At 51.2% G+C, this 217695-nt stretch overlaps 6 protein-coding genes across 30 annotated transcripts in view; 3 read left to right on the top strand and 3 right to left on the bottom strand.

Annotated features, from left to right (window-relative positions):
- Positions 1-5497: 5497 nt before the first annotated feature.
- Positions 5498-100777, top strand: Nfix (nuclear factor I X). Of its 7 annotated transcripts, none has more exons than XM_034522786.2 (11): positions 5498-5655; positions 32945-33476; positions 77450-77512; positions 77738-77812; positions 78166-78286; positions 79503-79639; positions 82284-82406; positions 84347-84522; positions 89786-89933; positions 92030-92121; positions 96860-100777. In XM_034522786.2, exons 1-11 carry the CDS (start codon positions 5629-5631, stop codon positions 96872-96874), a joined length of 1509 nt encoding a protein of 502 aa, XP_034378677.1. In that variant the 5' UTR covers positions 5498-5628; the 3' UTR covers positions 96875-100777. The 7 variants fall into 7 exon arrangements, with proteins under 7 accessions (XP_034378677.1, XP_034378680.1, XP_034378683.1 ...); XM_034522788.2 differs by lacking the exon at positions 5498-5655 and adding an exon at positions 31544-31907; XM_034522787.2 differs by lacking the exon at positions 5498-5655 and adding an exon at positions 32478-32507.
- On the bottom strand, positions 100773-104086 carry Lyl1 (LYL1 basic helix-loop-helix family member). The gene is made up of 5 exons (XM_076915529.1): positions 103870-104086; positions 103476-103666; positions 102504-102859; positions 102321-102412; positions 100773-101594 (listed from the first exon to the last, which is right to left on the bottom strand). The coding sequence occupies exons 3-5, from the start codon at positions 102833-102835 to the stop codon at positions 101182-101184; spliced, it is 837 nt and encodes a 278-aa protein (XP_076771644.1). The 5' UTR covers positions 102836-102859; positions 103476-103666; positions 103870-104086; the 3' UTR covers positions 100773-101181.
- A 1536-nt stretch (positions 104087-105622) lies between these two features.
- Positions 105623-118741, bottom strand: Trmt1 (tRNA methyltransferase 1). Of its 14 annotated transcripts, none has more exons than XM_034522557.2 (18): positions 118590-118741; positions 118362-118508; positions 115276-115476; positions 114653-114708; positions 114271-114416; positions 113811-113998; positions 110129-110244; positions 109936-110048; positions 108463-108611; positions 108220-108306; positions 108077-108146; positions 107856-107990; positions 107684-107769; positions 107155-107263; positions 106983-107059; positions 106152-106271; positions 105940-106069; positions 105623-105806 (listed from the first exon to the last, which is right to left on the bottom strand). In XM_034522557.2, the coding sequence occupies exons 3-18, from the start codon at positions 115455-115457 to the stop codon at positions 105645-105647; spliced, it is 1926 nt and encodes a 641-aa protein (XP_034378448.1). In that variant the 5' UTR covers positions 115458-115476; positions 118362-118508; positions 118590-118741; the 3' UTR covers positions 105623-105644. The 14 variants fall into 14 exon arrangements, 13 of the variants coding, with proteins under 13 accessions (XP_034378448.1, XP_034378452.1, XP_076771641.1 ...); XM_034522561.2 differs by having other exon boundaries at positions 114271-114407; XM_076915526.1 differs by lacking the exons at positions 118362-118508; positions 118590-118741 and adding an exon at positions 116023-116184.
- Nacc1 (nucleus accumbens associated 1) lies at positions 116983-135233 on the top strand. The gene is made up of 6 exons (XM_034522568.2): positions 116983-117388; positions 128674-129585; positions 129670-129843; positions 130833-130938; positions 131066-131163; positions 132418-135233. Exons 2-6 carry the CDS (start codon positions 128682-128684, stop codon positions 132678-132680), a joined length of 1545 nt encoding a protein of 514 aa, XP_034378459.1. The 5' UTR covers positions 116983-117388; positions 128674-128681; the 3' UTR covers positions 132681-135233.
- Positions 135234-142244: 7011 nt separating this feature from the next.
- Positions 142245-143781, top strand: Ier2 (immediate early response 2). Its single transcript, XM_034523170.2, has one exon. The coding sequence runs from the start codon at positions 142368-142370 to the stop codon at positions 143022-143024; it is 657 nt and encodes a 218-aa protein (XP_034379061.1). The 5' UTR covers positions 142245-142367; the 3' UTR covers positions 143025-143781.
- A 24327-nt stretch (positions 143782-168108) lies between these two features.
- Cacna1a (calcium voltage-gated channel subunit alpha1 A) overlaps positions 168109-217695 on the bottom strand; it is a 299938-nt gene continuing 250351 nt past the window's right edge. For 3 of the 6 annotated variants that reach the window (XM_076915519.1, XM_076915517.1, XM_076915520.1), the window contains 16 exons: positions 212688-212804; positions 212394-212459; positions 212175-212290; positions 202422-202572; positions 201840-201967; positions 199537-199633; positions 196472-196577; positions 177690-177797; positions 177510-177610; positions 174899-175008; positions 174664-174802; positions 174452-174565; positions 172646-172681; positions 171548-171734; positions 169481-169734; positions 168109-169116 (listed from right to left, as the gene is read on the bottom strand). In XM_076915519.1, the coding sequence (XP_076771634.1) occupies positions 168646-169116; positions 169481-169734; positions 171548-171734; positions 172646-172681; positions 174452-174565; positions 174664-174802; positions 174899-175008; positions 177510-177610; positions 177690-177797; positions 196472-196577; positions 199537-199633; positions 201840-201967; positions 202422-202572; positions 212175-212290; positions 212394-212459; positions 212688-212804 (2301 nt within the window). In that variant the 3' untranslated portion in view covers positions 168109-168645. Of the gene's footprint in view, positions 169117-169480; positions 169735-171547; positions 171735-172645; positions 172682-174451; positions 174566-174663; positions 174803-174898; positions 175009-177509; positions 177611-177689; positions 177798-196471; positions 196578-198660; positions 198758-199536; positions 199634-201839; positions 201968-202421; positions 202573-212174; positions 212291-212393; positions 212460-212687; positions 212805-217695 lie in introns of all 6 variants that reach the window. The other 3 variants (XM_076915518.1, XM_076915522.1, XM_076915521.1) reach the window with 3 other exon arrangements.

Here is a 217695-nt window from a genome sequence, read left to right as displayed (position 1 = left end):
TACCAACAGAACTATGTCCCATGACCATCTCTCTCTTTTAAAAAAAAAAAAAAAATCTGGCTATGCCTGTGTGCTTCCATGGCCCTGCATGAGTGTGGTGGTGAAATTCCAGACCTGTATTCATAGGTGAACAGCTTGGGCTGGCCACAGGTCTTCAGCTCTGTCCCAGAAATAAAAAACCCATGACTCCTCACTTCAGCACCACCTCAGAGTTCACAGACCGAAGAAGTGACCACAAAGGCAGCCACCCAGGGGTCAGGGGTGACCCCACCTGTCAGGCATAGGATTCTCTTGTGAAAACAGGGACCCCCATCTTTCCAGGAGGAACTAGAGCACCCCTTTCTTTTTGGCTGGCAGCACCCACAGTTGAAATCCTTGCTTATCTTCTATGCTGGGTGTGTGCCCGCTTTCCTAAGAGGCCCACCCAGCTGCCAAGCAGCTCTGGAGCCCAGTATTGCCCAGCTCCACCTTCCGTGGCCCAGGATATGGCTGGTGAAGCCCAGATGTTTAAGCTATCCATCCCCCACTGCCGCTGGCATCCTGGCAGGCAATGCCATGAGCTTGCTTCTCGCTCTCCAACACCTGCATGGGAAGAACACACCTGCCGCCAGCTGTAGCCAGGTGGGCAGCTGGCAAGAGGGAATGTGGGGGATTCCAGCTGTGACACTCCAGCTGTGCCCAACCCCCTGGTAACACCCCCCTTCTCAATGTCTTCAGAGCCAGGTGTGCCCTTAGATCTGGGCTCTGGGAGACAAGAAGGCTGGGCTACTACTCTGCTTCTCTGTGAGAAACACCCCCTCCAGCTGTCAGCTGTGGTGACTCTCTATCTGTGTATGTGTGGGGGTGCCCTTGGTATAAAAAATGGAATCTGAGTGAGAGGTAAGCTGAGTGCAAATATGTGTGAATACAAGGGCAAGAGCTTGGCTTCTGTGGGAGTGATGGACATAGTGTGTGAATCTAAGGAAAAGTATGTGTGTGTGTGTGTGTGCACACAGGGAGATGCTGTGGTGTGAGCTTCAGTGTATGGATTGCAGCACGCATGTGTGTGAGTGAATGAAGAGCTAGACTGATTGTGTGCAAAGATGGAGGAGACAGTGTGTGTGTGCAATGGATGTCATGTGTCTAGGTGAAAGTGGCTATGATGTGTGTGTAAGGTATGTGTGGGATGGAATGGACTCTGTATATATGGGAACGAGACTGGAGGGATGTGTGGGTGTGTGAATATAGTACTGGTGGGCGGCATTAGGTGCAAGTGAAGACTAGAGTGTGTGTGTGCAAATGAAAGGATGTGTGAATGAGAGATAAGGTGTGGTGTATACGTATGGAGGGGTTGGTGGTGGTGTGTGTGTGCAAGGTTGATGGTGTGTTGTGTGCATCTGAGGAGTTGATGTGCATGTGTTTGTGTGAAGGGTTCAAGTATGTGTTTACAGGGTTGATAGTGTACAGTATGTGTGTGTGTGCATAAATACTTTATGGTGTATGTGTGTGAAGGGCTGATGTTGTCTAGTGTGTGTGTGTGTGTGTGAGCACTGTGGTTGTAAAGGGTTGATGTCTGGTGTATGTGTGAAAGGGCTTGATGTTTGGAATATGTGTGTATAAGGGCTTGATTTTGTCTGGAGTGTGTGTGTGTGTAAGGGCTTGATGTTGTCTGGAGTATGTATGTGTAAGGGCTTGATGTTTTCTGGTATGTGTGTGAAGGTTTGGTGGTGTGGAGTATGCATGTGTAAAGGGTTGATGTTGTCTGTGGATGTGTGTATGTGTGTAAGGGGTAGATGTCTGGTGTGTATGCATGTGTAAAGGGTTGATGTTGTCTGTGGGTGTGTAAATGTATGTAAGGGGTAGATGTCTGGTGTATAGGCGTGTGTAAAGGGTTGATGTTGTCTGTGGGTGTGTATATGTATGTAAGGGGTAGATGTCTGGTGTATATGTGTGTGTAAAGGGTTGATGTTGTCTGTGGGTGTGTATATGTGTGTAAGGGGTAGATGTCTGGTGTGTATGTGTGCATGTGAAGGGTTAATGCTGTGCATGTGTATTTGTGTCCAGGGTTAATGTTTAGTGAGTGTGTATGGTTTATGTTATTGTGTGTCTGAAAGAAGGGTTGATATTGTGGTGTGTGTGTGTGTGTGTGTGTGTACTCGAGTGCAGGATTGTTGTCTGCTATGTGTGTGAAGGAGTTAAACACCCCCTCCCCAGCCCTACATCTTCTGTCTCTTCCCCTAGCCATCCAGGTCCTGGATCTCCTCAGTCCTGGTCCCCCCTGGATCCATCTGTCTCCTGGGTTCCCCTTTCTGGGGCCGTCCTGCTTCCCCAAACTCTTCAGTCCCCCAATCCCTCCCAGCCCCCAGTTCTCACTGTACCCCTAGCCCCAGATAGCACACACTTTCAGCCCCCTCTTGCCCTGGAGCCCCTCCCCCTCCTCTGTGGCAGTCCTGAAACTTTAACCGGGTGTTAAAAGTTTCTGTTTACGAGAAGCCCTTGAATTTTTAAGGACATATCAATTCCCTCCCTCTGCCAGGCATGCATCCCTGCCTCACAGGCAGCCACTGTGGGTGCAGGGGGAGGCCTGGATCACCACATGGGATCCCACGGGCCATGGCCAAGTAGAATGACAGACACATCACATCAGCGGATGGCTTCAGGCATAGAGACCCTGCTCCCTGATACACAGGCATACATATCTATCAAGTAACACACATGAATTCAGGCTGATGTCTTCAGACAAGTGTGTCCACCACTGACAGGTAGTCCTTTCTTAGTGCACACACACACACACACACACACACACACACACACACCACACACACACAATTCTGTGTTTTGAGATAGGGTCTCAGGTAGCCCACAGTGGCCTCCAGTTTGCTGTGTAGACAAGAATGACCTTGAACTTCTAACCCTGCTGCCTTTGTCTCCAGAGGGTTGAGATGGTAAGTATGTGCCACCATGACGGGTTTATATAGTACTGGGGACTGAAGCCAGGACTTCATGGATGCCTGAAAGACACTCTACCAACCGAACCATACCCCCACTCCTACGTTGTTTTTACATATATATACACAGAAGCACAAGCATGTCACACACACACACACCCCAGCTGTGCACACATACACACTGGCATGGTCTGGCATACATGGAAACATATCTGACACATTCTGACCATATACACCCATAGCTATGGACTGTGTACACAGGATGACCTTGAACTTGAACACATGGATATATGTTACATGGGCTAACATACAGGCACATACCTGACAAAGAAAGACAACCAATGCCTGGTGCACAAACACATATGCTCACACACAGTCATGTTAGCATCATCTGATACACACAGCTATTCATCTACTGACATGGTCTTATACACTTACTGGCATGGACTGACTCACAGACCCATATCCCAGACACAGACACCCAACCTCAACCCACTCTGGTACACGCTCTAGTGGCTGGGTCCCACAGGAAAACAAAAGCAGGGGAAGTTCTCATGGGCAGTCCCTCTGTGACCTTTGGACACTTACCTGCTGGGACACACACACACACACACACACACGGACATACAGGGAAAACATGTTACAGATCTCCAGTGTGTCTGCACTGACAAGTTGGGTCAGTGCTGATGCACCCAGGTGTCCTGTGGCCTCACCTCCTCTGAGTGACATTTCCACCAGTGACCAGTGTTCCCTGTCCCGCTATGTCCCCTGTGCCTCGCATAGGGAGGTGGAAGGCACCTTTGCTGACTCATAGACACCTCCATGGGTACAGCCACACCCACGTCACTACTCAGAATATACTGAGCACACACACACACACACACACACACACAATTGGCCTTGCTCAGACCCACACCAGACGCCACAGGCACATCACTCGCCGTCCTATCTCAGAGGTTTTGGAACAAGGGGCATAGCATCCAGGGACATTTCTGCATACACATCCTTGTGCCTGCTAGCCCCTACACACTCACCCACACACACCTGGGAACCTATGCCACCCCCGTCAGACAATGCATTGCTGAGAATTGCCACAGCTTCTTGGTGCAGGAGCCTGACAAGGTGCTAGCTGCACCTGGCACTAGGAAGCAGCTGCCTGGGGACTGAGGCACAGCCTTCCCACCCAACCTAGGGTCACCCAAGAGTTCTCTATATCCTACTTCAGAGTTTCCAGTATCCTCTTCCCCCGACTCCTGCTTCCCTTCCTCTCTGTGAAGTCTTTTCCTTTCTCTCTCTGTTGCTTGTTTTGAAACAGGGTCTCAGTACAGAGCCTGAGCCAGCCTCAGAACTGTGTAGCCCAGGCTGGTCTACAGCTCAGTCATAGTCTTCCTCTTGGAGCTTCCGAGTGCAGGCATTGCAGACACATGCCAACTCACCCCACCTCATTCCCATCTGCAGTGGAAATGGGGAATCCTGGGCCTGCAACAGGGGCTGGAGTTTCACCACAAAACAGATAATGTTCCCAAGTCCCGGGACGCGTGCAAAGGTATGAGAAACATATAAAGGGTAAGGGTGGTGTGTGTGTGTGTGTGTGTGTGTGTGTGTGTGTGTTACTTGGGAGAGTCTCTATAGAACCCGCCAGCTGTTTAGCTATCTGGATTGTAGATCAGTGTGCCCTAGGCCTGGGGTATATATGGACAACACAACGTGTGATGTGTGTGTTTGTGCCCCTGTACAGTGACACTTTGTGTCCTTTGTATTGGGGTTCCCCTGTGTCAGTGTCACTCTGTGACTGGGTTGCCACAGCTGTCTTTCAAGATATTTTGGCTTGGCTGTGTGTTGATGTGTCATTGTGTGTCTGGAGTGTGACAAGGTATGGTTGTGTGTTCGTGTGTGTGTGTGTGTGTGTGTGTGAGTATTCTGCAGGAACGTGTGTGGCACGTGCATGAACATTAGTGTGGTTCTCCTTGTCGGTCCGCATTGGGACGACATGTGACAGTAGGTGGTGTGTGGCTCTTGCTCGTGTCTGTGCCCGGTGTGCACCGCCGTCTACTGTGACTCCATGAGGAATAGGCCCTGCGTTCCTCCGTGACATTTGTGCCCGTCCAAGCCCTGCTGCGTGTCAGCGTGTGTCAGCGCCCGAACGCCGGCCAGCACGTGTCGGGGCGGCCGCGTCGGTGTGCGTCCCCGCGTGTATGTGTGTGTGCGTGTGTGCGTGTGTGCATGTGTGTGCGCGCCGGCCGCGCTCGCCCGCCCCGCCCGCCCCTCCCCGCGCCCCTCCTCCCGCCCGCGCCGCCCGCCCGCTCCCTCTCCCCGGAGTGCGCCGCTTCCAAACTTTGTCTAAACTTTCACTTTCACAGCGCGGCGGCGGCGGCGGCGGCGGCGGTGGCGGGCGAGGGCGAGCGGCCGAGCGGCGGCGGCATGGAGTAGACGCGCGGCGGCGGCGGCGGCGGTGGCGGCGGCGGCGGCGGCGGACGCGAGAGGCAGCGGCGAGCGCGGCGGCGGCGGCCCGGAGCCCGCGGGGCCGAGCCTGTGAGCGCGGAGCGGCGGCGGGCCGAGCGGGGCCGCGGGCCGGGCGGGCGCCGCGCGGCGGAGGCCGGAGCGAGCGGAGCCGGAGCCCGAGCGCCAGCCAGCGCGACGCCGCCTGCCGGGCCTGCCCTCGCCGCGGCCGGCCTCCGCGCTCGCGCCCGGGCGCCCAGCGATGTACTCCCCGTACTGCCTCACCCAGGTACCGGCCGCCGCCCCCGCGCCCCGGGAGGGCCGGGCCGGGGTCCCGCAGGCGCGCGGGCAGCGGGCGGGGCGCGGGGGGCGCTGCCCCGGGGCGCGCGGCGGGAGTGCGTGGAGATGGGGGCGAGGGGCGAGCGCGCGCCGCGGGGCGCGGCGGACAGCGGACCCCTGCTGCTGCGCGGCGACGCGGTGTGGTGGCAGGCGCGGGCGGGCAGGGTGACACGGCGGCAGGAGGCAGAGTGGCCCCGGGGCGCCGGGGAGCACGGGCGGGCGGCGTTCCCTGCGCGCGGCGCGGCGCGGCCGCCCCGGGGTGGCAGTGGCGGGCGTGTGGGCAGCCGCTGTGCGTGCGGCTGGGGTGCCCCGGGCGGCCCGAGCGGCCCGGGCGTCTCCCCAAAGTCTTTGTTCAGGCCTCGCATGGGAGCGGGGCTGAGAAAATGGCGGGGCTCCCAAATTTCGGAGGGGCAGGGGAGGGGAGGGAGGGACGGGCGTGCTGCCAGCCCGGGCCGCGCCTCTCTGCGGATCCTGGACGTTTGCAGACGCGGCTCCCCGGCCCCAAACTTTTCCTCCGTGCAAACTTTCCGGTCTCAAAGACCAGGATCGCCACGGCGTGGACCTGGAAGTGCCCCGGGGAATCCCGGTCCGCCACCCGCAGGCGGGAAGGGCGGGAGTAGCGGTGGCCACCGCAGGTCGACCCTGTTGGGATCAGCCGTCGGGTCAGCCTCGGGCACAGCAGCGCCGACCTTGGCGTGCTTCGGGAGCGCGAGCGCGAGAACGCGTCCCGCCTCCAGCGAAGTTCCCTGCGCAGTGTGTAGCGGAGGCTGAGGCCTGGAGCACGCCTGATCTGTCACCCCACTCTTTCTAGCGCTCTGAGAGGGCACGGGCCAGCCCAGCCCAGACCTAGAGGGGCCTCACAGCTATATCTGCAGGACTAGGCCAGGGCAGGTGACAGATTTCGGCAGGCAGAGGGGATTTATGGAGGTTCTCTAGCCTTGCCTGCTGGCCAGGCCTGTCTATGGGAGCTCTTTAGGCCAACCCTGAGTCCCTGATGGCCCCCTTTGCTAAGCCAGAGCCCTTTCAGACAAGTACTAAAAGTGCCACCACCTTAGAGTGGAAACACACACCCATGGTGTATATATATGGCCAGGTATGTGAGAAGCATGCCAGGATGTTTTGAAGGGCATGAAGGTATATGCAGGCGGGTTACAATTCCAACGACAGCGCTCTTGTAGTCCCAGGGACTAGTTGTCTGTGTGTCTATGTGTCTAGAGTCTGTATGTGACTCCCCCATAGGCTGGCAGTGGCCAGACTGCGTGGCACAAACACCGATGACCAGGCGAGATGGTGTGTCTTCCAGTACAAATCACATGCATGTGTGTGTGTCAGCCTAGGAGGCCGTGCTTCCCTGTCCTGTAGGCATTAAGGGCCAGTCTGACCACCATAGCAGTGTGGGTCTGTTCCTTCAAGTTGTCAACTACCTACCCTATGTTGGGTTCCCCACAGGAGGACCTGGTCAGCTATCTAGATCTGAGCTGTGGCTACCTTCAGGGTGATTGATGATCTGCTCGTCTCTCTAGCTGATGTCTGAGGTCTAGTGGGACAAAGACCCCATGCTCCAGCAGCTACCTTGTCTACCAGGCTGCTAGCCTGCCTCCACTCCAACCTTGCCAGACATCTGGGCTTGCCCCCTCCTCACCCATGGGTCAGGTGAAGCACCCACTGCTGGAGAGAAAATGCCAGCTGATACACTGGTGCCAAGGCTACGGAGGGACTGGGATGGCCCCCAGATTTGGGGTGATGGCCTGGGCTTGGCTCTGTGGCACTCCAGAAGGGAATACGGGCTCCAATCTGTGCGAGTTACAGCTTGCACATGCCAGGCTGCCTGGGAGGGGAGTGGGCACAATCTCACCAGTCTGCCAGCCCTGCATGGTGGGCAGGGAAACCCCTTTGCTTAGGGTCCTTGGCAGCCTTCGGTCATCAGGGTCTGGCTGTCCCTGTCTCTCGGCCACGTCTCTTTTCACAAACCTTTCTACTGCCATAGCTTGCCTTCCATCTTTGCTTCTCCAACAACCTCTTTCACTGGCTGGCCTTTTTTTGTGTTTCGCTATCTCTGCTCTTTGTCTGTTCCTTGTCATCTCTGCCCTGTATTTCTAGCTGTCCCTCTGTCCCTGTCTCTGGTTTGGCTCTGGCCACCCCCATTTCACTCTCAGACTCTCTCTATACCCCCTCACCCTCTCTTTCTTCTTTCTTTCTTTCTTTCTTTCTTTCTTTCCCCCTAAACCAGAATTGGCTTCAATTTTAAAGTCAATAAATGATTGAACAGAAGCAAGCTTGGAGCAGCAGGGCTTGGTGGGGCTGGCAAGAGGAAGGGTAGTGGGAAGGACCTCCTAGAAAAGAGACTGATCCAGCGGTGGGTGGGGCCGTTCTGCTGAAGCCCTTTCCAGCCACAGGCCTGAGTCTCAGGTGGACATCAGGAATCGGGTGGACTCCGTGGGCCTCTCAGTGATGGACACACACACACACACACACACACACGTACTGTCACCACCAAGGGGAGATCATAAACACTGTAATCACCGTCACATCTAGACACAGAGCTCTTGTCATACACTTCAACACACATGTGCCTCTTGGGATGGTATGCGTGTACCATCCATGTATGTTCAGACATGAAAATCTTCCTGTCACATAGCCACCAAGGCCAAACTGTGTGCCTGTGTTCATAAACACCAACACTTTTACACACGTCACTCTCAAGACAGGCCGGCAATGTGTGGATATGTCACAGAAACCGTAGTAGCTCCCAGAGTCACGGTTCCCTTGACACAAACTCGGCCACAGTAGGTATGAATGTGCACACAAGGTTGAGGACGGAGGGCGGTGGGCATATATCTTTACATAGAGACATGACATCATTGGCTTTCAAGTTGTGAACAAGACTTTCTCTAACACCTACATACACGTCCATGTCTTCCCACTTGTGGCTACAAGAACATATATGCTAGTATGCAGACAGTTGTGAACACACAACGATACACATGGATGTACACAGATAGGATCACACTTGGATGGGCACCTCTGCCAATCGTCCCCATGGTGATCGTAGAACCTTTGATCTTGCACAGTCGTGTACACACTTGAAGGTGAACTGGACCTGCCCTTTGTCTCTTCCCCATGGCAGTGGCTTTTTTTCTGGCTCACTATGGCCACTCTTCTGACCCTGCAAACTATGGACTGCTCTTTGTTCTTGAACTGGTACTCACAGTTTATTTTTCATTTGTTTCTTGATATGGATGTCTCACCGCGTAGCCCAGGCCGGCCTTGAGCTTACAGCAGTCATCCTGGGGCTACAGGAGTGGACCACAATGCTCCATCTTGGTAGTTTTGCTTTTGTTTGTTCAGTTGAGGCAGGATGTCATGCAGCCCAGGCTAGCAGTGTATTAAAGATAGCCTTAAACTCTTGACCCCCTTGTCTCTGTCTCCACTCCTAAGAGCTCGGACCACAGGTATGAACCACAACGCCTGGAGATGCTGGCTTTTCTCTCTGTGCCTCTGGCTTCGCACACACCTCCAATCCCTAACGTAAAAATGAGACAGACACAAGTTGGGTTACTTTTGGCACCACACTGGGGTCCTGGGAGATGTTCAGGTGGTGGGCCTGGCTGAATTCAGAGCCATCGCTCTGTTGGGTTACTACATCCCCCAAAGGAGCTTGGGTTCTTGGCCTAGACATGAGTGTCTTATGCAGTTTCCAGGGCTGCAGATGGAGGGTGTGGCGGCAGAGGTCAAGGACTAGTCAGCAGGGGGGTTAAGTTTTCTCTCTGCATCTCCTGGTCTTGGGACTTAAAAGTACAGGGTTCCCTGGTCTGTGAAGTACATGTATATCTTTACGCCCTGTAATGCAACTCACTGCCATGCTGAGCATGTGATGTGTGCTTGAGACATGTCCCTGTCATTATATTGGTTGTCATCATCTGGACCCTCCCTGCATAGAGAAGGTTGATCATGAAAGCAAGAAAAGAGTTGGAGCCTTTTGCCACTGTGGCAGTCCCCATGTACTTCCTGGAGGAGGAAGCAAGAACTTGGAAGGACAGGGCTCGGCTCTTTTTCTCTTATTGGAGTCCTGTAGACTAAGCCAAGGGTGACAGACTTCATAGTAGGGCAAGGTGACTGGCGCGAGATGGCCTTCCGGGTCTAATGGGAGCCAGGTATCTCTTGGTGAAGAGTGTGTGAGCACCCTCGGTTCTGGATGGAAGCAGGACAAAGCATGGAGACTTGGTTCATCATGTTAGTGACTTAGAGATGTCCCCACTGTTCCAAGCCACTTACACATCTGCACTGATTGTGATGGGGATCCACCATAGGACAGGACACTGTGCGAGCACGTGACAGCGATAGCTGTGGGCACGATCCTGTGCCCACACAGGATCACCACCACGGCAATAGCTGTGGTGACTCTGGATCCACATGTTTTGAACTGCATAGATTCTCTGCCCCCAGGAATGGGGCTGGAATTTAGGTGGTCCTTCAGCACCCTTCCTCCAGTTGGTCACGACAGGCAGAGAAGACCCCTACCTACTTTCTCCAACTTGGTACTGGACATACAGCTTCAGTCCCTGGTAAGCTGGGTTGACGAACAAGAGGGGTGTCTACCTTCCTGTCACCAAAGTCCTGGGTGTGGGGCCAGGAGGATGAAGGAATGTCTGTAATAGGCTGCCAAGGTTCTCAAGATTCCTGTATCTTGACCAGGATGCCAGGTGGTCTTCCAGCCACCACATCGTCGGGGCCCAGTATGACCATGTGGATGTTCCTTTCCAGTTGTTTTTTGAGTTTGTTGATAGGTGCTACCTGCATTCGACTTTAAGGACTGTCTCACATTTTTCCTCTTATGTGTTTGGTGACAGTGTGGCTGATGTGTGCATCACCACACATGTTCATGCCTCTGTGCCATGTCCTTGTCCAGGCCTTTGGTAACACTGTAGCAGTCACCGTTACCACCACTGTGGCTGGGCTTCAGAGTGTAGTGACTGTCACAGTGACAGGCAGGTCCCTCCTAGAACAATGAATTGGCCTGTATATTTCTGGAAGGAAAATAGTCACTGCTAAGTGTGTATCGGTAGCTCACACATGTGTCAGCCTGCACTCACATACATGCCAGCATGTATCTGTGTGTGCCAGCCCCCGCCCCCATGTCGTTGTATATCCCGGGCTTGTCCCTGTGACTGCTGTGTCTTACCACATGGCCCTTCTCTCAGTCATTGCTTGGCTTCTGGGCATCATGCATGACGCCCATGATGTCCCTCGGCTTAGCAGCTGGAAGCAGGCTGGCCTCTTGTCCCTTCCCATGAGGTTGTGTGGCCATGGTGGCCCTGCTGTGGGCCCTGCTGTCCTCTGCCTGTCGTGGACAGAAGCTCATTGTGCAGGCAAGGTGCGGGTGTGTTGGGGCCGCCCATAGACCTCCCCCTGTCTGTTCAGTGCACATTGATTTTGGCTTCTGCCTGTGGCTGCCCTGGTCTGGCCAGCTGGGTTTTCGGCTGTCTCTGTGGGCCTGAGGCCACTGTCCCTAGAGTCCTCAGCACCCCGTTGCCAGGCTTGCCTTGGGGTCCATACCCCAGAGCCACTTGGTATCCCTGGGAGGCTCTGAGGGTTCAGATTTGGAAACTGAGGCCCTCTTTCCTTCCCCCTTTCTCCAGCTCTTCCCTCTCTCCCTCCTCCCTTCCCTCCCCCTCCCGCTCCCTCTCTCCCTCTCTCTCCTGCCAAACGCATCTTGGCTCTCTCTGAATATCTCTCCTCCTCGATTTTTGGCTCCAGCTCTGGGCTCACTCACTAAAGGAAGAAGGGCTAGCTCCCCACCCCCACCCCTTCCTCAACACCTCCCCCTCCTTAGGAGCCCCCTCTGAGGGCGGGAGCAGCCTCTAGCAGGGACTTGGGCCCCAGAGTAGGCTTGGCCAAGGGGGGCCCAGGCCCAGAGGGTGAAGGGATGAGGGGGATTGGGCCTGGCAGCCTGAGGGGACAGTGGGCAGGGTGGCTATGCTGCCAGGTTGAGCAGGCGGGCAGGGAGGGGTCGGGGGCACAGAGCTGGGGTGTCTGGCTTCTGGTGGGGCTGGCAGGCCTCTGTGAGGCGCAGCTGTGCCCAGAACTCAGAGCCGCGTTTGCCACCACTACCGATGTGGCTGCGCCAGCCAGAGAGGGGAGGTGGGTATCGGGCACTGCGGCTCTGCGCAGCCAATCAGATGCTGGGTTGCACTGGGGAGCTTTCTACCCACCAAACCCCACCCTGAAGGGAGCTGAGGGTGGCGGCCAGCAGTGGGCAGGGGTCAGTGCCCACCTCCATTGCTGGGACCCAGCTCTCTCTGCCAAAGCGGGTGGCAGCATTCCTAGCACAGGTCGGACCAGAGAAGGGTCTATCTGTCCCCACCTGAGTCTGTGAGACAAGCTGGAGGGAGGCATGATTCTGAGGTGCATTCAGCACCACTCCCATGTCTCAGGAGGTGACTTTTAGTCTGAAGCTCAGGGGAGAAGGGCACAAATCATCTAGGTGGGTCCAGGGAAATAGCAGTTTCAGTGCAGTCATCTGATGGGGGAGTTTATTCTGGGTCTGTCTCATACAAAGTCATACACCCACTGGCACAGGTGGGCACAGAGAGTCACATTGGCAACCCAAACCTCCCTCCAACATAAACGTGTGTGCACACGCACACACAGACGTGTACATACAAAGAGAGTCCCCCCCTACACACACCTACAGATACCCAGCCGCACCCCAGCATATCAGTGCGCATGACAGGCAGGGAGCCACGTGTGGGAGGAGATGCATGGGGACTCAAAGTCACACAACCACAGGCTGTGAAGCACAGTCCAGACCACAACCACCCAACACACAGGAACCCACGGAACCCACAAACACATGCACACAGTGACACAGCACATATGATCAACACAACACACACACACACACACACACACACACACACACACACACACACCAGATGCAGAAACATGCCTGTACTATACATGCAATAGAACACTCTTGGACACATGAATGGACACAGATAAATCCCTCAGCCCAGTACTTCAGAGTGATTTTACCCAACAGGAAATGTCTGGAAACATTTGGTTGGCACACATAAAGGGGCGTCACAGGCAACGAGTGGGTGGAAGCCAGGGATACTGTACAGGTCACCCCGCTACAAAGAATAATCCAGCCCCAATAAGGTCTGAAACACTACTTTGCAAGCATGTCCAATAATAAACACATAGATATAGCTGATGCTCCACACCCATGATACACGGATACATATCACGTGTAAGTAAGACAAAACGGCTAGCTAGCACAGGGTCTTACACAGACCTAGACATTGTCCCCTGTGCAACTGCACACATGTGAACCCAGGCACAGTGACACCCCTATATTATTAGTTTGCGTTTGGCCACAGTTGGGCCAGGTTAGAAATAGGCCCTCAAATGAGAGTACCCTTACTGGGGCCACATTACTGGATGACTGAGTCACATGACTGAGTCAGCCCTGATCTGTTATAGAATTTAGAGCCCTGGCTCTCTGGCTTAGCCTGTGGGATGTGTCCACGTGTGCCCAGGACTTTGCTGGTTTTCTGGACCCCAGAGCTGAGATATCTACTCACAATGCCTTGCAGCCACAGAGAACAGAAAATGGGACGAAGCCGAATTCTGCCGTGTCTTCTTTGTGGGGTCTCATCCTTTGGCCGTTGTCCCTTTGCAGGGCTGGGCCTGAACCCAGCCCTGAGGTGCTCAGCGGCCCTTACTCCAAGTCTTCAGCTTTTGGTTTCCTCTTCTGACCCCGAAAGAAGAGAAGAAAGCCGTAGGTAGCAGAACAGTGGCTAGAAGAAGCCTTTTGTAGAGGAATATCAAAAGGGATATTTATCCTAAAAATTATAGCCCATGGTGAATGTGTACAGAGAGCTGACCGTGTTGGCTCTTGGGCTAGATAGAGCCCTCTGAGTGCATGCCCTCATTTTCTTTTGTGTGAGGCAAGGTTTACTCTTAGGGGAGAGAGGCTTTCCAGGTTGGAATCCTGGGTCTGAGGCTCCCTCTGTGACCCTAGACACATCACTCAGCCTTTCTGGGTTTTATTTAGAAAGCAGGGTTGTGGCTAGCATGGGGGTAAACTCTGACTTGTAAAAATATTTTTATTTTATGTGTATGAGTGTTTTGCCTGCATGTATACTTGTGTACCACATGTGTACCTGGTACCTAAAGAGGTCAGAGGTCAGAAGGTGTTGCATCCCCTGGCACTGGGTGCTAGGTATTAAACCTGGGTCTTCTATAAGAGTAATCATTAAGCCAACTCTCCAGCCCGAGGAGGTGAACCCCTTTTAATTCTAGTACTTGGGAGGCTGAGGCAGGAGGATTACAAGTTTCAGACCAGCTTGGTTTAAATAGCCCGGCCCTGTCTCAGTATATTGAGTGTGGTGGTTTGCCTTTAATTTCAGCACTTCAGAGTCAAAGGCAGGAAGGTCTTTATGTAGTTTGAGGCCAGCCTGGTCTTCATAGGGAGAACTGGTTTGCAGAAAATGCTCTAAAATTGCCCAGGAATATGAACCCATGCCCTTGATCGTATATATGACTAAATGAGATCCAGGGAAGCTGTATGTAGTGCTAGGATCAAGAGCAGGAGGCTGTGTGGCCTCCGCGGGTTCCTGATCTCCACTCCTTTGAGTCCTGCGGATGAGGCAGCCCTTTCCTTGGCCTTCCCCTAATCCCTGATGTGAAACGTGCCTCAGCCTCAGTCCTGGTTGTCCCTACCTTATGACTCTGACCTTTGGGATGTTCTGTTTAATAAAGGTGGTCTTCCACACTTAGACTCCCATTAGTCAGGCCTGCCCCTCGGCACAGCAGGCCCGTTGCCCTCTCCCACACCTTGCTGGGCACCCAGCCGGAGCCTGTGTGCTAGGGGTACAGCCAGGGGGCCTGTGCATTCCTTTGACAAATATTTACTAGGCACCTCCTGGGTGCCAGGCCCTGTTCTAGGCCCTGGGGGCTCGGCATGGTGCAAAACCAGCAAAGGTGCCAGCCCCAGTGGGAAGGCAGACAGCAAGCCCGATAAACAAGGGTGTGTCCTGTCCTTGGGACTGTGCTAGGTGCTGTGGGAATGAGCTCAGCAGGGCCCTCAGAATGTAGGCAGTGCAGGGTTAGCAGAGGGGGCCTGGGCCCTCAGAGTGTAGGCAATGCAGGGTTAGCAGAGTGGGCCTGGCTACCAATTTCCATTACCCTCCATCACTCTCGTGGAGAGGAAGCCTAGAGGTTAAGGGAGAGGGGCTCAGCACTGTCTGCCAGAACCCAAGACCAATGGCCTGTCCATCTGCAGCCATCCTTTCTGCATCTGTGTGACACAGCATATGGTGTCTACCTAAGACCTGGGGACAGAATGGCTCTGTCCTCGTCTGTACAGAATCTGGACTTGGGCAGGCACTGAAATTTTGACCGTGGCACTCTGAGCCAGGGGGTGGGGTGGGGGCAACTGGTAGCCCAGAGTAGCACTTCCACCTGGAGCCCTGGATTTAGCTCCTGGGGGTGGGCCTGGTTTATTTTTACCTCAGCCTGTCACCCTGGCAGCACCAGGCTACACCATCTTTGCAGAGTCTTGGGGTCCTGCCATACTTTTCGGGGGGCCTGGCTTTGCATTCTGGGCCTCTAAACTCTCACTGGGCCACTAGACCCCTATATTCTAAAGTTCCCAAATCAAGGGCTCTAGGCAGGGGCCTAGGACAGGATCAATGCTAAAGGCTGGCAACCACCATACCCAGCCTGGTGGCATTTGGTTTGGCCCCCTGCCTGCCCCCACCCCCACCCTGTGCCTGGGCAGAGCCGAGCGGCTGCTAGTGCCAGTCTCCATTTCGGAGCTTGTGCAGGCGCGCGGGGGGGGGGGCATGCTGGGCACCTCCAGTCCCCTGCCTGTCCCGTGCAGCCTGGGGCCTGGTCCCCCCCATGCCTACTCCTTGGAAGGACTTGGAGCTGCTTTGCCCGCTGCCCCTTTGCAGCCCAGAGCTTGGCAAAGATGTCTGCCTGGCTTCCATCTTTCCCTAGTGTTCTTTCTTTCTCTTCATCCTTCTCTGCCTGCTATGGCTCACCATTCCTGGCATCACCTCCCTTCCCCTTCCTGTAGGCGCCAACCTCACTTCCAACCCCGCCATTGTTGGCTCTCTCAGCCTTTTCTGCCGCTTAGGGCTGGGACCAAAAATGGGGTTTTTGGAGGTGTGGGCATGTGGGTATCAGGGGCTTGCTGGTTACTTATCTGCATGTCTGGAATGGGCTTGTCCTCTAAGCCAGTTGGCTGACCTGCCTCTTCATTTAGCCTCAAGGTGGGCAGAGCTGGGCTTCTGGTAAGTAGGGATTCTTTCCTTTCTGAAAACCCCTCAGGGCTTGTGCTAGCCTCTGGACATCCAGAAGACCAGAGTGGCTGTTATCTGCATGCCAGGTGTCGGCAGGCAAAAGGGAGTCTTCATGGATGACGTGCCCACACCCTTCCCCTCAAGTTCTTCCTGGAGCTACTGGGTTCCTGCTCTCCCTCTCCAAAGCAGGGATGGGACTGACCAAGCCTGGTATTAAGGACGTGTGCCCCCCAGAGGGACAGGGGACTTTGGAGGAACCGGTTTGCTACCCCCCTCCCCCAAGCCCGCTGCCCGAGTCTCTGTGCACTAAACAAAGTTTGCTAAGTAACTTCAAATGTTATTTGAGGACGGCCTGGCCTCAGCCCAAGGCGGCCCTGTGGAAACTTGTTTTTCGCTGCCGAGGCTGCAAGTATCAAAGACACACTTTCGGATGAGGGGGGTGTGCTTTCGTGCCTCTCCCCCTCTGTAGCAGGGGCTGGCCCTGAGCGGACACTCAGAGCAGACATACTCAGGGCACACATATCTTCCTGGAGCATGCACACCAGAGACTGCATCGAGCTAGCCATACCATGTAACACACACTGAGGAAGGAGGCCTGAAACGTGTTCCTTGTGTGTGACACAAAGTAGTGGCCCCTAGCCTGAGTCCCCAGAATTTTTCCAGCCGGGAGGCTTTGTCCCTTTGCGGTTATCACACAGTTAGATGCTCAGAGTAATTTTTCTGTTTTGGGGTTCTGGGCATTCTTGGATAAGTCTCCCCAGCCTCAGTTTCCCTGCCCACAGAGGGGTGCTGAGTAGCTGGAGAGTTGAGTTCCACACTGGTTAGAATTCCTGGATTGGGGCCTGACCTGGCTGTTTTTCAGCTGTGTTTGGGCTTCCTGGTGTGTCCTAAAGGGTTGAGCCCCCAGCTCAGCTCTGAGCATGGGGCCTGTTATTTGAATGGCACTTCTAGGAGGTGGCTGGCATTAATCCCATCCTGACTGTGTGACTGTAACAAGGTGTGTACTGATCCCACCCAGAGGCCCTAACCCCACACAGGCCATCTCTTCCAAGTTCTCATGTCCCCTGGAATAACCTGTGTCAACCTTACTGTCTTGACTTCTCTAACCTTCCCTGGCTTTCCTTTTTCTCTTTTCTTCAGTCCTGGAGAATTTAATCCAGGGCTGTGAGCAGGTCAGGCAAGGGCTCCACCACTGAGCTGCGCCCCACTCTTCTCTGCTTCTTCCTGTCCCAGGCTGTCTCCTCTGTCCTCATCTCCCTTTCCTTTCTTCTCCAGGTCTCCAAGCCTTCTGCAGGAGGTCAGGAGGAGAGAGAACCGGTTACAGGGCATTAAGCCAGCCAGGCCTCAGGCCTTTCATTCCCTCAGGTCTTTAGTCACTCTCCTGAGGTCTTTAGTCACTCTCCTGGGGGCGGAGGTCACCCAAATACCAGCAAGGACTGAGCCATTCAGCTGACACTGTGGGGAGGCTTTGTCATGTGATCTGTTCCTATCACCTCTGAGGGTTGCAAATTGGTGGACCCCCTGGAATGGAAGGAAAAAGACAAGATTTGAGGGGAGAATGGGGTGTCACCCCCACCCGCCATGAGAGCTTACAACCCCCACTGTCAAGTATATCCTCACAGAGGTGGGTTTGTAGGGTCCCCCAGTACCAGCCCCACACACTGCTCATCTCCACTCACAGTCAATGCCCGCAACACCCGCCACCCGCAGTCTGTCGCGCGGTGACAGCCTGTCACAGGCACTGCCGCACACCGGCACAATCTGTCGTCCACGCACAGTCTCACACACAACCTGTCACACACACACACACACACAGCGGCACAGTCACACAGCCAGCCTCATGCGATCACACCAAGCGTCACAGCTTGTCACAGCCATAGATTCCCCACAATCAAAATAACAGCTAGGGACCCATCTCCAGAGCAGCTACACCGGGCAGCGGGTAGGCAGGCAGGCAGAAGCACCTGTGATCTACACCTTTCTAACATGAGGCAACTATGAATAGCTTCTTTTACAGAAAAGGAAATAAGAGGCCATGAACCCAGCTGCCCCATGGGGCTAGACCGAGTGGTGGTAGAGGGATTACTTGGGTCACCCTTTCAGCCCCACTTCCATACCCCCTTCCCTGCCCCAGGCTCCTCTCCTAGGAATTCCAGGTGGGAAAAAGTGAACTTCCAAAAGCTTGGCTATGAATCAGAACCTGCAGCTTTTGCTCATCCAACTGTCCATAGCTGGGGCAAATTGAACTGCCCCCTCTAATCCAGATGCTCTCTGGCTCCAAATGGTGCTCCGGTCGGCACCGGAATCCGATGACGTTCACCCGGGGTGGTATGTGCCTGCAATCCCAGCACTCAGGAGATAGATGCTGAGGCAGGAAGATTGCCACAGTTTGAGGTCAGTGTGGTATACATAGTTCCAGACTAGGCTGGACTAGAATAAGAATCTTGTCTCAAAAAACCCAAACCAAAATCCAAACCAAGAAACCCAACCAGTCACCCCCCAATTGGTAAAAACAACCATAGCAACACAAAAAGGGACGGGAATGTGTGGGACTATGGGAGGGCTAGCTACTGTGTGTGCCATGGGCAGGAACGGAGGGTCTGAAATGTTTGTGTATAATGGTAAGGCTGGGGTGGCCATGTGGTTTGCCGATGATGGCAGCCTAAGGTCCTGTGGGGATCCAGTTGGTAGGCTCGGGTCCTCTCTAGCAGTAAGAGGTCTGTGCCAGCCATGTACACGTGGCGACTTCTCGATCTCATCACTGTGCCCGGTCAGGCCCCAGCATCTCTATGTATCTGCACCCCTACCCCCAGGGGCCCTCGGCGTACCAGGGTGCTTCCGTCCTCCTTTCAGCCGCCTTCTTTAGCTTTCCCCTCCTTTGTTCCACCCCCGCCGGCTCCCGGGGCTTCCCCCATTGGAGTTGCCTCGGCCAAAACCAACACTGCTTCAACGACACCGCTCCGAAGCCTGCAGGGTGCGGGCCCTGCCCCTTTGGCCGACTCAGAGCCCAGATCCCAGCTCTTCTGGGTCTCAACAGCAACCCCGGGCACACGTGGCCGCTGCCAGAGAGTAGGACGCACAGGCAGGGAACAGCGTGCAATGTAGAATGTAGACTCCCGAGACACCTCAGTAGGGCTTTTGGGACTTGCACACACCTAAACAGGATCCAGCTGTTTGGCTCCAACCAGTCTCAAGCCGCCTTGAATCAGAATCTCTAGCGTCTGCGCATGTATAGGCCTACCACTCCACAGGGGGCACACATACACCTAAAGAAGCCCGACTGCGAGCGCGAGCGCGGGCCTCGGAGTCCCGACACTCTCAGTCCCTCCCCTGCGTGGGAGGTTAAAGCACGTGTACTACAGTGAGCGTCCACGGAGGTTCCTGACCCAGGTGATCTGTGTACTTGCAAGAGCCTCTAGTGCCCACGTTTGTGGCTCCAAGTGCGCTGGCACGCATCTCCCAAGCCTGCACACGAGTGTGTTTCACGTGAACCACACACCTGCCAGACCGCCCCGGGCACCTGGCTCCAAAACAGTATTCAGGCTGTTGGGGGGGGGGGGGGAGGCCGGGAGGGGAGACCTAGTTCGCACCTCTCCTTTTCTTTTAGAACACTCCCTCAAACATCCATCCCTGAGGGCTTAGATCAGACACCCCAGGACGGCTGCTGCCCAGTGGCACTCCTGCCTGTGCAGTGTTTATAGTTGCAGTTTTACCGTGTGTGTGTGTGTGTGTGTGTGTGTGTGTGTGTGTACTACTCTCCCTCGCCCTTCCCGCACCCTTTGTGCTAGGACTTTTCACCCCCTCTAGACTCGGACCAAACCTGCAAAACCTTTTTTTGCCTGGCAGGGACGGGAGGTTAAAGCAGGATGAACTCCCCTCTTTACTTCGGATGTCTCACGTTTTTAAAGGCCGAGGACCTCCTCCTAGGACCACTTGGGTTGCACGGTCAGATCCTTCAGCATTCCCCAAACACAATCCCGGTGGTGGGTGATTGAGGTCAGAGGACGTGTGTGTGTGTGTGTGTGTGTGTGTGTGTTTGCCTCAATCTACAAAGAGGCCATTTAATGCCCCCCCCCTACCTATTCTATGCTAAATTGCCACCAGCCGACCGTCTACCGTGGCCTTTGGGGCTGCGCGCTTCCAAATGCTTTGGAAGTCCAGCCGGGACTGCTCTCTCAGCCACAGGATTTAGAAGCCGGTGTGGGAGTGGCTAAGATGGAGCGCAGTGGGGACTCCCTGAAAGCCCCGAGGTCCAGCCACCACTGCCCCTTGTCGATTTTAAGTCCCCTCTCCAGTCCGCTGGTCGCCATCACGTGCCTCCATGCAGGCCCAGTTGTGTGTTATCCATAGGTAAGGGCCTCCCACCCACGGGTGCCTTCTGTAGTAGCTCCGGTGTTCCCTTGGCACCGCAGTGTGTGGCATTCCCCCGACCCGCAGCTGCTCCTGTCTCTAGACAGAACAGTGGACAGCGTGGGTGGGGATGGTGACGAGGTCTCCCGAGGGCCTAGGCAAGAAGACCTCGCTGACCATCGTCCCTTGCACCTGACAGTCCTAGTTGCACCGCCGATATGCCTGGTGGGACAGCGGGGTCGCCCGGGCCATAGCGGGCTTTGCGCACAGGCGGGAAAAGGCGGGAGTGGGCGTCGAGGCTAAGTACAGTAGCGCGCCTGTGGCACCATGGCTGCGGGGGACTGGTGTGAGTCTTGCTGACACCTACCTCGGGGGCAGCGAAGGGGACTAGTGTGAAAAGAGACCGCAAACACCCAGACAGGACCATTTGCACCGGCTAAGCCCTCATTGAGGTCCGCGTCGCGAGCTGTCCCTGGGACCTCGCGGTGCGCAGACGTGTCCAGGCTCCCGATTCAGAACTACCCACGCGACCCCACGTCGCTCGCCTCTAGGGCGCGGAGTGCTGTCCTGAGCTTCTTTGCCTCAGTTTCTCAGAGTCCAGCCTAAGGGAGCCAGGTGGCGGCTGATGTGCTTTGGAGTAGCGCGGCCCCGGGGGCTCCGGTGTTTTTCCTAAGAGATTCAGAAGCTGGAGTCCTCGGCGGCCACCGGGACATCAGTCCCGCCCATAGCCTTGCGGACCCAGGAGCCGGGTGACTCCCCCAAGCTGCCGCTTTGTAGGGAACATTGGCGGCGGGGAATTATCAGGGGATATTTTTATGCGTGGCTTGGCCGAGGTTGGGGGCTTTTGGCCTTCAGGGAACACGGGCAAGAAAAGTGACTAAGTGGCAGAAAATGCGCTTCCAGCCTCTCTTGCTTCCAGGCCGCGGGAATTGTCTTGTGCAGCCTGGTTTTTGTTGTTGTTTATTTTATATTGTTTAAAGACAGAAACAGAACAACAAGAACCACGTTCATTTAAAAATTTTATTTTGTCCCCTTGATCAGCGTGGGTTTGTCTCTTGGGGTTGGTTTCTTTAATTTGGGCCGTCAAAGTCTCTCCAGCCATTGCTACCTGCTCAGTTGGGGTACTTGCATCTCAGGGCCAGAAGAGGGAAAAGTAGAAAAAAGAACCCGTGGGTGCGTTGAACCTGTGGGAGAAGGAGAAGGGACGGGGGTGGGGGGTGGGGTGTAGGCTGTTGTATCCTGCGCTAAGAGCTGCTCCCAAAGAAGTTCCAAGAAAGTCACACTAAAACCTCTTCTGAATTACTTAAATGCGCTTTTATAGTGTAGGCCCCCCAATTGCATAAAACTTAACTCGCTCCTAGTTGCTCACTGAGGGGAGGTGACCCTGGGCAGTGGCTAACACCTAGATCTGCATCCTGGACCGGGCAGTCAAGATGACCTACCCCAGCTGTGAGCCTTCCTCCCATTTCTCTTGAAACTCCCGACACACTTACTACCTTATTGTTGTCCAAGTCTCCTGTCTACTCCACTTAATTTTTTTCCATTCAAAGTTTTATTACTACTTTAAAAAAAAGTAGACAAGGCTGAATAGTAGAAACAGGCAGAAAGGAAGGAAGAAAAAGAAAACACATGAAAAAATGCTGGTGACACCCGACGGTGGGGCTGGAAACTGTCACCATGCGGCGTCTAGGTTTTTAGAGTCTGATTTTCCAGGTAGAACCAAGTATGAGGCACCTGACATGCCCTCCGCTGAAAAGGCGCTATAGAATGCAAGACATTATCTTAATTTTAATAAACAAAAAAACCCGTCTCATCTGAGAGTGCACGTTTGTGCTTCTTCTGTAGTTGGAGCCCGGGGTTGCCACAGCAGAGTCTGTAATCAGGGGAAAATACCAGCTTTGTTGGGGGTTAGAATATATCATTGGCTAATGTAGTGGTTTAAAAAATAATGCTAAGAATTGGAATAATTAAAGAGTGAAAAATAACTCATGTACTTCTCCTTTCCACTCGGTGATGTTGTCTTATTTAAAGACCAGAAGAGCGCTTTTCGGCCGGCCGACCTGGTTGGTTTTAATTCCAGCTCTTTCTCTTCTTTCCGCATTCTCTTCAACTCTGGTCTGATTCGAAAATCTGCAGACTGGCACAAAGTGGGAAACTTGCTGCCGGAAAGCAGTTCTCCCAGAGTTGGAGACGACTCTCTTCCACCCCTGGGCCCTGACCTGCTGCCTGGTTTGTAGTAAGTAGAGCGACTTTAAAAAGAAAGGAGTCCAGCTCTGGTACCCTATGCCGGTGAGGGCACCTTTCCCAGGCTGCCGGTGAGCTTCGGGAGAGCCAGCCTTGGTATAGGGAAGTAGCCTCACTGTGTTTTGATTTGTTTTGTTTTTGAGACAATGTCTCACTATGTAGATCTGGCTAGCCTGAAACTCACTATGTAGACCAGGCTGGCCTTGAACATTCAGAGATCTGCCCACTTGTGCCTGCAACTCTCAACTCCCCCCCCCCCCACACACACACAAAGGACCAAGGGCCTTAAAAAATGTCCTAGGGGAAGGCTTAGAGCCCTGGGCTATTTTAAATTAAGCTATATAGTTCTCCCTTTCTTTCTGTCTTTCTGTCTGTCTTTCTTCACCAGCCCATGTGGTCCTGAGAGCTGCCTTTGGCAGTCCTGTGCCCTCGGTAGGGGAGAGAGCTGTGTGCTTGGGCGGCACAAATGCTCCTACCCACAGGCCCTGGATTCCAAAAGAAGATCGTGCAAAGGCTAGGCTCTGTCTGGAGAGATGTGGGAATTGGGGTCAGTGTTGAGAATGGGGCTGTGGAGGTAGGCTTTGGGGTTAGGCCTTCCCCCAGGAGTGGGAAAGACCTCGGAGAAGGAAAGGGCCCTCAGTGTACTGAGGATGAAATGGCTCCCTGTGAGTAAGGACGGAACCTGGACAAGAGAGTGGAGGCTTAGACCCATAGAAGGCCTGCAAGCTGCAGCGAGAGTTATTTATTTATTTGCTTCAGGTGTTTTAAATTAAACACATTTCTCTCATTTTCTTGGTTATTTGGTGCTTAGACTTTTCAGTGATCCTTCCACCCCGTCGTTTTACATAAGCAGAAACTCTCCCCCACCCCTCCTTGGAGAGATCTCGTGGGAGGTATTTTGCCTTCAGTGCTTTCTCTTTCCTGGTTTCTTTTTAAATTTAATTTTAAAATTATAAAGTAAATTTAGTGCTAGTGAAAGTAAGTGTGTGTGTGTGTGTGTGTGTGTGTGTGCTAGTGAAAGTAAGTGTGTGTGTGGGGGCAGCCAGCTGGGTCTAGAGGCAGTGAAGGGACAGGCAGCCATGCAAAGTTCAGCCTTCCTCATCAGGGGCTGCCGAGCCCCAGAAGTTAGCTTGCAGCTGCCTGCTTCTCCCTGGCCACCTCCGTCTGGGCCCTCTTCCCTTCATCTCCCAGCAGGAATCTGGTGGGCAGCGATGGGCAAACCCGGAGTGCTAGCATTCCTACCTAGGAGCTTCCTGACCTACATACAGAGGCTCCCTAGCCCCTGCCTGTGCCTGCAGGCAGGGTAAGAGGAGGGGCCTTGCTCCCTCAGTCACTAAGGCTGTTGGCTTTTAGCTCCATGGGGTCTTGTCCTGCCCCCCACCCCTTGTCTTGTTAGTTTGTTGAACTGCTGCACAGTTGGATGCCCTGTTGATGGGATCAGAGTTGAGCAGACACACACAGAGAAAGACTCTCTCTCCCCTGAATTACTGAGGATGAGGGGCTTCTATTCACCATAGGTTTCCGTGGTCACATGAGTACACACACTGGTCTCTAAGGTGCTCACAGGCACACAAATATTCACCTTGAGGCCCTTGTTTTTTTTTAAACAGTTCTTAAGGAGTCCTAAATTCTGGAAACTCTATAGCTTAAAATTTTAAGGCCTGTTTAGCAGTACTGAAAACAATTCTTTCTTAATCTGGGTGGAGTTGCATGGGTGTGTTCACTTTGTGGGGATGTATGGAGCTGTGTACTTACAATGCAAGCATTCTTTATACACTGTGGCTTCTGCTAAAAAGTTAAAAAAAAAAAAAAAGCCCAAAAGTCCGGGCCCAAAGGTAAAGAAAAGGCCGCCTATTACAAATTTAAAATACAAATTTAAATTAAAATGTACTCCAGCTTGCTTTACTCATTTTTTTTCCTGCTAAGAAGAGTAGAATGCCTTGTTTACCAAAAAATACTCAGAGGGGGGCGGTTCACACAGCTTCCTGACCCATCCACAAGTGAAGAGGGCCTGCTTGCGGCCTGAAGACTTGGGTATAGATTGGGATTTAGCGTCAGATCCAGAGGGCGAGAGGCCGAGAAGCCGTGCAGAGTACCCTCCTTGCCAATTACATTTCGCTGTCAACATCTGGAAAGCAAAATTGCAGCTGTTCTCCCTGCCCCTCCATTACCACCTCTTTTTTTTTTTTTTTCCTCTCTGCACTTACATTTTCTGTGAGCTTGCCATCCCATCCATACTTCAGTTCTCTGCAGTGTAAAAACATTTTCACGGCTGTGTTCAAATTGAATTTTTAGATTTGGACTTTTTTAAAACGTGCATCTTATAGTCTGACAGTATAATTTTTGGAGCAGTGCGTTTGAACAGGCCAATGATAGCCATCCTTTGCTTCCCTCTCTCTGCCGTCGGCTCTGGCCCGAAGCGCGAGGGAGGACGCTCAGCAGCCCTGGACAGGCTCCCTCTTTTCGCCTCTACACTTCTCGGGCAGGTAGCGACTGCATCGCCCTCCACCCCCCACAGCCCTTCTGCGGTGTTTTTGTTTTCTCTTTGCCCCCCAAAAATATTTGAACCAAAAAGCCTCTCTTTTTTTTCCTCCACCCACAGCAAACTGAAAGGACTAGTGAACCGTGATTCAACAGAGCGAGGGCGCCTCTTTTCTTCCTTAGCATTAATTAACTCAAGTTCGTTAGGACGTTGGGTCTGTCGCCCACAGTTTTCTCTTGTGTGTGCTGAATCGGGTCATAGAGGGAGACTTCCCGTGCAAACAGTTTGTGTTGGAGCTGGAGGACGCAGAGGGGGAGAGAGGGTGAGAAAGAAAGGGAGCCCGGGAGGGAATGAGCGGGCGGCAGAGGGTGGGCACCGTCCGAGGTCCTTCAGGCCCTGGTGCCAGCCTTTCTCTGCAGGGGCTAGGCACTAGGGAAATGAGGATTCTAGGGTTTCCTTGGCAGTGATTCTGGTCATAAAATAATTGGGAGCAGTACATTTTGAGGGACTGGAAAATGTCTGAAACTGAACATTTTGGGTAAGCAGCTTGCCCAGGCAGGGCCGGCCCAGCTTTTCCAAACCCCAGCTCTCGGGGCTCCGCCTGTTGCTGCAGCAACTGAAGAAAAAGGCTCCCTTAGGGCCAAGGGAGCCACGGTGCAGGCTGGCTGGGCGCAGGGATCTGGAGAAGCCTGGGCTCTCCGCAGAGGAAGCACTGAGGAGCAATACGGGGGTGGGGCTGGGGGGATCCTGACCGAGCTCTTGGGGGCCAGGGTGTCTGGGAGTGCCACTACCGGACAAGTTCTGTGCTCGAATGTTAGTGGAGCTGTTGATGGAGAGGACCCGCTACTGCCGCTGTATAGGCAGATTCAGCACCTGCTCTTGCCCCGGCCTCTTTGCCTGCAGACATTTTCTTGTGCGGGATGCACGGACACCTACCCTAAGGCAGGCCTTTTTCCTTCTCTCGCCTTTTGTCAGTTTTTCTGTTCTTCTTTAGAGAAACTTGTGAAGCTGGTCTGTGGGGTTCCTCCCTCTTCCTGGGCCCTGGGCCACTGTGGAGTGACACTGTCAAAGCCAACCAGGTGGGTTAGGCACCATACTGCTTTTGCCCCGTGAAGCCTTTGGCTGTCACCTGTCCTGCTGTCCTTTGAAGGGCCCTATCCCCACTCAGTTCATTGACTAGGGGAGGGAGTTCTGGCTTCCCAGCTTTTACTTGTATTTGGTGACACGGAAGTTTCTAGCTAAATAATGAATTAAAGACTAGGGTTTTTGTTTCCTATTCTCCATAGAAGACAAGATGAAAGTAAACAATTTCCAGAGGCACTGGAGAGAATGGATCATCTCCTCTAACACCCCCATCCCTACCCTAGCTCGTTCTGTGCCAAGAGGGTGAGGGGAGATGTGCTTGGAGCAGGGGAGCGTTCCAGCCAGGAACGAGGCTGCTTGTTGGCCGGGTACCAGGCCACAGCTCCCGATTTGTAGAAAGGGGAGAAAAGGCTGCGTTGGGGGGGGGGGCGCCAGGGGCATTTTTTTACAGGGGTATTATGTGGCCTGGTTCTGAGATAGACCCCAAGTGAGACGCAGCTCTGGTGTGGCAAATCCATCCATCTTGCCTAAGGACACCTTTCACATAAGCCCTGTCTCTGCTGTCCCTGAACAGAGGAAGGCAGGCTCAAATCAGCCGAAACCCGCTTTGTCCAAATTATCCGAGAGTCTCCTCAGAAAGTGCATCTTCCGGTTTCCATTCCTAGCATTTCCAGGCTCTTGGAGAGCTGCACTGAGTATCAGAGCTTCTGCTCGCCTCTCCTAGAGAAGGAGGCCCCACCCACCCAGAGGACTAGTAGCCAGGTCTCTTCCTTTGCTGTTGCCAGAGTCCTGTCCAAAGTGTCTGCCCATGGCCTCTCATAGCCTTCTGAGGGAGGAGCACAGATCGACAAGATGGGAGACGTGTGTTTGTGTGTGTTGGTGATGAGGGTTGTGTATGAAGCTCAAGTCCAGACCCAGGCAGAATTATAAATGTCAGGAATCAACTGAACTCGCGAGGCTTGACTTGCAATTTGCGGCCTTTCTAATTTCCTGTATCTTTCCTTACCTAGTCTGCAGATAGTAAAATGGACCCTGGAATATCTGGTGATTTCTACTTACAGCACAGCCATGTGCTTAAACTGTGGGTACTTATCCAAGTCAGTATGGGCCAAGGTGCCCAGGATCTAAGTCTCCATCTAGGCCCAGAAGCCAGCGGCTTGGGGACAAATACGATTTTGTTTTTAAAGATAAAGAGACTACCAGTGGCCGAGCATTTAAAACAAGGCTTCTTGTGCTTATTAGCTGTTTTACTATCAGGAGGCAAAGGCCAGTTACAAAGTCTGTATCAGTTTTGGGAAATTATTTTGTTTCCTGAAAGAAATTTTAATATTGTACATGTAAGTGAGGGACTGGATGTATTCCCTATTTTTCCTAAAACAATCCACAAGGCCTCAGTCAGCCATTGGAAGTCACCATTTTTCATAGCTAATTTTCTCCCCCCCCTCTATGTTATGGATCCTTTTTCTATTTTCTGGTTTCTCTGCCCTCCCCGATTTCTTTTTCTTCTTCTTCCTCCTCCTCTTCTTTTTTTTCTTCAGTTTTAGGCCCAGGTTGGTGTCCTGGGTTTGCTCTCTGCCTCATTTTCCACCCCTTTGCATTTCTGTTTCTGTGGTCTGCTTAGTCTTTCTTTGGGTGTGGGGACACATCCCTCTCGGTGATGGCTAACTGGCACCAGAGTCTATCTGGGCAATGTTTCAGTAGAAGCTCCCTGTATTCACCAGCTTCTATCTTCTCAAAAATAAGAGAGGCCTTTCTTTCATGAAGTTAAAAATTTCCCTTCCAAAACCCAAAAGTCCATGAGGATTTCAAAAGTATTATTTCTGGCTTCTTGACTTCTCTTGCAAATGGAGAAAGTACCTTTTAGACTCTGTCTCCCCCTTCACCCCCTTGTCTATTGGTTTTCCCTATTGCTCTAAACATCCCTGGCTTCCTCTCTCTTTCAGCAAATTTTCTTTCATTTTCTTTCTCTCTTCCTTTCTTTCCTTTCTCAGTGACCTGAAGGTTCCCACATTTGCTGTATCCCACCCTGAACCATCATTTTTGTTTGAACTCAGACCTGCAAGCATCTTGAGTCAGCAACAATTTTCAGGTCTTGGCATGGGTCTGGGCGCATCAGAATGCAGGCGTGTGACCTCCACGAGGGTGGGTTGGAGAGAAGGAGACTTGGGGACAAGGACAGGTAACCTTCCAAAGGGTGCCTAGACTGTCTCCTAACAGAAAAGGGGATGTTCTCTTGTTTGGGGGTTCTAAGGCACGGGCACGCGCGCGCGTGCTTGCGCTTGCGCGCGCGCACGCGCACACACACACACACACACACACACACACAGAGGCTGTTTTCTCTGGTGGGATGGTTTGCTTACAGGAAGCACCATGCAGGAGACTCTGCCCAAAGGTGAGCTGCTCACCTTCAAGGTTATAGCCCCTCCCCCACCCCACCCTCCTTCTAAGAGAAGGACAGTTGACAATTGTTCTCCCTTCCAGATTCATGAGGAAGAGTCCATTGCTCTCCTGCCAGAGTCTCCGAGGCTTCCTGCACACACTCCATGGTCCTGCCACCTCTCTGATCAGCTTGCCACTCTAGGGACCATTGATAATTTTCCTTCCTCAGTTCCTCAGGGACTGACTGATACACTGTCCCCAACTTCTGTGAACTTTCTCCTGGCCATGCTCCCCAAGCCAGACCTTTAGTTGGGTTGTTCCACCACACGGTGTTTGTGAAAAGGAACAAGCCAGGATTTGCCATAGAGCAATACTGGCCATTTTCTTTTTTTAATATTTAAAGCATAATCAGGATAGCAACAATACCCTCACTGCCCCCTATGCCACCAAATAAAAATTCACTTGCAGCTTTTATGACTTTAGAAAGTGAAATTGCTTCCTCAAGGTGGAGAAGGCAGTGTTTGTTCATTCAGTACCTCATGTTGCTGCTATGCTGTCCCTAAGCTAGCATCCTTGGCTGGTTGGACCAAAGCCTGTTATTCACAGAATGTGAATTATTGAACACCACCCTAAGAGGCCTGTCTGTGATGGCACCTGCCTCCTGCGCTGTTCTTTCTAACCGCGTCTCTTGGGTCAGCTGTGAACTCACTCCACTGGAGTTGCCCGTTCAGGGTATGGGGTCCCAGGTGCAGGATGGCACCTCCCATTGTGGGGGGTGGATCAGTGGGGTGGGTCTTTTGTTTTGGCTCACCCCAGGCACTCTTCCAGGAACCTTTCTGCCACTGAACAGAAAGGCCGAGGAGCTCAGGGTTTCCGCTGGAGAGGAAAGGGGCCTGAGTGAGCAGTGACCTTTTTTTTTTTTTTGCCAGCTTAGGGTTGAGCCTGCAGAGAAGACGGCTGTGAGGACCTGTGAGCGGTCACTCAGCTAAGTCTGTTGGTGCCGACCTCTGCTCTTCCCCTCACTTCCTGTCTTCTCACAGCGTCCTGACCCGAGGCTACTCATCCTTTCTGGAGAGCCCTCCTGGGTGTGGAGGTTCCCCTCCCTCCTGCTAGGGGACCTGATTTCTCTGGCGGCACCTCTCCTGTCTATCTCCTAAAGACCCTCTCTGACTTCTTTCTACTTCGTCATATCCTTTCTCAAGCCTTCCCTCCATTCAGGTCCCCCAGTTTATGCTTTTGCACCCTGCACGTTATTTGGTTCTTTAGTTTGACTTGAGGGACAGGTAAGACAGCTAACCCGGGAGGAGTAGCGAGGGCAGATCTGGAGGAGGGGAAGCGTTGCTCAGAGCGGGAGGTGGTGTTGGTGAGGGGAAGTAGTGGCAGTCTCAGCCTCTGTCACTTCTCCCAGGGGCTGGCTGTTGTGTTTGTAACTGCGTGGAGTGCCTGCCAGAGCAGTGCAGTGACAGGAGGCTATTTTAATAAACTTGCAGTTTCACCAGCCGAGCTACATTGCGTTGGCATCTCTCGTCTTCACTAATGGAGTGTGCGTGGCTGGGTGTGGGCCGAGAGAGGCTGTGAGCTTACTGGGGGCTGAGGAGAAGGCAAGGAGGTGCAGGGTGTGGTCCCCTTGTTTGGGACTGCTTCGGCAGTCCTGAAGGCAGCCTGGTCTGAGGGACCAAGAGGTGGCTACACCCAGCTAGTGGTCTGAGCCCTGTCAAGCGGCTGGCATGGGCACTTTCTGAGTGCTTTCTCCTATTTGTAGTTCTGTAGGCTAGTGCACAGGGTGGAGAAGAAAATGTCCACTCGCCCCACTGTGCTCCATTAAAAAAAAAATCTAGAACCAGAGAGAGAGTGTATGTTGCCCTGAGAGAAAGACTGAAAGCAGAACACAGAGAGAAGGCGCAGCTGCTTCCCCAAGGCCTTCTGGGGCTCCCGCCCAGCCGCCAGCCCGCCAGGAGTCAGGCCTTTATTTATTTATTTTCTGGCTTAAAAAAAAAAAGTCCTAGTCTTCCTCAATCCTAGTGTTCCCACCCCCCAAGTTTGCTGGGTGGCTGCTGCCAAAGAGACCCAAGTGGGCGCCTGGGATGAAAAATTCATAACTGCTGGACTTCGCTTGTTCATTAGACGTGAACTTGTCGATTGGGCAAATTGTTTTTGGTCTCCAACTGCCGGGGGGCTCTCCCCACCCTCTCAGCTCGCCCAGCTCCCTCCTCCCCTTGGACCCAGCCATTGGCTGCAAGTGGATGCCTCTTTGCCAAATAGGTGGATTCCCCCCTCACTCCCGCGCGCTCGTGCCTCTCTCTCTCTCTCTCTCTCTCTCTCTCTCTCTCTCTCTCTCTTGCTCATTCTCTCTCTCTCCTCTCTCTCTCTCCCTCTCTCCCTCTCTCTGTTTTTCTCTCTCTCCTTTCCTCTGGCTGTCTCCCTCCCCCTTTTAACTGACTTGGCACACACAAATGGATGGGGATTGAGCATGGAAGGGGAGGGGGAGTTTGAGAGAGAAAAGGAGCCACAGCCCCCCCACCCCACCCGAGCAGTGCTGGTGCACACACACCCTCTCCCGCGCGCGCACATTCACATGCGCACCATCGCACACCCCATCCCATCCCCGTCTTCCTGAGATTCTCGCTCTCTCCCTCCCCCTCTTCCTTCCCTCCCTCCCTGGCTCCCTCTCTCCCTTTTGCTGCGTCTGCCAGCAACGGTCTGCAGCCGGTCAGAACTCGTCCTCTTCCCCGAGAATCTGCGAGCTCCCCCTCTTCCTCTGGTCGGGTGGAGGGAGCAGCTCGAAGTTTACACCCTTGTGCCGCTGCCAAAGCCGAAAGCCTTTTCTTCAGCTGCTGCTTTTTCCCTCCTGGTTTTTGTTTTTGTTTTTCCGGGGGTGGGGGGGTGGGGTAGGGTACGCTGTTGTGGGTGTGCGTGGGGCGGTGGTAGGAGGTTGGTTTTGATTTTTAATTTTGCATATATATATATTTTTTGCTCTTTTATTTTAAACTGCAAGAGGATGCACAGAGGAAGAAATTGAAACAATTTGTTGGCTTTGTTTACCTGGTGTGTGTAGAAGCCACCTCCCGCTCTCTCTGCTCGCCATCCTGACCTTTCTTTCTTTCTACTCCTCAAAAAAATTAATTTCCCCCTCTGTGCAATGGAGCGTGGGGGGCGGAGGGGGAAGGGTTTGAGAATCCACCCAAGCCCGGCCCCTATTCCCCAGAACACCAATAATAACCCCCTTTAAAACATTTACCTTCCTCCCCTGCTCCTCCTCCTCCCCTCGTCCCACCGCCCCTAACTCATAACTCTGTTGAGCCCAGAATCTCAGAATCAGGCGTTGGCTTTGCCGGGTGCTTCAGATCAATGGTAATTATTTGATTTTTTCCAGCTTTATTTTTGTAAAAAGAAATCAATTATTATTTAAACTTCAAACAAGCAAACAAGCAAAAACCAAAAACCAAACCAAAACAAAAGGAAAAAAAAAAAAAAAACCTGAGAGAGACCAGCCCTCTGTCACCTGATTGAGGGTGAAGGGGTTGTGGGAGATTGGGGAAGGGGTGCAAGACGACCCATGTAGCTTTTAACCCTAATGTGGCTGAGAAAACCGCCTTATTTGGGCTAACAAGAACTGTTTTGTTCATTATTACTGTGATTAACAGTATCGGTGCCGATAACAAAGCTGAAAGCACATATTTAGGATTTAGATCTGATTTTAAAAAATGCTGGGGTGGATGTTCCAACAGGATCTGGAGAAGAGAAAATGCAGACAGTCTGGTGAGAGGGGACCCAAAGCCGCTTCCTGCATCTCAGATGGCATTTTCTGTCTTCTCGAGGGCAGCCAAACATTGGCCAGTCCGGACAAGGCAGCTCTTGCATGCCCTTTGGTCTGCACCCTCAGGCAGAGGGACACTGCTGGGACCAGCTGACCCTAGTTCACAGCTGCTGTAGAACATGGAGATGTCATGGGTGCGACAGAGGGGGGGGGGACCAGCAAGCCCATGGTGTGTGTGTGTGTAGCAACATTTGTCTGTGTGCACATGTGTGTGTGTGTGTGTGTGTGTGTGTGTGTGTGTGAGAGAGAGAGAGAGAGAGAGAGAGAGAGAGAGAGAGAGAGAGAGAGAGAGAGAGAGAGAGAATAGGTGTGTGGACAAGCTCCCGTGCCTGTTCGGTTGCTGAGGCTGAGATGGGAGCAAGTGGCTGGCGAAGCTGGTGGTGGCTTCAAACCACACTTCAGTAGAACAATCTCAAGAGAAAATTGCTGGGGGGAGGGAGAAGGAGAAGAAGGCGGTTTTCCTAGTGCCCCCTTCTAACGCTGCGTTTCTCCTTCTCTCTTTCCCCCTCATCCCGTCTTCCCCTCCTCCCGTCCTCCCTCGCCCCGCATGCTCCCGGCTTGCCGCCTGCAGGATGAGTTCCACCCGTTCATCGAGGCGCTGCTGCCTCACGTCCGAGCCTTCTCCTACACCTGGTTCAACCTGCAGGCGCGGAAGCGCAAGTACTTCAAGAAGCACGAGAAGCGGATGTCAAAGGACGAGGAGCGCGCGGTGAAGGACGAGCTGCTGGGCGAGAAGCCTGAGATCAAGCAGAAGTGGGCATCCCGGCTGTTGGCCAAGCTGCGCAAAGACATCCGGCCCGAGTTCCGCGAGGACTTTGTGCTAACCATCACGGGCAAGAAGCCCCCCTGCTGCGTGCTTTCCAACCCCGACCAGAAGGGCAAGATCCGGCGGATTGACTGCCTGCGCCAGGCTGACAAGGTGTGGCGGCTGGACCTTGTCATGGTGATTTTGTTTAAAGGGATCCCTTTGGAAAGTACTGATGGGGAGCGGCTCTACAAGTCGCCCCAGTGCTCGAACCCCGGCCTGTGCGTCCAGCCACATCACATTGGAGTCACAATCAAAGAACTGGACCTTTATCTGGCTTACTTTGTCCACACTCCGGGTAGGTTGCTCTCATCAACCCCCTTTCCAATTTTATTTCAGTTGCTGGTATTTGTTTTGTTTATTGTTCTTCTGTTTCCGAACAGTACTGCTTATGGGCCTCTCTGGTAGCCTGTCCTACTGGCCTCTGCCTCACACGTGGTGCCTCTCCCACTTTACTCTCCCCACTCTCCTCCCTTGCCATGGCACCGATTTCAGCATCTTCATCTTTCCTATAGTAAAGATGCTGTAGGTTTTAGGACAGGGCCAAGATGTCTCCTAATTATCCATAATGGTGAGAGTTTGAGACAGATCATGACAACGCCAACACTAACCATTTCTGATGAGACAGACTTCTGTGTAGCCTTGCCTCATCCCAAGAAAAGCAGGGTTTGGTAGAAATGGGGGGGTGCTGGCAGCAAATTCGGGAGAGAAGGGCTTTAGATGTGATCTGGCATCTGGGATCTGGACTGAAGGTACGGGCTGATTCTGGGGTCCTTCAGGTAGTTGTTGTCCCGTGGCTGGGATTTGTTTTTGTAGCAAGGGAAGGCAGTGAGATTCCTGGAGCTCCAGATTCCAGGATTCCATGGTGCCAGTGACCCTGGGCCTCTGTGCTGGAGCAGAGGGGCTTTGTGGGGAGTGGGCCAGCCAGGGAACAGCTTGCCATAGAAGAAGACTTAAACAAACCTGCAAACATTTAAACAAACAAACCTGCAAACATCCTTTCCCTTTTGTGCCTTAAGTGTTAACTGCCTTTGCTCTATAGCCTGGCCAGGGCTAGTTCAGCGCTCTGGCCTTGCCTGTCCCCCACCCCCATTTCCCTTTCTCTTTTCATAATTTCTTTCCACTTTTGTTTTCTTACAAATTGAAACAGAGATGGCTGGTTAATTTTTAGCCTCCACTCAGCTACGCCCAATTTACTGCCGCCTTTGAAACCTAAACGGGCCGGTACTCTGTGATTAAGCAAGGCAGAAGTGTGTTTACATTGTGCCCAACCAACTTGTAATGAGAGGCTACCAAACCTTTGTGTGTGTGTGTGTGTGTGTGTGTGTTTTCCTCTCCACTATTCCAACACCCCCCATTTCCCTTCTTTTTTTTCTTTCTTTCTTTTTTTTTTTTTTTTTTTGAATGTGAGTGAGAGAACGTGCCTTTATTTAAGCTCTGGAAAACTGAAAACCTGCCGTTCCTGTGTCAGTGCCTCCATGTCTTCCTTTGTATTCATTCATAAAAAAAGAAAGGCAGTTCATGCCACCGTGGTCACCCCCTTGCCTGTTGAGAAAGTTAGGAGGGAGTGGTGTGAGAGGGCCCAGCCACACAGCTAGGACGATGCTTCCAGGAGTGCTGTCTTTCTTACAGAGAACAGTGAATGTTGGCGTGAAGAGAAATGACATCCAAGGTCTGTCTTCTTGCTCATCCCCTCTCTGTCTGAGAGATGGCTTTGGTTACTGGTTGGAGTCAGGGAACACTACCATGGGCCCTCTTACTGCATGGATCTTTCTAGGCCTGAACTCGGCCTTAAGTGACCCCTTGTTTAAAAGACAAGTTTCTATATCCTTACCTTTACCTGAAGCTTAGGTTTTCTCTTAACTTTTTTTTGAGGGGTGGGGTGGGGAGAAACTAAGGGAGAAAAAGTTATCCCTCATTCTTTGTGTGTGTATTAAGCCAGGTTGTGGAGGGTGAGAGTCTGTCAGCATTGAGGATGCTGGGGGCTCCTTGGAACAGGAGCATACCAGTGTATCTAAAAGACAACTCCTTCGTTCAGAGAGTCTGAGCCTTCCACTCCTTGAGCTTAGAACCCAAGAACCAAGTGAAAAAGTCAACATTCCCCTTTCTCCTAGACTAGCCCCTCTTCTTCTCTTCCCTCCGCCCCTGCCACTCACACCCTGGTAGTTGCATGTCTTGTGGGTCTCTTTTTATTTCAGGCCACTTTACTTACTTATTTTTGACAGGGTCTCACTATGTAGCTCTGGCTAGCCTAGAACTTTGTATATAGAACAGATTGGTCTTGAACTCATTAGAGATCTGCCTGTCTCTGCATCTGACTACTGGAATTAAAGATAGGACCAATCATTCCTAGGCCACATTTTGGACTACTGCTAGTGTGGGGCTGAGTGGATGGTGTATGAGGAAGGAGACCGTTTCCCAACCAGCCTCCCGGCTGTGTCGATCTGGCAGGTGGATGGGGCAAGGGAAAGCACAAGGCTTCCTATCCCCAGCTAATGAGATCATTCGCCCAGAAATATGAGTGAATTCATAGTACACTGAATGTTGCCAAGGCTACTTCTGGCTAGGCTGAGGCCGACCAAGCCTTAGCAAATACTGGGTACATGACTGAAGACATATTCTTTGTTAATTGAGGTGCAGACTTTAGACAGTAACTAAGAATGTTGAGGATTTCTTACTGGAATGGCCGGAATTTCAGGGTACCTTTTTGGAGGAAACTTAGGCGTTGCCAAGGCTAGGACTATACACAGGCCTCACTTGCCTGCTCCTCACTGGGCCGCTCTGGTGTGATATAAAACTGCTGTTGGCTCTGTGGCCTTGCCTTCTCTGTTATCATCCCACCCGAGGTACCCAGCTGAGCTTCAGTGTAAGAAACCAGGGCCAGGGTTGGGGGTTGGAGAAATAGCTTGTGGTTAAGAACACTTGTTCTTCCAAGGGACCTGGGTTCTGTTCGTAGCACCTGCAGTGCTTCACAACCATCTATAACTCCAGTTCCACAGGCTCTGAGCCATTCTTCTGACCTCTGCAGGCACATGGTACTCAGACATATAGGCAGGCAAGAGACACCCATACACGTAAGAAACAAACAAATCTTTTAAAATAGAAACTGGACTGAAGAGCTGGGTGCGGCCGAGAGGATGGTGCCAGATTTTATGATCCTGCTTGAGATGGCAGGAGCTGTGTCAGGCTTTGCGTCTAGGTACGACTGTCACCCACACCCTCGTTGGCCCTTGTGCCCCAGAAGATTCAAGAGATGGCACAGTGAGAGGACAGATACGGGTGACATCTAGAATTGTTCTGAGAAGCTGCCACAAAGCCACTTTGCTGCTGTAAAGGACTGTCACCATGCACCCGTTCACATTCATCAGGGGAAGCTGAGGCAGGGCGGAAGCAGGAAGTCCTGTCATGGAGAGGAGAAGGTCTGTTTCCTTGGGGCAACTTTTCATCCAGAAATGGTGTCCCAGAGCAGGCAGTGTGGCGAGGAGAGCAGGAGTGAGGGCAGGGTGGCTCTGTATCGTGGAGCAGCAGTGCGGTGCGGCCAAGTAGGCCTGGCAGCAATGCCAACTGTCCCGGAGACCAGACCTCACAGACCAGCCTCAAACCTTGGTTTCAGTCCTAGCAAAGAAAATGAAATTCAGAACTATAAAAATTCTTTCCTGGTGGTAGGCACCCATCTCCTACACCCATCACAGGACCTACAGTTCTTGACTTAGGTCAGACTTAAATCATACATGTCCTGTTGTCCACTAGGACTGAGCACCACAGCCTGTCCTCATAAAGATTCTGTGTACATCTCTTAAAAAGCTGAGCCAAATGCTACTGTCACATCTGAGATTTCAAAAAGTCAGTTTTTTTGTGTGTGTGCGTGTACATGTGTTTTGTTTTTGTTATTTTTTGTTTTGTTTGTTTGTTTGTTTCTATTTTCTCGAGACAGGTCTCACTGTTTACCTCTGGCTGTCCTGGAACTCTCACTGTGGAATCAGGTTGGCCTTGGACTCACAGAGATCCCCCTGCCTCTGCCTCTCTGGTGCTAGGATTAAAGGCTTGCTCTCCTGCACATAGCTCAGCAGTCTTTTATATCATTATATCCCCATTACCCTAGCTATCAACTTGTTTTTGTTTATAATTCATCTAAGTCAGAACCTGAGTAAGATTGTTCCCGTGCCCTCATGGTTGACCCATCTCTGTCTGGTACCGGTGCTTACTGCGTGTCATCATTCTCCTCCTCCTGGTCTTCACGACTGTGTTGGGGGACAGCCCTCCTGTGTGGGACCACTGCAGGCTGTACTCCATGGTCCAGTGTACTATCAGGCCCTGAGGCAGGCAGGCTCAGCTGTATTTGTCATAGGAGATGAGCTAGTAACTCAGGCTTTGCCTAGTGAAATTGTTCAAGTATGAGGTGTTACGGTTTGATTCTGTCCCTCCTAGGAATTGAGCTTAGCAGTTCACACTAGCTGGGAGGCCTGAGTGAGCAAGGACTTCTTCACTAGCAGTGGCTATGACTTGTTCCTGCTTAATGCTCTAAAACTATTCTGGGTTCCCAGCCCTTCTGGTAAGTCTGGTGCACGTGGGAAAGGCCGGCAACGCCTCGCTCTCTTTTGAGATCTGCCCTGAACACCAACCCTTCCTTATCTACTTGTCTGTGTCTTAAGGCCTCGCCATCAGGCTTGGCAGAGACCGTGGGGTCTGGGAACAGTTAGTGACATTAGCAAGATCTATGGGTTATTTTGTGATGCAATGTCAAGTCCCCTCGAGATGTTTCTATAGTCAGTGCCACCGTTGTTTTGGTGATTGTAAGTCTATTTCCTCTGGCTCAGGGTATGTAGCTCACAGGCTTGAATCAACTTATACCTAGGTTATCCGCAGATGGCAGCTGCCACAGTGACTACTGTTCGGATTTACTGAACCCAACATGCCTCTCTGCCTCCTTCACCTGTTGTCCCGGGATTGTCCAGGTAGAAGCAGGATGATGTCACTGTGGCAGTTTCCTGCCTTCCCTCCCTCTCTCCAAAGTGGCCTCCTCAGTGTCCCCAGCCCTGCCAGAGACCTGGCACACTTGCCATCTTCTGGCTACATAACACTCAGGTCTCAGAGCAAAACAAAACTGTGCCCGGCTCCTGTGCACAGTTCTTAGAACTGTGACAGGACAACAGCAGAGGCATTGCCATGTGAAGGGTCTGCAGCACCATGCTTGGGGGACCCTGGCTGTGGGCAGACTACTCTGACCCCACTTCAGGCTTGGGCTTATGTGTGGAGCCCCTTGACCACCTGCTCCTGCTTCTGTCCTCTTTGTCCACAGTACTGTCTTCCCAGCCAGGCAGGAAGCCCACTGCATGTGGTTCACAGGGGCTATGGTAGAGGGCTCTCCATGCTGACCAAATTGGAGCTGTAACATGAGGGAGAAAACGAAACAGCTTTGTCTGAGCTTCTGCTACAGACGTCGGACCATGCGTGAGCCAAAGCTGGCTGGATGGTCCAGTCCATAATTATGGGTATAGGAACCAGCTGTACTCGTCATCAGCCCAGAGGAAACAGGCTGTTCTGCAGCAGGAGTGTTGGGGGCAAGCCACCAGAAGAACTTCCCAAGGAATTGTTTTACTTTTTGGCACTGCCAAAAAGAACGGAAGAATGCCCTTTATGAAGCGCACACTTAGCCTATAGTTGCAGGACTCCCAAATCTCTGGGAAGAAGGAAATCCTTTATGTGCCTAGCAGGCAAGGGCCAGGTGATGGCTTCTAGAAAGTTCTATCTAGTATGCCCAGTGGGCATGAACCTGAAGTAATTCTTGCTGGTGAGAGGCAAGGCCCTCAGGGCTTCCTTGGGGCAGCTCAGTTCATGGTGGCCATGAAGGGAAGTCAGGGTCTTTGTTGCAGAGATGGGGCACAGACAGGCAGTGAGACCAGTGTAAGATTCTCTCTCCCCACCAGTGTTCTGTGGCAGTGAGTGTCCCCACTTTTGCCTGGAGAAGGTAGCTGCCTCCCAGCCCTTTCTGCCCTCCTCCCGAAGGAGCTGCCACGCTTAGGTTATTTTATCCTTCACTGTCCGATTCAGAAGTCTTTTCAAAGGCTCCAGCCGTGTCAGCGCAGGGCTTGCACAAAAGGCCTCTTTGATTTCTTGTTTGTTTTCATTTGCCAGCAGAGGGGGAGGGGGGCAGGAGAGAAAGAGCTCCTGGGTTTCAAAATTTTTATTTGGGTTGTTTCATTCTGGGAGCTGGCTCCCTGGAACTCCTGTGTGAGTTAGGGACCAGTGGCTGGGCAGAGGGAGCCTGAAGCAACGGGAGCAGGTGTAGGGCTCAGGGCATTCATCCCGCAGTGGACCACTGAGAGGCTCTTCTCGGAGACTAGGCCCACAGATGGGAAGGCTCATGTTGAAGCCTGTGTCTGGAGTCATGAAAGGTCCCAGTACCTAACAGTAAATGACTTGTCCCTGTTCATTGTGTCCCCTGAGGACTGGAGTGGCCCCCGATTCTATCACTTTCTTCTTGGATCTTTGGACTGAGAGCATGAGTCCTCTATAATACGAATTTCTTGCTTAAGGGTTTTTGGTGTCTTTAGATACAGACAGAGACCTTCCTGCCCCATGCCAGGGAATGGAGTGAGGAATGCAGGTCTGCTTAGTGATTGCTCACCTTTTCTGGGCAAGAATGGTATCTAGAGACCAGGCTACTTATATAGGGCTGAGGGCAGAATGGCCCCACTGAGGCCCTTATTAGCAGAGAGTTGAGGCAGAAACAAAATGGAGGATCATCCTGGTTCACAGATGCTGACAAGGGACATTTAGGTCAGCCCTTGCCATGTGCATGCCTGAAACCCTTGTGCATGTACCCCAGCACAACCGGGAAGAATGGTGTTGCGTACTGTCAGGGCTCTGGAAGGGAGTGGTGGAGACTGAGGCTTGGGCAGGTGGTCACAGCCATCAGCAACAGGGACGTGTGCCCACTGGGTGAGGGGGGGGCTGCGTAGGGCCTGCTTGGCAGACGGGAGGAGGAGGCTGGGGGGCTGAGAGATAGATAAATATAGCTGATGGCATTTCTGATGGTAGGTTTTTCTTGGCACTGAGGGCACCACGGAAAACTGCACGACAAACGCCCGGCCCTACAGGCCGCTGTCGCCATTTTAAGCCTATTTGAGCCGAAGGGTTGTTGGCATTAGAACAGGGTCCCAGAAGGCAGAGGGGCTGGGGTAGGGTAGTTTGGCTGGATCAGGCTGTCCCCTTTTCTCTCTCAGGGTGCCTGGGTCTCTTATTTTATCTCTGTAGATACTTAATACCTGGTTTTCTGTCCCCTCTGATGATTTGAAAAACACATGTGTTTGAAGGTTGCCCTCTGTATACCTATTTCCCAGGCTGTTGGCCACCCTCACCAGCTGCCATGGCCAGGCAGTAAGGGACATTCAGCCCTTCCCCGTTCTCCATGTCTTAGTGGTGACACAGCATGCCATTGCCATCCTGGGGGTAGGCCTCCATTTGTTGGTATTTGGTACCCAGTCTACCAGAAACTGTTTGTCCTCTAATGATAGAGGAATGGGATTGTCCCCTCTTTTAATTCCAGCTTTCTACTGGAGATCCAGAGTGGAGTTAGCACTCCACATGATTCTTCCCAGTTTCTCCCAGCAACCTGTCTTAAATCCACGGGCCTGGCTGGGTGCGTGTATGCGACAAAGGAATCTCAGCGAGAGAGACCAGACCTAGACTCAGGGCCAGGGAGGGGTGACCTCCCTGCTCCACACCTTGAGGCCACTTGAAAGACAGGGAGGAGTCAGCTCATTCCATCAGCTGACTGAGCCTCTCATCCTGCAGAGGGCTGACTTCCTGCTTTCTAAGGTAGACTGACACAGGCAGGCAGGTGTCACTTTATATCACTTTGTAGAGGAAACTGGAAGAGATGTCAAGGGACTTAGGTCACACTGTGAATTTTTGGAAGAAGAGGTTCTAGGTCACCTTGGCCTGAGAGCCTCCAAACTCCTTGAATGTCACCAAGATTACTGGCCTTGATGGAGTCTCATGAGTCCTCATGGCAGTCAGTTCCAGCCCTGTAGTACCTGCTGCTGTCTAGAATGGGCCAGAGCCAGGCAGTGGTGGCGCACACCTTTAATCCCAGCACTTGGGAGGCAGAGACAGGCAGATTTCTGAGTTCGAGGCCAGCCTGGTCTACAGAGTGAGTTCCAGGACAGCCAGGGCTATACAGAGAAACCCTGTCTCAAAAAAAAAAAAAAAAAAAAAAAGGGAAGGGGCCAGAACCCCGCTTGTAGCTCACCTCAAGGGGTTCAGGCTGCTAAGCATACAGAGAAGACACAGAGCAGACCCCAATACTGTTCTCAGCCTTGGCCACCCTCCCCCACTCTCCTTTTGGAAATGTTCTCTGCTCCTGATCTGCATAGACAGGAGCTGGGGCCAGGCTATTTGGACTTTTCCTTTTGCAGTGGCCGGCCCAGCTGGGACAGCTCTTGTCACACCTCCTTGGGGCTCAGGATATCACTCACTGTCCTTGGGTCGCGGAGTGTGCAGGAGATCCAGGTGCAGGGCCAGGGAGACAGGATTTGGGATCCACATTTGCTTGCCCTGCCACGCCCTTTTCCTGGGAGTTTGCTTGAGGTCATAGTTGGAAATAAAAAATAAATGTAATTATCCTAATTAACCAGATGATTGCTAGAAGTTTTATAATAGTTGACAATTCGTTGCCTCTTACGAGATCCTTTGCAGTGGTTCTCAACCTGTGGTTACAACCCCTTTGTAGGGTGGGGTGGGACCAAATATCAGACATCCTTCATATCAGATATTTACATTACGATTCATAACAGTAGCAAAGTTAAAGTTACAAAGTAGCAACGAAAATAATTTTATGGATGAAGGTCACCGCAATATGAGGAACCATTAAAGGATCACAGTGGTAGGAAGGCTGAGAACCACTGCTTACAAGGCCGGTCATCTCCGCATCTTTTCTTTCTATACCGTCTTTGTGGTGCTGGGGCTGAAATCTAGGACTTTGCCCGTGTTAGGTATGTGCTACACCACTGACCCATTCCTTACCTGTCATGGCTTTCATACCATTTGAAGAGTCTTGGGCTGTGTATATAAAACCTCTGCTAACATGCCAAGGGCTGGGATATGTGAGAGGCTGGCAAGCCACTCAAACTTTCCGTCTGCTTTTGAGGCTAAGACAGGGCTTGACCTCTTACGCCTTGTATTATCTCCCATACTGCTGGGCTTCCCAGACACTCTAGCCCCATCACTCTGTGCCATGGGACCAATCCTGGGCACCATTGGGTGATTAGTAGCCTCTCTGGGCTTGGACGTCACCCCCCACCAACTGCTCATTATAACTCCCTCATCCAGGTGTGACACCAAAATGTGTCCAGATATTTTCTAGTGCCGTTTGAGGACAGGATCACCCCTAGCCAAGAGCTACTGTCATAGAAGAAACGGGGTTCAAGGTATGCCACCTGTACTTAACCTCTTGTGTCTCAGGTTTGGGACCCTCATTCACCTTTGCTCCATGGAGACTGAACCTCTGAGCCCTGACTCTTCTCCTCTGCTCCTCTCAGATGTCTGAACAGCAGGACCCTTGGGTTGAAGTGTCATGGGGGCATGGGATCCATCTGTGTTTTATCCCCGTGGGAATCACAAGCCTGCCTCTGGGTCTTGGTTTAGGGTGCCATCTTGTTTCTTGCGCATATTCTCTCTGTGTGTTGGGTCCGCTGATCTGGAGATTGCCAGGCCCGAGCTGTGAGTCAGTGAGCTTTCCAGAATCATCTAAGACCCTGAGAGCAGCTGCAGGTCATCCTACAGTGTGGAGTTCAGACCAGAATTACCATGGCAGGACCTTGAGAGGCTCCTTTTAAATTGAATATCTGAGAATTTAAACAATGGAGAGGGGCAGCCTTCTCAGTCTACCATCTCATGTCTACGGGAGGCTCACTTCACAGATCCATGGCAATTTGTGTGTGTGTGTGTGTGTGTGTGTGCGCGCGCGCTTAAATCAATTTGTATATCAAGTAACTTTTAAATACAGATATCTATATTTAAAAGTTATTTATTTAAGAACAGTTGGCATATTTGTGCTAATTAAATTGGCTCTATTGGGACCACTATGGCCTTAACTCTTTTCACTCCTCAACTCTGTCTCTGTGCCCCCTTGTCACAGGTGTCTCTGGCCCTTCCCCAGGTGACAGTTTCATCTTGTCCTTCCTGGGAGAAAAAGGTGACCAGCAGGGCATGTATTAGTGTCTGAGTGGGTCATATCCTACTGCTTGTGTGTGTGTGTGTGTGTGTGTGTGTGTGTGAGAGAGAGAGAGAGAGAGAGAGAGAGAGAGAGAGAGAGAGAGAGAGAGAATATATTCCTAAGCCATTGTAGCCCCAATTACCATGTAAGTCAGCCTCCTGTATTTGGACTCTTGCTCCTGACTGAAGGGACTGAGGAAGAGGTCTCTTCAGTTATGTGTGGCTGGACCCAGATGTCCACATCTGGCTTCGTAAGCCTTTCCTAGAGGGTGAGGACACTCTAGTCACTCTAGTATGGGACAGACCACTCACTAACTGGCCTGGCTTCTTTGAGCCTTCCTACCTTAAAAGGGTTTGAAGTCACGGAGATACCAGTTGTTACTAGAGTTTATTCCATCGTGTGGTTGTTTCAAGCTTCAAGGAGACGGTAGGGAGCTAGAGGCGCGCTCAGGGCCAGGAGCGAGGATGGGAAAATCAGAAACCAAAAAGACTTAGGAAGAAATCCAGAGAGGGTTTTGTAGCTGAGTCTGCCAGTCTAGGGGAGAAAGCCCCCTGTTAAGAGACGGAGAGACAATCGAGTACAAGACACCTGGTGACTCTCCTGGATTGGGTGGAGCCACAGAAAGAGATCAAGAGATTCCCCAGAGGCAACTTGCAGGAGGCCGGCTGGCCCAGAGCAGCCCTTGGGGAGTGTGTCCTTATTATGCCTGTAGATTATATCCCCATTAGTGCATAATTATTATATAATGGGCATTATTGCATAATGGCAGTTATATAACAGGTGGCCCAGAATACAGACAGGGGGTATAATAAGTGTGTATCCTTTGGCTATAAATAGCCACCAGCCCCACACTGAATATGTGGCCACACCAGAGCCATATTATAAATACCCACTCTGGGCTATAAATTTCTGAGCAGTGACGTCAGCAGCCATGGTACCTAGTTGGGGGTGGTAGGAGGGACCTAATCCCCACTAGCCACATGACATCATTGTTTCCTTAGTAACAAGACCGCTCCCCAGGGGACCAAGTGAGGAGAGGCCTTTAAAGGGAGGTGGCAGATGAGTAGAATGCTTAGGTGGGGGTGAGGGCTGAGTCTGTGACTGACCAGGGTAGGGTTCACTGGGTGGGTGTTCCACCCATCTGGTGACAGGGCAGCAAGCTCTATCTCCTCTCATCTGTTCTTCAGGGAGTCTGTGTGTGTGTGTGTGGGGGGTCCCTCTGAGTACACAGCAGGCAGGTCAGCCTTAGTCGAATTTCAGAGAGAAAAGCAGAATGGAGTGGTCCAATCTCTGTGTCTCCATGGTTTGGGGAGCATCTCTGGGAGGGGAGTTGCATATGGACAGACCCAAACTCTGCGCCAGTTCCCTAGCTGAGGGTTTAGGTCAGCCTCAGCCTGAAACAGAAACATGTGAGCCATCTGACAGGCCTGAGAGCATTGTTGCAGTGGTGGAGAGATGGCACGGGGAAGAGGAGATGGGACAATATCCTGTCCCCAGGGGAAGCTGTGAGGTGGAATATGGATGTAGGGGACATATTCCTGACAGAATGACAGCCAGTCCTGTATTCCTGCACTAAGGATTTCATGTTGTGGGGGGAGAGGGAAAGCGAAGTTAGTTTGGGGCAGTGTATGTGGCAAACTCCCTTTGCCAGGAGTTCCCTGGTTGTGTTCCTGCCCCAGGAAACTCCTCAGTCCCTGGGAACCAGGTAGCTTGAGCACCAAGTCTTAACCAGTCTTACCCAGTAGTTGTTTTTCCCCTTTAGGGACAGCTGCTAACCATTGTAGATCTATCTATCTATCTATCTATCTATCTATCTATCTATCTATCTATCTATCCTTCCTTCCTTCCTTCCTTCCTTCCTTCCTTCCTTCCTTCCTTCCTTCCTTCCTTCCTTCCTTTCTTTTCTGGAGGCAGGGTCTCACTGTGTAACTCTGGTTGTCCTAGAACTTGCTGTGTCGATCAGACTAGCCTTTAGCCTTTAGCTTACAGAGATCTGCCTGCCTCTGATTCTGGCTCTGCCTCCCAAGTGCTAGGATTAAAGATGTACACCACCACTACCAGTTGGTAGATACTTTTTAAAAATTAATACTTACTATTATTTTGTATAAACGTGGCGTACAGTGTGTGCGTGCATGCCACCACATGTGTGCAGTCCTGGGTTCTGGGGATTGACACAGGACCATCAGGCTTACTTGTCCAGCACCTGCTCACTTATCTTGCCAGCCATGTGCACACTTGTTTGTCCCACGTTGGGTAAAGTCTAGTGCACAGGACAATCCCAGAAGAACAAAGAATCAGCGGCTACATGTGTCACCAGCTGGGAGACGTAGCATCACTGCCTCAGTAAGGAATGCTTTTGCTGGCCTTGCTGTGTGCTCTCTTCGAGATGTCCATTGTCTCGGCTGGTGACAGGGCTACTCAAGCCACTTGTGAATTTCTTAAAGTTGTTTCCAATGCTTTTATTATTTATGGGTGTCGGGCTGTGAACCCCACCTCCAGCATACAAATCCCAGTGTAAGGAGAACTCATTTCTGTGAAAGCCACTTTTTCCAAGACCCTATGACCAAGACTGGACAGTGTCCCCAAAGAGGTTTCAACTAAAGGAACAGACGAACTGAAGATAGAGGATCCTAGTCCTACTGTGGCAGGTTTACAGAAACTGGGTTCTAGCTATGTGATGTCATTTGTGTGTGAAGCCCGACCACAAGTGCACAGCAGGCACTTTCTTTTTTACCTGGGTAGAGTGTCTGTCACTCACACTACCTGGTTACAGTTGACTTGGCGCCCTCTGCCTCCGACCACATGCATAGCATAGCCAGTTAGATTGTGGTTTCCGGATGGCCTTAGCTGGAACCCACAGATAATGACCAGGATGGTGGTGGTACCCTGGTCTACTGCTCAGAGTATGAGCCCTGCTGGGTGGCAAGTTTAGCTGTGTGTGTGAAACCTGACTTTGGAGTTTGCATCTGGGATGGAGGCAGCTAATGAGCGTTCACAGGAGAGGCAGGGTTTAGGGTAGATGTGCTGGGCCCCCACCTGCAGGGCCAAAGGCAGCTCTATGGGGGCTGCGCTGGCCTTGACACAAAAGCTCCTGCTCCTTAGGGCAATAATCCTCCGTGTATTGCCAGCCAGAGATACAAGGCCACGGGAGCTGCCCCTACCCTGAGGATGGGCCAGCTTTCTCTCACTCATTTATGGTTCTGTGGCTTATAAAGTAGGCCTTGCACACAGATCTCTGGGCATAGTTTCAAATACATGAATTTCTTTTAAATTAAACACCACACACACATTTGCTGCTCTCTCTGCTTGCATGTGTTCATGCGTACTCTGTCTGTTCAAGCCATGCGCTGCCCAGAAGTGTTTGTAGCCATGTGGGACAGTAACTGAGGGTGATGGTACCAAAGCCACCAGCTAATATTAGATTTTATAACTCAGAGATTCATTAATATAATTACTCACATGCCAGCCTGACTTGGCAAGAACCCTTGAATTGTGTTCCTCTTCAACAGAGTGCTCTGCCTGCGCTGCCCTGGTGAGGCTGAGCGTGTTCCCTGTAGACAGAAGGCCTGCCTGGTCCTCTTCAGCACACTTGACCTGGGAGAGCCAGGTGCTCCCAAGGTGGCCAGGCCGATTTTCTGTGTCTTGCCAGGAGATTGGTGCCATTAGAGAGTTTGTGGCAGATGTGGCAGTCCACGGAGAGAGACCCAGCTTTGCAAGTCGGACTGGGCCTTGGGTTATTTTCCTCTCAAGTGACTCTCTGCACGTAACAGTATAGGCTTCTTGGTTTTTTTTTGTTGTTTTTGTTTTTTTTTTTTTTTTTTTGCATACTGCCTCACCTTCATCTGGGGACAACTGACAACCTGTACTTGAGTCAGCAACACGAAGGCCTTCAGTGGCATAAAAATTAGGAGAAAGGCTGAGAATCAAGGGCAGTAAAGGTATGGGGACAGCAGGAACACTGCCTGGAAAGGAGGAGCCACAGGGAGGATCCAATCAGAGCCATGTGGAGCACTAAAAGCAGCGGATTGAGACGCTGTGGGATTATGTGGTGAAAGACAGCCGGTCTCTCAAAATACATCTCTTTGCTGTTTATATGAATGAGATGTCAGAACAACGGAGGGAACCAGCACTCCTCTTGGCCCCTTCTACACTGTTCTGGGTGCTGTTGCTTCATGTGTGTACTCTGGCCCTTCCTTCTCCATCCTCACCTAGGCCATCCTGCCACCACAAAATACTATCTTTGCAGGTAGATACTTTCTAACCATAGAACAGACATAGTCTCCAGCCCCCCTCTCTCTAGATTCAGCCCTTGGGACCTCCCCTGACAGTCTCACCCCTATGCCAGATCTGTTTTAGAATTAGCAAGGACTAGTCCTTTCTGCTCAGTGTCCCCTCCTGGCCTCCTGGCCCCTGCCGTGCAGCAGTCCTTCAGGCTCCTCCTGCAGCAGGCTGGAGACCTGTCTTCCTGCCCTTTTTCCTAGGAATCCTTCTAAGCCAGGACCTCCCTGGTCAAAGATGACTTGTCTCTTAGCTGGGACATATGCTCCCTGCTCTGGATTTGTTATTAATTATGGAAGGAATGTGAGGAGCGGGGAGGAAGGTTGTGTCTCACACGCTCGCTTGGTACACTCATACACAGTCACTTCTTCAAGTCAACCCCACAAGTGACCCTGCTGTCCCTCCCTTGCCCAGACCTTAAGTCTCCCTGGTTTTTTTTTTGGCTTTACGATTCTCCAGGGGACATTTCTTTCCTTTTTGCCTGGTCCTGAACTGTCTTCCTCAGCCTCATGTGTTCATTCTTGACTTTAGAGACCTGATTTTCCTTGTAAAGTATCTCTTGCTCGGTGGAAAGGGAGCAGGGGCCCTCTGGATGCTGAGGCATGGCCCTCCCTCTGTGACTGGGATTGCAGGGTGCTTTTCTCTTTGTCATTAGGGATGGAGTCTCTCAGAGAACAGAAAAAAAGTTCAGTAGGCCTCAGGCAAGCTTGGCTACCTCTGCAGGTCCAAGGATTTGCCTGGGAGTCCTAGAGAATGCCACAGGCCCACTGCTTCTCATCTGCTTACTTCAGTCATCCATCTGTCATCTGTCTGTCTGTCATCTTTCATTTCTTAAAATGTAAATAATTTTTACATTATTTTATTTCATATGTATTAGTTTTCTACTATGTATGTTGTGCCTGCTACCCACAGAGGACAGATGAAGGTGTCAGATCCCCCTGGAACTTGAGGTACAGGTGTGAGCTGTTATGTGGGTGCTGAGAACTGAACGTGGATCTTGTACAAGAATAGCCAGTGCTCTGCACCCAGAGCCATCTCTCCAGCTTCTTCTTTCTTAAGAAAGACTTTTTTTCTTTTTTTTTTTTTTGAGGGTGACGGAGCTTGATGTTGGCTCCAACTCTAGCCCAGGCTGACTTAGAACTTGTGGCAGTTCTCTGCTTTGAAGCGCTGGGACTGTAAGTGTGGGCCTGTTTTTAAAAGTATTTTTCTGAAGCCAGACAGTAGTGATACACACCTTTAATCTCAGCACTAGGGACGCAGAGGCAGGAGGTTCTCTGTGAATTCAAGGCCAGCATGGTCTACAGGGAGAGTTCCAAGACATTCAGCTACATAGTGAGACCCTTTCTCAAACAAACAAAGTGACAAAGATTTTATGTATGTACATACAATACATATGTACAGTATGTATAAAATAAGCATAAAGTTAGAAGAGAAACGGAAACTTGTTACAGGTCTCCATTTAAGTTCATCTTTTATTGTATTTTCTACCACTCTTTATATATATATTTTAAATTTTTTATTTAAAATTATTTTGATGATACCTTTCAATTTGGGGTTTTTTTGCTTGTTTTTGTTTGTTTGTTTGTCTTGGTCTAGAGTCAGAGTCTCACTATGCTCTCTCATCCTTGGAAGGGCCCAGGGACTCACCTACCTAGGGAGGCGAAAGAATGAAGGAAAAAGGCAGTAAAGAAAGAACAGACAGACACACAGACAAAAAGCTGGAATTGGGTGGACTGTACTCTCTGATGGAAAGACCACAACCCCAGCCCCACCCCCAGCTCTGTGTGCTTATTATCCAGTTGAATGGAGAGGTAGATTTACTTCGTGTGGCTGAACCAGGAGCCTGGTTTAGCTAATCTCAGTAAGAACAGACTCTGCAGGGGAGCAGTCAGCACTGGAGGGAGAAAGCTATGGTAGACATTTTCTGTACATGTCAACATTCACACTGGGACTCTAACCTGAGGAAGGCTTCACCCTCGATTATATCATCACTTGGGGAAGGCATTGGGGTCCTTGCCAAGGTCATGCTCATGTCAGTAACACGTGTACACCCAAGACTTACTCTAGTCTCCACACTGTGTAGCCCTGACTGGCCTCGAACTCACAGAGATCCCATGCTTCTGTCTCCCAAGTTCTGGGATTAAAGTTATTTGCTGCTGTGGCCAGTTTAGATACTGCCTTTGATTTTAACATCATTGTGCATTTCCTCTCACTATGTGGGTGGCTTCGCACTTTTCTTGTTAGTTCCCTTGCCTTTGACTCTGAACATTTCTAATGACGTCTGTTTCTCTTTTTCTCTTGGGGATAAGAAATTTCCTTTTCATTTAAGTGTTGAGGGTATTCACTAAAAATTAAAAACATGGCCGGGCAGTGGTGGCACACGCCTTTAATCCCAGCACTTGGGAGGCAGAGGCAGGTGGATCTCTGAGTTCGAGGCCAGCCTGGTCTACAGACTGAGTTCCAGGACAGCCAGGGCTATACAGAGAAACTGTGTCTCAAAAAACAAAACCAAAAATAAGTAAATAAATAAATAAAACCACGAGAGGCTAGAGAGGCAGCTTACCAGTTAAGAGTACCAGCTGCCTTGCTGAGAGACCTTGGTTCAATTCCCAGCACCTATTCCCACCACCAACATGGTTGCTTATAACTGTTTATAACTCCAGTCAGAGGGGTATCTGGCAACCTTCTCAGGCACTCATGAGGTACACAGACATATATGCAGATATGGCATCAATACACATTAATAAAACTTAAATACCATCCTAATGCTAAATTAAATAATACTACGAAATTAAGAATAACCTCTGGCCTTCACCTCCTGAGTGTTGAGGTTACAAGTGTGTGCTACTTTGTGCAGCATGTTTATTTTATATATAATTGAAATAATAAAATTTAAAACATGACGATGTATGGTAGGGCATATCTCTAATCTTAGCACTTGGGAGGCTGTGGCATGAAATTTTTGAGTTCAGGGCCAGCCTAGTGTGTGTGTATGTTTATGTATATATGTATCAAGACAATTTTTACTAAAAAGGAAAGGTAAACTGTGCTTTTTAGGGCTGATGACATGGTTCATGGTAGATTATTTGCCTAGCATACATGAACCCCTGAGTTCTTTCCCTCGCATTCCATAAAAAGCAGGTACAGTGATGCTCACAAGGAGGGCAGGACTGTAGAATACATGTCAAGCCCCAGGTCAGCTTGAACTATGTAAGATCCTGTCTTAAATATAAATGAATGAGTGAATGAATGAATGAATGAATGAATGAGGGTCTAATGAGGTAACACCGTGGATAAGAGCTCCTGCTGTATAAACCTGACACTTGGGTTTAGCACCCTGATCTCATGGTGATAGGACCCAGTAGTAAAGGGAGGAGGCTTCTGAAAGTTGTCTGATTTCCGCATGATAGCTGTATCATAGGTAAAAACATTTACAATTGTAAATGTCAGGTATATTTTTAAAGGCATGCTTCTAAGCGGGGGCATAAAATTCCATAATGTACAAATCGATGAGCCTCACCCCAATTGTAAATTCAACCAGGATCACGTCATGGTCACGGCTGTTTACGGACCTTTCTAGGGGCTGAAGTTCTAGTTGGGTTGTGCAGACAGTCTGCGGACTGTTCTGCTTTAGTACTTAACGCCGCTGTCGGTGATCTGACACTAAAAGCATCGGACCCTCTTTACCTCACTACATTCTGGCTGTCCCCAGAGTACATTGCTTTGAGTCTCGTGCGTGTCACCTCAGGGTGGGCTTTATGATCCTGCCCTCACATCTTCTCACAGGTGTGTGTATCCCTTTTACTCTCTACCTCAGGTCTCACATCTGCTTCTGGACACGCTCCACTGCCCTCTGTAACTATGACTTCCACATCAGCCCATCCTCTCCTATTCTCCAGCTGTGCTTTTACAGGAGTCTATGGTACCCTGTTTTAGGCCTCTGCAGCAGCATCCCTCTTTGGACAGTCCCAGCTTCTGGTCCAAGGGCTGCAAAGTGGCTCTTACCATTGCCTGATGGTGAGCAGCTGCTGGCCATGGAGTCTTAATGGCAGCACACCCCAGGGCCATTGCTGAGGTACACACAGCACATGCTCTAGATCTCCTGAGGAAATTCCTGCTGATTCTGGGCTACCTGGTACAGTCCATGCGGCCCAGAGATGCAGTTAGGAGAAAGGAAACCTTTACTCTAGATTTCAGATAGGTTTTTCCCTCTTCTTGAAACAGGGTTCTGCTTTATATTCATGATTGGACTAGAAATCAGTATGTGGACCAGGCTGGCCTGAAACTTGTGGTCATCCTCCTGCTAATGCTTTCTGTTAGGGTTGCAGGCATAAGGTTCCTGCTATGTTCTCCCAGGCTGGCCCCAGATCTGCCTGAGTGGCAGGACTATACGCATGTGACATTGCACCCACCTCGGACTTGGGACTTTGACTAAACCCCCAGACATTGATACTCTCACTCTACACTCAGGATAAAAACTCCCAGGGTCATATAGTCTAGGATACATAGCCCCTTTGTGTCTCCATGTCTGCCTGTTCATCTGTCCGTCTGTCTATCTGTCCGACTGTCGGTGTCCGTGTGTGTGTGTTTGTGTGTGTGTGTGTGTGTGTGTGTGTACGCGCATGTGCTCACACGTTTCTCTGTGTACACACACCTCTAAATCAGCCCTGGGTACCACCTCTTGTTTAGCCAAAGGGAGCTGAAATATCTTGGGGTACCTGTTGTCCCACCCTCTGACTCCTGTGTGATGTTTCATCTCGTCTTGTTCAGGCCCTGGGGGGGTAGAAGGCCACAGAGGCCTGGCAGAAAGCTTGTGATGTACAACAATGGGAGAGGCTGCATATGTGGGACAGAAGGAGGGAGCAGGTGCTTTCTCCCCTCTCCTCAGCAAGGCAGTGCAGTACCATCCATGCCTCAAGCGCCTATGCTATGGTGGTCCAGTAAGTGTGGATCTGAAGCTCGGTCTGCTCTTTCTACAGGTGTTCAGTATGCACTGACTTGTGGGTGTCTGCTTGCATGTATGTCAGGAGGTAGGTGTCTGTGTGCATGCGTGTGTGTGTGTGTGTGTCAGTGAAATCATATCCTGACACATTTCTCAGATTAGGGGGTTTAAATTCATGTTAATCTGTGATGACTTGGAAACCCAAAAGAGAGTGTAGTGATCTGTCATTACCAGTGAGCACGGACACAGCTGGTGTGTCCCCTCCAGCTCAGTGGCTACAGCTTGTGAGTCGGGATGTGTGTTTGCTGAGAAGTGTCATGCGCTTCCTACCCACTCAGCAGCTGAGCAGTTCCCTTTTGGGGCTCTTTGTGAACCTGCCTCGCTATTAATCTACCTGTTAGTAAAGGAGATTACAATTGCCGTAATTACAGGGCGCTGTGTCTCCAAGTCAGAAGTAGGGCTGAGCAAGTACGCAGGGTGGGGGTGGCAGAGCCAGCCCCACAGGAAGCTGCTATTAAAAGCTTGTGTTTGGAATGGTGCAGCCCCAGCAGCCCTTCTGTGGGGCTGAGAGACCCAGGGATAGTCAGGCCCAGGACAGGGGAGCCATGGAACTTGTGCAAGTCATGACTGAGGGTGGCAGACAGCAGGCAAGGCTCCCAGATAGCAGACACCTCTGAGCAGCTCAGGCCCTGACTTCCGAGTTCAGCAGACTCCATGCCGTGGGCTGTCTGATACTAGAGGGGCCTCTCAAGCATAGACACTGCCACTCTGAGGTATTCCTTGTGTATGAAGTGTGGGTGGGGGATTCTGATGGTGCCCCTTAGCAACCACTGCAGCTCATTTGAAGGGAAACACAGAAGGGGCTGTTCCATGCTCAGCCTGGGTCTCAGAGCTGTGTGAGTGAGCCACTTCTGAGGGAAAGGATGCCGGGCCATCTTTATAGTGCAGGCCTTTTCAGTGGCAACTTTTCTGCCCCCAGTGGTGCTTGGCTGTGTTTTGTGGGAGATGCTACCAGTGCCCAACAGAGGCCACACAGTACCACAACAACCGTCACAGCAGACACTCTCTGGGCTCAGTGTCTGAAGTGTCAAAGTTGAGGATTCCTGAGCAGAGAAGAGTAGCTAGGGCAGGCGAAACTGAGGAGCACCCTGGGGCCTCTCCGGCTGGAGATGCTCCTGTACTTCCAAGCGTGGGGACATGAGGTTGGGACAGCAGTGGCAACTATACACCTAGGTGACAGCTCCCTTGTGCTGACTCCCAGCTATGTCATGGGGCCTCAGGCCATGGACTAACTCTCCTTTTGCTGTCAGACTCTTGCCTCCTGCAGTGGCAAAAGCTACACCTAAGGATGAGGCTGTTCATCTAGCCATCTGGGATGGTAGTTTCTGGTTTTGAGACAGAGCTGTACTATGTAGCTTAGGCTAGCCTAGATAGAGCCTGCAACCCTTCTGTAGCCTCTCTTAAGTGCTGGGGCTATACGCTTGTACCAGCACACCTTGCCAGAGTCCTTACTGCCTGTGAGGAGCTTGGACTGAGGGACATAGAGCCTTATAGATGCTTCTGAGCGAGAAAGGGTGGCACCTTCCACTGCCCATTCTGAAAGGACACTGGCCACACTTGGCCTTTCTGTCTTCTGTTAACTGGGCCAGCCTCCATGCAGTGGAGGCCAGCTACTAATTCAGTGTGCCTCTTCCTGAATAGGCTCTGAGGCTTCCCCTCCTCTTCTCTGTTTTGATGAACATGGCACCCCATGACCCCATGGGCACCCTTCTCCCCTTTGACTCCACCTTCTGACCCCTGCTGCATGCCCCCCGGGAGAGGACCCAGGATGTGGTTTAAGGGGGTACAGTGATGCGGGTGTAAGAGCCTGGCCCTGTATTTTAGGGTGTGTACATTGCTTGCTTGCTGTGTACGGGAGCTTCTTGCCCTCCCTGCCTGCCTTTGGGCCACAATGTCTCATGTTTTCTGCAGACAAAGCACTGGATTTCAGCTGTTGTGAGCGCTGCATTTCACAGCGAGTCCCTAATAGTGGAGTTGCTTTGCATTCCCCCACCTCTATTTTTTCCTTGACAGCTCCAACCTTATAATTTTACCTTCTCTTACCTCACCCTCAGATGTGTTCCTTTTCTTCCCCTTCCCCTGCCTGGGGTTTCTGCTGCTCATCACTGGGGACCCCCTTTAGGAGGGCTCGCTCCTGACAAGAGAGGAGGGGCTCCCTGTCAAACATTGGGAGTTGACATTTTGTTTGGTGAAATGTCTGTAAATAGGCTTGAAGTGGTGGTTCCACATGGGGCCCTGTGCACACAGGGTCTTTTTGTGTCTGCATGTCTCCACACATGTGTCAGGAGCCGACAAGGAGGGATGAGGAAGGGAGAAAGGCAGGGCATGTATTTTCTGGGAGCAGGAGATGTAATGTGAATCACAGCCCATGATATGTAAAGGACTCTGGGCTGGCTGTTTGTCAGAGCTGAGACAGGACGGCGGGGCTATTCTTGCTGGCACCGGACTTCAACATCCAACTGTCCTGCCTCTCAGCATCTTGAAGATCAGTGTTGGAGAGGTTCCTCCTGCCCAGTCCTGAGTGACTGGGCCTAAGATTGGGGGAGCCCACTTCTCCCTGTGCTGGGCCTCTCTCTAGAAGGCTCTATTCTGCCCTTGTTTTAAAGGGAAACCTCTCTTGCCTTCTGTGGGCCCCCTTTAAGCTTCAGGCAGCTTACCTTTCCTGGGGTTGGCTTACAGCATTCTCTGTGGAACCCCGGACGATTTGATTTTATAAGCTTGGCCACATCCGTTTTCTCCACCATTAGCTTTCCAGACCGCGGAATGCTCTGTCTGGAAACTGTTCCACAGCCGACACCTCCCTGAATCCATTTTGAGGAGCTCTTCTCTGGCCCCATTAGAAAATGTCGGCTCCAACTACACTGCGCTCACGAACAAAGGTGCGGAACGATTTTGGCTGCTTTGTCCAGGAAATAAATTCCTCCCTGGTGCCAGAAACCATTGAGTGGTGCCATGTGCCACAGGGCCCAGCGCTGTGGGCAAGGTTACTGCACAGGACGGATAGTGTGGAAGCTAGGGATAGGAGGCCATGAGGAGAGACCCTTGTGTGTCGTATGTTAGCTTTCTGTGGCAGGCTTGTCCCTGAGCTTGGCAAAAATGGAGCCCCATCCCAGATAAGCCTGTGGTAAGCTTCTGAAGCAGACACTGTGTTTTGCCTGGAAGCTGGGTGGGCCTTGTTATAGGCCTGTGTACAAGATGACCGACCAGCTAGCAGCAGCTCTGGAACCTGCCCCCACGAAGCCTGCCACTGACCATTGATTATTCCCAATATCTGATTACTCCTAACTCTACTTCCAAGCTACAGACAGACATCCTCATTGTTATTGATTCCCCACCCCTGCGAGTCATTTCCCTGGACACCTGGCTTCCCTTTCTCTCTGGGTCTGTGTCTTGTGAGGCTGCTCCCACCCAGCCTAGCATATGAGACGCCCTCTCTCCTGAACCTACTATCAAACTGTCAGAATTCTGCTTCTCATTTCCAGATTGGTGTTTTATTATGCCGCAACTCACATTATAAAACGCACTACCAATGGTCTCGGGCTTATAATGATTTGTTTGACTCAGGAATTTTTGACTTTGCAATGGTTGGAAAGCGTACTCATAGCCATTCTTTAGTGTTATTACTCCATTTATTTATTTGAGGGGAGAGGGGCACATGTGCAGCCCGGCACGCATCTGGAGGGTAGGGGACAGCTTGCACGAGTCAGTCCTAGACCTCCGCCACGTGGATCCTGGGGATTGAGCGTGGGTCACTAGGCTCGGCAGCTGGCACCTTTAGCCTCTGAGCTGTCTTCCCTGCCTTCACACGGTTCCTCTGCTTTTCAGTATTATATCCAAGACACTACACAAAGCATCCAGTATTTTATTATAAAATAGGCCTTGTGTCAGAACACTTACCCTTCTGCAGGCTCACGTGATTGTCCTGAGTACTTGGGGTTTGTTTGTTTGTTTTGTTAGACAGGGTCACATATGGCTTAGGCTGACCTTGAACTCCTGACCTTTTGCCTCATTTCCCTAGTGCAGTCCCATTCCTGACGCAAGTACAGGTTATACTGAGAACTGATGTTTGGCACATTAAATAATTCTCAACTAACAATGCTTTCAATCTATGGTGTCTGTCAGTAGAGACTAACCCACTGGAAGCTGAGAAGCAATTGTACTTTATCTTACAAACCTTTTATTAGCCTGTAGGTGGTGGTACACGACCTTGATCCCAGCACTCAGGAAGCAGAGGCAGAAGGATTTCTGTGAGTTTGAGGCCAGCCTGGTCTACAGACTAAGTTCCAGGGCAGCCAGGGCTATACAGAGAAACCCTGTCTCAAAAACAAAAACAAAAACAAAAAACCCCACCAAACTAAAAACAAAAAAACCAAAAACTCCAAAACCCTTTATTGTTGTTGTGTGAGAGAGTACAGTGTGTATGTCCACATGTGTGTGTGTGCACCTGCGCGAGTGCGTAGGTCAGAGGACAACTTCCTGGAGTTGGTTTTGAACTTCCACCTTTAGTGGGTTCCAGGGCTCACAGCCACGTCTTTAAACTTGTGCAGCACCTGACTCTCTGAGCCATCTCCCTGGCCTGCAACTGCATTTTAAAGTTAAAATTGTATGACATTTAGTAGATCCACCATGCTGTGCAGTCAGTGCCACGATCTAATTCTAGAACAATTCCATCATTCCAGGAAGAAACCCCACATCTGTAAGTGGTTAGTCTTCTTTCTCCATCTCTCCCAGCCCCTGATAACCAGGATTCTCTGTCTTCTCTATGGATCTGCCCACTCTGGACATTTTATATAAATGCAAGCATATAATACGTGGTCTTGGTGGGTGGAGTGTAATTATTTTCAAATTTCCTCCATGCTGTATGTTGTAGCCTGTATTATTCCTTACTGTTACTGTATTATAGCCTGTATTATTCACAGGCTTATTCCTCTGAAGGGTGAATAATATTTCATAGTATGGACATGCCATGTTTTGATGATGCGGTCTTCCCCTGTCCCCTGTCTCATAAGGGTCTCACTATGGCTCCTGGCTATATTATACTCCTGGCTGTCCTGGAACTTGCTAGATGGCCTTGGTTTCACAGGGATCCACCTGCCTTTTACTGTGTGTGCTGGAATTGAAGGTGTGTGCTACTATGCCTGGCATGTTTCCCCTTTTTGGTAGTTGTAAACAATTCTGTGGTAGCATTTGTATCCACATGTCCGGGTGGATATCCATTTCTATTCTCTAGCGTCTGGGAGGGGAGCTGCTGCCTCCTACAGATGCACAGCTGTGTTTAACGGGCAGCCAGTCCCACAGTCTTCCCATCCATGTACCCAGGGTCCTCAGGTTGGGTCCATGACAACATTTCCATTGCTGTGTCCCTCGATACCTCTACCTAACCCATGCCATGTGTGCCAACATCAGTAGCTGCCTGCAAGCCACAAGCTCAAAGTGCAGGCTGACCTCTGGACTCCCATCCATGCTCTCTCTGCTTGGGCTTTATGTGTGGGAGTCTCTGTCTCCTGTACCCCAGCCCAGCTGTCACCCACCCTCACTTTCCATCCTCCAGTGTGTAGTCTCCCTGCCTCCACAATGTGCCTGGCTTCCAGCTCAGGGTCTTTGAATTAGCCAGCGTTTCTGCTCCCACCCAGCACCTAGCAGGTAGTGGGCACTTAACAAGCACACACATATGTGTAACGTGGCACACAAGATTTTCTGAGTGTGTGTGCCACTCAGCTTACTGATGCCTGTACCCTGAAGACATGCAAATGAATATAGGATTGCAGTGTGTCTTGGGATATGCACTGGACCTCTGGGTGTCAGCACCTGTGTGGCCTGATGGAGCAACTAAAGGTGGTGAACAAGACAGGACCTCTGGAGCTCAGAGTGATGCTGAGTCCTAAATGGATGACCTGCTATTCTAGACTCTGACTGACTCTCTCTGTCTCTCTGTCTCTCTCTGTCTCTCTCTCTGTCTCTCTCTCTCTCTCTCCCCCCTCTCTCCTCCTCCCACAAAGGAGCTGAGCAGCCTGAGGACAGATGAGGCAGAGAGGAGGCAGCCCCGGAGCACCTGCCTTCAGGGCTGCCTGGCTTTGATAACTGGTGGACAGGTGGAGGCTGCCCTTTTTCTCACACCTTTAGGAGCATAGGAGCAGCTGGCCTGCTGTTTGAGTACTGTGCTGTGATCCTATGGCTGAAGCCATCCTATGGGGTTAGGGACACTGTCCTGCCCTGCACTAGCTCCCTTTAGAGGCAGCTGGTCACAAGTGAACCACTTAGCTTAGTCTCTGCCAGATGGCCTGAGGTGGGCCCAGTGCCACCTCACTGCAGGCCCAGGGAGGAACAGGAGTGTCTAGGAGCTCACAGAGGTGGGGATAGAAAAGCAAGGAGTGTTGTCTGGCCCAGAAGGGGATGTTTAATCCCAAGTGGGTACCTTTACTCCTGTCCCATGGATCTTCCCTGGCCCTGCCTAACTGGGATCCCAGCTTAGGTCAGCCAGACACGTATGCGTGCACACGCATGCGCGCGCATACACACACACACTATACCACACCTCCCCATACACATACACACACCACCCCCACATCCCCCCACCTCACCTCTATATCCCCCCACACCCCACACCATACCACACCTCCACACCACACACACCTCTCTACCCCTCTCTCTCTCTCTCTCTCTCTCTCTCTCTCACACACACACACACACACACACACACACACACACACACACTTCTTTTTCCCAAGCCCAGCAGGTTCAAAGAGCCAACAGCAGCAAGGCTTGCCGAGAGCCCCTCCTCCTCTCCACCCCCTCTGCCCTCCTCTCTGTTCTCCCTGGGCCTCTTCCCCACGTGGCTCATTACAACTCCAGTTGTTCAGGTCTTGACCTCAAGAGCCTTCCCTATTGACCCCTGACCAGCGATACTAATCTGTGTCAACAGGCCCCAGGGGTTAAAGAAACACAACCCGTTGCTGCAGCCTTAGCAGGTGCCTGGAGGGGGCAGGGCGGCTCTGGGAGCTGCAGGACACACAGGGACTTGCTTAGCGTCCCCCACCCCCACCCCGGTTGTTTACTCCCTCAGCTCCTTCTGTGTTCTTAGGCTTTCTCTCCTCACTCTCCAGGACAGTCCCCTCTCCAACCCTGTGCGGTGGCTTTCCAACCCTGGGCCGGCTACAGCTTCCTTTCTGTCTCTTTCCTTCACTCTTCTCTCTGCAGACAGGATTTGAAACTAAGGGCCTACAGCCATCCAGGTAGCATCTGGGTTGATCCCTACCGAGTCAGTAGCCTGCTGCCTTTGCCTGGCCGACTGGCTCGTGTTTTCATTCTCTCCCTTCTCCCTTCTACTTAACTTTTGGTTGGAGGCTTCTCCCAGAACACTGGCAAGGGACTATTGAAGTGCAGACCCTGTCCCCCACCCCAGGAGTTGTTTTGGACCCTGCTGGACCAGCCTAGGTTGCTCCTGCTTAGGGCTTAGTGGACAGTCCTGTTTCCACTCACACACTCACCAGAGGGAGTCCCCTGTGCTTCTCCTGCAAAGACATCACACACTCCCTTAAAGGAAGTGGAGAGCCTTGTGTTGTGGTCCCCCTGCCTCATCCTGACTTTAGCCTCTAGTCCTTAAGTCGTTCTTTCCTCCATGGCTCTGAAGCTCAGGTTGCTGGGAAAGAGCACAGGCGTGGGTGTGGGGTGTGGGTGTGGGGTGTGGGGCGTGGGTGTGGGGTGTGGGTATGGGTGTGGGGTGCCAGGGCAGGTATGGAACAGGACGACAGGAGAGAGCTGAGTGGGCCTGGTGTACTTACTGGGTGAGCTTGTGTTGGGGGTCTTTCTGGTTCTCTCAAGAAACTCAGATGGGAGTCAGGCTGGCTCTGGGCACCCTTGCATTTCCACTCCTTCCGAGGGCTGCGCCTCTCTTCTGATCTTGCTCTCTGTCACTACTCCCCACTCCCCACACCCGCTCCACTTTGCTCTTCTCTTCCTTCTTTCTGGCTCTGGCTCCCTGTCAGGGTAGAAAGCAATAGATAAACTCTCCAGAATTTTTTTTTTTTTAATAAATTTCCCAAACTTTTCCAGATACCAAGAAGGGGCAGAGAAACCCTAGAATTGCAGAGCAGGGGGTGAAGGAAGGAGAACTTGACCCACAGCCTTCCTGCCCCTTCCACTAAAGGGAACAGGATGATGCTGGTGCCCAGGCAATCCACCTTGGAGGTCAGACAGCCACCAGCCCAGGGAAATGGGGAGCTGAGAAACAGGGAGCCTGGGCCCAGCAGGAACCTACCAACCTACCACTGCCAGGGCCTGATCTCTCTCTCTCTCTCTCTCTCTCTCTCTCTCTCTCTCTCTCTATTTCTCTGTGTGTGTGTGTGTGTGTGTGTATTAGAAGAGGTAGTGTGGACACAGTGTAGGGGTTGATCCCTCTCTACTCCCCCAAAAGGGTGCTGCCCCCACCTCTGCTGTTTGGTCCATCCACTCCCTGGACACCTCCTAAAACAAAGGCCTCTTTGTGGTCCTGGCCCACTGGCCAGCTGCCAACTGCATTCTTTGCGTGTTTCCTGAGCAAGGATCCTGGCTCAGTGGTCGGCTCCTCCCCCACCCTGCCTGAGGCCCCAGCTTGACTCTTGGTGGTTTCTCAAAGTCCCTTCTCCCTCTCACAGTTGCCATCTTCCCTATGGGTGGGTCCAACTGTCCTGAGAAGGGAGACCCCCAGGAAGGAGCCAGCCAAAGTGTTGAGCAGGCCTGGCTGTGCTCAGATGGCTCCTCAGTAGGAGCTAAGCATCCCTGTCTGTATGACTAGGGACAGCCTTGGGCTACACACACACACTTGCTGGCCAGTCGGTTTCAGTATGGGCAGTGATGAGAGTGCGTCAGTCTGGCTGCCCTCCGGTTGGAGTGTAGACTGAGGAGCTGGGCAGGGCCTCGGGAGCTGGGAGCTGTGGTTGGTGTATTTCCCTGCAACTCTAAGGCCTGTTTCTGTTGCTGAGGCTGGCACCTCAGGCGGGGGAGGGGGGCTTCTTTCCCTCAGGAATAGGGCTATATCCGCCTGCCCCATCTCTGTTTCTGCACATGTGCTCCCTTGCTGGCACCTATCCTATGCTACTCTGTAACAGCATGGGCAGCATCCGTGGATAGGCACTGTGTGTGTGTGTGGTGGGGGGGTAGCCTAACTTTGGGTAGAACACATTGGAATATAAGCAGATGTAGACTCTTCAGTGACCAGTCGCTGCAGTACATGGTCACAATGGATATGGTCCTAATGAAGTCCTGGATCTCTCTCTGCCCTGGGTCCCCTCCTCCCTTGTTAAAAAATGTTCATAATTTGGAAAGAAAAGGAACTTTTTACAAGCTGGCGGGTCTAGAGAACTTTCCACCAGTTTTTTCTGGCCTCGTGATGGGTGGGGCCCTTTTTTCCTTCCCTGCTCTCTCCTGCTCTTTTCATAATCGCCCCTTCCCCTCCCCACCAAGCTGGAGCGCTTGCACACACCACACACACACAGACAGACACACCCGCACACACATGCACCTACCCCTGCCTCTACTTACCTGCCTACCTTAAGGAGACCTCTAACCACCACCATTCCAGAAGAGCTAGAAGGAGTTGAGAACCTGTCTGCACCCTCCTGGTCCAGATCTAGGTTCGCCACCCCTCCCCCAGAGGCATTCCACTGGGGGCCTAGAATCTCCCAAGCTCTACAGAGCCTGTGCCAAGCAAGACCCAGGCCCAAAGTCTGCTCACCCTCCCCTGAGAGCCTGGCGTACTCTCCTGCTGGGCGGGGGTCCCCTGGGTCCAACACTGCCAGGGAGGGAGCGGGTGCTGAGCTCACTGCCTCGGCATCTGCCCTCCCCCCACCTCTGGTGTGAGGGCCAGCCGTACTCCCGCCAGCGCCTCGCTCCCTAATAGCTTTTTAAGTCCAACCACATGTGTCTGAGGAGCAGAGCGGTGCCGCCCCTCCTTGCCTCAGCTCTCCCCCTGGCTCTGTGAGACCACCCTCCACTTACAGCGCCTGGGGCTGAGAAAGGGATCTGGCTCCCAGGCCCACCTGAACAAGACAGGCTGGTGACCGGCCTGCGAGTGTAACTCCGGAGGGTCACGTGAGGGCAGTGTTCTGGTCCTGGGGTCGGGGTCCCTTTCCCCTTGAGCTGCCTGAGAGCTTGTTTATGCATATGCCTCAGTGCTAGGGCCTTGTGCCAGCGCTGCTCTCCTTGAACCCAGCCCCACTGGAGTGACCCCACAGTCGCCTCTCTGACTCAGTACACGTGCGGTTCCCTGTGCGTGTGAGTGGTCTATCGGGAGGCCTGTGGGGTGCGGTTTCGCAGGAGGGGAGTAAGGGCTGGGAACAGACCAGCAAGCAGGCCTGGGGTCCTAATGAGAAAATTGCTTCCAGCCAGCGAGCCCTGCTCTGCGGCTGAAATTGCATCCAGCCCCAGCCAGCTTGAGCTAAAGAAGACCCCGCCCTTTGGCAAGAGTTTGGAGCAGCCTGTGTACAACTCATTCTGCCTGCCCTTGCCCCATGCACCTAAATTGAGGCACCTTAGTCCCCAGTTGCTTGGCAGGGCTTGATTCTGGACCCAACCATCCTTATCCTCAGGAGGTAGAGGAAGGAGATCTCCTCCCCCGGTACATAGGTTCTGCTGCAGTTATAGACCCACTGTGTGCAGAGGGCTCAGAGTGGGGCTGGGGTGAAGCAAGGCCACCTGCCAAGTGGCATTTGCCTTACAGAGAAAGGCTATCCAAGGAGCCTCAGTTCTCCAACAGCCCAGGTACAAATCTGCCTGTGTGGCATCCTGTCTTCTAGGCTGCCTCATTTGGAACTCAGCCTCCTGGGGAGCTCAAAGCAGGGCCCTTCCGCACTTCAGAGCGCAGCACCCTAGCCCTAGGCAGGACAACCCAGTGTGTGAAAGACTGATTTAGCTTGCTTGTTTTTCTCTCCGTCCCTCACTCAGTTCTGGTCACTGAACAGAGCTAGCTGCTGGGCCTCTTGTTCAAAAGTGAAAAATGTCAAGACAGTGATGTCAGAAACCAAGGCCACAAAGGCAGCTCCAGGCAGCTCGGTTTCTGAGGAGAGTTGGTACCACACATATACTTGGAACACTGGCTCTTCCTGATTGGACCAGAAGGTCCCTTACTGGTGATGAGGGAGACTTATGGACTCTGGGGTCTAGGGATGGGAATCTCTTCTTCCCTGCAGGCTTTATTCTCTTCTGATGCAACCCCCACCCCAACTTTTGGTCATCCTTCTTGATGGATTTTAGAGATGATGGTTGAAGAGAAGGGAGAGAACCAGCTACATATTCTGTGCTGTCAGAGCAAGACTGCCCTGGTCACCCTGGAGAAGCAGAGGTACAGACTCACAGCCCTGGCCTGGGTAGCCCTAAGTGGAACCCTGCTGCTTGCTGGGCCCAAGGTGGTTCAGGTTGTCCTGTCCCCCTGGGTGGAGCCTCCTATAGCCACAGATTCCAAAAACTGTGTGGAGGAAAAGGGAGCTAGCAGGAGTGCTGGGGAGAAGGAGGAGGAAGGAAACAACCCCATTGTCATCCCTAAATTACTGGCTGGGATGGCAGGGGAGGAGGCGGAAAGCCGACATTGTTTACTTAATTAAAAGTAAACAACAATTTGCCGCTGCCAGCCTCCCATTAGCTGTGTGTGGAGCCCTAGAGCAAAATGGAGACTGACTTTAGGCTTTCGCTCCCACCAAGCTGACATCCCAGCCCTGGCTTTTCCCTGATAAAGGCCTTCCTACCTAGTTCCCTTTCTACTCAGGCCCAGGAGGGAAGGCAAATCAAAAACTTTCAGGAGTATCCCACATCGCATGGGTCAGAACATATGTATTGAGACACTGTTTCAGGCCATGATGGGGACTCTAGTCTGCTCCCGTAGAGAGACCCCAGCTAGACACTGCAGTCAGCCCAGGCTGTTGCAGCTAGGGTGAGGCAGAGGCTGCTCCTCCCTGCCAGATGCTCTCTGAGGAAAGTGCACAGCTAGCCCTAAAGGTCTAGTCCACACTACCTGGAAGCGGGGTGGGGGTGGGGGGGCTCTGCACCCACCTCCCACATTTCCCTTCTAGCTGCATATAAGCTTCCTTTTTCCATCTTTTTGGCTCTGCTCCCAGAAGGGGGCTGCTCAGGGCTCCTGGAGGGCTGAGGAGAAAGTCAAGCTTTTCAGGGGCTGTGGGAGAGGGCTGCTGGAACACATACCCTCTCCTCCAGGTCAAGACAGCTTCATGTCACACACACACACACACACACACACACACGCACGCACGCACACACACACACACACACACACACTGAACTCCTCTAAATAGGGATGGTGAGTGTGAAAGGTTGTGGGGAGCTTCTGCTGGCCTCTGGGGCCTTGAGGGAACATCTTTTCAAGGTCTGTCTCTACCTCTCCTGTGGGACCTGTCACGGTGATGGAGAATGCAGGTTTCAGTCTGGATCTTGCTCAGGCATGACCTCAGAGGCAGGGCACCTGCTGAGAGGAAGTCACAAAGGCACAGGAGCATGTGGAACACACCAAGGACTTTGTCCTTTGTAGAACACTCTCAAGCCTTTTGGGACCAAGTGACCAGGTGGGGGTGTAGCTCAGAAAAGAGGCTGGCTAAGAACACACAGCCTAAGGGGCAGATGTGAGAAAGGCCTTAGTAGTGCATGCGTGGAGCCACAGGATTCAACGACTGCCCCAAAGAGCCAGGCCTGTCCCCTGCAAACCTTAGTAATTGTGCAGACATTTTGGTTGGGGCTTGCAGGAGGCTTAGCACCAAATGAGTAAAGGCCTGGGATGCGGTCTGACCTACAGTACATGGACGGGGCCCCACTGCAGCCCCCACACTGCAGCCCCCACAGACGGTGTGCTGGTCTCAGGGTCCACAATATGAGGGTTAAGAAGAAAATTGTCCTTCCAAGATTTCAGTTCTTTTTTCATTCCCTTTGCCTCTCCTCATCTTCTTCCAGGGTCAGGACACACACACACACACACACACACACACACACACATCTCAGGATTCACACACATCAGGACATTCACAGGCACTGGCACACAGAACAATCTGGGAAGTTGGTTCTGCGCTTAATTGAATTAAGGGGCTGGGTTTGGCAGGACATTGTGTGTCTGAGCTGCAGGATCTTACATGAGGCAGGAGGCAGCCACTCTGGGCCCGTGCAAGCTGTCCTTTCCTCCTTTCCCTCCAGCCCCCTACTTCCCTTGCCAAAGATCGTGCACAGGGACATCCCTTTCAGTCTCTGGTTTTCTCCCCATGTTACCCCCTGATGCTCAGCTGTTGTGAGTTGAGGGCCCAGGCCTCCTGAGAAGGTGCTTCCGGACTGAGGCTGGGCACTGTCAGGGGGAACTAACAGGCCAACTAACCTCCAGGTTCTCATCCTGTTACTTGCATAGGTACTGCTGATTAGAAAGTGGAACAGGCCAGGTGGTGGTGGCACAGGCCTTTAATCCCAGTACTCAGGAGGCAGAGGTAGGCAGAGCTCTGTGAGTCTACAGAGCAGCAGAGTTCCAGGACAGCCAGGGCTGCGCGGAGAAACCCTGTCTGGGAGGAAAAAGGAAAAAAAAAAAAAAAAAAAGGTGAAGCAGTCTTTCAGTCTTTGCCAAATTTAAACCACTGACCACTAACTAAGAGATAGGAATGGTTTGCTCTTGACACTACAGGCCAGTAGCCCTAAGAATGAACGCAGAGCATGCCTGTAGAGGCTCAGGGTGCTGCGAACTGAAGCCCTTCCTCAGGGTAACCAGGCATGGTGGGGTGTTTGCTGTAAGCTGACAGTTCTTTCGCTTCCGCCATGCATTCCCACTTCAGCCTTGACAGGGTCTCGAGGATCTGATCTCAGCCCAGAGTCAAGGCTCACTCTGAGAAATCCTCATCAGAGCCCAGCTTTGGTCACTGGGAGAGGCTCATCAGGAGTGAGACTAGAGGGCCATCAGGCAGCCTCCGCAGAGCCATTTCCCATCACAACATGTTCTGGGTCCTGCCACTGCTCTGTCCCAAATCCACAACTCAGAGGAAACCCCAAGCAAGCTCTTAACCTTAACAGCGGACAGTGAAGGAATCCCGGGAGCCACTGGAGGGATCCCAGCCCTTCTGAAGCCGGGTGGGTAGGGGCTGCCTCGCTTGACTACTGTGTGCTGGGGTTGAGAGCTGGCCATTGGATGAGGGAAGCAGCAAGGCCCATCCAGACCCTTCGAAGTAATCTGTATTGCCCAGGGTCAGGGGGGCTACAGGGCTGGCCTTACCTCAGCTAACCTCTGGACAGAACAAAGGGGCCTTTCTCCACTTGCAGCCTGGGAGGGTGTGCCTGCCTGTTTCTGCTGCCCTCACAAGCCCAAGCATCACACTCCTGTGTGGAGGTTTTGTTTTTGTTTTTGTTTGTTTTTTTTTTTTCTCTCCCTGACTTCTCCATTTTTTTCTCTCCGTGTCTGATGTTCCTAATCTGGCTTTCAGCCTCCCTCTTTTCACTCCTGCAGTGTGGTGGTCGAAGGATTTTTCCTTTCCGAGAGTTACCAACTGTAAAGACAAGTTAGCACCAAGGGTCGAGGGTGTCCAGAGTACCTTGGGAGCATTCTTGGGTCATCAATGGAAAACTCTCAAATGCAGCTTACTGGAGCCTGAATGGGCCCAAGGATCACACCCCCGTGGGCCAGACACCTGGCAGCCTCACCTTCTGCTTCTTCTCACCTCCCTTTTGGAGGCCTCCTTCCACATGGCTCACGGCTCACCGCTGCAAGCTGTTGCTATTCAAGGTGTATGGTGCTGCCCTGATTATATCCTGGGATGTGCTTGTACAGTCGCAGGAGCCGCTGCCTCAGGCAGCTCCGTCCCTGATACAGACTCGAAGTCAGCTGGCCATGCTGGGTTCTTGCCCTTCCTGCTGGGCCCAGCGCGTGTTCAGAGGGAACCCTGTCTGCGGAACTTCTAGGCCAGCACCCCATGGGCTCACCCTACTGTGACCGGCAGAGGGCAGCTAGTGTTAACTCGCTGCGCCACCTAGCTACCTTGTTGGGGAGTGCAACGCGAAGCTCCTTGAGCCCCCGTGGGGTCCTTAAGGACCTTTGGCGCTTGCTAGGCCGGTGGATAGGTGGATTGTCACTCACTGTATTCCCTACATAGCCCGAGTTTCCCTTATATGTACGTAGTACTTTCTATGAAACTGTCCTTAGTGAAAGTCAGGTTCCCACATAACATCTCATCTTCTGCGTAGGTCCAGACTGCATTGCATTAGGAGGCCAGAGAGATCACATAAGTAGTCTAAATAACAAGGCTACGATTTGGGCCCCAGGTTTCTGAGTCTAGGCCCAAAGCCCTTCCCAGCGCCCAGTGCCTCATGAGGTTTGCCAAGGCTCTTCCAGCTCTGACTAGAAGATTGGAGTTAGCCAGGCATGGTTAGTGCATGCCTCTAATCCCAACAATCTGCAGGCAGAGGCAGGCAGATCTCTTGAGTTCAGGGCCAACCTGGTCTACAGAATGAGTTCCAGGACAGCAGAACTACACTGTCTCAAAAACTCAATAATAAGGATGATGATGATAATAATAATAATAATAATAATAATAATAATAATAATAGAGGACACACTTTTATTTTTAAAAAAAACCATCAACACAAAACACACTTGGAGTCAGGATTTCGGGTCCTTCATGTCTTGTCTAAATGGCTCTTGCAGCCTTTGGGCCTCCGGACTGAAAGAGGAGAGCATGGGCAGAGTGCTCTCTGTCCGGCTCTTTTCCAGGAGCCCTGGGCTCCTCCTGTCCACGAGTCCTTTGATAGAGGCTCAACTTAGGTTTACAGGATTCAAGGTGGAAAACAGGAAGATGGCTTGTCTTCAGCAGGAGAGGAAGGCCAGCTAGGGGGTACTCTGTCCCCTGGGCGGTGTCAGAGGAGAAGCCACAGTTGCAAGATGGATCTAGAAAGGGCCCTTTAGAGTCTTTGAGAGGTGGTAGAGATGAAGCAGTGAACAAAGTCAAGAGGCCGTATCCTCGTGGAGCTGATGGTTCAGGGAGGGTTCCCTCCTGGCCCCGGCAGCCAGTCTGCCAGTGCTGACCCAGCTGGAGGCTACCCAGTGGGTAAGGTTTGAAAACAGGGCTGCTAGGCATGTAGGTGGGAACCAAGTCCTGCTGAAACATCTGATTCTGGGATGTGTGTGTGTGTGTGTGTCTCTCTTCCACCAACCAGAGTCTGCCCACAGCCAGGGCACTGCCCTGTAGGGGCTGAGGCGGGGACTTCAGCGCAGCTTGCCCTTGATGTTAAGGTAGGTGGGCTCTGCTAGGTTATTCCCACTAAGCCCCAGCATTCTTGCATGAGTTCTTTACAGGAGTGGGCCCCAGGAGGAACAGGGCTAGAGAAGCCCAGGGTAGCAGAGGTGCAGGGGCTCATGCCCTGTCCCCCCATCTCTGTCCCTCAGACTCTGTCCTATGGTGAAGAAGCTGCAATTTAGGGACCTTCTCTGCATTAAGCTTAGAGAACTCACTTCTTTTTCTTCCCAGATTCCCCCTCCTCCCCCTTCTTCTTCCCTCCCCCAACCCCTTCCCCCTTTCCCTCCTCCTCCTCCTCCACCACCAAAATCTTGTGGGTGGTCATGGAGGCTCCTGGTCCTGTGGTTTCCCACCTCACCCTCTGCTGAATGCTCTTTACATAGTCTCTAGCAGTGAGAGGCAGTTCACCCTTTCAGCTTCATTTCTCCCTGAAAGCAGCGTTCTGCCCCGGCTGCCTCCTTTCTTTACCCACACTCCACCTGACTCCCATGGCCTCCTCTGGCTCTTTTGCATAGGCCTCTCTCGACATGCTGCTTGGCCTGGCCCTGATTCTTCCCCTAGCTCTTCCTTCTACACTGTGCTCCTGGACTAGGGTGAAACTCCTGCTGGTCCCAGGCAGTCACCTATGTGACCTTCAGAGCCTCTGTTGCCCCTCTCATCCTAGGACTGCCATTAGAGACTACTTCCCATCAGAAGTAATTAGACCAAGGGCAAATGTGTTTGGCTGGGTTGGGGGTGGGGGTGTTGCCCAGCCCTGGGAAGGGGAAACACTATTAATAACCTCAGGAGCAGCTGGGGATGGGGGTGGATATCTTCCTGGCCTGGCCTGGCCTGGCCTGGCCTGGCCTGGCCTGGGCAACTCAAAGGTCCAGAAAGGGCAATGCTGGAAATAGAGAGTGGGTGGGGCTCGGCTTCACAGGCCCCAGGCTGGGGGGACACATCCCCTCCCAACACTGGCTTTCTCTGGATGCTGGTGTATTGAAGCCATTCCCCACTGTCAGTTGAGGAGGGGCGAGTTCTTAGGCTAGGGGCTACTTGTCTGGACCCCACTGTCGTATGATCCCTGGATTCAGGCCCTTGGAAATGCTAGACGCATCTGCTGGCAAATTATGGCACTAGCCAACATTGCCAGGAGTGGATTTGTAAAGAAGGCCGGGCTGTAGGCAGCAGGAGGTGGTGCCTGCCTTCCTAGGGCCACCACGGACTGCGCTTTGGGTATCTTCGGCTCTCTCAACTCCAGGATTGAGCAGGGCACTGCAGGGCAGCTTGTTGAAGTGGAACCTCAGAATCCAAGGGCAAACTGTGCTTCTCCACTTCTCCATTGGCCTTGCCCATCTCCTGGGGTCTTTCCCGTCGTCCCTCCCCATGTGGTGCATCTGGGTCTGCTCTGTGGCTGAGAAACTCCTCAGCTGTTTACAGAGAGCCAGGTGCCGCTGCTCACTACTGGGGCCTCTGGGTCCAAAAACTGCAATCTCAGATGTATGTAGTATGTCGCCAGTGAGCTGAAGTGGCATCTGAGCAGAGCCTGGCGGGGGTTGGGGGATGGTAGCATTTCATCAAGTGGAGATGAAGAGAAATGGCAATTGGATATAATAAGGAGAGTTTGGGGAGCTGCCTCTCAGGGCCAGGAGTTGTGTGGTCCATGCTCCTTATCCAGGAACCCAACAGGCAGGTATTACCATCACCTACAGCCAAGCAACCAGTGTGAGCATTGCCAAGGCCACTGGATTGGGAGGCTCTGGAACATGGACCTTACTTGAGTTGTTCACGCCATTACTGGTCTGCCTTCTTCTCCTTTTGCCTAGATGTGTCCCTTTGTTTCCTTTGTGCTAGGATAGAGCCAGAGTCTCCACATTGGTAGAGGACCCACATAGTTCTCCAGCAGTCTAGACCAGTGGTTCCTTTCTGGGAAGGTTTAAACTCAAGGGGAAGGGAGGTGAGCCTGGGCCAGGTGGTTTCTGCTTCTCAACTCTCAGAGTCATACCTGCTCTTTTGGCCTCCGTACTGCCTCCTGCCCACTATCTCTGGGAGGAACTTTGCTCTGGTGGAATTCCCTGTTGAGGCACCTCTGAGACACCCTGGTGGGATTGGTCCAGCTACCTAAGACGTCTTGCTTTGCTTGTTCACTCCAGGTCCTTGAGTTGCTGGGTCTACATGAGGGCCTATCCATGTTTCTGGGGTGGCCCCTGTTAGGCTGGGTGTCTCTGTCTGTGTTCTCCCCTGGGGGCCTCTATCTGTGACCTCTCCTCAGCTGACCTCAGCCTGTCGTCCCTCTGCCAACTTGTCCCCCTGTCTCATTGCTCAGCGCCCATCTCTGTCTCCAGTTCTCCCTAGGCCTCTGGCAGTTGGCAGATACCTGGCAGGGCACATCTAGCAGCTCATGGCAGGGGAGGACCTCCCTGGAAGGCTGGACTGTCACAGAGATAGGGGGAGATGGAACCCCCACTCTTGTTCTCTAGGAGAAAAGCATGAGTTTAGGAACACCTTGTGTGAAGGTGGTGGTGGGAGTCTTGATGGCTGAAGGGTTGGTCATTAGGATTCCCGTTTCCACATGAATGATGGTGAGCATAGCTGTACAAGACAGCTTTCTCCTCATGTAGGACTTGAGGCTCTTAAACAAATCCTGACCATAGGCTATAGAAGAAGGCAGGCCAGTGGTTTACCCTCAGCCTGGGGGACCTGCAGACTCATCTCTGCTTCTACATGGTACGTAGGAATCAGGGAGAGAAGACAGTGTGGAGGGTGAAATGTTAACTTTCCTATGCTATCTCTGGCCCACCAGTTACCTGTTGTCCACCCTGTCAGGGTAGCTACCTGTCTTGCCTTGTGCCTTAGTCCTCAGGTAGAGTATATGTCCCTGTGATTGTGACTTATTCTCTTCCCCTTCCTGAAACGTATTCCTTCCGGTACACCCCTACTCCCCTGGCAGGTGTCTCAGGTCAAAGCTAGCTAGAGTCCTTGATATCTGTGAAATAAGGTGATGAGAGTACAGAGGAAAGTTGGTAGGCACATGCTTCACCCCCCTTACTCACCCACAGCTCCACGGCTGTGATTCCAGGTCAGGTTCCTGCTCCTAAACCATGAGAATCTAGAGGTGACAGGAGCAAGGTCCCAGCCCCAGACAGCCTTGGGTTGTGTGTTTATGCTAGCATGGGCACAGGTAGGGAACATAGGAAAAGAGGGGGAGACCTGAGAAGCCCCTTGTCTCCCCAGCCCCGCCTCCCTCTGCCCTCTGGCTGCCCTGCACTGTCAAGGACTTCCTCAGTCCAGGTCCCCAGTGTCCTGTTTGCTGAGACAGGGAGAACCCCTTTGTGACCCTCCTCCCAGCCCCCATCCATTTCGGGCCCCCTCCTCAGGGTGTCTCAGATTCTCTGACTTGGGTTTCAGGAGGTACAATAGTCACATTCTGCAGCTCTGATTGCTGCAGGCTGGGCCTCTGGCTCTCCTTGAGATTGGGTTTCCTGTGCCCTGGACACTCCGGAATCACAGAGGAGGGGGGAAGAGGCAGGCAGATGAGATGCAGCCCTAGGGAGGGCAGGGATGGGAACTGGAATCACACTGCTTCTGGACCAGCAGTTTGCCATAGTTGAAGTGTCCCTTTCTGTAGCTCTTCACTCAGCTTGTCTTGACACTAAGAAGGGGCTGGTGGCATCTTCAGGTGGCATGTGTGGCCGAGGGTATGACAAGTGTGTTCATCTGAGTGTATCCACATGCCTAGATATGCTTTTGGAGAACAGCAGAGGCCAATCTGTGTACCTCTCCTAGCCCCTAAAGAATATGTTGGGTGAAGTCCATGGAGGCAGCTGGCCAGCGAGCTCCACGCAGCTGCCCCTTGCAAAATGAGCCTGTTTCGCGTGGGAGCCATGGAGTGTTGGCTGTAGTGAACAGGAATTCCTCCCTCACTTGCTAGGAGCCATAAATACATCCTTGTCTGTGGTTAGATACACACACACACACACACACACACACACACACACATCAGGGTTTTTGGCAATGATGGGCTCTGGTTATGAGAGTTTGCCCTCCAGAGCTATGCTTAAGACACAGTCTCTCTGTCTCTGTCTCTCTGTCTCTCTATCTCTCTCTCACACACAAACACATACACACACACATGTGCGTACGTGTGTGCAAGCAGATAGAAGTGAGGGAGACAGGGGACTGCAGAGAGGGCATGACAGAGGTTAGGAAAGAAAACCCAGAGGTGGAGATCTGAGAGAAAGCCAAAACCAGCAAAAACTTGGGCTGAGAGCAGGGGCCTGAAGTGGGGCGGGAATGCAGCTTTATGGGGAGACTTTTTTTTCCTTTGGTCTGTCCCAAGAGCCACTGAGGGGCATGGGGAAAGGAGGGGCGCGTGCTGGCTACTGTCAGTTGCATGCTGTCTAACACCTGCAGTCTATAAGCTGTAGCAGCGGGGGAATGGCCTGTGGGATGGGCATGACCGGAGAGCAGGCGGGCGCCTGCAGTAAAGGTCCTTTTGTAGAACCCATTTGGACTCGTGCCCAGTCAACCCAAACTCATCATCTTACCTGCTCCTTCTGAACCTTGCAGACACTGTGGAGTAGCCAAGGCCATTAGCAGGGATGGCCTCTGCTCATACCTTGTATGAGCAGCCTGGGCCCTCACCAGTGGTCTGACCTATAACCAACCACCTAACAGTACTTACAGTGAGCAGTGGGCTCTCTCCAAACCTGGCCCAGGTGGGCAGGGCCAAGCTGTCTGCCCATCAAGGGCCTCTATCAGTCATGGGTAGGGCTTGGTTGTCAGGTAGTTGTATTTGAAGGGCAGAGTGGGAGACACTTTAGAGCCTGGAGTTTGGTTCTTCAACTCCAGGACTCAGGAGACCATTGAGTTATCTTGGGTTGGGTCCAGGGGAGGTGGTGGTGAGCCCTTTGTCCTGGTTCCTTCTCTGAAGGAAGTGGTAGGAGCCCCGGGCTCTGTGCAAGGGGAGTGCAGGGAGGAGCTGTTTTCTTTTCCCAGCCTGGGCCAGACTGTTCTCACAGAGGAGACTGGAGCTGGAGCCTTTGCTTCCATGGCGGCCAGACTGGAGGGGCTGAGGCACGGAAAGCTCCTAAGAGACGTGGCCACAGCAAACTGGGGGGTGGGGGGTGGGGGGGTAGGGTAACAGTGTCCAGGGTGGGCTGGGCAGGATAAGAGATGAAGCAGCACCTGCCTGCCTTGTATGAGCCCGTATCATCCCTGTCCCTCCACCGTTCCACAAACCACCAGCTGGCCCATTGTCCCCAGTGAGAAAGCAGACACTGGAGGGGGTTCTGTATGGGCTGTAGCTCACCCACTGGCAGGGGCTCCCAGAGAAGAGTGTTGATGAGCTAGGGACAAGGAGAGAGGAAGGGAGATGGCTGAGGCAAAAAGGCAGACAAGGCAAGGCCAGACTCGGGAAGGCCACCCTCCACCTCCAGAGCAGAGAACTCGGCCCCCACTGCTCCGCCTCAGGTTCCCTCCTGTGCTTTTGGCAGTGGGCAGTGTGCAAGGCCTGTGAACAGGAGATAAAGAGTTCAGGCAGAGTATTTTTTCTCACTAACCGTGGATTTGTGTGTTTGTTCAGCTGGTGGCTCTGATAAGCCCCATTCTGCCAGATAAAAGCCAAGCAGCTATGAGGCGGGGCCAGGGGAGGGGTTATTGTAAAGGGCCTTCCCTCTCTCTGTCCTGTTACAACCTTCTCCAGGGTCCCAAGCAGAAGAGGGAGTCTAGGTGCCTGGACACTCTGTGGCATGCTGCCCTGGGGCCCAGCTGCTGGTCACTAGGGATGTCCAAAACAGGCACAGACTTTGTTTTAAGGCATCCCAGAGACCCCACAACATGGGAAAGCTGGCTGCTGGCTCCCATCTCTGGATGGCAGGATGTCCCTTGGCTGGCCCCTGAGCCTGACCACTGAGGACCCAGTGGCCTTTCCGATTCCCTGCCAACCCCATCTCGTATCTACCCAAGATGTGTCCTGAGCTGACGACATCCTTTACTTCCTAGATACCCTTGGCCCCATCGGCAGGGTATTCTTACTCAACTGCTAGGTCCTTGGGCCTAGACATGGTACTCAGAGCTTCAACTGCCTTTCAGCAAAAGCTAGTGTTGCCAGGGCACCGGCTTCATTCTCTCTGCCCTTTCATGGCACAGGCAGGGATCATAAAAGCTGAGGCTAGTACAGACCTGCAGGACCCTGGCTGCAGCTGCCCTGGCTCTAGGGCTGGCTCCTCTTCCTGGGAGTCTAAATCCAGACTTCAGTGTTTCTGCCTTTTGTCCTGGAGCTGAGCTGAGCTTGTTGGGGGCTGGTGGTGGCAGCATTGTGGCAATGCCGGCTAAGGCCGCCAGCCATAAGATGGCTGCCAAGGTCTAAAATGGCTGCCAGCAGCGCCCAGAGCCACGCCTAGTGGCGCGTGGCAGCCGGCCTCATCCTTCCCAGCTTCTCCTGTTTGCTCCTTTCTATGAACTAATAGTAATAACAGCAGCACCCTTTTGGGAAGTGTCCTGGTTTAAAAGGATTTCCTGTCTGTCGAACTCTCCTGGAGCCCCATTTGTCTCTGCCGTAGTCGCCCGTCGCTGGCGCACCTCCATCTCTTTGTCATGTTCTCTTTTCTGTCTTTGGCTGGATGTGCACACGCGCATGCGCATGCGCGTGCGCACACGCATGGGCACGGGCACGGGCACGCAGCTCTCCCTCTCTATTTGGCTTTTTGCAGTGGGCCAGTTGTGCTCTAATGGACTCTGAGCCCCCTCAAACTGACCCAGAATTGGAGGTCTTTGGGGTGGTGTCAGTCCCAGGCTGACTGGGATTCATGACAGTCTGCGGGCAGCAGAGCATGTGCCATGTAACCTTTAATGGACTCTGCATGGCCGTCTTGAGGCTGTGCCCTTCTTCAGCATATTGAGGTAGCTTCACAGTGAGGTTCCAGGAAGGCCCTAGCATAGGCTACCTGCCACCTAGACCCCTTGGCTTCTGTTTGGACTGACTTAGACTGGCATGGACCCGCATCAGACCCAAGGATCCAGAGAGTAAGAGGAAAATCCATACTGTGTGATACCAGGGTACAGTAAGGTCTCAAGATACAGCTAGAAATTATAGGAGAAGGCCCTAAGCCCCTCTCCATGGCAAAGAATGCCGAGGAGAGAGTCGACTGGCCCACAGTGGCATGGAAGGATGCACCTCAAATTGGAGGGGAAGGTTTGTGAACACTTTCCTCATAACTTCTACCTCTTGTTTCATAGCAAGATTTACTTTTTTTTTTTTTTTGGGAATTTTTTTTTAATTGGAAAAAAATTTAAAAGGACTGGGGCTGTAGCCTAGTGGCAGAGCTCTGCTTGAGGCCCTAAGTTCAATCCCTAGTGATAAGAGAGGGGGGAAAACTGAACAAGATGAAAGAAAAGATCAGGGCCCCAAATGGGACAGCCTCCTACTTATCATACCATGAGATAGCTCAGGGGCCTGCTCAGTATTCCCAGACACAGGTGTAGTGGGCCTTGACTTTTAGAGAAGGACCCACCAACTCCACCCAGGAACCAGCAGGCTATGCATGAAACTGTGGGAATGGCTCAGTGGCCCAGCTAGGGTGTCTGGGCCACACCGAAGAGCCCAGCAAAGCCTTGGCCAGAACCAGGGCACAGTGTCAGATGCCACCCCTGTGGTCCTTATGAATAGCTGAGTCTTCACCAAGCGCCCTACAGCCTACCTCAGCACCCCCACCCTCTCACCAGCTGTCATGCCCAGGCAGGCACTCTGGAGGTCCCCATCTTGCCCCTGGCACACACAAAGCTTTGGAGGACCTAGGGGGGCGAGGATGGGGGGCTTTCTCAAGCTCTGCAAAATATTCACACACACACTCCACCCTGCCCCCAGCCCTCTGTGAGCTTCTGCCACACAATAGGCCCTTGTCTCAGGGCTCCCTCTGAGCAGCTGTGGCAGTGGGGCATGAGACAGCCCAGACAGGCTGGCACAGAATGGGTGGCAGCTAGGGCACACCTCCCCCCTCCGGGTTGCCAGGCATTGGTTGTAAGCATAAAGGTGAGACGGAGGGGCATGAGCCCACAGGAACAGCATTCATTAATGAATTTAGGGATGGGAATGCCCCTCTCGGAGAGGGAGGGCCCTGGGGGTCTGCCCTGATACGGACAGTGCCCATCACTGTCTTCTTCCTCCTGACTTCAGACTCTTGGTCAGTGCTATCTATCTATCCATGACAACTCTGTCCCTCAGGGCTCATTGAGCAGTTTCTGGAGGTAGTTTGGGTTGTCACAAGGAAGGTGCTATTAGCATCTTTGGGCAGAGGCCAGAGATTGCCACTGCACACTCTGGCCAGGGTGCCTCTCCGCCTGCCATGGTGACCAATCCAGCCAAAATGTTGGCAAATTTTGGGTGAAGTACTTACTGTTATCATTCTCCCCCATCCCCTTGGGCTAGCCCTGGAGCCTGGGCGAACAGAGTCTACTGCTTGGGGTTGGTGCCCAAGGCTGGAGGGTGCCAGTTTGGTCAGTAGTTGTATGAAACCTTTCTCCTGACCCTTTCTTTCTCCCTTTTGTTTTTCCTTCAGAATCCGGACAATCAGATAGTTCAAACCAGCAAGGAGATGCGGACATCAAACCACTGCCCAACGGTCAGTGTCCACCCCGTTCTCCTTCCCTTTACTCAGCTGTCCACTGACTTGGGCTGCCATCCAAGAAGGAAGGTTTCCCCTGGTGTGTTTCCCTTTTGGGTGGTCACCTGAGGGATAGTGGGGAAGCCCTGAAGGGTCAGAGTTGAGCAGGGGGAGAACTCTGGGGGAATAGGTAGGCACCCCATCACGGTCTGCCTCCACTCACCAGCCATTTTCTTTCCTTAGGGCACTTAAGTTTCCAGGACTGCTTTGTGACGTCCGGGGTCTGGAATGTGACAGAGCTGGTGAGAGTATCACAGAGTAAGTGGTGTCCTCTCAGGGCCAGGGACCAGGACTAGGGTGCAGAGGTGGTTTTCAGATCTCACAGGGCTGTGTTGATGATATCCTGGAGACTTTCTGTCCCTTTGGTCCTGAGTTGGGAGGAGCAGTTGCCAGGAGAATCCTGTCTCTAAACTCTGCTGTGGGGGGCAGGGAACCCTCAACCAAAGATTCTTCCCTTACACCCAACCAGGAAATCCCACCCAGAAAAGGGTTCTTCCCAACAGCCTAGACATCACTCTTCCTGGGCTTCTAGGAAGAGGCTCATGGTAACCTACCGGCCCATAGGGTCCACAACAGCAGGTTCCAGTCTCACCAACCTCTCTGTCTTCCAGCTCCTGTTGCAACTGCATCAGGTCCCAACTTCTCACTGGCGGACCTGGAGAGCCCCAGTTACTACAACATAAATCAAGTGACCCTGGGACGGCGGTCCATCACCTCCCCTCCCTCCACCAGGTGAGCATGGACTACAGCCTTGTCACCTCCTCATGGCTTCAGCAGCTGTGGTACTCCAGCATGTCACAAGCGCAGCCACTCTCTGAGCCTCCTGCTTTATGCTATCATGGAACACTCAGTCATAAACATAAGCCATAAGAAGGCACACGAACCTGCCTGGAAGTGAGTCTCAGAGGAGGCGTATCTTGTAGAGATGGCATTTGAGCCCAGACACACAGGGAGCTGGTAGGAAGAATCTACCTGGAGACTCCAGGTAGCCTCCCTCTCAGTCAGGATTATCCCTGCAGAGTACTTGAGAGACCAGAAGACTCTTGAAGTCATTTACGGGAGTGGAAACCACTGGAGGGTCTGATGAGATGCCCGTTCCAGAATGCTCCCTGTGGCCACAGCGTGTGTGGGTGGGGCTGACAGGAGCTAAGCCACTGTTACAGGATGGAACATAGAAAGGCCTGGACGGAGAGCACAGTTTGCAGAAAAAAGAGATGCCTGGGAGAGAAAGCCTGAGATCAGAGCCAGAGTTCTGCGTGGGGAGTTTGAGTCTTTCCTTTTTAGCCAGAAAAGTTTTTTGTTCACTTTTGAATTTTTTAAAGTTTTTTGTTTGCTTGCCTTTTCAAGACATAGTTTCTCTGTGTGCTGAGGCTGTCCTGGAACTCTGTAGACCAGGCTGGCCTCAAACTCAGAGATCCGCCTGCCTCTGTGTCCCGAGTGCTGGGACTAAAGGTGTGCGCCACCACATGCCTGGTGCAGGTATGTGCACATGGCTAGAGGCTTTGGACCTGAGTGCTGGGAACCAGACCCAGGTCCTCTGCAAGAGCTGCACTGGCGCTCAACCGCCGAGCCACCTCTCCAGCCTTTTCTGTTTGCTTTTAGTCTTCCATCAGAATTTTAAAAATTAGTTTATTTACTTATCTTTGTTTTTCTGAGACAGGCCCAACTAGCTGGCCTGTAATTCACTGCAGTCCCCCTGTGTCAGCCTTCTGAGTACTAGGATTACAGATGTGAGCCACTCCTTGGCTTAAAAAAGTCTTTAATGACTGAGTTCCACAGCACAGCTGAGAGCTGATAGGAAATAGTGGGCGGGGTGTAGAAGGCAGATGAAGGTGTTTTGACTGCTCTTTGATGGCAGCCCGAGGGAGAGCAGGTCTGGAGGTGTTTTCTACTCCAGGAACTGGGGGCCCGGAACTTTGGCCCACTTAACTTGCCTCTTCCTCCTCAGCACCACCAAGCGCCCCAAGTCCATCGATGACAGTGAGATGGAGAGCCCAGTTGATGACGTGTTCTATCCTGGGACAGGCCGTTCCCCAGCAGCTGGCAGCAGCCAGTCTAGCGGATGGCCCAATGACGTGGATGCAGGTATGGACACAGCAGTGGCAATATGGCAGTCTGTGCTTCCCTATGGCCTCTTTTGTCAGGTGACACTTTCAGGCTCTTGGGTCCTAAGGGTGTCACACCATGCTGATAGAAGGGAGTAGGGTGGGGATCTGAGCCACCCAAGTTGATGGTCAGCCTGTAGGCATGGTAGGTAGAGCAGACAGCAACCAAGCCTACAGTGCCATTTATTGCCTCTTTATAGATCCCTTGTCTCTAGAGACCTGCCGAGCCTTGTGGTTCCCTGGATTAAATCATTCCCCCAGCTGGGCCGGGGGTTGTGTTGGAGGCCTCCTGGCTTTCTGAGGCAAGGGCAGCCTTTGTTTTAGAAGGTGTTCAGCAGCATTCCTGGCTCCACCACTAGATGCCAGTAGCAAACATCTCCCCCCTTCTTTAGTCGGCTGTTTCTGTTTTGAGACAGGACCTAGGTAGCGTGGAACAGCCAGGCTGGCCTGACGCTCTGAGTGCCCTTACCTCAGCCTCCCGAGTGCCGGGACTGCAGGGTGCATCACTGAATCCGGCCATCCTATTGGATGACTATAAATGTTCTTAGATGTCAGGTGCCCTCAGGGAGACAGATTTGAGGTAGGCTAATCCTAGCCTTGGAACCCAGCTTTACAGAGAAGCTCAGAACTGAAGGTGGAAGAGCAGAACTGTCTTGGGAAACTGGCAAAGAGCAGAGATTTTGAAGAGCCTGGAGGAAGCCGCCTAGACCTTCCTAGTCCTCACTGAGCTTGGCTTCCTGCTGAGCCCAGCCGTGGGCTGCTCCAGGACAGGCTGGTCATATGGGCAGCCTAGAAGCTCAGAGGGACAAATTCGTGCACACCAAAAGCTATGAGTGTCCCTGAGGCATTGGGACCCGAAAGTGCAGACTTGCTATTGTACAATGTGCAGAGAACTTGCCTAGTGTAGATGGAGCTGGAGACGCTCTGGATGGGGATGGGGACCGGGCTTCGTTTTTTGAGCCAGGTGTCTGGTGGAGAATAGCTGAGAGAGCCAGTGCAGCCCCTGGTTTTGGCTCTGGTTCCCATGCAAAAACAAACAAAGCTTATCTCCTGGTCTTGGGCTGATGGAGTGGACTTGGCACCCTCTAGAGCGCCAGTGGAGACTGTGCTCTATGGAAAGGCACCCAGCATGACTTGGAGGTCCCTCACAGGATCTCCCTATGGCAGACAGAGCCTGGGCCAGTGTGACCTACACACAGTCCTTAGGGGAATCTCTGGAGGTAGACAGAGAGCAAGTTGAGAAGGTTGGAGATTGCTGTGTGCCAGGTCCCAGCCAGGCTTGCCCTTGGGCAGGTGACATCTGCAAGGACTGCTGCTAGGGTACCTTGAGGACTGCCTGTGACTCCATGTTCCCAAGAGCCTCCTCGCCAGGCTTCTGCAGTCTGTCCTCTGTCTGCTCTACCGCCTGCCTTTTCTGCTGCTTCTGGTAGTCCTGCCACGCACTGTGCCCCCAGGATCCCTTACCCCCAACTTGTCGCTGTTTCCCTGGGCTGCGACAAATCGCCAATTAAGCAGCCAGCTGCAGGGTGGGAACAGCTGGGTAGGCACTGTGCAGCAGCAGGGACAGCTGTGCACAGCTGGTGGGGCACTCCCCCCTCCTCACCATGCCAGCTATCAGGTGGTACACAGCTGCCGCCAGATAACACCTCTGCTGGTCGCTGGGAGCTCGCCCTCCCCCCTGCCCCCCCTCACTTCTCTCTGTGGTTGAAACTATGGGTTTCTCTTCTGCAGCCCCCCTTTCCCATCTAAACCAACTAGATTTATCCCTCAAAGATTGAAGCTCAAAGTCTGCCTCACCTCCACCTTGCCTGGTCAGTCTGGGCATGGCCTTGAGGCTCAGACCAGGACAAGAGATACCAAGAGAATGTGCCCCTGGGAGCCGTCTGACAATCTGTCACCTGGATCTGTGCATACTGCAGAGAGATGATGTTGGCTTGCAATCTCTGACTGTCAAAGGCAAAGCCCAGTCGGGGTCTTTTTGTACCCCTTTCTCTGGCTGAATACTGCCCTTGCCTTTGGCAACAGGGCAGAGAAAAGCCCCACTCTGAGCCCTGTGGCCAGGGCAGTCCTTGCCCTCTAGCTGTCCCCAGGATACTCCAGCTCCGGCTCCAGCCTTTGTTCTCCTGTTGCAGCTCTGGAGTGTCTCTAACTATGCTTTCCTTTTTCCTTTTCTTCAGAAAGAGAGCGCTGATTTCTTCAGGCCAGAGTATCCTAGGGCTCAGGGTGCCTTGTCACAGCTCTATGTCCCACCCTTGCCTCTCTGGCTTCTTTCATGCCTGTGACCCCTGGCTCTCCACCTGGCATCGGTGGGCTCCTCATGCATCCCTTCCTAGATGCTAGCCCTGCACCCATTTTCATTCCTTTATCGACCATCAGGAGCAGGATCCCTTCCTTTGCCACCCTTGCCCAGCACACTCTCCCACATGTTACCAGGGGCCCCATTTTCCTCTTTGCAGAAGCAACCATAGCCAGATTGCACCCCTGAGGTCAGGCCCCAGGAGGAGCAGAGCAGGGCCCGAGGTGGAGGAAGGGCTGCTGGGTGCTGAGGAGAGAAGGAGCGGGCTGCTTTGCTGGCTTCCCACCCCAGCCAGCTAAACCCGCGTGTTGCTGCTTCCTCCCCCCAGGCCCTGCTTCTCTAAAGAAGTCAGGAAAGCTGGACTTCTGCAGCGCCCTCTCCTCTCAGGGCAGTTCCCCACGCATGGCTTTCACCCACCACCCGCTGCCTGTGCTTGCTGGAGTCAGACCAGGTGAGAGATGGGGGCGGGGCTTAAGGGGACACTGTGGGAGGCAGCCACAGCAAGGGGCAGCTGGCCAGGTACTACAGGGGGCCAGGGATCGCTCTGCGTTACAGATCTGGACTCCCCAAGTGGGTCGTGCACAGCAGTGGGGTGGCATGGGATGGGCAGTGTACCTCTGAGAGCCAGGCTTGCCCACTCGGTTCCTAGGATCCCTCCCACATGCTAACTCTGGCTGCATAAGTCTATGTTGGGTGCATGTTTCGCACATGCTCACTGGGAGCTGCATGCAGCCTCCTCCTCCCCCACTAGCAAGGAGTTGAGCCAAGTTGCTCTCCTGTGGATTAGAAAGAGCACTGCTCAGCAGTCCAGGTTCCTGGTGTCTGTCCTAGAGCAAACTGTCACCTAATCTGGGCCTCCCTGCCTTTCCCAGAAGTAGAGGGCTGGGCCAAAAGGACAAGGCTCACTACGAAAAGGACTGCCTTGCTGGTCTGAGGGCACATCTCTTCAGGCCCTGAGAAGATGCTGGGTCTTCCTGAGAGTGGGGCCAGGCAGGATACCCGGGAACCTGGCTCTCCCGCACGCGCTACTTCCCTCCCTCAGCACCCATCTGGCAGCAAAGGCCTGGCTTTTGTTTGCACATGGCCCTCTTGTGTCTGCCATTCCTCTCTTCTCTTCTGTAGGACACGACAGGGAGGTTTACCTCCCAGCTTCCTCCTTGGGGCCTCCTGGCTTAGAGCCCAGAGGCAGCCAGCACTGGGGCAGGGTGTGGTGGCCACAAGGTGGGGGCAGGGAGCCCAGGCCTTGTGCAGGCAGCAGGAGGGAGGCAGGCTCCACCCTGGTGCACTCCAGTTTTATGAACTCCAGAGAGAAGCCAAGTTTCCTCAGCCCCCTAATGAAACTGAGAGCAAGAGTGAGCTGATTGGAAACAGACAGGAAGGGGGAGAGCTTGAGGAAGAGCGGAGGCCTGTACAGGGGTAGGAACTGTGAGTTCACAGCGACAGGGCCAACACATGAAGGAAGCCTGTGCATCCACTCACACATTTGGAGTTGTTTGTGTGCCGGGTGCCGATCCTGCACAGGCAGGGCCTGTCTGTCTAGAGACTTCGGAGCCCTGGTAATCTCGTCAGTCTTTCAGGCAGGCTTACATCTAGGACAGGACAAGAGAGGTGTTTGCAGAGGGTAAAGGAAGGAAAACATCAAGGATGCTAAAAACTCAACAGAAGATAAGTAACAGATCAGCGTGTTGTTTCTGAATAGTAAAAACAGTTGCAAAGCATAGGATGATTCCAACACCTGAAATCAGCACACAGGAGGCTGAGGCAGGAGGATCAACAATTTGAGGGGTATGACTCAGAAAACAAACAAGAGCAAAAGCTTTTGAAAAGCAAATAACATTGTAATGGTTTGCTGGGATGGCAGAGAGTTAGCACACAGGGAGCATGGAGCTCAAGACTCCATACTGCAAGAACAAAAGGAAATCAACCACGTACCTGCAGTCAAGGCATTTCATTAGGAAGTGGGGACAGGAGCGTCCAGAGCTTTAGGTCATCAGGTTTGGCCTGGGTTATAAGAAGCTCTATCTCAACAAACAAACCAGAAAAGCAACATCCTAACAATTTTAAACAGATAGGCCCAACCCTGCACTGGTAGCTCACTGTTCACCTGCCTCAGCTAACCCCCACGCCAGCTCCAGTCAGACAGTATTTATAGAAGCAAGCAGCTGGCCCACAGGTACGAGCCTGCCAGTTTATTTTATTTTATTGCATTGATTTTGTTTTGTTTTGTTTTTTTATAAACTTAGATGACTGAGGCATTTTGTGCCTGACACAGTGCTTCTGCCCCATTTGCCTCTTTCTCAAGATCCTCAGACCTTCTACCAACCACCATGGCTTCTTGGTCCAGGGGCCTGTTCTCACACCCTTTTCTCTCCCCTGCCTGTGTGCACACAGGGAGCCCCCGGGCCACGGCATCAGCATTGCACTTCCCTTCCACATCTATCATCCAGCAGTCGAGCCCGTATTTCACACACCCAACCATCCGCTACCACCACCACCATGGGCAGGACTCGCTGAAGGAGTTCGTGCAGTTTGTGTGCTCTGACGGCTCGGGTCAGGCCACCGGACAGGTGAGTCCAGAGGGCACAGGAGGCCCTGTAGCCTCATCTCTTTGTCTGTGTGTCTGTCTCTCTGTCTGTCTGTCCATCTGTCCGTCTAAGGGCTCACAAGAATAGGGCCAAAAGTCTGGAGCATACGTGGAGTTGGAGTAGCAGAAAGTCCACGGAATCTACCTTGTGGTCAGCTTGAGTGGGCTTGGGGCCAGGGGCTGAGGATTGTGCTAGGGCCTGTCTGTCAGGGTCGGAGAGTTGGGGCAGCTGTCCAACCCTCCCTTCGGGGCTTCTTGGCCTTCCTGTTGACCCTTGGTTCCCAGCAGGAATGAGCCTATAATTTGTTCAATCTAGGCCTTGGACTACCACCTCTTCCTAAAATGTAGAGGGTCAAGAATTTGACAGATTCTGGACCTGAGTTTTCCTGGCTCATCACTGTTGACGTTTGGACTGTTTATTCTTCGTGGTGTGGGGCTGCCCTGGACTGTGTAGGAGGCATCCCTGGCCCCCACCTGACAGATGCCAGGAGTATCTCCTTCCTCTCACTTATGGCCATCAAATCTGTCTCTGGCCCCGTGAGAAGCCTGTGTGAAGATAGACTCCTATGTCAGGACTCTTAACAAAGGGCTCCCACACTGTTATGGTTCTAGGAAGTCCTTCCGGTCCACAATTCTGTGGGACAGTGGGGCTCCATGTGGATTTCTACTCTATTAGCCAGCACCAGGGCCTGGTCCACACTCCAGGTGCTCAGCAAAGGAATTACCCAGGAAGATAATGGGCCAGAGATGCTGCCAGCGCATGCTCAGTCTCTAGGGGTCACTTGAGATGAGACATGGTGGTCCAGACTTCTGGGCAGTTCTGCAGGCCAGCGGTATGCAAACTCCCCAGCTCCTCTCTCAGCTGGTACAGGGAGTCTGGCTGTAAGAAGTCAGCAGGAAGATGTTCAAGGGGCTTGGAAAACAAGTTGGGAGAGGTGTTCTGGAGTCCACACCAGCGGCAGTCCAGGGCGAACAGCAGTGGTCCTCTGTGCTCCAGCCAGGCTGCCTTGATGTGCTCCTGAAAGAATGGCTGTTTTCTGGTTCTGGGGCATGACTGGCTGGGCGAGGGTCTGCATCCTGGCTCTCTGTCCATCCTGGGCCTGGTCCTGTTTCCTCTGGCTTGCTCCCCCGTCCCCACCCTTCTGCTGTCTGCCTCTTCTTGCCTCCTTTACCCCACAAGAGTTTCTCTTGCTGACTCTACAGCTTAGCACACTGGTGGCCTTCCTGCCTCTCTGGATTAAAAACTGCCCATCTTAGAGGGGTAGGGGCGTAGAACTGGCCCCTGGTTGTCACTTCAGAGACAGAGTAGACTCCAGAGGGATACTGCCTAACCTACAGAGGCAGCCAGGCTCGGATTCCAGATAAGCAGGGCCTAGGACCTTTAGGTCAGTGCAAAGAGCCTCTAACCACAGGACCTTGAAGAAAGAGTGAGTTTGGCTCCTGCCTCCTGAGGCTGGGCTCTGAGGCTCTCCTGTGACCTGGCATGTGTAACATGGAACACCCACTTTGCCTAAGAGTTATTTTCTCAAGACAGGTACCTGTTCCACGAGACTGCAGACAGAGATGTAAGCAGACACCTGGCCGAATGTAACTAGCATTGGGGAGTAGGGAATTCTGTCAGGACTTTATCTGTGACCTGACACTGAGAGAAAGCCTGCTTCAGAGACCATAGGGCTTCTGAGGGGAGTCAAAAGATGCAGTTATGTTGGGAAGAGTCTGGCTTGTAGGAGAACAGAGACTGCTGCTTCCCAGGGCCACAGCAGAGCGGCGGTCCTCAGACCTATCCTATGTCAAGAGTCACCCAGAGGCCTCAGCCTTCAGCTTGTTTCAGGAGCTGTGGAGCCTAGGAACCCAAGTGTCTACCGAGGCCCTGCTCCCAGTCTTCTAGCCAGAATATCCACTTTAGAAACCACTGACCTAGAGCCACCTCAGGAACCCCAGGTTACAGACCAGGTTTTCAGGAAGATATTCATAGAGAAGAAATACAGATGATTACAGAAGGGCTCTTGGGCACTTAGTATTTCATCGGAGGTCACATGGATACAGCATCTAAGGTGATAACCAAGGGCAGGAGGAAGGGTTCTGGGTAGTAGTGTTTCAGGGGTGGTGAGGGCTGAGTGGGGATAATGACTTGGAAGCAGGATGCTGCCACCTGTATGAGGCAAGTGATGTGCTGGGCCAGTGTAGACTCCTTTAAGCCCCAACTCAGTTCCTAAAGTAACGCAGAGTCAAAGACTTTGATATTTTAATGCCTTGACATCTACTCACCTAGAACTCCAATGTTCCAGGCCTGGTGAACGTTACTTCTAGAAATAAGTCTTGAGTGTTGTGACTAGCCCCATCAAGTGGGTTGTCCTTTTAGACACTGTTGCAGGAGATGGGCTCCATGCTGTGTCCTAGATGCTCGGAACCCAGAGAGACGTCATGAGGCTGTGATCTGTGGGACTGTTGCATTTCCTGTCTGGGGGAAGCATGGGATGAGAGCCAGACAGGCCGTAGACACCAGGGGAGAGGCTGCTGCTTGGCTCTCACTGATATCCCTGCAGAGTTGGAAAGACTATCCTTTGGTCCTGATGCTGCCCAGAACCAGAGTCACTCTCTAAGATGGTATACCTAGCACAGAAGACTCCTGGACAAAAGTCTGGGTCACAGATAGGATGTTGGGCAGTCACTGATTTTTTTTGCCAGATGCTCCAAACTGTCATCCTCAGAGGATACAGGAATGGCAGAAGGAATAGTGTGTCAAGTCTAGCAGGTCATGAGGGATAAATGCTCGTAGCTACAAAGAACCCAAGGTCTGGGTCAGGTGTGACTGAAGTGGAGCAGGAGCTGGGCATGGCAGTGTATGCCTGTAATCCCAGCATTTGGGAGGTGGAGGCAGGATGATCAGATGTTCAGTCATCCTCAGGAGTAAAGCACTTGCCACACTAGTTTAATGACCTAAGTTTGATCCCTGGAACCCACATAAACATGGAAGGAGATGACGTGCAGCAGAAAGGACAGCATAGTCCCACTTGAGGAAAAGACCCTGAGGTCCAGCTTTCTGGAGATGGGCCTTGAGTCTGCTGGCATGCTGGAGTCTGGGCTCAGCTGCTCCCGTGACTCTGATGAAGGGTGAAGGGTATCCAAGAATAGGATAGTGAGGGATCAGTATGACTCAGAGACTCTGGCCGGTCCTTGGGTGGGTATGTGATGCTTTCAGAGCAGACCTCAAGGGGTACAGGAAGAAGCTTCCTACAGGGCACTCTGAAGTGAGCAGGGCTGTTAGCCTGAGTTCTAGAAAGTCCAAGGAACTCAGCATGGGAAATGCCTGGGAGACGAGAGAAGATGTGGGATAAGAGCCTTGAATAACCATTTGGGAAGGGTGTCTTACTTCTATAACAGTGGAACATTCGAAAGAGAGCTGAGCTAATTTGCTTTTGGGGAAGAGGGCCCACGAGGCTGCCCCAGGCATGGCCAGTGTAGCAGATGACTTTGGATGAACTACTTTTTTGCACAGAACTTTACTGGATTCAGCTGTAGAATGGGTAGACTAAAGCTTCCTTTGTATCAAAGTTTCCTAGAGACAGTACTGTTAGCGTCAAACAGAAGACGAGCTTCCGTCCTCAAGCTGTATGGATTTGTGCTTACCACTTGATGTCAATAGTATCTTCTAGGCCTCAAAAATGGCTCTGGATGTTGCCAGTGTCTTCCAGGATGGGGAGCAGAATGACCCTGAAATAACAGCTGGTCCCTTGTGGGTAGTTGGCAGGTCAGACACAGTATGAGTACAATGCCTAGGCCATGGTCGGAGGTCCAGAGCACCAAGCTGAGTCACTCACTCAGAGCAAAGGTGGTCCCACTCCTTCACCCCCACAACTGCTCCCCACCCCACCCCGAGGGGTCTCATTATCATCAGCTGAGGGGGGGGGAGGAAGACTAGCTGGCTGGAGACCTCCGGGAGGTGAGGAGTTTTCCTGGGGTTTGTCTTCCCATAGGAGGAGCACTGTGGGAGGAGCACTGTAGGAGGAGCACTGGCCAGGTATAATGGTGCACCCTTATAATCTGAGCACCCGGGATGTCGAAGCAGGAGGTTTACCAGTTTGAGGGCAAGTTGGGAGAGAAAGACCTCCCTAGTACTTGTGCCTAAGTGGCCAGAAGGGCTGAAGTTTGCTCCATAGGAAAAGAAGAGCAGCTCCCACCTGCAGGTGGGCCCTGCGGGCTCTGTCCGAACAGCAGGAGGCATGTTCCAGGTCTCTCCAGGGAAACTGCGCTTGCCAGTGCTGGAGAGCCTGTGGTGCGTACTTTCTCTGAAGCCTTGAAGCTGACCCAGACACGGTCAGGCATGAGGCCTGGAGGAGAAACCAAAGTTTGAGGCCAAAGAGGGCACAAAAGGACAAGGAATGGATCTTGGTGGCAGAATGTCCCTGGCTCCTGAGGGCGTGCGTTATCCAGGGACTCGCTCTTGAAGAACCACACAGAAGTTGGAGCCACCAATAGCGTATTTTCCTCGCTGGCTGATCTTTATAGAAAAGGCCAGCATCCCACTGTTCACAGGCTGAGAACAGGATCTGCTGCAGATAGACTGGAGGGTGAACTTCCCAGTACCGCAGCCTCCTGAGCCATGCTGCCCACTGGGGTGGATGTTGGCAAGCCTGTGGGTCTTGGCTAGTTAGCCAGCCCCAGCTAGGCCCATGGATGGAGTGTACCTTTGAGACCTTGGAGGTGAGCTGGCTTCTCTCTCCTGCTGTGAGCACGGCTGTTGTAGGTGCAGTGGTGTACATCACTAGGTGGTTCATTCCTGTACCTAGAACATCTTGCTTAAAAATTGACCAATCAGCCATGTGTGGTGGAATATGCCTTTAACCCCAGCCCTTGGGAGCCGGAGGCAGGTAGAGCTCTGTGATTTTGAGGCCAGCCTGGTCTACATGGTGAGTTTGAAGCAAGCCAGAGCTACACAGTAAGATCCTGATCAAAAAAGAAAGAAATGAGGAATCACCCGTCGGACACCCCCCCCTTCTTCCCTCCTCTATCTACTCCATAAGAGGACAAAAAAAGAAAGAGACAGAGAGAAACACCCAAGAGACCAAATAGAGGCCTTATGCCCTCCTCCATCCTGTGCCTAGAGGAAAGGCCCCTCCCTCCCACTCCTGCATCTTCCATCGGAGCGCCTGCTCTCAGGAGCAAGCGGCCAGCCGCGCAGGGGAGCGAGCGTGTGTCTGTGTGTGATGTGCCTTCATGCGTCACTCTATTTATGTTGTTCGCAGCCCAACGGTAGCGGCCAGGGCAAAGTCCCGGGGTCATTTTTGCTACCGCCGCCGCCTCCAGTGGCCAGACCTGTGCCCCTTCCTATGCCTGATTCCAAAACCACCAGCACGGCCCCAGACGGCGCCGCCTTGACTCCTCCATCACCTTGTAAGTGGACGATGAAACCGATACCACAGCGCCCAGCATCCCTGGCCCATCTACGCAGTCTCCACTGCAAAAAGAGGAGTGCCCCCTCCCGACAAAGCCCCTACCCAGAGCGCCTCAGAGCCTCCCTCCAGATGAGCAGGGTTAAGCCCTGGCCACGCCTCCGGGGCCTCAGTTACACCAGCCAGCACCCCATGAGCCCTGCCCACTGCTCCCAGCCAGGCCCTGGCCCAGGCCCCTCTGGGGGGCGGGAGGGAGAGTGCAGTGGGGCACTGGGCCGGGGGTGCTGGCGCGGGTAGGGGGGCGGGAGGCACAGCCATGCCATCTTCATGCCTGATTGCTGCTTTTGTTTTTGGTTTTGTTTTTGGTTTTGATTTTTTGGTTTTGTTTTTCAATTTTTTGTTGTTGTTGTTTTGTTGTTCCCTTACACACACCAAAACAAATTGAATGTGACCACAAGGTGATGCCACTGTCATCTTCTTTTTGCCTTGCCCCTCACCTCCATCTGGCCCTTTGGGCCTCTGAAGATGCAGGAGGCTGCTTCCAATGCCTTCTTCCCTCCGTCTCCCATTTGGTTGTTTCTTCTTCTTCTTCTTCTTCTTCTTCTTCTTCTTCTTCTTCTTCTTCTTCTTCTTCTTCTTCTTCTTCTTCTTCTTCTTTTCTTTTTTTCCCCCCTTTTTCCCCTCCTCCTATCCTCCCATTCCTTCCTTTCTCTCCCCTCAGTTCCTTTTTCAGGTTGTAAGTTCCAAGGGGAAGGGGGGCACTGGGTCCTTGCTTCTTCTTTTAATACCTCCCTCCCTCCCCTCCTCCTCCCTCCCCTTTCTTTCTCCCCCCCCCTTTAAATCCAATGACAAATGTTGCTAAAGGGAAGAGAAGAAAAATCTTAAGTGGAGAGCTAGACCCAGCTAGACCCGACGTGAAGGACAGGAGAGGCAGAAGGCAGGCGGCGCGATCTCTTGGGCTGGGACAGGGGTGGGCAGAGCTCTGAACTGGAACTGTGCAGGAGTGGATGGGAGGGTGGCCCATGTCAACACTCCTGTCTGTTCGCGCTCTCTGTCCTTCTCTCCCTCCCGTGGTTTGAGTTCTTTCCCCCTCCCTGCTCTCTCCATGCCATCTTCTCATTTGCATATGCCATTAGACATGATCACAGTCACTGGAGGTGGGCAGAGTGGGGGAGGAAACCAGGCTGGAGCACACTTCTAGAGAGAGGCGGACAGAAACTGGTGAGCATGTCCTGGATGTGTCTGGTATAGACAGGGGTGGCTTCCCAGGCCAACAATGACACTCCATTTTCCTCTGAGGGCTGTTTCCCAACTGTCAGGTTCAGCTGGACACCCCAGAAGAGCTCAGGAGTGTTGGGTTCATTTTTCCCCTGGGGCACTGGACAGCTGTCCCCCACCCCCACCCCCAGGTGGCTGAGCTTTGGGGCTCTGTCTATGGCCTCTTTCTCTGTCACCTGGCCTAGCACACTGATGGGAAGAGAGTAGCATGTACCTCAGTCCTTCTGCCACAGCACGAGCCAGGCAGCCAGGCCACAGGTCCTTTTGTGACCACTCCTGATGGCTCAGCCTTCCACTGGACTCCTGTGAGTTCCTGAGCCACTTGCCAACCGATGGGACTGCCCAAGGTGGTAAGTGGTACAGCCCCTGGTGAGGCTGTAGGGCTGGAGCGGTGACCTGGATGGCAGGGCCATTGCCCAGCCAGGCTGCTCCAGGCTGCCCAGGCTCAGCTTCCACCTTTGCACTGCCCTTCAAGTAGAAAAGCTAGGGCCTCCACTGGTAAACCTGGTGCCAGCCATTGTCTCAGTAGGGACAGAACTGACCCAAGGGACTTCAGCTGCAGCCTCAAGGGCCCTTCTTCACCCCAGCCTTGATGAGCTGAGACAGGAGGATATGTGTGTGCTCCTGGTCAGGGAGAGGAAGGGCTTGGAGCCTGGCCTCCCCAACTGCAGCCCTCACTCTTCCTTCCTGCTGCCAGTCTACCCTGCAGCACGTCTAACCTAGTCTCTCCCTTTCTCAGCCGCCCAGAGAGGCAGTGCCCAGGTGGGTCCCATAGCCTGACCTGGTCTCTCCCTTTCTCCGCTCCCCTGCTCCCCACAGCATTCACAACGACAGGCGCCTCCTCTGCCAACCGGTTTGTCAGCATCGGATCCCGGGACGGCAACTTTCTGAACATCCCACAGCAGTCTCAGGTAGGAGCTGCCCGCCCGCATGCAGAGGTGTGCACACCGGGAGCACATCATGGGATGAGAAAAGAAGCGGGGAGTCTTGGGGAGGGCTGTTTCTATGAGCCGCACACCCAGGCTTCTGCCCAGCCTAGTACCCTCCCTAGGCAGCCTCAGGCTCCCTGGCTAATCAGCTAATTGGATAATTAGCTCTAACAGCCCTGGACCTGGGAAAGGCAGCCTGAGGCCAGAGGCCTCTGGGCCATCCTGATGGAGCAAAGATGAGAGTCAGAGGTACTAATAGGAAGATAGCCCTATCTCCTGGATCTCTTCCTGTCCTGCCTAACCCTGGCCTTTCCTGTTTCCCTGGCACTGGGTAGGGTAGATGAAGGTGGAGGAGGGACAAAGTAGGTCAGGTGGGCCACATGCCCACAGACTGGCATCAAGGGCAAGGCAGAACTGGCTGCAGTCCTGGAGGCCTCACCCCTAAGTCCCATTAGGAGGAAGGTCAGGCTGCTGGAACCCCCCAGTTCCTACTGATACCACCCCGACTTTTCAAAAGGAGACCAGCCAGGCTTGCCCTCCAGCATGAGGCCCCCAGACTGCCTTGAGAATGCATGTGCACTTGTGCGTGCACACATGGACATCTCTTGTGTGCTTGTATCTAGAAAGGATGAGAAAAGTGGGAAGAACCCAGGCAGGACCCACCTCAGGAACAAGTCAGGGGCAGCTTTAGAGGGCCAGGGCTTTCAGTAAGAGCACACAAATGTTCTTCTTTTTGTAAATTTTATAAAAACACTTCCTTGCCGGCTTCCTCAGCCCTGGGAAATCCACCCCTGCTCAGAGCCTCTGGGCCACCTCTGCTGGCTCCTGCCCCGCCTCTGCCGAGGCCCCAGTCCAGAGAAAGTTTGGTGGATGAAAGTTTTGTGTGTGTGCTTGGAGGGTCTTTTCTTTTTTTCTTTCTTTCTTTTCCTTTAAAACACACACACACACACACACACACACACACACACACACACACACACAACTTAGTCAAACTTCAGAGCTCCCTAGTGGTGAGGAGGGAGGAGAAGGGAACTTCAACCCCCTCCAGCCTCCCACCCCCTTTCCCCAGAGTCACGTCTGACCCGTCTGGTTTCCAGGAGCAACCAGACATGATGTAACACCCAGATGAACTTGAACTTGGGGGTGTTGAGAAGAAAAACAATGGCTCTGAGCAGGGTCTGGAGCCAGCCCACTCTGCTCTGTGCCAGGGAGGCCGAGAAAGCCCTGCTGGCAGAAGGTGGGAGGGGGTGCCAGAGGAAGGGACAGCAGGCGGCCTCCCCTCCCAGCTCTGGGCTGGCACATTGCTCCCTCCCTCTCCCCCTGCCATTGCGCTTGCTCGGCTGCTGCTGGAACCCTCCCTCCCTCCCTCTCTCAGTTTTCCCTCCTTCACTTTCTCTGCTTGCTTGACTTGGATGTTTTGAGGCCAAGTCAGAGTTTGAGGGAAGTTTGGGAAACAATTTGTCTCTCCCTCTCCCTCACTGCTGTATGTCTCAGGTGGGGAAATGAGTCCGACCCAGGATCCTTGACTGGTCAGATGTGTCTGGGGATTGTGGAGAAATGAAAGTTAGGCACCCCAGAGCAGGAGCCCTTGGGCCTGGGGGCAGGCAGAAGGCGGTAGTGGGACAATCAGGAGTGGTTTCCACAGTAACCGGTGACTTTAGCTGATCCTTGGAGCACCAGATGGAGACAGGACAATAGAATGAGGGAAGAAAAGAAAATTTTAGCAATTTTATCATTCTCTAAACAGTGCTTTTTAACTTAGTTTCAATCAATTTTGGGCCCAGCTTGGAAAGCAGGGAGGGAGTAAGCAGAGAAAGTTGGGCTGGCCTTGACAACAGACCCCTGCTCCCCAGGCCTGTGTGGAGGCCCTTCTAAGTCTAAGTCCCCGTGTCACTCTTGAAACTAAAAATCTGTATAGTACAGGAGCCAGCTCAGACCTTGCCACCACCCCCCCACCCCACCCCCGTGTCCCGGGTGTCCTCCACCAGCCTGTGTCTGTTAGGAAACAGAGGAAGGGTGGAGTCCATGCCCTGTAGCCATGTTAGAACACCAGAGCTAGAAGCCTAGCGCTCTCCTGACTGGCAAGTTCAGTCCTGAGTTCCCACCTCAGCTTTCCAGGCCCTTACCTGGCTTTTAATAAGTGGGCAAGTGGGACTCTGGGCAGCTGCCTGAGAACCCACAGAGCGAGGCAGGCCTCCTCTGCACATCCTGCCAGGTACCCAGCATCACTGATGGGCAGCACCCTTTGCTGTGGCAGCCCGTACCCACATTTCTGGGTGTCCACCCATTACACCTCTGTCATCCTCACCACTGGCTATGTGTAGCAATGTGCCCTGACATTAGTTAGAGCAAAGCTTGGGGCTGGAGACAGAGCTCAGTAGTAGAGCACTCACCAGCATCCCTGAGGGATGAGGCTGTCTCCATACCTTATTCTACGAGCCACAGTTCAAGTGTTCCTGCTCATAAACCACCACACTATCAGTGACTGCCTTGGGTGGCACATTTAGGATGCCACTGGCACAGAAAATTCTGGGGGTTCTTTGAAGACTGAACTTGTTTTTGGTTTATTTGTGTGTATTTGAGTGTGTGCAAGGCCCAGAGATGGGCACATGTACCACTGAATGCATGTGGAGATCGGAAGACAATTGTTTTCAGTCACTTCTCTTTTTCTACCTTTAGGTTTAGGGATTGAGTTCGGGTCCTTGCATACTGGGACTAAAGGAGCAAGATACTGTGCTTCTCCAAACCCATTGCTAATTCTTGTGTTTAATGACCCTGTTTCACATGGGCACTTAATACAGTCCCAAACCAGAGCCTGAGGGACAGGGTCTAGCATGAGCTGACCAATATTGGAATAGTAATGTTTTTACTTTTTCAAATAAGAGTTGGAACCCAGGACCTCAGATATGCTAGACAAGGCCATACTCCTAGCCCAATAGTGGTAGGGTTTCTATTTTTATTTTTTATTTTTCAGCCAGGATATAATAGGCTGGCTTCAAACTTGGTCCCTTTGTGCAACCTCCCGTGTGTTGGAATTACTAGCAAGTTTCATCATACCTAGATCCAATAGTATTTTTTATTTCTCTGAGTTTCAAGACAGTGTCTGATTCTGTAGCCCAGGCTGGCCTAGGACTCACTGTGAAGTCCTGGCTGTACTCAAATTCCACAGTCTTCTTGCCTCAGTCTCCTAAGTGCTGAGATTACAAGAACAAGCCACCGATTTTGGCTTCTAATAGTATGTTTATTTTTGAAACAGGGTGTCTCAATGTAACCCTGGTTGTCCTGGAACTCACTATGTAGACCAGGCTGGCCTCCAACTATCGAGAGATCCACCTACTGGGATTAAAGTCATGTACCACCCATGCCTGGCTCCAGCAGTATTTTAAACATTGGAAAATTTCACATGCAAATCTGCCTGGATCTCTGGCTTCTTTTGAAAAGTTGGCCACCCCAGGAGCCTTCACCTCAACTTAACAGGCTGGACCCTATGTAAGCAGAGCACAGACATTCCCATCCCCTGCTCGTGTCTGCTGCACATGCAGCAAATGGGATCACAGGCCCTTGCCTACTCCCTGCATTTGAGTTCTGTCCTCTGCGGACTGTGACTATAAGCAGGTCAAGATCATGCATTCTGTGTGTGCCTGGCATCAGTGTGGGCTTGGGACAAGGATGGAATGAGGCAGCATCTGGTGTGTATATAGTATATCGTGTGTGTGTGTGTGTGTGTGTGTGTGTGTGTGTGTGTGTGTGTGTGTGTGTGTGTGTGTGTTTGGCTCTGTCTGGTCCTGTAGACCCAAGTCTATGACATAGAGCTCCAAGATGATATCCCCAGTTGCAATATCAGGGACCCTCATTTTGTTGTGATGATACTGCTAGGTAAACCCAAGCAAAAACAGGTCTGGAATAGAGTCCTCCACTCCCTCTTGGGCAGGAAACCAGAGTCGAGCCTTTGATGGAGGGCGTTGCCAAGCAGCCAGCCCCAGGGGTCCACCCTGTGTATACTGTGTGTTCACTGCCAGCAAGGCCCTATATGCGGGAAGGCAGCGCCCCCTGCTGGCTTCCCTAGGGAAGCAATAGCCACCGCAGGGTGCTTCAGGCTCTTTCCCCAGTCTGGTGCTTTAAAGGCCCATGACTGGTCAGGGTGGGTGGGCTCTGGCCCCCTCCCCTAGGACTAGCCCTAGTAGGAACCGAAGCCATGTGGTTCCCTGCCCCCAGTCTTTCAGCCTGAGGGACAGGACATTGGCTGGGATGTACAGACGTGAATTTCTGCTTTTAATCCAAAGGGACAGAAAGAAAACTCAGCAAGAACTCAAGCTGGGCCACCCCCACCCTACTCCCCCAAACCCTGTGGGTACAAAAGCCCCAGCCTGGCATCCACCCCACCTTCCAGGTCCCACACAAAAACCTAAACAATTGCAAACATGGCCAGAACCCAGGTCTGTGTCAGTGCCAGCCATGGGGGTCCCACCCGCTGGGCACCGTGCCCACTGGAAGGCCAGCTGGACTCTCGCACTGGGGTCTGGGGGGGATTCCCTCAGAGGGTGGAGAGAGTGATTTGGCTTCCTCCATTGGGGTCTGCTGCTCAGCACCCTGGCCCCTCCTCCTGAGCTCACTGTAGAGGTTGGGGATCATAGGGTGGGGGCTGGGGGGGAGTGAGATGGGAGTTGGGACCTACCCCAGCTGTTCTCACGGTCGCTTTTTTTTCCTGGTCCCATTACAGTCCTGGTTCCTCTGATTAAGATCAACAAAGAAACAACAAAATTAAAAAAAAAAAAAAAAAAAAGAGGTTCCTCAAAAGGGGGGAGAAGAAATTTTGAGACATGGAAATATCCCCCAGCCCAGCCCCACCGAAAAGAAAAACTTAGACGTCGTCAGCCACTCAGCCCTTCCCTCCTCCAGCCCGGGTACCCCTGCGTTCCAAAGCCGCCCAGTTCTGGGAGCCCTCGGAAGGGGTCTCAGCGGAGCTGTACACCAGCAGCCAAGCAGAAAGAAGCATGCTAAGCGGACTCTGCTAAGCAGAGGGCAAACAGAAAGAAAAGATGCAACAAGACTGCCTTCCTCCTACCCAGCCCGGCCTTCCCAGGAAGGAGCAGCCAGCTCGCTGGCCGGCCACCCCGGCAGTTCCTGGGGACCCCATCTTCCGCTGGACCTAAGCTTCCCCAGGAGCCCAGAGGAACAGCTCGTAACTATAGTAGACATTCGAGCTCCCCTCCGGACTTCATCTCTCCTCCCTCTCCCTCTTGCCCTTCCTGGGAGCCTCTGCTCAGGCCTCTGGCCCCATCTTCTCTGGACCAGGCGAGGGCGTTCCCAGGGTAGGCAAGGGATGCTCCTTAGAGCTAGCTGAATTCAGCCTAAGTCCAGAATAGCTGGTGTTCTGCCACCCCATTTTCAACCGCCCGGGCAGTTCTCGGGCTGGACCCCCTCTGTACAGAACACAGGAAAGTTAGAATGCTCTGGACTGGACGCCCAGCCCGGCGCAGGCACCCACTTCCACGCCCGCAGGCCGCAAGGGCTGCTGCCCTCTGCCGCGCCCCTAGTGAAGGGAGTCGGCCCCAGGTCGCCCCGCACCCCAGCCCTGCATGCAGGTGCCCTCGCTCCGCCCCTCTGCCCTGCCCCTGCCCTTGCCGCACACAGCCCTCCAGGGGCCGGCTGAGAGTGGAGCAGAAAGGGCCCCGGAGCTGAGCGAGGACAAGGCAGCCTCCACCTGCGCTAGGTAGGCGTCCTGCTCTCGAGACTTTGAGTTCCTGTGGAGGGTGGGGGGTGTCATCCTTTTAAAAGAGTGTTCTGGAGCTTTTCTGGTCCCCTTCCCTACCCACCACACCCCGTGGCCACTTCTCCCTAGATTTTAGCTGTAATGTCTTTCCTCTTTATTTAGGGGTGGGGCAGTCATTGTTTGGGTCTTTCGCTGTTACAGTTGGGAACTCCTCCTCTGTTTGAGCAACTTGGGAACAATTTCGTAACACACCACAGGAAGCAGCTCTCCTCCCAGCCCCCTCCTCCTGTAAGGGATGGTGGAGGCTTGTCCAGAGGGTCTTGAGAAGCCCCCTTGGAGGGAGGGAACGCGAGCACGCCCGCCCCCCTGCAGGGTGACTGGGCCCCTCTGGCTTGTCTTTCTGTGCCTTAGTCCTCCTTCCCTGCATCTCCCCTCCCAGGCCCGTTCTCAAGGCCTTGCGCCTCTCTCCGGTATGAAAACACAAAGCACAGGTCAGGATCCTCCGAAAGTCGGTCCAACATTGCACCACGTGGGGGTGGGTTGTGGGCTTTATTTATTGAGAATCTAGTTGGTGAGGCTGCGGCCCTGAGCAGGCGAATGGCCGCTAGCAGGGAGCTCGGGGCTGCGAGGCGGCTGTCCGGGCGCTCTGTGTGGAAGTTGAGCGAAGCCCTCCCCTGCGGCGTCGAGGGCCAGGCCGGGGTGGAGATCCCACCAGGGGCCTCCCAGTGCAAGGGGAGGGAGCCCCAGGATGGGGGGCCGGGCGGGCCGGGCGTGACGCGCGGTCAAAGTGCAATGATTTTTCAGTTCGGTTGGCTAAACAGGGTCAGAGCTAAGAGCTAGCGAAAGAGGGTCCCTGCCCGGCCGCGTGCCCCTCTTCGGTCGGTCGAGGACAGTCGGGCTGTGGGCACTGTGGGATTGCGGGGCACACGCCCCGGGCGAGGTCAGAAGCTGCAGGCCAGCTGGGCCGGGGCCCAAGTGCCCGGCGAGGTACCCTCGGGAGGACTGGGGAAGGGGTGGCGCTCCTTTCCCAAGTGGTGGTGTGAGGGGCAGGCAGGGACGATGAGGGCGACAGATGTGGGGACGTGTTTAGGAGAGGAAACAACCCACAAAAAATTATAGGGGAAATTAACCTTTTTTTTTTTTCATTGAACCAAGTGCAATGCATCAGAGAGTTTTCCTATCTTTGTATGTTAAGAGATTAAGAAAAAAAATTCTATTTTTGTTGTAATGTCCTCGCGGCTCTGGGGACGCTAAAAGAACTGGGCCTGCCCTGCCCTTAGCGGGGATGAAAGCTGAGTGTTTTCCTTTTTCCTTTATTTTTTCTTTCTGATAGTTTTCTGGGTTTTTGTTTGTTGGTTTGGTTGGTTGGTTTTTTTGCCGTTTTCCTGCGTTGACGAGGATAATCTGGGGTTTTAATTTGTTTCGTCGTTCGGTTTCGGTGGGAGGGCTGAAGAAAGCGTTCACAGTTTCTATTTTTAAAACACCTCGACATTAAAAAAAAAAACCAACACAAGATCAAAAGGAAAAGGACGAGAGAAAATTATTTTTAAGATAATTAAACATAAAACCCTGGTGCTTATTACATTATAAAGTACGTTTTTAAAAAACCCACAAACTATTATACATACGTTTATGAATCAATTAAATACTCTGCACTTGTTAGGAACACGCATATCCCTTCTTTGTTGAGTTTAACGGAACGGGACAGCGGCGTGCGCCCCGCGGCTGGGCTGCTCTGGCCGCGGGTCTCCCCAGGCGCCCCCTCCCCCTTCCTCGCCCCCTCCCCCTCCGGGCACTGGGGCGCGGTGGGGGTCCCCGGACCCCTCCCCCGCAGAGGTCAATGCCAACGAACAAACGTCCCTTTTCCCTCCCTCCCCATTCCGAGCGCCCTTCTTTGAGCCAGATGCCAACTTGACCCTCACCAGCATTAATCAGGAGCGCGCTCAGCAAGTTGGTAGTTTCCTCCCCACCCCTTCCAACGTAACACCACTCTTCCCCCTCCCTCCGGGAGGTTCGATGCTCCAGGACAGGTCCAGCCATGCTGACAGGTCGATTTGCCCAGGCCCGCGCCCGCACGCACGCACGCACACAGCCCGGCACACAGCCCCACCCTACCCCGCAACCAGCCCTGTCGACTGCCTTACACACCCGCCCCCGCGCTGGCCGGCCGACCTAGTGCCTTGTTCTCACCCCCGTGCTGGCGGAGCGGACGCCGCGCTCTGGGTCCCAGAGGGGCCGGGTGGCTCAGACGACCCACCGTTTCCCCACTCCGACCGTGCTGAACGGACCCCCCCCCCCCCACGAGAGAAAAATAAAGGAGCAATAAAGTTATGAGAACTTTGTCCCCCAATCGAGAGCCCTAGGGGCACCCCAGCCCCACCTCTGCTCCCCCCACCCCATCCACCCTCGGGGCGTCCCCCCTGCGCAAGCCAGCTGGGGCCAGCCCCTGCTTTGGCCCCTCTTGGGAGATCCGTGCGCCCCACCAGCACCAGCATCGCGGACCGCAAAGGCCGCCCGTCCCGTCAAACAAGTTTCTTCTTAGGCTAAGAAACGCAGTATATACGAGTATCTCTCTCTATATATAGTACTAATGGATTTGGTGTGCTTCCCCCTTAGCGTCCCTTCCCTCTGCTCCTCTTTCAGCCTGGTCTCCCTTCTCTGCCCTCCAATCCCCCTCCCCCGTCTCTGCACTGAGATACATAAGAAACAAGGGTAGTTTACTGTCTGTTTTGTTTTCTGGGTTTTCAGTGTCCTAGCGGAATGCAAGTAGGCAGCCAGCCCGTCTGTCCCCTCTCCGCCCGCCCCGCCCCGCCCCACCCCCGTCACTGCGCTTCTGTTATACCATCTTTGCCTGACTCTCTTCGGCTTCTCCATTGAATGGCTAATGTGTATGTGAAATAAAGAAATAAAGAAAAACAAATGCAAGAGTGCCTGAGTCTTCGTTGTGGCGGTTAACAGGATGATGGCTCGAGCGCAACCAGTTGGACTTCATGGCCTAGGTCCTCCCACACTTGTCCAGGGTCTTCCCGCCTCCAGCAGGGGGCGCCGATGAGAAGTGCGAAGGCTTCCAGACCCTTCCCTACCTCCCTCAGGACTTCTGGGATCCCTTGGCTACTTGGCCCTGTTGATTCTCTGGCCTTGGCCCTGGCAAGAGGACACTGGCAAAGCCACTTCAAGTAGCCTATGGGAAATTTTTCTTTAAAGTATCCCCCCACCCCCGGCGTCGCCAGTCACCTGTCTAGAGATACGGGGCGTTTCCTCATCTGGGTGACCTGAGACCCTTTTACAGGGAGTTCACTGAGCAGCAGGTGAGGTGCCTCTGCCTTGGGTCACCGCACCTCAGGACTCAGGGCCGTCTGTTCCATCTTGATGGGTCGCACTGACCCACTGGGGTCGCCATCGCAGTCCCCAGGAAGCATGGGCTGCGAGCGTGCAACCTCTACTCTGTGTCGGGCCCCGCAGCGTGCGCTGCTCTCCACGCCCCGGTGCGCAGGTGGCTTGCGGGACCCGGGCACACTGGGGCCGGAGGCCAGCACAGCCGCTTGGTCTCGCAGCAGCCGCACCAGGAAGCCGATGTACTTCATGGCCAGGCGCAGCACCTCGTTCTTGCTCAGCTTCCGGTCGGGCGGGTGGGTGGGCAGCAGCTTCCTGAGCTCCGCGAAGGCGCCGTTAACGTGCTGCTGCCGCCAGCGTTCGCGGCTGTTGGTGAACACTCGCCGAGCCACCTTCTGGGGTTGGTGTCCTGAGGACCCAAGGGATAGCGTCATCGTAGAGGACAGAGGGCGCCCACTGCCGACCTCACTGAACACCACCAACACCCATGTGGGGTTTGAACCCAGACTGTGTAGACATCAGGACTGCTAAGCCTGGCTGTCTCTTGATGACGATGTGATCCCTTAAGAAGTCCATCCTGTGGTCTCATTCTGAGCAAGTGTATCCCTAGGTTCTCAAAGGTCCTGTTCTTGCCTGCTGCGGGCATGTGGATGACTGGCCTATCTGATGGCTGTGGTTGTGTGGGATCATGCCATGTGGATGTGGCTGTTGTATGTGTGGCTGGGGTTCTGAGGTTGACTGTGGTCTCAGCTCTGTGTGATTCTAATCCAAGGCTGTCTCTTATGACTGTGTTTTCAGGAGTTGAGGGGTGTCATCTTGTGGCTGCCATATCCTACTGTGGCCATGTGGCTACAGTGCTTGGCTTGTTGGGGACTCATATAGCCCAAGTTGGCCTCTGAACTGGTTCCCCTGCCTCAGTCTGGATTACAAGGGTAAGCCCCCAAGCTAGGCTCAGTTCTGTGGTCTTGCATTAGCTATCACTTTTGTGGATTGTCCTGCGTTGGGGATGGGGGTGGAGGTGCACCTCACAAAATACCTCGCCCTGTGGCCGCGTACAGGTTCATCAGACATGCGCTGTAGGCACCCAACAAGGACACACACACACACACACACACACACACACACACACGCTCACCGTCAGCCAAGTCCAGCTCGCTATGGCTTGGTCTGCGCTTTAGCCGGCTGTTAGGGAAGATGCTGAAGGGTCCTGCTGGCCCAATGTAGACACTGTAAGGGGGTGTGGGTCATGAATACTTTGTAGGCAAAGACCCTGACCCCCAAACGTAAGCACTGCCCATAGTCCCAGCTGCCCACTGACCTGTTGAGGAACGGGTGACGGTGGTAATGTACAGCCAGGGTGGGTGGAGCCGTTCCCAAGGCAGCGAGCTGCAGCAAGGAGGGCCGAAAGGGCCTGAGCTCTGTGGTGGGCATGGCTGCCCCTGTGGGTCTGGTGTGACCCAGGTTTATCACCGGCACGCCGGGAGGCAACCAGGGGGTGCATGTGTTTCGGTGGTCTACCTCCTCTGCAGGGAGTGGCCCAGGTGAGGCTGGCTTAGAGGGAGGGGCAGGTGCTGGGCTGGAGGTACACACCATCTCAGTTTTCTCCGTCATGGCGGAACCCACCTCCGCTTGGGCCTGGGGTGGGCACATGGACTCCAAGGATGGAATGCTAGCCTGTGGAAGGGAGGGGAGTCACTGGGAAAGAAGCCTAGAGACTGTCTTTTGCCCACCTGTTTAACCTGAGCTTTTCAATATAAGAGCACCTTGGGGTGAGAAGGGGTTTATGGGGTTCGGTAATCAAAGGTAGAACAGTGGACCTATTAACTGCTAGGACATGAAAGGAAGGGCCTCCTCCCCAGGAGGAAGCACTAACCCTATGAGTTGTTTGTAATGGGCGTCTTTCCCAGTCTCTGAACCAGTTCCCATCTTTCAGAATCTCTCTTACCTGCAGCTGAAGAAAGATAGGGATCCCCTGACTAACTCTAAGACCCCCTGACTCTCCAAGGTTCACCCCATGCCACCTCTCCGTGGCTGTTCCAGGAGCCTCTACCCTTGCTGAAAGCTGCTCTTACTGGCTCCCAACCCCATCAGCACCTAGCATGTTTGCTGGGCTCTAGAGTCTAGGGTACCCTGCCAGTGTGTGACTCCCTACATCGCTGCCGTTTTCCCCAACTGGAGAATCTCCTCTGCCCCCTTACTTAGTGGGTCCCAGCTAATGAATGAATACATGAACTAACAAACACCGAATACAGGCACAGACACTCCCTAACGTTCAAAGCGTCTTTCTTACCCTGTAGCAGTTCCCGCAGCTTGGAGGATCTGGCTACGTGGTCAGGTGTGTCAGTCCAGGTTAGGAGGCAGTTTCCACTGTCCAGTTCGGCCAGTGTGCTCCAGGTGGTCCCGTTGGGCCTCAGAGCTGGGCTGCGCCACCTCCCGGGCTCCGGAGGGCCTGAGTAGCCTCAGAGTCGTCGTTGTGGGTACCTCCAAGAGAAAGTGAGCTGCTCTTGGACCGACCCGCCCTTTCTCCGCCCCCGACAGCCTGGCTTCCTCCCTCTTACCCCCTGGCGCAGAGGCCAGAGGATGCTGGGCCTGTGCAGATAAGGGTCTGGCTGCCTGGCCGCGGCTGATAAGAAGCGGTGCTGACCCGGGAGGAAACCAGCGGGCAGGGATCACGGAGCGCGCACCTCCTGGTCTACCCCGGCCAGTCACCCTTCGGGGCTTGTCGCTCCCCGCAGGCGCTGGAAGACCCCAACCCTCAGGAGCCCAGCGCCAAACGCACGCAAAGGGGAAAGGAGGCAAGGCTGCTTCTGTGTCCTCTGAGGTTGGTCTGGCTTTGAACCCCACCTCCTATGCTGATGGGGGTGGAAGGGGCCCCTTTCCGGTCCTCTGAGGCCCCATGACCCATGGGCCTCAGCCTAGTTCCTCTTTTTTACAGATCCCCCTGTGGACTGCACCCCCCCCCCCCCACACACACCCAGGAATAGGGCTCCGGAAGGAGACAATTCTGGTAATGTGGCCTTGCTGTGTGTCCTGACACAGTGGTGCAGATGTCCTGAACCTGTGGCACTTCTAACGTATTTCCAAGCCCAGGAGGGTGAAATGAGTGTGTCAAAGCCCTCTGAGTTTCCCAGAAGCTGCACCAAAGCGCCCCAAGATGCCACTAGGCCACACCACAACTGGGTGCTGTCCATTGCTGGCAGGTATTCTGGAGTGATCTTCTGAATTCTGGAAACTTAGGGACTAGAGAGGTGGCTTGGTGGTTAAGAGCACTTGTTGCTCTTGCAAAGGACTCGGGTTTTGTTACCAGTATCCACATGTGGCTCACAACCACAGCTAGCCCCAGTTCTAAGGAATCTGACACCTTTGAGGGCACCAGACAAGCACATGGTGCACATACATACATGCATTCAGGGAAAAGTCATACAAATAAAAAGAAAAAAAAAATCCTTTTAAGTTACAAAATTCCTGGAACCCCAGCTGAAAGCTCCCAAAGGGCCAGGCATGCTGGCACACACCTTTGATCCCAGAAGTTGAGGCAGGTGGATCTCGAGTTCAAGGCTAGTCTGGTCTATATAGTGAATTCCAGTAGTCAGGGTTGTGTAGATTCTGCCTCCAAAACAAAAAAAAAAAGGGGGGGGGGTGACTTCTAAGATGAACTAAACTCCAGGCACTACAGGTCTGTCCCCTGTATCTGGTTAATTGTGGGCACACCCAGAGATGGGCTTAGTGGCCACACAGACTCAGCAAAGTGCCTAAGCCAAAGACCCAGTTACCCCACCCTAGTGACTCTTCTAGCAGAGCTTGCTACAGTAGGGTTCACTCTCTGACTGGTGGTGAAGGGTCTATGTGCTGCCCCAGGACTCTCTCCTTATTAATCCTCTATCCTAGGGGGAGGGGACAGAGCATCTCTTCAGTGGGTGTCCCGGCAGCCGCCTGCCTGTGTTCTCAGAGAGCATGCTCCTATTGAGGAGCCGGCAGGGCAGGAAGCACCTGGTCTGGAGCGGATGCACAGAATGTCTGGTTCCGGTTTGGCTTCCGCCACCACACCAACTACAGGCAGCTGAGCTCAAGAAACCAGGCAATAGGATAGAGACTGCAGGGGGACTGGCGGGAGCTGGGGAGGTAGGGGAAATGCTGGATAGTTGGAAGAGGGGAGGTAGCCTGTTTGCAGCTGCCTCCCTGTGGCCACCTGACGAACTGCTCTCCTGAGCAGCCAGATCAGTTTCCATGACAGATGTAAAGTTGCAGTAAGGCAGGAACAACCACCCTTCAGACAGGCAGAGTGTCTCCCAGGCAGACAACCACCCCTCAGACAGAGAGTCTCCCAGGCAGACAACCACCCCTCAGACAGGCAGAGAGTCTCCCAGGCAGACAACCACACCTCAGACAGGCAGAGTCTCCCAGGCAGACAGCCTCCCAACTCAAAATGACAACCAGCAGGTTACATCTCTTTATTGTCTCAGTCTACACCTGGCCCAGGAATGCCCCCATCAGCAGCCTTTGGTCCAGGGGAGATCTCGGTGGTAGTCTCCGGACAGTCTGTGACAGGGTTATCAGCAGAGGCCACAGGAGCTGCAGGGCTGTGTGAATAACAGCACTGGTCCCCTAGTTGACAGGTACCCTGGTGAGAGAACAGAGTGATGAAGCTCCAGGCTGTGAGCACAGGGAGGGGCTTCCTTCCTCAATCCCTGGCCCCAGCTGAGCCAGATGCCTTCCTTGGCCCTATTGCAGGGAGGGTGGAAGGACAGAATCACCTCTTTGAATCGTTTGCAAGGAAATGTCTTGAGGCGAGCTGCCCGCTGGGCTGGGTCCTCAGCTGGCTCCTTCCGCTTATTCTGTAGCAGCCTCCGTCTATCTGCTAGGTCTTCACTTGCTGCCTTGCCCCTGTGCAGAGAGGGGTACTTGTACCCCACTTTATCTTTGCCCAGCCCTGGAAAACCTTCACTTCTACAACATTACCACTTACCCTGGCCGGGCACGGGGCCGGGGACCCCAGTTGGCTTCTGGATTGGCCTGGAAGCGCTTAAGTCCTCGCTGGCGGGAGATGGGGTTGGCGTCTTCCCGGATGTTGAAGTTGGCCTTCAGCCTGGACAAATGGGTGGAGGCTGGAGGCAGCGGCCATGCAGGGTGAACACAGACAGCCCCAGAACCTGCCCACCCTGAGGCAACACCACAGGTCTGCCAGGCTCAGAGTTCTTCCATTTGTTCACTAACCACCTGAATTTCCTAGTGAGTTTCTGACACAGAGGCCTGGACCTGCTCCAGTGGAACTGACTTTGCAGCATCAGAGACAAGACAAATGAGAAATAAGCAGGGTGAGGGGTGGGGCTCCAGTAGAGAGCTCGCCCAGCATATGTAAGGCTTTAGGTTCTATCCCCAGCACTATAAGAAAATAAAAATAAAACTGTGTTGTGTTAGGACATGCTGCTCAATAACTGTTTTGGTAAAAGACGTAAATTGGGGTGCAACGCTTGAAGAGTGGTCTAGTCCAGGAGGCTTCTGAGGTGTGAGAGAAGGGCCCGGGCAAAGGGCCCACGCTGGGACAAACTGTGCTGAGCTCAGACTGCTACTGAGGAAAGAGCCAGCTATGGAGGCTTCTGTGCTCTGTAATCTGACCCAGATATTCTCATGTATATACGCCTAAAGAGCAGATGGTGCAAAAGAATGAGAAAAGGCACAGGGTGAAGACAAGGTAGAAAAGAGGTTCTGGATTTCCCTCAACTGGTATCTGTCCTCTGTGTACATGTGCCTGCTGCACCTGAAGGGTAGCCTGTTCCCCCTGAATATCTGCCCATACCTGGGCTCCACAGCAAGGATTCGGAATGCTGGACTGCTCTCAGACAACCGCTCCCGTTTCACTGGACACTCCTTCTCCTGAGGACAGATCAAGATGTTAAGCCTGAGGAGCACCCAAGCCACCACCTCTTCCTTGCCCTCCTGCCTTGAACCAAGGGGTCACCTGCTCTCACCCAGCAACGCATGATGTCCCAGAGAGCTACAGGAGGGGCATCTGTCTTCACTGCATTCTTACAGGCATGGGAGAGGGAGACTCGGAAACCAGCATGAAGGAGAGCGGACCTGGGTGCAGAAACCAAAAAGGAGGCTCGACCCTAAAGCACAGGCTGACCCAGGTAGGCACAACCAGGTCCTATGGAATGGCATCGTTGTTTTGTTCCCAGCAACCCATGTCACAGACTGTGACATCAAAACTACTGCTGGGGGCTGGAGAGAGAACTCAGTGGTTAAGACCACTCGCTGCTTTTGCAGAGAACGAGAACTCTGGGTTTTGGAACGCAGCACCCACACTGCAGCTTACAATCCTCTGTTAACTCCAATTCTGGGGAATCTGACACCTCCTGGCCTCTTCAGGCACTGCATGCAGATGGTGTACTCACTTACACACGTGTAGGCAAAACACATGTACATAAAACATTAACTCTCAGCTCTGCTCTAAGCATATACCAGACCATGGTGGTCTGAGCCGCCCCAGGCCCTCACCGAAGCTGCAGCAGGCGCGGTGTGTTGCAGTGGATAGTGCTACTTAGCTGGTCCAGTGTGTAGTAGAGAGGGACATCAGGAAGTTCCTGAGAGGTAAGCATGGAGTAGCATGGAGTGCTGACACAAAGGTGGGCACAGAGGGTCCCCCTCCCTGTGTAGGTCCAGCTCATACCTCAGTAACAACACTGAGGACACCTTGGATCCTCATGGAAGTGTGGAAGCGGCCAGAATTAGTGGTCACTGCCTCAAGAACTCGACCCACAAAGTCCAGGTCATGGATGGGCTCCGCCCACATGGGGCCCCCAAGCTGTGGACCCCAAAGATTCAGATGAGCAAGGAGCATGAATGTATGAGTCCTAGGACCCTGGCCCACTGCCTCTGGCCTAGGCTCACCTGGTGTCTCTGTCCACAATGCTCACACTCGGGGGTCACTGGAGGACCACAGGCTGCAGAGAACTTGACCCTGCAAGGAGAGGCAGTTGGAGGGATGGGGACCTAGGACAACCTTCATTTCAACCCAAAGTACCCTTCTTCACCTGCCGCCAGGGTCTCCCGATGCTTTGCCAAGGCGTTGCAGGTAGAAGGCTCCACAACCCACACACTGGAACACGAGGGCCTGCTTGCTGTGGAAGCCCAGGAGAGACCATGAGTTCCTGATGTGGTCACTACAACTCAACTCTTCCCTCAGACTGACTCAGTCCCTTTTCAGACACCAAGGTCCCTGAGGACAAGTCTTATCTCCTCCCTCAATTCATCAGATTCCCTTCCTGTGGGCTTACCTGGCTGAGGACTTAACCTTGGCCTGGCCTGTGAAAACTCGTACAAACACCCGGACATAGAAGTCGACACTGATGCAGAGTAGGGGCACGATATAGCGCTGGTAGCAGTTGGCATGCAGATCCAGGCTGTGCAGCACGATCCTCAGGGCCTGGTGGCAGGGATGGGCATTAACGCCAGGAAGAACAAACTTGGAAATGCATCTTGGGCTTAGACCCCACCCCAAGCCAGTATTTTCTGTCCCAGTTTCTTCATCTGCAGAGCCATGACAATCATTCCTGTGGCTAGTAGCAGGCACTAAATGACCAGAGCCTGCACAGGTGATCTGAACCTATCCCACAAGCTGAGAGTGTGCCTCTGACATGAAAAAGCACTGCCCGGGCTTGAAAGATGACAAGGACTTTAAAGAGCAAGGACAGGATCTACCTTTCTTTGACCCTACCTTCCCGTCTTACCTTCCCGAGCACAGAGTAGATGCCATGTCTACACCTCTTTAACAGATGCAAAACTAAGGGCCAGAAAGGTACATTCAGAGTCACAGGCTAAGCCAGGATTACAGCTCAGACCTGGAAAAACACTCCTTTAGGATTGATGGATGGATGGATGGATTGATTGGGTGGGAGGTAGAGGTGAGAAGGTCAAGAGTTTAAGTTGAACTTGAGCTACATAGCAAGTTTGAGGCCAGCCTAGGCTACGAGAAAGCCTGTCTCAAACCTTCAACACCAGGGCTTCTTGTACTGGGGGCGTGGCTTAGTGGTAAAGCGCCTTGAATGTACAATATCCATTCCCAGTAAGATACGGAAACCAAGTTTTCTTCTTAGTGCTGTGTCTATAATTCAGTGCATGAGAGGTCACACAGGAGAATTCCTGCTTGAAATATTTGGCATCCTCATTTTGAGGTAGCAAGATGGCTTAGTGGGTAAAGGCACCCACCACTAAGACTGATATTGGATCCAAATGGTGAAAGGAAAGAATGGACTGCAGGAAGCTGTCCATGATGTCAGTGTGGCACACATGCCTCCCTAATATTAAAAAAAGGTAAAAGCGTATGTGTATGCGCACACACGCGCACACACACACACACACACACACACACACACACACACATCAAAGCTCTTTTTTTTTTTTTTTGAGTCAGGGTTTCACTTGTAACCTTGGCTGTCCTGGAATCCTATTTAGACCAGACTGGTCTCACAGAGCCCTACCTCCCTCTGCCTCCCAAGTGCTGGCATGCACCACCACACCTAGCAAAAATGCTGTTTAAAATTAAGTTACACTATAGAATGCTAGAAAAAAATTAGTGCCCACTGAACAAGGATGTCAAAGATCAGTTAGTTTGCCAGTCATATCACAGCTTAGAATGGTCCAGTTCTGGCCATCTGAGCAGAATCTGAGGAAGGTATGCTCAAAGAGTCAGGGTAGGAACACTTATAGCCTATTCCCCAATTCCCAGGCTGGCTTGGGGGGAGTCTCACCATTTCATGGCAGGCTCGGCTCTTGAGGGCCATGGCCCCATACTTGCTGTAGCACGTCTCTCCGCTGTTCCCTGCCAATACTGCCATGTCCGTGCAGGTGATACACAGAAGTCCTGTGGGGAGGAGCTGGGCAGTGACAACCCGCCAAACACCCTGCCCTGCACCTGCTTGGGTGTTCCTGGGCCGGCCTCACCTCCATCACTCACAGCCTGCACTGCTGCATCCAGGAAAGGGGCAGGGCTGCCATAGGGATCCAGGTCAATGACATCAAACCGATCAGGTGCCTTCTGGTGTTGGTACATCAGCATCCTAGACGTGAGGGGCCCAAAATCACAGCCTCTTAAACCAAGGCCCTGCCCTGTCTCCTGTAGCACAGTGGTTTTGCCCTTGAACTTGAGGCTAGCTTAGCCATTTGGTGTTTTCTTTTATAGTTTAGCCATATGGATGGAACCCTGAGCCTCATGCATGCTAGGCAAGCGTTTTAATGCTAAGCAAAACCCCAGCCCTTTTGGCCACTTGTAACTGATTTCTTGTTTTACACAGGACTCAGTCTCTCCACCTATAAATCCAGAGAAATAAGAGCTCAAGTCCCTCAACCCTTGTAGCCATAAAGAAACCAAGCTGTAAAGGGTAGTGATGCAGCTCAGTGGTTAAGAGTATGTGACTCTCACAAAAGACAAGAGTATGCACCGGCACCTCTGCTGTGATGACTCAGCACCCCTGCTGTGATGACTCAGCACCCCTGCTGTGATGGCTCAGCACCCCTGCTGTGATGACTACCTTGGACATCCTCTTCTGACCTCTTCAGGTGCTAGTCTCAGCTTCACAATGCCTGCACATGCTCGATCTTAATCTCAATCTCTCTCATACACTAACAACCCCATCCCCCCCCCACCCCACTCCCCCGTAAATTTAAAACAAAATAACAACAAAAAAGGTGAAAAAGAAATTGGGTCTAGGCCAAGCCTAGTAGTTCAAGCCTAGCTAACTATGAGGCTAAGGCACAAAAATTACAAGTTCAAGGCCAGCCTGGGAAACAGACCATACCTAATGCAAACAAACAGCAACAGAAAATCCAGTGGTTAGAACCAAGTCCAGTGACACATGCACCTGTATACTCCAGGGGAGGTGAAAAACTGAGCTGGTCAGATCAGCCAACAATTAGCTTCTCTCATCTGCTGACATTTAAAAAAAAAATTGATTTATGTGTGCAGGTGTTTTGTCTGCATACATGTCTGTGTATCATGTGAATATCTTGGAGTGTACCATGTGCCCTTAGAAGACAGAAGAAGGAGTTAAGAGTCCTGGGACTGGAGTTATAAGCAGTTTCGAGCAGCCTTGATGGTACTGGAAACAATACTCAGGTCCTCTAGAGAGCAGGGATATCTTTGCAGTCCCACTGTTGACTCTGGAACAATCGTCATTTATGTGAGTGCACTTGAGGCTGGTCAAGAGAGAAGTCATTTCCGGCTCTGCAGGGTGCTGCACCTGCACTGTATTTCAGCAGTCTACAGCATTAGCATCACCTGCCTAAGCACAGACCAGCACAGTGCTGGTTGAGTACTCTACCACTAAGCTACAGCGCAGCTATGCTTCCCCAACTGTGAAGCTGAGGTGAAGGGTGGTCCTGCATTTGAGACTTCCTCTGCTACACAGTAAGACCCTGGCTAAAAGGGTTAAAAAAAAAAAAAAAAAAAAAAAAAAAAAAAAAGGAGGGTGGGGCGGGCAGAGATGGGGACTTGATTCAGAAGAGCACACAAGTTTGGTTCATAGCACACAGGCTGGGTGGCTGTGAACAACAACAAACAAAAAAGTTTTTTAAAAACCCAAGGTGTGCTGGTGCACATCTTTACTCTCAGCACTTGAGAGGCAGAGGCAGGCAAATCCCAGCCTGGTCTACATAGTAACTAGTCAGAATAGTTGTGGCTATATAGTGAGACCCTAAACAAAACAAAATAAGCCAATAAACCAAAATCTGGCTGAAGAGGTGGGTTGATGGTCAGGAACATTTGCTGCTGTTGCAGAGGATTCACATGCAGTGCCCAGCACCGACAAGGTGACTCACAGTGGCCCATGACTCCAGTTCTAAGGGATCCAATGACCCCCTCTGACCTCCTCAGACTCATGTGTTGTACATACATCCAGGCAAAATAGTCCTACACATAAAATAATATAGGAAATTTAAAAACAAGACAAAGACAGGCACTTGTCAAAGGAGGTGGAGCAACAAAATAGGAGCAGGCCCTTGAGAGTCCGTCCGAGGTGGGACGGGTGAGCAGTGTGAAGTACAAGGTTAACGTTAGAAAAGGAAGTGGCTTTCTGGAGCCTGGTGGTATAAAGTTATAATTTCAAACTCCTTGGGAGGCTGAAGGATACCTTGAGTTCAAATTGGTCAGACCATATGTCAAAACAAAGTCCCATATGTAGATACATTCCTCATCATTAAACAATACCACCATACAAAGTTTGGACTATACACTTCTATTATTTAAGAAGGCCATTATGGGCCTGTGTGGTAACTCACACCTTTAATCCCAGCACTGGGAAGGCAGAGGCAATCTCTATGACTTCCAGGCCACCAAGGGCCACAATGTGAGACTCTGTCTCAAAAAAAAAAGAAAAGAAAGAAAAGACGCCAGGCTATGGAGGCACATGGCTTTAATCTCAGCACTAAATGAAAGTGTTTCTGTGTGAGTTCAAGGCCAGCCTATCTTCTACAGTCTAGTTCCAGGAGAGCCAGGGCAGACAGAGCAACCCTGTCTCAAGAAACCAGAAAAACAAAAGCCAGGAATCCTGTAATCAAGCCTAAAGCCCTATCACAAAGGTGAAGGCTGGACATCAATAGTCCAAGGTCACAACCATAGAGTTGAGGAGAGGCCAGCATGAACTCATGAGACTCCATCTTACCAAAAGGGGGCTGTGTGTGTGCTGGGGACGGAAGTTCAGTTGGTAGAGTACTTACCTACCTCTAGGCTCCATCTGATCCCCCGTTACTGAATAAACCAGGCACGGTAGCACATGCCTGTAACCCTATATTCAGGTAAAGACTCAAGCGTCAGAAATTCAGTCAGAGCCAGGGGTGGTAACAACCCAGCACTTGGGAGGCAGATCTCAGAGTTTCAGGCCAGCCAGGACTACATATCTGATCCCTGGACCCACATGTGGAAAGACAGAAGTGACTCCTATAAATCGATCTCTGAACATACACGCATGCACGCACATGATATAATTAAAAAACGTAAAAAAGGCCAGAGAGTTGGCTCACCAGTTAGGAGCACATGTTGTTCTTGCAGAGGGCCTGAATTCGTTCTACAGCACCCAAATGGCTCACAACTCACTGTAATTCCCTTTTCAGGGTGTCTAACACCTTCTTCGGGCATGGAAGGGTGCCAGGCACACATGAGCAGGCTAAAAACACTCATATGTAAAGTACATCTATTTTTAAATGTTAAAAATTCAGGGTCATCTTCAATCACAAAGTTCTAGACCACCCTCGGCTACATGACGCTCTCAAAAGACTATCCAGATGGCATGGTAGAAGAGTACTTTCAACACAAGCCTGAGAACCTACTGATGGTCTCTCAAGCACAGATAAATAAAATAAAAATTAGAAAACCAGAATTGCATAACCCCTGTAAAATTACTATTCTTTTATAAACAAGGGAATTAAAAATTCAAAAAGGCTAACCCAAGGTCATACTTGGAGGCTAAACAGGGCTACAATTAGTCCCCAGGTAGCCACATTCTAGAGTATAAGTTGAAGGCCTAGGCCCTATTAGGAGCTGGAGATGTTGCTTAGCCATTGATTAGCATGCACAAAGGTCTGGTTCTACCTCCAGTCCCACCCCACCAATGACAATGGCCAACCAACCTACCGGGCATCTGCTTGGTTGGGCTGAACAAGATGTGCCACACCATTGAGCTCCACATTTCTGTGCATAAGCTCTACAGCCCGGGCAGAGGCATCATTGGCAACCACAGAATGGAGGCCAGGAACCTCTAGGGCAAATCGGATGGAACGCAGACCAGAAGCTGCCAGGCCTTCCAGCACTCGTAAACCTTCCTATTGGAAGTAAGCAAAGAAAGACATCTCTTATTTCTTTTCTTATTTACAATTGAGTCAGTTCTCTCCTTCCACCATGGATTCTGGGGATCAAACTCAGGTCTTAGGGGTTTTGTAGCATGTGGTTTACCAGGGAGCTATCCTGCTGACTGATGTCCAGGTCTCCTCTTTTTCTGTGCTCTTATGGATCTCCCACAACCACCTTCTAGAGCCCCTCAGTTCCTTCCTCTCACCCAGACTTCCAATTGGCCAGCTCTTTCTGAGGCCCCTACCTCACAGATCTCACCAACTGCAGCTGTCCGAGGCTGGTCTCCTGGGGCCACGTTCTCATTCTTTCCAGCTATTTCCCCCTCTTGATCAGACAAGTCCACAGCTATTTTCTGCACGTTCTTCTCTCCCGGAACCTTGACTGCAGTCACTCAGGCAAAAACCAGAGACTATCAATGCTCCTTTTAAGAAATTTCACTGTAACTTTCAAATGGCCAAAATCCTGATGATTCATGCAAGAAAGCCTTTCCCTGAACCCCCAGGAGAAAGACAGAAGGAGCAGAGAGCCTAGAGCTTTCAGGGCCTAAATGAGGCATGGGTAAAGTGGGAAGTGACCTTTATGTGTGACAATCTTCCCCCTGCTCCCAGGACTGAACCTCTACTCACTCTGGATTCCCTTGGCCCCAAGATGAATTCGAGCAAACTCTGTGATCACAGCACACCTGGAGGAGGAAATGGTGGGGGTGGTCAGCTTGTAAACTCTTGTATGCATGCCCAGGTCTTCAGTCCTCCCTTTGACAGTCGAAAAGGTTGTTCTCTCTCTCTAATCCATAAAGTCCCTTCCCTACTGTCCCAAATTCTAATAAAGAAAAATCCCATCTCAAAGGCTAACTTTGATGTTAACTGCTCTATCTTTAGTTAAACCCAGAAAACCTGAAGGTGACCTTTGCAAAGCTCCCCCCCCCCAGTCCCTCAAATCAATGTACATAAACTGATGTGAAATTTGACTTGCAGAAAAGAGTTAAGTCTGTGTGAATACAACTACAGGAATTAACTCCAGGAAGTCAAAGTCCACGACGACATTGTAAAGGCAAAAGGGCAGTCACAGGCCTTGAACGCTGGAGGACCCTAAAAGGAATACAAGGTCCTGACCCTTACTATAGAAATCTGGTACGTGCCTTCATCTTTCAAGATGCTGGCCTTTGATTAATGCTGACTCCTCCCTACCAACTTTCTCTTCCTTCGAGTACTGCGTCCCTCTACCTAACTGACCCACTCCCCTTGCTCACGTCAGGTCCCGGTTGAACTCCTGCACCGGGTTGTAGAAAACCTCATTGGCATTGGGAAAGACGACTTTGGCGGCGCCCTCTGTGACAGTCGCCACCGGGGCCGCGGGTGGGCGCTCTTCGCAGGACCGTGTGCCGTTCTCCATCTCTGGTGGAGAGGGAGGCTCCTGGGCTTCCTGTTCCATGATGTGAGTTCTACAGAGGCTGCGGGCCGGACGGAGAGGGCGGCTTAGCCACAGAATCGTCCTCGCGAGGGACATCCGCGGGCGCCTCAACCCGCCTGACGTTTTCAGAGAAGGGGAAGGGCATAGGGAGGTCAGAGAGCTGCATTCTGGGGCGGGGGTGGCCTACATACCTATAAATTAGAAACTAAAATCTGGTGGCTTCGATAACATCCTGCGTTCCCGAGGGGGCTGAACCGAACAGAGCCTAAGGCCCGCGGCGCAGATTTCCCAAAACAGACCCACACCCACACCCACCCAGACACGTTTCTCCCTTCGGCTCACGGGTTCCAACGAGTCGCGGTGCACGCTTCTCGTATTAGAGTCTGGGAGCGGCCATGTTGGCAAAGAAGGCGGGCCGGTCACATGACAATAGCTGACCAATTAGAGACACTATCTACAGTAGGCGACTAAGATCAAGATTCTTCTAGGAAAGGAAGTGCGCAGGCTATGCTACACAAGTGGTTTTCAATAAAGCAAGAGAGTTTCACTAGTTTAGTACACGGCAAAAAGCGGAAAAACTTGATACCTGTAGATGTCTCCTGTGTGCACCTTGTAGATTAACTCAGGCTCTAGAATAGTATTCGCGCCGGGCAGTGGTGGCACACGCCTTTAATCCCAGCACTTGGGAAGCAGAGGCAGGCGGATTTCTGAGTTCGAGGCCAGCCTGGTCTACAGAGTGAGTTCCAGGACAGCCAGGGCTACACAGAGAAACCTTGTCTCGAAAAACCAAAAAAAAAAAAAAAAAAAAAAAAAAAAAAAAAAAAGGCTCTTATTTCCCTTACCTGCTAAATAGGAATCTTAGCTGTCAATAACTGAATGCCTGTGAAGTGTACAGAGGAACCACTCAGACAGTAAACCTTCTGAGTGTTGGTCTAATGTATGCAAGCAGGAAAATGTGGAGATCCAGGATGTGTGAGTTACCTTAGCTTGCCTTGCTATGTTATCTCTTAATTGGGGATAGAGGGCACTCTTTGTCCAGGTTATCCTGGAACTATATAGCCTAGGGCAGATTCGAACTCTAGGTAGTTTCCTGCCTCAGGCTTCCAGATGGTGAGATTTCAGGCATGTCTACCAGACCCAACGGTACTTGTTTTGCTTTAAAAATTTTATTCTTATTTCTGTGTATGTGTCCACTTGTGTGTAAGTCCCCAAACAGCAAAAAGGTGATGGCTCCTCTAGAACTGTAGCTACCTCACCTGAGTGCTGGGAACTGAACTCTACTAGAGCAATATACACTCTTAATCCAGTCCGCACTCTTCTGTTCTTGTCTCTGCTACCCGACGCGGAAAGTAGTCAGACCTCTCTAAGGCGTGTCATTATCCGAGTTAGTGTAAAATTCTAACAGAACCTGACATCGCGTAAGCATCCTAAGTCTTTGTTTTCTTGACCTCTTGAACCTAAGTTTAAATCTTCACATTCACTTTCCTGTGATCTTGATCGCGTTTCCTCAGCTCAGCTCAGCGAAACCTCATTTCCACAGAGCCTAAACTGTACCTGGAACAGCCCTAGTTCTCATTTTACAAGAAACTGAAGTTCGAAAATAAAGAGCCACCTGTCCCACAGTCACTCAACTAGACCGTCTACAGACCAGAGACCCCGGAGGAAGGAGAAGTGGGTGCGCTCGAAGCGCAGCTAAGCTTGCCTAAGGGGCGGGGCCGAGGCCGTTTCCTCCCTGCCGGCAGCGCCGTGCGCTTCTTCGGCGCTCGGCTGGGGCGGCCTGGCCCACAATGAATGGCCGCCGCGGCTACCACTGCTGCTGAGGCGGAGGCCGCGGAGGCCGCAGAGGCGGAGGCCGAGGCCGAGGCGCAGGGGGGCGCGCCCCGGGCCCAGGCCCGGCCCCAGCTGCCGCTGCGGAGCCCGCCGGGAGGCCCCGGAGCGCGGCCACAGCGCAGGTGAGATGGCCCGCTCCAGGCCCAATTCCGGCCTCCTCCCGCCGGGGCGGCCCGAGGACATCCGAGGTTCCGGCCGAGGGCCGAGAGGGGAGGCCTCGGGGCGCCCAGCTGCGAACCAGAAGCCGAGCCCGCGGCGCTGACAGCGGCGGGAGGGCAAGGGTGAGATGGCCGAATCTCAGCTGGCGGCCTACAGCGTCCAGCCGCGGGCCGGGCCCGCGGGGCTTGAAGGCCGCCCGAGGGAGGCGCGGGTCGCGAGATCCTTGAAGTCTCAGGGCCGGAGGGGGTAATTGTGTGGAGGCGGTAGGCGAGGCCGAAGGGGGGAGGGGAGGCCTCAGGCTGGCCAGGGCGAGAGGGGGGGAGGGCTGCGCCGCCCGAGGGAGAAGGCCTGGAGGGTAGCGGGAGGGCCGGAGCTTGCAGGTAGAGAGCGCTGGGGAGGGGGTGGGCGGGTCAGGTTACAGGCCTTGGGGGGCGGTGAGGAAAAGCCCGGGAAGTGAGACTTGGTGGGGGGGTGGGCGGAGCTTGCTCGAGTGGGGGCGGATTGGAGAGCCCTGGGATGCTTGCAGGGGGTCGCACGAGGTCAGAGACCCGAGATGTGGGGGATAAACTACAACTGGAGGGCATCAGGTAAGGCTGCGAACTACCCTAGGAGTGTTGGGAGTTTGGAGGTGGCCCAGGGCCTATGGGCTAGGATGTGGGGGCAGGTTAGGAAAACCTAGTGTGAGCTAAGGGCTCTGCACCCCCCCCCACCTCCTCTGTTTGCTTAGGGTCAGAACCAGGGGGTTTTCTCTTTCCCACGCCTCTTCTCTGAAACCTTGGCCAGCTGCTAAGCAAGGACAGGCCAGCGGGTAGGTGGGAGTCAGCGTGGGCTGCACCGGATACCTAGTTCAAACATCTTGGGTTTTGTGTGGATGGCCCCTGCTCACCCCAACCCCCACCCACCCAGCCAGCACGAAAGCAGCCCAGCAAACGTTACCTGAGTGTTTTAGAGTCCTGAATTCGTTCTCAGCCTTCTGGCGGTGGAACCTGGGGGGGCTCAAGTCAAGATGAGAGCTCACGGCTTTGCTATGCGCCCTAGCTTTCCAGGCCCAGCCAGCCGCTTGGGCCTGAATTCTGACTCCTCCTGGAAGATAAAATATTGGGATGGTGAGGGCCTGAAGCTCTGTGTGTCTTTGAGACAAAACAGGTACCTACACATACTGACTTGTGCCGTGGGGGCTCCAGATCCCAGGGCCTCCCCTCCCTCCTTGATGCTCCTTCTAGGTCAGGTTGTGTGCTAAGCGTGTAGCCGGTAAGCTCATTGATCGCTCACCACCGCTGGGTCTTTGGCTTTCTCTTTTCAGGGAAAGAAGCTGGGGTTCGGGGCGGGGCTTATCCCTGGTCATATGACTAGATTGTGGCCTATGCCTAGTAAATCAAGTTCGCCCTCCTCATGGCATCAGCAGCAGAGAAATTCCTGCTGTTCTGATTCCCTGTTGGACTCTTCCTGGACCTAGCCTTTCCTGGGCTCCCTGGACTGGCTCCATCAATCCCGTTGCTGGGGTTCCAAGGAACAGTGTGTGGGCTTCTTCATCTTCGGCCTGCTCATACCTTCTCTTCCATTCCGCATCTGGGAGCCAGGGGCACAGGGTCGTGGAAGTGTTGTTCTGCTATAGGAAGTGGTTGTAGAAGTGGGTGTTAGTGGTTTGGGAGTGGGATTTTGCTTTGCTGGGCTTTATTCGCTTTGGTTTCTTAGCACACTATAGCTCTGGACTAATTGCAAAGTTAATCGTGTGTGTGCCTGGGTAGATATGTGTGTTTATGTTAGTATCTGGGTAGATATGTGTGTTTGTGTTAGTGTTTGTTTTTTGGTTGCTGATGTTACTCTAACTCAGGCTGACCTTGAACTTACTCAGGCTGGTCTAAGCTGGTCTTGAACTATGACCCTGTTGCTCATCATCCCAATGCTGGGATTATATAGGAATGAGGCACCACACACAGTTTGTCTTGGGTGACTTTGATTGGACACCTCAGCACCAGAGTCAGGTACAAACTTCTGGTGGCTGGTATCAGGCAGTCCTGGGTTTAATGATGACTTTGTTGAGTCTCCATTTTCCCTCATATCCTTGGAGTCTTCAGAAGGCCACCACCTGCCTAGGCTGTGCCCTCTATCTGGGTCTCTTGATGGGGGAGGAATGCTGAGGACTGGTCCAGCAGCCTGAATTAAAGAGTTTGGTGCTTTCAGATTGTTTTCAGTACTGCTGCAGCTCTCCAAGGAACCCCCAGCCCATCAGCTGTCTCTGTTAGACTGATATCACCTCAGAATCTTTATAATTGCCTTTATTCTCACCACTGGCTGCTGCTGCACCTTTATGCTTTAGCTGTTGATGCCAGAGACTGATTCCTGCATGTGGACCAAGGAGAGCTGCTGGGCATAGACCGCCTGCTCCCAGGCCTTAGCTGAGTGGGGTATTGAGGACAGATGGTATCAGCTAGTTACAGCTAGAATGCAAAACTGGTCGGAGCTGGCCCTGCAGTATGAAGGCAGAAATGGTCAGGTGGCACCTCCACCTGCAACTAGAACAGAAGGTGCACTGGTCATATCTGCTCTTCAGTGAGGACCTGAGGCGAGGCCAGCCAGCCTTAGGCAAAAGTCGTAGGTTTGCTTTCAGTGTTTGTGCCCACTCCCCTGCTGAAAGCTGAAGAAACAGCTCTGAGTAACATGCAGCAGGCTTGCTGCAATTTCTGTTCAGATGGTCCCCAGAGGTACAGAGAAACTAGCTGCTCTGTTAATGAAGATGGTATAGCAGACTAGATGGTCAGTGGGGTGGGGGCAGGGAGTTCCATTGGGTAGTCAGAGACTAGCGTGATCTGAATAATAAGTTAGGTGCAGGGGAGCGGATGTTTTGGCTGAGGACAACACATTCAGAGCTTTTATTGAGTGTGTGCCAGGTTCCTGCTGAGTTACCAAAAAAACGTTTTGTCTTTGTGAGAGAAGACTGAGGGTTGACTGGTGTGGAGCAGAGATCTTTCTTGCTGTCCACAAGAACGAACTCAGTCAGAGGATCTCAGGGGTCTCCCTAGCATCCCCAGACAAAGTTCAGATCCCTTGACTTAAATCCAGAGTCACTCTTTTTTTCTTTTTGATTTTTTTTTTCCCCCAAGACAGAGTTTTTCTATGTAGCCCTGGTTGTCCTGGAACTCACTCTGTAGACCAGACTGGCCTTGAACTCAGAGATACACTTGTCTATGCTTCCCACATGCTAGGATTAAAGGCATGCACCATCATCAACCAGCACAGAGTGTCATATAGTAGTCTGTCCTCCACAACCCACCTCAGGCTCGTGAGTTGGGCTTTCTAAAATCTGTATTTGTTCTGTTCAGGTCCATCAGAAGGCTGGTCAATGTGCTCTAACCCAGGGGTTCATTGCCAGAGCCAGTGATGCGGCACCTGCCTGGCCCAGCTGCACACCTGAGCCAGTGGTGCAGCACCTGCCTGGCCCAGCTGCACACCTGAGCCAGTGGTGCAGCACCTGCCTGGCCCAGCTGCACACCTGAGCCAGTGGTGCAGCACCTGCCTGGCCCAGCTATACGCCTGAGCCAGTGGTGCAGCACCTGCCTGGCCCAGCTATACGCCTGAGCCAGTGGTGCAGCACCTGCCTGGCCCAGCTGCCCCTGCCTGGCCCAGCTGCACGCCTGAGCTGAGCTTGAGGCAGTGCTTGGGCAGTGTGTGTCCTTCCTGGCTATTTCCTTCCTGTCCATACTCGGGCTCCTGCACTAGGATCACTTCGGACACTTCTGTGTTTGTGCTCACTCAAGCCCATGACTAGCCAGCCTTTGTGGTGTCATCGCTATCTGATATATTAAAGAACTGAAGCAGTCTCTCAGCATAACTGTCCTTGAAGCCTGCAGTAGGTGACCTGTTGTTGGTGATGTCTTCCCTGCAGTGCATTGGCCCTATCTGTGGGTGGGTGGGGTTGGGGGAGAGGCAGGCAGATTAGAAGTAACATCACAGGTTGTACTTGAAAGATGCTTACCATCTATTTGCTCTCTTCTGTGCATCCTCAGCAGAGGTGCAAAAGTTAGAGCTTGGGGACTGGGGGGGTTCTGGTGTTCTCTAAGTGAAGCAGAAGAGTTGAGGGTGAGTGAACATTAGGATGAGAGTCAAGTGCCACTGCTAAGTCACCCCTCCTCGGCCCAAGATGCTGGCTAGAGCTCTTACTCCCCAGCTTGCCTGTCTGATAAGGACACACCTGACCTGCCAAGGGTGGGATAGAGGCACTCTGGCTTCTCGGTAGCTAGGATTGTTCAGTAGCCCAAGACAGTTATCTAGGATAGCTTCCCTCCGTCAAGACTTAAGCTGGTGGCAGAGCAACATTGTGCGGCCCTATTAACAAAAGAAGGGCCTGGTCTGTAAAGGACATTGATACTGTGTTCTAATACCTGCTATCTGGTTTGGAGGATTATGGGAGAATCCTGTTGGCTATGTGATGGCACCATGGGGTTGTGAAGGCACTGAGGGACCCTTAAGGATTATTGCCTGAGGTAATCCCTGTAACAGGACAGGTTCCAGGACAGAGTGAAAGGCAGAAGGTGAGAGAGTTTAAAGACAGGAAGGAGCAGGAGCAACAGTGCCAGTGATAGCTGGGGTTCTTGGATGTCAGCTAAGAACTGAGGTTGCTGTGTTGGCTTCCCCCCCCCCCTTAAAATATTTATGTATTGGGGGGGGGCAGTAAATTATGGGAGTTGGTTATTTACACCTTGTGAGTTCTGGAGATCAAACTCGGGTTACCAGGCTTAGCAGCAAGTGTCTTTACCCATTAAGCCATGTCACCAAGCTATAAACTGTTGTGTCTATGTTGAACATGTATACACTTTGCTTACTTTTTGTAGTTTTAAAGATGGAATCCAGAGCCTGTACCTGCTAGGCACACCCTCTGTCCTAAACAGACTTTTGTATCTTTTCCTTATCCCCTAAACAACAGTGTAATAGCTCCTGGTTTTGAGAAGAGATCTTGTTGCACATACATAGTCCAGACCAACCTTGAACTAATAATTCTCCTGCCTTGGCCTCCCAAATGCCAGAATTAGGAGGGTATATAACTAGCTTCTTTTGATTTATATATTTACTTTTTATTATATTTTAATCTATTTATTTGGCAGGACATGGAGATCAATCACAGGACAACTTAGGGGAGTCAGTTCTCTCTACCATGAGAGTCCTAGGGATCAGACTCAGGACACTAGCCATGGAGGCTAACTTTACCCAGTGAATCATCTTCTTGGCCCTGTCTTCTAGTTAACTGTCTTCTGACATCTCTTATGTAGCATTAATATTGGATTTGGTACTAGGTGTCAACTAGAGATAATGTAAGGTCTAGAGGCACTAGAGGTGCAGCTCAGTGGAAGAGCACTGGCCTGATATGGAAGGTCCCAGTTTCTATCCCCAGCACCAAAAAAAAAAGACAGGAAAAAAAATCAGTTTATATTCTATGTACTGGGATGTCAACTTACATAAGGGACTGGAACTTCTTTGTTTTAAGAAGTGTGGGTTCTCCAAACAGGTCTGTTTTATTGTTTCAGTTTGGTTTTTTTTTTGTTTTGTTTTTTTTTTTCCCATAGTCTTGTTTTGTAGCCTTGAACTCCTAGCTCAAGTGGTCCTCCTGCCTCAGCCTTCCAGGTAGCTAGGAGCTCTGTTTTCTTACTTGATAGATGGGAGAAACAGTCATGTCTGACCTGTAGGGGCTCTCAGCCAGGGCCAAAGCCAGGGCCAGGCTGCATAACTTATATGTACCAAGACTGTCTCAAAGCAAATAGTTGTTGAATTGTCCTGTTTAGGAGATAGTATGTGTCTCTTTGGTGATACCAAAGTTCTGCATCATCTGCAATGCATCTCAGCAAGCCCCATCTACAGCGTAACTATCCTCCTTTGGCCCTGGTTATGCCATTGTTACCTCAGGGACTCTGCATTTGATCTTTGTTCTCTCTGTTCTCCTTTGGGTATGAAGGCACTCATAGAGTGGACTGTGACTTAGAAGAATAGGCTTGTTGGGCGGTGCTGGCGCACGCCTTTAATCCCTGCACTTGGGAGGCAGAGGCAGGCAGATTTCTTAGTCCGAGGCCAGCCTGGTCTATAGAGTGAGTTTCAAGACAGCCAGGGCTACACAGAGAAACCCTGTCTCAAAAACAAAACAAAAAAAGGCTTATGATCAGACTTGGTGGCATTACCCAGGCCAGGGCTCCATGAAAACAGCGGAATGGCTGCTGGGCTCTGTAAGGATCTGGAGGTTCTGTTAGGCAGAAGCTGGGGTGGGAGTGGGGACACACTTGGAACAAGTTGAAACAGGTAGCAGACAGAGGTGCCAGTTCCTAGAGCTGCTGGTGGAGGAAGGAAGTGGAGGAATATGGGAAGGAGAAAAACCAGGTCAAGATGACCCTTGGAGACCCTGTGGTAAGTGCCCCAGGTAGCCAACAGACTCCTTTTCTGGATGGGGAGGCTTGGCCTATCTAGGGCTCCTGTCTGCCCCATTTGTGGCTTTTCTGGGTACTAGGGTTTCCACCTGTGAGGTGTTTCCTCCTTCCTAACTGTCTGAGCATTGTCTGTTTCATGGACAGGATTCAGGAACAAACTTGGGCCTGTTCTCTCTGTGATCTAGGCCCCTGTTTTTGCCTCCTAAATCAGATGTCAGGAAGGCTCATTTCTTCTCAGGAAATATACTGGGGAATGAGATGGCCTTATCTGAACTTTTACCATCACTGTGAAAGGGAGCTACTGTTCATCCTATTGCTGCCATGAATTTAATGACAGCCTTTCGGGGGAAAGAAATTGAATTCAGTGTAGGGAGGAAGAAAAATGCCCCAGCACTTGGTACTTGGGAGGCAGAGACAGGCAGATCTTGGTAAGTTCAAGGCCAATCTACACAGGAAGTGAGTTTTTGTTGTTGTTGTTGTTATTGTTCTGTTTTCTCAAGATTTATTTATTTTTATTCACATTACATCCCAATCACAGCCTCCCCCACACATGGGAAGGTGTTTGGTTTTTTTGTTTTTTGTTTTGGTTTGTTTTGGTTTTTGGAGACAGGGTTTCTCTATGTAGCCCTGGCTGTCCTGGAACTCACTCTGTAGACCAGGCTGGCCTCGAACTCAGAAATCCGCCTGCCTCTGCCTCCCAAGTGCTGGGATTAAAGGCGTGCGCCACCACCGCCCGGGAAGTTTTAAGCCAGCCAAAGGTACATAATGAGACCCTGTCTCAAAAACAACAGCAAAAACAAAACCTAGGATCCATATGAGTTGATCACTTTCCACTATTGGCATGTTTACTTTTCCTTTGTACTGTCTGGATGGGAGTCCGTGTGTCCCCATTGTATTGCTAAGATTGGAGCCAGAGGCTTGCCGCTAAGCTACCCCAGCAGACATGCACTGTTCACACTCTGAAGGCTGGAAGTTCAAGTTGAAGTGTCTCATGAAGGTGGAAACCTCATGAATTAATTACCTCCCAAAGGCTTGTGCCTTCACCCCACCCCACCCCTTTGAAACATGGTCTCTTGGCCCAGTTTGGCATCAAACTTATCTTTTGACTCTACTTGCCAAGAGAATAGGTGTGTGCCACTATGCCTGCCAAAGCCCTGCTTAATTGTTGCATTGCAAGTAGATTTTAACATGCAAATTTGTTTTTTCTTTCTTGGAGTTTTGATAATTGTTTTTAGACTACCTCAGGCCAACACAGTTCTCTTACCTCATCTACCTACTTTGACTACTGTTATGCACCATCATACTGGGCTTGTTTGTTTGTTTGTTTTGTGGCACAGATATAACCCCTTCTGTGCCTTTATGACTTTGGTGGGGCTCAAATGTATTGCGTGGGCCTCCTTCCACAAAAGACAGTGGTTTCCTCTGGAAACATCCTGTCAGCCCCCTTTCCACAGTGAGTCAACTCAATATGAGTCTGAAACTCAGTGACATCACTTCAGAAATTCCATCCTAACTTCTTGTTGTCCTGAGGTCAGAGCTATCTGAGGAGGCGAAGGCAATTCTTCAGAGGTTCACTCTTGTTTTAGACATGGAATTAGATTTGAGGTAATAGGAATGATGATTGGTTGGGGGTTTGTTGTTGTGTTTTGTTTGTTTTGTTTGGTTCTTAAATAATGTGTATGAAGGGGTTGGAGAGATGGCTCAGTGGTTAAGAGTGTTGGCTACTCTTCCAGAGGACCTGGGTTCAATTCCCAGCACCCATAGGGCACCTCACAGTTGTCTGTAACTCTAGTTCCAGGAGACCTAGCATCCACACACAGATATACATGCAGGCCAAACACCAATGCACATAAAATAAAAATAAATCATTTTAAAAACATGTATGAGTGTTTTCCTTGCATGTATGTGTACCATGTACTCATGGTTCCTAGGGAGGCCAGGAAAGGGCATCTGATTCTCAGGATCTAGTGTTAGAAACAGTTGGGTTGGTTATGTGGTCTAAGCTGGTCTTGAACTATGTTCAAGCTGTCCTTCCACCTCAACCTCCTGAGTAGCTGGAAGTACAGGCATGTGCCCTCATGCCTGGTTCAGTCCTAGGGTAAAGGACAAGTTCTGCCCCATGGGGCCTCCATGAAGCAAAGACAAGACCCCATTTACCTATAAAGTTGTTTTGACTGTCATGCATGTACTGTGCTGTGTGTATTAACAGTTGCTTGTGCTAGGCAGTGGTGGCATACACATTTAGTCAAGGCGTTTGGGAGGCAGAGGCAGGCTGATCTCTGTGAGTTTGAGGACAACCAGGACTATATAGTGAAACCTGTCCCAAAACTTTTAAAAAGAGTTGCTCATTCTTGCAGAAGATGGGTTGGAGTCCCAGAATCTACATGGTGGTCCATAACTCCAGTTCCTTCTGACCTCCAAAGGCACCAAGCATGTTGGTGGCACACAGATTTAATTGCAGGCAAACATACAACATGAGTAAATGTAATTAAAAATTTTTAAAAACTAAAGAAAAAAACCAGTGGTGGTGCATGGGGGAGTCAAAAGCAGGTGGATCTCTGAGTTGGAGGCCAGTCTGGTCTACAGAGGAGCTCCAGCCAGAACAACATAGTGTAACTCTGCCTCAGTATACTCTCTGGGTGCTGGGACTACATGCATGTTCTACTTCAACTGAATCATTTTCTTAAAAACCAAGCAAGCCAGGTAATTTACCTGGGGAGTAGAGGCAAGCCAACCTCTTGTGTGTAAGATTAAGTACAGCCTGGATCTGCATAATGAAACCTTGTTACCAGAAAAAGAAAAGAAAAATTTGGAGCTGGGCATGGAGGCTCCCCAGCACTGAGGAGGCTGAGGCTAAAGAAGCAGTGCAAGCTCAAAACTAACCTGGGTTACAGAGTAAAAACTTGTCTAAAAACAAGGCTGTAAGAAATCCCTTTTATTTTTGTAGATGAACCATATGCCTACCAGGTTCAGAATTTAAGATCAGAAAAAATATACTTGGTACAACTTCCCTGTTCTGTACAGAGGAAACCAGTTGTCTCTTGTTTGGGGGTTGGGGTGTGGCTCGGGCAGCCTGCCCCGTGTGGGCAAGTGCTGGATCCCAGTCCTGTTTGTTGTTTTTGTTCAACAGTTTTGTTGAGATAATACCACGTACTCCACCCTTTTATAATGTAATAGGTTTATCTATTTTGTGTAGCCTAACCTATATCTTTAGGCCTAGTGGATCATCCTCCTCTGCCCTGCAGAGTTCCTGGGACTACCACTTCTGGCTTGGTTATGGTCTTTTGTGTATTCAGAGTTAGGAAAAGATCAATTACTGTTAACTTTAAATAATAGTTCATGATACCAGGAGTAAGCACACATCTTTTTCTCTTAAACAAATCCCATTCTTCTTTCCTAACTCCTCGGAGCCTTCTGGTTTATGTTTTAATGGATTTGCCTTTTCTGGAGACTTCATATAAGTGGAATCCTATGCCATGTGGTCCTTCTGTCTGGCTTTTTCCTATACTGAAGAACCTTGAGACTTTTCCCAGGTTGTTTTTCATATTCTCACCAGCAGTGTGAAACAGTTCAAAGTTCTTACCTTTGGTAATACCTGCCATATTTTTGTATGGAGATAGAGGTGGCTGGAACTTAGAACCTTGTTCACACACCCGGCCTTTTGCCTGCTTTGTTCCTGTTTTCAAGCCTACAGCATGAGGCTGTTTTGCATTTGGTTTGAATGTGCATTTTCATGGTGACTAGCTGTATGGTTAGTGAGTGCCTTAAGGCCATATTCTGGGCCACAGACTGTGGTATTGTCATGCCAACAGCCATTCTTAACATGAGCATAAGAATGTTAGTGCACTATGCCTGTATCCTTACAGTCAACCAACCATAGATCCATAAAGCATTCCTCTGATGGTAAAACTCAGTGGTAGAGTGCGTGCCTAGCTTATGGAAAACCCTGGGTTCCGTTCCCCCAGCACTGATCAGAACATTTTAAAGTTTGTTTTTTTTTTTTTTTTTTTTTTTTTTAGAATTACTATTATTTTATGTGCATGAATATTGCCTACATGTGTGTATGTGCACATGTACATCTGTCAGGTCCCCTGGAACTAGAGGAGTGGATAGTTGTAAATTTAGAAGCCTGGAATCAAACCTTGGTCCTCTGCAAGAGACAAGTGCTCTTAATTCCTGAGCCATCTCTCCAGCTCCTACCCAGACTGTTGATTTTAATTCCAGATGTGATGATCTTGTTTGTTATCCTGGCATTCTGAAGGCTAAGTCAGGAACAGTTCCATAAGTTCCAGGCCAGTTATAATGGGAAACCTGTCTCTAATAGAAAAGACTTTTGAATATGGAAAGTATTACTAGTGCTTATATCAAACCAGGTAGTATAAGTCCTAGAGAATATGTAACATACATGAAGCACATCAGTGACTCTAGTACTGGAGAGATGGAGGCAGGAAGACCAAGACTCAGACCAGCTAAGTAGCAAAGCTCAGGAGCTCAGTAGTGGAGCACTTGCCTACCATGCTAAAGGCCCTGGGTTCTGTTCCAAGCTCCACAAGAAAGCAAACGGGCTTGAGTGGCTGTGAATAATAATATCTATAGTGTTCTTGCACCAGTCCCTGCAGGGACCCTTGGGATGACTCAGTCATAAAGGCAGAGCTATGAGAGGACAGAAGTGGAAGTGGCACTGCCATTCTTCGATGCATCACAGATTTTACCATATGGATGTTCTTTCTGGTTCTCTCCTGCTCTCCTGCAGGAGGTGGGGTTGCTGAGGCAGGGCAGGGCCTATGTTGGTTTCTGCCACCTGACCTGTCCAGCATCTATCTCCTGTCCTTACACAGCTGCTGCCATGGCGCAGACCCTGCAGATGGAGATTCCAAACTTTGGCAACAGCATCCTTGAGTGCCTCAATGAGCAGCGGCTACAGGGACTATACTGTGACGTGTCGGTGGTGGTTAAGGGCCATGCCTTCAAAGCCCACCGTGCTGTGCTGGCCGCCAGCAGCTCCTACTTCCGGGACCTGTTCAACAGCAGCCGCAGCGCTGTGGTAGAGCTGCCGGCCGCTGTGCAGCCACAGTCATTCCAGCAGATCCTCACGTTCTGTTACACAGGCCGGCTGAGCATGAACATGGGGGACCAGTTCCTGCTCATCTACACGGCCGGCTTCCTGCAGATCCAGGAGATCATGGAGAAAGGCACTGAGTTCTTCCTCAAAGTTAGCTCTCCAAGTTGCGACTCCCAGGGCCTGCACCCGGAGGAGGCCCCATCCTCAGAGCCTCAGAGTCCTGTAGCGCAGACATTGGGATGGCCAGCCTGTAGCACACCACTGCCCCTTGTGTCACGGGTCAAGACAGAACAGGAGTTGGACTCAGTGCAATGCACACCCATGGCCAAGAGGCTGTGGGATAGCAGCCAGAAGGAGGCTGGAGGCAGTGGTGGCAACAATGGCAGCCGCAAGATGGCCAAGTTCTCCACACCAGACCTGGCCCCTAACCGGATGCCCCAGCCAGTCTCAGTGGCCACAGCTACAGCAGCAGTGGCTGTGGTTGCAGTGGGGGGATGTGTGAGTGGGCCCAGCATGTCAGAGCGAACCAGTCCAGGTACCTCCAGTGCTTACACCAGTGACAGTCCCAGCTCCTATCACAATGAAGAGGACGAAGAAGAAGACGCAGGTGAGGAGGGCACAGATGAGCAGTACCGTCAGATCTGCAACATGTACACCATGTACAGCATGCTGAACGTTGGCCAGTCAGGTGAGTGCCACCCCTCCATCACGTGCGCGCACGTGTGTGCGTGTGCGTGCGTAACAGGAACATACTTGTCCCCTGTTCCCACAGTTGAGAAGGTAGAGGCCCTTCCCGAGCAGGTGGTTCTTGAGTCCCGCAGTCGCATTCGAGTGCGGCAAGACCTGGCATCTCTCCCAGCTGAACTTATCAACCAGATCGGCAATCGCTGCCACCCAAAGCTCTACGATGAAGGTGACCCCTCAGAGAAGCTGGAGCTCGTGACAGGTGTGCTGGTTGTGCTTTAGTTCCCATCCCCTTTGTTCTGTAAGTTAGCACCCTGCCTCTGTGTCCCAGGGCACCTGACACTCTCCACTCCCATTTGGGCAACTATTAGTAGCAGATGCCCTGACAAGAGGTGTTAGGGTAGGTGAGTTGGGACTGAGGATATGATTCAGCTGGTAATAACTTAGCTAGCATACATAAAGCCTTGGATGTCATACCTGACACTGCATAAACTAGTCATTGTGGTACACATTTATAATCTCAGCACTCGGGAGGTGGAGGCACAAAGGCCAGACGATAACAGCCCCTGGGATACATGAGTCCTTGTCTCAAAAACAAACAAACAAAAACTATTAAGTTTAAGCCTGGGGTATGACTCGGTGTAGAAACCAGCATGCTAAGAGATCCCAACTCTTTGTTTTTCTCTGATTTTTTTAAGATGAGTTTCTCTGTGTAGCCCTGTCTGTCCTGAAACCCATTGCTGTATAGACCAGGCTCTCCTTAAACTCAGAGATCTATCTGCCTGTCTCCCTCCTGAGTGCTGGGTTTAAAGGTGTGCTTCACCTCCACTAGGCGAGATTCCAAGTTTTATTCTCAGTACCACAGAAGAGGGGTGGGTGAGGAGAGTGGTACAGAGCTGTCTCCAAGTGAGGCAGTATACATCTGGGTTCCTAGATCCAGAATTTGAAGCCACCCTGGGCTGCATAAGGAAACTCTTTCTCAACCAAAAGGAAGGGAACAGAGAGAGGGAAGAGAGAGAAATTGATTTGCTTCTCATCAAAGACCAGTCTGTAGGTTTCTAGGTTATGGGAGATAGTGGAGTCGGGGTGAGGTTGGGCCTCACTGCCACTGGGCCTAAGGCCTAGTCTTCCTGGGCCTCTACCACCATGATTGTATCTACCTGGGTGTGTTCAGAGTGCCTATGGCACACTTAGGTGTTCAAACTAGGTGAGTTGAGATTTGGGCCCAGATCATGTGACTTTTCTTACTAGGCACCAATGTATACATCACAAGGGCACAACTCATGAACTGCCACGTCAGTGCAGGCACGCGGCACAAGGTCTTGCTGCGGCGGCTCTTGGCTTCCTTCTTTGACCGGTGAGGTACACCCCAGAACCCCGGGGTTGGGGGGTTGGGGAGCAGGTTGTCCACCCCTTCGCGCCCCCCCCCCCCCCGACCTCTACCAGGAACTCTGACGCCCTCCACACTTCTACCCTATCTCTAGGAACACACTGGCCAACAGCTGTGGCACTGGCATCCGCTCTTCCACCAATGACCCCAGACGCAAGCCACTGGACAGTCGTGTCCTCCATGCTGTCAAGTGTGAGTGTTCTGCTGGGGCCTGGGGCTGTCACCTGGATGGAGTTGGGGCTGGGTGATGGTTGGTTAGTTTTGGGTGTTTGTTTGTTTGTTTGTTTTTGAGACAGGGTCTCTTTACATAGCCCTGGTTGACCTGGAACTAACTATGTAGTTGTAGGCTACTATGCTGTCATAATAGCAGTGTTGTGGTTGTAGTAGTTGTAGGCTACCTGGGTAGTTATAGGCTGGCCTTGAATTCTCAAGTGCTAGGATTTAAAAGCCTGTGCCACCATGAAGTGCTTGCCTCAGAAGTATGAGGACCTGGGTTCAGATCTCCAGGCTTCACAGCAAAAGCTAGATGTCTGAAGTCTCCGACCTGAGAAACAGGACAAGAGGATCCCTGGAGTTCACCGGCCATCAGCCTCACTGAATTGCTAAGCTCCTCGAGGCACTTCCAGGGGAGGGCAGGGGGATGGCTCTGTCTGCGAGGCATTTCCAGGGTACCTGAGGCTTGATTCTCAGAAGACACATGAAGGTGGAAGGAGAGAAGCAGTGTGTCATAATAATAGTATTTTTTAAGGGTCTGTGGCCAAACCTGATGGCACACACTCAGGAAACAGAGGAAGGAGACTCTAGAACAGCCAGTGCTATGTAGAGAGACCCTGTTTCAAAAAAAGGGTGGGGTATCTAAGGCCAGGGAGGTGGTTCCGCAGCTGAACAACCTGAGTTTAACCCTCTCCGTCCCTTCTTTAAGTTTTTCTCTGACCACCACACACACAAATTTTAAAACTTTAAAGAGAAGGTTCTGACCAGCACTCAAGAGACTGGAACAGGACAAGTTTAAGGTCAGCCATAGCTACATTGGAAAAGCAGGGGGTTCGGGGGGTGTTCTGAGGTCCTTTGTGGTTTACTGAGAAAGAGGATTCCAGAGGGAGTTTCTTCACATTTGGCATATAGTATGGAAGGACCTGAGTGTCTTTGTCAAGCAGGAGGATCTCAAGTCCAGGGTAATCAAGAGAAGATTGAGGTGGCCAGAGCTGTCAAAGGGCACGTCTGTGGCAGTGGCAGCCACTTGTCAGGGGGAGGCCTAGGTTGGCATGAGTAACTTCCCAGGCTCTGAATCATATAGTACCACATTTCCATGAGGGCGTGGTGGAGCAGGCACCCAGGTGAGCAGCAGTAGTTTGTTATCGTTAGTGGTATCCGCTGGACTCTCATAGAAGCTGGAAGGCTTAATGGAAGGAGTCTAGGCCCGAGCTGCCTGCTCTACCCCCACAGACTACTGCCAGAACTTCGCCCCCAACTTCAAGGAGAGCGAGATGAATGCCATTGCAGCCGACATGTGCACCAATGCCCGCCGAGTGGTACGTAAAAGCTGGCTGCCCAAGACCAAGCCACTGCACCTGATGGAGGGTGATAACTACAGCAGCTTCATCAGCGACACTGGCAAGATAGAACCGGACATGATGAGCATGGAACACAGCTTCGAGACAGCCAGCCATGATGGCGAGGCCGGCCCTTCAGCTGAGGTTCTCCAGTAACATACATGTGACACCCCCTTACCGGATGTCACACTCCCCCTCCTATCACACCCCCACCTACCACCTACCTGGTCACGATCTACTGTCTGTCCCTCCCCAGGACCTGTGAGGGGGTGTTCCATGCCCTCTATCCGGATGCAAGAGCTTGGCTTAGCAAAGCCAAGCCACTGTACCTAGCAGAGGGTGGTGCCTACAGCAGCTTTCTCAATGACCATGAGGAAGAGCACAACTTGGTAGGCAGAGAATACAGCTTCCACACAGACAGCCCCCTCAGCGGAGGTCCTCCAGTACCTGCCCAGGACCCTCCCATGGATGTCACACTCCCTCCTGTCACACACATACCCCCTCCACCTTAGTCACGAGCTACTGTCTGTCCCTCCCCAGAACCTGCAGGGGTGCTGCATGCTCCCAGCCCCTCTGCCTACCTGTCATCCCACACCTTTTCCCCAAAGCAAGCTGGGCTGGGTCAAGAGAGGACAGGCATCAGGTGGGATCTGTGACCTTCCTCAACACTCACGGGGAGCCCTGGTTCCCCTTCCTCTTAGGCATTTCCCAGCACCAGACCCGGCTAGGGAACGGGCAGGACTCAAGGAGAGCCTGCCCCTCACTGTGGCTGCTTGGGACTCCACGGGCCCAGGGGTTATTTGGACCCCTCCCACCATCCCCCAGTGCTTCCATGTCTCCAAAAGCGCCTTCCTGTCCCTCTCGTCTGTCCCTGCACCTTGGGGCTGGGGTAGGTGAGGCCAAGAGGGACTGTCCACTTTACACACTGAGGAAACAAGCCCAAAGGCTTGGAGAAACTCTAGAATTGACCCTCTGTGACAGCCTCCATCACACCCCTCTTAGCCCCACCCTGCTCTGCCTCTGTGGGTCCCCTCAGCCCAAGAGGTCATTCCAAGAGAGCAGTGCTCCTGCGGGCAGGTGAGGGTCTCAGGACAGGTTTCCAGTCTGGCAGAATTTGTGGGTGTGCGTGCGTGCGTGTGTGCGTGCGTGCCTGCGTAGCGTGTTTGCTTTTAAAAACATGAAGATCAAGAGGCAGCAAGACCAGGGTCGGAACCAGGGAGCAGGCTGGGAGACTGCTGCCCTTCTCCCACCCGACCCTGGGCAGGGCTCCCAGCCCCCAACCCCTGTACATAACTTTTTGAAACATTTTTTTAGCGAATGAAATATTGAAGTATAAGATTTCCTTTTATTTTTCAAATCAATGGGAATGTGTCTGAGGTTCCCTGGGTCCCTGGGCTGTGGAAGGCAGGATGCAGGGAAAACTGAATGTGTGTGTGTGGAATGTGGGTGCATGTTTCCACAGGGGCCCAGTCCCAGTGCCCCAGGACTCCTGTGGATCCAACCAGCTTCCTCTCCCCCAGGACTACAGTTGTAGGGTGTTCACAGGTCCCAAGTAGCTGAGCCCACTCCTGGGGGATGAGGCAGGGCAGGGTCCACATCCATTGTTACTGGTTTGTGGAGCTATCTCTGGCCACACTCCTTTCCACTCTAGATCTCCAGGAGCAATCTTTTGGGTGTCTGAGTTTGATATGTGAGCACAGGGTTTCTGTTACTCCCTCCATTAACGTCCTTTCACCATCTCACTGGTTCTGTTCTAGCCCTGACCTCCTCTCTCTGTCCCCAACTCTGCAGTCTAGCTGCCTTTTCAGAGGCAGGGGTTGCAGGATTGGAGAAGGTGGGATGGAGCCTTTTGAGTCAGATCTGGAGACCTGTCTCCAGGCCAGCAGCGCCCTCTACTCTGCCATGATCCCTCTTAACATCTGATGGTGAGGGTGGGGTGTTGGGTCTGACTTGGCCCCCGGTACCTTAGCCCTGGGTGGCCAAGTGGAGGGGAGTAGACATCCCTAGCTAAAGCACAAGCACCTTAGTCATACCCCCTCCCCCACCCTGCCCTGGCCTGGTATCCCACCTCCCCAGCAAGATCCCAAAGCACAATCTCCTGATGACTCGGCAAGCAGCTGAGCCTGGCATGGTGAGGGCAGGCTGTGCTCCCTGCCCAGGCTCAATAAGGGGGCAGCTCCATGGGACTGAGAGGTCTTGTAGAGTGGGCAGCAGAGCCCATTGGTTCCAAGCACCTCAGGAGGTGGCCCTGACTCCCGGGGCTTGGGGTGAGGGAAGTATAAAGCCAGGGGTGCAGGGGAGAAAACTACTCACTAGGAGAGCCAAAGACAGGGTTGTGCCTTACCTCAGGAGCCACCCCTGCGCCCCTCCTCTGGCGGTCAGCTGCTTGCCCTGCCCTCCTGAGAGCTGCATGGTCCCCACCCCAAACACCCAGGAGAGTGAAAAAGTAACCCACTTAGCAGGAAAGACAAGTAGGGGCAAACCCAGTGGCTACCCTCCCTCCCATCCATGCCTCTCGTGGGGACAGGCCATCACCCGCTGGCCCATGTGAAGTGCCAATGCCCTCCCCACCCAGAGCCAAGCCCCTCCCTTCCCAGGCCCACAAGTGAGATTGCACATTAACTACTGTATGGAGAGGAGCGGTGTTGGGAAATGTGAACCCTGAGAGTCAATGATGCTGATAAGAATAAACAAGACGCCTTTGTAACAGCCCTGCTGTGCTCTGCTCACTGGAGAGGGACAGCCTACCCTGCACATGTCGGTGCATACCTGCCTTCTGACACTACACCTTGTGTTGAGTCTTGCTACCACTAACCTGCAGCCCAGCCTGAGATCATAAGTGCATTTAGGGGACACTCAGAAGCTCTATGATAGAACATGTAGACAGCACTAGGTCCTAGGGCCCAAGAAAGGCTGGAAGGACAAAAGAATGGAGAATGGGTGGCTCAGACCCAGAGGGACTGAAACCTAGAAGATTGGCAGTTGAGATACATAGCAAGAGAGGAGCCTGGACTGCCTAAGAGCTCTCTGGTCTCCCCAGGCCTTCATTGTAGTTAGACTGGCCCAAGCCCAGCCCCTGTGAGGAATATGTCTGGAGGTGTGTTCCTGTGAAGATAATGAGCACTAAGTTCTTAATAAAGAACACCTTGAATTAGGAGGTTGGTTTGAGGTTTATAGAACAGGCGGCCTAGGACTAGGACCCTCTTGCCCCCAGCTTTCAGCCACATATATTTCACTGAGACGAGCTTTTATTTTGGTATGGTAAAAAGCCCAGAAAAAAGGCACATTGCAAGCCTAATGGTGTAACTTAGGACCCTAGAGCCCATGAGAACTCACCTAACAAAGCTATTACCTGGCCCCCATACATCCTATGGAACACACACCTATATTAACAATAGGGTTTTTATAAAACAAAACCTTTTTGTATCAAATGCTCCAATACTAGCACTTGAATTCCTATCATATACCTAAGCCTAGAGAAGCTACCCTGAAGATGAGCCAAAGTTTGTCAGTACTAATGATATAAATACATGTTTTTTAAATGCTGGGATTTTATTTCTGTTGTCATGTGTTAAGCATGGGGACATGTGTTAAGCATGGGCAGTGAGGTTGAGCTTCTGAAAGGTCTTCCCACATCACCTGGTAGGAGTACTTGAATCTGGACCTGTGGGGAAACCTAGGTTCCAGCCCAAGGCCCAAGGGACCCACTAGCTCTGAAAGATAGCCTTGGGTCAGCTCCCCCAGTTTCATTTCTCATTTCTGGTAGGCAGGACAGCCTGGGTCAGAGAGTAGTAGACCCAGGACCACCACAATGGCAGACCACTGTTGTCTGTCAAAAGGGTCAGAAGTACAAGAGGGCACAGTCCCAGCTTCTTCCCCTTACCTACCCAAGAGGAACTTACTACTTGTCATGTAGAATACTTCCATCTTCCCGAGGACCCAGTCCATCTGAGACTGTGTGCTCCAGTTAATGAGTAAAGGCATCCAGCATGCTAACAATAGCTGTACCGGAGAAGCTAGGGGCACCAAGCCCTGGTATTACATGCCCTGCTTATCCAACTCACCCACCCCCAACATGACCTGATGTATTTCAGAGCCTGGATGTTCCCAGACATCATTTTCAGCTGTTATCCTGGAGATCCATGTTCAACTGCTGAATTGGAAGAACAGCAACTAAAATACCTAAGAGTTTCACAGCCTCACCCTGCCACACCTCCCCAGCATACACAAACCTGCTGGGTGGCTTGCTCTTGTAAGTAGCAAGACACTGTAGCCACACTGACATCCAGCAGATCACTGAGACTTCTGAGCAGCTGGCAAACTTGGGGCAGGACACTGACTCAAGGCAGACTCAGATGGGTTTGTAGCAAGACAGGGCAAAGTGACAATACAGTCTGGGGTGGGCTGCCTCCCCAGACCCCCCCCCCCAGACGTGCTACCAACAAGTGGGGGCTGTTCCACTCTACATGCTTCAGTGTCCTCATTGTCTGCTGGTTTATTGTGAGACATGGTCTTACTATGTATCTCTGGCTGTCCTGGAACTCAAGAGTTGCCTCTGCTTCCTAAAGGGAAGTACCACCCAGCTTAAGAGAATCAGACCTTGTTTCCCAGGGTTGGAATGGGGATTATTAAATTATAAAGAATACCTAGAATAGGATTTAACAGGAACTACTGATACATGTTGGCTTCTCTTTATTGACTTTACAACATTTACTTTGTGTGTATATATACACTCACACACTAAGGCACTTTACCCCGGTTACGACTATACCAGTCCTTCCATGTTAATGGCACTCTGTAGTCTAGCAGGCCTTCAACTTAAAGTATTCCCCTTAACCTTAGTCTCCCATTACATGAGATGCTAAGTGTCTACCACTTAGCCTGGCTTTTGTTTTTATTCTGAGTGTATACCCACACTTCATTTAGGCTTTGACATTTTTTTTTTTGTTTTGTTTTTGTTTAAGACAGGATCTCTTGTGTTCTCAGACTCCTTACCTAGCTAAAGATGACAAACTTCTCCCCCCACCTCTACCTCCTGAGCCCTAGGATAGCAGTGGGCTATCATACCCTGTTCATGAAGTAATAGGAATCAAACCTGTGACTTAAAACATGCTAAGCAAGCCTGCCAGCTGAGCCAGGCATGATATACATACAGCATTTAGGAGTGTGAGGCAAGAGGATTGCTCTATTGCTCTGAGTCCATGGCCAACCTGGGCTACAGAGTAATCCACAGCCTGGATCAAGACTTACACCCTGGAACCTTGTGCTCAGAGAAACTGCAAGGGGAAGGTCTTCTGGACATTCGCGGCCCCTTGTAGTATCACAGAGCCCCTTTGCTTCTCAGGTGGAGGGGGTGTTACGAAGCCAGGGGACCTGGTCCCTGATACTGGATGGTTGGAGTTGTTCTTGGGCTACATCCTGCTACCTTTTCTGCAGACTATACTGTATTTTACTCATTTAGTTGGCAGGGCTATGAGGTATGCACGGTGTTTGCTGGTACAACTTCACAGGACATGGAGTTGGGGGACAAGAAGTGGGAGTTTGTTTGTTTTCTGAAGGTTTCTCTGTGTAGCTCTATCTGTCCTGGAAGCTCATCTGTAGACCAGGCTGGCCTCAAACTCAGAGAAAGGTGTGTGCCACCCAGCTATGAAGACTGCTCCAAAGGTAAGGACACTTGATGCCAAGCCTGACAACCTGAGGTCAATCCCTAGGATCTATTGTGGAAGGAGAAAATCAGTTCTAAGATGTCATACATGTCCATACATTCACACACACAATAACTATATAAACAAATGTCAAAAATTAAATTTCATCTGGACTTCTGGCATTAGCCTCAGGTTTTTGGATTACAAGCATTAGCCTCCTCACCAAGCTTACCATGAATTTTTGTTTGGGATGGGGTTTCACTATGTAGCCCTGAGTAGCATGGAACTTGCTATGTAGACCACAGTAGTTTTGAAACTTGCTGCAGTCCTCCTGCCTCAGCCTCCTGGATGCTGGAATTCGAGGTATAAACCACCATGCCCAGTTCACCATAGACTCTCCTTATCTCTAGATAACCTGCACACATTGTGTAACCAGTAGTTACCAACTGCTCAAGAGCATCGATGAGACAGCAGGTACATCCTTTACTTCCAAATCTTTTTGTATTGAGGGCTTAAGTGTAAAGAGCCAGGTAGATAGCCAATGAATGCAGAGGCTGGACACTGACACAGAAGGGCAGGGTCACACATACAAAAGATAGACTACACTGGGTCAGACTGACAGGAAGCAACACCTGGTGATACTTGGGCTGGACGAATACCTTACCTCTATGATTCCTCTCCATGAAGGTCAGGGCTATTGGGCTGACCACATGGTCCTTCATTTCCTGTGGCTAAAAACAGCATTAAGAGTCTAGAGATCCTAGCAAAAGCTAAATGTGGTGTTGCACATTTAATCCCAGAGCAAATGAGGCAGAGGCAGGTGTCTTGTTCCATATCAGCCAAGTTACAGTGAAACCCCGTCTCAGAAACAAAACACACCTGTACCCAGCTTCAAAAGATACCCTAATCTCCCAATACATCTTACTCAGACGGACTTCACCTGTACTGCTTCCCATATGCTCTCTGTGAACACCTTTCTTTCCAGCAGGTCCCCAAAAGGGAGCTTGAATTTGCCTGGATTGCCTTCCACTATGCTTGTGCATAGTCAAGGGTCAAGGCCAGAGGCTATAAATTTCCCCCAGCATACACATTCCTCCAGACTTCAACACTTCCAAACTGAACAGCTTCCTTAAGGGGCTGGCTCCCACCACCCCCTACTGTGGCCACTGGCTCTGACTTGTCACCTCTCTAAAGCTCCAGGATATAGTCTTTTCTTCCAAGTCCCAGAGGTCCCACTGATGCTTCTTCCCAGGCTATTCCGCAGCTCATTGGCGATCCAGTCAAGCTCTTTGCGACCACCACAGTCTCCCTGCAGGAGCTCGCACCAACTCTGGCGCAGCAGTATTCACGACTTTCTGCACCCCGCTACAGGAGCACGACTCAAGGCAGAGGTCCCAAACCGACCGAGGCCCAGACACCCCAACAGCCCTCCAAATAACCTTTCACTCCACCACAGGGAGACCCATGCACTCGGACGGCCGTAGCCAAACTGCCTGTCACCCGATGGACGACTACACCTTGGTACTGACTAGCGGAGAGACCGATCCCTTTCATCCTTTTCCCGCCACTGTCACTCACCCTTGGACTACAAAGGATCCTAGAGAGATATATCAACACCTCCTCCCCGTAGGTTGAACCCTCACCCGGTGCAGGCTAGCTTGTTCACTAACAGAAGGCGGAACACGGTGCCACCTTCGCGCCAGGGATGCCACCATCGAGAGCCCGACCGCCAAGAAAGAGCGGCCCTAGAGTGCCAAAGCGTGTGAACTTCCGCCTGCACCTCGGCCATCTTGGCTGTGGGCATACGGTGCGTCCGCCCCACTGGCAGCCTACTACGAAATTGGGTCGGACCTCAACTGTGGAACCTGTTTCCTTTTTAGCCAATATCAATAATCCTACTTTTCTGTAAATCTTATGGGACTTGCAGCAGGATACGGAGTTCGTTCTATCAATGCAGTAACTTAGCTAGCTCAACGGTTAAGAGCACTTGCTCTAGCTGAGCACGGTGGCTCACACTTTTAATCCTAGCACTAGGGAGGCAGAGACCGTAGAGTCTCTTGAGTTCGAAGCCAGCCTTGTCTACAAAATGAGTCCCAGGGCAGCTAGAGCTACATAGTGAGACCCTGTCTCAAAATAAAATACGCTTGCTGTTCTCAGACCACAGGTTCGGTTCCCAGAGCCCAAATAACGGACCCAGTATCCGGAGATCCGCTGTCCTCCCTTGGCACAGTAAACAAGCAAGTAAAATACAAAAAAAAAAAAAAGGAGGAGGAGGAGGAGGAGGAGGAGGAGGAGGAGGAGGAGGAGGAGGAGGAGGAGGAGGAGGAGGAGGAGGAAAAAGAGAGAAGGAGGAAGAAAGAAAAAGCACTCAGAAGCAGTCCAGGACAGCTAGAACTATAAAGGTGGTATCTTGTTTCACAAAACCAAAAATTAATAAAAGGTCAGCAAGACTGCTCAGCAGGTAAAGGGACGTGCCACCAAGACTGAGTACCCGGGTAGTTTTCCCAGAAAGATGGGAGGAAAGAACAGACCCAGCACCAAGTACTTTGCCCTCTACACCTGCAAGTGCAGGAGGGTTTCGAAGATGTCTTTCCGTAACTCCACCCGGACTCATGCCGCGTGACGGTGTGCAGCGTGCGAGAGCATGAAAGAAGGAAACCATTCAGCTCTGTCAGGGACGTAGTGCAGGCTGCTCAGAGAACAGTAGTACCAAACAGACGCGAACCACCGGAGACAGCATTTCGGCTCCTGAGGACTGGAAGCAGTAAAAAAATTTAAGGGGTGTGGTCGACGATGGAAGGGGCCCCGCCCCGGAAGCCCGCTCCTTGGGCTAAGACTGTCCGCTCTTGTTCTTATATGGGCATCCGGAAGTGGTTCGCGGCGCGGACGTACGTCATTACATCCAAATTTAGCCTGGGAAGTCGGCCGGCTGCAGTGGCGGGAAGCCTGCCCGCTGGCATGGGGGTGTTTCTTAAAGGACCTGCACAGCAAATGAAAGGGGTCATTTGAACTTTTAAGCCTTTCTGCAACTAGAATCATTTTTTTCTTGGGAAGCGGTGCAGAGTGGAACCGACGTCTTATTTTCTTTGTGTATCTCTGTATGTTTGTGCTTTCGTGTGTGTGTGTGTGTGTGTGTGTGTGTGAAGACACCTTAGAGAAGTTTGTTCTCTTTTACCATGTGGGACCGAGAATCGAACTGAGGTCCTTAGGCTTCGCAACAAGTGGCTTTACCCACTGAACCATCTCGACCCAGATATCTATTTTTCTTGGCGTAATTCAGTTCCCGAGGGCGTGAAGGCAGAAAACTGTTCTATTGACCGGGGAAGATCGAAGGCCCTATTTTCATTGGGACTTCCGTGCCACTGGGTTGAGGAAAATTGGGAGATGTTTAACGCTGAAAGTGAAGACAGCGGCCGCAAGGTGGTAGATATCAGTGGCTACGGGATAGCTCTCTCCGGAGCTAGCCAGTGTCATACGCGCCCACTTTCCACCCATGTCCAGAAAGGTAGAGATAGAAGGGTTGCAGACTTCAGTTGACCCTTTCACTGTAGTATAATCATATAATCATTCGTTTAGTAAATATTGATCAGGTGGCTGCCTATTTTTCACCTGGAGAACTGTGTCTTCTATGGAGTGGAGGTGAGGGATAGGAGACATTGAATAAAAAGAGAAAGTTCAACAGTGTAGTAACTGGCGTGTAGTAACTGCTTAATAAGTAGCCGTGTTTTTACTGTTCAGAAAATAGTAATTAGCAAGCTGGTAGGCAAGATGAACAGTGCCCTCAGGGAATGTACCCCGGTCCCGGGTCGTCCCCACTGCAATGAGATTACTGCCCACTATCCGTCTCGCGGTGGGCCTCATCGTTTGGCCCGCTGGTGATTCTGAGAGCCCAGCATCTAGTGTCTCAAGGCGCATTGGGGAAGTTCTTCCTTCCCTGTGCTCAAGTCCTTTTTCCTTCGAGAAGTAAATTTATCCCTATTGCTTTAAGGAGTCTCTAGCCACAGTGGAAAGCCCGGATGAGGCCCTCGAACTGGGCGTGGCGTTTCAGTGACGTCACTCTTACTATATTAAAAGGGCTCCGGCTTGCTGCCCTGCCTGAACGTCTAGCAGTGTCCCTGCTCGCCTAAGTGTGTCGTCTGGGCAGCACCGCTCGTCTTAATCCATTCTCGGCTTAACTCTACACTCTCGTCGAACAAGCATGGAAGTACAGAAGGAAGCGCAGCGCATCATGACCCTGTCGGTGTGGAAGATGTACCACTCTCGAATGCAGCGAGGTGGCTTGCGCCTCCACCGGAGTCTGCAACTGTCCCTGGTTATGCGCAGCGCCCGAGAGCTCTACCTATCAGCCAAGGTAGAAACACACCAGCCCGAGTTCCCGCCATCTCGCAGGGCCCTTGACCCTCGCCTGCACCCGCCGCGGGAAGCCGAAGCTGCAGTGGAAGCAGCGCCCCCCGACGCCGAGCAGCCTCCGGAGCCCATGGACACGCAAGAGGAAGTGCTGCGAGTCCAGGAGACCCCTGCGCTCTGTGACCCGCCCCCCGCTAGAGTCAGCCGCAAGCGCCGGAGCAGCAGCGACGGTAGTGATGCCGGACTGGTACCAAGCAAGAAAGCCCGTCTAGAAGAGGTGGAAGGGGAGGCGACGTCGGAGGTCCCCGATCGCCTGCAGCTTCCTCCCGCACAATCCGAAGGTGCCTTCCCTAACCTCGCCCGCGTCCTCCAAAGGCGCTTCTCCAGTCTCCTGAACTGTGGACCCGCCGTGCCCGCTCCGGTGCCCCCCACGTGCGAGGCCAAGCCAGCCTGCCGCCCGGCCGACAATATGCTCAGCGTGCTGGTGCGAGCCGTGGTGGCCTTCTGAGGAGTACGAGCGGCGCCACCGGAGCCGAGAACGCACACCCGAGGCCAAGGCCGGCGGGGGCCGTGAGAAGAGCCGCGGCCGGAGCTGCCGAGAGGCCAGGGGAAGGACTGAGGAGCTAGGGGCGCGGGCGCCTTCTCCCAGACGTGCGTCCATAGGTGCTATTAAAGGACTGTCCCTTCCTTGGCTTGGAGAAGGGACACCTGGATATTGAATCTCAGGGTCGGACTCTAGGGGCCAGGCTGCCCTTTCAAGGCCGTTTCACTACCATTCGCGTTTCGGCCCCTACAAGTGGGCACGCTTGTGCAAGCGGTTCGAGTTGCGTCATGGGACAGACGCGGGTGCTTCCTGTTGCCTTGCGTGGGTGTGGGGCCAGGGAGGAGGCCAGGGCGTGGACCCGCCCTAGGGACTGGGAAGTGACTTGAGTCACCTCGCCCCCACAGGCCGCTGTGGGTGAGCCGGCCTTCGGTTGAGAGCCTGAACTGAACCAATCAAATCTTTCTGCGATCAGAGTTGAAGCGGCTGGAGACCCCGGGACCCGTCAGCCTAGACCGATCGCCTGGCGTGGGCCACCGCGGGAAGGGTGGGCGGCTGGTCGCAGTTGCTGTCGTAGACACGGCCTCTTCGGGCAGGAAAGAAAATTTACCAGCGTGTTTAAGAAAGTCTGTTTACTTTTCTCACGGTGGGTTGTGTTTAATTCCCAACCACCTGGAGTTTTACAATGTCAGCTAGGAAAATAAAGACCATCGGTGTAAAACGCGCTGCTTGTCTGGCTTGCTTCCCTGGTGGGGGAAGGGCGGGGTTAAGGGGTCAGGGCTGGCAGCCGCTCCCTAAGCCTCGGGAACTGGTTTGACGGGGTGCGGAGCCAGAGGGAGGCCGGGCCCCATTTCTTTGCCACAAGTTTACCTGCTATTGCTTAAGCTAACCCTGTGATTTGGGAGTTCCTTAGAAATTAACAAACTCGGGGATAGTGTGTCGTAGCTCAGCTTACAACCGGGGGAGATCTGGTGCCGTGTTTGAAGAAGAGCTGAGGAATTTTAAATGATGGCGTTTTCCCTTCACGTCCCCACGGATGGAGTGGCAGTGACTGAACTTTGAACCTGCTTTCAACCCCTTACACGATTTCTTTAGTGTAGCCCAGGCTGGTAAATGAGTGCTAACTTCAGTTATCTATGAACTGGGCTTACGACGGGCATAGTAGCCAAAGCCCTTAACTGGAGAGGCAGAGGTAGATGAATGTCTGAGTTCGAGGCCAACCTGGTCTACAGAATGAATTCCTGGACAGCCAGGGCTCACAGAGAAATCCTGTCTCAAAAAAAAAAAAAAAAAACAGAAGAAAAGAAAAAGAAATGGGCCTATAAACCGCTTCCCCAGAATACTTAGATTTTAACAATGTTAACACTGGCTGTTCACGCTTGATCCAACGGAGTTTATTATGTAGACCAGTTCAAGAAACACATCAATGCTGTTATAAAGCCGGGCAGGGGTGCTGCGCACCTTTGAGTCCCAGCAAGAGGAAAGCAGAGGCAAGCGAATCTCGGAGAAGTCAGCCTATTTTCCCCATCCAGTTGCGGGTTATCCTACCAGAGAGAATTTTTCTCACTTTGGTTTCCGACTTCCTTTACGCATAACCTGGGGACTAGGGTAGGAGGGAACTCGACGCCCTAAGGACAAAGGAACCGCAGGTGCGGGAAACTCGAGCAGCGCCAGACTACTGTCCCCGCCTCCTCCGGCCTCTCTTGACCCCAGGGCGGAGAGCTGGAGGGAGGGGATTGCTCCTAGAAAGTCCCAGCCCCCAGCTTTTCCCTCTCTCCTAGAAAGTAAGGGTTCAGCGCTACCAGGAGACCCAGACGATCCTCTACCAGATCTGATTCCTCGTTGGATTCCTAGCGCTGCCCACTTTGTCTAGATCCTCGAGTTCTCATGGGACTTGGACACACAGAAACACGGCTAGGCCTGGGAAGTCCCTGATGGCTAGGGAGGGGGCCTTGGTGTACATCCTGTTCCAGGAACCGCGGGGCCCTTCCTTCCCAGGGAAGTGGCTTGTCCAGCCCATACCAGGACTTCCGGTGCCGCAGCCACTGTAGTGTGAGGGCTGAAACCAAGTCCTCAACACGTGCACACATTCTCTTAGGGGTGAATGAGCTACATGAAAAACTGTCACCATCACAGCCTGTACTCCCAACACTTGGGAAGCAGAAGCAGGAGGATTAATACATTCAAGTCCCGCCTGGGCTGCACAGTGAGTCTGCCTCATAATAAAACAGTATTAATCAGGGTGGGTGTGGTAGCCCCCCCCCCCCCGGAAGCTTAAGGTCATTCTTAGCTCTACACCTAGATTCCATGGGGCCTCAAAGCCACATTATTACTGAGAGAGTGCTGGATGGGTAAAGCTGGCAGTTTGAGAGAAAAACTGAGAGCTTCCAAAGCCTTCTGAGAAAGTCACTGAATCAATAAACAACCTTGATTCGGAAGCCAGCAATACTACTGTGGGAGGGAGTAGCATCTTCAAAAGACATGAAAATTCAAGACAGTGTATACAAGGTCTGGAATCAGCTCCTCAGTTTCATTAGAGGCCCTTTGTATTTATTTACTGTGGAGGTGTACATGTACATGTTGTGTTTTATGAAATACTGTCTCTTGTGCCCCACGCTATCCTATAACTTTAGGATGGATGACCTTGAGCCGGGCCTCTGCCTCCTGTGATGAAAGTGCTGTCTGGGAATGGGACTCAGGCCGGCTAATACACAAACACTCTGTCCACTGACCCACCTCCATTCAAATTAAAATTGTGCAATTCTAAGTGGATAGAACCCTTACCCTTACCAGTTTCAGTCTCCCAACCCCATTAACACTCTTTCATTCCGCTCCCCAGCCTCCAGCCACCTAAGAGTCTACTTTGTGTGTCTTGTCTGTTGTAGACAGCTCAAGTGAGTGGAACCATTCATGATGTAACTAGTTCATGTCAGGCCTCTTCCTGTCTGAATCATGGTCTGCCAGGTTCATCAATATTGTAGTATATAAAAGAATCATTTGCCTCTTCTTTGTCTTCATAGTATTCTTATGTATAAGGTCCACATTCTTTACCCATCTTGAGAATGTACTTTTTTTTTTTTTTTTTTTTTTTTTGTTTTTGTTTTGATTTTTTGAAACAGGGTTTGTCTGTGTAGCCCTAGCTGTCCTGGAACTCACTCTGTAGACCAGGCTGGCCTCAGAAATCCGCCTGCCTCTGCCTTCCAAGTGCTGGGATTAAAGGCGTGCGCCACCACTGCCCAGCAAGAATGTGCTACAGACAGGTGTTCTCAAGTGTCTGTATGAATATCTGCTTTTAAATCGTTTAAAGATTTGGTTTTATGAACTTTAAAAGAATTTTTACGATTTATTTTACATGTATGACCTGCATGTATGTATATTCACCATCACATGTGTACCAGGGGTCCTCAGAGACCAGGAGAGGCCATCAGAGTCCCTGTAACTGAAGCCATACTTGATTGTGACCAGTCATGTTAGTTCTGGGACTCCAACTCTGGTCCTCTATAAGAGCAGCTAGAGCTCTTAAAGGCTGAGCGGTGGTGAGAATTTGGGAATTTGGGTTTCTTAAAAAAAAGCACAGAAACATTCTAAGGCCATGTTTTTGTTTTAATCTCAGGTGTGGGATGTGGGACTGCTTCAGATCGTTCACAGCAGCTGACTATGACTTGCCTCATGCTCTAGCAGGGCTGTGATTTTGCCAGCTGCAGACAGTTTCTGTGAATGTCTGATGTTTGCATTTCTGGGGACTTTTTAGAAGGTATATAAAAGCTAGGACCTGAGAGGCGGGGTAGATTGTTGGTTGTTGTTGGTCATAGTTTGTTAAGTAGTGGTGAACAAAGAAAAAACAGGAAGAAGAAATTAAACATCCTGAAGGTGAAGATCAACTTGCCCCAAGGAACTTGACACCCCTAATCAGCAGGAAGTACTCTAAGGATAATGTCACCCTCTTTCGGGCCCCTGAATTTATTCAAGAATCTCTTTCCTTCCCCCTCTAACCTTTATTCTCTCCTATCTAGTGTTCAGAGTTGAAAGGGTGAAAAGGATGGAAGAAGAATGCACAGAGTAGCAAATACTTGCTCGCTACACTGACAAAGTAGCAAAGACTCACTCTCTACACCGACAATGTAGCAAAGACTCACTCACTACACCGAGCCATCTCTCCAGCCCCTACTTTTAATTTTTGTTTATTTTATATTTTATAGGACTAACAAGATGGCTCATCAAGTAAGAGAATCTGCCAGCAAGCCCAAGTACCTGAGAATAGGAGACAACTAACTCCTCTAAATTTTTTTAATCTCCACATGTCCTCACACATAAATAAACATACAAATTAAGTATTTACAGGTCCAGCAGTGAGTGCTGAGGTCTCAGGACAGCTTGTAGGAGTCAGTTCTTTCCTTCTATCATCATGTAGATTTTGGGCAGAGAATGTCTTTTTGTTGTGTTGGTTTGGTTTTTCGAGATACAGGATTTCCTCTATCCCTGGATGTCCTAGAACTTGCTCTGTAGACAATACTGGCCTTGAACTTACAGAGATCTGCCTCTTGAGTGCTGGGATTAAAAACTAGTGCCACTGCAGCCCAGCATGAAAACTCCTGTTTTTAAGTTTATTGTAAAGCAAGAACCTGTTCTTTGAAACTGAGCCACCTAGCTGAACCCTTTTTTTTCTTTCTTTCTTTTTTTTCTTCAATAGGATCTCACAAAGCACAGGCCTGAAACTATGTAGCCAAGAATGACTTTGACCATCTGGTCTTCCAGCCTAACAGGTGGCCCTCAACTGTGGGGATGTGTCTAGGCAGAACTCTTCAACTCAGAGATGCTGCTTCTTTACTTTTCTGTCCTGATCCCTTCTCTTTTACCTGGTTATGTTAAGCTCAGCTCAAACTGCGAATGCTCAGGAAGTGATTAAGAACAATTTAAAAGCAATCATTAATAATGATCACTATTGGGGGCTGGAGAGATGGTCCAACAGTACCCACATCCCTGGAAGGCAGATCACACAACGGGTCTTTATGTCTTGTTCAAAGGGTTCCATGCCTCTGGCCTCTGCAGGCACCTGCACTTACATGAGAACAAACAGGTTTTTACATAATTAAAATACAATAATTTTTTTTTAAAAAAAATAAGGTCTAGGGGGTGGGGGGGGATGGGGAAAGGGGATGCCATCTGAAGTGTAAATAAAATATCTAATAAAAAAAAAAGCTGAAAAAAAATAAGGTCTATTCATCTCAGAGTGCAAAGTTGCTTTTGGTGAATTAATGACCCTGTACAACGTTAAGATTTGTCTTTTTTATGTTTTCTTGGGTGCTTGTTGGGTTTTGTTTTTGGAAACAGGGTCTCAAGCTATGAAGTCACAGAGATCAGTATGACTGTACCTTCTGACATCTGGGATTAAAGACATGGACCACCTTACTTGGTTTGTTTGTTGTTTTTCTTGTAATTGTTTTTTTTTTTTTTTTTTTTTCTTCCCGAAAAAGAGACCTCACTATGGAGCCCCAGCCGACATGGAACTTCTTATATAGATCAAGCTGGCCTTGACCTTGCAGAAATCCGAAAACCTTGGCAGATTTTAAGTTGACTACTGCTCTCAATTTTGGGGTCCTTTAGTTTTGTATTTGAAGTAGGGTGTCATGTAGCCCAGTGTGGCCTCAAATTCACTATATAGCTGAGGATGAAATTCAACTCATTTTCCTCTTTCTGCCTGCCTCCACTTCCTAAGTGATGTGTTTTATAAAGCCAAGGATATGTTTTGCAGAGCGTGGTATGGTGTGGTGGGATGCAGTGCCTCATCAGGTCCATGTTAAAGCATCTCTCCCCCCATCCGAGGTACCAGCTTGGGGGGGAAGGGGGTTGAGAAGGGAGTAGAGGTAGAGAGAGAGGGGACAGAGAAGCAGAGGGAGAGAGGGAGAGGAGAGAGATTAGAGAGGCCTGCCAGGAACACGTGGAGAGGGGGGAGGGGAAGGAGGAAAGGGGAAAGGGAGGGAGAGGACAACCAGTCCCTTTTACAGCAAGCCGGGCCTATCTGGCTGTTGCTAGGTGATTGTTGGGCAGATCGTAGAAGGACTGCCAACACGAAATACTAGGATTACAGGTGTGACCAAGACCACGCATACTAGGCACTTCATCCATTCACACATCCAGCCCTCTCTTGGCTCTTAATGTTCATTGAGATGCCAGGGATGGAACCCAGGGCTCCCACGTTCAAAATACCCCCCCCCGACCCCAATCACCTTATTTTATTTTACTTTTTGGAGAGCTTGGCTTACTAAATTGTCCAGGGTAGCTCTGAACCGCCTTGTAGCATAAACAGGTCCTGAACCCCAATTCCTTCTGCCTCAGCTTTCCTAATTAGCTGGGATCTCTGGTATGCAGTCACCACCACAACTGATGCTCATCTTAACCATTGTTTCGGGTGTGTGTGTGGGTGTGGGTGTGTTGTGTGTGTGTGTGTGCCTAAGAGTATGTATGTGCACTGTGCACTTGCCAGCGCTCTCGAAAGTCAGAAAAGGCATCGGATCCCTTGAACTGCAATAAAATGTGAGACAAACACTTGTTCTTATCAGCAGTAGACTCTCAGAGGCTCTCTCTCCCAGCTCTTTGATGTTCCTTTGTTTTTCCGAGACGAGGTGGAGGTGTCTGCCTGTCTCTGCACTTGGCAAGGCATGCGCCACCACTGCCCATCTTTTTGTTATTATTTTATTTTTTTTTCTTAAGAAATGAGGAAATTGAGGCCCTGGAAGGATCTCCATGCAGGATACATGGGAACAGACATAGCACCCCACCCCCAACCCCTGCAGGTTTCAAAGGGCAGGTAGCATCCAGGTCAGCTTCAGAAGCCTGGGAGGGGCAGGCCACAGGTCATGACTAGTCTGAAGCAGGAAGTGTTCAGACCGGTTTCCAGAGCTCTTGGACTCTGGCAAGGTCCACTGCCCTGAGGCAGGGAGACTGCAGAATCTGGCTTAGCAGTTCGCAGGGTGGAGCCTGGACTTGACTCTGCGAGGAAACGAGTCAGAGGCGGAGTTCCGGAGCTTGCTAGCCTGGCCGACCAACTCTAGGGGACCGATTGCGTCAATCAGAGACAGGGTGGGATGTGCAGACCTTGCCCCTGCGTGCAGTAACCTGCTTCTTCTGGGAACTCCTGGCCTCTGCCTCCGCGAGGGCCAGGGGATTCCCCACTCCCCAGCGCACCACGAGGTCGCGAGAGTGGGCTCTGTAGCACCGCGGGAAGAAGCACCTGGAGGCCCCAGGCGGCCAAAGGTGGGACAGACAAGCTTGCAGAAGAGTGAGCTCAGATGACTCACGTTGCTTTGAAGGCTGCTCATGTTCCTGCCTGGATCTGGAGAACTCCAGAATGTCACATCTGTGTCCGGGGAAGCCTGCTTCCACACTCCCCTACGAGAGTTTACCCAGTCGCCTGTTAAGCTGAGCTTGGGTCTCCTTAAAACCGTAAACAGAGAAGCAAAAGCCACATACGTCCTGCTTTCTGCCTGGTCCTTCCAGGAGCCTACTTCTCAGTTCATAGCCCCTTCCTGCATCCCTTGTTTTCCTACAGCCTTAAGTTTCCTGGTCTGTGGGCCTCAAAGCCACCCCTCCTCCAGGCTAAGAATCTGGGCACTCGGCGACCCCTCCCCCAAGGCCCTGCCTTTCCAGCCCGCCGCCACCCAACTGGCACCAATTAATTTTCTCCCCAGCCCGTCCACTCACATCTGGCCGCCAGCTGCTCGCCCCAGCCCTGCGGGTCTCTGGGGGCTCCCAGAGAGGCTCGCAGTTCTTTCCCTGAGCCCACCCACGAGCCCAGGCCACCCCACGGAGTCAGCAGATTTGAAAAGGTTTCCAGGTCTCTGGAGCAAAGATCTGAAGTCAGACGGAAGAGGATGCGCGAAGCTTTCGGACCCATAAATGTATAGTGGGGGAAGGAAGGCAGGTTCTCCCAGGTACCTGAAAGCCACAGACCAAAACCTTCTGGCTTCCAGATGGGAACTGGGGGAGGGTTCCTCCAACTCAGCAGCTCCCTAGGACCCTGAAGTGACAGCCGTGTTCCCCCCTCCTCCCTTCCCTCCCCCACAGTCTCCCCAAGCCCGCTCCTGGCTGCCGAGTTTCCTTTTCCTGTTTGCCCTCCCCAAGGGTTGGACAGGAGAGAGCTCCGGGCCCCTTTGAAGGGACTCCTGGGAGGGTCTTCCAGGAAAGGTGGGGAGGGGACAGACTGGAGAACAATAAGACCTCTGTGGCTGGCCTGTGGGGCGCCAGTTGCGTCCTGTTAACCCTTGCCTCCGGTGTCAGCTTTGGGGAGCTCCTCCAAGGCCTGGCCTCTTTGGGGAGGGGAGGGTGCTTTTCCATATCTGGTTTGTGAAAGTGTTCAGGACAAAGGTGCCCTCGGTTAACTGATTCCCCTTCGTAGCTTCGGGCGTGAATGCAAATCACGCGAGTGTCTGCACCGGACTGGATTTGTAGCCTGAGTTTTAGCGGAAAAATCGGGACCTTTCATCCAGGCTCAGTCATCTGTCTCAATGTGCCAATTAAACTAATGATTAGGGGTTGTTGAAGATGGCCTATCGTGCTTAGGTGCTTAGTGTACAAGCATTCGGACCTGAGTTCAATGTAAAAAGCAGGGTATGGCAGGGCAAAAAAAAAAGGGGGGGGGGCAGAAAATCTGCAGCGTTATGAGGAGTGGACACAGGATGATCCCTGGGGCTGACTGGTAGCCAGCCTAGCTGCAGGTTCTTGTGAGACTTTCAAGAAAATCAGGCCAGCATGATAGAGCAGGACACCGTACTTCTCTAGTCTCTGAGTTGTTTGCACAGTCACCACATGTGGAGAAGAGATTTAATTACCTCACCTGAAATGAAGTGTCCTAGAACCCTAAATTCATCTGAGATAATAGACATGAGCCACCAGGTCCAGCAAATTTTAGAATTAAATACAGGAAAAATTGAGATGGGGGACAAGAGGTCTGACTGATGCGCTGTTCTGTGGTCCTTATTACTTCAGCCGGCAGTGGTGACAGTCAAGCCCAGTGTCACAGGCCACATGAAGGACAAGTATCTAGGTTCTTGTGTCCCAGGTCCAAGTACAAAGGTTAGAGAGAGAAGCCAAGACAGGTTATGAACAAAATGAAAGCAGGGGGTTCAAAGGTGGTTCTGCAAGGGGCATCAGATGCTCTCCCAGAGGGCGTAGGTTGGCATCACTTGCTGGCCCATGACTGCCTGTATGTAACTCTAGCTGGGGGGGGGGGGGGGGGGGGGGGGGGAATCTGTCTCTTGCCCTCTTCTGGGCCCTACACTGACTGCAAACATCTACCCACAGACACATATACATACAATTTGAAAATCTCAGCACAGCAAATCTCTATGAGTTTAAGGCCAGCCTGGGCTACATAGCAAGTTCCAGATCAGCCAGAAAGACATAATAGTTTTTTTGTTTTGTTTTGTTTTTGTTTTTTTTGTTTTTGTTTTTTGTCTAAAAAAAAAAAGATAAAATTCTCTGGTTATTGGGGTACAGTGGCGTTTCCTTTAATCCCAGTACTCAGAAACTCAGGAAACAAAGACAGGTGAATCTAAATTTTAGGGCAGCCTGATCTTCAGAGCCAGTTCCAAGCCAGCCAATGCTACATACATAGTGAGACCCTGACTTTAAAATCTTTAAAATAAAAATATTCTGGTCTCCAGAAATTCCTGTCCCCTTCTCCTATGGTCCCACTCCACACTCCCATGCTCACTGACTAGGACACAAAGCCTCATCCAGTGAACAATTTAGGGTTCAGTCATGGAGCATGTGTTCCCTGTAATTTTCTGACTCCGAGTCCTGAGACAAGCAGCTGCCAGCTGGAGGAGGGGGCTAGCAACACCTGCTTATCTGTAACTGCAATGGAATCTAATCACCCTCACACTGAAAAGGGACTGGAATAGTATTTCTAACAGCTACAGGATGAGATCTTGTCAACAACCTGTCAGAAAACACTGTTCTTTCCTTTTCTCTTCTCTCAGTGCTGAGGGTGAAATCTGTCTTTACCATAGTCAGCCACATGAGATGCCTAACACTTTAATCCCAGGATCCCAGAGGCAGAGGCAGGCAAGCATGGCTATTGTCATCTATAGAGCAAGTTCCAGGCTAGTAAGGCTAGCTACATAGTGAGACCTGTTTAAAAAAAAAAAAAAATCAGCAGGCGAGATAGCTCAGTGGCTTAGAGTATTTGTCACTCTTGCAGAGGAGGGCTGCAAGTCACAGCATTCTCATGGTGGCTCACAACTGCCTGCAACTCCAGTTCCAGGGGATCCAACATCTCTTTCTGACTGTGAGGGCGCCAGTCAAGAGTATGGTTCGTGGTACCTGGAGAGATGGCTCAGCGGTCAAGAGCGCTGGCTCTTCTTCCAGAGGTCCTGAGTTCAATTCCGAGCAACCACATGGTGGCTCACAACCATGCATGCAGATAGAGCACTCAAATGCATAAAGTAAATAAATCTAAAAAAGAAAGGAACATGGTGCACAAACGTGCATACAGGCAAAACATTTATACACATATGATAAACTTTTATAAAAAAAGTTAAACAACCACCACTGCCCTCTACCTCAAAAAACAAAACAAAATAACAAAACACAGCACACTGGTTGTCACTGAACAGGGAACCGTTTCTTTCTGGTTTTTGAGACTGAATCTCACACAGGAGCCCAGGAGTTCCAACATTCCTTTTACTGTGCCTGCAATTTCAGCACCACCACACTTAGCCCCATTTCACAGGCACCTGTGTGGTTCAGGCAGCGCCCTTGGCTGCTGGTGCTGCTCCCCCTGGTGCTCCTCATTTCTGGTTCTCCAATCAGGAAAGCCCTCCGATGCTGCAGGCTGCCTCTGCCTTCTTTCTCTCACACTCCAAGTTCTTGCTTGGATTCCTCCCCTGGGTGCCTTAGTTTCCACAGGGTGAAAGCCTCCCAAGAGGCCAATTTGTGTACACACAAGCCCAGGAGCCCAAAGAGGACAAAGGTATTTGTTTGTTGAATGTAGTCTGGGTACAGCTGAACTGACTGCTGAGGACAGCGGTGGGAAGAGACAATTAATTGAAGAAAGACCCCAGTGGTTACAACTGGTATTCCCAGCACTGCCCAGATGGACCCAAGAGGTTCACCACTTCAGGGAAAGCCTGGGCTACATAGGCCTGCACTCAATTTTAAATAAGAAAAAGAAAAGAAAACCAGGGCCGGGGATATAGCTTTGCTAGGCTTTATGAGGCTTTAGGCCCAATTCCTAGCACTGCATGCTCTAAAGAAGCAAACCAAGCTGGGCAATGCTGGCCCGTACCTTCAATCCCAGCCTCTTGGGAGGCAGAGTCAAGCAGATCTCTGTGTTTGAGACCAACCCAGTCTACAGAGTGAGTTCCAGGACAGCCAGGGTTACACAGAGAAACCCTGTCTCGAAAAACCAAAAAAGAAAAAAAGAGAAATAAAATAAATAAATAGTGGTAGTAATAATGATGATGATGATGATGATGATGATGATGATGATGATAATAATAATAATAATAATAATAATAATAATAATAATAATAACTATAGAGTGCTAACTGTTCTTCCAAATAGCCCGGATGTGATTTCCAGCATCTCCATGGAGGCTAACAACCGTTTGTAACTCTAGTTTCAGAGGTTCCAATACTCTTTCTGCTCTCTGCAGACACACACACAGACATACTTAGAGGCAAACCATCCATGCACGTAAGCCAAAAATAAAGCAATCTTTTTAAAAAAAGAAAATCTTGAAGTCTTGGTGCATAAGGAAATCCTATAACCTAAGTACTTGGGAGGTGTAGACAGGTGGTCCAAGGCGTCAAGATCCTGATCTACAAATAGTGAGTCCTTCCTTGGTCAGCCTGGGCCTCACAAAACAAAACAAAAGGAATAGAGAGATGCCACCAAACCTCTCATTCCTGAGTGGTGTCTAGGAGCAACCTAGCTGTGGCCTGCCACACAGGCAGTCCCCAAAGTCATTTGTTTGTCCCACTAGACATGAGAGACTGTACACATCACTTGTGTGAGGCCTGTCCCCTCCTGACCTCAGGCTACCTGAAGGTTGTTCACCACCCTTTCCCCATGGACCCTGTCTCTTGGTATCTGCTGTGAGCTTGCAATTACAGTGAGTCCCCGTGGAGCAGCAGCTCTGACTAGGGCAGGGTGGAACTCCTGGGACTCTTAACCTCCTGGGTCACAGGCTAGGAGGAACATCAGAGCCACTAGGTAGCCAGAGTCTTAAGGTACAGGGGACTTCCCTGAAGACTGACCTTACAGAAAGCTTCTGGAATTTTCTTTCCTCTTTCTCTCCCCCCTTACCACCTCTCTTCCCTTACCCCTCTTCTCTCTCCCTCTTTCCCCCTTCCTCTCTTCCCTCTCTTCCTCCCCTTCCCCCTCCTCTCTCCCTCTCTCTCCCCCTCCCACCTCTTCTTTACTGAACTTTTCTTTTCTTTTTCTTCTTTTTTTTGTTTGTTTTTTTTTTTGTTTTGTTTTGTTTTTTTGTTTGTTTGTTTTTTGAGACAGGGTTTCTCTGTGTAGCCCTGGCTGTCCTAGAACTCACTCTGTAGACCAGGCTGGCCTCGAACTCAGAAATCTGCCTGCCTCTGCCTCTGGAGTGCTGGGATTAAAGGTGTGCGCCATCACTGTCCTGCTAACTTTTTCTTTTCTTACCAATAGAAATAACAGTGACTCCAGCAGTAACAGGGGTACAATGACAGCACCAGATGCATCCTGCACCACTCCCTTCTTTCAGCTTTTAGTTTCTGTTTTTTTCTTTTGTCTTAGAGATAGGGTAGCCCTGGCTCACCTGGAATTCTCTGTGTAGTGTTTGGTTGTTTTTTTGTTTGTTGTTTGTTTGTTTTTAAGTTTTATTTTATTCGGTGTGTATAGATGCTTTCTTGAAAGTATGTCTTTGCATTCCTTGCATGCCTGGTGTCCTCAGAGGCTAGAAAAGGTTGTTAAGTCCCCTGGAACTGGAGTTACAGATGCAAATGGCTTGAATTGCCCTGTAGGTGCAAACCCTGTCCTGGAGAGCAACCGGTACCCATAACTGCTAATCCATCACTCCAGTCCAGTATGCTTAAACTCAGAGCTCCACCTGTCCCTACCCCACAAGTGCTAGGCACCACCAGGACCAGCTTACCCTCTTTCTTCTTTTTGTCTCTCCTCTCACTATGTAATCCAGCCTGGCCTTAACTCAAGGTGGTCTTCCTGCCTCAGATCCACAAATTCTGAGATTATCACTGGTCACCACAAGTTCCAGCCTGCTTGCTTGCTTGCTTATCTGCCTGCCTCCCTCCCCCTCCCCTCCCTCCCTTCCTCCCTCCCTCCCTCCCTCTCCCTCCCTCCCTCCCTCCCTCCCTCCCTCCCTCCCTCCCTTCCTTCCTTCCTTCCTTTCTTCCTTCCTTCCTTCCTTCCCTCCTTCCTTCTGGTGTATTCTTGGTTGTCCTGGAAATTCAGGCTTGAACACCAACTCACAGAGAGCCACCTGCCTCTACCTCCTGAGATTAAAGGCATGTGCTACCACCATCCAGCTTATGGGAGTTTTCAAAATGTTGTGTGCAATTCCCTTCAGTCACAAGATAGATAGGAAGCTAGGTTCACACAGAGGAAGGGGGATCACTGTGAGGCTTCCCAGGCTGCTACCAACAAAGGCCAGCAGCTGGCCCACACTGAGTGGACGCTCTACTACTAAAAAGCACCTTAGCTCAGCCTGAGCGCTTCACCTTTCCCACTACAGCTTTATGAAGCAGTTGGCTGGCCTAATGCTGTTTGTATTATAATGTTAATTTTGGTCCCCCAAATTGCTTAAGAATGTCTGCACAGAAGACACTGAGAAGACACTGAGGGGCTCTGCCCCCGGTTGGTTCTGATTGGTAAATAAAGATGCCAGCAGCCAATGGCTGGGCAGAGCAGACAGAGGCGGGACTTTTAGGATTCCGGGCTTGGGACCGAGAGGGAGACACGGGGAGCGCTATGAAAGGGGCATAGGATGGAGCACACCATGAAGGAGAGGAGAGCGAGATGGCTGAAATGTAGAATAAACGGAAAGCAGCCCGGGGGTGGGGTGGGGGGACTACTCAGACGGTAACAGGACAACAAAGATAAAACGTAGATTTGTAGGCTGTTAATTCTGGTTTACCAGAGGGGAGTGTTTGCTACGAGCTCCGGGGAAGTTTAAAAACGGCCAGCCAGAGCTAATCAAGGCATATCAAAAATTAACTGGCGCGCGTGTTTGTGTGTGTCTTTCATTCCCTAACCCAGAGGGCTTTGGTGGGTGCCTGACTGAGTGATCAAAGCACTTTAACTAATTCATTGCTACAAAGGGGAAGTAACCTGAATAAGCTTTGTTCCCATACTTCATCCATTTTCAAAGTTCACTTGACATTTTATATATATATAAAATCACCAAGCACGTGGTAGCACACACCTTTAATTCCAGCACACAGGAGGCAGAAGCAGGTGGCTCACTGTGAGCTCAAGGCCAGCCTGATCCACACAGTGAGTTCTAGGATGGCCAGAAATATATAGTGAGATCCTTTAAAAAAAAAACTAATAATAATAATAATAATAATAATAATAATAATAATAATAATAGGTTATTTGGTAGTGGAGGTCTGAAGATAGCTTTGTGGAGTCAGTTCTTTCCTTTGTCCACACATATATACACAAAAACAAAGAATAAACAACTACAGCTGTCACCTCAAGGGATAAGAGATAAATTTATTTTGGAGCTAAATTTGAATAACCACGGACCAGAAACATAGATTTATGCCTCCCCAAATATAATGTTCCAACATGGAAGTAACTTCATGAAGTTTTTATAGTAACAGAGCAAAGAAAGATATAAATCAAGGCACTTTACAAATACATCAGTGATAGGGCTGGGGAGATAGCTAAGTGGTTAGATTCCCGGCACGTACATGGCAGCTCATGTTGTTTGTAACTCCAGCTCCAGGACCCAGCTCCAGGGCTGCTGACACCCTCACACAGACACACATGCAAGCAAAATGCCAATGCACATAAAATAAAATTTAAACTATATGTTGTAAAATACACTGTTGAGTTAAGCAGTGGAGGCACATGCCTTTAGTTCCAGCACTTGGCAGGCAGATCTTTGTGAGTTCGAGGCCAGCCTGGTCTACAGAGCTAATTCAAGGACAGTCAAGGCTACACAGAGAAGACTCATATTGAAAAACAAAACAAAATAATTGTTGGAAATATTAAGTAGGCAGTTACAGCAGGTCGCCTCTCTAGGCCTCAGATGATGTCTGGTAATATTGTAGCCCTTGGATTGGTGTATAGGCTTTTGTTAAGTTAATACATTCTAAATGTTTTGACCTGTGTATCAGGATGATAGGGCTGACATAGAGGTGGCAAGAAATAGCTATTTGGTAGGTTAAAGCCACCCAAAGATAAACTGAAGTTTTCAGCTGGTCACTTCTGCAGGAACTTCTCTTCAGGAATTCTCCCTCTTACCTTCCACCATCACCAGGTTCCAGAGATTGAATTTGGCTCAGCTTTTTGTGGCAAATGCATTTATTTATTACTTTATTTATTTATTTATTTATTTATTTATTTATTGAGACAGGGTTTCTCTGTGTAGCCCTGGCTGTCCTGAAACTCACTCTGTAGACCAGGCTAGCCTTGAACTCAGAAATCTGCCTGCCTCTGTCTCTCCCAAGGGGTGCGATTAAAGGGGTGTACCACTATTGCTTGCTTGCTTGCTTTCTTTCTTTCTTTAATGTGTGTGAGTACACTGTCGCTGTCTTCAGACACACCAGAAGAGGGCATCAGATCCCATTACAGATGGTTGTGAGCCACCATGTGGTTGCTGGGAATTGAACCAGGGACCTCTGGAAGAGCAGACAGTGCTCTTAACCACTGAGCCATCTCTCCAGCCCAAAAATGCTTTTAGTCACTGACCAGCTTGTCGGCCTTGGCACCTTGTTTTCTACTTGTATAGGGAGGGGACTTAACACCACCAGCCCAGCGAAGAATACTCTTGGTATTCAGAGCTCTTTGTACTGAAAGCTGTTGGAAGGGCTCAGAACTAAGGTGTATCTAATTTTGACAGGCCCTTCAATTTCGACCAAACTGACCAAAGAAACTTGAATTATTCTTCCCCAAGGTAGGCCCTGTAAGTCTTTTTTTGTTTTTGTTTTTGTTTTTTTGAGACAGAGTCTCTGTGTAGCCCTGGCTGTCCTGGAACTCACTCTGTAGACTAGGCTGGCCTCGAACTCAGAAATCCACCTGCCTCTGCCTCCTGGGTATGAAAAGTGTGCGCCACCACCGCCCCAGCATGTAAGTCTTTTCTGTTAAATACTTTCAAAATCACCGCTCCTCCCCCCCCCCCCCCGCGCCCCCAGGGTTTCTCTGTGTAGTCCTGGAACTTGCTATGTAGACCATGTTGGCCTCGAACTCACAAAGATCCACCTGCCTCTGCCTCCTGCCTGCTAGGCTTAAAGGCAGGTGCCTACATGCCCCCCCCCCCCAAAAAAAAAACCTTTTAAGATAAGAAATTCAAATGTTTCTATCTTTTCACCTTGTAAAACTTTTATGCAAATATTTTAATCTGCACACTAATAAAACTTTTGTTTACCAGAGGTCTGGTTCTCAGCACCTAAGGGTCTGAACCGCTCACTCTTCTTAGATGTCCTTAACTTCTATAGCTTATCATTTTAAAGTTGGCCAATCATGAGAGACTGTGAGGTTGAGCTTCAGCCAATGGGGAAACGTCGCACTCACCGTAAGCAAGGGCGCGAACTAAAACCGTGGTGATTGACTGCTCCATGACTAGGGGAAGGTTTTTACTATAGATAAGAGTGAGAGAAACAGCCAGCGGCATCCGGAAGAGGCCAGAGCAAAGAGAAAAAAGCATATTGGCCAGATAGGGAAGCAAAGCACAGAAATCACGAGGGTTATAAAGAGGAGGAGTAAGCTTCAGGGCAGGAAGTTCGCGAACTGGAGGGGGGGGGTGTTGACGAGTGAGTGAGGAGGGCAGGACGCTAATATGGGCGTTGAGAGGCATAACAAGTGCATTCCAACAGGGACTGGCTCAGTCTGGAGGCCAGGAACGCGCCAACAGGGAGCCGGGGGTGAGGTAAGGAAGTGATTGATAGACAGACAGCGGTTCTTGGCTTCACGAGGAATGCTCAAAGTGTCTGACAGTCCAGCATGAGCTGAGCCAAGATTACCATTTTAGACCTACCTTTTTAGGGTGTTTGGGGTTTTCCTCCAGACCTAAGTCACGACCAGCATTAGAATAAAAACCTTTACCTGCCAAATGATCTCTATACCTTGTTTTGTTTGTGTTTGCTTTGGGTTTTGTTTTTGTTTTGTTTCGTTTTTCTTGAGATGGGGTTCTCTCTACATAGCCCTGGCTATGGAACTCACTTTCTACACCAACCTGAGCACAAGCTCACCACCTGCCTCTTCTCCACTGGGATTAAAGGCGCATGCTTTTAAATCTGGTCTGTTTTGAGACAGGGTCTGTTTTGAGACAGGGTCTGGTCATGTAGGTTTGCTCGGTCTTGAATCTAAGTGATCCCCTTGCTTCTGCATTCCTAGTGCTAGGATTACAGGTGAGATACCTTCCTGACGTTGTTTGTTTGTTTTAGGTGGGGACGTCAGGTTTGTTTCTTTCTTTATTTATTTATGTGGCAGCACACACATTTAACCCCAGCACTTGGAGGCAGAGGCAGATGGATCTCCTGAGTTTGAAACCAGCAGTCCACCTGGCGCCACCAGGCAGGCTTGAGCTTCCATAGCCCCAACATGCCTCAAGACTCCAAGCCTGGGAAAAATGGATCCCCATCTCAGCCTGCCCAGAGGGCACAGGTTCCTCTCCCCATACTTGGTTATATGGCATACAGTTCACTGCTCTACTTTTTCTTTTTTGAGACAGGGTGACCTCCAATTTGGGACCATCCTATCATAGCCTTCCAAGTGCCAGGATGACAAGTAACCCCAGTATAGAAGCCAGACTGTCTGGCTTCTGCTTCTCTTCTTTCTTTCTTCTTAAAGTTCTTCCTCTTCCTCTTCTTTCTTTTCTTCTTCCTCCTCCTCTGCCCCCTCCTCCTCCTCCTCCTCCTTCAGTCAGGGTTCTTCTATGTAGTCCTGGCTGGCCTGATACTCACACTGTATAGTCCAGGATGGCCTTGAACACACAAAGATCCACTTGGCTTGGCCTCTCAGGTGCTGGGGTTGAAGATGTGTCCCGTCCCACACCCAGCCCTTTATTTTTTCCTTTCTTTTCCTTGCCCTCCTCACTCTCCTCCTAATCTTCCTCTTCTTCTTCCTCCTCTTCCTCTTCTTCTTCCTCCTCCTCCTCCTCTTTTTCTGACAGGGTTTCTCTGTATAGCCCTGGCTGTCCTGGAACTCACTTTGTAGACCAGGCTGGCCTCGAACTCAGAAATCCGTCTGCCTCTGCCTCCCAAGTGCTGGGATTAAAGGCGTGCGCCACCACCGCCTGGCCAGTTTCATATTTTTGAGACAGGGTCTCTCTATGTATTCGTGGCTGTCTCAGAACTCAAAGAGATCCTCTGTATTCCAAGTTCTGATATGCCCAAGCACTGCTGTTATGCCCAAGATTAATTTTATTTGTGTGTGTGGTTTGGTGTGTGTCTGTGTATGTGGTGTGTGTGTATGTGCATGCACTAGGATGGACCGAGGACCTCACACATGCTAGGTAGTAGTCCACCACTAAGCCATGGCGCAGCCTCTCACTGAGGGGTTCTAGGCAGCGCCTGTGTGGCTGAGTCACCCTTTGTCCCATTTTGGAACACTGGACATCATCTCTGGCTTTAGTCAACTAGATACCAACTGTAACTTCATCCCTTACTACGACAACCAAAAATGTCTCCAGAGGCTAGGGTACAGTGGTGGACAGTGTTTTCCCCACCCACCACGCGACAACGACAAAGCCATGATGTTTGCCAAGCATCATGGGAAGAGATTGCCAAGACAGATTTATTTATTGAATGAAAATGGGGACATGGCCGCTCCTAGGTATGATGGAGAAGGATTTTGTTGTAGGTATGAGGGAGAGAACAGCTAGAAGCTTCTAGAAGGGTCCAGACTGAACCAGGGGAGGAGAGAGCATGAGAGGGAGGGAGAGCTAACAAAGAAGAGAGAGAGGAGCCGAGGATCAAGAGACCAAGAAAGCACCTGGCTGAGATGACTGCTTTATGTAAGAAGGAAGAGGTGTGGGAAGGAAAGCCCAGACTCTGGGCCGGAGAGGTTTAGGGTATGGGGTGGGCTCAGAAGTGTGGGGAGGAGCCGCTGGCAGTGGGTGAGCTTTGAACCAGGTTTCTTCAGTACCTGACACATTATTATTATTATTTTATTATTATTGCTATTATTGAGGCAGGGTCTTATCTAGGCCAGACCTAGGTTAGCCTCAAACTTATTAGAAAGTCAAAGGTGACTTTGAGTTTTTAATCCTCCTGCCTTCAGCACCCAAGTGCAGGATCACAGGAGAACCAGCCTGCATCCTGTTCATCAGATGCTGAGACCTGAACCCCAGGCTTTGGAAAAGCAGGCCCCAGCCCCGGCACCGTCTTGGGAGCAGCATTCTTAGCTCGATTTGTTTTTCTGCTCTTACCCTCTCACATTCTGACCCAGCTCCTTCCCAAGCCTCTTCTCTTTCTTTTTCAAGCACCCCAGGCCCAGCGCTTTTCTCTTCCTGAACCAGTGGGCTGGCTACTCAACCCAGGCCAGCTATGACCTGGGGACCCTCCTACTCAGCCTCAGACGTAGCTGGGTTGTCTGGGTGGGCACCAGTCTCCCAGTGAGGTCCCACACTAGCCCGCTGGGGTCCTCGCACTGGCCCCCTGCCCTCTGTTGTTGCACAGTAGTGGTGACCTCAGGACACCAGTGTGCCCTGTACCCTCTCCTGTTGCTCAAGTCCTGCAGCACCCAGGACCTCAACCATGGGCTTGAGCTACACCTCAGGTTGGCCAGACTTTGGAATGCATTATTTTATCCACACACCCTTGTCTTATGAGGACTACACAAAATCCATAATTTTTTTTTTATTTATCATTGAGACACTTTGTAACGCAGGCCAGCCTTCACCTCTGCCCCTCTAGTGCTGAGATTACAGACTGCCAGCACAGCTCCCCACACCTTTTTAAAAAAAAAACATTAATTAAACTAATTATTTAATGTGTATGAGTGTTTTGATTGCAGGTATGTCTCTACACCTGTGGGAGTCTGGTGCCCAAGAAGACCCACAGAGGGCATCAGATCCCACCCCCCACTCCGACCCCAAACTGGATTTTACAGATACATATGAGCCACCATGTGAGTGCTAGGGAACTGAACCCAGGTCCTCTGTGTGAACAGTCTATGCTCTTAACTACTGAGCCATCCTTCCAGCCCCCATGTATTTTCTTTGTAATCATTTTTTAAAACCTGTTTGTTGTGTGTATGTGTATGGGCACATCTGGAGGTCAGAGGACAGGGGTCAGTGTCACCATTTACCATGAGGTCCTGGGGTTTGAACTCAGGTTACCAGGTTTTGGTGGTAATTTTGTCTCTGCAGCTCCCCCACTCCATTTCTTCTGTCTTTGAAACAGCTTCTTAAGTGACCTCGGCTTTGATTCTGAGACTCTTCCAACTTTACTCTTGCATGTAGTCTAGGACAGAGTGTGTTGGTGGGCATCCCTGGGTAGCTTCATGTTGATTATTCTCCTGTCTCAGCTTCCCAAGTGCTAGGATTACAGGCATGCATCATTATAGTAGACTCCCAGTAAGGTTTGTTTGGTTGTTTTTAATTTTGTTTTCTGAGACAGGGTCTCACTGTGTGGCTCTGGCTGTCCTAGAAGTTGCTGTGTAGACCAGGCTGGCCTAGAACTGAAAGAGATCTGACTACCTCTGCCTCTTGAGTGCTGAGTTTAAAGGTGTAATATGCCATCACGTCCAGGCCTGCTTTTTTTTGGGGGGGGGAGAGGGAGTGGGGAACAGGTTCTCATGTAGTCCAGGCTGGCCTCAAACTTGCTGTGTAACCAAGGATGACCTTGAATTTTTCATTCTTCTTCCTTCCCAAGCATTGGGATTACAAGAATGTGCCACTACACCTAACTTTAATGAGCTTTTTGTTATGGTTTAAATCATACACCACAGCTGTCTGGTGGTGTCTGTAACCTTAGCTGTTTAGGGGGTGGCAAGGAGACTGACAGCTGAGGCCTGTCTGTGCCACATAGGGTAGGTCGGAGTGAGGGGACACTTGTTTAACATGTAGGAGGCCCTTGGTTCAATCCTCAGTGCTAAATCCAAGCCTAAACAACAAAACTTTTGTTGTTGTTGTTGTTGTTGTTTTTCAAGACAGGGTTTCTCTGTGTAGCCCTGGCTGTCCTGGAACTCACTCTGTAGACCAGGCTGGCCTCGAACTCAGAAATCCACCTGCCTCTGCCTCCCAAGTGCTGGGATTAAAGGCGTGCGCCACCACCGCCCGGCTCAACAAAACTTCATCACATAAAATTGGCTCTTTTAGTAGACACGATGGTTCAGAGAGTAAAGGGGCTTGCCGCCAAGACTGACAAACAGAGCTGGATCCCCTGGACCTACTTAGTAGGAGATAACTGACTCCCATGAGGTTTCCTTTGACTTTCACATACCTGCTGTAGCATGGGTACATCAACACAATCTGTAAATAAATCCATGTGGAAAGGATGTGAACATTTTAATCATTGTTAGGCGGGTTCAATGACATTAAGACATTCTTGTGCAACAGGTGTCCTGTCCTCATTAAATGTCAACTTTCCTGTTTGTCCACTTCATGGCTCCAGGAACCCCAGGTGTCGTTCTGTCTGTGTGTTTGGATCAATGAGTTCTCAGAAATGGATATCTAAGCATGTTGGCTCTCCTGAGCCTTCCATGGAGCCCACTGGCATTGAGCTGGAGCGGAAGGGATAGCAGGAAATCTCAGACACGAGGGCAAAGGAAGTGATCAGTCACTTGGGAATAGACTCTGGCTCTGGATGTGGGGATATCCCAGGCTTCCAGTTAGGGGATGCACCATGTCTGTGCAGTCTAGGATGGAGGAGGGAGAATCTTGGATGAAGGGACTTTCTGGGTCAAAGTAGAGCTGTGTCATCTGGTACAGTCGGATAAGATCAGGAGACAGGGTGAGCCAGTGTCATCCAAACCTCCATTCTGTAGACATTCAGATCCTGGGGAGGCCAAACTGTAGCTGGCATCCTGCTTGAAGCTGGCAGCCAAAACATGGTGATGCTGGTCTGGTGTCCTTAAAGAGAGGTGACTTGCTGGGGTACCTCTGGACTGCCTCAGCTGCAGACATGCACATGCAATTTGGAGGGCTCAGTGTGACAAGGCAATTCTGTCTGCCAGCTTCATCCTGCTGTTTCAGGGTTGATCCTCTGTCTGCCTGGGAGGGCCAAAGCATCTAGAGCAACTGCAAGCAAGCATGTTCAGTAGCAACTGCAAGCACGTTCAGGCTATGGTTCAGCAAGGGCGAGAAGTATAGCCATGCACAGAGGCTCCTTTCAGAGTTCTCATTTACAGAGCAGAGCATCTGCCTGTCTCCCAGGAAGAATGAAAAGATAAACACAAGCAGGGTCAAAGTGGCCAGCCACTGGCTTCTTTCTTTGCTTCTGAGGGAGGGCAGCTTTCACCTCAGCCCTGTAGCTATGGACCATATTTACATGCATTCTGATTGTTGTTCTTTCAAGACAAGGGTTTCTCTGTGTAGCCCTGGCTGTCCTGGAACTCACACTCTAGACCAGGCTGGCCTTGAACTCAGAGATCTGTCTGCCTCTGCCTCCTGAGTTCTGGGATTAAAGGAATGTGCCATCACTGCCTGGCGTATTTTGATTTTTAAGATTACATTTGAGCTGGGCAGTGGTGGTGTATACCTTAATCCCAGCACTCGGGAGGCAGAAGCAGGCTGATCTCTGTGAATTTCAGATCAGCCTGGACATGCAGTTCCAAGACAGCCACGGCTACATAGTAGGATCCTGGCTCAAAAACATCAATTACAAAACGCATTTGTTTATTTGTATGTATGTGTGTGGAGCATGCCGCGTTGTAAGTATGGAGGTCAGAGAACAACTTTTTGTGGGACTCAGCTCTCTCCTACCACCGTGTGGATTCCAGGGATTAAACTTGGGTCATGAGGGTTGGTGAGAGGCACTGTTGCCCTGGAGCCATTTGAGATGGGATCTTGCTGTGTTGCCCAATCTCTTCTTGAACTTCTAAGTTTAAAGGATTTTCCTACTTCAGCCTTTGAGTAGTTAAGATCATGGACATGTTGCATCAGCCCAGGTTCCTGACCTACACTTACTTTTTTTTTTTAAATAAAGATTTACTTTTTATTATGTATACAGTGTTCTGCCTGCAGGCCAGAAGAGGGCACCAGATCTCATTATAGACGGTTGTGAGCCACCATGTAGTTGCTGGGAATTGAACTCAGGACCTCCGGAAGAGCAGCCAGTGTTTTTAACCTCTGAGCTATCTCTCCAGCCCCTCACTTACTTCTTTTTTTTAAAAAAAGGTATTTTATGTGTGTGTGTGTCTGCATTTCTGTGTACCACAAGCATGCAGTGCCTGCAGAGGCCAGAAGAGGGCGTCCCATCCCTGGGGACTGGACTTAGAGAAGGCTGTGAACTGCCGTGTGAGTGCTGAGAATGGAACTCCGTGTCCTCTGGAAGAGCAGTCAGAGCTCTATCTTTGAGCCACCTCAACACCCCTCCCCCCCACTAGCTGGTTGCTTTCATAAAAAATGTCTTATCAGGACACAGAGTTCCCACACTTTGTACATCATAAAAAAGAAAAAGATACACTGTGTGTCTAATTCTATTATTTTCATTTTACTAAAAAGAAATAGGAGCACAGAGAGGTTGAATCACAAGCTAAAGATTACAAAGCCAGTGAAGTTTTAAAAATATAATGTCATGGCTGGTGGTAATGACAACCCCTCAGTCTAATGACTGTTTTAAAAATTGAAGTGTGTGCCGGGCAGTGGTGGCACGCACTTCGAACCCCAGCACTGGGGGGGCAGAGGCAGGCTGATCTCTGAATTGGAGGTCAGCCTGGTCTACAGAGGGAGTTCCAGTACAGCCAGGGCTACACAGGCTCTTTTTCACAAACAACAAGAGTGGCTAACAATAAAAGAAGACAGGCAGTTATCAACCCGTGTGTCCTTCACACAGTTTATATGCTCCTCTATACATATGCACAAGCACACACCATACACCCTCCAGACACAACAGGAAGTTGCCCTATCGGGGCACCTGGCCTTTCCTCTCACCTAATCTTACTTTACTTCTGTAGATACAGACCATATTCACAGAGTATTTTCCAAACAGGTAAAGAGGGAGGTAAAGACCTGGGAGACTGGGGGGGCTGGGCAGGGAGTTCTTAGAACCTGCACTGCGTGTGGTCAACTATTGGCTGCAGTGGTATGTAGACAACTATGCTGGGTGAGGGGGGCCATTCCTGCGTAAGAATCCTGGTGAGGACGGAGGACAGCACGGGGTGGGTGGGTTGGGGGAGGCTGAAGAGGTGCCTCAGAAGGTAAGAGCATATTCTGCTCTTTCAAAGGACCTGGGTGCAGTTTCCAGCAGCCAGGTTAGAGGGCTCAGGCTCCAGGGATCTAACACCTTCTTCTGACCTCAGAAGGCACTTTCCTATATGCTTAAAGCCACATAGACATAAACAATGTAAAAAATAATCCTGGCGCCACTCATTGCTTCAATGACCCGTAATCCTTTCACAGACTGTTCAGATCTTTGACCCCCTCCGAATTTCTCCAGGGCTGAGGCGGGTTGAACTGCTCACGAAATTGGTTTATCGAGCCAGAGGCTGGGCACAGCTGGAAGAGCCTCTGCCCCATGGAAGTATCCTTTCAAGGAGCCACAGGTGCCTTCACTGGGAGTGAACCCAGGGCCATGGGCTCTGCTTCCGAGCGATGCCCAGCATCGCTTAGTTTCTCCAGGAGCTAACAAACTGCCTTCCCTCTTTCATCCATTTCCCAAGAGTAACTTGCAAAGCATCTTGGTCAAGGGACAAAGACCACTCTAGTTCAGAAGCCCTTGGATTCAAGTTTTTTCGTTTTTATTATTTTTTTTGTTCTTTTTAATGTCATGCAATATTTCACAGTCCCAAGCCCACGTTTTTCAAACAAGATAGGAAAAAAGGAAAAAAAAATTTAAAAAGATAAAGGAAAAAAAGAAGCAAGGGAATCGGTGGTGGTAGTAATTTTTTCTCTTTTTTCTTTTGTTATTTCAAGCAGGACCAAATGTCAGAAAAAAAACCGTTTTCTCAATTTTTTTTGTCCTTTTAAAAACTGTTAGTGTTATTTTCTTGTAGTTGATCTCTGCAGGCAGTAATAAGTTTGGCGTGGCCCGCAAGCACTCCCGTGGGTCTGAGAAGTGTGTGGGGCGTGCAGCCGTCCCTCCGGCTCGCAGCCACCTCGGTTTCGTTCACCGGGAAAACGAAAGATTCAATCGAGATGATAAAACTCATCAATAGAAGCTATTTTTGTTTTTCTCCCCGGTTTTCTTTTTTAAAAACCTTATTGTTTATCATTTGCGGTGCGCCCGCACTTTACGGGCGCTGCAGGGGGCGGGGCGGCTTAGCACCAGTCGTCCTCGCTCTCGCTGTACGCGTCGTGCGCGCCCCTGCGGGCTGTGCGCGGCCGCGGCGCGCCGTGCCCCGCGTAGTAACCATTGGGCAGCCTGCGGCCGTGGCGCGGTGACGCGCAGCCCGCGGCGCGCGGAGTCCTGGGCGACCGCGGCGCGGGCTCGTGCGCGCCCCCTGGCGGCTCGCGCGGGCTGTCGGGCTCGGTGTAGTCGGCGCCGCGCGGCCGCGGGCCCTCAGGCGCATGCGCAGGCCAGCGCGGCGCACGGCGGCAACCCCGCGGCGAGCCGCCAGGGGGCGCTGCGGGACCCGCCATCCTGCGCGCCGCAGGCCTGCGCGGAGCGGGCGAGTAGGACACAAGCGGCCGCGGGGTGCAGGGGGTCTGGGGGAGCTGGCGGCGGCCGCGCCGCGGCGTGCTGGTGCCGGACGTAGAGGGGGCTGGGCTTCCACTGACGGAACTACTGCCCTACACGAAAATCGAAACAAAGGAAATCAAAAGCAAAGATACCACGGACCAACCAGGAGCACACGGGGACACACAGACGGGAGGGCGGGCGGGCGGCGGGACGGAGAGGCGGGGAGGGGGGGCGGGCAAACCAACACAACAGTGAGGAGAGAAACGAGAAACGAGCTTCGTAAGTTTCCGAAGTCACTCACAGGCGTCCGCAGGACACGAGTCGCAGGGAAGCCGGGCCAAGGGGAAAAGCAAGAGTGGCGGGCTACCCGCGCCCCTCCCCGGGCGCCTCCCAGGTCCGTCCCCACCTGTCCCACCCCCTGCGGCCCCACTCCTGCCCCCCCCCCCCGCTTCAATCTGGGCCTGCCACACGCACCTGTCTGTGTGTCGTGTGTTCCCGACCCTCACTGGGCGAGCGGGACCAGCGCTGCTCTCGGGCCCGGGCCCGGCCGGTGTCCGGCCGCTCCTGTGCGTAGCGCTCCCGGTCGGGGGCCGGGGGATGATGGTGATGATGGTGGTGGTGGTGGTGCGGCCGATGCTTCCGGTCCTTGGGCCGGCCCCGGTCCTGGTCCCGATCTTTGGAGGGCAGGTCACCCGATTGGGTGGTCATGCTCAGATCTGTTCCCAGGCCTGAGTGGGTAGTGGGAGACAAGGGTGAGGGAGGGAGAAGGGGCCACTGAGGGAAGGGAGAAGTCTGGAGAGGTAGGGCCTGGACGGTCCCCAGGCAGCAGCCCCTAGTTTCCTTCCTATTCACACCTCCATCTCTTTATTTTTACATTTATTTTCAGCTTGCATCCTCCCTCCGTGGCACTCATCTGCAAGTGTGACCTACCTCCAGGAATTAAACTCAAGTCTTCAGGCTTGGCAGCAAATGCCTTTACAGGCTAAGCCATTTGGCTTGGCCCACCCTTTTTCTTAGTGTTGACTATGACCAACTAAGACTTTGTACATGGTAGCCGCCTACCACCCAGACACTTTCGGCCCCGTTTCTTTTCTCCCTTTTAATATTTCTCTTCTCTCCGTAAATGTCGTGTGTGTGTGTGTGTGTGTGTGTGTGTGTGTGTGTTCGTATATATGCATCTACACATTGAGGCCAGTTAACCTTGGGTATTGTTTCTCAGGAAGTGTTCACCTTACTTTTGTTTTAATTGGGGGTAGAGGGTTGGCGTCATGGCTCAGCAGTTAAGAGGGTATGCTACACTTGCCGAGGACCTAAATTCAATTTCCTGCACCCATGCCTGGTAGCTCAATTGCTGTAGTCCCAGGAGATCCAACACCCTCTTCTGGCCTCTGGGGGCACTTGCATTCATGATCACATAGAGACACACACACACACACACACACACACACACACACACACACGCCCACATAGGCTCGTGCACGAGAATTAAAAAAAAAAACTGCAGCTGGCCCTTTATTTATTTTGGCGTGTATACTGTTTGTACACGAGTGTGCATGCAAGTGTCACAGGTGCAGGTGGGGTTTGGGACTATATTGGGTGTTGGCTCTTATCTTTTATCTTGTTTTAGACAGGGTCTCTTGTTACCTGCTATATACGCCATGCTAGCTGGTCCAAGAGCTTCTGGGGACTCTCCTGTCTCCATCTCCCATCTCCCCTGGGCTGGGATTACAGATACTCGTTACCTTATCTGTCTTTGAGTGGTTCTTTACAGACTCAGGTCCTCGTCTTGCACGGTAATTTGAGCCTCTCCAGGCTCTACCTTACTTTGTTCAAAGACAGCTTCTCACACTGAAAATCACTAAGTGGCTTAGGCTGGTCAGCCTGTGAGCATCGGGGACCCACCTGTTCCTGCCTTCTCAGCACCAGGGCTTCAGATATGCACTGCTGAAGCTGGTGACCCTAAGTCAGGTTCCAGAGACATCACCCATCTGCACCTGGCCTGTTTGCTTGCTTCCCTCCTTCCTTCCCTCCCCTGGTTTTTCTTTTAATATTTATTTATTTATTTATTTATTTATTTATTTATTTATTTATTGAGTGGTCTGTGGTCTGTGTGTATATATGGTGCATGCCAAGGAGGGCATCAGAACCCATCACAGATGGTTGTGAGCCACCATATGGTCACTGGGAATTGAACTCAGGACCTCTGGGAGAGCATCCAGTGCTCTTGACAAATGAGCCACCTTTCCAGTCCCTTCTTGTTTTTTTCAAGACAGGGTTTCTCTGTGTAGCTCCAGCTTTCCTCTAATGTGTTCTATAGACTGGGCTGGCCTTGAACTTAGAGATCCCCCTACCTCTGCCTCCTGAGTGCTAGGATTAAAGGCCTGTGCCACCATGCCCTGCTCCTTTCTTTTTGAATCTGGGTCTTACTATCTATCCTGGCTAGCCTCCAACTCCAGCTTCTCCATTGTTGGCATCAGCCTCCCCCTCCCTGGCCTTCTGTTTATGGAGTGTTCCTCTGTTCTGGGTCCTGTGGTAGCCTACCTGTGTCCACATCAGTATATCGGCCCAGAGAGCGCTCAGAGGTGCGGTGGCCACGATCCCGGCGGCGTTGGTGGTACCGTTGGTTCTCCTCAGGCGGTACCCGCTCTAATGAGTAGTCATCCAGTCGCCGGGCTTTGGGTCCCAGCACGGAGGCTGAGCGCTTCATGGGGCTGGTATCAGAGATGGTCTGGGGGAGGGGCACAGGTGTGGGCAGAGTTAATGGCCGGCATTTTCACGGCCTGCTCCTTCCAGCCCTGCAGTTATATCTGGCTGATTGGTGACAGAATCTGAGTGTATGAGCATCCAGGATCCAGGGATTATGTCCAGGGGTGCAGTGGGGGGTTTGAGGTCTGCCTTGCTGGCTGCAGGGGTGGAGCCCTACAGATACTTAAGTCCAGTGACAGAACTGTTCCTGCTTCTTGGGGTATGTGCTGGACTTTGGCCAGAAGGCCCTGGATAACCCCTTGCCCTGCTTTCCAGGAGCCCCTGGTGTTCAGGATGGCTAGCTGACAAGAAGCACACTCTGCTCACCAAGTGCAAACCTGGGAGCCCTGCTTCTCCTTGGCCCGACTCTCCTGCCTCTCACACCCAGCCCCAACTCTGGTCCCTATCTCCCAGGCCCAGCTTGGGCTGCCCTAGCATTGGAGGTACTGAAGATCATTCTGAATCTGAATTTACTGTCCCAGAATCCTTGATCTTGCTCTGCCATGGACAGTCTTCAGTTTTCTCTGTAGCAAGCAGAAGAAGGAAGACAGGGCTAACTGGAACAGGCCTGCTCCAACTCTGATGTGCAGGACCCAGCCCAAGGCAGGAGCTAAAGGGACCTGAGGCAGTAGGCCAGTGGTCACTGATTGAGCTGGACGAACAGACCCCCAAGAAATGGGCAGGATGGGCAGGTCGGCCTCTTGGAGGCTCTGAAGACGAAGTGGGGTGCAGTGTGGCCCCCTGCACACACAGGACACAACACACAAGGAAGGGGCTCCATGGGGAGGGGAGGTGTGGGGTTGGGTGGAGGGTAGGGGGAGATGGAGGGAGCTGTCACAAACAGGGCAGGGATGGAGAGGGGCTAGAGCCAAGCTGGCCGGGCGCGGTACATACACTGAGGTTATTTCCACGTGGCCGGCCCCTTCTCCTCTGTCCCAGCCCCACAGGATGGCGCACACAGAAAAAACAGAAAGAAGGAAATAAATATAAAAGGCAAAAAGGAGTGTGGTACATGGAGGAGGTGGGCGGTAGAGAGGTTAGAACTCCGGTGTTGAGTGAGGGGGTGCCCTAGGACCCCGCTGGCTGTCCCCCACAACGGGCACAGAAGACACAGGAGACAGACAGATGGCAGAGACACGAGACTGACAGATGGGACAGCAAGGCCACAGGCTCCTGGCCCATTTCATGCGATGCACTGCGGCCCGGCACCCCTCCCCCACCTTGCCCCAGCTTCAGCTCAAAGCTTCCAGGTGGCCATCAGCCCAGCTTGGCTCATCTCTGTTTTGGGACCAGCAGGCCAGGCCTGACAGAAGGGATGGGGCAGCTACATGCACCCCAAGGTCACAGCAGCCAGAGGCCAGGCCCTTGGGCCATGATGACCCAGCCAGACACAGCGAGTATGCTCCCGAAATGCAGGGCAAGCTGCCCCAGCCAGACATGCCTGCTACCCTACTCCTGCACTCCCACCACCCCCGCCCTTTTTTCTTGTCCTCAGTAGCAGCCTGGGCTTCATCCCCATTTCCTATTGCGCAGTAGCCAGGCATGCTTGTTGTCTATCCCCATGGGGATCTTGCCTTCCCTATAAGGGGCCAGAGTAGCTAAGAGAAGCCGCCACACTGAGACACACATACCAGGTACATATCCAACCATCCCAACCCTCCCAGACATGTGACAGGATATATGCCTCAGCCATCCCAGGCCCATCCAGACTCTGCTTCCAGATTCCTCAGACATGCCCTATTCCTGAAGGCAGCAGGCCATGTGCATGCACATGGACATGCCTGTTAACACTGGTAGCATACAGGTGTGTGCATGTAAGTGGTATGTGTGTGAAGTTCGTGGGTAGCAGGTGCATGTGCTTTGCTGTGGTGGGACCCAGGTCTGCCATGCTAAGCCTGAGGGTACCATGAGCTCCACCCTCCGGCTTTGGAGTCAGGAGTCTACTTTTCTTTTTTTTAAGTTAGTTTATTATTTGTGTATGTGTGTGTGAATTTGCACACCTGCGTGTAGGTGCCTGAAAAGAGGTCACTGGGTCCCTAGAGCTCCAGTCACAGGAGGCTGTGAACTGTGATGTAGTGTAGGTGTTGGAACTCAGTCAGGTCTTCTGCAAGAGCAGCCATGCTCTTACCCAGTGAGCCGCTTCTCCAGCTAGTGGTCAGGATTCTTAAGTTTTGTTTTGAGTCAGGCTCTCACACAGTTCAGGCTGGCCTCAAACTAGCTATATAGCAGTGTCTGACTTTGAACTTCCGATCTTCCCGTTCCCACTTCCCAAGTGATGACATTGTAGATGTAAGTCATGTTGCTTCTTTGAGATATGGTCCAGGTCTATAGCCTAAGCTGGCCTGGAACTCTTTCCTCAGCCTCCTGAGTATATGAGATACCTTATGCCGTTGAAGCAGGCATTTGCAAAGGGATCTCTCACCAGAGCTGGACCCACCCCTTTCCAAACCCACCCCTCCCCTCTGTGTTCTCAAAGAGGGCAGACAGAAGCCACTTGGCAAGGGTACTCCATCTCTCTCTGGCTTCTGTCAGGGAGTGGTTAGGAGGACCAGGCTCTGAAGGAGTCAGGAAAGCGTGGTCTCCCCCCTACCCCACCCATGAAGCTGCAGATAGTCCCACCCATGCTGGGGTCCCCAAGGGTGAGGTACAGGTTCTTTAGGAACTTGTGTGGGGATGGCCCAGAATCCTGCAAGCTCTCACCTGGTTCTCTGCTGGGAGGCGTGGCATGGAGGCGGCCCTGGCCTGGCCTTCCATGGGGAGGTAGTGTTCGCTGTCTGAGTAGCCATCAGTACCCATTTCTCGCATCTCCACAGACTATCAGGCAGAGGGTGGGATAGGGTGAGTCTGAGACCTGTGCGTATAGGAGAACCTTTTCTGCCTGAACCACCCAGCCTGGGTAGGGGAAGCAGCACCTGGGAGTTGGGCTGGCTGTTAGGCATGTCGATGGGTGGCCCTCGCTCTGGGCTCCAGGTGCCAGTCTTCTGGAACATCTCTTGGGCCCTCTGGGTCACCCAGGACGGGCTCTCCTTCATGCCGCCTTCTTGAGCCATCCTGCACGGAGGCCAGAGGCCAGAAAGGGTATGCATCCTCTGGGCTTTGGAACCTGGGGCCTGACACCCATCCACAATTGTCCAGTTGGATACTCACAGGCCTCCTCCTGGGTCCAGCTGGGTGGAGGGAAGGGCGTTTTGGCTGGGTCCTCCCTCCTGTGTTGGTGACGGAGGCTCCATGCGCTGGAACATGAGCGGTGTCCGGTTCTGGGAGGACAGGAAAGCAGTGTGTGCAAGGAGTGTTGGACAGAGAGAGCACCCACTGGAAGCTGAGGCTGAGCCTATGGTGCTGGGGGCCGAGCCCAAGGCCTTGTTTTAGGAAAGTACACTACCACTCCCCCAACCCCAAGAAGTCCTTCTTGACCCCCCACTTACACACAGGTAGGTCTGATCTGTCTGCTAATCTCCCCAGTCTTCCAGCCAAATTTATTCAGAACTAAGCCATTTGTCACCTACCATTTACCATGTTCAGCCTCTGAATCCCATACCTCCAACCAGTATAGAAACGTCTCTGCCTTACTCCCATGCACAGCCACCAGAGGGTGCCAGTGAGTGTCCAGTGGACTGTCCCTCCTGTACATAAGATCCCTCTTCTGCTCCCAGGTCATTTGGAATAAAAGTCAGAGTCCCCCTGTAGTCTCCAGGGTTTAGCCCTGTACTCTCCTACTCTTGTCTCCTCCCACTTTTCTCTTTGCTGTGATCTGTTACCTTGACCACTTCAGTATTTTCTAAACTCATCACTCAATCAGGGCCTTTGTAAGGCTGTTCTCTCTGCCTGGAATCCTGTTGTGTAACAGACTCTTCTCAGATTGGAATATTCCTTCCTGCAGGGAAGTTCTTTAAGGCACAAGGTAAACAACTCTAAGTAGCTGAAGGAAGTCCCTAAAACTGAGCAGATTCACTTAGCCCCTCCTTGCCCAAGTAAGCAGTAAATACTGCTGAGAGTCACGCTCAGAGGGGCCAAGCTTCTCCAAAGACCCCGTGTTGAGAACAGCTGCTAGAAAAAACAGAGTCTAGCAGAACTGCCTCAGTTTAGACCAACTGAGTCACTTGGGAAGGACCCCTGCTGAGCTGCTTGTAGGCTGTGCAGTATGCTCTGGATTCCCAGCTTTTGTGAGCTGTCACCCATGCTGGGGTGGATTTAGATGATGGGCTGTCTTTGAGTCATTTCTGCTTCTTCAGTAACCCTAATAAAACACATGGTTCACAACATTGGACTTCGGTGGTATCTGTACTTTGGTCTAATGTTGAAAACCTATCTGGGGTGAGTATCATGTCTTTTTAGGATAAGTTTTGTCACACAACAAATGTTTTCCCCTGGATATAAACCCCTCCATTTCTTTATTTCTAACTGGTTGAGTTTGAACTCACAAGAGATCTGCTTGCCTCTGCCTCCCCTCCCTAGTGTTGGGATTAAAGGCAGTGTGCCACCAGACTTGACCTCCTTCATTTTCCCCCCTTCTCTCTCTTGCTCTGACCCCATTTGCTCTGGCTTCTACTTACTCTGGGGCCCCACTTGCTCCGGGCCTTGCTGGCTCCAGGCCCTGCTCACTCCGGCCCAAAGGTTTTTTATTTATCTATTATATGTAAGTACACTGTAGCTGTCTTCAGACACCCATATGAGGGCATCAGATCTCATTACTGATGGTTGTGAGTCACCATGTGGTTGCTGAGATTTGAACTCATGACCTTGGTGCTCTTAACTGCTGAGCCATCTCACCAGCCGGACCCCCTTCATTTTAAAAAATGTTTTATTATGTGTATGAGTCTTCTGTCTGCATGTATGTATGTGCACCACGTGTGTACCTGAGGCCTGAGGCCCTCAGGAACTGGGGTCATAGACGGTTGTAGGCCACTATGTGGACGCTGGGAACTGGACATGGACCCTCTGCAAGAGCATCTGGTGCTCTTAATTGCTGAACTCTCTCTCCATCCCTCTCCTTCTTGTTCTCCCCTCCTCCAGATTCTTACTATACTATGTTGTCTTGGTTTGGCCTAGAACTCCCTATGTGGTCTGTAGACCAGGCTGGCCTCAAACTCACAGAGATCTGTCTTTCTCTGCCTTCCAAGTTAAAGGTGTGCACCATACCTGGTCTCCAGTTCACTTTATCACTTTACAAAAGTATTTCTCTTATATTTTATGTGTATGTGTGTAGGCCTAAGATGTGTGTGTGTGTGTACACTACTCATGATCAGGTGACCACAGAGGCCAGCAGGGGGCTTCAGGCCCCTGGAACTGGAGTCACATGCAGTTGTGAGGCCCCACGTGGGTGCTGGGAACTGAATCTAGGCACTTGCTCTTAGCTTATATCTGCTGAGCCATGTCTCAGGTTCTTCCCCCTTTACCTCAGCTGTTTGCTCAGCTCTCACCTCCTCAGGGAGGGTGTGCTTGACTATGCACTTCACACCACACAGCCTGGCTCTAGCATGCTCTTTCCCCAGTGGCACTGTTTGCCACTGTGAAAACAGTCCAAGTCACTGAGGCTGTTAGCATCTCCCCAGCTGGAACACAGGCCACCTGGGGGCAGGCATCCAGGCCAGGGCCTGCAACAGCCACTGCCATAGGCTGAGGCCCAGCACCTGTTGGTGACTGAAAGTTAGCAGGTATGTGTTCCTGCAGTGGCCCAGCCTCACCACACTTCTTGTTCCAACAAAGACAGACAGACCCGGCACCCCGTCCGTCCGGGGACCCCTAGCAGTGGGAGTACCTGCTCCTCCCGCATGGCCTGCAGCTTCTTGGCCTTGCTCTGCCGGTAATACTCCATGATCATCATGGCTGCGTAGATCTTACCCACTGTCAGGTCCGTGGCTGTGGGAGACAGGGAAGCTCTCGTCCAGCTCGGCCTCCTCTCAGAGGCTCCCCCACCCCTCCCTAGGTTTGTTCTTACACTTGTGAGGTGTGACCAGCAGATCCAGGGTCTTCTGAGACAGGTTGGGCCAAATGGCCATCATCTCCTTGCGAAGCTCTGCATCCATCTGCTGCTTGTCAGCTCCACCTGTAACGTGGGGGAACGATGGAGGTGAGCACCTCACAGAGGTGGCTTTGGGGGTCACTGTGGGGCCACTGCCAGGTCCTCCAGGCCTGGTTAGAGAAGCCACAAGGGCCATGATCGCTGGCCTGGCTTTCACTTCCAACTGTGTTCCGAGGGTTGGCTACCCCCAACTGCCTCAGTTTCCCCATCGGTGAAAACCATCTGGATGACATTCATAGCATTTGCTCTACCTGGCTGTTTGCTAATCCAGGAAGTATACCTGTGTGCCGCTTTGGGACAGCACCTCCAGGCCATTCCTGCCATGGTGTGGTGGCTTTGTCCTCTTGACTCAGGCTGGAGGTCAAGTCCATGAATGGGTTGGCATCGGAGTTTTGGGAGGGTTTACTTTGGGTTCTGGGGATGGAACCAAGGGCCTTGCATATTCAAGCAAGGGCTATACCACTGAACCACACCAAAATGTCTGAAATGACACCCATGTTCCATGTTTGAGGCACTTGATAGTTGGGACCAGGAAGTGTATCAGTCAGGTTGTAGTATACGCTATCATTGCAGAAGATGGCTCCATTGTAGGTAGTTTTTTTGTTTTTTGTTTTTTTGTTTTTTTTTTTTTTTAAAGCTGCCACCTGTTGCATGCAATATTTTTTAAAAAAGCAATCCATCCCACTGCCAGCAAGGCACCGGCAGACAAGCCGGTTTGTTCTCAGCCCAGCAGACTCTCTGGCTCAGGGCTCCGAAATCTCTCCATCCAGCTCACTAAGCTCCCACGGCAGCACCAGCCCCAAATCCCCGTGGCTGGCTGGGGTGCCCTGCTGTGGTACCTTTCTCTGGAACTCAGTTGAGTCACTGAGTGAAGGAAAACACCACACAATCTTAGTTTAGAATCAACAGGTAACTCAATTGCTGGGCACAGCAACTGGCATCCTAATTTTGTAAGCCGTTCTAAGTTATAAATCTTCCGGCAGCAGATCCCAGTGGATCCGCCACCTGAACTGGGGACCTCTGCTACCTACATTTTACCTCCATAATCTCTCCCATCCAAAAGTGTGTGTGTGTTTACTTGTGTGCCTTCATGTGGAGGTCAGAGATGAGACTTGGCTGTCATTGCTCAGGAGTTCTTTACCACGTTTGTTGTAAGAGGATTTCTCATTGTCCTTGAATTCACAAACTAGGCTAGGGTGGCTGGAAACTGGGCCCCAGAGATTCATTTGTCTCCAATGCCATGCAGGTTCTAGGGGGCTGAAAGGACCCCTCATTATATAGCAAACATCTTACCTACTGAGCTGTCTCTCATCCCTGCTCAGTCTTTTTTTTCTCTTGTAAACTGTTTAAAACAACATTTATTTATCTGTGTGCGTGTGCTTGTGCGTTTATGTGTGTGGACGTGTGGAAGTCAGAGGACACTTGGGAATTAGTTTTCTCTTTCCACCATATGGTTTCCAGGTATTCAATTCAAGTCAACAGCTTTACCTGCTATCCTGAGGGTGCCCAGTCCCTGATTTAAGATTTTTATCTTCTTATTGTTATCTATCTATCTATCTATCTATCTATCTATCTATCTATCTATCTATCTATCCATTCACTTATTTGGTGTGTTGGGGCCTGAATTCAGGACTCACACATGCTAGGAAAGTCCTCTACTGTTGAATTACACACCACCTGTTATTTGAGTAGACAGAGCTGGGCATAGTGGCACATGCCTGTAAACCCAGCACTGGGAGATGGCAGTGGGAGGGTCAGAAGTTCTAGGCCAGCCTTCACTATGCAAAAACTGTAAAAACAAAACTTACTGTTGTAAACTTCTAGTTCTAGCACCAGGGAGGCTGAGGCAGGGGGATTGAAAGTTCAGTCTTCGGGCTAAGGAGATGCCTTAGTTGGCAGGAGAACGTGCTGTGTGTGCACAAGGACCTCAGTTTAGATGACCAGCAGCCATGGAAAGAGCTGTGCATGGCTGTATGCCAGCACTGGAGGGTGGAGGCCCTGACAGGGCTGGATGCCTGTGTTGCTCAGGCCCCTTTGGTGAGTGGGTGTGGCCTTACATGCTCAAACTTCCTGAATCACAGCTCAAACATGAGCAAGAGGGCGAGCAACAGGATAGGATACCTGACATCTTTTCTCTGGTCTTGGCATATCCACTCATGGGTGAGTATACTTACATGTTCATGTTTACATACAGCGCACACACATACCACATGCACACACGCATAGGAAGAGGGAGAAGACGGAGAGGCGGAAGGGGAGAGGGGGTGAGAAATGAATGAATTACAAATGAGCTCAATGTTGTCCTGGATAATTTAGTGAGAGCCTGTCTCAAAAGGAAATGTTGGGCGTACAGCTCCGTAGCAGTGGTGTTTACACGCAGAGACCCCTGGGTTCCATCTCCAGCACCCTAAATAAATAAGTTCAAACTAAAAATCAGATACTTGCCTAGCATGTACAAGGCCTTGGGTTCTAATGCCAGTGTCAGAAAAAAGGGAGGGAGACATTTAAAATAGCGTTGAGAGGCAGGGCCATGAGTAGGCCTAATTGTGATAGTATCTCTGTGACTAGATCCTGGTGGCTCTAAAAGAAGCATGCTCTCTCTGTCCCCATATGCCACTCTGTGCTGTCTGGGACTGTCATGAATGGATGGGTGTGCCTCGTTGTCATCTTGGACTTTGTTAAATCATATCCAGTTTGTGGTATGTCATTAACAATGAAACACAGAGGGGCTGGAAAGACGGCTCAGAGGTTAAGAGCACTTTCTTCCAGAGGTCCCGAGTTCAATTCCCAACAACCACATGGTGGCTCACAACCATCTGTAATGGGATCCGATGCCTTCTTTTGGTGTGTCTGAAAACAGCTACAGTGTACTCACATACATAAAATAAATAAAGAAATCTTAAACAAACAAACAAACAAACAAACAGTGGAACACAGACAAGAAACCCAGTGACCTACAACAGGAGCCTGAGCTACTCTGGCACACCTGACAGAGGCTGCCAGACTTCGCCACCCCTAGCTCCCTGCCATGGAATGTGACCTTTGTTATAGCAAGTCTCTAGCCCCTCAGCCATTCGAGTCACTGGGGCTCGGGTTGGGACGACAGGATCAGGGTGTGGTCCTTCAAGACTGAAAAGTGAGCACAGTGACCTGCCACTTGTAGAGTTCATGATAGCATGGGGACACTCCATGTTCCCTTCACTTTGTCACCCAAAGGTTGGGGACAGGAAGGCCAGTGAGCCTTTTCCAAGTTTATCTTTTCTTCGAGGTTTTGAGGCAGGGTCTCACTAAATGGCCAGGCTGGCCTGGAACTCACAATCCTTTGGTCTCAGCCTTTTCCAATCCTTCTAGTCTCAACCAGTGTGTGCCATGGCACCTAGCTTCCTTAGGCCTGACTTTAAGGGACTCCGATCAATACAGTCCCAATCCACAAACAGCAGGGAAACGACCCATTTTGGTTTGAGCTATGGAAACCTTGGAACCGTGACAGCGACAGCCTTCATCATCATGACTGCACCTGCACAGCTCCCACCTCCACCTGCGTGGCCCCTGGAGCAGGACTGAAGTTCTAGACACTGCAGGTTTGGTGGTGTAGCTCAGTGGTTTATCTCTTCTTTAGTGTCCTAAGTTAACTTTGTCAATTTGATATAGCTTAGCTAGAATCCCCTGAGAAGAGAATCTTAACTGAGGGATTACCAAAGATATGACCTGGGGCATGTCTGTGGGGACTTATTCTAACAGCAATTCCCTGAGCAGGGCCCTGTACTATACAAGGAAGCTAGCTAAGGGCTGGGCGAGTTTGCTCAGTGGTTAAGAACACTTGCTGCTCTTCCAAAGGACCTGGTTTCAACTCCTACACCCACATGGCAACTCACAACTATCTGTAATTCCAGGCCCAGGGGATCTGACAACCTCTTCGGACCTCTATATGCAGATGGTGCATGTACATGCAAGAAAAAGACTCATACACATAAAATAAATAAAAAAGAGAGAAAGCCAGTTGAGGTCTGGAGGGTTGGCTCAGTGGTCATGAAGACACGCTACTTTTGCCAAAGACCCAAGTTCTGTTCCCAGGACTACAACTACCTGTAACTCAAGCTCCAGGAATACAGGGGGCCTGACCCCCTCTTCCAGTCTCTGCAGGCACCAAGCATGCACATGATGCACAGACACACACCCAGACAAAATACCCATATATATTAAATAAATAAATAAACGAATAAACAAACAAACAAATAAATAAAGTCAGAAACGGTGGTTCACACCTCTAGTCCCAGTGCCTGCGAGGCAGAGGCAGGTGAATCTCTGAGTCTGGGGTCAGCCTGGTCTACGAGGAGTGGCAGGTGACACATGCCTCATGACCGGGGTTGGTTTGCTCTTTTTCACTATACAGCTCTGGGAGGCTGGACTCTGATCATCAGGCCTGGTGACAAGCTCCTTTGTCCACTGAGCCATGTCTCGTGGGACCCACCTCACTTTTTGGGACAGGGCCTCTCAATGAACCTGGAGCTCATCGATTTGTCTAGACTGGCTGTGAGTCCTAGGGACCCACTTCTCTCTTTTCCAGAGCTGTGTTTACAGATGTGCACCACCAAACCCGGCTTTTATACAGGTGTTGATGTGTTTACAGATGTGCACCACCAAACCCGGCTTTTATACGGGCGCTGAGGATTCAACTCCAGTGGCTTGGGTGACAGTCACTGCACTAAGCTGTTCCCTAGCTTCTGGTGCCTTCTCTGACGGTTCAGTCATGCTGACCTCTGTGTAGTTTCTTGGATACATTCGACATGACTCTGCCTTGGGCTCTTTGAACAAGTTATCTCTACAATGACTGTTCTTCCTATAAAGATGTGTGGCTGCCTCTCGCATCTCTTTTAAGTCTGTGCTCAAATGTTTTATTAATGAGGCATGCTGAGGGACTACCATCTCTTTACATTTTATTGCATTTTACTTTTTGGTTTTGTGAGACAGGGTTTCTCTGTATAGCCAGCCCTGGCTGTACTGGAACTCACACTCTGGACCAAGCTGGCCTTGAACTCACAGAGATCCTTCCTCTGCCTCCAAAGTGCTGGGATTAAAGGTGTTCACCATCATCATCTGGATTATTTTTATTTTTTAAAAGAGGGTCTTGCTATGTATCCCTAGCTGGCCTGGAACTTGCTATGTAGACCAGGATGGCCTCAAACTCACAAGCTCCACCTGCCTCTGCCTCCCAAATGAGGGCACCAAAGGCCTGGGCCATCTCTCCTGCCTCACTTTTTTCTTTTTAAAGAAGGATTTTATTTGTTTATATTTTGTGTGGATTGTTTGTTTGTTTGCATATATGTATGTGTACCATGTAAGTTTCTGGTACTCATGGAGGCCAGAAGATGGTGTCAGATTCTCTGGAACTGGAGTTACAAGTTTGAACCAAACCCAAACCTGGGTCTTCTGCAAGAGCAGCAAGTGCTCTTAGCTGCTGAGCCATTTCTCTGGGCATTCTTTTTCTTTTTTTCTTTTTTCTTTTTTTGGTTTTTCGAGACAGGGTTTCTCTGTGTAGTCCTGGCTGTCCTGGAACTCACTCTGTAGACCAGGCTGGCCTCGAACTCAGAAATCAGTCTGCCTCTGCCTCCCAAGTGCTGGGATTAAAGGCGTGCGCCACCACTGCCCGGCCTCTCCGGGCATTCTAAAGTTGTTTTCGTTTGGTTTGTTTTTGTGTTTTGACAGGGTTATCATGGCGACATGGATGGCCTAGAACTCATAGGCCTAGAACCATATCCCAGCAGACTGCCCGTCTCATCTCTCAGTTCCATTGTGGTAGGACCAAGCAATGTTCAGGTGTAGCTAGGACTGGGAACAGATCCTGGAGTCTTCATGGAAGACTGGTTGACCTTGATTTTGGCCTTGTGGAACACTAAGCATAAAGCCATGTAACCTGCCTGTGCTGAAAAAATTTCTTACAAGACAGGGTTTCTCTGTGTAGCCTTGGCTGGAACTCACTCTACAGACCAGGCTAGCCTTGAACTCATAGAGGTCTGCCTGCCTCTGCATCGCAAGAGCTGGAATTAAAGGTATGTGCTACCAATGCTCAGACTAAATAGTTTTTTAAAAAACATGTTTTATTTAATATGGGCTGAATCTCAATCAAATTGGTCTTATTCATTTGTGTGTGTGTGTGTCCGTAGTTGTGTGTGAGCCCAGGTGGGCTTTTGTGGAGGTCAGAGGAAACCTGTGGGTGTCCATCCTCTTTTTCCACCATGTGGGTCCCAGAGATCAAACTCAGGTTGTCAGCCTTTAGGGCTTTGTGTATTTGTGTGTGGTATGTCCTCCGTGCAGATGTGTGGCCCCACATCACATGCAGGGCCAGACCACATGCCCTTCTCTACTCACTCTCTGTCTTACTGTCTGGAGAGAGGGTTTCTCTCTGAACCTAAAACACAGGAGTTACAGGCACATGCAGTAATGCTGTAGGTTGTATGTGTACACACTCGTGTGTGCATGCAAGTGTGCATCCTGGTGATTTCAGGTCCTCGCGCTGACACCGAAAATGCTTTTTATTCAGTGGGCCATCTCCCCTGCCACAACACATGTGTTTTAAGTCATGAAACTTGTATTTTGTATGTGGCACAGCTCGCTGATACAAACAAAACAAAACAAAAACGATGTTCACAGAAGAGAAGGTTAAGGTATAGAGCAATGCCATGTGAGGTGGCATTCTGAGCCTGTAGGATGTAACAGTCCTAAATTGACATTACAAAAACAAACACTTACTTCTGCTTCCTTGGGCTGAGACAGGAATCGGTGATGGGGGAGGCAGAGGGAGGACCTGGGTCCTAAACACTGACATGCAACCAAATGCCTAAGACTTGCCATGTGATCTACAACTCCCAGGGTGCCAGACAAGGGCAGGCCTTCTTTCCTCTTCCTGCAACTCCTCTTGCTACTCCTGTAGTCCAGGTCTCTCTTTCTCCTCCTGAAGCAGTTTTTTTCCCTCTCTCTCTAATTCAGGTTGGCCTTGAATTATGATCTTCCTATCTTGGCCTCTTAAGTACTGAGACAGCACCCCTGCCAGGCGACTCTATTCTGTGTGATTTTAAGGTGCCCACTCTGCCCGAGTCTGCCTTCCTCCCTAGCCACCTTTCTCAGTCTCCTGCAGTGATGAGAAGAGCCTTGGGCTTTGTGTCTAGGGGAAAGGTTTTCAGTTTTTGATGTTCTAGGAATGGGACTCAGGGTCCGGAACATGCTGCAGTCTCTCTACCACTGAACTGTATTTCAGTTTCTCTTTCTCTTTTGTTTATTTATTTATTTTATATGTGACTACACCATCACTGTCTTCAGACACACCAGAAGAAGGCATCAGATTCCATTACAGATGGTTGTGAGCCACCATGTGGTTGCTGGGAATTGAACTCAGGACCTCTGGAAGAGTAGTCAGTGTTCTTAACCACTGAGCCATCTCTCCAACCCTAGGCTAGTCTTGAATTTGTTATCTTCCTGCCTCAGCCAAGGGGCTGAGATAACAGCATTTGAGGTCTTTCGGCTTCTGTTCTTTGTCTCAGAAAGTCTGAAGGATTCTCTCCAGCACCTGCTTCCTTTCCATGTCTCCTGCCTTTGGCCTCCAGCCTGCCCTTCCTGCCTCTTTTCTGAATCAGAACAGAGCTTTCCTGTCCTTTCATAGCTCACGCCTCAAGTCTGCGGCTGTCTCTGGATCTTCTCTCCCTCCCAGTCCACATCCACATGGAGGCGTCCTGTCAGCGTCTGAACACTCCATGCCCCTTGGTCACTGCCAGCCTGTCTTCACAGGGGTTACGTGGCCCGGCTATGGTGTGGAATAGGTTGGAGTGTGTCCCCTGCAAAATCCCCTGAAAATACCACACTTAGGCTGAAGAGTTACAGATGAACAAGACCGGGGAGAGTTGGAATGCTGCAGATCAACAGCCAAAATTATCCTGCCACTGTGTCTTGACTGTGGCCACATCACTCCCTTCCATATTTGATTTAATGTCACTTCGAATGCCAGGTAACCTTGGCATTTATTCTTTTTTGTTTGTCTTACATTTTATCTTACTTTATGTGTATGGGTATTTTGCATGTATGTATGTCTATGCACTATGTGTGCACAGTCCACACAGAGGCCAGAAGTCATGAGATCCCCTGGGACTCGGGTTACAGACAGTTGTGAGTCACTGTGTGGTTGCTGAGAATTGAACCCTAGTCTCTGGAAGAGCGGCCAGTGCTCCTAAAGGCTGGGCGCTCTCTCCAGCCGCTGTCCATTGGTTTATTACGACATGGTTGTTGGTTCTCTGTTGTGTGTGAACTCTGTTGTGTGTGAACGTGGAATGACTCAAGTGTTTGAACCCTTGGTCACCAGCTGGTGGTGCTGTTTTGGGAAGCTGTGGAACTTTTTCAAGGTGGACCCTTTTAGAGAAGGTAGGCTGCTGCATGTGTGTACGCTCTCAGCTTCCTGGCTGGGGATGTGATTGGCCAGTCTCCTGCTTCAGTGGTCCTGTCTCCCTGCCATGCTGGGGACTGTATCCATCTGAAATCATGAACTAAAGTTAACCCCTTCTCCACCAAGTTCTTGACTCGGCGTTACCACAGTGGCAGGGACAGCTACAAGGTCACACCTCCCATTGTGTCCAAGGGGTTCCCGGGTGTCTGTGTCACAGGTCAGACCTGTCACCAGCACTCTATTCTGCCCCCCTTCCCACTGCTCTCCTCAGTTTACACTGTATCTCAGAGTCTCATTATGCCAATGCCACATAGAAGAGCCTTGAGTTCCTCGAAGTCTACAGGGTGAAGGTGTTGGAGAATTCCCCACAGCAGGCATAGGCTTCATGGAAGAGCCCAAGACAACACTATTGGTATCAGGCACCAAACCCTGTGACATCACATCTAGGTGTCCCCCACATCATTGCCAAGGCAACCGCCATACATTTCCAGAATCTACCTGGCTACCTCCCACCTCTACCTGCGAGAGGCTACATCACTGCCCATATAAACAGGCAGAGCCCCCTGACCTCTCTCTTCTCTCTTCTTCTCCTCCCATCTTCTTGCCCCCACCTTTGCCCCATCTTCTGAATAAACCTCATTTGGAACCGTTTGGTCTGGTGTGGTCTGTCCTGAGCCGCACATGTACAACAACATTGTGTTCCCATTGTGGCTGGGAACCGAAGACTTTGGAAGCCACTGTTGCTGCTGTGACCATGCAAGACCAATGCCATGTGGACTGTCACCACCGCCACCGTGACACCACATGGACTGTATCCACTGCCACCTGCCATCACCAACCGTGTGGATTTCCGCTGCTGCCACAGACCAACTCTACCCACTGTTGTAAGGCTCATGGAAATTCTACCACGTGAACTGTGCCACGGTGGCCCCACACGTGGAGCCTCTGCCACGTGGGTTAAGCAGCCAGACAGGCCCCACACAGACCTCACGGTTCCACCTTTCCTGATACCAGACTACGGAAGCCTGCAAACACACACTGGCATATTGACTAGTAAGGAGCGTCCAACTGGCAAGAGGGACCCTAAATGCCCAAATAACACCTCAACAGCCTTTTCTGGGCTGAGGGGTTGGCATTTCAATGCCCCAGTCCATATGACTGGCCTCCTGGCTGACCTACAAATTAGGACTTAGGCCCTTGGGTGACTTCCCTTCTTGAAAGCAGTTCACAAATCCCACAAGCTCTTGCAGCAGCTGGTAAATTCCTGGTACCAGGTTGAGCTGCTTTCTGGTAATTTCCAGGAGACTGCTGCCGTAGCCCCTAGAGATTCTCGTTATGACCTGAATTTCTAGCTTGGCTGTCTGATCTGTTACTGACTCTTCTCGGGATGCTGGTATGAATAGTTCGGTAACACCACCCATCACCCAATGGGCGCTAAATTATCTTCGACTGTACCCCCAGACATCCCACTGGGTTGTCTTCTGAAAAACCTCAAATCTCTAAAATTAATGCCTGATTTGAGGCCTTCCAAACTGATACACTTCTGCAATAAGGCCTGGATTTGGTGCCCTCTAGATAATGGTTTAAAATGGCCACCTAACGGCAAGCTAGACCCAATCATTTTACAGGGTCTTCATACACACTGCCAGCAGTCTGGTAGATGGAAAGACGTTCCCTATATCCAAGCATTCATCTACCTTCGCTCTAATCCCCCCATGTGTTCTGCCTGTCCCCCACCCCAGGTTCTCTTAGCAATGAAACCTACTCAACCACGATTAGACAACATCACAACCCTAGATTCAGCTGACAAACCTCCTCCCTTCCGTCGCAGACCTGCTTCCAAGCCGCTGAAAACCCAAACTACTGCCTCAGTTTCTTCTTCTCACCAGGATACCTCAGAGTCTACTAGCCCGACCTCTCCAGACCCCTCCCCTCCTTTGTGCCAGCTGCAGGCCACTCCAATCGCCCTGTGTTGGCGCCAACTTTACCCTTCCTATCAGGTATTCTAAAGCCACAGACAAAGCCCCAAGTCCTTCTCCTCCAGGGACACTTAAACCAGCATCTGTCCTTCCTCTAAGGGAAGTGGCTGGGGTTGACATCTGGTCAGAGTACATGTCCCTTTCTCACTGAGTGAACTTTCTCAAATAGAGAGCAGACTGGGTTCCTATACCTCTAACTCCTCTACCTTTATTAAAGAGTTCCAGTACATCATTCAGTCTTAGAGCTCGACTTTCCATGATGTTCATATGATTCTCACTAACAATTTACTTCCTGATGAACACAGGCGAGTTTGGGAAGAGGCAAAAACGCATGTAGATCAGAGTCATCAGACAGACGGAACACATCCAATCAGATCTGAGGCAGTGCCTGACCAGGATTCTTGATGGAATTATAATTCCACAGGTGGTATCTTAGCTAGAGATAGATTTATAACATGTCTTTTGGCAGGCCTAAGAAAGGCAGCCTTAAAGCCAGTGAACTTTGAGAAACTCCAAGAGGTTGTCCAGGACAAACAGGAAAACCCGTCTCAGTTTTTAGAACGCCTCACAAAGGCTTTATTGCAGTATACTAATCTGGACCCTGAAAACCCGGAAGGTAAGCAACTTCTGATGACTTACGTTTTCCCCCCAGAGCTACCCCGACATAAAAGTTAAACTTAGGCGACTGGAGAGGGGGCTCCTAACTCCACAGGCAGAAGTCTTGGCGCTGGCCTTCAAGGTATACCATAAGAGATGAGAAAGCCCAAAAACAGAAATACTACATACTGGCAAAGGTTATCCAACCAGCCTCAGCTGCTACCCCAGACTCCTGGTCTTTGAAGGCTCAGGGACCACCAGGCCCCTGCTATAAATGTGGTCAACAAGGTCACTGGGTGAGGGCTTGTCCCAACCCCAGCAAGCCAAGGGGACCGTGTCCTAGGAGCCATCAGAAGGGACATTGGTCTGTCAATTGCCTTCATATCACCCAGAACAGAAGGACATTGCTCCCAGAAAACCCTTCAGCTAACCTCCTAGGTTTGGTTATGGACGACTGACAGGGCCTGAGCTCTCTTGACCCGACCATGCCTATCACTAGCAGGGAGCCCCGGGTAGCTATCATGGTATGTGGAAGACCCATCTCCTTCCTCTTGGACACTGGGGCCACTTACTTGGTCCTGATGGAATTTTGGGGACCCACTTCACCTTCACATTTTCCTATTGTTCGGGTAGGAGGACAACCTTACCTTCCTCACCAGAACCCCCTCCCCACTTAGTTGCATTTTAGGGGTGTACCTCTCACCCATTCCTTTTTGGTAGTGCCTACATGTCCTGTCCCCTTACTGGGAAGTGATCTTTTAGCTAAGTTGGGAGCCTCTATTTCCTTTGCTCCCCCAATTCGCCTAAACCCAAGCTCACCAGCAGTTCCTCTGCTCCTTCTTCTAGCCAGTCAACCTACTAACACTAACATGTTATTTCCCTTACCAGCTTCTCAGGTGGACCCCCGAGTTTGGGACGTCCAGAACCCCTCTGTTGCTGAACACCATCCTCCTGTTGTCATCTAGTTACTGGACTCTACCAGGTACATCACCCAAGCTCAATACCCTCTCTCCCTCCAGAGCCTCAGAGGACTTAAGCCTATCATTTCTGACCTCTTAAGGAAAAAACTCCTTCGCCCTACCTCTTCTCCCTTTAACACCCCTATACTAGCAGTTAAGAAACCCAATGGTAGCCGGGCGGCGGTGGTGCACTCCTTTAATCCCAGCACTTGGAAGGCAGAGGCAGGCGGATTTCTGAGTTCAAGGCCAGCCTGGTCTACAGAGTGAGTTCCGGGACAGCCAGGACTACACAGAGAAACCCTGTCTCGAAAAACCAAAAACAAAAAAACAAAAAAAAACAAACAAAAAAAGAAACCCAATGGTACCTATCAACTGGTTCAAGACCTCAGATGCATTAATTCTGCAGTGGTTGCCCTCCATCCTGTTATGACTAATCCTTACACACTTCTTTCTACTATCCCCTCAGGGACTTCTCATTTCTCAGTCCTAGATCTCAAGGATGCATTTTTCTCTATCCCTTTAGACGCCCAGTCACAGGACATATTTGCCTTTACCTGGACAGATCCTGACACACACTTTTCTACCCAACTTACCTGGATTGTTCAAACTCAGGGATTCCAGGACAGCCCACACTTGTTTGGCCAGGCCCTGGCTTCTGACTTGCTCTCTTTATTTCTCCCTAGATCTAAGATTGTACTTTACGTAGATGATGTGCTTCTCTGTAGCCCCTCTCTAGAGATTAGCCAAGCTGACACTGCTGCTCTTCTAAATTTCCTTTCCAGTCAGGGCTACAGGGTCTCACTTTCTAAAGCCCAACTGTCTACTCCTCAGGTCACCTATTTGGGACTAACAATTACCCCAACCCACAAGGCTATTACCTTAGAAAGAATCTGATTCAGTCTCTAACTGTTCCTTCTGCAAAGGAAGAGATTTTATCATTCCTAGGAATGGCTAGCTTTTTGCGTTCCTGGGTTCCTTCCTTTTCCCTACTTTCTTGCCCCTTATATGAAGCAGCATTAGGCCCCACCCATGAACCTCTTCTCAAACCTGTTACCAAGCCCTTTCAAAGACTCCAACAACCTCTCCTTAAGGCCTCAGCCTTACATCTCCCTGACCTGACCGTCCTTTTTCCCTCTATGTAACTGAAAAGGAGGGGTTTGCCCTTGGAGTCTTAGGTCACCAACTGGGACCATCTTTTGCACCTGTAGCATACTTGTCAAAAAGACTAGATCTAACCATCCAGGGATGGGCACCTTGTATTTGTACCTTAGCAGCTGCTGAATTCCTTATTCGAGAGTCAAAGAAACTAACCTTGGGATCGCCTATAATTGTCCTCTCTTCTCACAACCTGTCACAGCTCCTAACTTATAAAGGCTTACAGGCCCTACCTCCCTCCAGGGTTCTTTCTCTTCAGGTAGCTCTAATAGAAGACTCCACCCTCACCTTTCAATCATGCCCACCTCTTAATATTTCCAGTCTTCTTCCTCATTAAATACTAACTACTCCCTATCTCACTCCTGCACTGAAACTTTAGAGGAACTACCTCATCCTTCACACATACAGGAGGGCACATTGCCTCAAGCCATCTATACCTGGTATACAGATGGAAGCTCCTTTCTACATGAATGGGCCAGGAAAGCTGGCTATGCCATAGTGTCAGACACTGAAGTGGTGGAGGCACAGGCCCTTCCTGTTCATACCACCAACCAACAAGCTGAACTAATAGCCCTTACCCATGCCCTCCAGCTGGCACAGGGGCAATTCCTCAACATCTACACAGATTCTAATATGCTTTCCTCCTGTCCCATGCTGCTATCTGGAAGGGGCGTGGGTTACTTACCACAAAAGGAGGATAAGTAATGCAAACCAAATTATGGCCATGCTAAAGGGCCATCTCCCCACAGCTATTGGGATTGTCCACTGCGGATCCCACTGGATGGATGACTCTATTGTCTCCATGGGAGACAACTGAGCTGACAGGCAGCTAGAGCTGTGGCCCTTAGGGGCCTAGACTCATCTCAACCTCCCCAGGTCATTCTTATACTGCAACCCACATCCCCACCTACACACCCTGACACTCATCAAACTCTGTCCTCTCTTCACCAATTCTTTCATCCTAACAGCCAAGTGTTATCTTATTTAGTTAAGACCCACCTACAGCCTACTCCCAAGGACTTAAGTTTCTTAAAATCCATCACTACTTCTTGCAAAATCTGTCAGATGTCAGATCCCAACTCAAGATATCGTAGCACCCCTTTTCCTACCCATCAGGCTAGAGGTTCCCTCCTGGAACTGACTGGCAACTTGATTTTACCCACATGCCCGTTGTCAAATGTGCCAAGTACCTCCTGGTCTTGGTGGACACCTTCTCAGGCTGGGTAGAGGTTTATCCCACAACTAACAAAAGGGCTCAGACAGTCTCTGATCTCCTCCTCTGAGAGATCATCCCCCAATTTGGTGTTCCAGCCTCCCTCTAGTCAGACAGTGGTCCTGAATTTACTTCTCAGATTTCTCAAATTCTATCTAAGGCCCTAGACATCCCCTGGCATTTCCACATCCCTACCACCCTCAATCTTTAGGTAAGGTAGAAAGAACCAACCGCTCTTTAAAAACCACTCTTGTCAAGCTGTCACAGGAACTTCATCTTGACTGGGTAACACTCTTACCTCTGGTTCTTTTCAGGCTACGAGTTCTCCCCAAGCGGCCTCTCCTCATCTCACTCTTTGAACTCATGTATGGATGCCGAGTCCTAACTCCTGGTCTTTCACCTAAAGCTCTCCCCTCCCAGACCATCTACTTACCTCATTACTTTGCCACCTCCGTTCTCTCCTATGGAACTTTGCTGACCACCATCTACCTCGACCACACACTGTCTCCTGCCCACTGCCTGTCAACATTGGAGACCAAGTCCTTCTCTCCCCTCCAGATCATCTGCCCTCACCCCTCTCTCCCAAATGGCAGGGCCCTTTTAAGGTAATTCTTATGACCCCTACAGCTGCTAAACTCGAGAAACTCTCTCATTGGGTCCACCTGTCTCATCTTTCATTCTTCCACCTAAAATCGACTCTTCTTTATACATGTTGACCCTAACAGGACCGTGATCTGTTAAGCTCCAGAGGACGTTGAGATCACCCATCTTGTCCTCAATCCCAGAAAATGAGACTCCACTCCGGCAGCCGAGCTCGACCTCACTGGACTAGACATGGGTTCCTCGTCCTCCCCCTGCTGCTTGTTTCCATCCAGGTCAGCCTTTACACCTGGAGATCCGAGGTTCAAGAGACCCCCACAGATAACAAACAGTCTTTCCAAACAGGGTCAGGAAACTGCTCCATAGCCGGATGCCAAGAACCAATCCAAATTGCTATCGTCCCTGTATCTGTTGTCCCACCTAAATATTATGTTTTCTACACTTGCTTCCTCTTTGACCAGATAGAAGATTATTGTAGAAACTGGCCAGACTATTATGGGGGCTGCCCATAATGGTCTTGTCAGATACAAATGCTAGGATCACGGATTAACCATTTCTTCTACCAACATGGCAAGATACTCTTTTCTACATACAAGATCCATGGGATTCCAGCTGTGGTGCTTCAGAACTGATGGGGGCTAGACGTCCTGACAGCTAAAGAAAATGGTCTTCGCTGGTTCCTCCAAGAAGAATGCTGTTTTTTAGGAAACGTGAGACCTCCAGTTCTGGGATTTTTTAAAAACCCCACATGAAAGTAGATACTCCCTTTTGTAACATCTTTTCTAGTCATCCTCCTGGTGTTATTATTTCTAACCAAACTATTAATCAGTTCCTGTTACAGGATTACCAGCTGCTGTCCACAGAAGAACCTTATGCACACACCTACCAAGTGGACCCCGATGGTGAAAGCCAGCTACTCCCCCAAATGGACTATGCCCCTACACAGCAGGAAGTAGTTTAAGAGACACAGCACCCCAACTCCCCTTTCACCATTGGCTTTCCCTCCCCTTTTTTCTTCTCTTTATAATAAGAAAAAGGGAGGTATGTTGGTATCAGGCACCGAACCCAGTGACATCACATCTAGGTGACTCCCACATCATTGCCAAGGCAACCACCATATGGTCCCAGAATCCACCTGGCTACCTCCCACCTCTACCTGTGAGAGGCTACATCACCACCCATATAAATAGGCAGAGCCCCCTGACCTCTTTCCTCTTCTTCTCCCATCTTCTTGCCCCCACCTTTGCCCATCGTCTGAATAAACCTCACTTGGAACCGTTTGGTCTGGTGTGGTCTGTCCTGAGCTGCGCACGCACAACAAATACACAGCTTCCTGGCTTGGAAGGCATCTTACACGGTTGGTTGTGTATACACCACAGAGGCGATCACCCGGCACCTTGCCCCTTCATATTTCTGCCAGCATGAAAGACAAACCTAAGACCATGAGAGGAGGTGACCCCAGACTGAGGCCTCGAGCAGCCAGCAGAGCACGGTGGCCATGCCTTTAATCTCAGGAGGCCTAGGCAGGTGGACCTCTGCCAGCTGAGCCCAGCTGTGAGTCCTAAGATAGCCAGAGCTACATAGAGACCAAGTCAAACAAAGGAATAAACAGGCAAGCAATAGCGACAAGGACAACCTGATTCACAGTCCAGCTGGATGTGGTGGCCACATCTTTAATGCCAGCACTTAGGAAGCAGTGACGGTCACATCTCTATGAGGGTATTGTTTTGTCTTTTTTAATTCTTTTCCGAGACAAGGTTTCTCTGTGTAGCCCTGGCTGTCCTGAAACTCACTCTGTAGACCAGGCTGGCCTCCAACTCAGAAATCTGCCTGCCTCTGCCTCCCAAGTACTGGTATTAAAGGAGTGCACCACCACTGCCCAGCCTTGTTTTTTAAAGATAGGGTTTCTTTGTGTAGGCCTGGAACTTGCTATGTACACCAGGCTGGCCTCAAACTCACAGAAATTCGCCTGCTTCTTCCTCCATTGTACTGAGAATAAAGGAATGCAACACTACTGCCTGGTAGATTTCTGTGAGTTAAGGCTAGCCTGGGGTACAGTATGACAATATAGGGTCCAATGGGACTAAAGGCATATGCCACCACCATCCTGCTCCTATCCCTAAAACTTTTTGTCAGCACTGGAGTGAAAGTACCAGCAACAGAACCAAAAACAACAACGCAGCCCGCTCAGCTGGAGGCTAAGAGAATCAAGTAGAAGAAATGTTGAAATTGCTCGTTTAGAAGAAACTAAGGGAGCGTTAGAGATCATATCAACATTTTAAAAAGAGAGGGAGCAGATGCCACTCCCAGTACTCTGGAGGCAGGGGCAGCCAGACCTCTGAATTCGAGGCCAGCCTAGTCTACAGAGCAAGTTCCAAGACAGCCAGGGCTATACAGAGAAACCCTGTCCCCCAAAATCAAAATAAGTAAATGAATTAATTAATTTAAAAAATAAAAAAAGAGAGAAAGGGAATGTCAGAAAGTATATAAGAAAGGGATAGAGGGTGTTTGTGACCTGAGGACGGAGCCTGAGGAGTCAGGCTCTCCTCAGCTGCCCACACTTGTCTCTCCTCTCCCCCAGCCTCCTTCTGCTCTCTTATTTTACTCTTTTCTCTAATCCCCAAATAAACAAAATTCTATCTCAAAGAAAATGTTACAGATCCTAGAGAGGAGGAAGCTCTGGCCTTACCTGAGCTGTCTGGCTGGAAAATTTGATTATGTCGTCTCTTGAGAGCATCCAGAACTCTCGGAGATATTTTTAAAATTACATTTCTCTCTCTCTCTCTCTCTCTCTCTCTCTCTCTCTCTCTCTCTCTCTCTCTCTCTCTGTGTGTGTATTAGGTGTGTTGGGGGGCAGGTTGTATATGTATACACACGGAAGGGTGAAAACAGCTCTTAGCAACTGAATTCAGGTTATAGACTAGCTAGTCTTGGTTGCAAGCACTTTTATTCACTGAACCATCTTGCCATCCTGTCTCTTCTTTATAAAGCACCCAGTACCAGCTAGTTCATGACAGTATCAAAAGTTAGGCTCGGGCTGGAGAGATGCTCAGTGGTTAAGAGCACCGACTGCTCTTCCAGAGGTCCTGAGTTCAATTCCCAGCAACCACATGGTGGCTCACAACCATCTGCAATGGAATCTGATGCCCTCTTCTGGTTCTGTCTGAAGACAGCAACAGTGTACTCATATACATAAAAAATAAAAAAATAAATAACTAAATCTTAAAAAAAAAAAAAAGGCTAACGCAGGCTCTAACCCCCTCTTCCCACTGAGTTGTGTCCTTAAACTACGAGACATCATTCTGATGCAACCTGGGTTAGATCTCACCTTTCCCCCCCTGGATCCTGGGCCTGGGGAGGAGTGTCTCCTTACTCAAAGGCCAAGTCAGCTCAGCAGGACCCCACGTGGTTTCTTCCCCTGCTTCTAGTCTCAAGTCTTAGGGCTTTTGCACACAGGCTGGTTTCATCCTGCGGTTCCTTTCCCTTCTATGCCCACACAGCTCATGGTACCGCCTACGTCAGAGACTGGGGTGGTCTTTTTTTGTCCGTGTAAACTGCTGCACCCCTTTGGCTGGAGGGGTGTCTGGCACACCTGAGCTGTGCACTGAATGTTTGCATGGATGCACGAATGAAGAACTAGACAAGGACAGTGGTCCCTCTGAAAACCCACCAGGAAGGGGAATCCTGGCTTCCTTCTGCTTTCCCCTCCAAGGTACCATCTGCCTCCCCCCCACTCCCCCTCCCAAGGCGGCAGCTTGCCTTACCTTTGGCAATTTTGATATCCAGGGCGGTCCGTATCAGAGCCATCAGGGTGGAGTTGAAGTGAACCGTGTTGTCATCTGCTACAGGTAGGTCCATCCGCAGGAGTCTCTACAGAAAACCCCGGATGAGGACAGTCATTCTTAGGCCCTGCCAGCACCTCGAAAGCCAAATTCACCTGACCTAGGAAGCCCCATGAAGAACTCTGAAGTCGGGGCAACTCCCTCTATGGTCACCTTTGCCAGTGCAGAATTTCTCATTTCCCCCATATGGAGCAACAAAGAATCCAGGGCTTTCCGCCCGCTGCTGTCCCCACCTGTCATCCCTTCTCTTTTTGAAGACAATCTTTCTCCTGCCTTGGCTTCCTGAGTAGCTGGGAATCCAGGGCCTGCCACCACTGTTAACCCAATTGTTTTGTTTGTTTCTGTTTTGAATATTGCCTGTGGGACCTGAGGTCCAGGGGTCCAGAGTTCTTGCCCCAGGTTATTGCCCTGCCTCAGAGTTCTTCTCAGAGGTTCCCTTTCACGTCTACCCAAAGAGAAAGAGCAGAAGGCAGATGTCAGCAGCATGTGCGTGCAGCAGCCTCGAGGTGGGGTCCACGGCCACAGCCGCCGCTCCCTGCCCCCACCCCCTGCTCGGCCCAGAACGGGCAGATGATAGGCACCCAGCCGCAGCATTCCATCCTCAGAAGCGGCAGGCACCTCCCCACGCAGGCCCCTGGTGGACATGCAGCGAGGCCTACACAGAGCGGTACAAACGGGCACATGCAGACGGAATCTCGAGACTCATTCATAGCTCCGTGGGAAGTGACTGTCGGGGCTCGCCGGATCATGGCTGTCTGTGCAGTAGCAGGGAGAGGGGGCGAGGGGCATTCCTGAGGCCCAGGGAGGGAATTCTGTGTCCCAGACAGGGGCTCTGTCCTGCTTGGTAGCTTGGGAAGGGGAAATGTTGGACTTTGATATGCCATCGGCTGGGGGAGTGAGGCAAGTTAAGGGCTAGTCCGGGGGCTCAACAGGGGATCACAGAGTAGGAACCAGTAAACCAAGGGCAGGGTAGGAAGTGGATGCTGGAGCTGGGCAGGGAAGGAGGCAGTGGATAAACATAAAGGAGGGCACTGTGTACCGCTGGGCCGGCGTGCACTGCACAACGGGCTCTGAGCTGAGAAATCACAGATTGCTGTAGCACATTTTAACAGCAGTCAGTGTTCCGCGGAAAACACGCTACTTTGAATGTACACAAATGTGCCTCAAGTGCATGGTGGCTTCATACAGAGATCAGGATAGGAGGGGACAAGAGGGACACTTGTGGGGAGAGGCTGAAATCTGAGAGGGAAACTGCCACACAGGGCTTGGGGTAGTACTGAAGGGAGAAGGGGACAAAGATGGAAGGGAAGGCTGGGTGGGATACGGAGTCACTTCTGGGGCATGGGGTTTGAAGGTCATCCCTGGCCATCTCGAGGATGAACTGAGGGAGCAGATGTCCTCCAGGGCCGGGGGAGATTCCAGGACAGAAGTCTAGAGGAGCAGCAATCTCCTCGCTCCCTCAGCTGGCATACGCCCCACCCACTCCCAGGCCCCTCCAAGGCAGCGTGCAAGGCCTGATTGGTGCACCACGTTCGGGGTTGGGGCGGCTGCAGCCCTCCTGCTTGCTGAAACAATGGAGTGGAGAGGCATGTTGGGGCATCTTGGGTAGATGGGTGGCATGGTTCAGGTGCTGGGGAGACAACTCCAGGGCAAGGGGAGGGGGGGGGAACTCAGCTGTGAGAGGTGTCACATCTCCCGAGCCCTAAGTCAGAGGTCAGCTTCAGATGTGGGTGGGGAGGCCAGGGCCTAGGGGCTCAAGGCAGAAAACAGTCTGGCCTGGGCCTGGGGAGGGGGGCGGGGTGTGTTTTTGGATGGACAGAGACATACAATTTGGCTTCCCAAGGGTGGTCACATGGGTGCTAGGGGATTGGAGTGCTCCCTCCCCCTCCCCGTGGCTTGTCGGCCATAATGGAGTCTCAAAACACGCAGACACTCATCAGAAAGGACACAGCGCGCTGCTGAGAGTCGAGGGACGCTCAGGACTCAGTTACTCGAGAAAAGAAAAAAAGAAAAAAAAGAAGAGGAATGTTGGCAGAAGACTCGTTGGGTGTTGTAGTCACCACCGAAAAATCCCCAGCTCTGGGACATCGGTGTTGGCAAAGATAGACTACCTTGTAAGCCACTCTGGCCGGGCACTTCTTCCCCAGACCCAGGGGCGGGGACATGTGTCTCAGCATCTGATACATGTCCGGGTAAGGCATGCGACCCCTGGCAGCACCAAAAACAAAAAACAGGACGGGTGGGTGGGGCAGAGAACCAAAAGGGTGAGGGGAAAGGCGGAGAAGAAACAGAAAAAAAGAAAAAAAAAAAAAAAAGAGAAAAAACAAAAACCACACGAGCCGAAAAAATAGAGAAAGAGGCAGAGAACAATAAAATGGATATATTAAATAAATGGAAAAGAGGAGAAAAAATGGAAGAAAAGGTAATTAAAAATGATTATTTCACTGCTTACAAGCAGGCAGAGAGAGAGAGAAAAGAGAAACAGTCAGATTCCACTTGGGCTCCAAGCTGTGGCTCAGGCAGGTGCAGAGCTGGAGGGTCTTACTGTTCAGGGGCCAAGTGTCTGGTGTGGCTGAGGCTGGTCTCTGAGGGGGCCTGGGTGAGAAGCTAGGGCAGGGCATGGCCGGTGGGAAGGAGGGCTGGAGGTTTCAGGGGGCAGGGAGTGGGGAGGAGGGAGTTAGGATAGGGAAATGCAAAATTACAACTCCCCCAAGGGATGCGTCTGATTTGGGGGTGTCATTGAGACCACGGGATGGGCAGCTTCAGCTAAGAGCAAGCACAGATGTTCAGAAGGAACAGAGAGGTATGTCCCATGCTTCGAGGAGTCTGCATGGCCGCATTCTGGAGGCTAAGAGTTTGCTAGTTTAATGCAAGAGAGAGAGAGATGGCTCTGTTTTTGAGAAATATATATATATGAAATATATATATGGAAGACCCCAAGCCACACTCATTCCATTGATGCTAGCAGGTTTTAGTGGAAGTCAAACCTTGCAAGCAACCCTATGAGGACATTTCTTGCCTAAGCCGAGAGGGGGCGATATTACTCGCAATAAACTGTACATGTCCTTATAGTGAATGCGGCCGCTGAAAGGAGAAGAGAGGGGTTAGTGGAGGTCCTGGGTTGGTCCCCATGAGAAGGGCTCCCCAAGCACACAGAGGGACCAGGGAGATGAGGCTGAGGCCTCCTCTTTTGAAGGAGTGGGAACCTGGGACAGGTAGAGGCTTTGATGTGTTTATAGGCATTTATGCACCCGCCCTCAGGGACAGAAGTTTTTATGGGGTGTGGGTGCTGGACATTCTAGGCCGTGGTCTTTCTACCCAGGGCTCCTTTGTGCATCTGTTTCCTTTGCCATTTACATGGCTACACTGGTGTGGGTGGGTATGTGGCCTAGAGGAGGGGACAGCATCCCACTGCAGTGACCTAAAATCAAAAAGGAAGAGTTAAAAAAAGCCCCCAAACCAGCCCCAGCAACATGCCTTGCCCAAGCCTTTCCAACTCAAGGACGGCTTGTCTGGGGCTGCAGCCATGGGAGAGACAGACAGACAGCTCTCTGCATTTTCTTGTGGGCCTCTCCTCCAGGCCTGAGGCCAAAGGAAGCAGAGCACAGACTACTAGGGGACCCCCCCACCCCCACTAACACTCCTTCAGCCCTGTGCCCAGAATGAACTAGAACCCTTGCTCTGCCACTTCAGAGCCACTGCCCCAGTCCACTCCACATAGTCTAAGATGTTGTGAGATCCTGTTTGTTAGCAGAGGGTGTGCTGGGGGTGTCTGTGAGACAGGGAAACTCAACCTTGCCTTCATCAGCAGGATGCAAGCTTCCCCTCCCCCATTCCTGTGTGATCTGCCCGAAGGCCTTATTTTATTTCTCAAGGCATGGGAGATGGAATTAAGAGCCTCAAGTAGGCTAGGCAAGAGTCTGCCACTCAACCACATTCTTAGACCTTGACATCTTGATTTTAACAAGAAGTGCACATTTACTTATATACATGTGTGTGGGTGCCTACAGCGGCCAGAAGAGGTCTTAAGACCCATGGGCTGGGTCTAAGACACTGAACCGGGTTCTCTGCAAGGGCAGCAAGTGTTCTTCACCACCGAGCCGTATCTCCAGACCCATTTCTAAATTAAGAAATTACACTGTGTTGTGTTGTGTGTGTATGTGTGTGTGTGTGTGTGTGTGTGTGTGTGTGTGTGTGAGAGAGAGAGAGAGAGAGAGAGAGAGAGAGAGAGAGAGAGAGACCATAGGAACAATTTGTGGGAGTTGCTTCTCATCATGTGGTTAGGTGCTGGTGAGTGGACTCAGGTAGGCAGGCTGGGCAGCAAGTGCCTTTACACACTGAGCCATCTTGCTAGTTCAAAAATTCTATATGAAAGTGGAGGATAATGGTCCTCAACCTCCTGATCCTTCTGCCTCAGTCTTCTAAAAGCTGGGATTATAGTTGTATACCACCATGTTCGCCTCTTTCTGTAAGCTGCTGCTTTTCCTGCTCCTCCTCCTCCTCTTCTTCCTCTTCCTCCTTATCATCGTCATTGGGTTTTGAAACAGTTTCTAGGTATAGCTCTGACTATCCTGAAACTCTGTGTGCCACATGTTGGCTTCAAATTCAGAGATCCATCTGCCTCTGCCTCCTGTTTGCTGGGATGAAAGGTGTGTGCCACCATGCCTGGTTTATTTTGATTGTTTTAAAAACAAAGTCACTTGTAGCCCAGGCTGGCCCTGTACTCCTGATTCTTCTGCCTCAGCCTTTTGAGTGCTGGGATTGCCCACATGTGCCACGATGTCCAAACCTGCTCTAAGTTTTGAAATGGATTCTGCCACTCTGACCCTAGGGCATGTGCCAAGGTGGGCCAGCATTGCCTCTACACTCCCTGGTGAATGAAGGCCAGAGGTCCTTAATGTAGGCTACCACCCAGAGGCCTTATATAAGAGACCAGAGGAGTTGTGGGAGTTGGGGAGCCTCAGAATGTTCATAGTTGACTACCTCCATCTAGAAAGGCTTGGGCAAGGAGTGTGTTTGACATGGGGTAGTGAGGATGTCATGATCCCTAGCCTGGGCTTACTCATGGGAACGTCATGATTCTTATTCCTGGACTCACTCATGAGAACGCCATGATTCCTACCCTGCACTCACTCATAATAACGCCATGATTCCTACCCTGCACTCACTCATGAGGTTCCTGCTGAGATCCTAGGACTCAGTGTCCCACACCTGAGACCTGATTTCATTCTTGGCCCAGTTTCAGGAGGAGGTGGACAATACAGCCAGAAGATTTGAGATGCCTCCTTACCAGGCAGCAGGGTCATACTCTGCCCAGACACGCACGTATTCATCCAGGTGGTGGGGGCCCAAGATGGAGGAATCTCGGGTGAGGTACTCGAAGTTGTCCATGATGACAGCAACAAAGAGATTCAGCATCTGGGGGCCAATGGGAGGAGAGAGGAGACCGTAGGGGTGGGGCAGGGACACGGAGACCCAAGGGAAAGAGGAAGAGACCAGATGAGGAAAGGAAACAGACACAAAAGATACCCATTCGCAGGCCAATGGAAGTGGAAGCCAATGACAATGGGGAGAGAGAGATGGATGGACACACACAGAGGCAAAGCCTGAGGGAGATGGCACAGTTGGAGGTAGGGGACTATGTGAGCTGGAGCCAAAGCCAGGCCTGCTATGGTCCAAATCCTCCCACCATGGCCAAATTCAGATTCTCTGCAGGAGGCACTGTCTGCTACTGGCTCAGAGTAAGGGAGCCATGGTGTTCCTTAACATCCTGTAGTGCACAGACCCACAGCCAGCCATCCGGATGTCACCACGTTGGCCCGAGTCAGTGCCAGGGTGGGTGAGCCATGTCCCTCCGCGTGTGCAGACTCACCAGAAATGAGCAAAGGAAGATGAACGAGACAAAGTAGAAGTATGCGAACTCGTTGCCACAGTCTGCTGTCGTGATCCCGGAGTTCTTATCACACGGCTTCCCGCTGAGGCAGGAGAGCATGATGTTGTGCCACGCTTCCCCTGTGGCGCTCCTGAGGATATGCAGTGTCAGTGACCTGGGCTCTGGCCCCAAATGGACACTACTGCCTCCCTAGAAGGGTAAGGACTGAGGCTCTGGGCTAGCCAGTCATGCATAGCAAGTCCCAGGGACCACCCCATTTCCCTTAGTGCTCAGAGTGCCATGTCCAAGCCTGGTTGTGCCTCAAATGTCCACAGGGAGGGGTTTGTGAGGTAGTTCAGTAAGCACAGGTTCTTGTCACAAGGCTTGTCCCTCCCCTGAGTTTGATCCTTGGGACCCACACTATAAAAAGGGGAGAACTAACTCCCACAAGCTGTCCTTGATCTCTGCCTATGTGCCACAACAGGTGCACCACACCCACTAGAACTCTATAAATGTAAGAAAAATAGAAGAGAGTCCACAGCAAGCACTGAAGTGGTGGGATTGGGATGGCGCTGGATGGCGGTGGTCGTCTGTGGACACCTGTGTGATTCAAAACCTTTCTTCTCTCTGAGGGCCCATCTCATAATGCTCTGTCTCCAGGTTGCTGCTTCTGGTGTGCCAGACTCTTCCTTGTCTTCAAGCACATCAGTTCCTGCCTCAGGGCGTCTGCTCTGTGTTCTGCCTAGATGTCCCTCCCAGGATCTCTCTCTTTTACAGGATCTTATTATTTAGCCTAGGCTGGTCTCAAGTTCTCAGTCCTCCTGCCTGCATCTTCTGTGTGCGGGGACTGCAGGTGAGCACCACGACTCCGTTCCCCCCTCTCTCTGAACCTTGTCTTATCCTCTTTAGTGGTCTCGATAATTAGCTAACCGACGGTTCCTCTAGAGACTGTATGCTCTATAGGGCAGTGTTTGAACTTTTCCTCTGCCATGTTCTTAGCTGTAGCCTAGTTCCCACGAGTCGTGAGGGACACACTTGCTACTCAGCCAGCATCTGTTGGCTCAAGGAACATCCTACACACAGTCAGGATTAAGAACCAAACATCTAGCTAGACCTGTGGTGCACACCTTTAATCCCAGTACTTGGGAGGCAGAGGCAGGCAGATCTGGAGTTTGAGGCCAGCCTGGTCTACAGAGCAACTTCCAAGACAGCCAGGACTACACAGAGAAAACTTGACTCAAAACCAAACAAACAAACAAACAAACAAAACAAAAACAAAACCCACCCCCCCAAAAAAACCTACCAAACCCCAAACATCCATAAGGCCTCGTTCCCTCATATGTGGAAGAAACTTTTTCTAAATCAAAGTTAGCTGGACAAGGCATTATCTTTTTTGAACTGCCATCTTTGTGACAACTAGCCAATCATAAGACTGTGAAGCCAAGCTCCCACCAATGGGATGTTGTCACTACCTGTGTCAGGGATAAAAGATAGAAGCCATCTTGGTCCCATTTTGCTTGCTAGACTGGTTTGGGTTTTGGACCATACTTTTTACAAAGAACAACTGTGTTGTTGGTGTGTTCCTTTATGGAACATGAAGATTATTCTTTGTTTCTAACAAATTGGGACTTGTCTTGAATTTCAAATCCTTCTGAGAGAGTGCTCGGACTCCCTCCCTTGGGAGACACATCTGGTGTGTTGTGGTGGCTCCCAGGGTCTCAGGTAAGACTGGAAAGGCCCCAGAAAAAGTGCACATCACAGTTGGCAGTCACGACATGGGGGTGGTGTCTGGGGTGAACAGGGGTTGCACCCCTAAGTGGCTCTAAAGGACTCTCAATTTGGATGTGAGACATCTCCTGAGGGATGGAGGTCAGGATGAGGACAAGAATGGGAAATTATCAGGTCAAGATCCCCAGACAAAGAACCTGGTTTTTGTTGCCCCAGAGGTTCCCCCACTTTACTCAATATACCCTCCTCTGCTGGACTAAGGAGAGATGAACCTCAGCTTAGCTCACTATATTCCACTCTCTCTGGGCACAGCTTCTCCCTTCTTCACTCTCTACATGTTCCTCAGAGAACCTGGGAGGTCATGGACTGGATTTGGGGGAGGAAGGAAAACAGTCCTTAGAGTATACTTAGAGCTGACACTTCCTTAGGCCACATGGCCCCCGACAGCTGCTTTTCTAACTGGGTAAAAATGCCACCCAGACTACTATGGTTTTAAATCAGGATTAACTATTTTAATACATTGTTTTGTTTCGTTTTTTGAGAAAGGGTTTCTCTGGGTAGCTCTGGCTGTCCTGGAGGTTGTTCTTTGCGAGGCTGGCTTCGAACTCACAGAGATCCACTTGTCACTGCCTCCTGAGTGTTGAGATTAAAGGTGGGCACCAGTAGGCCATTATTATTGTTGTTGTTATTGTTATTATTATTTACACTATCCTGAGTGTGTAGTTTTAGACTGGGCTTTCTTCTTTGAAGGTGGTGTACAGTATCTTCCTCTAAGGCAAACAACTGTCATCTTTTTGAGACCAGCTGTGTCTGCTCTTGAAGGAGCATCACAGGGGCTACAGAGACAGCTCAGCAGCCAAGAGGGTTCCCTGAGGACAACAACAGACAGGCTACTGTGGATAGTGCAGGCCAGGTGGGAGGCTTCAGCCCTGCAGAGAACCACAGGCAGCTAACAGATGCTGAGAACAGGAGAAAGAGTTTCCTCCAGAGAAGGGCACATTGATAGGTTATCCAATACCACATGCTCAACACCCACACAAACAACGTTATACAGGCTGAGCCAGCCGGCTATACTTAGGCACTTAGGAATATATGTATGTAAATAATGACAATTAGTGAAAAAAAAAAAGAGGCCATAAATTTAAAAGAGAGTAACGAGGGGAATGGGAAGGATTTGGAGGAAGGAGAGGGAATGGGGGAAATGATGTGAACATGTTATATATCTCAGGAAGTAACAACACAAAGGGCTTGCTGCTTTTGCAGGATACCAGAGTTTGGTCCCCAGCCTCGACACTGGCAGCTTACAATAACTCCAATACTAGGTGCTCTGGAGTGGAATTTTAGAAGAGTCATTGCCCCTAGCATTTACTCTGACGTGATGGCCACTTAGGCCTTGTAGCAATCTTTTGTAAATTATCAGTGGTTGCTCTTTAGGATTTGTGGGGTTGGTCTTCCTTGGGAATCTCAGAGCCTTTGCATGACCTCAGTTGCAAAACACTTCTGGCGAACCAGGAATGGCTGAGAACTGCTTAGGTAATGTTTCCTTCAGACAATTCCTAGATCAGATAAGAGGGTTCAGTAAGTGGGAACTGACTTGATAAAAGGCCTTTTATGTAACAATCAATAAATAGGCTTCTTTGAGGCTGTTCAGAGTTCAGTCCATCAGAGGTGGAGCTCTCTGCTGCTAGCAAGGCCTTAAAACATCCTGCAGTGCTAACTCAGAAGACTGACAATGCTCTGACCCCTTCCTTCACCTCTGAGGGCTATTGCATGCATTTGATATACATATGTACACAGAGGTACATGTGTGTGCACGTGTGAATGCACACACACACACACACACACACACACACAAATAAATGAATAAATAAATCTTTAAAAAAGATCACGCTGGAGTTGTTGTTGTTGACGTTCCTTCACGGAGGAGGGCGTGGCAGGGCCACTGGACCCTCACTGAGTATCCGCCCCTCCTCCCAGCCAGCTGTGTACAGTTCTGCCCTAACTGCACTTGACCTTGAGGTCTTGGGGAGGAGCTGGGGTAGAAAGGCAGGGGAAGACTAGAGAGAGAGGCCCCTATGGAGCTGTGGGGAAGCCATTGTCCATTCTGAGTGCAGACTTTCCAGTGTGGCTTTGGGTCACGCACACTCTTGTCAGTGAGCCCTCCCCCATGGCCTGTGAGTAAGCCCTCCACCATGGCCTCTGAGTAAGCCCTACAAAGCCATTTGTCCCCCAAGGTGACCTCTTAAAGCCTTATGAGGCCGGGCCAGCACTTGGAAGGCAGAGGTAGGCGGATTTCTGAGTTCGAGGCCAGCCTGGTCTACAGAGAGTTCCAGGACAGCCAGGACTACACAGAGAATCCCTGTCTCGAAAAACAAAAAAACAAAAAAACAAAAACAAAAAAACAAACAAACAAAAAAACCCAAAAAAACAAAAAAACCAAAAAACCAAAAAAGCCTTATGAGAAGTGGATAGATACTGCTTATTCTTCTGGGGGGAATTCTCCCAACAGGTGGTAAACGTATTTGTTAATGTTATTATGTTTCATGGTGTAAAGAAAGAGAACTGATAGCAAAAGGAAATGTTAGTAGGTGGTAAAAATGGAACTAGCTTTAGTCAAGGGGCGTTGTGCATGAAGATTAAGATATTAGATATGGCTGGATGTTTCCAGAGAGGAAAACTTGAAAGTCTATACAAGTTATGAGGGTCTGAATCGGTTACTTAAGGTTTGTGAAAGGGAGACTTAGAGATCATGTAACAACATTTCTAAGATCAAAGTTCAATGCATCGATGTCAAATGTCTGTTTAAATCAACGGTGCTATTGATCTACTCTTGATGACCGGCTTAGAAAAGAACAAACATGTTTGCCTAATGCATGTTTCTCGTAAAAGTGACTTGTTTTTTTGTTTTGTTTTGTTTTGTTTTGTTTTGTTTTTGTCCAGGCAAACACAGTAGTTAAATACCCGACTGGTGTAACTGCCCTTCTGTGTATTCAATAGCCATACTTGGAGCTATACTGGTGTGGGAAGAGGGATCAAAAGACAATATTTCCCGCCTTTCCTTCCAAGGTCAATTAGATTCCAGGGCACTATGGGGCATCTCCAATAGTATCCCGTAACTATGGGGAGTCACCTGCTCTCTTGTTCAGGGAGGCCATGGAGACCCACCCAGTGATTCTAACCAGTGTTCTGCCTTCAAAGAGGAGTCAACACATAGAGTGTCCATGCCTCCAGTGAAGCCCTGTTCAAGCAAGGCCTCTGCCTTGTCCTCATGTAATGGAGCAACCACTAAAGGAGCTGGTGGACCCTGAGGACCAGACCCTTCATTGGGCAGTGATCTCCGAGGACCAGACCCTTCATTGGGCAGTGATCTCCGAGGACCAGACCCTTCACTGGACAGTGATCCCCGAGGACCAGACCCTTCACTGGGCTTGACCAGAGGGAAAAAAGAAACAAAGAAAGTGATCAATTTTAGCCATCTGCGTAGTCTTAGCTGCCCAACAAGAAAGTATGACGGAAGAGCAAGGGGTTGCTCTCCCAGACTTTGTACAGGCGCAATGGTGCATGCCTTTAGTCGAAGCACTCGGAAGGCAGAGGCAAAGATCTTTCAAGATCTCTGAGTTCAAGGCCAGCCTTATCTACAGAGTGTACCAGGACAGCCGGAGATACACAGTGTGACCCTGTTTCAAGCAAACAAACAAACAAGTGCTGCTCAGGTCTTCCTGTTTGTTTTGAATGATTTATTTATTTTTATTTTGTGTGCATTGGTGTTTTGCTTGTATTTATGTCTGTGTGATGATGTCAGAGAGCACCCAGTGCTCTTAACTGCTGAGCCACCTCTCTAGTTCCTTATTTATTTATTTATTTATTTATTTATTTATTTATTTGAGTCAGGGAACTCAATTTGTAGGCCAGGCTGGACTTGAACTCAGAGATCCATCTGTCTCTGCCTCCGGAGAGCTGGCATTAAAGGTGTGTGCCACCACCACCATCAACTTTCCTTTCTCTAGAGCCATCTGGGAGGGACCTCACACTGTGATTCTAGCCAACAGCTATCAGACTGCCTGAAAATAGACCCTGGGTTCATCACTGTTGAGTCAGGCTATGTAGGCCAAAGGAAAAGTGAGCAGGAGCCCAGTAGATGGGTCTCTTGTGAGCCCATCTATAGATTCTGAGGGACTTTGATCTGGACATGGCTTCTGGCTTCTGGTTCCCTGCCTAGGCTAATCTCTCTTGCTTTTACTTCTCTGTCACATCTCTTTCCACACACCAAAGGTTCCTTCCTTCCTGTCTAACAGTAGAGGTCAGATGTGTTCTCTGGATGGGTAGCCTAGAACTACCACACTTGATATTGCCAATTCAGCTGGCAGGAGCCAGATTGGTTATTGCCACAAATTCACAATAGCATTTAGGGTTACCTCTTTAGGGGGCTGCTAAGAACAGGAGCTAGGCAGTTTAGGGTAAAAAGACCCCAAAGTAAACACATTTTCTTTTGTTGTTGTTGGCTAAAAGCCAAAACTATCCTTGTGTTTGTTAGCAGCCTCATCCTTAATTAGGGACTAGATATGCTGTGTTGGCTAGTCTGATGTCAACTTGACACTAGAGTTATCTGAAAGGAGGGAACCTCTATTGAGAAAATGCCTCCATGAGATCCAGCTATAAGGCATTCTCTTAATTAGTGATCAGTGGAGGAGGGCCTAGTCCTTTGTGGGTGGTGCCATGCCTAGGCTGGTGGTCCTGACTTCAGCAAGAAGACAGACAGAGCAAGCCAGGGGAAGCGAGCCAGTCAGCAGCATCCCTCCATGGCCCCTGCATCAGCTCCTGCCTCCAGGATTTTGCCCTGCTTGAGTTCTTGTCCTGACTTCCTGCCATGATGGACTACGATCTGAAAGTGTAAGCCAAATAAACCCTTTCTTCCCCAACTTGCTTTTTTGGTCATGGTGTTTTGTTGCAGCAACAGAAACCCTGACTAAGACATATGCAGAACTGTTTTGGGGGCCCTGATCTTTGATCAGTTTCCTAAGTGATCCTAGGGTTACCAATTCAGCAGAGAGAATAATAAAATAGTATTCTTCTGGATAGTTTTATGTCAACTTGACACAAGCTAATGTCACCTGAGAGGAGGGAACTAAGAGAATATCTTCATTAACCAAGCCCAGAAAGACAAACACGATATGCACTCACTTGGAAGTGGATCTTAGCTGTCAAGTACAGGATAGCCATGCTACCACCCAGACTGGGAGAAGCTAAGTAACAAGGAGGGCTCAAGGGGGACACATGAACCTCCCTCCCTGTGAAAGGTAAATAGGATAGATATCACAGGCGGGTGGGGGGTCAGAGGTTGGGATGGGAATGGGAGGAATCAGGTGTGGGGAGGATGGAGGGAGGAAATACTGGGATAGGCAACTGGAATGGGGGGGGGCATCTCTGGGACAAGCTAGAAATCTAGTGCAATGGAAACTCTCAGGAATCCACGATGGTGACTCTACCCAAGACTCCTAGCAATGGGGGATACAGAATCTGTAATCAGGCAAGACTTCCAGTAGGGGAACTAGGACACCAACCCAGCCACAAAACCTGTGACCTATAATTTGTCCTGCCTACAAGGTGTGCTGGAGTAAAGAAAGACAGAAATTATAGAAGCAGCCAACCAATAACTAGTCCAGCTTGAGACCAATGCCAGAAGAGGGAGTCCACCCCTGATACTGCCTGGAGAGCCAGGAACCAAAGGCTGGTTAGCCCAGAGACCTAGGGTAGAAAGTGATTCCTAATGATGTTCTGCTATACTCATTGGTTGGTGCCTAGCCCAGTTGTTATCAGAGAGGTGTCACCGAGCAACTGATGGAAACAGATACAGAGACCCACAGCCAGATGTTAGGCAGAGCCCAGGGAATCCTGAAAAAGAGATGGAGGATTGCAGGAGCCAGGGGGGGTCAAAGACACTGCAAGAAGACCCACAGAATCAACCAACTTGGGTTCACGGAGACTCAACTGTTAACCAGGGAGCAAGTATGGGACTGACCTAGGCTCTCTGCATGTGTTACAGTTGTGCAGCTTGGTTTTCTTATGGACTCCTAACAGTGGGAACAGGGGCTGTCTCTGACTCTTTGCCTGCTTTTGGGACTCTTTTTCTCATACTAGGTTACCTTGTCCAGCCACAAAATGAGGGGAGGTGCCTGTCTTACTGCAACTTGATATGCCATTTTTAGTTGATATCCTTGGGGGGCCTGCTCTTTTCTGAAGGAGGAGTGGATGTTGGGGGAGGTGGTGAGGAGGGAATGAGAAGAGAGGAGGGAGGGGAAACTGGTAGGGGAAAAAAGAAACACACACACACACACACACACACACACACACACACACATCCTTCATATATAGCTGTAGGTCATTTTCTTTCTTTCTTTCTTGGTTCTTTTTTTTGGGGGGGGTTGAGACAGAGTTTCTCTGTGTAGCCCTGGCTATCCTAGAACTCACTCTGTAGACCAGGCTGGCCTCGAACTCAGAAATCCACCTGCCTCTGCCTCCCAAGTGCTGGGATTAAAGGCGTGCGCCACCACTGCCTGACATTTCTTTCTTTTTTTTTTAAAAAAAGATTTATTTATTTATTTTATACATTGTGTTCTGCCTGCATATATGTCTACATGTCAGAAGAGGACACCAGATTTCATTATAGATGGTTGTGAGCCACCATGTGGTTGCTGGGAATTGAACTCAGGAGTCGGTGAAGAGCAGTCGGTGCTCTTAACTGCTGAGCTATTTTTCCAACCCCCATTTTCTTAATTAGTGATTGACCAGCCCATGTAGTTGGTGCTATCTCTGGGCTGGTGGTCTTGGGTCAAAAGCAGGCTGAAAAAGCCAGGGGGAGCAAGCCAGTGAGCAGCACCCCTCCATGGCCTCTGCAACAGCTACTGCCTCCAGGTTCCTTCTTTATTTGCATCCGTGTCCTGAGTTCCTTCAGTGATGAACAGTGATGTGGCAGTGTAAGTCAAATAAGCCCTTTCCTCCACAAGCTGCTTTGGTCATGGTGTTTCCTCATAGCCATAGTAAGCCTCACTAAGACACTTGGCAGCAGCTCCTGTCTCCAGGTTCCTGTCCTGTTTGGGTTCCTGTCCTGACTTCTTTTAATGATGGACTCTGACAAGGAAGTGTAAAGCAAAGAATCCCTTTCTTCCCGCTCCTTGTTTTCAGTCATGGTGTTTCATCACAATAATGGAGACCCAAACTAAGCCAAGCAGTAATGCCTGTTGAGGCAAAACTCCTAGTCAAGAGAATAGATCTTCTTTCTATCCAGGGTGAAAACCTCACTGCAGCTGGGCCAGGTCAATCAAATGGTTAAGGAACTTTCTCTAGGAAGGTGGGCTTACCTTAGACCATGCTTAAGCCAGAAACTTATTATAACAATAGTTTACTGTAACTAGAAACTCCATATGGTCCGTATATGTTGGCTAGGTTGGGAAGGGGCTGTAACAGAGGGGGAGATGACAAAAAACATTTTTTTTCTTCTATTAAAAGTAGTTAGCCCAGCAAGAGCTCGTGTTTTCTAATTTTGCACCGACTGGCTAATCACATCAGCTTGTGAAGTGGCTGTCACCAAAGGGATGAAACACAGTCAGTATCTATGTCAGGGATAAAAGACAGAAGCTACCTTGGCTAAATTGTTTGAGTCTTTTTGCATATTGCATGCTTTACGAAAAGAACTGTCTTGTTTTGTTAATGTGTTCCTTTGGGGGACACAAATTAGTCTTTGTTTCTAGCATATTTAACACAGGGTCTCAGGAGTACTCCCATCTCAAAAGCTGGTCAGGAGGCTTCAACTAGGTAACACCAGTAACGTTTCTCCTATGCTTCTATCCGTTCCGGATAGCTGGGAAGAAGGGGCGGAGATTTGGGCAGTACTTAACTTCAACCCTACGAGGGAGTCTGAGGGAGTCCGAGGGACCACATCCTCAGCCAGAAGAGTAATGAGCACACAGGATGAAGACAGGACTGAACCCAACCTAAACGGAAGGACAATTCCCCCAAGCCCCTCACCGGAAGAGAAGCATGAGCGCTTGGAAGAAGGTCCGGAAGTTATTGTGCTCCGTGATTTGGAACTCATCCTCATCGCTGTCCTCGTCTTCCCCGTCAATGCCGATGTTGCCAAACACCTGGAGAATTGGGGGGTGACGATGGGGGCAGCCACAGCCACCTTGGCTCCCTTTGATGTAGGCTCCCTCCCGCAGCCCCGGTACCCCAAGGGTGCGGGATCACCTGCATCCCGATGATGGCGTAGATGAAGAAGAGCATGGCGATCAGCAGGCAGACATAAGGGAGGGCCTGGAAGGAAGGAAGGCAGTGAGGAAGGTGCCAAGAGGCTTGCCCAGAGCTGTTTGAACTGGGTCAGGTGATCACGGGCCCCAGGCTACTGGGGTGCAGGACAGGGCCTTCAGAGCTCTGTAGATGCTGGGTGTAGACATTAGACAAGAGTTGTGCTCATGTGTGGTTTCCCCATTTTACCCGGAGTTAGGGGCCAGATGAGCAGCCGTCGTGGCGGCTCTGTCTCACCTTGAAGGACTGCACGAAAGTCCAGAGGAGAATGCGGATGGTGTAACCTTGGCGGAGGAGTTTGATGAGTCGGGCAGCACGGAAGAGGCGGAGAAAGCTCAGGTTGATGAAGTTATTCTGAGGAGATGAGGAAGAAAGGTGACCGTCCACCCACCCTGAGGAGCTTAGAGTAGTCAACACTCACAGAGGCCCCTACATGAAGCCAACCAATAGGAAAAAAGCAAGCCACACCCCAAATAAGGAGGGAGAGGAGAGAAAGCACTGTTAATGCAATGGAGCAGAGGGTAACTTAAAAAAAAGGGGGGGGGGGAGAGTGGGGGGAGGGGAAGGGGGAATAGGGTAAGGAAGAGATATCAACTCAAAAGCTTAAGCCCACCCAGCCAGGCCCACTCGCAAGTGGGGAAAAGGTGTGGGGAGGGGGAGGAGAAGAAAGGAACAGGGCTGAAGAGGAGATAACAAAAGAGCACGAAAAAGAAAATAATACATCCGAATCATCCAATCAGGAAAAAAATCGAGATGGTTTTTATTTCTCCCAACAACCAAATGCACTGAGACGATAGGACACAAGCGGGTCAAGTTGCAGAACCCAGCACAAGAGTACAAAGCACAGACACGGGCGGGTGGGGGAAGGGCGCCAGCACACGCAGGCCTAGGGGGCAAGTGCGGTTCCGAGGGCATGTTACGCTCGGGGCCAGAAATGCATCTGTCCTGGGACTCACCGGGCACCCTGCCCTGCCCTGCCCTGCCGAGCTGCCCACCCGCTCCTGCCCGCCCTGACCTCACCCCACGGCCCAGAGGAGCAGCGGCTGGAGCCAATGGGGAGAAGCGGAAGGGCATCTTTTCTTACCCCCTTGGCGAGCGGGAATGGGGAGGACGGGAGGGAGCTGGGGCTGTTCGGCTGCAGGGTGAGTCCTCGCTGCCCGCTGAGTCGGAGAAGATGCATTAGGGGCCCTTTTCCCCCCTCTCAGGGATGGCTTCTCAGCTTCTGGGGCTGGGTGGTGTCTCGGGACCAGGCCTGCGGGAAGCAGGAAGGTCTCAGCTCCCAGGGCGAGCGAGTTCTGATCAGCCCAGGGCCTACCAAGGGGCCGGTGCTGCGGGTGGGGAGGTGAGACTACTCTTGGCCCCTGGACTTCCCTAGGTGGACCCTGCCTGTCCTCCAAACCCAGGTCTAGTCACTGCCTCTGGCTTCCCACCCAGGCTGTTAGTGAAGAGTGGCTGGAAACTGTGGGCAAGGCCCAGGACTCTCCAGGGGGGCGTCACGGGAGGCTGGTGATGGGCAGCAAAATGACCCAATATAGCCAATGAAAGTAATGTATTGGGCCTAAGCATTTTTGTTTTTAAATACAAAGTTGTTAATTTATAAATCCCATTTTGCCCACCAATCTGGCTTTTTGGCTCCCCCAGGCCTCTCATAGCTGTCCCCTGGAGTCTAGCCAGAAGCTCTCCAGTTTCCCAGACTCTCTGGTGATTGGCCCACAGAGCATTTTGAGTTTTTTGCCTGGAGACCACATGGTCACTACCAGCAGGCACGAGGCAGGAGGGAATGGGGTCTCTGGCTAGGAGGGAACTTTTTGGTGCTCCAGTCTAAAGATCTGTAGGAGTCCTGGAGACACATCACATGGCAAGACTGAATGCGGCCTAATGATCAGGGTGCATGAATCACTGGCCTTGACAAGAGCATCCTTCCGGACTTTCATGTGTCCCTATTTGCACAATGGATTATTTATTTATTGCAAAAGGGTCATGCTATCGTCCAGGCTGGTCTTGAATTTGAAACCCTCCTGCCTCAGACTTCCAAATGCTGAGCTGAATGGTGGTCATCGCTATGCTTTGTCTTTGACTGTATTTAGCCTGCTTCCCAGAGGCATCCTGTGCCTTGAGCTAGCTCTGGCTTGGAAGCAGAGAGGCAGTGACTGGAGCTCAAAGAATTTCTGAGTCTGGTAAGAAGCCTCTGGGGCAAAAGAAGTGGCCTTGGGCTTCTGGGATAGGGAATAGCCTTGGGCTCCTACATCAGGACACTCTTAGGCCCAACCCTTGTGAGCCCGTTCCAAGAGTCTCACATAAGCCTGTACACCTAGCTAAGCGTCACCCACCGTGCCCCGCTGACCTGATGCCTGGTCCTGCCTGGCCACCAAGCTTTCCTGGGGACGGGACCACTGACCAAGAAGCATCCCGACCCTCTCCCTCAACCCACCGGAGAACAAGCCATCCCTTCCATGGGGTGGATCATAACATGTGGGCTCGGCCAAACATGCAGAGGCAGGGGTTCCTGGGAGCAGTTTGGAGCAGGGGGCAAACTGGCACATGCAGAAGCAGGGATCTAGCAGCTGCTGAGCATGCGCACACACGATCTAGCAGCTGCTGAGCATGCGCACACACGAGGGCGGGAGGAGGGGTGGGGCCTGGAGAAGTCAAGGGTCTTAGGCCTTATCCGCTCTTCCAGCTCTTCCTGAGTCTGCATGGAGTCTCTGTTAGTACTCAGAACTTCCAAGAGGCGTCCTCTTTCTACTCAGACCCCCACCCTGTGCTCAGGGCTAAACCGAACAGCGGTGGAAGACGCAGACTCAGGTGTGTGGGATCCTGATCCTTGTGCTCTCCCCAGTGACATGCTCAAGGGCAGGTGTCAGATTCTAAGTCTTTGGTACGTGCCAATCCACCCCCCTCAGCTCTTCCATCAAGCCCCAGGCCCCTAACTAGGGTTCTGCTGGAACATCTAAAGGGTGGAGGTGTCCCCCCTTCCCCCCCAAGCCCTGGCTTCCTCCCACTAACTTCCATCTCTAGCTTTCCAGAGACACCCAGCCCTACCCTTCCCCGGGCCCTGCAGAAGGCTCTCCTACCATTCTCTACCTCCCCTCCCCCATCACCTCCCACAAGGGCTTCCTGGCACCCGCTTCCAGTAATCTTGTCTAATCAGTCCCGGAAGTGCGCCTGATTCAAATCCTCCCAGATCTTCTTACAGCTCAGGATGAAGCCAGGATGCCCAGCCCCCTCCCACCAACCCCCACCTGCTGTACCCAAGTCCCCTCACTTGCAGACCTTGACCTCTGCATCCTATTCCTGGCCACAGGGCTGGGAGCCTGGAATACCTTGCTAATGTTGGCTGTTCTTCCAGCAGTGCACTTACAGTTTCAAGGGGTCCAAAGTCTGCCTCCCTCTACTAATGGTAGCCAAGCAGGGAAGCGATGGGGGTGGCGCCTAACGGACCCATTGGTGTCTGGTGCACATTTACTGTGGGTATACCACTGGAGGTCCTTCAGAATATCTCCATGGAGGTGGGCAGAAGGGCAGAGATGGGGGATCACAGCAACTGAAGGCTGTGAAGGGGGCAAGAAATGCTGTGGGAGTAGGTGTGGCACACATAAGGGGCTGCGTGTGTGAGTGTGCATGTAGTCGTGGGATCTTTAGGTTAATATTGGGTATCTCTATTTATTTGGAACAGGGTTACTGTAGCTCTGGCTGGACTAGAACTTGCTATATAGACCAGACTGGCCTCAAACTGCAATCTGCTAGCCTTAACCTCCTAAACACTGAGATCACAGCTCTATGACACCACCATGTCGCTCTGGGATGGATCAGAGCATAGGGATGTGAGATGGGAAGCTGGGTCCACCCTGGGGGCCTAGTAGAGGGAGGGCATTCCTTTCTTGCAAATGACACAGACGCATTGGAGCAGAAGCCCCAATCTGGAATCTAATAAAACCAACTGAAGGGAGGTCTAGGAAAGGGGAGGAAGAGAGGGTGGAAGATGGAGGGGGGGTGGCTGGGGAAGGCGGGCGTCGAGCACGCAGGCATCCACAGGAAAGCTGGTGGGGCATGCAGTGCAGTCACAGTTAATGTAAGGCATTTACACTTCAGAAAGAAGTAACACCAACCGGATTCTAGATGCAGATGTTGAAGATGGAGGGGGAGCGGGCGGGCGGGGGCAGTTGGGGAGGCGATTCAGCGTTTATTTTTTTAATTTAATTTTTTAGGTGGATTTGTAACCAGTGCCAAAAAACCAATGGGTTTCGGTTCCCCGAGTGGGGAGTGGGGTGGCGGTGGCGGTGGCGGTGGGTTGGGAGGTAAGTCATTGGTGTATGGACACACAGACCACGTCATGGGTGAACAAATGGATTTCATAGTGCATTTTGATTGGATGAGTTTTTCAGACGGCGTTGCGCCAATATACAGTTTAAACAGCAGGCATGGAAAGAGACAAGACAAGAAACACAGTCATTATCCATCGCGCATGGGCAAACCCGCCCCCGGCCACGTCTGGGCATGACATTAAAGCCCAGGGTTGCACTAGCTTCTTAAGTCCCAGGGAGCTAACTACCCTTCTGCTCTCCAACTCAGCTTGGCTTTAGCCTCAAGGACAGTGGCCTTACCTGGGTCCCAGACAGGAGCTACCAGCACCTGGTGCAGGGTGAGGACAGGCCATGGGTACCCCCCCTCCCCAATCCTTCCCTCAAAGTGATGGTGTCTTAGGGCAGTTTGACTGCCCATCAAGGTACACTCATGGGACCAATAACAACAGGAATAATAATAACCACCGGGAACTGATTTTTGTGGTAGGTTCGGTGCCAAGCACTTCAAGAGTGTGACTGTTGTGTGTGTATTACTATGGCAAGGTGCAGAGTCTCCCACAAGCAAAACCAGAGCTCTACCACTGTCACACCCCCAGATCCTCACCAATGGGTGGGGTTTAAGGTGTGTGCTTCACCATGGACCCATGTCCCTAGACTGTAGGCAGGGTTCTGACACTGAATTGCCCTCCCAACCCATTTCCTTGAAATTTTTAAGATTACATTTTATTTATTTATTTAGTGTGCCTGTGTGGGTCCCAGGGATTGAATTCAGGTAACATTGTGTTTGAATGAGAATGGCCCCCATAGCCTCATATGTTTGACGACTTGGTATCTAATTGGTGGAACTGTTTGGGAAGGATTAGGAGGGTGTCCTCGTTGGAGGTGTGTCACTGGGAGAGCTTTGAGGTTTCAAAAATCCATGTCATTCCCTGCTCCCTCCC

Source organism: Arvicanthis niloticus, chromosome 18 (assembly GCF_011762505.2).
Source record: "Arvicanthis niloticus isolate mArvNil1 chromosome 18, mArvNil1.pat.X, whole genome shotgun sequence".
NCBI lineage: Eukaryota > Metazoa > Chordata > Mammalia > Rodentia > Muridae > Arvicanthis > Arvicanthis niloticus.
This window is presented reverse-complemented; position numbering and strand designations above follow the sequence as displayed.

Coding starts and splice junctions, on each gene's coding strand:
- Nfix (XM_034522786.2), top strand. CDS start 5,629: ATGTACTCCCCGTACTGCCTCACCCAG. Junction 79,640..82,283: donor GCCCAATGACGTGGATGCAG/GTATGGACACAG, acceptor TCCTCCCCCCAG/GCCCTGCTTCTCTAAAGAAG. Junction 89,934..92,029: donor CTTGACTCCTCCATCACCTT/GTAAGTGGACGA, acceptor TGCTCCCCACAG/CATTCACAACGACAGGCGCC.
- Lyl1 (XM_076915529.1), bottom strand. CDS start 102,835: ATGTGCCCACCCCAGGCCCAAGCGGAGGTGGGTTCCGCCATGACGGAG. Junction 102,413..102,503: donor CGTCACCCGTTCCTCAACAG/GTCAGTGGGCAG, acceptor ACCCCCTTACAG/TGTCTACATTGGGCCAGCAG. Junction 101,595..102,320: donor CGAGCTGGACTTGGCTGACG/GTGAGCGTGTGT, acceptor TTGGGTCCTCAG/GACACCAACCCCAGAAGGTG.
- Trmt1 (XM_076915523.1), bottom strand. CDS start 115,532: ATGTCCCTCGCGAGGACGATTCTGTGGCTAAGCCGCCCTCTCCGTCCG. Junction 107,060..107,154: donor GGGACATCATGCGTTGCTGG/GTGAGAGCAGGT, acceptor ATCTGTCCTCAG/GAGAAGGAGTGTCCAGTGAA. Junction 106,070..106,151: donor CGGCCCCGTGCCCGGCCAGG/GTAAGTGGTAAT, acceptor CTCTCTGCACAG/GGGCAAGGCAGCAAGTGAAG.
- Nacc1 (XM_034522568.2), top strand. CDS start 128,682: ATGGCGCAGACCCTGCAGATGGAGATTCCAAACTTTGGCAACAGCATC. Junction 129,586..129,669: donor GCTGAACGTTGGCCAGTCAG/GTGAGTGCCACC, acceptor CTGTTCCCACAG/TTGAGAAGGTAGAGGCCCTT. Junction 129,844..130,832: donor GAAGCTGGAGCTCGTGACAG/GTGTGCTGGTTG, acceptor TTTTCTTACTAG/GCACCAATGTATACATCACA.
- Ier2 (XM_034523170.2), top strand. CDS start 142,368: ATGGAAGTACAGAAGGAAGCGCAGCGCATCATGACCCTGTCGGTGTGG.